The sequence below is a fragment of the Trachypithecus francoisi genome, unplaced genomic scaffold (genome assembly GCF_009764315.1).
Source record: "Trachypithecus francoisi isolate TF-2019V2 unplaced genomic scaffold, Tfra_2.0 Lachesis_group1, whole genome shotgun sequence".
NCBI classification, from domain to species: domain Eukaryota; kingdom Metazoa; phylum Chordata; class Mammalia; order Primates; family Cercopithecidae; genus Trachypithecus; species Trachypithecus francoisi.
This window is the reverse complement of record NW_022681454.1, coordinates 14,464,745-14,753,102: the sequence shown is the minus strand read 5'-3', so window position 1 is coordinate 14,753,102 and position 288,358 is coordinate 14,464,745. Positions and strand designations below refer to the sequence as shown.

The 288,358-nt window shown below is 39.8% G+C and overlaps 4 protein-coding genes, 1 long non-coding RNA gene and 1 pseudogene across 29 annotated transcripts; 3 read left to right on the top strand and 3 right to left on the bottom strand.

Moving 5' to 3' along the window:
- Nucleotides 1–5,498: 5,498 nt before the first annotated feature.
- Nucleotides 5,499–37,768, bottom strand: BST1 (bone marrow stromal cell antigen 1). 5 transcript variants are annotated; one of them, XM_033213803.1, is made up of 9 exons: nt 37,414–37,768; nt 33,999–34,125; nt 31,999–32,134; nt 27,780–27,862; nt 24,308–24,384; nt 23,872–23,964; nt 18,999–19,085; nt 15,407–15,466; nt 5,499–6,504 (listed from the first exon to the last, which is right to left on the bottom strand). In XM_033213803.1, the coding sequence occupies exons 1-9, from the start codon at nt 37,599–37,601 to the stop codon at nt 6,399–6,401; spliced, it is 957 nt and encodes a 318-aa protein (XP_033069694.1). In that variant the 5' UTR covers nt 37,602–37,768; the 3' UTR covers nt 5,499–6,398. The 5 variants fall into 5 exon arrangements, with proteins under 5 accessions (XP_033069694.1, XP_033069697.1, XP_033069698.1 ...); XM_033213806.1 differs by lacking the exon at nt 37,414–37,768 and adding an exon at nt 37,208–37,336; XM_033213804.1 differs by lacking the exon at nt 5,499–6,504 and adding an exon at nt 7,583–7,622.
- LOC117086240 lies at nt 6,603–7,267 on the top strand (annotated as a pseudogene).
- FAM200B (family with sequence similarity 200 member B) lies at nt 37,712–68,571 on the bottom strand. 18 transcript variants are annotated; one of them, XR_004437838.1, is made up of 5 exons: nt 68,201–68,328; nt 65,575–65,682; nt 64,069–64,295; nt 63,379–63,526; nt 37,886–37,900 (listed from the first exon to the last, which is right to left on the bottom strand). XR_004437838.1 is itself a non-coding variant. In XM_033213800.1 (4 exons), exons 2-3 carry the CDS (start codon nt 63,547–63,549, stop codon nt 37,954–37,956), a joined length of 1,869 nt encoding a protein of 622 aa, XP_033069691.1. In that variant the 5' UTR covers nt 63,550–64,295; nt 68,322–68,452; the 3' UTR covers nt 37,712–37,852; nt 37,946–37,953. The 18 variants fall into 18 exon arrangements, 12 of the variants coding, with proteins under 12 accessions (XP_033069691.1, XP_033069692.1, XP_033069693.1 ...); XR_004437839.1 differs by lacking the exon at nt 37,886–37,900 and adding an exon at nt 38,053–38,067; XM_033213800.1 differs by lacking the exons at nt 37,886–37,900; nt 65,575–65,682 and adding exons at nt 37,712–37,852; nt 37,946–38,067 and having other exon boundaries at nt 61,795–64,295; nt 68,322–68,452.
- On the top strand, nt 67,733–77,196 carry LOC117085173. 2 transcript variants are annotated; one of them, XR_004437841.1, is made up of 5 exons: nt 67,733–67,808; nt 68,108–68,879; nt 70,315–70,455; nt 71,892–71,936; nt 77,139–77,196. It is a non-coding gene; the product is annotated as an uncharacterized LOC117085173 (long non-coding RNA). The 2 variants fall into 2 exon arrangements; XR_004437842.1 differs by having other exon boundaries at nt 68,108–68,952.
- Nucleotides 77,197–96,157: 18,961 nt separating this feature from the next.
- On the top strand, nt 96,158–138,221 carry FBXL5 (F-box and leucine rich repeat protein 5). Its single transcript, XM_033213790.1, is given in 12 exon segments — nt 96,158–96,361; nt 106,845–107,060; nt 110,965–111,060; nt 113,163–113,349; nt 115,481–115,663; nt 121,271–121,396; nt 123,987–124,135; nt 125,071–125,153; nt 126,043–126,768; nt 130,899–130,984; nt 130,987–131,046; nt 137,427–138,221. Coding segments are annotated over 12 exon segments (2,073 nt in total). The 5' UTR covers nt 96,158–96,277; the 3' UTR covers nt 137,504–138,221.
- A 3,405-nt stretch (nt 138,222–141,626) lies between these two features.
- On the bottom strand, nt 141,627–278,335 carry CC2D2A (coiled-coil and C2 domain containing 2A). Of its 3 annotated transcripts, XM_033213787.1 has the most exons (37): nt 278,154–278,335; nt 272,120–272,176; nt 269,257–269,340; nt 267,161–267,284; nt 240,945–241,033; nt 240,542–240,643; nt 232,912–233,013; nt 231,409–231,585; nt 227,956–228,118; nt 226,802–226,938; nt 226,049–226,180; nt 215,783–215,992; nt 214,719–214,825; nt 210,626–210,766; nt 206,913–207,069; nt 205,851–206,089; nt 202,706–202,883; nt 194,685–194,841; nt 191,890–192,037; nt 189,991–190,129; nt 187,690–187,893; nt 185,870–185,962; nt 184,173–184,264; nt 181,294–181,461; nt 177,642–177,747; nt 177,340–177,449; nt 175,739–175,835; nt 174,625–174,723; nt 170,858–171,034; nt 164,020–164,223; nt 156,934–157,023; nt 155,211–155,324; nt 153,504–153,638; nt 146,976–147,098; nt 145,713–145,771; nt 143,484–143,661; nt 141,627–141,945 (listed from the first exon to the last, which is right to left on the bottom strand). In XM_033213787.1, exons 2-37 carry the CDS (start codon nt 272,156–272,158, stop codon nt 141,757–141,759), a joined length of 4,863 nt encoding a protein of 1,620 aa, XP_033069678.1. In that variant the 5' UTR covers nt 272,159–272,176; nt 278,154–278,335; the 3' UTR covers nt 141,627–141,756. The 3 variants fall into 3 exon arrangements, with proteins under 3 accessions (XP_033069678.1, XP_033069679.1, XP_033069680.1); XM_033213788.1 differs by lacking the exons at nt 269,257–269,340; nt 272,120–272,176; nt 278,154–278,335 and adding an exon at nt 268,690–268,806 and having other exon boundaries at nt 141,632–141,945; XM_033213789.1 differs by lacking the exons at nt 141,627–141,945; nt 143,484–143,661; nt 145,713–145,771; nt 146,976–147,098 and adding an exon at nt 151,061–151,920.
- Between the last annotated feature and the right edge of the window lie 10,023 nt (nt 278,336–288,358).

The window sequence follows — 288,358 nt, the reverse complement described above, 5'->3', positions numbered from 1 at the left end:
CTCAAGAGAGATATAAAAACAAATGGATCTAGAACTAAGTAAGGCTTCAAGGAGGAGGTGAACAAAGGTACCAGATCCAAAGGCTTATGTTGAGAATAGGGAACTGAGAGTATTCTGAGGGTTCATGGAGAGTGCAGTGGGGTCTCCTGGGACACAGACCTAGTAAGGCAGTTTAGGGGCAAATGGAAAGATCTTGAATAGCAGATTTATTTTATTTTATTTATTTATTTATTTTTTGGAGACAGAGTCTCACTCTATCACCCAGGCTGGATTGCAGTCGAGCAATCTCAGCTCACGGCAACCTCCACCTCCCAGGTTCAAGCGATTCTCCTGCCTCAACCTTTGGAGTACCTGGGATTACACGCACGTGCCACCACGCCCGGCTAATTTTTGTATTTTTAGTAAAGACAGGGTTTCACCATGTTGTCCAGGGCTCCTGACCTCAAGTGATCCACCCAGCTTGGCCTCCCAAAGTGCTGGAATTATAGGCATGAGCCACTGTGCCTGGCTTCTTGAATAGCAGATTTTAAAATTTGAAATTTATCTTGCCAAGGGTAGGAAACTATTGCTGATTTTGAGCAAGAGGGCAATGCACTCAGGATCTTAAGGTAGGACATTGCTCTGGCAGCATTGTGGAAGTTAGGCTGAAGGAGAAACCAAGCAGAAGCAGAGAGACCAGTCAGGAGGCAATGATATATTTGAAACATGTGATTTACCTTCTACAAAGGCTAGAACTGGCAGTTGAATGGTTCTGCTCTGGGCTGCACTCCTAATGTCCCACATAGCCTCTAAGGTCTAAAAATATAAATATGAGCATAAAAACACATAGAAAAATGTCTGATACTCTGCATATGGTATGACAGATGAGATTTATTGCCTCCTTCCTAATTTTTCTGTATTGTGTAGATTTTTTCAAGTAAGCAACCATTATTACTCTTATATTCAGGAAAAAGTGAAGTTATGTTTAGTTTTTAAAAATAAAGCCTTATTTTTTCCTATGGAACTCAAAATGGCATTTCTCTAATTGAGTCGCAGGTCACTGTGCTGTGAGTGGCTAAGTCCCCTGGTAACCCAGGCAACATGAAGGCAGCAGACACTGTGTTCTCCAAGCTTGGCCTAAGAGACACCCCCTTGGCTGGGGCTCCCATGGGATTGGCCTGAGGAGCCAGACGGTCCTGAGACAAACCATGAATTATGAATTGGAAGTTGGTTGGTTGGGTCTTTTTCTCTTTCTCTTAGTACCCAAAAGTCTTATGCTGCTTGTCATCTTCCCTCACTGCTCCCCTCACGCACCCTAGCAATATCACACACTTCAAGTATTTTATGGAAGTATGACATAAATACAGGAAAGCATGGCACACCATGCTATTAATCTTCCCTTGTACCCTCCCTGGCCTCCTCCAACAAGAGAAAGCTAAATAATCCCCCACCCGGTGTTTTCCTCTATTAAACTTAGTTTATTCACAAGTGAAAGGTCTACTTCATCCAGGGAGGGCTAGGCTAGGGCTGCAAAGATGGGTGAGTCTACAAAGAAGCCACAGTCCCAGGGTGAAGTCAGGCAAGGACCCAAATAATGCTGACACCATGGAGATGGACCCTGATAGGGAATTATTTGCTCTTTTGCAGGGATAGAGGTCAACAGAAGGATCCAGGGAGGAGGTGATGTTTAAGGTATGTCTTAGTGTCTGCCAGATGGGAGACAGGGCAGGAAGGAAAATCAACATAGAGACCAACATATTCAAAGACCCTGAGGAGGGAGAGAGTAGAGACCACGTCTGGGTAGAGCACCAAGCAACTTGGTTAGAGGAGCCCAGCTGAGCACACCTTCTGTAAGAAGCTGATACCGCTTTTACAATACACACCAGTGGCTACACCAAATGAACATTCTACCACATGCTAGATTTTCATGGATTTCATTTCTCTGCAGTCTCCCTTCCCATAGTCTCTTTTCTTAACACTTAAAAGCTCCTGCCTGCTCTCTGTGGCAGTGTCCGACTGAAACCAGCCCAGCTGTCCCAGAGAAGTGATGTCTACTGTTTTTTGGATAAACATGAAAATTGAGCCTCTCATCTTAAAGGTTGAAACTTACATTTGTCTTATCTGAATTCCTTCTTCAGGAAGCTGACCCTTAGGCCACCCAGTTAGTTTCAAGGAACCAAAACTCACCAGACCACCACATCCACACAATTAGATGCCAGACCCTTCATCAATCATGATTCCTATTTAGCAGCTTCTCTTCCTTACCCCTCCCTCATTCCTATTTTCTCACATATGGTTACATTTCCTTCCTGCTATATAAACCCCTAAGTTTAGTCGACTGGTCGAGGAGACAATTTTGAGACTGATCTCCCCTTCTTCTTGGCTGCAGCACCCGAAAAAGCCTTCTTCTCTGGCAATGCTCATCTCAGTGACTTGCTTTCGGTGCAGTGAGCAGCAAGACCTAGAGAAAACCCTGGTGTTTCGGTAATGCTACCAAAACCTGGCCCCATAGCATCCCACGAAGGAAGGAATCCACTGTTCTGCCCGGTGCTTTGGAGTATGCTAGTCATTGAAACTGGAAGGCATGACAAGTATAACTCAGTGAATGCTTGCTGTGGTCATGACGAAGGTAACCGATGGTGATGGTCAAGTAGCCTGGCCCCTCCTGCAATGCAGGGACAACCCCTGGATTGAGCACCATGGGGTAGGGCAGACCTGTGTGTAGACCCCCCAAAGTGGGGGTAATGATGGGAGATGAAAAGTTGGAAGAGAAAGAGGCAGAAGGCACAGGAAACAAGTTAAAAAGCCATTGTGTGATTTCAAACGAAAGAGACTAAAGTCAGCCCAAAGCAATGTCTGAGAGGATCTCTAGATATTCACAAGGTTGAGTTTTAAATACACTGTGTTTTCTCTAGTAGGTTGGTGCAAGTAATTGCAGTTTTTGCCATTAAAAGTAATATCAGGCTTTTTTGTTTTTCAAATAGCAGGATTTTTATTTTTTTATTTTTTTATTTTTTTTGAGAGAGAGATTCTCACTCTGTCCTCCAAGCTGGAGTGCTCTGGCGCGATCTGGGCTCACTGCAACCTCCATCTCCCAGGTTCAAGCAATTTTCCTGCCTTAGCCTCCGAAGTAGCTGGGCAGGCACACACCAACACACCCAGCTAATTTTTGTATTTTTGGTAGAGACAGGGTTTCGCTATATTGTCCAGGCTGGTCTCAAACTCCTGACCTCAAGTTTTTGCCCCTACTTTTAATGGCAAAAACCACAATTATTTTTGCACCAACCCAATATATATCTATATACATGCAATAACCATAAAGCTGTGTATTTTCCTAGTTTTATAGTGAATATTTGGTCAAATGTCTACAAAAGTTGAGCAATGACACTGCCAGGAGGGTCTCACCAGAGATGGGGGTGGCAGGGTAAGGAAGAGAGAGCTTGGCATTTAGAGCTGTGGGGCTGGAGAGATGTCCTGCTGCTGCCTGGGGTCACGAGGGGCTGCATGGTCGTTTTCTCTACAGAGATCTATAGCACCCTATAGGAAGGTAAGGAGTTCCTCTGCCTCTTGCTGGCCCTGGGGCATCAGAATTGGAATCATCAGCTTTCATGCCTAAGGACCCACACTTGCTTTAGGTCAAACAAGCAGTAAAGAGATCACAGAAGTGTCTGTGATGAGCTTTTGGGTTTGTTTTTCCCTTCTGGAAATGTTTTATGTCGGGTCAAATTACTACACATATGATGTGTTTGTCTGTGTGTGTGTGTGCGCGTTTGTGTTTCTCTTTTTCTGATAATGAAAGCAACACATACTCATTGGAGAAAATTTGGAAAACACAAAAATATCAAAAGTCAGAAATAAAATAAGACCACTGTCTGGAGAAAACTGCTTTGCCTTTTGGTTTATTTTCTTTTGTGTCATTCATTTATAATATATGTATATCATCTGCACACACATTCATAATATATTGAATTTGTATCATACTTTAGACATTTGCATCATACAATAAAGTTTTATATTTTATCTTACACATTTTCCTATGTGATTAAATGTTCTTTGAAAACATTTTTTTAGCTTACATAAAATAAAATTTACTCTTTTTCATATACAGGTCCATGAGTGTTGACAAACACATGGATTCATGCAGTCACCACCACAATCAAGACACAGAGCAGTTCCATCACTCCCCAAATTTTTCTCTCGGTGTCACTTTACAGTCAGCACCTCCCTCTAGTCCTAATCATCCTCAACCCCCACAATCACTGGTCTGCCCTCCGCTCCTACAGTTCTGCCTTTTTGAGGATCTCATATAAATAGAATCATACAGTTGGTAGCCTTTTGGTGTGGCAGCTCTCACATTTTAGTTTCATCCATATTGCTGCATATATCAAGGTAGTTACCTTTATTGCTGAGTAGTATTCCATGGTATAGATTTACCAGTTAGTTTATTCATTCACCATTTGGAGGACATTTGAATTGGTAAACATGGCTTTTACTTGTTGAATGATACTCCATTCTACAAATATATTAAAACCCATGTAAATGGTTCTGATATGGTTTGGCTCTGTATCCCCACCTAAATTTTATATTGAATTGTTGAAGGTGAGGCCTGGTGGAAGGTGATTGGATCATGTTGGTAGTTTCTGATGGTTTAGCACCATCCCCCTAGTGCTGTCTCATGACAGAGTTCTCACACGATCTGGTTGTTTGAAAGCATGTAGCACCTCCCCCTTCACTCCCTTCCTCCTTCTCTGGCCGTGTAAGACATGCCTGCTTCCGTTTTGCCTTCCATGATGATCAAAAGTTTCCTGAGGCCTCCCCAGCCATGCTTCCTATAACCCTGTGGAACTGAGAGGTGAAGACAGCTGGACTTCCTGGGTCGAGTGGGGAACTTTTCTGTCTAGCTAAAGGATTGTAATTGCACCAATCAGCACTCTGTAAAAGCATACCAATCAGCGCTCTGTGTCTAGCTAAAGGATTGTAAATGCACCAATCAGCACTCTGTAAAAACGCACCAATCAGCACTCTGTGTCTAGCTAAAGGATTGTAAATACACCAATCATCACTCTGTAAAATGGACCAATCAGCACTCTGTAAAATGGACCAATCAGCAGGACGTGGGTGGGGCCAAATAAGGGCATAAAAGCTGGCCACAGAGCCAGCAGTGGCAACCCACTTGGGTCCCCTTCCACAGTGTGGAAGTTGTGTTCTTTTGCGCTTTACAATAAATCCTGCTGCTGCTCACTCTTTGGGTCCGCACCACATTTAAGAGCTGTAACACTCACCGCAAAGGTCCACAGCTTCATTCTTAAAGTCAGCGAGACCATGAACCCATCAGAAGGAAGAAACTCCAGGCACATCTGAAGGAACAAACTCCAGACACACCATCTTTGAGAGCTGTAACACTACCACGAAGGTCCACGGCTTCATTCTTGAAGTCAGCGAGACCAAGAACCCACCAGAAGGAACCAATTCCGGACACAGAACTGTGAGTCAATTAAAACTCTTTTTTATTTTTTTTGTAAATTACCCAGTCTCAGGTAGTTCTTTATAGCAATGCAAGAACAAACTAATACAAGTTCCAAACAGTTTCAGTAAATATGTAAATATTACTGGACATTTTGGGTTTTTTCCTCATTATAAGTAACTATTATGGCTGGGTGTGGTGGTTCACGCCTGTAATCCTAGCATTTTGGGAGGCTGGGGCGGGTGGATCACCTGAGATCAGGAGTTTGAGACTGGCCTGGCCAACATGGTGAAACCCCGTCTCTACTAAAAATACAAAAATTAGCTGGGCATGGTGGCAGTCACCTGCAATCCCAGCTACTCAGGAGGCTGAGGCAGGAGAATCGCTTGAATCCTGGAAGCGGAGGTTGCAGTGAGCTGAGATCTCACCACTTCACTCTAGCCTGGGCAAAGGAGCGAAACTGTGTCTCTCAAAACAAAAAGGAAAGAGTAACTGAACATCTTTATACCAAATAAATGACATCTTTACAGACAAAATATATATGCATACATTTATATAGTATACGTTTGTCTTAAGTGATCAACAAGCATGCAGTGTGTGTGCCGCTGGAGATACAGGAAAATATAGATGATGTAAAATACAGCTTTATTAGAATTCTCTAAAAATGTTTGATAATATACAAGCAGTCTGACTCCCAGTGCTTTGTGTCATTATAAAAATAAGAAAATAACTTGCTTTAATTCTAATGCAGCATTTTTTAACCTGCTAAATAGAACTAATTTCTTGTTTCTGAAATCCTGCGCATATGTCTCATTGAAATACCATTTCAGGACATCGTTTTCCCAGCAAAGAGCTTCTTTAGACAACAGAATCATTTGGTATACACAGAACAGGAATGATGATTGCAACGGGAGGCTGCAGGGCTGGAGGAGGGTTAGAGCAACACAGTTCCCAGTTACAGTTGAGTCCCGGAAGCCAGCACCAGAAGGAGGGGAATGATAAGAACTGCACTTTGTTCTGCATAAAGACATGGGGCTTTTCTTTGAGTAGTGGCTGCTGCCCTGCAAATTAACAAGGAAATACAGGAAGTGTCAGTATTGGTGTATGGAATCTACACTCAAAAATATATCTGCAGTATTAGTCTCTTTTCTGGTTAACGTGGAGCGAGAAGCCAGGAGCAGCAGTCTCCCGTGACACCCTGTAGGAGGCGGTGCGGGAAGTCCTGCACCGGAACCAGCGCAAGGACCCCAAGTTTTTGGAGACGGTGGAGTTGCAGATCAGCTTGAAGAACTATGACTCCCCAGAAGGACAAGCGATTCTCGGGCACCGTCAGGCTTAAGTCCACTCCCCGCCCCAAGTTCTCCGTGTGTGTCCTGAGTAACCACCAGCACTGTGACAAGGCGAAGGCTGTGGATATCCCCCACATGGAAAACAAGGTACTGAGAAAACTCAACAAGAATAGAAAACTGGTCAAGAAGGTGGCCAAGAGTATGATGCAGTTTTGGCCTCAGAGTCTCTGATCAACCACATCCCACGAATTCTCAGCCCAGGCCTAATAAGGCAGGAAATTTCCCCTCCCTGCTCACACACAACAAAAACATGGTGGCCAAAGTGGATGAGATGAAGTCCACAATCAAGTTCCAAATGAAGAAGGTGTTATGTCTGGCTGTGGCTGTTGGCCACGTGAAAAGGACAGACAATGAGCTTGTGTGTAACATTCACCTGCCTGTCAACTTCTTGGTGATATTGCTCAAGAAAAACTGGCAGAAAAACTGGCAGAATGTCCTGGCCTTATATATCAAGAGCACCATAGGCAAGCCCTAGCACCTCTATTAAGGCACATTTGAATAAATTATACTGCTACCAGTAAAAAAAAAAAAAAAGAAAGAAAAAGAAAAGCAAATTGTGCACACCGTGGAGAAATTTACATAGTATATAGGAAGTTATAAAGTGGAAAGTAAAAGTCTCTTAGTCTCTCCATTTGCATTTTCCATAGAAAACCAACTTTGATAGTTTGAGTTCTCTTTCCAGGAATGCAATGCACACATGCATGCTAAACCTGCTTAATAGAACTAATTCCTATTTCTGAAATCCTAAGCACACATGCCATTGAAATACCATCTCAAGACATTGTTTCCCCAGCAAAAACCTTCTCTAAACAACAGGACCTGCTGCTGCCCTGCAAGTTATCCTTAAATGTCTTTAGATATCCTTTTATCTAAGCACAAATGGAATCTACAACTTGTGTTGCATCATATCTTGAACATGCTTCCATATTGGTACACAGGGAGTTAATTCATTCTTCCTTGTGGATGAATTTTTATTGTATGGATGGAACAGTGTTAGCCAGGTTCCCTACTGATGGCTACATTATCAGAGTTTAAGTGTCCTGACACAAAGACATCAACAAAAGGCCCGCCCAAAATATGGACCCTATTCATAGTAAGCAGCATCTGACCACTGGGTTTGTAAAAACAGAAATTACTAATTCTTTTAAATTAACTAAAAGATGAATTTTTAAAATTATGAAACCATCTAATGTTGGCTTGGAAATATATCCCATGGCTCTGGACTGGCGGCCCTGTCCTTAAAAGTTCCTGACTCCATTTGAATGCTGGTCCTGTTTTCTTTTTTGCAAAGGAAATCTCACCCACAGGTTTGTATTAGGGCTCCACCTACCGGACATTTTGTACAATTGCACCTGTGATGCAGTTAATGTCCCAGACTTTATTCACTCAAAATTTAAAATTACTTTTGCTTTCAAACAATTAACTAATTAACATAAGGTTACACTTTTCTTTACTTTTTAAAAAAATAAAATGGCACATAATTAAATACACTAATAATAACAGTCTCCCTTCATCTTTTGCCAGTTCCTACTCCTTTGCCTAGAAGGAACCCACAGTTAGCAGCTTGGAGTTTACTTTCTCAGACCTATTTCTTCACTTACATCCATTATCATGCACAAATAGAAACATGCTGTTTTGCTTTCTTCTGCTTTACTGTCTGGGTTCATATTCTGTGCATTGGTTTGTCACTTTGTAACTTAAAAAGCTTTTCTTGTCGATGTGAGACTATACTTGAGGGGGTAACTGCACTGTTTGCAGTTACTTTGATTTTTAAAATTAATTCTTGTTATTACATGTATACACTCAAAAGCCTAATTTTCCCATGCCCTTTTATTTAATTTATAAATCACATTGTACTATTTAAAAACCTAGTGAACTCTGACAATCACTCTTAAGGATGTGTCACAGTTACTTAATTCACGTGATGTTTTAAACTCAAGTTATTTCAGGTTAAATTATTATTATTATTATTCTTTGAGAAAGGGTCTCATTCTGTCACCCAGGCTGGAGTGCAGTGGCATGACTACAGCTCACTGAAGCATTGATCCTCCTGGGTTTAGAGAATCCTCCTGCCTCAGACTCCTGAGTAGCTGGGACCATAGGTGCACACCAACATACCCAGCTAATTTTTTGTTTGTTTGCTTGTAGAGGCGGGGTCTCGCCATGTTGCCTAGGCTGGTCTTGAATGCCTGGGCTCAAGTGATCCTCCCACATTGACCTCCCAAAGTGCTAGGGTTACAGGCAGGGGCCACTGGGCAAGGCTTCAGGTTATTTTCAACTTAAGTATTAAAATATTATATCTTTTTTAAAAAAATTAAATGACTTTAAATTAGCCAAACTTTCTCAATTACTTGATTGTAGTAAACCTAATAAATGTATACACTTTAATCCTAATTATTTTACAAATTCCAATACTGGTTCAAAACTTAGTAAAATTCTCTTATAACTTCCTATTAAAAGTCCCAAGCCTAAAATCAGTTACTTGGCTGGGCATAGTGGTTCACATCTATAATCCCAGCACTTTGGGAGGCCAAGGCAGGAGGATCGCCTGAAGTCAGGAGTTTGAGACCAGCCTGGCCAACATGGTAAAACCTCATCTCCACTAAAAATACAAAAGTCAACCAGGAGTGGTGGCTCACACTTGTAGTCCCAGCTACTCGGCAGGCTGTGGCAGGAGAATCACTTGAGCCCGGGAGGTGAAGGCTGCAGTGATGAGCCAAGATCAAGCCACTGAACTCTAGATCTAGATCTAACTCTAGATCAAGCCTGGGTGACAGAGCCAGACTCCATCAAAAAAAAAAAAAAAAAAAAAAAAAGGAAGGAAGGAAGGAAGGAAAGAAAAAAGAAAAGAAAAATTTCCAGTAGTGGGGGCGTGGGCCGCTAGTCTCAGCCACTTGAGAGGATGAGGCAGGAGGATCACTTGAACCCACGAGGTTGAGACTACAATAAGCCATGATCACACCACTGCACTCCATGCCTGGATGACAGAGTGAGAACCTGTCTCCAAAAAAAAAAAAAAAAAGGAAAAAGAAAAAGAATTAGTTACTTACATCCCAGCACTTTGGGACTTTGGGAGGCCGAGACGGGCGGATCACGAGGTCAGGAGATCGAGACCATCCTGGCTAACACGGTGAAACCCTGTCTCTACTAAAAAATACAAAAAACTAGCCGGGCAAGGTGGCGGGCACCTGTAGTCCCAGCTACTCGGGAGGCTGAGGCAGGAGAATGGCGTAAACCCGGGAGGAGGAGCTTGCAGTGAGCTGAGATCCGGCCACTGCACTCCAGCCCGGGCGACAGAGCGAGACTCCGTCTCAAAAAAAAAAAAAAAAGAATTAGTTACTTAATAGTAACCCATATACTGGCATCACAGGTTTAATCCAACAGCTGTTCTTATATGCTACATTCTCTAAAATATTGCCAATAATTAAATACCAAAACATACAGATTGTCCCTAAATTTACCACAAAACTATTAATAAAATGGGTGGATTTACATCAACAGTTGTTTATTTCATTTGAAACCTTTGCAGATTAAAAGCCCTTTACCCCACTATTCCTAAACAAGTAGAGATGAGTAGTCCTGTCTCTGCGGCCTGGAGCATTTAGGACAGAGACTTCCGGCCAAGTTAAGAGATCTGATGTTTGCCCTTGGCCCTCAGTGCCACACTGAGTCCTCATTCCAATACTATATGTCTGTTCTCTCATATCACCAATCCTGCAGATTAAAAGTCTACTGAATTTTTGGCCAATATTATAATCTATGAGCGCTAACGTTGGCGCTTATTGACCTTATAAGCTAAGGTTTCCTCTTAGATTATTCACGTGGTCTTCTGCTTGCCATATGATTAGCCTACCATTGTCTTTAAGAGCTACATTCTACTCCCTCCAGTAAGTGTACCCTTTGATGTAACCATTTACTTGTCAGTGGATATTTGGGTCTAGTTCCCAATATTTCAGTATTATAAAGAATGCTCTGGTGAACATATTTGAGCTTATAAGCTGTATGCGCATTTTGAATCACTTCTTTAGAATAGGGCACCAAAAGTACCCTAAAGTCTGACCTAGGTCGAAGACTGATACTTTTCTAATTCTTGACGCATATTGTCAAATTGTTTTCCCAAAGCACTTTATCAATTTACAGTGACATCAAGCTTGAATAACATCTCTAAAACACTTTTCTGCTATGTTTTAATGTATGTCAAAAAATTTAGGTGAAAATGACACCTTGCTGAATTTGTATTCCATTATTATTAGAGCGATTAAATAATTTTGTACATTTGCTATTTGTGGTTTCTCTTTTGTAAATTATCTATGAATATTCACTACTAGAATGTTTAAAAAAGAGATTAGTAAAATTCCTGCCAGGGTGATGAAAGTTGGAGAAAAACTTGGCAGAGTGAAAGAGTTTTATCCTTGACATTCAAAGGAATCGGGCAGAATTGTCAAAAAATGTCTACCAACAGTCACTGAAAGAATGCCCACACACAGGAAAGAACAGGTCAGGAACTGCAAACCCCTTACTTACCTGCTGTGGTGTGAGCCCCAGAGACATTTTAATGCAGTGTGGTGTGGTAGGACGAATGAGAACTTTACACACAGACAAACGTCGTTTTTGCTTCTGCCTCTGAGTTACACTGAGTGACCGCTTAATCTCTCTGAACCAGCATCATTGCTGACAATCAAACTGTCCTCCTTCCAGGAACATGGTTGGAGTAAAATGAGATGATCACTCCAGAGTGCCAGCTGGAAGCCTGACACTGCAAAGTGCTCAGAAATACTGAGGAAAACTCGGGAGGCTGAGGCAGGGGAATTGCTTGAACCCAGGAGGTGGAGGTTGCAGTGAGCCGAGATCACGCCACTGCACTCCAGCCTGGGCGACAGAGCGAGACTCTGTTTCAGAAAAAAAAAAGAAAAAAGAAATACCAAGGAAAAGTGAGAAGAGCTGCCCTCGTTCTCCTTATACTTCCTGCAGCAGGGGAGCTAACCCAAGGCACTGGTGTTAGGATGGCACCATTTGCCCATTTCAGGAATGGTGGTGTAGGGCGCAATGGGTTTTACAACAACGAATTTTACACGGTCTGTTTCTGTATAGGTTGATGGTCTTATTAATGAGACAAAGAGTAAACCCATACAATCCTAAGTAATTCTAACACCACGGATACTTCCCTATCCAAGCCTTACAAGGTTGCAGGTTCCTTAGAAAGTCTATACCACTAAATCTTTTCAACAACTTTATTCCTCCCTTTTGCACATAAGTGACCCCTAGAAGGACTGTGCTTCTTGCAATCAAAATGTAGAACTTCTGCATATGCAGCCTCCGGGCACTTCTCTGAAGCTGTTGTAGAGCATTTGTCATTCCTTTTGGTTGCCCAGCACCTTTGAACATCGTTCATCTTAAATCTATGCCTTTCCAGGGTAGAATCCAATCATTCACTCATTCATTCATCTATTCTTGCATTCATTCATTCCTAAGTGTCTACCAGGTTGCAAGCTCTGTTTTAGGTCCTTAGAATACCATCATCAGTGAACAAAACAAGTCAAAGTCCCTGACTTCCTGGAGCCATGTTCTAACAGGTGGGAGGCGCTAAAGAATGAACTTCCCAGCATGGGTAATATAGTGAGACCTCATCTCTACAAAAAAAAAAAAAACAAAACAAAACACAAACTTAAAAGTTAGCTGGGCATAGTGGTGAGTGCCTGTTTCCCCAGCTATTTGGGAGGCTGAGGTGGGAGAATCACGTGAGCCCAGGAGGTCAAGGCTGCAGTAAGCCGTAATTGTGCCACTGCACTACAGCCTGGGTGACAGAGAGAGACCTTGTCTCAAAAAAAAAATAAAAAATAACAGAATAGCAAAAAAAAAAGAATGAGCTTCACAAGTAGGTCAGTCAGAAGATAAACACTATAAAAAAGAAAAAAACACAGTCACATGGGGGTTTTGAAGAGCCACAGTTGTGAGATGGAGGCTATAATTTTAAATATGGAGATCAAGGATCAGAGTAACCTCACGGAGGCTTTGTAGATAAGAAAACTGACAATTTCAGATCATCTGACTAACTCAGTAAGAACAGAGTGCTTACTGCTGCCAAAACGGTGTTTCCACAGGCTGATGAGCAAGAAAGCATGTAATATCTCACGGGAAGTGGATCTAAACTAGCCTTGAAATAAAAGTTCCAGGTGAGAAGCAGTGGTGACGTGTCTGGAAAGAGCACGATGAACCTGTAAGATGGGACCAGAAGTCTGAACTTGGCAGTAGGGAACTTTGAAGGTTTTTGAGTAGCAGCGATGTGAGGATGGACTTCATTTTCAGGTGAGGAAAGGAAAGACCCAGGTTCACAGGCTATTCTTTATCTCCTGGGAGAGACCCAGGTTCACAGGCTATTCTTTATCTACTGTGAGAGGACTCAGAAACGATGTGTGCCAGGTTCACAGGGAACGAATAGCATTAGAGCATGAGGAGAGGACTTAAATCCATCACCGAACCCTGGGATGTTGGCTCCTAGAATACATGCTGGAGATGATGGGTCTGTTGTCCTAATCTCCGGCCCAAAGAGCAAGAAATCTGCCAGAGTGAATTTTGACAGTTCTCAGACTCCTTCAGATCCTTGTTCTGCCTGCACTAGTTGGGTGGTCTTGGGTGAGTCCTTCATTAACTTCTCCGAGCCAGAGTTTCTTTGCTTCTGAAGGGAGAATATGAACCTACCCACACCGGATCAAATGAAAGTCTGGCTTCTGTCTAAATGACAGTGGCTTAGAGAAGATAGATGTTTATTTCTCTCTCAGTAACTCTCCAGGGCTGGTAGAGTGACGCCATGGTACAGAGGCACCCGGCTTCCTTTTGCTGTGTTGCTCTGCCACGCCCAGTTGAAGACAGCTCACCTCCACATCTTGTGGGCCCATATACCAGCCAGCATAAAAGGAGAAAGGGAATGTATGCCCCTTCCTTTCAAGTGCTAAACCCAGAAATTGCACTTGTCACTTGGCCACAGTGGGTAGGGAGGCTAGGATAGTTATTCTTGATAGCCATGAACCCATCTAAAATTCAAGGGTTCTATTACTAAATGAAGAAGAGAAGAAGAACTATATGGGGATGACAAGCCAGCTCACCAGGGCATGTGCTTTATCTCTTTCTCTATCTTATTTATTTTTATTTTATTTCATTTTATTTTATTTTTTGAGATGGAGTTTCACACTTGTTGCCCAGGCTGGAGTGCACTGGCGCAATCTCGGCTCACTGCAACCTCTGCCTACTGGTTTCAAGTGATTCTCCTGCCTCAGCCTCCCAAGTAGCTGGGATTACAGGCATGCACCACCACTCCTGGCTAATGTTTTGTATTTAGTAGAGATGGGGTTTCACCGTGTTGGTCAGGCTGGTCTCGAACTCCTGACCTCAGGTGATCCACCCGCCTCAGCCTCCCAAAGTACTGGGATTACAGGCATGAGCCACCATGCCCAGCCTGACTCTCTTAAATGTACTAGTTATTCAGATAAACATACTATTTTATGTAGTGCACACAGCAAATACCTAGCATATAGTTGCTGTGCACTCTGATTAGTTCTCTTCCCTTGTAGATGTACGAATGGATCCTGCAGGCATTGACGGTGCACCCACTACGTGCAACTCTAATGAAAAACACTACGAGAAACACAAAGAGGAAGGCAGAGTGAGGCAGGCAGATGGCACAGAATGAACGACAGCAGGGCTAGGAAGAGTAAAGCGATGTCATCATATTGTGCACAAAGTCCTTGGGAGCAAAGAGAAGAGAGTTCCTCGATCAACATGGAGAATGAGGAAAGTCTCATAGAGGAAAGCACACTTGAGGTGGATTGGCAGGATAAGCATGATGTTAGTAAATAGATTTCATAAGAGAATTCAAGTGGAGGGATCAGAAATCTCCCGGCCAACACAAACTGAAATGACAATAATGCACTATGTTTTACCCCTAAGATTGGCTAAAATGATATGACTATAGGTACAGGGACAGATACAGATATGGATGTAGAAAATGCATAGTGTGGAGGAGTGGAGAAGGGGCACTCCCAGCATAGACTGGTGGTGGAAGTGTATCCTGGCACAGCCTTTCTGAAACATAACAAAATTTTGCAGAACACACCAAAATTTAAAATATACACATTCTTTGACCCAGCAACTCCATTTCTGGGAATCTATCCTACACAAATACTTGCACAACAGCTTAAAGTATATAATCAAGGATTATATTTCAGTATTGTTTATAATACCTAAAAAACTACTATAACAACATACAAAGAAGCCAGCCCAGGACTCAGAAGGGATTACATAAAAGGTGGTGTGACCATCCTACAGATTGCTCTACAGCCACTATCAGACTGGGACAGAAAGTATGAACAAACTTCAAAGGATGGCCGCGTTACACTGGCAAGTGAAGAAAGCTCACAGCAGGACGTTATGTGTAGCGTGATTGCTTTTTGTACAAAAACTAAGACAGATACATATAAATAAAAATAATACCAAACCAGAACCAAATGAGCACACTTACATCTGCGTTTGATAATATGTTCATGTTTGTGACCTGAAAACTTCTGAAAGGAGATGGTTATCTTGGGAAAGAATGACCTGAGTTAAGACATTTACTTACGAATTTAAGGCACAGTCAGGATGAGTGCTGTGGTCCACACACTGTAAGAGCTTCACTGGTCTATAGAAAGAAAATAATATTTAAGGGATTATTTAAATAACTTTCATCCATCAAACATTTATGGCTTGCCTGAAAAGTCCTGGAGATACAGTATTCTCTGACTTCAAAGAATACACAAACTATTTCCTCTAAAAATATTAGTGGCCCAGCACAGTGGCTTATGTCTGTAATCCCAGTGCTTTGGGAGGTTGAGGCAGGAGGACTGCTTGAGACCAGGAGTTTGAGACTAGGCTGGGCAACATAGCGAGACGCTGGCTCTACAAAAAAAAAAAAAAAATCTAAAAATTATCTGGGTGCAGAGGCTCACGCCTATAGTCTCGGCTACTCAGGAGGCTGAGGCGGGAGGCCCAGGAGTTCAAGACTGCAGTGAACTATGATCGCACCACTGCACTCCAGCCTGGAAAACAGAGTGAGGCCCTGTGTCTAGAAAAAATAAAACAAATAAAAATATTAGCCAGCATTTATCAAGCACTTACTATGTACCAAGACATTTGATAATATCTTTTGTGAGGATCATGTCATTTAATCCTCATAACAACCAAATGGAATAGGTGCTTTATCTTCTCCAATTTACAATTGAGAAAGCTGACCACAGTAATCTGCCCAAGCTCTCATAGCAGCAAGTTGAAGGGCTGAACTTGAATTATGCAGGCTGACTCCAGGGCCCGAGCTTCTCACCACTTCCATATGCACCTATAACATTACAGTACGACCTGATAAGTACTTTGGGCAGAAGGGTGGACTTGAACCACATGGGTGATGGTCAGCGCTCAGGCATCAGAGAGGAACGCTAACTTGCTGTGCACAGTAGAGGGAGAAGATGTGAAGTTCCAAGGCACCAAGTGTGGGGAAGGGAAGCAGCAATGAAGACAGGAGCCAGGTCTTGGTGGCACATGGGGAGTTAGGTAGGAGACAAGCCTAGACAGGATCTCTGTATCAGGACCACTGCAGGGGACTATGGAAGAACAGGAACGTGATACTGTTCTCTCTATGGCATGCCATGTCTTCTGTCCTTGACTCAGCTACCTTCCATTAATGTCTGCCTGATGCACATATTTTTAATAAGAGTAATTATCTGTCATTGTGTATGTCCAAAAACAGGCATGGAATTTCACTGAATCTGATTCAACACAGTGCTGGCAGAAACCAACCAGGAGGTAAGGGAGGCTGTGAAAAGATAAGCCCCTTCCAAAATGGGCAAGCACCTCAGGAAGAACCTTTAACTGATGTGGGGCAGAAGGCAGTGCCACCTGAATTGTGAGGAGCAGGAGGTTCTCACATCTGGGTTGGAGTTGGATTTGTTATGTTAACCCTTGTCACTTTCCCATGTTATACCTTTTATTAGATCCTCTCTGCTCCTGACACTAACACAGAAACAACCTATGGGCAGTAAAGAAATGGGAGCTTCCTCGTTTCTTTACTGAGTTAGGCTTGGAAGAAAAGAGCCCTGAGGCCGACTGAGGTGGGTACACCAATGGAGAGGAAGGACATAAGTCCAGACCCAGGGCAGCTGTAAGGGGGAAGGAGACTTGGGCTCTGGCCCGGCTATTACAGCTCAGCCCAATGACATAAAAACAAAGCAAAGTGGTTGTGAATGCAAAAATTTTAGCTACAATTTTCTCCATCATTGAGCTTGTTTTTTGTTTTGTTTGGTATTGAGGGGTTGATGGCAGGGGGTTTGCTTTGTTTTATTTTGAGACCAGGTCTTGCTCTGTCACCTATGCTAGAGTGTAGTGGCCCCATCATAGCTCACTGTTCCCTTGAACTCCTGGGCTCAAGCAATCCTCCCACCTCAGACTCCCAAGTAGCTGGAACTACGGGTGCATGCCACTGTGCTTGGCTATTGAGCTGTTTTGGAGTAAGAATTGAATTTTTTTGGTTTTTTGAGACGGAGTCTTGTTCTTGTCACCCAGGCTGGAGTGCAATGGTATGATCTCGGCTCACTGCAACCTCCACCTCCTGGGTTCAAGTGATTCTCCTGCCTCAGCCTCCCAAGTAGCTGGGATTACAGGCACCTGCCACCACGCCCAGCTAATTTTTGTATTTTTAGTAGAGACGGGGTTTCACCATGTTGGCCAGGCTGGCCTCAAATTCCTGACCTCGTGATCCGCCCATGTTGGCCTTCCAAAGTGCTAGGATTACAGGTATGAGCCACCGCGCTCAGCCAAGAATTGAATATTTTTTAAAATTTACTACTAGAGCTTTGATTAAGGAAGGAAGAGCTTGGTAGCAGGAGGGAAAGAGCATGCTTTAAGGCCATGCAAAGCTGGGTTCAAAACTCAGCTCTGTCACTGAGTTTAAAGCTTAAAGACAGATAAAACTAATAAATGACATTACAAATCTGGAGAGTGGTTACTACGGGGTTGGTGACAAAAAGAGGCCAGTGGGAGCATCTGGGGATGCTAGTTATGTTCTGTTTATTGGTCTGAGGGCTGGTTGCAGGTATGCGCTAAATGGGGGAAACTTCATCCACCTGTGTACTCATGCTTTGTATATTTTTCTGTACATAGATTATATTTCCAGAAAAGGACATTTCTCTTGTTTTGTTTTTAAGAGGGGGTGATAAACAACATCTAACTTTTGAGGGCATTGGCAATAATATATGAGTAAAAGTTACAGATAACAGAACAGCCTTGAGGGGCTCCTTGTCTTGAGGAGGCATGGAGTGGGAGGGAGTGGTTCACACGTTTAGGGTGCTTTGCTCAGCTGGGAGAATGATCCAGTCCATGGGGCTGCTTGGAAGGCAGAGAGTGGCAGAGAAGCAGGATAATCAAGGGTGTTGGGCAACAAGAGAAGACCACTGACATCATTTCCACCCTGCGACACTCAGAAATGTTCAAGAAAGCCACTCAGCTTTTGCAGTGTTGGATTCCAGCCCCTTGCAGAATCAGCAGGTCCACAGTCTTGGGGGCTGAGGCAGAGAGAGCGAGAGGCAGGGATTTGAGTCCAGAGATGGCTTGCAACTACCTTAGGGCTTGAGCCAAGTTTTTTTTTTTTTTAAATTACAAGCAAGAAGGCCCATAAATGATATCTGATTATAAGTATATAAAGGGTCTGGCCCATAGGTGCTCACCAAGTGGTAGTTACTATTATTTTCCTATTGGTCTGTGGTCAAGATGTGTCTGTAAATATCTCAAACAAACTCCCACCTTAGCACCTGTCATGCACAAGGATCCCACAGAGATCCAAACACATAGGAACCTCATCAGTCCCTGTCCTCCCGTGTCTCACTGCACAGTAAGCACAGTGAGGAGAGAACTGGGCATGAGCAAATGAGAAAGTGCTGCTCTGTGTGTCCTTTAAATGCCATGAAGCTGGACTCTGGACAGCAGTAGGTGGGGCCCTGGCCAAACCCAGGCCAGAAGGTTCTCCTTGCCTCCACACCAAGAGGCCACCCAGAAGACACCACCCCATGGCCTTCAGAGCTGAGAACCAGCAATACCCTTTCAGCAGCCCACCTCCTCCAAAATCACCCACCACCTCTACAAGTACACCTCTACAAGAACTATATATTGATATATAGTTCACCTACCGGTAATCATTAATACAGCTGTACTGGAACCCCACGTCCTTCAGCCTCTTTTCCAGGACTTTCATGGTGCCTTCCCCACAGGATTCCCTAAAACATAAAAATATATAATTAAAAAGTAAGCAAATAAGAGGTGGAAGAGGAAGTTGTTTCTGGGTTAATCATAATTTCTTTTGACCGTGTACTCCTGGATATTCTACTCTCAGAAAGAAAAGAGGAATGTCTCTGGTTTAAAAAGGGCTGCTTCTGGTAAACCTGCAGGACCCAGGAGATGATGCTCTGAAGACCCCAGCACCGGAACTGAAGCTGGGCAGCCAGGAGCACTGGGAAAGCCAGGGCCAGTGCATGCACGTGGTGTCAGCCACCTGTGTAGTCTGTCCCCAGACAGTGACATATATCTGCAATGTGCTCCAGGGGCTCGGCACATTGCTACCTGCCAATTTGTTCACCCTACACTACAGTATATTCATTTGAAGTTTTAAGTAGCCACCAAAACATACAAATTTTAAAATATTAGAAAATGCAAATAAACAAAAAATTTAAAAAATTACCCCAAATCTCACACCCCTAGAGATAGCTGCTGTTAACATTTTGGTGTATATAGGTCTAGACTTTTAAAATATATTTATTTCTGCAAGATTTTTAAAATATAGCAATGGGTCTCTGCTATCCAATGTGTTTTGTAGTCTATTTTAGGTCCTGTCTGCACACACACACACACACAAACACACACACTTCTCTGCCATTATTTTTAGCTCCAGCATGGTCTCCCTTACATTAACAGACCAACACTCATAGAACCCATCCTCTCTTGTTGAAGACCTAGGTCGATTCTTTTATTTCAATGCCATTTACACTAGAACAAACTTTGTTGGTGTGGAGTCCTAATTAGGAAAACGGAGTTAGGCTGGCAGGAGCAGGGGAAAGCAAAAAGACAAAGCAGATAAGCTGTAAGTCTACCTTCTTCATGGTCCAGGGCACATAGGCTTCCTGCACAAATAACTCACAACCTTCCCAAGGCCACCTATCACCAGACACTCAGCTGATAGAAAAAGGCAATTTAGCTCACTGCAACCTTGGTGTTATCGGAACTGCACAAGTGCTCTGCAGCACACAGCACAAGCACCATTCTATAAAATTCCCAGTAAGCCTTTGTCTCCCTGCAGTCAGCTCGTCTCTTGCTGACCTGCCAGTTGCACCCTTGCAACATATTTTCATACCCTCTCTAATAAATCTGTCTTTCTTTACCTATAACTGTCTCGGTAAATTCTTACCTCCCATGCCACCAGCCCAGACAGTCACTGACTGGAACTTCATTTTCATACACATTATTAGTTATTTGTTCTGTTGGCATAAATTCCTGAAAGTAGGTTTTCTGGCATCAAAGATTTGAATCCAGTTTAAGGCTTTTATATGAACAGCCAAATTACACCCTGATAAAGTATGAGAATGGCAATTTCCCACACTCGTACCAACAGTGATTTTGTGTGTGTGTGTGTGTTTTATTATTATTATTATACTTTAAGTTATAGGGCACATGTGCACAACGTGCAGGTTTGTTACATATATATACATGTGCCATGTTGCTGTGCTGCACCCATTATCTCGTCATTTACATTAGGTATATCTCCTAATGCTATCCCTTCCCCCTCCCTCCTCCCCACAATAGGCCCCGGTGTGTGATGTTCCCCTTCCCGTGTCCAAGTGATCTCATTGTTCAATTCCCACCTATGAGTGAGAACATGCGGTGTTTGGTTTTCTGTTCTTGCAATAGTTTGCTGAGAATGATGGTTTCCAGCTGCATCCATGTCCCTACAAAGGACATGAACTCATTCTTTTTTTTTTTTTGGCTGCATAGTATTCCATGGTGTATATGTGCCACATTTTCTTAATCCAGTCTGTCACTGATGGACATTTGGATTGATTCCAAATCTTTGCTATTGTGAATAGTGCTGCAATAAACATACATGTACATGTGTCTTTATAGCAGCATGATTTATAATCCTTTGGGTATATACCCAATAATGGGATGACTGAGTCAAATGGTATTTCTAGTTCTAGATCCTTGAGGAATCGCCACATTGTTTTCCACAATGGTTGAACTAGTTTACAGTCCCACCAACAGTATAAAAGTGTTCCTATTTCTCCACATCCTCTCCAGCACCTGTTGTTTCCTGATTTTTTAATGATTGCCATTTTAACTGGTGTGAGATGGTATCTCATTGTGGTTTTGATTTGCATTTCTCTGATGGCGAGTGATGATGAGCATTTTTTCATGTGTTTCCAACAGTGATTCTTACCTGCTTTCAGTAGTGGTCACAATCAAGCAGGGAGAATTTACAAATGCAAACAGAGGTAGATACACAACACCACCAACTGTGGTTATTAGGCACGATATATTACAAACAGGACCCTGACTTTACATGAAATGGGATGGTAAACAGCCTCACCACCATAAAATCAATAGAGTGGGAGTGTACAGGGAGGAAATGAGCAATTGGAAATTTTTACAGAAGTGGAATTCCAGGCATTACAGGAATGAAAAAAGCACAGTGTTGAATAACATCGTTTTTTAGGCCGGGCGTGGTGGCTCAAGCCTGTAATCCCAGCACTTTGGGAGGCCGAGACGGGCGGATCACGAGGTCAGGAGATCGAGACCATCCTGGCTAATACGGTGAAACCCCGTCTCTACTAAAAATACAAAAACTAGCCGGGCGAGGTGGCGGGCGCCTGTAGTCCCAGCTACTCGGGAGGCTGAGGCAGGAGAATGGCGGAAACCCGGGAGGCGGAGCTTGCAGTGAGCTGAGATCTGGCCACTGCACTCCAGTCTGGGCGACAGAGCGAGACTCCGCCTCAAAAAAAAAAAAAAAAAAAAAAAAACATCGTTTTTTAGAACTTTGCCAATACCTGGGACAATGCCTTACTCTGGGCCAGGCTCACTACTTAGAATTTTTTTTTTTAGTAAGCAATGACATTTAGGCTGCAGGACACCTGGACACAGAGATAAGTGAATGTGTTATTAAAATAACTATAAAGGCCGGGCATGGTGGTTCACCCCTGTAATCCTAGCACTTTGGGAGGCTGAGGTAGGTGGATCACCTGAGGTCAGGAATTCGAGACCAGCCTGGCCAACATGGTGAAACCTTGCCTCTACTAAAAATACAAAATATCAGCTGGACGTGCTAGTGGACACCTGTAATCCCAGCACGCAGGAGGTTGAGTCAGGAGAATCACTTGAACTCGGGAGGCAGAGGTTGCAGTGAGCTGAGATCTCGCCACTGCACTCCAGCCTGGGCAACAAGAGCGAAACTCTGTCTCAAAACATAAATAAATAAATAACTATAAACTATTTATTTGAATAAAGGCAGCCCAAACCATGCTAAACACAATCAGGTGTTAGCCATGCTGATTTTAGCTCTTTGCTTATGAGTTTTATTTTTTAAATAAGTTTTATTTTGTATATTTGAGATATACAGCATGATGTCATTAGATACATATAGAGAGTAAATTGGTTATTGTAGTAAACAGATTAACCATCTATCATCTCACATAGTTACTTTTTTGTGTGACAAGAGCAGCTAAAATCTACTTATTTAACAATAATAATCCCTAATAATACATTATAATTTTATTAACTATGGTGCTAATATGTTTTCCCTAAAATCTGAGCCAAGAGTCCTACTTCCTTAGATCATGACCTGCACCTCCACCCTGTGGCTCAAATGTACTACCAGATGCTCTGACTCCTTTTGTAACCTCTCATACAGTAGAAATGATGGGCTGAGATGACATTGAACTGCAATCCCCTTATCTCATTAGAGGTAGGTTTTGTGCTTTCTTTGACAGATACATTAAAACAACAAGCAAGTATAACTTCTAGACAGAGCAACTTCTCACAAAAATAAGACCAACGATATGCATTTTTCATGCAAAAATAAGTATAATTTGTCTTCTGAGAAGGGGAATGCAGATCTTGGTATAATTAAGTAGTTTGCAAATTTATCACAATCTATTGCCCAAGGGACAGGGGAAAAATTACCCCTTATATGGTGAGTCTTAGAGAGTCCTGGGCGCTGACACGGACACAGGGAATTCACTGAGGTTCTCCTAAACACTTTCAATGGGACCGCCACTCCTTGGGGTTAGTAATACCTTCCTCCATGTAGCACGGACGGACTGTTCTGAAGGACAAGGCCCCAGCTTGCTTCTGAAGCTCCATCATGGCTGTCCAGCTTTATTTAGGCTGTGGCCTCGTTGGCTTGTCTTTAAACCAAATCAATTTAACTTTTTTATCTTGAGTTTGTGCCAGCAGTGCCCTTCACTGCTGAGAAGGATGAGTTTAAGTTTGCATTTACATATAAACTCATGTGGCTTTCCAGAAAATGTGGATCATAAAAGTTTTCTTAACCAGTTATTCAAGATGTCCAGTTATTCAAAAGTTTTCTTAACCAGTTATTCAGTTGAAGAGCTGGTTGTTCTCTGAGAATGACATCTTAATTATAGAGTCCTTAGGTTAATTCTGAGAACCAGTGGTGAGGGCTTTTGAATTTCAAATGACCAGAAGAAGAAAATGGCTTAGACCCTCACAAATGCATAAGGAACTCGCCCATCCAAAGCTACCCAAGTCACTCAGAAAGGAACACTGTCTTCGCTGGCTGAGAAGAATATCCCGGATAAAGGAGGTTTTCTCTCTGGGCTTGGGATTGGCTAGTGGCATTCCCAGGAAGTCAAGCTTCTGTCTTTCTCTACCAACCCCATTAGAAACAAAGAAGGCTGTCATTTCCCCCAAACTGAAAATGTTAAACGAACTTGATCTTGTCATATACAAGAAAAACAAACTTGTGCAATTATCATCATCAATATCACCATAACTTACACATTGGGTCCCCCAATTTCATGCATAACCCAGATCTCAATTCGTGTAATCTTTTCCTTCTGGAGGTTTGGAATTTCATAATCTGCAAAAAAACTGAGAAACATTTCTTAAAGCCCTAAAGCAATATGATATTTTTTCCATTTCAGTTTTTAGTTAATTTACACATTACTTTTCTTTAAAAAAAGGGCTTTTAGAAGTTTTTCTTCTTTAGCTTTTATTTTTAGTTTACTTTTTATTCCAGTATTCATCAGCTGTTAATGATTTAACTCTATAGACATGGCTCTGATCACCAGGTCATTCATCTGTTTTGCTTTACCTGAATTTACAGAAGCAAGCATGAGATGGGGACTAGGATAATTTTCTTTAGCCTCTGTTTAAAACAATTAAATAAAATTTTGGCATTCTCTGTTGTGCTTGAATGTGCTGGTGTTCTTACCCTTTGATGGGATAGGCTCCTGTTGGCTCTGAACCGTTCAGCATGACGTGGATCACCCCAGAACTATCCTTTGAATACTATGAGAAGAACCAAGTATTTTTAGCAAATAAAGACATGACATTTTTCTGCTATGAAATGAGCATTTTTACAAATTGTCAGTTCTAAATAATGGCAAGGATATGATAAATGTGGCATTTCATATGGCTTAGTAGAAATGCAAACTGGTTTATTTTGGAAAGCACATTGCCTTGAAATGTCAAAAAACTCATAGACTCAGTAATCCATGTCTGGGAATCTACCCCAAGAAGATAATAGAAAATATGCAGTATCTTATCAGCTATAATAAACTAGGTTATGCTCCCTTAGCAAAGAACCTCGAAACTGCAGTGACTTTAAAACAACAATGATTTATATCATGCTCACACTACATGTTTATCACAGGCCCACTAGGGTTTTGTTGCATGTGTCCTCATTCTGGGACACATCTGCAAAATCTCTGATTGCCAGGAAAGGGAGGAGACAGTGACAAATCATGGACCACTTCTTAAAGGCTTCCACCCAAAAGTCACACACATCACTCCCGCTCGCAACTGATTGGCCAGTGTAAGTCACATGTAAATAATTTCATGAGGCAGGGAAGTGCAAGCGGTGGGCTCAGAAGACAAGCCAGAATTATCTGGCAAACAGCACTAAGGACTACCAGGAGCATTGTGCACAAAGATGTGTGGTGCAGCATTCTTTGTAATACTGAAATATTATAACCAATACCAAATACTTAACAAGGGAATGGTAAGTAAACTGTGATACTTAAGTGTCTGAAATATTAACCAGCCATTAGTAAAAGTCTACAGTATTTGCAATAGCATAGGAAATGCTTACTTTCAAAGCAAAATGCAACAGTTGTTGGAGGAGCATGAGCTTTACTGTGTTAAAAATACATGGGCCGAAGTCTAGGATTCCCAACGGAGAGACAGGTCCACAGAAATTCCAAAATCTCCACTTCAAAATACTACTGGAGCGTGTAATTTCCCTCATAAAATGTTTATAGTAGAATGAAGGAGGTGTAGAGGTGAAATATGTGGCACTGATGTATAGGTGGCTGGGTTCACTCCCTAGCAAAATGATACTCAATACCAAACAATATACTCCATGTCATCCATGTCTCAGATTGCTTCCAAATAGTGCTAACAGTCATAGTTAAATTCTTAAATGCCAATACCTGATCACCACTATGCTAAACGGGTTGCCTTTAGGTGGTAGGAATGTGGGTGATTAATTTATATTTCTATATGTGTCAATCACTATTATGAGCCGCTATTACACTGACAAAAAGAAAAAAATTATTTTTTAAAAAAATGTGTGCAGAGCCAGGCATGGTGGCTCATGCCTGTAATCTCAGCATTTTGGGAGACTGAGGTGGGCAGATCACCTGAGGTCAGGAGTTTGAGACCAGCCTGGCTAACATGGCAAAAACCCATCTCAACTAAAAATGCAAAAGTTAGCTGGGCGTGGTGACACGCACCTGCAGTCCCAGCTACTTGGGAGGCTGAGGTGGGAGAATTGCTTGAACCTAGGAGGTGGAGGTTGCAGTGAGCTGAGAATGTGCCACTGCACTCCAGCCTGGGTGACACAGAAAAAAAAAAAAAGACAAAAATAAAAATAAAAAGTACGCAGATGCAATGAGGCTGTATAACGTTGTGGTTGAAAGTCTGATCTCGAGTCAGCCTGCCTGGTTTCAAATCCTAGCTCCCCTACTTGTCACTTCCATAACCCTAGTCAAGCTTCTTGACCTCTCTGTACCTTACTTTATTATCTGTAAAATAAGTTATTTTATTACGTTATTACCTGATAAAAGTCTCTGCCTCATATAATTGTCATAAAGATGAAAATATTTGGCCAGGCACAGTGGCTAACACTTTTAATCCCAGCACTTTGGGAGGCTGAGGCGGGCAGATCACGAGGTCAGGAGTCCGAGACCAGCCTGGCCAATATGGTGAAACCCTGTCTCTACTAAAAATACAAAAATTAGCTGGGCATGGTGGCACACGCCTGTAGTTCTAGCTACTCGGGAGACTGAGGCAGAAGAATCACTTGAACCCGGGAGGCAGAGGTTGCAGTGAGCTGAGATCGACAGAGCGAGACTCTGTCTCAAAAAAAAAGATGAAAATATTTAAAATAATAACTGCTAACATTTATTGAATACTTATCTGCTAAGGTTCAAATCCACTTCTCATCACTATACCACACTACCTCTCCTCATGCTTCAACTACACAGCAAATGCCAAGGACTCAAAAAATGTGGGCACTAGTATTAGATTTCCATTATAGAATTGGAGGAAGTATAAGGTGGTAGTTTGCAGCACACACTTGAAAGTCTGGCAGATCCACTGGGTAAAATAAATGGTTCCTTTACATGTAATGTTGACATCTCCCCTGAGTTACTGTTTGATCCCACTTTCAGATGATAACATCTCTGTAGCCTCCCAGTTCTCAATGAGGGGCTCTGGCAGCTACTGCCAACTGACTGAAGTCTGTGCTCAAGATGAAACCTACAGGTAGTGGGAGCAAATGGTGTTCTCTTGGGGTAGGCAGCAGAGCACAGTAATAAATAGAATATGTTTTATCTGGGAGGGATCCTCTGCTTAGCTCCAAACTGCAGCCACCATGGAGGATTTGGCCAAGGTCCTTCTCACCCTGACTAACAATCTACCTAGTGGACATCTGAGGATCTAGGGTAGAAGAGGAGACCAAAAAAGACATGGATAGTCCTGAAATGGGGTTGACGGTGGTGGGTGGAAGTGCCCTGACATCCACCTGGTCAACCTAGCTAATGTTTAATAGTCAACAGCTCTTTGCCAGGCACTGAACTAAGAACTCAACCCTCTTTATTTGTAATCTTTATTCTAATTCTCATGACAGAGAATTCTGTAATCACTGGCATGCTATAGCTACTGATAGCTGTCATCAATTCTGGTGACATCATTCTCTGGGAAACAGACCTACCTTCAGGGGACCATTTCTGTGTCTCCAGGTTATCCTCCATCTCCTATCAGTTCCTCTCCCGTTAATATTAGTCTTGTGGACATTTCTGATCCCCACAACTTGATCTCAGGTGTACTAGGGTCTTCCATAAAGCAGGAGTTGCCCCATTTTATGTAGCAATTGAAATCATTGCTTTGAAATACTAATGATAACCATGACATAATGGAAATGATAATGACTAATTAAAAGCCTCATGCATAGTCAACATTTACGGAATGTTTTCTCTGTGCCGGGCACTGCATTAAGTATTTTATTTCCTTAAATTCTCACAACTTTATATAGCAAAGAGCATGAATCATGATGTGGTAAAAGTGGAAAGTGAGGCTCAGAGAAGTTGATTGATGACCTGGGGCCCAGACTCTGAATCACTGTATTCCATCTCTATGGGTCCCACACACGCTCAACCACTCAGATATCATCCCAGCATTACCTGGATGGATGCCCTTTTCCAAAAGGAATCCACAGGATTATTTTCACAGTCTTCTGATGTAGGGCAGGATTGGTAATCGACTCCTAAGGGGTAAGTAGACAAACACATTTTATTCCTAAGATTATCTATCTCAGAGAAGAATTAACTTGAATTAACTTACAATATATCCCAGTTCCATGACGCGTACTTAGCCTCCATTCTGTACAATATGTGCAAGTTTAACATCCACAGTTCTTCCCACTTGATCCACAAGGAGCCTGGTGAGGGACCACCTTGTCCATGATACTAAAAACGTTGGTCATTTTGCTCACCACAAATGTGAGGAAGGCAGAGAACTAAATAGCTGGCTAGTGAGTGAGCCTAGCTGACCACTGAGCATCAGCATATTAGCTGGGTTATTTCTCTACTGGAGCACTAGTAAAGCAATGTTTAAAAACCCACAAACAGCAACAAAAACCCTTTGCTTTACTGGGAGAAGTGCCGTCTCCAAAAATTAAATCGTTAGCCATTATCTTAGTAGTCAGTGCAATGAAAAAAAGGATTAAGAGTGATAATGCTTAGCCAGAGAACAGAAATTTTATAACAATTGAAAAATATACAAAATGTCAAAATATATTACATTTAAAAATGTTTAAGGACAGATTAAAGACCCCAGCAGATCAATGGGATGTGGAACATGCTTACCATATACTCTATAAAGAAAAAAAATTTCTAATCTACAAATTGACCTTATATTCCTAGCAAGAACTGCTATTAATGGCATTATTCATAATAGCCAAGATACAGAATCAATCTGTGTCCATTAACTGATTAATAGATAAGAAAATAGACCGAGCACAATGGCTCATGCCTGTAATCTCAGCATTTTGGGAAGCCGAGGTAGGTGGATTACCTGAGGTCAGGAGTTCAAGACCAGACTGGCCAACATGGTGAAACCCCATGTCTACTAAAAATACAAAAAGTAGCTGGGTGTGGTGGCATGCACCTGTAGTCCCAGCTACTCAGGAGGCTGAGGCAGGAGAATCGCTTGAACCTGGGGGGCGGAGGCTGCAGTGAGCTGAGATTGTGCCACTGCACTCTGGCCTGGGCGACAGACAGAGACTCCATTAAAAAAAAAAAAGAAAATATGGCATATATACATAACAGAATACTATTGAGCCATTTACAACAACATGGATGAACCTGCAGGACATTACGTCAAGTGAAATAAGCCAGGTACAGGAAAACAAATATTGCATGATCTCACTTGAAAGTGGAATCTTCAAAAGCAGATCTCATAGAAGTTGGGGGTAGAATAGTGGCTACCAGAGGCTGGGGAGGGGAATGGATAAGGGAGATGGGAAGAGGCTGGTCAACAATGTTACAGTTACATAGGAGGAATAAGCACTGGGGCTGTAATGCACAATAGAGTGGCTATAGCTAACAATAGTGTATGCATATTTCAAAATAACCAGTAGAGAGGATTTTGAACGTCTCACTATCTCACTACAAAGAAATAGTAAATGTTTAAGATGATGGATATGCTAATTACCCTGATTTGATTATTACACAATGTATATATGTATCAAAACATCACATTGTATGCCATAAATATATACAATTTTTATGTGTCAATCAAAAACAAAATAAAAATAAAAACTTGAAAAAAGAACCAAGGCCAGGTACAGTGGCTCATGCCTGTAATCCCAGTGCTTTGGGAGGCTGAGGCACGAAGATTATTTGAAGTCAGGAGTTCAAGACCAGCCTGGGCAACATGGCAAGACCACATGTCTACAAAAATAATTTTTAAAACAACCTAGTGTGGTGGTGTGTGCCTGTAGTCCAGCTACTTAAGAGGCTGAGGCAAGAGGATCCCTTGAGCACAGGAGTTCAAGGCTGCAATGAGCTAGGATCACACCACTGCATTCCAGCCTGGGCGGCAGAGTGAGACCCTGTCTCAAAAATTAACAATGATTTTAAAATAAAAATAAATAAAATAAAAAAGAGCTGCTGTCAATGGTTTGGGTTTGCTATTTTCTTCACTTTTTTCTGTGTGTATATTTTCATAGATGTATTGTGTATATGTGTTTTTATTTGAATAGCCTCATACCAATCACAGGGTTATGTAAGTTTATTTTTCGCTTAAAAATATGCCTCTTTCTGGGTCAATAAATAAAAAACCCCATCACCATTGCTACTGGCCCCACAGGATTCCATGACATACACATACAGTTATTTGGCTGACCTGAACTGCTGGACTTCGGTTCTTTCTGACACAAAGAGCCCTGATAGGTGGGCATAGATAGAAAAGGGCAGCGAAGTGAGGAAGAAATAACTGGTGGTTTTCTGGAATGCTCTTCCTTTCTTTATGTGTTTTTCATCACATTCCTCCCCTCCTTCTCCCCACACTCTGCAGCAGCATCAAACAAAAGCTTCCTGGAAGTTCTCCATTGAAAGATTGGCTGTGTCCATTTGACCTGGAACCTGCAATGCTGCCCATCTCACTCACAGTGAAAAGCAGAGGCCTCACAACATCCTGTGCCACCGGGCCCTCCTTTATTCCTCCAGCCCCATAGCTTGCACTTTCCTCTTTGCCCACTGTCCTCTCTGCTGTTAAATACGTCACACACGCTCCCACCTCTGGGTCTTTGCAATTGCTGTTCTCCCATCAGAAAATGTTCTTTCTCATCTCCTTGTTCAAATATCAGCTTCTCAGTGAGGTTTTCCTTAGGCATCTAGGTAAAAATGCAACACTTGCCTCTCCCCAGCCCTCCACTCTCAACCTTTTTTGTCCTTATGACCTGTTTTATTCTTCTCCATAGTCCTTATAATCTTAAGACAGACTGTATATTTCACTTGCCTGTTTATTGTCTTTTCTGCCCTCCTATAATGTAAGCATGGGGTATTAATTTCCTCTCATTCTCTGCTGTGTTCCTACTGTCTAGAAGATGAGGGTCAGGCACATAGTAGACACTATAAATTTTAGTTTGATGGACAAATGAATGGAGGAGAAATAAACAGAACTGATATTAGGTTAACTCTTTTCTTTGTTTTTGTGCCAAGTCTCACTCTGCCATCCAGGTTAGAGTGCAGTGGTGTGATCTCACCTCAGTGCAACCTTCATCTCCAGGGTTCGAGGGTTTCTCCTCCCTCAGACCCCCTCAGCTGTGATTACAGGCATGCACCACCACACTTGGCTAATTTTTTTGTATTTTTAGTAGAGATGGGGTTTCTTCATGTTGGCCAGGCTGATCTCGAATTTGTGACCTCAAATGATCCACTCATCTCGGCCTCCCAAAGTGCTGGGATTACAGGCGTGAGCCACCATGCCCGGCCTGATATTAGGTTAACTTTTGAAGTGACTCTGATACCCAGGAAGGATCTCCAGTCTTCATGATGAGAACACTCCCTCACCTCCTTTCCTTGCTAGCCTCCCTCCTGAAGCTTCCCTGATGCCCTGGTGGAGGCTGGTGTCTCACTCTGCTACTCCTCAGAACACCATTTTTCCTGCATTATTGCCCGTATCACTCGAGCTAATGCCCCCCATGAGACTATAAGCTCCCCAAAGATAGGGACTGCTGTGTCTCCAGCTCCTAGCACCACAGTTGAACGAATGAGGAGAGTTTGCAGAGCATTCAGGCCAGCTCTTGTGACTCTAACTTTCCTTGTGACTTGGATCTCGAAATATCTGCTGGCGGCCTGCCGTGGTGTTAAAGAGCACAGCCTTCAGAATCCATCAGGACAGGGCTGAGACCCAGCCTTACCACTTCCAGTCATTTAACCTCTCTAAGCCTCAGCTTCCCCCTCTGGACAAATGAGGATAGTAAGGCAATGTTGTGCAAGGTTGAGAAAATGGGCTGTGGAGTCAGACTGTCTGCTGCTTACTAGCTATGCCCCCCGAGCAGTTTTCTTAATCTTGCTGTGCCTCAGTTTCCTCATTTATCAAAATGGGGATTATGATAGGATCCCATGAGGCTGTTGTGGGCATTAAATTAGTATGTGTGTGTGTATATATATACACACATACACACACACACACACACACACAAAGTGCTTAGACTGGCACCTGCAAAAGATAAGTATTCTCTAGTATTGTTATTATTAACTATTCTTGTCACTTATTTCAGAGGACTCGGAGAGGATCAAGTGAAATAAATGCATATGAAAGCATTTAGCACAAATGGTAATACATAGTAAATAGGAGCTCTTAAGTCTCCTGTGATTTGTGCAGGAGTCTTACCAGAGGCATTTTTCTGTCGACACCAGCTCAAGAAATCTGCAACCCTGCCATACAGAACATCACTCAGGGGCATGAAACGACGGGTGTTTCCTGCAAAGCTGTTAACAAGGAGGTGGCTATTTTCCCAGAACAGGGACTAAGGAAAGACAAACAAAATATCAAAATACAACACAAAATCAGACTCTTCAGGCACAACATCATCAAGGCAGGTCAGGCAATCCAGTTCTCATTCAACTCTGACCTGCTGCACAACAACTGAACGTTCTTATTCGTTGTCTTTATTTATTCATTCAAAGACTGCTAGCATCTCTCCTCCCTTTATTCCCAGGGTATCGTGCAAATGTTAATGGAATATTTTCTCACTAGTACTAAATATACATGCACGTGGTAAGATTCCCTATATTAAAAATGATCAAGGGACCTGGGCTGGAATCCTGGCTCTGTCATGTGTTAGATATGTAATCTTGACCAAGGCATGCAATCTCCCTGTTTCTCAGTTTCTACTTCTGGAAAATGCAGAGCATGAGCCCTTTCTCTTCTTCCACAGCTGTGGCCAGGATAATATGCAGTCACAGAAAGCACTTCCTAAAGTGTCACGTGCCTCAAAAACACATTGCTTTCATATTACACTTCATAGTTTCCACTATAGTGTTTTCCTATAACAATAACCCAAATCCCCCAGTCACTATTTCATCTGACCCTCAGCAGTCCAATCAGTTTATATTTAGACTAGAAGGTCCCCAATGGTGGGGGCTGTTTTTCACTGTCACAGCCTTAACCCTTAGCACCAATGACTGGGCAAACAAATAGCCCAGGAAGTCTTTACTGAGTTCATCAGCTAGCACTGAATCTCTGAAAGAGAAGGTAAAAAAGTTGGCTTCCGCGCTTTTAGTGACAGGAAGACAGCGAGGTTCAAAAAACAGCATATACTCAAAATCATGTTTTCAGCCTATTCTATCTTTGAACCTCACAGTTCCATTTACTTGCCTTTACAAATAACACACAGTGGAAAAAATGAGGTTAAGAATGTTTATGTCACAGAAACAAAAATGGTGTCTAGCATTCTTTAAACTTGAGGCATTTTTTAAAGCAAGGATTTTATGGAAATTTTCTCATTTATTTTCACTTTATTAGACCTTAGAGTGTAGACAGAATATAGATATGTGGTTTTCTTAAATCAACTGGTACTGAATAAATATAATCTTAAGACCCATTAAATGGAGAGACTGGTTTCCCAGAAGGATACTGAGATTGAGAGTTTTCTGAATTACTCAAGGTTCAGGCCACTGGGCCAGTTAGGATGAAGGTTATTTAGAATTGACCAGATGTGGAGGCCCAGTGTGACAGGTACGCCATGTCCTGATGTCCCTGTGCTGATTCTCACACTGACTTGCAAACTTAGGAAATTTTCTTCTGCCCACAACCAGCTGGAGATCTAGAATCACTGTTGGAAACTGATATGGGTTGGATTTATGTCTCTTGTCAAATTTTAATCCCCTATGTTATAGGTGGGGCCTGGTGCGAGGTGATTGGATTATGGGGGCGGATTTCCCCCGTTGGTGCTGTTCTCCTGGTGGAGTTCTCAGAAGATACAGTTATTTACAAGCCTGTGGCACCTCCCTCTGCCCTTGGTCATGCTTGTGCCATGTAAGACACCTGCTCCCACTTTGCCTTCTGCTGGAGTAAAAGCTCCCAGAGGCCTCCCAGAAGTAGATGCTGCCATTCTTCCTGTACAGCCTGTGGAACCGTGAACCAATTAAACTTCTTTTCTTTATAAATTACCCAGTCTCAGGCATTTCTTTATAGCAATGTGACAACGGACTAATACAGAAACAAAGCTAGCTTCCCACAGAGAGCTCAGCACACACATTATGTGTGCTGCCTGATGTTTCTGTGACATTGCAGGATGCAGGGGACAGCTAATCTCACACCTGGCCCATGCACCATCCACTTCTGTAGAGACAGAGAACAAAGTTTTACCAAGACGGTTGTAACATTACCTTATCTCTGGGAATAGAGTGCCTGGACAAGTTAATAAAAAGGTCATAGTCCGAGGGAAGCACGGAGCAGGGATCCTTGTCCAGCACCACTTTAAAGGCTTCCCAGATGGCTGTGCAGTTCTTGTTCCTGTGCAAAAGTACAAGTTGGGAAGAACACACACATGCACATCATGATGTAATGTGAAGTATTTCCATTTCTCTTAAGAGCTCTACAAGAGATTTTGTCACATAGTGACTCTGCAGAAGTAGGCTTACAAAAAAGACAACAAATTATCATGGCTCAGGTGACAGATTCAGAAATCTGACACTGGAATTGCCTCTCAGAAGGCACTGCACAGATTTCTCAGAGCTAAGGAATACAGCCTTGCCCTAGGCTCACAAAGACAAGCAGAAATGGCACCTAGCAGGAGGTGACAATTTCAGTAAACTATACAGCAGGTGCCTCTTCATTTAGAACTAACAGTGGGGGCGGTCTCATTGTTCAGGTCCACTGTGGACCTAGGGGACCAGGTGAGGCCAGGCCAGGCCAGCCAGCAGGATGTGTGATGTTAGGAGGGAGGTCCAATGCTGCAAGAGGCTTCCATCCCTGGCAAAGCAGGTGCACCCTCCAGTGCCAGCCCCTCTTGAGGTCCATCCTAGTTTTCAAAAAATATTTCCCACGGCATTTGTGACTTTCTGTTTCTCATACTGGGTGGTGTGTAACACAGGTGGTTCTTATATTATTCTCTGCTGTTTTTTATTTGCCTGAAATGTGCGACAATAAAAACGATCAGCACAAGAAAGCCATCGCAAACACAAGAAAACGGGGGCCCACAGAAGGAACAAAAATCAGTAAGAAATGTGGCGCTGGCAAGAAAGACCCAAACTTCAGAAATCCTCCAGATTTAGAGGTTCTGAAATTTGAATTCCGGAAGGACTGGACTCAAGGAATTCCAACCTGAGACCACATTCTGGGTTCTGAGGGCTCAGACTGAACATCTGCTGGGTGGCAATGGGGTGTTACCCAGTTCACCTCTAGCCCACCCTCACTTCTAGAGGGATACCTCTCCACCCTCCTTCACACTCACACACACACACACCCCCACACCTCTAGACCACACACACATCCCTCACCTCTAGACCACACACACACACACACACCGGTTACCTCCAGACCACACACACACCCATCCCTCACCTCTAGACCACATACACACACACACACACACATCACTCACCTCTAGACTACACATACACACCCCCCTCACCTCTAGAACACACACACATCTCATCTCTAGAACACACACACACGCCCCTCACCTCTAGAACAAATACACATCTCACCTCTAAAACACACACCCCTCACCTCTAGAACACACACACCCCTCACCTCTAGAACATACACTCCTACTTCTAGAACACACACACACACATCTCACCTCTAGAACACACACCCCTCACCTCTAGAACACACACACACCCTCCTCACCTCTAGAACACACACAGTCTCCCTACCTCTAGAATACACACACATCCCTCACCTTTAGAACACACACACACACACCCCTCACCTCTAGAACACACACACACCCCTCACCTCTAGAACATACACTCCTACTTCTAGAACACACACACACACATCTCACCTCTAGAACACACACCCCTCACCTCTAGAACACACACACACCCTCCTCACCTCTAGAACACACACAGTCTCCCTACCTCTAGAATACACACACATCCCTCACCTTTAGAACACACACACACACCCCTCACCTCTAGAACACACATAGTCTCCTTACCTCTAGAATACACACACACCCCTCGCCTCTAGAACACACACACACACACTGATATGGTTAGACTTTGTGTCCCCAACCAAATCTCATCTTGAATTGTAATCTCGATAATCCCTAGGTGTCTAGGGAGAGACCAGATGGGAGGTAATTGAATCATGATTGTGGTTTCCCCCATGCTGTTCTCTTGATAGTGAGTGAGTCTTACAAGATATGATGGTTTTATAAGTGTCTGGCATTTGCCCCTACTTGCACTCGCTCTGTCCTCCCGTCCTCTGAAGAAGGTGCCTGCTTCTCCTTTACCTTGGCTTTCGCCATGGTTGTAAATTTCCTGAGGCTTCCCCAGCAATAAGGAACTGTGAGTCAATTAAACCTCTTTCCTGTATAAATTACCCACTCTGTGGTATTTCTTCATAGCAGTGTGAAAACAGACTAATACACACACACACCCCTCACTGCTAGAACACATGCACACACTCCTCATCTCTAGAATACACACACACCCCTCACCTCTGGAATACACACACACTCCTCACCTCTAGAACACACGCACACATACCCCTCACCTCTAGAACACACACACACACAGCCTTCACCTCTAGAACACACACACACAGCCTTCACCTCTAGAACACACACACACACCCTCACCTCTAGAACACACACACACAGCCTTCACCTCTAGAACACACACACACACCCTCACCTCTAGAACACACACACACATCCCTCACCTCTAGAACACACACACACATCCCTCACCTCTAGAACACACACACACACACCCTCACCTCTAGAACACACACACACCCTCACCTCTAGAACACACACACACATCCCTCACCTCTAGAACACACACACATCGCTCACCTCTGGAACACACACACACCTCTCACCCCTAGAACACATGCACTCACCCCTCACCTCTAGAACACACACCCCTCACCTCTGGAATACACACACACCCCTCACCTGTAGAACACACGCACACATACCCCTCACCTCTAGAACACACACACACACACACACCTCACCTCTAGAACACACGCACACACACCCCTCACCTCTAGAACACACACACACCCCTCACCTCTAGAACACACACACAGCCTTCACCTCTAGAACACACACACACCCTCACCTCTAGAACACACACACACACCCTCACCTCTAGAACACACACACCCTCACCTCTAGAACACACACACATCGCTCACCTCTAGAACACACACACACCTCTCACCCCAGAACACATACACACCCCTCACCTCTAAAACACACACACCCCTCACCTCTAGAACACACACACCCCTCACCTCTAGAACACTCACACCCCTCACCTCTAGAGCACACACACACAAACCCTCACCACTAGAACACACACACACACACAAACACTCCTCATCTCTAGACCCCGCACAGCGCACCCCTCACCTGCAGACACACTTCACAGTCCCCTCCTCACTTGCCCGCATCCTTCAGGACCATCATTGTCTCCACACTCACCTCTCCCCTCAAGGCCTCTCTCATTGACCCCCTCACCCTGACCTTTAGCTCCAGTATTCCCCTCCCCAGGCCCTCTTCACCGTTGACTCTTCCCCCGCTCCCCGCTTCCCTTCCCACCCGGCCCGCGGCCTCACCGCTGCTCCGGGCTCAGCAGTGCGCGGTACTCGGCGCAGCGGCCCAGGAAGATGTCCCGCAGCTGTGGGCTGGTGCCCTCCCCGTGCCACGGCGCGGGCGCCCCGCCCTCAGCCAGCAGCGGCAGCAGCAGCAGCAGCAGCAGCAGAAGCTGGAGCAGCCGCGAGGCCGCGCACCCCCGGGCCGCCATCGGGGAACTTCGGTCCCTCCAGTCCCGTGCCTCCTCGACTCCCCTTCTCTCCTTCTACTAAGGCGGCTCCGCAAACTGATGCAGGGCGGGACTCTCGCTCGTCGCAGTGACTCTCGCTCGTCGGAGGAAAACCTCGCTGTTTTCCGTTTCCCGTTCCAGTCTATTTCAAGACTGAGCTTGGGGCAGGGTGCGGTGGCTCATGCCTGCAATCTCAGCACTTTGGGAGGCCAAGGCGGGCGGATCGCTTGAGTCTAGGAGATCGAGACAAACCTGAGTAACATATAGGAAACAAACCTCCTCTGTAAAAAAAAATATAAAAATTAGCCGGTCTTGGTGGTGCGCACCTGTAGTCTCAGCTGCCTGCGAGTTTGAGATGGGAGGAGGCTTGACCCCAGGGGATCGAGGCTGCAGCGAGCAGTGATGGCACCACTGCACTCCAGCCCTGGGCGACAGAGTGACACCCTGTCTAAAAAAGTAATAATAAATAAATAATAAAAATAAAACCAGTGAGCTTGGAACATCACCCAGAACAGGACCGGTGCACTGTGGCCCAGGCTAATCTTGACCGGTGGCCTCCGGGAGGGAGCCCCAAAGAAGCCGCGAGGTTAGAGGAGAGGTGAGGAGAGGTGAGTCATCATAGAAGAAAGACTTTTCTGGCTCCAAAGGACAACAACTTTGACAGATGCCCTCTTTCACACCAACCAATAAGTGGTTTTTGTTTGTTTTCAGGAAATAATAACCACAACTACGTGCCAAGCACTTTGCAAGTATAATATTCATTGCTTTCCGCAACACCCTTCCTAGCTAAGTTTATAATTATTCTCGCTTTAGCAATGTTTAAACTTAGGGAAGTTAAGCATGTTCGGCCCTCCAGATTTGCGGATTCATCATCCAAATTCAACTAACCACGGATGAGAAACATTTGAGGAAAAAAAGAATGCTTGCCTCTGTACTGAACATGTACGGACTTTTTTTCCTTGTCATCATTCCCTAAATAATACAATGTAATAACTACTTATGTAACAATTACATGGTACTTGATATTATAAGGAATCTGAAGATGATGTGAATTACAGGAGAGGATGTGCAAATACTGTACTACACCATTTAATACAAGGGCCTTGAGCATCTGTGGATTTTGCTGTCCAGGGGGGTCCTGGAACCAGTTCTCCATGGATACCTACTGCCCACTGTAACTTGTTAGAGGTCACAATCTCCCTTCCTGATAGATGCAAAATCCTGGAGACAGTCAGTTTAAGAGAGCCAGTATTAATAGAATACCACGTGGAGGCCCAAGTCCTCAATTCTTAAAGTAATGACAGCAATGAACTTTGAGTGCCTGGCAAGCACTTGATAAACACAAGGGAGGACAGAACAAGTGTTCTGTACTGTTTTATTTGAATCTCTTTCTTTCTATAACCAAAATCTGCTTTCTCCTGTTCAGTTCCTCCTTAAGTTAAATCCACTTTCCAGAGGTAAGTATTTTAATCCTTTCAAGTTTTGTTCCTGGTGTTTGTTTCCATATTTCTAAATAACATGTGTGAACACCCAAAATTTGAGACAGGTCTCAGTTAATTTAGAAAGTTTATTTTACAAGGTTGAGGACGCTTGTCCATGACACAGCCTCAGGAGGTCCTGACAACATGTGCCCAAGGTGCTCAGGGCACAGCTTAGTTTTACACATTTTAGGGAGACATGAGACATCAATCAATGTATGTAAGAAGTACATTGGTTCCATCCAGAAAGGGAGGGACAACTCGAAGCAGGGAGGGGACTTCCAGTTCTCAGGTAGGTAAGAGACAAATGGTTGCCTTCTTTTGAGTTTCTGATAAACCTTTCCAAAGGAGGCCATCAGACTACGCATATATCTCAGTGAGCAGCTGAATGACTTTGAATAGAATGTGAGGCAGGTTTGCCCTGAGCAGTTGCCAGCCTGACTTTTCCCTTTAGTTTAGAATTTTGGAGCCCCAAGATTTTCCTTTCATGCATCCCTGGTATGGCTTGTCCCACCAAATCTCATGTTAAATTGTAATCCCCACTGTTGGAGGTGGGGCCTGGTGGGAGGTGATTTGATCATGGGGGTGGGTTTCTCATGAATGGTCTAGCACCATCCCCTTGGTGCTGTTCTCATGATACTATAAGGAATCTGAAGATGATGTGAATTACAGGAGAGGATGTGCAAATACTGTACTACACCATTTAATACAAGGGCCTTGAGCATCTGTGGATTTTGCTGTCCAGGGGGGTCCTGGAACCAGTTCTCCAAGGATACCTACTGCCCACGATAACTTGTTAGAGGTCACAATCTCCCTTCCTGATAGATGCAAAATCCTGGAGACAGTCAGTTTAAGAGAGCCAGTATTAATAGAATACCACGTGGAGGCCCAAGTCCTCAATTCTTAAAGTAATGACAGCAATGAACTTTGAGTGCCTGGCAAGCACTTGATAACACAAGGGAGGACAGAACAGGTGTTCTGTACTGTTTTATTTGAATCTCTTTCTTTCTATAACCAAAATCTGCTTTCTCCTGTTCAGTTCCTCCTTAAGTTAAATCCACTTTCCAGAGGTAAGTATTTTAATCCTTACCTTCAGTTCCTTATTTGGAACATTCAGTTCCTTATTTATACTAGCCACATTTCAAGTGCTCAAGAGCTACTTTTCAAACATGTCCATCACTGTGGTGACATCTACAGTGTGGCACAATGCTGATCCCTGGCTTCAATGTCTAATTTGGTAGCCATTCTCCATATATGGCCATTTTATTTAAGTGAGATCTGGTTGCTTTAAACTGTGTAGCACTGGCAGGGCACCTTGGCTCACGCCTGTAATCCCAGCACTTTTGGTGTCTGGTGCCAGGGGGGTGGGTGGGAATCATGAGGTCAAGGGATCGAGACCATCCTGGCCAACATGGTGAAACCCATCTCTACTAAAAATACAAAAATTATCTGGGTGTGGTGGCGCGTGCCTGTAATCCCAGCTATTCCGGAGGCTGAGACAGGAGAATCGCTTGAACCTGGGAGGTGGAGGGTACATTGAGCTGAGATATCACCACTACACTCCAGCCTGGTGACAGAGTGAGACTCCATCTCAAAAAAAAAAAGGTGGGGGGATAGCACCTCCTCCCTCTCTCTCTTGCTCCCTTCGGCCACCACGTAAGACCCCTCACTCCCTCTTTGCCTTCCACCACATTTGGAAACTTCCTGAAGAATCTCCAGATGCAGAAGCCACTGCGCTTCCTGTACAGCCTGCAAAACTGTGAGCCAATTAAACCTCTTTTTCTTACAAATTACCAGTTTCAGGTATCTATAGCAATGCAAGAACAGACTAATACAATGCCTATATGCTATTTTTTGATGTTTCTGTTTGGGACATTATTACATTTTATTTGTTGTAAACCTCTTGTTTACCCTGGAGGTAATCATTATCTAGAAAGTAACTAGCTTGCTTTCGATATTACAGGCTCATAGGCAGAAGGGACTTGCGTTGTCTCAGATGAAACTTTGAACTGTGGACTTTTAGGCTAATGTTGAAATGAGTTAAGAATTTGAGGGACTGTTGAGAAGGCATGATTGGTTTGGAAATGTGAGGATATGAGATTTGGTGGGGCCAGGGGTAGAATGATATGGTTTGGCTGTGTCCCCACCCAAATCTCATCTTGAATTGTAGCTCCCAGAATTCCCACGTGTTGTGGGAGAGAGCTGGGTGGGGGTAATTGATTCATGGGGGCTGGTCTTTCCTGTGCTATTCTTGTGATAGTGAATAAGTCTCACAAGATCTGATGGGTTTATCAGGGGTTTCCACTTTTGCTTCTTCCTCATTTTCCTCTTGCTGCTGCCATGCAAGAAGTGCCTTTCACCTCATGCCATGATTCTGAGGCCTCCCCATCCATGCAGAACTGCAAGTCAATTCACCCTTTTTTTTTTTTTTTTTTTTTTTTTAGACTGAGTTGCTCTGTGGCCCAGATGGTGCGATCTCAGCTCATAGCAATCTCCGCCTCCCAGGTTCACACCATTCTCCTGCCTCAGCCTCCTGAGTAGCTGGGACTACAGGCACCCACCACCACGCCCAGCTAATTTTTTCTATTTTTAGTAGAGATGGGTTTTCACCATATTAGCCAGGATGGTCTCGATCTCCTGACCTCGTGATCCGCCCACCTCGGCCTCCCAAAGTGCTGGGATTACAGGCTTGAGCCACTGCACCCAGCCCAATTAACCCTCTTTTTGTTCCCAGTTTCAGGTATGTCTTTATGAGCAGCATGAAAACAAACTAATACAACTAGATCTCACTTCCTCCTCTTTCTTGTTTTATGGAGCACATCTTCCAATAGCTTCTTGAGAAGATACATAGGGACTAAACTTTCTGATATTTTTGCATAAGAATTCGAAATATCATTATCCTACCTTCATACTTGAGAATTTGGTTGGGTTTCTGAGATTTTTGCATAAGAATTCAAAGTATCATTATTCTAACTTCACATTTGATTGAGAATTTGGTTGGGAAGATTTTTGCATTGGAAAGCATTTCCTTTCAAAAATGTGAAGACTGTGTTCCATTGTTTTCTGTGTTGCTGTTGAGAAATCTGAACCCATTTTCCTATTCCTGTTTATTTGATCTTTTTTTGTTGTTGTTTGTTTTGTTTTTTATTCTTTGGCCTGTTTTTCCATCTGGAAGTTTTCAGAATTTCCTTCTATTCTTAGGAGTATGAAATTTCAGAGAAGAACTTGGGCAAAGGTAGTTGTTTTTCATTGTACTGGACAATCCATGAGCCCTTTTAACCTGCAAACTCATGTCTTTAAATACTGAGATATTTTTTCAATTTTTTGGTAATTTCCCCTCCTCCAAATTTGTTTTCTCTTTCTGAAATTCTTATTACTCATATAGGAATGATTTCCTTGTTAGATTTCCTAGTCTCTAATTTTCTATATTTTCCCCTTCTATTTTTTATTTACTTTGCCTTCTTATACTTTCTTGAATATAAATTTATCATTATCTTACAACTTCTCTATTGATTTTTAAATTTATACTATATCTATATATCTATATATACATATATACAGTTGTGTTCTACCTGTTCAGGTCTTTTTGCTTTTTATAATCTTCTCTTGCTGTTTTGTGAATATTTTTGAGGCTTTTATTACAGATGTAGGTTTTTCATTTTTCTTTTCAATTTTCTTCTGCCAACGTCTGTTTCCTTTGAATGCCATATTTCTATTTTGGTGACTGACTTTAATGTGAGAAGTTTCCCTCAAATAAACTGATGACTTTTGGCTGATTATTTTTACAAACACAGAAAAATATAAGGAACTCTATCAGTTCATTGTCACACTGCTGATAAAGACATACCCAAGACTGGGTAATTTATAAAGAAAAAGAGGTTTAATGGACTCACAGTTCCACATAGCTAGGGAGGCCTCATGATCATGGCAGAAGGCAAAAGGCACGTCTTACCTGGCAGCAGGCAAGAGAGAGCTTGTGCAGGGGAACTCCTCTTTATAAAACCATCAGATCTTGTGAAACGTATTCACTATTATGAAAATGGGAAAGACCCACCCTCATGATTCAATTACCTGCCACCGAGTCCCTCACATGACATGAAGGAATTGTGGGAACTACAATTCAAGATGAGATTTGGGTGGGGATACAGCCATACCATATCAGGCACTAATTAGAAGCAGGCTCAGGCACATGGTTAGAATTTATCAAAGGGTGGGCTGCCCTGTAGGATGAACATACTGCACTTTATCACTAAGAGATCCCTGTCATTTTCTCTTCCACAGTCCATTTTTCCAGAGAGTAATACTCCTATTTTTTTTTTTTTTTTTTTTTTTTTTGAGACAGAGTCTCGTTCTGTTGCCCAGGCTGGCATGGAGTGGTGTGATCTCAGCTCACTGCAAGCTCTACCTCCTGGGTTCACACCATTCTCCTGCCTCAGCCTCCTGAGTAGCTGGGACTACAAGCGCCCACCAACACACCTGGCTAAATTTTTATATTTTTTGTAGAGACGGGGATTCACTGTGTTAGCCAGGATGGTCTCGATCTCCTGACCTCGTGATCCACCTGCCTCGGTCTCCCAAAGTGCTGGGATTACAGGCATGAGCCACTGTGCCTGGCCTAATATTCCTATTTTCTACCTGGAAGGATATAAGCCTGGGTGCTAGCAATGTGGAGCTGAGTGGGGGAAGGTGGATGGAGGAATCTCACTATTCAGTATAAAGATTTTCATTTATCCCGCCTCTCTCACCACATTTTCAGTAGAAGCTCTGGCCTCAGCAATACCTGGTACCCCACAACCTAGAATCTTTAGTTCATTCTTCAGGAAATATATCGCTGCATAGGATTAGGGAGGGCATTCTTGGACTTCCAACTACTTTTTTGACTTCCAACCCTACATTCACTCCCACTTCCATCTTAGTGACAGACTGTTCTTCCAATTCCTCTTTCTTTTGAGGGTTCATGGTATCAAACAACTTTCTTCACAGCTTACGTTCTCTTTCCCCACTAGCCAGCCGAGGTTTTGGCCTTCACTGGCCAACTAAATTGTTACCCCTTCTTCATTTTCTTTCCACCATCCCAAATTCTGTTCCTGACAACTCCTCTTCTTTTCTCTTTTCCCTCATGGTTTACTCCTTTTTCATTTTGTTCATATTCATCTTGTTTATTGTAATGTGGGATGAGTTTGTTTTGAGGGAAGAAGTCTCTCATACCTCACAAACCCTCAAAACATGACTTTATCTTGATGTGTGAGGCAACAGGAAATACACAGCACCACTTTTGAAGTATCCTTGCATCTGTCTGTCTATCTATCTGTCTAATCTGAATCTAGCAAACCTTCAGATTTAACTACAGTTTTCAGGAAATATAGGGGATAGAGGGACATGTTAAATGATACCACAGGCAGCCATGCACTGAAACTGGCTGACAATATTTGACAGATACATTTTCAAAAATCTGTGAGCCATTTGTTAAACACAGTCATAATTAAAAATTAAATTATATAAACTTATAACAAAATAAATTATATTAAAAGCAGGCTGGGTGCGGTGGCTCATGCCTGTAATCCCAGCACTTTGGAAGGCTGAGGCAGGTGGATCACAAGGTCAGGAGATCGAGACTATCCTGGCTAACATGGTGAAAGCCCATCTCCACGAAAAATACAAAAAATTAGCTGGGTGTGGTGGCTGGCAACTGTAGTCTCAGCTACTTGAGAGGCTGAGGCAGGAGAATGGTGTGTAAGCTGAGATCATACCACTGCACTCCAGCCTGGACTACAAAGCGAGACTCTGTCTCAATAAATAAATAAATAAATAAATAAATAAATAAATGCAAAGGTAATAAACATCCAAAATACATAACTTCTTAATTATTTTACTACATGTTGCTATTATTTATGCTCTTGGGAATATTTATATCTATTTTATTTTTACAGTAGAAATATTATGTAAAGGTGTGCTACTACACATCTTTTCCCAATTCTGCATTCAGTGGTATCATGTTGGTAGCTTGAAATCACTATGGTGGTAGTATTTACATCAAGAAAACCAGAAAATACTACAAAGCAGAGCCCATTCACCCCATCTCAACTCTACCCAGAAATATTATATAATTACTAGCACAGCACTGGCTGCAGGTATTGTAATTAGACAAATCCAGAATGTAGAAAATCTTTCAGAACAAATGAACACTTTCTTCAATAATTAAATGTAAAGAAAAAGGAGGGAAACCTAAAAATTAAAAGATAATTACAAGACTAAATAAATGCATTTTGTGAAGTTTGTTTAAATACTAACTTAAACAAACTGTAAAAAAAAAAATTATGACACAACCAATGAATTTGAATTTTAGACAGTCTAAATATTCAGTAACCGATGTTAAGTTTTTCTAGTTACAATAATGATTTTATGGTATTGTGGTTTTAAAATAGTGCTTATCTTTTAGAAATACACACTGAAACATTTACAGATGGAATTAGGTCTGGGATTAGCTTCAAAATAATCTAGGAAAGGGGAGAATGGTAAGGAATTGTGATATAGATAAATCAAGATTGGCCTTGCATTGATGTTTACCATTATTGGTTGAAAGGTATATGAGAGTTGATTATAAAATTCTTTCTACTATTATATATGCTTGAGATTCTCCCTAATAGAAGGTTTTTGGACTTTTAAGATAGGTATTTCATATCCTTTAATTCAACCATTTTATTGAAATAAAACAAACATACTGAAAAGTACACAAATCTTAAATGGGTCAATGAATGTTCACAAAAAGAATAACCAGCACCCAGATCAAGAATGACACTCAATACACATACACTGAAAATTACAAAACACTGCTCAGAGAATTGAGAGAACACTTTGGGAGGCTAAGGCAGGCAGATCACTCGAGGTGAGGAGTTCAAGACTAGCCTGGCCAACATGGTGAAACCCCATCTCTACTAAAAATACAAAAATTAGCTGGGTGTGGTGGCACATACCTACAGTCCCAGCTACTTGGGAGGCTGAGGCAGGAGAATCGCTTGAACCCATGAGACCGAGGTTGCAGTAAGCTGAGATCACACCACTGCAGTCTAGCCTGGGTGACACAGTGAGACCCTGTCTCTTAAAAAAAAAAAAAAGAAAGAGAGAGAGAAAGAATTGAGGGAAGACTTGACTACTCTGAGAGATATATCACTGTCATGGATTGGGAGACTCAATACTATTACAATGTAAAGTTTCTCCATATTGATCTTTAGATTCAGTGCAATTGCAGTCAAAATCCCAAATATTTTTTTAAAAAATAGAAATTGAAAAGCACATTTAAAAAATTACATGGGGGGGGGCGTGCCCAAGATGGCCGAATAGGAACAGCTCCAGCCTCCAGCTCCCAAAGTGAGCGACACAGAAGATGGGTGATTTCTGCATTTTCAACTGAGGTACCGGGTTCACCTCACTGGGGCATGTCGGACAGTTGACGCTGGTCCACGGGTGCAGCCCGATCAGCAAGAGCTGAAGCAGGGCGAGGCATTGCCTCACATGGGAAACACAAGGGGGAAGGGAATTCCTTTTCCTAGCCAAAGGAAATTGAGACACACAACACCTGGAAAATCAGGTAACTCCCACCCTAATACTGCGCTTTACCAAGGGTCTTGGCAAATGGCACACCAGGAGATTATATCCCACACCTGACCCAGAGGGTCCCACGCCCATGGAACCTCCCTCATTGCTAGCACAGCAGTCTGAGATCTAACTGCAAGGCTGCAGTGATGCTGGGGGAGGGGCACCCGCCATTGCTGAGGCTTAAGTAGGTAAACAAAGCCACCAGGAAGCTCGAATTGGGTGGAGCCCACCACAGCTCAAGGAGGCCGGCCTGCCTCTGTAGACTCCTCCACTGGGGACAGGTCATAGCTAAACAAAAAGCAGCAGAAACCTCGGCAGAGGTAAATGCCCCCGTCTGACAGCTTTGAAGAGAGCAGTGGATCTCCCAGCATGGAGGCTGAAATCTGAGAATGGACAGACTGCCTGCTCAAGTGGGTCCCTGACCCCTGAGTAGCCTAACTGGGAGACATCCCCCACTAGGTGCAGACCGACACCTCACACCTCACACAGCAGGGTACACCCCTGAGACCAAGCTTCCAGAGCAAGAATCAGACAGCAACACTCGCTGTTCAGCAATATTATATCTTCTGCAACCTCTGCTGCTGACACCCAGACAAACAGGGTCTGGAGTGGATCTCAAACAAACTCCAACAGACCTACAGCTGAGGGTCCTGATTGTTAGAAGGAAAACTAGCAAACAGAAAGGATACCCACACCAAAACCCCATCAGTACATCACCATCATCAAAGACCAAAGGCAGATAAAACCACAAAGATGGGGAAAAAGCAGTGCAGAAAAGCTGGAAATTCAAAAAATCAGAGCGCATCTCCCCCTCCAAAGGAATGCAGCTCATTGCCAGCAACGGAACAATGCGGGATGGAGAATGACTTTGATGAGTTGAGAGAAGAAGGCTTCAGTTGATCAAACTTCCCAGAGCTAAAGGAGGAACTATGACATCAGTGCAAAGAAACTAAAAATCTTGAAAAAAGATTTGATGAATGGCTAACTAGAATAACCAATGTAGAGAAGTCCTTAAAGAACTGATAGAGATGAAAACCATAACACGAGAACTATGTGACAAACGCACAAGCTTCAGTAACCGACTCAATCATCTGGAAGAAAGAGTATCAGCGATTGAAGATCAAATGAATGAAATGAAGCGAGAAGAGAAGTGTAGAGAAAAAAGACTAAAAAGAAATGAACAAAGCCTCCAAGAAATATGGGATTATGTGAAAAGACCAAATCTACGTCTGATTGGTGTGCCTGAAAGTGACGGGGAAAATGGAACCAAGTTGGAAAACACTCTGCAGGATATCATCCAGGAGAACTTCCCCAACCTAGTAAGGCAGGCCAACATTCAAATTCAGGAAATACAGAGAATGTCACAAAGGTACTCCTTGAGAAGAGCAACTCCAAGACACATAATTGTCAGATTCACCAAAGTTGAAATGAAGGAAAAAATGTTAAGGGCAGCCAGAGAGAAAGGTCGGGTTACCCACAACGGGAAGTCCATCAGACTAACAGCAGATCTCTCAGCAGAAACTCTACAAGCCAGAAGAGAGTGGGGGCCAATATTCAACGTTCTTAAAGAAAAGAATTTTCAACCCAGAATTTCATATCCAGCCAAACTAAGTTTCATCAGTGAAGGAGAAATAAACTCCTTTACAAACAAGCAAATGCTTAGAGATTTTGTCACCACCAGGCCTGCCCTACAAGAGATCCTGAAGGAAGCACTAAACATGGAAAGTAACAACAAGTACCAGCCATTGCAAAAACATGTCAAAATGTAAAGTCCATCGATGCTAGGAAGAAACCGCATCAACTAGCAAGTAAAATAACCAGCTAATATCATAATGACAGGATCAAGTTCACACATAACAATACTAACCTTAAATGTAAATGGACTAAATGGTTAAATTAAAAGACACAGACTGCCAAACTGGATAAAGAGTCAAGACCCATCAGTTTGCTGTATTCAGGAGACCCATCTCACATGCAGAGACACAAATAGGTTCAAAATAAAGGGATGGAGGAAGATCTACCAAGCAAATGGAAAACAAAAAAAAAAAAAGCAGGGGTTGCAATCCTAGTCTCTGATAAAACAGACTTTAAACCATCAAAGATCAAAAGAGACAAAGAAGGCCATTACATTATGGTAAATGGATCAATTCATCAGGAAGAGTGAACTATCCTAAATATATATGCACCCAATACAGGAGCACCCAGATTCATAAAGCAAGTCCTTAGAGACATACAAAGAGACTTAGACTCCCATACAATAATAATGGGAGACTTTAACACCTCACTGTCAACATTAGACAGATCAACGAGACAGAAAGTCAACAAGGATATCCAGGAATTGAACTCAACTCTGCACCAAATGGACCTAATAGACATCTACAGAACTCTCCACCCCAAATCAATAGAATATACATTCTTCTCAGCACCACATCGCACTTATTCCAAAACTGACCACATAGTTGGAAGTAAAGCACTCCTCAGCAAATGTACAAGAACAGAAATTATAACAAACTGTCTCTCAGACCACAGTGCAATCAAACTAGAACTCAGGACTAAGAAACTCAATCAAAACCGCTCAACTACAACCTGAACAACCTGCTCCTGAATGACTACTGCGTACATAACAAAATGAAGGCAGAAATAAAGATGTTCTTTGAAACCAATGAGAACAAAGATACAACATACCAGAATCTCTGGGACACATTTAAAGTAGTGTGTAGAGGGAAATTTATAGCACTAAATGCCCACAAGAGAAAGCAGGAAAGATCTAAAATTGACACCCTAGCATCACAATTAAAAGAACTAGAGAAGGAAGAGCAAACACATTCAAAAGCTAGTAGAAGGCAAGAAATAACTAAGATCAGAGCAGAACTGAAGGAGATAGAGACACAAAAAACCCTCCAAAAAATCAAAGAATCCAGGAACTGGTTTTTTGAAAAGATCAACAAAATTGATAGACCACTAGCAAGACTAATAAAGAAGAAAAGAGAGAAGAATCAAATAGACGCAATAAAAAATGATAAAGGGGATATCACCACTGACCCCACAGAAATACAAACTACCATCAGAGAATACTATAAACACCTCTATGCAAATAAACTAGAAAACCTAGAAGAAATGGATAATTTCCTGGACACTTATACTCTCCCAAGACTAAACCAGGAAGAAATTGAATCTCTGAATAGAGCAATAGCAGGCTCTGAAATTGAGGCAATTATTAATAGTCTACCAACCAAAAAAAGTCCAGGACCAAATAGATTCACAGCCAAATTCTACCAGAGGTACTAGGAGGAGCTGGTACCATTCTTTCTGAAATTATTCCAATCAATAGAAAAAGAGGGAATCCTCCCTAACTCATTTTATGAAGCCAACATCATCCTGATACCAAAGCCTGACAGAGATATAACCAAAAAAGATAATTTTAGACCAAAATCCCTGATGAACATTGATGCAAAAATCCTCAGTAAAATACTGGCAAACCGAATCCAGCAGCACATCAAAAAGCTTATCCACCATGATCAAGTGGGCTTCATCCCTGGGATGCAAGGCTGGTTCAACATACGCAAATCAATAAATGTAATCCAGCATATAAACAGAACCAAAGACAAAAACCACATGATTATCTCAACAGATGCAGAAAAGGCCTTTGACAAAATTCAATAGCCCTTCATGCTAAAAACTCTCAATAAATTCGGTATTGATGGAACGTATCTCAAAATAATAAGAACTATTTATGACAAACCCACAGCCAACATTGTACTTAATGGGCAAAACTGGAAGCATTCCCTTTGAAAAGTGGCACAAGACAGGGATGCCCTCTCACCACTCCTATTCAACATAGTGTTGGAAGTTCTGGCTAGGGCAATGAGGCAAGAGAAAGAAATAAAGGGTATTCAGTTAGGAAAAGAAGAAGTCAAATTGTCCCTGTTTGCAGATGACATGATTGTATATTTAGAAAACCACACTGTCTCAGCCCAGAATCTCCTTAAGCTGATAAGCAACTTCAGCAAAGTCTCTGGATACAAAATCAATGTGCAAAAATCACAAGCATTCTTATACACCAGCAACAGACAAACAGAGAGCCAAATCATGAATGAACTCCCATTCACAATAGCTTTAAAGAGAATAAAATACCTAGGAATCCAACTTACAAGGGATGTAAAGGACCTCTTCAAGGAGAACTATAAACCACTGCTCAGTGAAATAAAAGAGGACACAAACAAATGGAAGAACATACCATGTTCATGGATAGGAAGAATCAATATTGTGAAAATGGCCATACTGCCCACGGTAATTTACAGATTCAATGCCATCCCCATTAAGTTACCAATGAGTTTCTTCACAGAATTGGAAAAAACTGCTTTAAAGTTCATATGGAAGCAAAAAAGACCCCGCATTGCCAAGACAATCCTAAGCCAAAAGAACAAAGCTGGAGGCATCATGCTACCTGACTTCAAACTATACTACAAGGCTACAGTAACCAAAACAGCATGGTATTGGTACCAAAACAGAGATATAGGCCAATGGAACAGAACAGAGCCCTCAGAAATAATACCACACATCTACAGCCATCTGATCTTTGACAAACCTGACAAAAACAAGAAATGGGGAAAGGATTCCCTATTTAATAAATGGTGCTGGGAAAATTGGCTAGCCATAAGTAGAAAGCTGAAACTGGATCCTTTCCTTACTCCTTACATGAAAATTAATTCAAGATGGATTAGAGACTTAAATGTTAGACCTAAAACCATAAAAACCCTAGAAGAAAACCTAGGTAATACCATTCAGGACATAGGCATGGGCAAGGACTTCATGTCTAAAACACCAAAAGCAACGGCAACAAAAGCCAAAATTGACAAATGGGATCTAATTAAACTAAAGAGCTTCTGCACAGCAAAAGAAGCTACCATCAGAGTGAACAGGCAACCTACAGAATGGGAGAAAATGTTTGCAATCTACTCATCTGACAAAGGGCTAATATCCAGAACTGAGAAAGAACTCAATCAAATATACAAGAAAAAAACAAACAACCCCATCAAAAAGTGGGCAAAGGATATGAACAGACACTTCTCAAAAGAAGACATTCATATAGCCAACAGACACATGAAAAAATGCTCATTATCACTCGCCATCAGAGAAATGCAAATCAAAACCACAATGAGATACCATCTCACACCAGTTAGAATGGCAATCATTAAAAAATCAGGAAACAACAGGTGCTGGAGAGGATGTGGAGAAATAGGAACACTTTTACATTGTTGGTGGGACTGTAAACTAGTTCAACCATTGTGGAAAACAGTGTGGCAATTCCTCAACGATCTAGAACTAGAAATACCATTCGACCCTGCCATCCCATTACTGGGGATATACCCAAAGGATTATAAATCATGCTGCTATAAAGACACATGCACACGTATGTTTATTGCAGTACTATTCACAATAGCAAAGACTTGGAATCAACCGAAATGTCCATCAGTGACAGACTGGATTAAGAAAATGTGGCACATATACACCATGGAATTCTATGCAGCCATAAAAAAGGATGAGTTCGTGTCCTTTGTAGGGACATGGATGCAGCTAGAAACCATCATTCTCAGCAAACTATCGCAAGAACAGAAAACCAAATACCGCATGTTCTCACTCATAGGGAATTGAACAATGAGATCACTTGGACACAGGAAGGGGAACATCACACACCGGGTCCTATTGTGGGGAGGGGAGTGGGATAGCATTAGGAGATATACCTAATGTAAATGACGAGTTAATGGGTGCAGCACACCAACATGGCTCATGTATATATATGTAACAAACCTGCACGTTGTGCACATGTACCCTAGAACTTAAAGTATAATAATAATAAAAAAATTACATGGAAATGTAAAAGATCTAGTACAGCCAAAACAATTTTAAGAAATCAGAACACAGTTGGAGGATCTATACTACTGTCTAATTTCAAGACTTACTATAAAGCTACAAAAACAAAGACATCATGGTATTAGTGTAAAGATAGATGTATAGGTAAATACAGCAAGAAAAAGTTCTACAAATAGACACACATAAATATGGTCAATTGCTTTTCAATAAAGACATCAAGGTAATTCAGTGGGGTTAAAGGTAGTTTATTTATTTATTTATTTATTTATGAGACAGTGTCTCACTCTGCTGGCCAGCCTGGAGTGCGATGGCATGATCACAACTCAGTATAACCTGACCTCCTGGGCTTAGGTGATCCTCCCACCTCAGCCCCTGTCCCCACCCCAGTAGCTGGGACTACAGATGTGTGCCACCACACCCAGCTACTTTTTCTAGTTTTTGTAGAGATGGGTTTTTTTCATGTTGCCCGGGCTGTCCTCCAACTCCTGGACTCAAGCAGTCCACCTGCCTCGGCCTTCCAAAGTGCTGAGATTATAGGTGTGAGCCACAGTACCTGACCAAGATGGTCTTTTTAAACATATGGTACTGAATATCTGCATTAAAAAAAAAAAAGAATCTCACACCATACATAAAAATTAACCAAAAAATATGTTATAGGCGTAACATAAAATCTGAAAATATAAAAACTTATAAGCAAAAATTTCTTAGTTATAACGCCTATGAACCTAAGATATCTAAGACAGGTCTCAGTCAATTTAGAAAGTTTATTTTTCCAAGGTTAAGGACAACACCAGTGACACCTGTCACACAGCCTCAGGAGGTACTGATGACATGTGCTCAAGGTGGCTGGGGTACAGCTTGCTTTTGTACTAGGGAGACATAATACATCAGTCAATACATGTAAGATTTACATTGGTTCGATGTGGAAGGGCAGAACAATTCAAAGCTGGGGAGGAGAACTTCCAGGTCATAGGTAGGTTTAAAAATTTTCTGCTTGGCAATTGGTTGAAAGAGTTACTATCAGTGGAAAGGAACGTCTGGGTTACAATAAGAAGTTGTGGAGAGGTTTTATCATGCAGATGAAGCCTCCAGTGTTAGCAGGCTTTAGAGAGAATAGACTGTAAATGTGTCTTATCAGACTTAAGGTCTGTGTTGATGTTAATGCTGGAGGGGTATAATGTCCAAGCCCCTCGCCCATCATGTCCTGAACTAGATTTTCAGGTAACTCTGGAATGCCCTTGGCTAGAGGAAGGATCCATTTGGATGGCTGAAGGCCTTAAAATTTTATTTTTGTTCTACATACCAAAAGTCAAAACACAAATTTATATATTGGCATTCATCAAAGCTAAGAAATTCTGCTCTTCAAAAAGCACCACTAAGAAAATGAGCAATCCACAAATTGGGATGTACTTGCAATATGTATCTGACAAAGGTATGTATCCAAAAAACAGGGTTGTCCAATCTTGTGGCTTCCCTTGGCCACACTGGAATAAGCCACACATAAAAAACACTAACACTAATATAACACTAACTTCAGCCACACATTAAAAAACACTAACACTAGCTGATGAGCTTAAAAAAGAAAAAAAAGAAAAAGTTCTGTGTGTTACATGTAGTTAGACAGGCATGAGTGGGGCAGGAGAGGGCTCTTCCCCTGCCCACTAGGAATGTTGGGTGATGGTTTGGCAGTTATTACATTTATTACATTGCCTCTTTAAAAGTGATAAATTGGCAGCTGACACCAGGGAGAGGCCATTTCCTGATGGTCCACACCTGCGGCACTAAACTGTTAACTGAATGCAGAGACCAGGGAGAAGCAACTTCCAGGTCATGTACATTAAGAGACAAAATGGTGGAGTATGACCTTCCAGAGGCACTCTCCTGGAAAATGGAAGAAAGCCTCAGATGGCATGCATACAGCTTCCTAAATACATTGTGCATGCTCACCTCCCAAGCACATTAAATAAAAGCAGTTGTTATGCTTGTGTGCATGGCCGGCCGGAGGGCCAGAGAGTCCCCTTTCCACTTGCCTCCCAGTTGACCAGGAATGGGCTGCATGGTAGCTCTCTTCCAGGATTCTATGGCTTGGGGCAACAAATCATGCCAAGCTCTCTCTCTCTGCTATATCCCGAAGTCCAACACCCTGCAGATCAGCCCCCGAGGACCATTCAGCTTCCTTTTCCCGATGTCAGTTTCACCTTGTGTCTGTCACGACAGGGCGATAATGTGGCATTCCTTGGAAGCTTAACGGGATGCCATGAGCTTAAGACTTTCCAAGAGCTTGCCCATCAGTCTGCCCTTAGTCATCCTCAAACAGATGTATGGTGGTATTGTGGTGGACACTTACTGGACACTCTGCCAGGTAATTGGAGAGTAGTACTTACGCTCTTGTCCAATTGGCTATCCCTTTCACCCTGGCATTTCATCAACCAGAAAAAGAAAAACCAGAACACACAAAAAAATAGACTCTCAAGTTAACATAGACGTCATTGGAGTCCCACAAGAAGTGCCTAACAGATTCAAAGCCCATGACCAAATAGCTGCAGGATTTAAATCCATATTTCCACAGGTAACTATTAATAAAAATGTAGCTTGGATAAATTACATCTATTATAATCAGCAGCAGTTTATTAATTATACCAAGGATGCTATCAAAGGAACAGCCGACCAATTAAGGCCTATTAGCCAAATGGCTTGGGAAAACAGAATAACTCTAGACATGTTATTAGCCAAAAAAGGTGGGGTTTGTGTTATAATTAAAACCCAATATTGTACCTTCATCCCAAACAACACTGCTCCCAATGGAAGCATAACAAAGGCCTTGCAGGGATTTACTGCTTTATCCAATCAATTAGCTAAAAATTCTGAAGCCGATGACCCTATTTCAGAATGGCTAGGAAAGTGGTTTGGTAAATAGAAAGAAATCATAGCCTCAATTCTTATTTCCCTTGCAGTCGTAATAGGTGTACTCATTAGGTGATGTGTCATACCATGCATCCACGGGCAAATACAAAATATTGTACAAACAGCACTTACTGAAGCCTCCCTTAGTTCTCCTCCACCTTACTCAAGTAAGCGTTTCCTGTTAGAAGATCAAAACAAACAGCAAAGCCAAGACATGTTAAAAAGTTTGAAGAGAAAAATCATAAGAAAATTTAAAAGGGAGGAATTGTAAGATACAACGAATTTCTCTGAGTTTCTCTTCAAAAATTTAGCCTGCTAACTTCCTTGTCTTTTGTTCTCAAATTCAACTTTCCTGTTCCTCCTTGCCCCTAGTTACTGTAAAACAGCCTACCCCTTTTCCGTCATCCCTAATCAATAACTCACATCTGTTCCCTTGGTTACCTGCACCCATTGTGTCTCCGAAACTGCACGTCTCACATGTTCTACCTCTGCACCTCATGTCCCCCTCCCCTTTTATATTTAGAAAAATATGTACAAGTAGCCAATCGGGTCAGTTCAGATTGTGCAGTTGGACCCTAGCCCATGCGGGAGGGACACAGAGGTAGGAATTGCGTTAAGGATATAAAAATCCCCTAGTCTCCTTTGTTCTCTGTGCTCTTGCGATCTTAATTGGCACAGGTGGCACCCTTCTTCAGAAGTCAATTGCCTTGCTGAGAGGATTAAACTTTTGCCTGAGTGCTGGTTTTACTTCGTGGCACCGAGCATTTATTTCTGGAGCATTTTATATCCAACAAACACAAAAATAAGAAAAACCACCACATCTTAAAATTGGCAAAATAGTTGAACAAATACTTCACCCAAGAAGATATTCCACTCCTATGTATTTACCAAAGGAAATATGAAAATACATCTATGCAAAGATTTGTGCCTATGTTTATAGAAACTTAATTCATAACTCAAAACAGTAAATAATGCAAATGTCCAACGAGAAGAATAGATTAATAACTTGCAATATCATCATACAATAGAGTATTATTTAGCAATACAAAAAAATGACAAATCTTTTAAAAATATGGTGAATGAAAGAAGCTAGATGTAAAAGAACACAAACTTTATTACTCCACTTATATAAATGTCTAGAAGAAGAAATAGTAGTATGCTGATATATACAGTTGGAGGAAAAGAGATTTCAGATGGAATGAATTGCCTGAGCAAAGGCAGAAAAGGAAAAACCATGGAACTTCTGAAAACAGTTGAAAGTTTAGTTCGATTGGTAAATAGGATGCAGATGGAGACTGGACAGGAAAATTACAGTTATAACTTAAAGCAATTGAGCACAATGCTAAGGTATTTTGACTTTGTTCTTTTGATCATTATGAATTATCAATAATTTCTGAGCTTCCTTATTGAAAACTGTGTTTCTTTTCTTGGCCAGAATTCTTGATTGCCAGAGAATGAAGAGAGATTATGCATTTAAAGGCCTTAGAATAATGTGTTCCATAGGGTGCTCTCAATGATGGTTTTGAATGCTTATCTTATATGTTCTGTATGTTTATTGTCTGTTGTGGAAGGTTGAAAAATAACCCAGCAAAGATGTCCATGTCCTAAACCCTGGAGCCTATGAATATCTTACTTTACATAGTAAGAAGGCCTTTGCAGATGTGATTAAATTAAGGATCTTAAGATGGGGAGAATAGACTAGATTATCTGGATGAGTCCAATGTAATCTTAAGAGTCCTTACAGGAGGAAGTCAGGTAAATCAGAGACACAGAGAAAATAATGTGATGGCAAAAGCAGAGAGATGCCTGAAGATATTATGCTGCTGGCTTTGAAGATGCAGGAAGGAGCCATAAGACAGGGGATGTAGGCAGACTTCAGAAGCTTGGAAGGGTAAGGAAACGTTCTTCCCTGAATAATCCAGATGTAATGAACACTGCTGACACCTTGACTTTTGCCCAGTATACATTTGACTCCAAAGAAGAATAAATTTATGTTGCTTTAAGCCACTATGTGGCAATTTGCTAAAGCAGCAATAGGAAACAAATAGAGATTTGGGTACCTGAAACCGTCACTCTTTCTGCCCCCTTTTCTCTTCATTTGTAAGGTTGAACTTGGCAGTCACCATGAGTAGGACTATTATTCTTGTTTAATCTTGACCAGAGTCCATGAGGAAGGCACCCCAAAGAAAAAGCAAGATTGGAGAATAGGTGAGTTCAGTCAAGAGAAAGATTTTTCTGGCCCCAAATTATGACAACTTTGCTGTAACAAACACTAAAGTTATAGAAATAATTTGGGTTTGGATAATCTGTAGAAAGACTGGAAAAATTCTTAGGAATGTGATAGAAGAGGCCTAAATATGCTTGAATAGGCTGTTAGTAAAAATACGGGTGTCATGAGGGCTTGGAAGTAAGTGAAGAGCATGGTAGAGAAAACCTGTATCATATCAGAGAAAATCTTCACACACCACAAACTGTAGAAATATAGATGTTAAAAGCGCTGCTGGTGAGAGCTCACAAGAAAATGAGAAACATATTTTTGGAAACTAAAGGAAAGAGGGTTCTTGTTATACAGTAGTAGAAAGCTTAGATAAATTGTGTCCTATAATTGTAAGAAAACAGAACTTTTAAGCAATGAACTTGTATAGTTGCAGTTTCCAAGCAGTGATGAAGGTCTGACTTGGATTTTTCTTGTTGCTTTTAGAAAAATGAGAGAGAAAAGGGATAAATTGAGAGAACTGTTAGAAAATGAAACCATGATTTAATGAGTTGAGAAATTCTTGGCCTATCCAGATTGCAAAAGATGCCAAAGCTAAGAGATCCATTATAAGGAAAACATGCTCTGGCAAGAAAGCCAACAATGTGGCTCCACATCCTTCTTTTAAAAGTTTTTGAATTTTAAATTGTAGTAAAATATACACAATATGAAATTTATTATCTTAACTATTTGTAAGTGTGGGTAGTCTTTTGCTGCTGCTTAGGAAGCACAAAAGATTACAGTATTCTGATACACAGAGGGCTCTTTGAAGAGGCATGTGACTCACAAACCACCTCAACCAATCTCAGCACAAGCCCCAAGTAGAGCTAGGATTATTCAGGAAACATCTGTTGAGGAGCCTCTCTCTCAATGGAGTGAATCCCTATGACTCACAATGTTTTGTTTACCAATAGAATACACTGTGAAATTCGACTAAAAGAGACAGAGTGGTTGAAATGAAAGAAGACAATCGAGCTCCCTAAATTCTACCAGCAGGAAATGGGCTGATAAAACTATTCAGTAGCAGACATGTGGTACTCCACATTAAAAAGGATGGCTCTGAGGGTTGGAGCCCCAGGTACAGAGGGCAGGTGTAGGAGCCACAGCTATTCCCAGGCTTAGTAACCTAATGGAGTTTGCCCATGGGACTTTGAAAGGGATTGGCTGTTTTCTTTTTGGCTTTTGTTTTCTCCCTTTTTGAATGGGAACGTCTATGACTGTTACCGTATTTCTGTCCTACTACTGTTTTAGAGCACAGAACTTGCTTTCTAGTTTCACAGGTCCTTAGATATAAAACTTTGCCCCAGAATAGATTTATACTCAGAACTGCACCCATATCTAATTTAGATACAAGATTTGGGACTCTTCAGTTGAAACTTATATGAGATTTGCACTTAAGCTGATGCTATAATGGGTTAAGATTTATGGGGACCTTAGGATGGGTGAATGTATTTTTCACATGGGATGGATGAGTCTTTGGGGACCAGAGGGTGGACTACAGTAGGCTTAACAATGGCCTCCCCAAAGATGTCTACATCCTACTCCCTGAAACCCATGAATATTACCTTACATGGTAAAAGAGATTTTACAAAGGAGACACAGAAACACACAAACCTCTGGATCAGAGACACAATTTCTTATTTACAATAAAAACAGCAGCCAGAGGCCGGGCACGGTGGCTCACGACTGTAATTCCAGCACTTTCGGAGGCCGAGGCAGGTGGATCACGAGGTCAGGAGATCGAGACCATCCTGGCTAACACGGTGAAACCCTGTCTCTACTAAAAATACAAAAAAAACTAGCCAGGCATGGTGGCAGGCACCCGTAGTACCAGCTGCTCTGGAGGCTGAGGCAGGAGAATGGCATGAACCCAGGAGGCGGAGCTTGCAGTGAGTTGAGATCGCGCCACTGCACCCCAGCCGGGGCAACAAAGCCAGACTCCATCTCAAAAAAAAAAAAAAAAAACCAAAACACAACAGCAGCCAGAGTAGCATTGTGTGTGTTCCCCATGCTCCAATTCCTGTAATGTAACATACTAAGGGCCAGGTGTTACCTCTGCGTGGAGTGGGTTGCACTACAAAAGAGGAGCCCCAAATTTTAAGTTTCTAGGCTTTTATAGGGCTGCTGACATGTCTGCCCATCTTCTCCAGAGAGATTACTCATTACTTCTGGAATGTTGGCAAATTCACCTCCTGGTATGAGAAAAGAGAAGGCTTTATCTTTACTTCCCTGGGATGTGTTTACCGGAGGTGCTATCTCTAGCTTCACTATCCTGGAATGTTTCCTTTATACATTCTTAATTTGGATGTGAACACGGTCAAACACGGGATTCAGACTGTGCAGAAATACGAGCTATTCACAGAGAATTGTTTTTCAACACTTTATTTCAAGCATCAAAAAAGAAAAAATCAATTACCTTCAATAGAATAGAAAATCTGAAAAATTAAATAAGGCTAGGCATGGTAGCAGATGGAAAGGTATTGCTACCCTGTATGATTTTAATGAGAATGACCATGCCAAATGATATCACCCAGTGGGATAACGGAGTACACAGAGAAGCAGAGGTTGAAATTAGTTTGAAGACTATGTTGTATATTACACAATATACATTGCTTAAGCATCAGCAACAATGTGAAGAAGCAATATCAATGTCATTTCTGGATGGTTACAGAAGTTATGTCAAAGTTAGATTTCTGAAAGTAAAAAAGGCAAAGAAAATTGCCACATATTTAATAATTACTCTTGGGAATGACTGCAAATTAGAGATGTTAGGTATTATTGATTCACATATTCTTTAGCAAATGTATATTGAACACACACTATGTATCAGGCAAATGGACATCATCTCCCCCACTATGGAAGAATAGTAATCAAATAATTACAAATTATATACTCCAAGGTGGCAGAATGACAATTAGCAATCAAAATTATTACATATTATATACTACAAGGAAAACAAATAAATAAAAGTAATAATGGAGGATTTACCCTAGGGTGGTTAGAAAAGGTTTTTTTTAGGGAAGTAACATTTAATTTTTTTGAGACAGGGTTTCACTCTCTTGCTCAGGCTGGACTATAAGTGGTGCAGTCACAGATGACTGCAACTTCAAACTCCTGAGCTCAAGCGACCCTCCTGCCTCAGCCTCCCGAGTAGCTGGGACTACAGGTGTGCATCACCAAACCTGGCTTATTTTTAAAAAAATTTTAGTAGAAACAAGGTCTCACTATGTTGCCCAGGATGGTCTTGAACTCCTGGGCTCAACTGATCCTTCTGCCATGGCCTGCCGAAGTGCTGGGATTACAGGTCTGAGCCACCATGCCCAGTGAGGGGAAAGTAACATTTAATTCACTTATCCTAAGCATTTAAAATAGTGACCAGAGTGTTTATTAAAACCTAGCTCAGATCATTTCTCTCCTTTGCTTAAACCCTTCAACTGTTCTCTAGTCCACTGACAAAAGCCAGAGGCCCAATAATGGTCTTCAGAACCCTTCATGGTTTGGTTCCCCAATACTTCCCTGATCTTCCTTTGTACTACTCTTTCTGTAGCACTTAATAGCTTCTAAATATTATAAAGCTTATTTATTAGGTTTATTTTCAATTTCTCCTTGCCAGGATATAAACTCTACTAGGGAATTATCTGTTTTGCTCACTTTTGTATCCCAAATGTCTCTGGAATAATTCCTGGCCTCTAACAGAAATTCATTAAATTTTTGTTCAATGAACATAATTTTATTAAATACAACCAAAATTAAAACAAAAGTATCACAATGTTATAGTACCATTTAAATATAACATAGAAAAATACTACAAAATAAGAAATGCAAAAACAAAAACTAGGTAAGATTTTATTTACTATGATGGGTGTGCTTGCCTGTTCATAAGTTTATTCCAGTCTGGAACACAGGAAGATAATGCTACCCGCATAGCTGCTGCACTATTTAGCCCATTTCTTTCCTTTGTTTTGAACTGGGTTAAGATGGAAAACCCTAGTTCACACAAACTAGTTGTTGTGAATGGTAGTAATAGTAGGACACTCTTTCTACTTAACAATGCAAAGTCTTCCTTTACCTTAATCCAAAATGCTGATAAACTTAAGGTCTCATAATCATTCTTCAATGTATATGAAGAACTAAGCTGCAATAATTCATTCTCTTCTTCAGGCACCAAGTTTAGCTCAATTATTGATTCAGGGTTTCGAAAAGCAAATGGATCTTTTACCCAACTGTTTTCCCTTAATGTTTCAAATTTTTCTTCTGGAAAGAAATGGTTAAAAGTTTGAGATAGAGAAGTGAGATGCAACAATATCTCTAATTTTATTTCTTTCAAAATGTTTTCATTAATAATATTCTCTTCAATATGCTGCAAAAATCTTGGAAACATGTAGTAGCTAGGACGATTACTTTTAAGTCTTACTTGCCATAACAATAATGTCTTTTGAAATCCCTGAATACGTTCAAGATGTTGGAATACATCACTGTTTTTCCCCTGTAGTTTTAAACTCAGTTCATTAAGAATGCTAAAAATATCAGTTAAATATGCCAATTTTGTTACCCAAGTATCATCTTCAAAAATATTTGCCAAATGAGATTTTTTTTCAGTGAGAAAAAAGTGAATCTCATTCCTGAGCTCATAAACCCTGCTTAGTATTTTCCCTTGAGACAACCAGCGAACTTTGGTATGATAAAGTAAGTGGGTATGGTTAGTTCCAATCTCTGAACAAAATGTTTCAAGAAGCCGGCTATTCAATGAGCTTCCTTTAATAAAATTAACAACTTTCACTGCATTTTTCAATACTTCCATGAGAGACTGTGGAATTTCTCTGGATGCTAAACCTTCACGATGTATAAAACAATGATTCCACACAGCACCATTATTAGTAACTTCTAGTAATTTTTTAATTACTCTGCTATGTTTTCCAGTTATGGTTGCTGTGCCATCACTTGTAATTCCTTTACAGTTTTTCCAGTTTAATTTATATTGGCCAACTATGTGCCTTTCTAATTCTGTAAAAATATCTAATCCACTTAGGTGTGAGGTTAAATTTAAAAAACACAAAAAATCCTCCATAAAATCATCTTGCCACGCATATCTGACATAAACTAAAAGTGTCGTGCAGCTTCCAATATCAGTGCTTTCATCAAGCTGGATTGCAAAATCTATACCAGACTGTAACCGAGTAATAAGCATTGTTTCTAAATGTTCTGCAATAGTACAAATTCGAAGAGATACTGTGTTATCATTAGGTATAGTTTTTAATTTATCAGCGGATTTATCATCAAATATTGTACGCACCATATCCAAACACGCTGGAAGAATAATTTTTTCAGCAGCTGTGTTAGCTATTTTCTCTTTTGCCACACGATATGCAACTAAATATGATGATAATAAGGCTTTCTCACTAACAGTAGAACAACTAAGAAATTGTGTTGATAACTTTACGTCTTTTTTCTTTCTTTGAAAATATTCAAGAGGCTTATCAATAAGTTCAGCATGCTGAGTTTCTAAGTGCCTTTTTAATTTTGAAGGTTTTAAGCTTTCATTTGCAAGAATATTATTACAAATAACACACTGAGGTCTGTCATTTTCAAAGGGTTTTTCACATTTGATAAAGCCGTATTTTAAGTAATCTTCATTATAACGTCTTGCACTTACTTTTTTCTTTTTGAAATGCGGCTCAAATGAACTTGAAGTTTGCAGACTGGAGTCAGTATTTTTCTCAATATTGTCACTATTTACAATTCCAGATTCAACAGATGAACTTGAACATGCTTCTGTATATTTCACTTCACTATTCCTCTTTCTTTTAATAAAGAAATGATCCATTTTAATAGCAATTTGTTCCAGTTTGATTAAAATGTTATAATTGGCATTAACTCAAAAAAGAAGAAAAAAATATACAGTCTAAATAACACATTTTTAAAAACTACACTCAAAGTTTGCAATTGAATCTCAACTGAATATCTGACTTCACAACTAGTTGCAAGTAATTATAATATAAAATGTGACTGTAAAACATTAACCTTGCTATTATAAAAATCAAGCAAGACACCCCTGAATAAATGACTGAAAACCATTTCTTAACCAATATACATTCTATTCATCATATCCCCTCCATCAAATAACCCTCTCACATATTGAAATTGAACTCAGCATTCCTTGTAATGTGCACAATTCAGGCAAAGGATTCATGCAAAACACTTTGGCATTTTACATTTTATTTTGTTTTTTTAAAAAAAGTTCATTGTGACTCACAGAATTGATTTCATGCCTCACTAATGGGTCTCACATATACTGTGAAAAACATTGATATAGAGACATTTTGTGCCTTTGCTGTGTTGGTACCTTGAGTATGTCTGCTTGATGATGAAAGAGACTAGCTGATCTGCTAGACTGTTGACTTGTATAAGAACATCTTGAAGTGGTGGGAATTTATCTTAGATTTTCATTCCTGAATCATTTTTATGGTCTGATCTAGTGAGGAGCCAATGAGGTTTTCCATGGCTAGGTCAAATATCGGGTTGGAGCTGATGGTATATTTTTATGGAACTTTCCTGGAATGCATCCTTGACCTGGGAATAAGACCAGAGATAAGACATTAAAGAATCACAGTACAAAGTAATATCACTGCCAGCTATGGGGGCCTTTATGATATCCGAGATCATGGATGGTGAGGCAAAAACTCTATAGCTCTCTTTATCACTATCTTATATTGGCTTAGGCCTATTTCTGTAAGGCAAACCACTTTGAGATTGGTAAACAGAAAAACAGTAACAGTAAAACCCAGAAGTTGGCATCAGGAGTTGGAAAGTATATTAGCAAAACAGAATACAGCAAGCCATGAAGGACTATAGCTTATTCACCATACATACTTCCTTTTTGCTTGGCTGCACCTATCTTGGTCGTGCCTGCCTCGGTAGTGCTGCACTGCTCTCTTGGATCATGGTATATTTCAGTCTTATGACCGTAACAGTAGTTTCAACTTTTCCTTATACGCTTTTCCATCAAATTACCTTAAATTTTTTGGGAGGGGTGCAGTCTTACATTTACTGTAATGTTTATTTATTAAAAATTCAACATGTCTTAACTGTGTTAATACTGTATGTTTATTATGACTGTTCACATTAGTTGTATTTTCTTATTTTTGTATTGTTAATGATCTGGTATCTAGGTGGTTCCTCGATGACTGCAGAGGTACTACCTCTCCCAGGGTTAGCTAATTCCTATGCAAACTAAGCAGTCCAGAATCCCCCCACCCCTAACACAGACATCTTGGGTTCTTATACTCCTGGCCAATATTGCCCTGTCCTAATCACTCCAGGACCAGCTACCAGGCAACTAGGGATATCCCCTGTGCCCCAAGTCAGCCAAAATTATTTAAACTCGCCAATTTTAAAACTGTTCAAGCCTGCTTATCCAGTTTTGCCCATCCCTTCCTAAGAAAACCGAATAAAGGCTTTCCTGCAGCTTCCTTGTACTTCCTCTCCCCACTGACCCTGCTGCTTCTAGGTATGGTACCCTTGCATGGTGTAAGGTGCTATGCTTCCTGTTTCTAGGGATCCAGGAGTATAAAAATTTCTTCTTTCATGATAATCATTTTCACATCTACATCTCTTACCATATCTGACTAAAATAAATCCTGGGTACATTTAAAAACACTGTTATTTTGTGTTATTGGTCTAGTTACAAAGTTGTATAGTTTGGCCCTAAACCTCTTTTTCCTGATCAGGTTTTTTACCTTTTAATACAATTATTTTGCAGACCATGAGTTCTTCTAGGAAATCAAAGTCCTAAATTCTTTAATGATGGTTAAATAGCTAGAGATTTATTACATATGGTACCTGATTGTACCTTAAAAGGTGTGCAGCTCGGAGAGAATTCAGGACCTGGTAAATGCGTTTGACTTAATCTTGGTTAGATGCTTCCTTGAAAGATGACGTTACAAATTCTGAACCTTGGCTGGAAAGGGACAAAGCTTTTCTTATTAGGTTTTATGTCCTCTGCCAAAGACAATAGCAGGACTAAAGAGTTTATGGTACATGTCTTGGATGTCCCAGCACAGTGGGTGGTCATCAATATATTAGACCAGAACTACACTGCTGAAAGCAAATGCATCTAGATCTCTTTTTAATGCATAAGAAAAGTTGAAGGGCAATACACAGCCTTGAGGCAGTCTAAACCAGATAAACACCTGCCTGAAAAGGAATACTGACTCTTCCTTCCATAGTTAAAAGTTCATATAAGGATGCTAACATGTTTTAATGCTTCAACTTTCCCCCAAGAAACCTCAAACCACTACAATTTTGTCCTTCTGCCACCTCTCCCTAGATATTTATCATATATAGCTCAAGAAAAACAGTGCTAAACAAAACATGCTAAACAAAACGTGCTACAAAGTCTTTTGTTTGACTTTCTTTACTTACATCTCTGAAAGCAGCTTTAATGAGAAGCCAGAGAAATTTTAGGGGAGAAGTTCAAACCTGAGGTTCTGGCCTAACCACAAGTTCCGGAACTTTACTTTAAATAGACATTCTCAATTAGTACTCAATGTAAATCAGAGCATGTTCATACCCCAACACGATCAAGTACACCAGTGTGATTCCATAACCCAGGTGGGTTCTGCTGGTCAAAAACACCAAAGACTACAAATGTGTACACTGATGCTTAAAATGTGTGCACTGAAACTGGCTCCTGTGGCTACATGGCAACATTTCCAAGTAATAACTTCATTCAGCTATCCATCTATTTAGCCTCCCTTAAGAATTACAATTAAGGTAATCAAATATTTGTAGTTGAAAGTTTCCCATATACCAAGGTGTACTAACACGGTCATATGATTGAGGTTAGTAATTTTCCACTAATAAATCTTATCTACTTGTTCCTAGAATAGTGCTTGCTGTATGGTAGTTACTCAACGTATTTGAAAGAATGAGAAAATTAATGACACCTGTAGTAAACTGTACAATGTACATTCTATTTTTATCACAGTCAGTAACAAATAAGTTATCCAACTATATTTGGACAATTTGGAAATATGTAAGACAAAGGCTAATACAACATATTATTTAAAAGAGGATTGTCGAAGATTCTATTTCATAATAAACTGCTTATGTTAAGAAATAGTAGAAACAAAGATCCTATAAAAACATACATGTAAATTTAGATTTAGCTTTTAAAGCTTAGAACCTAAATCTACCTGAAAAAAAGAAAGTATCTTAAAAAAAAAGTATCTTATTTTTACATTACTCTATATATGGATCATTATTCTCTTAGAAGCAATTGTCTTTTAACCATTCCATTCTTTCATATTCTTACTTTGCATGTTTCAATGCCCCCTTGAAAGTTTATAACACTAGTTCAGTTACTATTGTATTAAAAAGTTATTTTTAAAGGGTTTACTCTCCCTCCTAAATCAGACAGTTCACCTACTACTGTCTATATATAGTAGTAGTATATAGCAGTGGCAGTATGTTAGGGAACAGATCTCGTAGATGTGGTGATGAAAGCATGGCATTTAATGGCACCGAGCTTGTGTAACATCTTCAGGATAATATCCTCTAAGGTTAAGCCTCATCTTTTCAGGTTTCTCCTCCATCACATGATCTCCATACATTCCACATTTCAGTACTAAAAGTATGGAAATTCTTTAAATAGTTCATGCACTTTCATGTCTCTGCTTTTGGCTACTATTCCCTTTGCCTGGAATACTCTTGTTGGGTCATATGAAGTCCTATTTATTCTTTTTTACTTAGTTCAAATGCTACAGCAGTCATACATTCAACTCACATTTAGCTACCTACAGTCCTAAAGTATGTCAGGCACTGGAGATACTTAACAGTGACATATTAAAATAACAGAATATCCGTTCAGCTATTAAGATGAATGAGGTGGAGTTACACAACACTGACAAATCTCAAAAACATTATGTAAAACAAGCTAGCTGCAAAAAGATGTACACATTACTGATTGCATAAAGGTGGTTGGGAGAGTGGTTTCCTTGGGCAAAAGGGAAGAGAATGAGATGGGGTAGAGCTGACAAAGGACTTCAATCACTTAATATAATCATTTATTTCTCCAGTTCAGTGGTGAGTACACATGTATTACAGTTTCGTGTTTACCTTTTGTCTGTCTAAAATCGTCTATTTTAAAAAAGGATTTATAAGGCTGGATACCTTCCTGAAGGCACTGCAAAACTGTCATACAGCCACTAACTTAAAATTACCTTCCATCTCTTGCATTTCCCTTTGTTTCCTGTTTTGATATTGCGCACACATTAGTTAGTACACTAGGCCTTAAGAGTGGAAACTGCCAGGTACCAGCTTTAGCTAGATTAAAACATGACCCTCTTCCCAGGAGACTCCTGACCGGTTTTCTCGTCCTCCAGGTACCCAACTAGGATTCCAAAGAACTTTGGCCTGAACCCCTCGGCCGACCCTAGCATAATCGCCCTTCAGGCCCGGATTGCTGCTGCTCTCACCTTCCCTCAATTCATACGGGGGGCAAAACCAGACTGTATTTCCCCGCAACGAACCCTGGAATGTTTCGCTTTAGCGGACTCCGGTCCACTCCCATCAGAGGTTGTCCTTCTTTCGCCTCACCTCCAGCCCAGACGCAGCAACCTGGCCGGGCCCAGCGCCGCAAACCTCAGGTCTCTGCAGCGGAGGTGCACCTCGACTCTTCCCACAATTACCCCCGCAACACCACTTCCGGCTTACCTCACAAATTCCACATTCCAGCCGGAAAGACCTGGATAGGCCCTCTGCGCATGCGTGAGACCGGGGCGGCGTCCGGGACTCGAGAGAGCCGGCGGTGCAGGCTCCACTTTTCCACTTCCCTACACAATGCCGGCAGTCTCGCGGGATTTCCTCCTCTCGCGGGAGTTATTTGAATGCCTGAGCGGTAACGACTCCCTAGGGGCCTGGGTGGGGGGGGGGCCCTCTGATAAGAAGCCTGAGGAGACGCCGCGGAGAGCTCTGCCTCTAGGTTGGTGGGCGGGTCGGCTGTAGCTGAACGCGGACAGGATTTGTCCGGACAGAGTCCCAGAGCCATGGGAGCGAAAAGAGACTGCTGCGGATTAAGAAGGCCTTTCGGCTGGCGCAGCGGCCGCACCACAACCAGGGGAAGCTGGTGGTGGCGCTGAATCGCTCCTGCCGCGGGTAAGCGCTCCCGGCCGGCGCCCGCCCCAGCCCGGACCTGGCGGGGCCAGGACGCTGGTTCATACACTCCAAGGTGATTTTCACAGTCTTTGTGGAAGAGTTAGAGAATTTTGAACTTTGATATCGTTTCACCTATTTACTTCTTCAGAGAATAGCATTGTGTTTAATAATCATAGTATTAGTGTGCGACTCTTTCAGTTAGGTCATTGGTTTTTTAACATAAACCTGCATTTCATTACATAGATTTAAATATGTATGTATATTTCTGTCCTCTAATGGTTGTAACAAAGCACATTTCTTGGTTATTAACAAGATAGATTCGTGCAAATAAGTGCATCTTTGTCACAAACCAAGTATTTTTCTGGCTGAGATATATATATATTTATGTGTGTACATATATATGAAACAAAAAATATATAAAGGAGAATATATATATTTTTATATATTTATAATATATACTCCTTTATTTTTTGGTTTGACATATATGTCATATATATGGTTTTTTAAAAATTCTACCTTAAAGAAACAGGGAAACAAATGTTAGATACAGAAGCTTGAATTTGAACTCTGAAACTTAATGCGACTTTATCAGCATTTCTCTTCCTCAAGCTACTTACTTCTTGTAGGATTACACAATCAAATGTTTTAAAAATTTTGATTCTCCCACTGGATTTTTTTTTTTTTTTGAGACGGAGTCTCACTCTCCTCCAGCCTAGAGTGTAGTGGCACAACCTCGGCTCACTGCAACCTCCGCCTCCCAGTTCAAGCGATTCTCCTGCCTCAGCCTCCCGAGTGGCTGGGATTACAGGTGCCCACCACCACGCCCGGCTGATTTTTGTATTTTTAGTAGAGACGAGGTTTCACCATATTGGCCAGGCTGGTCTCAAACTCCTGACCTCAGGTGATCCATCCGCCTGGGCCTCCCAAAATGCTAGGATTACAGGGGTGAGCCACCACACCCAGCCTCTCCCACTGGATTTTTAAAGCTTTTAATCAAAAGATTAGCAAATATTTATTTTACACGGCTCAAACTACATGAAAAGAAATGCAGCGAGAAACACTTCCTAGTCCCTGTACAGTACCATTCCTAATAGTCTTCAACAGGTAATCATTTTAAATTAGTTTCTTGTTTATCCTTCCGGTCTTCATGCAGAGATACAAGCAGATGAGAATATACAGTCTCATTTCACTCGGTCTGTCCTTCAATATTTTCTGCACTGTTCATGTTTTTTTTTTTTTCCCCCGTTTTACTGTATATTCTGGATATTCCTCCTTATCAGTATTCAATTAAACTTATTTTTTCTGTCACTCCATTTTGTAGATATACTCCAGTTTATACAGTAAATCACACATAGGTGGACACTTGGTGTTGTTTCCAGTCTTTAGATATTAGAAACAATTCTTCAGTGAATACACGTCATTTCTACATTTGCAGGGGTAACTGTCAGATTCTGAAAAGAATTAAAGAATTGCTGGATCCAAGAGGAAATGTGTTTGCAAATACGATAGATATTTACAATTGCCCTTCATGGAGTGATCCGTTCTACACTCCTATCAGCAGAGAAGAGAATGAGAGGTATTGCTTTTTTTCTGTGGGGGAGGGGTGTGGGATTGGAAAGAACAGGAATATAATTGGGATTTTTTGATAGATAAGTAAAATCCTGAAAAGTTTGGGAATATGAATTAGAATGATAAAATGTCTAACAAAAATAAATCGTTGTGTGATAGGCTTAATTTTAAAAAGCAGTGTTGAATTGGGACCATTGGGTGTTGGGTTTTTTCTTTTTTTTTTTTGTTCCTGAACTGTACCTTTAGCACATTTCTCTAGATAGATTCAAGGATGTTTAGAAAAATCAAAATCTCTTGTGATCAAAATCTGTGCCACCTTGCTCCATGACAGAAGCAATTCAAAAACAAGAGACTTGGGTAAATATTACCCAGGTTTATTTTCCTCAGTTTTTTCTACTGGATGGATAATTAATAATTATTAAAGAGTAGAGATTTTAGCCGGGCACGGTAGCTCATGCCTGTAATCCCAGCACTTTGAGAGGCCGAAGCGGGTGGATCATGAGATCAGGAGATCCTGACCAACATGGTGAAACCCTGTCTCTACTAAAAATACAAAAATTAGCTGGATGTGGTGCCAGCTACTCAGGAGGCTGAGGCAGGAGAATTGCTTGAACCCAGGAGGCAGAGGTTGCAGTGAGCCAAAGTCACGCCACTGCACTCCAGCCTGGTGAGAGTGAGACTCTGTCTCAAAAAAAAAAAAAAAAAAAAAAAAAAGAGTAGAGATTTTAGTTTGGTAAAAAATTGTTAAGATTCTTGAGAGTTACGATAGTGTTACGGACAGCAGAGACTTATCAGTGTAATTTGTGAAGGGTTTGTTTTTTATTTCTGCTGGCCAGTAAAACAGTTGTTTAAGAGGCATTTGTTCATTGTATCAATTAAGCTATGATGATCTGCAAATATGAACCAACAGTAGAGTGAGAAACAGAATTTGCAGCAGTTTGTTATGTCATTTCACCAAACGGAAGATAAAGAGAAAAATGAAGACAGTGACATTTCAAACAAAAGGACCTTATACATATTTTTCTGTAGGCTAAAATAAGATTATAATTAAAAGCTGATTTGTTAGGTAATAGTAGCTTACATTTAAAACAAAATTATAATAAACCAATTTTAGGTAAATATACTTAAGTTAATGCCCTACCTAGGAAGGAATGCAAAAGATCTTTTTTTGGTCAAAAAGTTGTTGCATTCTTGTTATTTAGCAAATATTTCAGACAAGGACTATTTTGAGACTATATAAATGTGTATTTAGTATACCTATGCATGAAAGTAGCATTGTAGCTTTTCTTAGTTTGCATGAATTGTAGCTTTTGAGCTACATTCAAAAGCCAATTGAATTAGGCTTTTGAGTTATTAAAGCCTTCATTCTGAACTTGGGGAAAATCAAGCAGTTGTTATTTATAATGCCACTTGGGAATAAGTTTTCATTTGTTTTTGTTTCAGTACTGAGGTAAACAGCAATGAAGTTTTTGATGTGCCAAATTCTGAGTAAGTTATTGGGAAATAAGCCAGAAAATGCCCAGATTGATAATGTTTGGTGTAAAAAATTAATGAGGCCATTCTTATTAGATTGAAAGATAAAATTGCAAATGAGAGAATCCAGGCAATCCTGCCTCTTTTCAGACTTAAGACCTATGAATAATGACTTGTCCCATAAATTAAAAAGTATGTGCAACTTCATAGTTTTTTGTTTGATTTTTAAATGCATAGTAGTTGAATTATTCCTATTAAATATGTCATTTATAAGAAAAGAAAGTATGGGCCGGGCGCGGTGGCTCAAGCCTGTAATCCCAGCACTTTGGGAGGCCGAGACGGGCGGATCACAAGGTCAGGAGATCGAGACCATCCTGGCTATCATGGTGAAACCCCGTCTCTACTAAAAAATACAAAAAAACTAGCCGGGCAAGGTGGCGGGTGCCTATAGTCCCAGCTACTCGGGAGGCTGAGGCAGGAGAATGACGTAAACCCAGGAGGCAGAGCTTGCAGTGAGCTGAGATCTGGCCACTGCACTCCATCCAGCCTGGGCGACAGAGCGAGACTCTGTCTCAAAAAAAAAAAAAAGAAAATATGTATGAAACACACCCACCCACCCATTTAATGATACATCATTCCAATAGCAATTCCCTGACACCAGCTGGATGTCCTACAATGCAATTCAGTTTTGATACTAATTGCCTGAAGTTAGCACAGATGCCACAGGTTAAGTGCTCAGTCCCACAAGACTGCCTCCATTTCACATGCCCGGCCACAAGTCTCAGGTATTCCCAACCTACTTGGACTTCTTCCAGGCTGACCCCATATTTGGGCATTCCTATGACCTACCCCCCAGGTTTGATAATTTGCTAGAATGACTCACAGAACTTAGGAAAGCACTATTTTACTACTACAGTTTTTGTGTAAAGGATACAACTCAAGAACAGCCAAATGGAAGAGACACATCGGGGAAGGTATGGGGGACAGAGGGTGCAAGACTTTCATGTCCTCTTTATGTGTGCCACCCTCCCAGCACATTAATGTGTTTGGAAGCCCCTTAAGCCAGATGGTTTCAAAGTTTTTATATAGGGTTTCATTGATCAGACATGATTCATTAATCATTAATCACTAGTCACTTATTTGAAATCAGTCTCCAGTTCTTCTCTCCTTGTCAGAGATAGTGAGATGGGCTAAAAGTTTCAATCCTATGAATACCTAGTTGGTTTTTCTGGTAACCAGCCTCCATCCTGAAGATACCTAGGGTCCCTCTCTATCTCCCAACCCTTATGAGTCATCTCATTAACATAAATTCAGGTATAACTGAAAGGGATACATTATGAAGTATAAAAGACACCTCCTGTCAGGAAATTTTAAGGGTTTTAGGAGTTTCTTCCAGGAACCAAGGACAAAGAATAAATATTTTTTTTATTATACCACAGAAGAGTAATAAGATGAACATATATACCCAGCATCCAAATTAAGAAACATAACATAAAGGTATCTTTTAAGCCTCTTATGTTCCTTTGTGAATATATTTCCCCTCCTTCCCAGGGGAAACCATCATCTTGAATTTCATGTTATCTATTACCTTGCTTGTCTTCAGAGTTTATTATAGTTTTAAGGCTGTCTAGCGGTATATCCGAAATAAGCCTCTTTTTGACCTTAATATAAATGGAGTTGTATTGCATGTATGCTTTCAGTGGTTTATTTTGTTAATAAATATAGAACGTATCATTTGTTAGATAACTATATTGGGCCATTAGTGACTACTTTTTTTGTCTTTTTGTTTTCTTAAGATTTTGTTCTTAGCTTCGAGAATTTCATTTCTTTAACATAGACTAGTGATATATTAGGTAACGTGTACTTAATAGAATTGAAAATCATACTTTAAAATTATTTATTCTGAAAGTGTTCAAATATACACAAAAGTAAAGAACTGTATAATGAACCCAACAACCCAACACCTAGCTTCAACCATTATCAAGTCTTCCCCCTCCCCCTACCGTAATACTCATTCACGTATACACGCACTCTACCCTTCTGTCAGCCAGAACTATTTTGAAGGAAATGTATGACACTGCAACATTTTTATCTAATATCTAATATTGAGTGTTAGGATTTTTATAATTATTGCCAAAAAATGTTTTTACAATTGTTTCTTTGAATTAGAAGCTAAACTATGTCCACATATTTCATTTTATTGATATATCTTTGTCTCTCTTATACAGAGTCCCCTTTTTTTTGTTGTTGACATTTATTTGTCATTTGTCTGATTGAATTTCCCATATTCAGGATCTGGCTGTTTCCATCCTCATACAATCATTCAACCTATTCTCTCATGTTTATTTTCTGTAAACTAATAGTAAAATTTAGATGCTTGATTAGGTTCAGGTTTGACTACTTGGGCGCAAGGGCAAAAATACTTCTTATGTGGTAGTTTATAAACATCCTATTGCATCATATCAGGAGGTTAAAGGCTTCAATAATATTTTTGAAACAGTGTCCTAATATATATGGATTAAGGATTATAGAGCAATAATGCATAATTTCCATAAGCCGTGTTCTGCTATAGTCATATCTCCTCTAACCTCCTTTCTGGTTTTAGATGGAGAAACTAAGGTCCCAAAAGTTAAGTATTTGCCAAAGGTTAGACAGCTAATTTAAGAGTAAAAGTAGGGCTCTTTTTCACCTTTCGCCCCTTTTAAAATTTTGTCTCATAAACCTTTGATATCTGTGGATCAGAAAGAATTCTGTTTGATGTAGTCAGAATAGCATTTCTGCCTATTCAACTAGAATAGAAATAGGAGTTTTGGCCCGGTGTGGTGGCTAACGCCTGTAATCCCAGCACTTTGGGAGGCTGAGGCAGGCGGATCATCTGAGGTCAGAAGTTTGAGACTAGCTTGGTTAACATGGTGAAACCCCATTTCTACTAAAAATACAAAAAATTATCAGGGTGTGGTGGAGGGCGCCGGTAATCCCAGCTACTTGGTAGCCTGAGGCAGGAGAATTGCTCCAACCTGGGAGGCAGAGGTTGCAGTGAGCCGAGATGGCGCCATTGCACTCCAGCTTGGGCAGCAACAGCAAAACTCCGCCTCAAAAACAAACAAAAAACAAAATAGGAGTTTTGTGACTGAGAAGTTAAGACATAGTGAAGGTTCAACTCCTTGAGTGGTTCTGTTTTTGCACTGCCTGTGTGGTAGCTGAGACTTAAGTTTGAAAGCAATAGTTAGAGGGGTTAGATAGGATCTAAGCCTGAAGCCTGGTAAATCCAGGATAGGAACAATGCAAGAAAATCTTTATAGACTATAATAGTAGTAGTTGGTCATTTAGTTCTAAATAAATTTTATTTGTGGTACTTATTCACCTCATTTTTATATACTAGTATGCTTTGCTTCCCATGTTAATTTCTACTAGTCTTACAAATGTTAAGTGTAAATTAATCTTAGTTTGAAGAAAATGAATTATGGAACAAAATATAGGAAGTGAAAACTAGAGGGAGGTAGCTTTCCTCTATAAGTTATGTGACTTAACATAAAATATTAATGATGTGGAAAAGTCTTCTACAAGCCTGGTTACACATCACAGAAATGCCTTACGGTTGCTTCATCTGTTTGATGCATAAAGTGTTTTGTAGTGGCAGACACACTGCTTTTTTTTCTCGTGATACCTAGTGAACTGATGGGAATTTGTGCAAACAATGATTGTAGGTATATGACAAATTAATTTATCATTAAAAGCCATAACTGGCCGGGCATGGTGGCTCATGCCTGTAATCCCAGCACTTTGGGAGGCCAAGGTGACTGATCATGAGGTCAGGAGATCGAGACCATCCTGGCTAACATGGTGAAATCCCATCTCTGCTAAAAATACAAAAAATTAGCTGAGTGTGGCGGCACACGCCTGTAGTCCCAGCTACTCCAGAGGCTAAGGCAGGAGAATAGTGTGAACGCGGGAGATGGAGCTTGCAGTGAGCCAACATCACACCACTGCACTCCAGTCTGGGCAAGAGAGTGAGACTCTGTCTCAAAAAAAACAAAAAAAAATAACATTGATAATCTTCTAAGATGAAAGAAATGAGTTGATAAGGAGAAAAGAAGATTTTATGATTAAAATGAAAGTTTCATGAATAACTTTATTTTGTAAGGAAAAAAGTTATGATTACATATAATTTCACTAATTTTTAAATGTAAAATGGAGAAATAATCCCAGATAAATACAATATAATAAAAATTGGGGAACATTTTATTTAATGTGATGAGTGTGCTATGTATTCATAAGTTTATTTCAGTTTGGGATCTCAAGTGTAGTTCTCACATACCTGGTGCAGTGTTAACTCTGTTTCTTTGTTACTACATTCATTCTACTTAGCAATGAACAATCCTGCTTCCTCCAAAAGAATGATACATCATTATGACATAGGGCTAGAAAGTTAAAAAAAAAAAAAAGATGCATTTGATGTTTCATAATCATTCTTTAATATTTACAAAGAAGTAAGCTACAATATTTCCTATTCTTCAGGCACCAAGTATAAGTCAGTTTTTGATTCAGAGTGGTGGAAAACAAATCTATCCAGTTTTTTTCTTGAATGCATCAATTTTTGTTCTGGCATGTAATGGTTAAAAGTTTGAGACAGGCCAGAAACAATAAAAAATGGACAAAATATATAAAACAATGTTTTCTAAGATATTGGATATCAGGCAATGAAGGACAGTGAAGCTTGATCAACAGGAAACAAAGTGAGTCCTATGTTTGCCTCAGTTTATTGCCTTGGGAGAATTTCTAAGCCATAGTACAAGAAGAGAGGAACATATGGAGCCTGGTGGAATCCCTCTGTTGATAGAACCCAGAGCCTGGTGAAACTAATGCAGCCAGAGTTTGCTAGAAGGGAGAGAGGTGCATAGAGAGAGAATTCTCGTGGTCTGGAATGAATCTCTCCTGATTCTTCAGGTAAGTATTGACCACTGTATGCATGTGAGAAAATGACCTGAGGCCAAGGAAAGGATCATCCAAAAATATTACAGTACAGTCTTGGATCACATAAAGACATTTTGTTCAATGATGGACTGCATAAGATTATAATGGAGCTGGAAAATTCCTACCACCTACCTAGTGATGTCATAGATCTCAATCATGATGTCTTATGTGTCTGTGGTGATGCTGGTCTACTGTCTTGCTGGTAATATTTATTCTTATTTTATCTTTTTTTTTTTTTTTTAGATGAGGTCTCACTCTGTTGCCCAGGGTGCAGTACAGTAGTGCAATCTTGGCTCACTGCAGCCTCGACCTTCCGGGCTCTGGTGATCCTCCCACCTCAGCCTCCCAAGTAGCTGGGACTACAGGCACACGCCACCATGCCTGGCTAATTTTTTGTATTTTTTGTAGAGACGGGATTTTGCCATGTTGTCCAGGCTGGTTTCAAACTTGTGGGCTGAAGTGATCTGGCTACCTTGGCCTCCCAAAGTGCTGGGGTTACAGGTATGAGCCATTGCACCTGCCCTCTTGTTATTTTAGAGTATACTTTTTCTACTTATATATTTTTTCAGAAGTTTACCGTAAAACAACTTCAGGCAGATCCTTCAAAGTATTACAGACGAAGGCATTGTTATCATAGATGACAGCTTTGTGCGTGTTATTGCCCTTGAAGACCTTCCCATGGGACAAAATCTGGAAGTGGAAGACAGTGATATTGTTGATTGTGACCCTGTGTAAGTCTAGGCTAATGTGTATGTATTTGTGTCTCGTAAAAATAAAGTTTTTAAATACAGTTTATAAAATAAGGATATAAAAAATATTTTTAGGCCGGGCACGGTGGCTCAAGCCTGTAATCCCAGCACTTTGGGAGGCCGAGACGGGCGGATCACGAGGTCAGGAGATCGAGACCATCCTGGCTAACACAGTGAAACCCCGTCTCTACTAAAAAATACAAAAAACTAGCCGGGCGAGGTGGCGGGCGCCTGTAGTCCCAGCTACTGGGGAGGCTGAGGCAGGAGAATGGCGTAAACCCGGGAGGCAGAGCTTGCAGTGAGCTGAGATCCGGCCATTGCACTCCAGCTCGGGCAACAGAGCGAGACTCCGTCTCAAAAAAAAAAATAATAAAAATAAAAATAAAAATATTTTTATACAGCTATATAACATGTATTTTAAACTAAATGTTATTACAAGAGAGTCAAAAAGTTAATTTAAAAAAATTTTTTTAAGTTTTTAAAATAAAAATTTTCTATTGAAAAACATTTTAAAAATAAATTTTATTGTGTTTAAGCCTAAGTGTGCAGTGTTTATAAAGTCTACAGTAGTGTTATAATAATGTCCTAGGCCTTCATATTCACTCACCACTCACTGGCTTACCCGGAACAACTTCTAGTCCTGCAAGCTCCATTCATGGTAAGTGCCCTTTACAGGTATACCATTTTATCTTTCATACTGTATTTTTACTCTGCCTTTTCTATGTTTAGATACAAAAATACCATTGTGTGACAAATTCAGTATGGTAACTGAATGCTGTACAGGTTTGTAGCCTAGAAGCTATAGGCAGTGCCATATAGCCTAGGTGTGTAGTAGGCTGTGCCGTCCAGGTTTGTGTAAGTACTCTATCATGGTCACATAATGATGAAATTACCTAAAGGTGCATTCCTCAGAACATATCTCTCTCATCAAGCAACACATGACTGTAATTGTGTTGTGTTCAGAGACAGCTGGGAATATTGGCTGTTTCCACAAGACGGAGTGGAAAGCCTCATTTATGGAGCATTGGGTAGAGTACATATAATGGGTCTTGCCTCAGTTGTGGGAAACAGCCCTAGCCTGAACACTGTCCCTGTTCTGCCGAACGTTTAAAGCAAGGCCTGAAAGCATCAAACTATTTCTAAGGAGCTTAACTGAATTCTAGAACAAAGCTCAAGAAGATTTATAGGGATACAAAAACATCCAGCACCTAGAAAGGTAAAATCACAGTGTCCAAACTAGCAAGGATGCAAATAAGCAGTCAAATAGGACCCATAATGAGACAAAAAGTGACATGTTAGAATTCAGACTGTATTCCATATGTTCAAAAAGTTAAGTAGGGGCCTGGAAGATAGATGCCAATCCAACTTCTAGAGATGAAAACTGCAATGTGTGAAATGTAAAACATACTGTATGGGATTAATGGTAGATTGCACATTGTGGAAGAAAAGATTCGTGAGTTTGAAGAAGACATAGCAATAGAAACAAATCAAAATCACACCAAAAAAATAGTCTATCAGTGAGCTGTACACAAGTTTAAGCACCCTAGTGTGTAATGGGAGTAGGGGAAGGGAGCATACAAAGTATTTGAAGAAATGATAGCTTAAAAGTTTGATAGAAACCATAAACCCACAGATTCAAGAAGATATGCTCTCCAACCACAAGAAGCATAAAAAACCCATACTACCCAGGCATGGTGGCTCATGCTTGTAATTCCAACACTTTGAGAGGCTGAGGCAGGAGGATTGCTTTGAGGCTGGGTGTTTCAGACCAGCCTGGGCAACGTGGAGAGACCCTGTCTCTTACACAAAAACCCAAACCAGAGTACACCATAATCAAATTGTTTAATACCAATGATAAAGATAAAATCTTAAATGGACTAGTGGCAAAAAGGTACTGTTTTCAAGTGACTTGGAAATAGTTACAAAGGTGAGAAGTTAGATTTCTTAAAGGGAACAATTTGAGAAGCCAGTAGAGCAACATATTTCAAGTACAGAACAGAGAAAAACCCTGTCAACCTAAAATTATGTGCCCAGGCCAGGTGCGGTGACGCACGCCTGTAATCCCAGCACTTTGGAAGGCTGAGGCTGGCAAGTCACTTGAGGTCAGGAGTTTGAGACCAGCCTGGCCAACATGGAGAAGCCCCATCTCTACTAAAAATGCAAAAAGTAGCTGGGTGTGGTGGCGGGCACCTGTAATCCCAGCCACTCAGGAGGCTGAGGCAGGAGAATCACTTGAACCCAGAAGGCAGAGATTATAGTGAGCTGAGATCACGCCACTGCATTCCAGCCTGGGCGACAGAGTGAAACTTGGTCTCAAAAAAAAAAAAAAAAAAAAAGTCTATGCCCAGAGAACATATCTTTGAAATAAAAAAGCAGCATACTTTTTCAGGCAAGAGCTGAAAGGATTCATCAGTGGATGTGTAATACAAGAAATGTTAAAGGAAGTTAAGTAAGGCAGGTAGAAATACACTAGGGACCAGCAACCCATGGTCTGCAAGCTGCTATTTCACTGCCTGCAGGCTAAGAAAGTTTTTTTTTTTCCCCTTTTTTCAAGGGTTATAAAAGAAAACCAAAAATAACTCCTGACATTGCCCACTGTTTCTTTTGTGGGGGGAGGGAGGAAAGGGGCAGGGGACATAAAACTGCCTTCAGTTGAGAACCACTGGCTATATATGCATCCCAGTTAAAAGCTAGAGGTTGTTGCATTGGATAAAACAAGATCCAATTTTATGCCTCTTATAAGGCACACACTTTAAACGTAAAGACCCAAATAGGTTAAAAGGATGAAAAAACATACCGTGGTAATACCAATTAAAGCTGGAATGTCTGTATTATTAGACAAAGCAGATTCTAGAGCAAAGAATATTGCCAAGGATGAAGAATGCAAAACGGAGCAACCACTGGAAAACACTTTGACAGTTTCTTGTAAAGTTAAACATGCATCTATCATACATGTGATCTAGCCATTCTACCTCTAGGTATTTACCCAAGAGAAAATGAAATATTTGTTCATGCAAAGACAAATGTCCATTGTAGCTCTATTTGTAATGACCAAAATTTAGAAACAACCAAAGTGCCTATCAAGTGAATAAACTGGAATACACTGGAACACATATGAGAATACTACTCAGCAATGAAAAGGAATGAACTGTTGATATGCATGTGCAATTCATTTCAAGTACACCTCCATAAAGCTTGTATAAGCTTGAGTCAGGAAGTGAGATATGACAATACAGTAGCTCTGATTTTATTTTATTCAGAATTTCTATAATAATGTCCTTTTCCATATGTTGCAAAATTTTGGGAGCATATAGTGCCTAGGGTGATTACTGCCTTTAACAATAATGTCTTTTGGAACCCTTGGATAAGTTGGAATATTGAAATCCCTGTAATTATAAATATAGTTCATAAAAAATGCTGAAAATATCAGTAAAATATGTGGTATTATTACTTAGATATTGTCTTCGGAAATGTTTGCCAAATAGTAATTGCTTTTCAATAAGAAAACAAGTACTGACCAAAGAGTATTGAGTATTTAATAAAAATAACTTCATAATGTAAAATCAGCAGACTGGATGCCAGAGTTTTGTTACATTTTCTGTGGGCTGATGATCATTGAAGCCAGGTATTGGGTAAAGAAGGAGTATTTATTATCATTCTTTCTACTTTTATGTTTGTTTGAAATTTTTTATCATAAAGCTTTTTTTTTTTTTTTTGAGATAAGGTCTCTGTTGCCCAGGCTGGAATGCAGTAGCACAACATTTTAAAAAATTTATATTATCTAGCAATAGATATTCTATTCCTGAAAATACATTTCTGTTGTCTGATATATAATGACATTCTGTTAACCAAACACTGCATATATGATGGTGGTCCCATGAAGTAATACTGTATTTTTAGTGTACCTTTCCTAGTTTTGAATACATTTCGATACAGAAATACTTAACCATCGTGTTACAATTGCCTACAGTAAAGTGACATGCTGTACTGGTTTGTAGCCCAGGAGCAAGAGGCTATATGTATAGCCAAAGTATGTAGTAGGCTATACCATCTGGGTTTGTGTAAGTATGCTCAGATGTTTGGGTAGTGACAATCGCCTAATGACACATTTCTCAAAATGTATCCCTGTTGTTAAGTAACAAATACTTAACTGTATATCTAATTCAGTTGTGTCTGAGGTTATATTTAAACAACATGGTGTATCCTGTACTAACGGATCTTTCTCTACAAGTGTTATGCAGCTTATTTTCTTTTTTTTTTTTTTTTTTGAGACGGCGTCTCGCTCTGCCGCCCAGGCTGGAGTGCAGTGGCCGGATCTCAGCTCACTGCAAATGCAGCTTATTTTCAATGAGGTGGATTATGAAGTCTGTACAGATTTATAGTAAATATTGCTTCCAAATGTTCTGCAGTGGTAAAAAGTAAATAAGCTACTGTGTTGTCACTCTGGATAGTTTTTAATTAATAGCTGAGATTTAAAGTTGTACATACCATATCCAGACATGTTAGAAGAAAATACGTGAGTTGTTTTGTCTCACAGTATGCTTTAATGATGATGATAAGGCTTTATCACTAACAATAGTGCAATAACTAAGAAATTAGTCTGGGAACTTGAATGTATTTTTTTCCTTTGTCAATAAGTTCAGCTTCTTGTGTCCAAATAGCTTTTTTAATTTTGAAGATTTTATGCCTTTATTTCAAGAATACCATTGACACATTTGATAAATGCACATATTAAATTAACTTCATTATAATCTTTTATACTTTCTTTTTTCTTTTTAGAATGTGATTTGTATGATATTGGCTGTTGGTTTGAAATAAACAAAAGAACAATACAAAAACCAAGTACAAAAAAAATTTTAAAATGTGATATGAATAAAGTCAAAATTTGCTGTTTAAAAACTCAACACCTTTCTCTGTTTTGTCACTTATTTTACATCCCAGATCCAGCAGTTGAACTTGAGTGGTTTTTACTTCATCATTCTTGATTATCTTTATTTTTAAAAATGTGGTTCAAGTGTAATTTGTAGTTGGATTAAAATGTTACAAGTTATAAATTCGAAAATACCATACTAGATAATGTGTTTTGACAAATGAACTGACCATTTACAACTGATACTTTTTTTTGTCTTTATACTTCTGTTAGTAGCAGATGAAATCCTTCACACATGAAGTCACAAATAATTGAATTTTATTAACCAAAATTTTAATTGTTACAATCATTGGCTTTTCAATTAAGTTGATAGTTACATTGACTATCTGTTTTTGTTTGTTTGTTTGTTTGTTTTTTAGAGATGGAGTTTTGCTCTTGTTGCCAAGGCTGGAGTGCAATGGCATGATCTTGACTCACCGCAACCTCTACCTCCCGAGTTCAAGTGATTCTCCTGCCACAACCTCCCTAGTAGCTGGGATTACAGGTGCCCGCCACCATGCCTGGCTAATTTTGTATTTTTAGTAGAGATGGGGTTTCTCCATGTTGGTCAGGCTAGTCTCGAACTCCCGACCTTAGGTGATCTGCCCACCTTGGCCTCCCAAAGTGCTGGGATTATAGGCGTGATAAATTGACCATCTTATACCAGGAAATCAAATGAGTAGACATCAGTAAAAATATTCTGGCCAACTCATGTTTTATTTATCATATCCTCTTCATTAATTGCTTCTCATAATGCCACAGTTTGTCATGGTATTTGTGGCAGCAGGCAAAGTCCTTGCTTAAACTTTGATTAAATTGCTGTGGCATTTTTCTATTAAAAAGATATCCTGGTTTCAATCTATAATTTGCCTGTGATCTACGGGTTAAAAAAAGCACTATACTATTCCATTTGATTCAGTGTTTTCAGATAATACATCATTTTGCTTAGTCTCATTTGGATGAAATGAATATTTCCAGATCTACATGTCAAATAAGAGGATACTACAACTTAGTATGTAACTCCTAAAAAATAGAAATTATTTAATATGAGTTGAACTTCAATTTTAACAAATGTTGAGTGCCTATATCATATGCCAAGCATTGGACTAGGTACTTGTACATGTTTTCTCATGGACTGCCATCAAGGTTAAAGAGGTTGCCCATGATCATGTGACTGTTTAGTGAAAGAACCAAGAACCTAAGTACTACGACATGTATTCAGGTGCCCTTTGCACTGTCCCATGTTTCAAATCATTAAAGGTGGGATGCAATTTTCAAGATTATTTAATAGCTGCAATTTGTAATGGGTACAAATATGGTTTATAATGTTAACATTAAACTAGAAACTATGCAACATTTAGTAATTTTTAAATTATGATTTTGATTGATAATTTATAATTGTATACATTTATAAGATACAGTGTGATGTTTTGATATATGTCTACAATGTGGAATGATTACATCAAGCTAATTAACACATCTAGCACTTCATTTGCCTATCTTTTTTTTTTTTTATGGTGGGACATTTGAAATTTACTCTTGGTTTCGTTTGTTGAGACAGGTGGCAGCTCTGTCACCCAGGCTGAAGTACATTGTTGGGATCACAGCTTACTGTCGCCTCGACCTCCCAGGCTCAAGCCTCAGCCTCCCAAGTAGCCGGAATAACAAGCACACACCACCATACCTGGCTAGTTTTTTTGATGTTTAGTAGAGACAAGGTCTCACTACGTTTCCCCGGCTTCTCTTAGTTATTTTGAAATATTCATTATTATTGACTGTAGTCACCCTGTTGTCCAATAGATCTCAGAACCTATTCCCCTTGTCTACGGGATACTTCACGTCCTTTGATCAACAACTCATTCCCACCCCCACAGCCTCTGGTAACCATCATCCTCTCTTTACTTCTATGAGTTTAACTTTCTTAGATTCCACAAATGTGAGATCATGTGGTATGTGTCTTTCTGTGCCTCGTTTATACTAATTTCTTTTTAAATGAAGTTTATTTAATACCATTGAATGAAAACACTACCAGTATTTCAAACCATAATCTAGTCAGCAATTGTATGGGTACTACACTAATACTACATTCCCTAAAAGTCTTCAGTTTCACCAAAACCAACACAGCACAAAGCAACAAAAACTCATATTTTATTTTGTTTTTAGAGGCAGGGTCTTGCTCTGTCTCCCTGGCTGGAGTGCAGCGGTGCCATCATGGCTCATTGCGGGCTGGACCATCCTGGGCTCAAGCAATCTTCCCACCTCAGCCTCCTGAATAGCTGGGACTACAGGCATGCACCACCACACCTGGCTAATTTTTTAACTTTTTTGTGGCGGTGGAGTCTCCTTATGTTGCCCAGGCTGGTTTTGAACTCCTGGGCTCAAGTGATCCTTCTGCCTTGGCCTCCCAAACGCTTGGAGTATAGCTGTGAACCACCATGCCCAGTCCCAAAATTCATATTTTTAAACTGAAAAGCCACGTCACCCTAAAAGGTTTCTATTACAAGAACAAGATAAGGAAATGGTCATTAAAAAAACAAAAAGGTGTCAGTAGGAAATTGAGGCAATTCTGTTTGTATGCATTTGGCCTCAAGGAAGTGATTCAGCTTCCTCTTGCATTAGCCCAAGGGTGTGGCTTATGGTCTTGGACAATTCACTTGTGATCCAGATTTGGAGGGTGTCAGAACAGGTGCAGGTACACTAGTCATTGGATTCCTACCAACAACCAAATCCATCTCAGTTGAGAACCATGTATTTTACTGGGTTCTTTTTTCCTCTTAAATTGAAGAATTTTGGTGTAGTTTTGGACTTGGGCCAGATACTTTCATCCTAAGTTTGTGTTTCTTTTCTCAGATAAACTAGTTCTGCTCAACTAGCATAGAATTTTATTTTTTATTACATATTAAAAAACACATATTGGGACTCTAGTATGCACAATGCTCTAGGCGAGGCAGTGGAGTTGGGGAGAGGAGTGGGAAAGAGTGAAACAAATATAAGCTTGGTTATATTTGAATATTAGATGTGGATGCTTTAGCATTCAAACAATTTTAGATAGATCTCGCAAATTTGTAAGGTAGTCCCAAATTAAGTTTTACTGAATTGGTTGGGGTAACTCCTGCAAGGTAGACCATCCTAAGGGTAGAAGAAATGAGCTGTACTAATAATAAGCCGTTGTTGGAGTGAAGGAGGGATTCTGATTATAGTGGTATGGCTGTACCTCAAGTTTGCCTTGACTAAGATCCCTGACACCATATCTGATGCCCAGGGAGGTAGGGGGCTCTAAGTAAATACGGTTGAAAGCTACGTCACATAAACACATGAGTTGAAACAACCCGCCACTGGAACCCCTTTAACAATATGTCACAAGAAAGCCATACTTTCCTACATTGGCAGCTAAGTTCATAATGGCTACCTGAAAATATAGGGTTCAAGGAAGAATGGGAGAGAGAGAGTGGCTCAGTTTTCATCTGGGGTAGCAATGTAGCTGTAGCGGGAGTGAATTTATGACTGAGCACATGCAAAACATTTCTGATAATTCAGAAGCCCTTTGCATTAAGGGTGGGGAGATTTTGCTGAAGTTTAGGTTCTAAACTTCAACCTTAATGAATCATTAAGATTCACATATTAATGATATTGTGATCTCATTTGTACCTGTAGGCTGTTGGGGACTGCAGAAATAAGGGTTATATAAAGATGAGCAGGTCGGGAGTGGTGGCTCATGCCTGTAATCCCAGCACTTTGGGAGGCTGAGGTGGGCAGGTCCCCTGAGGTCAGGAGTTTAAGACTAGCCTGGGCAACATGGTGAAACCCCGCCTCTACTAAAAAATGCAAAAATTAGCCGGGCGTGGTGTCAGGTGCCTGTAATCCCAGCTACTTGGGAGGCTGAGGCAAGAGAATTGTTTGAACTCGGGAGGCAGAGGTTGCAGTGAGCTGAGATTGCACCATTGCACTCCAGCCTGGGTGACAAGAGTGAAACTCTATCTCAGAAAAAAAAAAAAAAGACGAGCAAAACTGTGTCCCCACCTTCAAAAAGGGCCCACTTTGGTGGGGGGAAAAATATGTTTGTGTCAATAAAATAAAAAGCAGTATATTCAACTTTATAAGTGAGATACCGTAAATAGGAGTGTCTGAGTCCTGTTCAATAGGAATTAGTATGCCAATATGTTTTTAACTGAGCGAGAGTCATTAGATTTTTTGTTTTAGAAACATTGCTGACTAGCTGGTTTGGTGCAAGGATTGAAATAAGCTAAAAGCAGGGAAACTAGTAGTTCAAGCAGAAGGTAAGTAGGGCCCATACTAGTTCTGTATTAGTGTAAGCAGAGAAGGGATGAATTAGAGATGTTTGAGAGGACTATGTGTCTTATTAAGATACTGAATGATGGAAAAACAAAAGCTTTTAAGATAACTCCAAAACCTCTAGAAGCAGTATTGTGTGTTTACCTAAAAAAATAGAAGCTCTGAAGCCAGACTGCCTAAGTTTGAATCTTGGCTCTGCTATTTCTTTCTCTTTTTTTTTTTTTGAGACAGTGTGTGGCTTTGTAGCCCAGGCTGGAGTGCAGTGGCCTGATCTCAGCTCACTGCAAGCTCCGCCTCCCAGATTCATTGCATTCTCCTGCCTCAGCCTCCCGAGTAGCTGGGACTACAGGTGCCCGCCACCACGCCCAGCTAATTTTTTGTATTTTTAGTAGAGACGGGGTTTCACCGTGTTAGCCAGGATGGTCTCGATCTCCTGACTTTGTGATCCACCCGCCTCGGCCTCCCAAAGTGCTGGGATTACAGGTGTGAGCCACCGTGCCCGGCCTCTGCTATTTCTTAATGGGGTAGTCTTGGGCAAATTATGTACCTTCTTTAAGTTTTTCATCTCAAAAATCACGATAAGAGTGCCTACACTTCATGCAGTCATTCTGTGAATATAAATACTCTAAAACCAACAAGTCTTTAGAATGGTGATTTGCACTCAGGTTTGTTTGCTATAATTATATTAGCCAGGGTAACTAAATGAACAGTGATGAAAATGAGATGAGAATACAGAAAGCTTGGCAAACTCAGAGGACAGAAAATGGTGAGTTCACTTTTGGACTTACTGAATCTGTAGCTTCTGGCAAATGATAGTCACCTAGTGTTTGTTGAATAGTGACAGAAATAAGCAGATTTTTCTTTAAAAAAAAAAAAAAAAAGGCCGGGTGCGGTGGCTCACGCCTGTAATCCCAGCACTCTGGGAGGTCGAGACGGGCGGACCACGAGGTCAGGAGATTGAGATCATCCTGGCTAACACGGTGAAACCCCGGCTCTACTAAAAAATACAAAAAAACACTAGCCAGGCAAGGTGGCGGGCGCCTGTAGTCCCAGCTACGGGGGAGGCTGAGGCAGGAGAATGGTGTAAACCCAGGAGGCGGAGCTTGCAGTGAGCTGAGATCTGGCCACTGCACTCCAGCCTGGGTGACAGAGTGAGACTCCGTATCAAAAAAAAAAAAAAAGTGACAGGTATTGTTGTAAGCTCTTTGACTACAGAATCTCATTTAATCTCTACCACAATCCAGTAGGATAGGTAGTATTATTTCCATTTCACAGATGAGTGAGCAGAATAGTGAACAGGTTTATGGCTTAATGGTAGTAGCAAACTCCTCATTCCCAGAAGGCAAAAGAGGTTCTGTTTTACCCTGCTGGTAGTAAAAAAGTGGACCAGCTGAGATTTGAACCCAATCAATGCAACTCCAGTGTGCTGAACCACTACAACAGGTCAAACCATTTTGAAACCTCTGGCCCCTAATATCTTAATAGAGATACTGAGACTAGAGTCTATAATGGTATGCTGTTTCATACAGTGTTAGGTGTCTAATAATAAATATACCTATCATTTATTGAATAGCTACTATGTCCCATGCAGTGAAGTACCTACTGTATTGTTAGTTTTTGAATAATTAATGACTAGTATCTATATATAATATTACCCCTATCTTTGAAGAGGAATATCATAGAAATATTATGGTATATGTAAAGGAAAGGATATCATTTCTAGGAATTTTCAGTAAAAGACTGGCAAGAATAAACATATGTGAACTTGTAATTCTTCATGAATAATAGCATTCCTTTTATTTTGACCCATCCTAAAGCTACCCAAATTAGAAAGTTACATTTGGTAAATATTTTACAATCATTTCTTATTTACTCATTGCTTACCCTGCACACTAGGTCAATATGCCCTACTGTTTTATGGTCAGTTATTCAGTGACAGAAAGATTATTTTGACAAAGATCTGGTAGTAACAATTGTGCACACTTACATTTTTTAAAATCTGGGAATAATGTTTAGCCACAAACTTGTTCACTATTGTGCTGTTCCTTGTCAGCAACAAGAACACCTTTGCAAAGACAAACAAAATTACATCTTACTATAGTATCAGCTACCTAGGAATAGATTACATAAAGATAATGGATTGAATGGATTGATGCAATTTTAACTCCCTCTAGAATGATATTGAAGAAAACAATTTTTATCCTTCACCATTTCTGGGCTGGGAATGGTGATGAGAGGCTTGCTTGAATTATCCAAGTAGAGCTTTTTTATTACCAGTGATTTCTAAGCTTGACCTTTTCAAGGAACAATGCATATCTGATGATCTCTTGGGATATTCTCATTATTTAATGTATATAGCAATATTAAAAGATAGTATTGAGTGCTTAGTATGCCAGGTACTGTGAAAGCCTATTACACTTATTCAGTTAATCTTTACAACAACACTATGAAGTATGTTTTACTCTTTTTCATAATTTATTAAGTGAGGACCCAGAAACTCAGAATACATAATTTGCCCTGGGTCACAGAGATGCCACCACCTTTGAACTTAGATATGAAGACTACCCTCTAGAGTTGGTAGAGCCGTGGAAGGAGCCTATGCCCCTAAATAAAGTAGAGCTGTCAAACCAGTTCTGGACCACTTACATGTTGTATATGTAAGTTTAGTAGCCAGCTTCAAAGATAGCCCTCAATTAATCCCTGCGTTTATTAGGTACACTGTTGTGTAAGTAATCCCCTCCCACACTGTACTGGGGTTGTTCTGTACCACCAATAACATAGGCATGAATGATGGGATGTCTCTTCTGAGATTACATTATAAAAGATTGACTTATCTTGGGTTTGAAATCACTTGCTCTCTCTCTTTCTTGGCCCTCACCTTGAGGAAAGCAAGCTACCATATTATAAGTAACCCTATAGAGAGTACCATGTGGTGAGGACCTGTGGTCCTTATTTTAATAGAATCACCCACTAAGCCACTCTGTAATTCCTGATTCTCAAAAACTGAAATAATAAAGCCATTTAAGTTTTAAAGGGTGCTTAAGCCATTCAAGTTTTGGGTTAATCTGTTATGCAACAACAAGTAACTAACACATGAGAAAAAGGAAAAAAAAGACCCTATCTTGTTTAAGGCACTGTTATTTTCTATTTCCTGTCACTTGCAACTAAATGTAACAAGTCCCTTCTCCAGTTAATTTGTAGAATTAACCTAAAGAAACAGCTTTGAAATACTATTCCTAAGGTTCCCAAACACTGAGAATTGGCAGAGACCATCATGTCCAATCTGCTCATTTTACAGATAAAAGTAATAGCTAACATTTAGTGCTTCCTATGCCAGGCTCTGCTAAATTCCATAAAACAGTTAATTCTCGGGATACTTTGTGAGGTAGAAACTCACTATCCCTTTACAGATGAGGATACTGGTTCCACACTCCAACCCAATTTTGCTTTACTGTCTCTTCACTGTAAAAGAACACTTTTAAAACAGTGCAATTATAAACACATGCCAAAGTTTTGTTACAACCCCGCACACAGGGGAAACACCTATAGTAGTCCAAAGAATCACCCTGGTAGAGACATTTTAGGGAAAGTGAATGGAACTAATCACAGTTAAATCGGTTACACAAATAAAATAATGATTCATTAAAGGTTACCTCTTTTTTTTTGAAACGGAGTCTTGCTCTGTCACTCAGGCTAGAGTGCAGTGGCTTGATCTAGGCTCACTGCAACCTCCTCCTCTCAGGTTCAAGTGATTCTCCTGCCTCAGCCTTTCCAGTAGCTGGTACTACAGGTGTGTGCCACCACCATGCCTGGCTAATTTTTGTATTTTTAGTAGAGATGGAGTTTCGCCATGTTGCCCAGGTTAGTCTCAAACTCCTGACCTGAAGTGACCCACCCACCTCGGCCTCCCAGAAAATGTTGGGATTACAGGCGTGAGCCACCGTGCTGGGCCACCTAACTCTTCACTGACTTATCTGGATGACTGGTGACTGATCTCCCATAAAAAGTCAGCCTGAGAGAGTCCTTTTTACACGTGTTGTAGATTAATTAATATGTATTCATAATTTAGCACCTTTTATCACTCAAAAGTGTCCCAGACCAAGTCTGCACAGTTGAGGAAATGAAGGTTCCAGAATGGCCAAGTGATTTGTCCTAGATCTTGTGGGTAGGTAGTGAGAACTGGGATTAGAGTTCAAATCAATGTTTTATGTATTAGCCAGGCTATTAGTCAGTGAACACAAATGAGATGTATACATGACATCTCTATTTTTAGGTAGCTCTCAGCATTTTAAAAACTCTCAGAGTTTTTAAAACAATATCAGAGGCTGGGTGTGGCAGCTCATGCCTATAATCCCAGTGCTTTGGGAGGCCAGGTGGCAGGATTGCTTGAGGCTAGGAGTTCAAGATCAGCCTGGGCAACATTATGAGACCGCACCTCTACAAAAAAAAAAAAAAAAAAAAAAATTAGCCTGGTGTGGTGGCACATGCCTGTAGTCTTAGCTATTCTGGAGCTGAGAAAAGAGGATCATTTGAGCCTAGGAGTTTGAGGCTGCAGTAAGCTATGATTGTGCCACTGCACTCTAGCCTGGGTGACAGACTGAAACCCTCCTAAAAAAGAAAAAAAAAAAAAAGTCAAAGGTAGGGAGGAAGGAAACAGAACTGATACTTTCCTAATACTTTTTTTTCCTCTCTGTAGGCAGGGATTAAGCAATTGCCTGCCAGATTTCATCATTACAATGAATGTAACTCTGACACTTTACAGGAAACTTATCATTTCTTTCCATTCCAGAAACTTGTGATACTTTCTCACTACATGGTGCAAACAGCTGAGTCAAGTTGTCCTTGAGAGTAGCCACCTTTCCCTCAGGTCATACACATGGAACCATTCTTTCTCCCTACAACTCAGCCCATAATAGAGCCTTTGACTGAAAATCAAGATTTTGGTGTTCACTTGGCAATATTTACTAAGAGGTAAATGACACAAGGTAGGTGACACAAAGGTATATTTGGGAAATGGAAGGCTCGTCTCTGAAAATTTTGCAAGGAAACTTTATGGACCACTATACACATTATATCTCCAGATTTAAAATGAAAGAAACTATGGTTTTAGCATTATTTAAACTTCTCTTCAAAAGGAGATCTAAGGCATGGGACTACTCTATATTTGGACAGTTAACGTAGTTTGTGGTGCAGCTCACATTCTCCTGGTAGAAGGAATTGGAAATCTGAGTAAAGAGGTTCCCAGAGCTGAATCTCACCCAGTACCCAGTTTAGGAATCAAGTTTTGCTTATGAGGTCAAAATGAGAACCCTTTAAAGGAGGGTAACAATTGTTGAAAGTAAGAAGGACGTTAAATACAGCTTGTTTGGGTTAGTTTTCCTTAAAAACCATATATGTATATTACTGAATAATAGTATTTTGGTTTGTAAAAACTTCTTGAATTTGAATTATTCATGCAGCAAGACATATTTTATGCTTGCTATGTATGCCTACTAGTTCAGGGAATGTAGATAAGCATTATTACATAATGTCAGGTACTTAAAATGGCTAAGAAATTATTTTACTGGATACCTTTTCATTTATGACATTCTTCTGACTTTTTGTCATTAAATATATTTAGTTAAAGCACAGGAGGGACTGGAATTAATGAGGAAGAAACATTGATCACTGCAGCTCATTCAGGATGGGGTGGATAGTATGAAACTTTGAATCTAAAAGCTGAGAGATTTCCAAGAACAGTAATCTGGATTTATTCAACTTTATATCTCAAGCTCCTGCTGTATAGTGGGTGTCCAATTTAATGCTGAATATGAGAAAAATAAGTCTCTGGAGTCCCAGATAGATAATTTTTCTGAATATTTAATGCTGAGCTTAAGGGCCACTTCCACCAGAAAGCCCTCTGTCACTATCTAGAAAGTTGATTAAGACCATCCTATATGTGCCCATCTTAGTCCGTTTTCTGTTGCTTATAACAGAATACCTGAAACTGGGTAATTTATAAAGAAAAAGAATTTATTTCTTACAGCGTGGGGCTGAGAAGTCCATGGTCGAGGGGCTGCATCTGATGAGGGCCTTCTTTCTGGTGGTGACTCTGCAGAGTCCCAAGGCAGTGTAGGACATCACATGGCGAAGGACTGAGCATGCTGGCACAGGTCTTTCTTCCTCTTGTAAAGCCACCAGTCACACTCCTATGATAACCCATGAGTCCTTTAATCCATTAATGAATTAAGCCATTCATGAGGGCAGAACTTTCATGACCCAATCACCCCTTAAAGTCCCCACTTCTTAATACTGCCTTATTGGGGATTAAGTTTCAGCCTGAGTTTTGGAAAGGACAAACATTCAAACCACAGCAATTCCTAAATCATCTTAGCTGACTGCAGCAGTTGTTGACTGACTATTTTAATGGACAGTAAGGATCAACTCTGGTACTGAGAGAGGACTATGATTCCAGCTGGGTCAAAATGGAAACATTGTTTCATTGCTTATTTTCACAACTAATCCGCTATTGGGGAAAGTGCTGTGTCACATACTCAAATAAATGGAGTTAAATGCCTTAGAATTGACCTTCCCTGGCCAGTAACTCTTTCCAGGGTTCCCAAATTAGGCTTGGAAACTACTATAGAAGAGGCCTATTGATAACAGAAGAAGTTATATTTTTAGGTTGCCAGAGAGAGAGTAAGAGTAGGTAAGAGAAATGACCAATTCTACCAGTCATTCTACAATGTGGGTTTTCACTGCTCTGTTCACATGCCTTATTCAGACTTCTTGTGGTGGTCAATTGCTAGATGGTCTGTTGGAATTATCTGCTGTCATATATCCAAAGAGGTCTCAAAGAGAGGTAAAATGACAACCTTAGCCTTTATAAACGTTCCAATCTGCTGTAGTTGCAGTAACCTGTGGTAATGATGCTACATTGATCAATGACCTCTCTAGAGCTAAAGTTCAGTATAAGTCAGTCATTTATTTTGGATATATCAGGTGATTAATTGCTACATCATTCAGCATATGGAGCTAATGTTAACAGCTTTCCATGGGAAAAATTACAGGGCTTATTTTTAAAATCACTTTCTTTCTTTTTGTCATCTAAAATAAATTCCTTGAAATGGCCAGTGTCCAAAGTGGCTGCTATTACTTTTCAGCTGACTATAGAGCTTCAAATCTGGGTGACAGTGAAACTGTGTGGATGGGCTTTTTTTGTTGTTGTTGCCAAATACCTTTTTAATGTGTTTGGTTCTAGAGATGGATACACTAGTGAACAGCACAAACACAAACAGTTGATTGGAGAAGACAACATAGCATATTAAACGTTAGTAAAAATGAGGAAATTACACAGTGCTATGAACTATCCTCATTCTTTTTTCCAACAAGTATTTACTGCATACTCACTTTATGACAGACATCATTCTAAGTGCTGAGGATAAAACAAAGTGCATGTTCTCATGGAGTTCATTTCTCTATATAACTGGTTAACCTGAGGTCTGATTTTTCATTCCAAGATAGCTGGAGTGAAAGATTAGCATGAGATAAAGAAATAGAGGGTAAATAAGAAAATGCTGTCTGCGGGTTATTAAAAAATATAGAGGCAAAGTTCTGGGGAAAGAACAGAGAAAGAGCGAGAAACGGTGAAAGGGAGAAGGAGGAAGAGAGAAATGAGTCAATATCTTTATGAAGGACTTTATTATTCTATTAAGCATTATTTCTGCTTCTTAAGACACACTGTGTATAAGCCATCTCTGTATCCCAGCTAATGCAATGCCTGTGGGGGTATTGTCAAATCCAGATTTATATGACCAGATTTTTCACTTACTAATTTCTGGGACCCTAGACAATGACTAGAACGTCTTGAAGACCTAATTTCCTGCAGCACTACCTCATAGAGTTGCTTTTAAAAAGTATTAATAGCTTACAGACGGTACTATTGTAAGTGCTTCAAATATATAAACTCAATGCTCATAAAGATTCTGAAGTAGGTATCACTAGCCTCATTTCATGTAAGAACAAACTGAGGCACAAAGAGGTCATATAGCTTGTTAATGATTGTATAGCTAGTGTCTGGCGAAACCAGGAATCTTAACTTCATCTCCAGAGTCTGTGGTTTAACCACTGTTTACACTGTCTAGAATAGCATATAGTAAGATAAGATTAGAACTAAATAGGGTGCATTCCACTGCAAAGTTCTTTCTCACCTCCTTCTACTCCATTATTTGTTTAATATTTACTGATCCCCATGTTGTCTTGCAACTGTGATAGATAACAGAGAACAAGGGTGAACACAGCATATCTGGTTCTTGCCCTCCTGGAGGTTCTGGCCATTAAGCAAATAACAATTCCTCCCAAGGTTCTCAGGCTTCCCTGTATTCTCCTGTTTCTCTAACTGCCTAGCAGTACTCCAGCCAACCAATCTAAGACTGACAAGCGTCAGCAGAGAACAGGGTCTCCAGGAGGTCTGTGGCGAGGGCCAGTCTATTTATGGGGAAGAGACAGACATTTCCCTGGCTTAGTGATCTTGTTTTCTCTCCGAACCTCCGCTTAAAATGGCGGGATTTGTACCAAGGTTCTTTACCGCACTAACCTTCTATTATTCACCCTTCTCCCCACCCCCAAGGCCCGTCGGGCCTATCCCTGACCGTTCCAGCACTTGAGGTGCATTTCCGCACCTGGATCCCCAGATACTGTTTTTCCCCGCGTTGAGACTTCCGAATTCCACCAGGTCTCTCCCTCGCGGTCTCTGCCCCACCCCTCGCACCCAGGCCCCGCGCCCGCGGTGGGCTGCCGCCCGGGACCGAAACTCTCAGAGCCCGCAGCCCTGGTTCACCAACCGCTGGGCAGGAGCCAGGCCCGACCTTTGACTGGCGGGCGGGGTGGTCTGCACTTGGCCCCAGAAAAAGTCTGGCACGGGCCAATCGCAGGGAGGCAAAGGGTAGCTCTGGAAGTCCCGGCCAGACGCATTGGTCACCCAGGCCAAGCAGGCGTCGGGGCCTGGGCACAGGCAGAGCTCGCGGCCCCGACTGCGGCCATTGTGCTTGGCTGCCTCTCCTCAAGGCCTGGTGGGCTGGGCAGAAATGGGAGAAGCGCCGAGAGCGCCACTGAAACGACTTTCCCCTACTCTCAGATACTGTGCTTTCATGTAGTGAAAGAGACAGGGGAAAGGTTTGGGTTCTTTCTGCTGCATAGGAAGAGGACAAGAAACGAAAAGAATCGGGGCGGGAGGCAGAAGCCGCGAGCCTCTGCGCGCGGTCACGTGGTCCGCTGGGACCGCATGGCGGCGGCCTGCGCGCCCCCGCGTCCCCGCGGGCCAGGCTGACCGGGCGCGCGCGCCGACGGGGCGGGCGCATGCGCAAGGGGGCGCGCCGCCTCTGCCCCGCGGCGAGGGTGTCTATGGAGAGGCGGCGGCCGCGGCTGCTGAGGCGGAGGCTGAGGCAGTGGCGATGGCGCCCTTCCCTGAAGAAGTGGACGTCTTCACCGCCCCACACTGGCGGATGAAGCAGCTGGTGGGGCTCTACTGCGACAAGGTAACGGAGCGCCGAGCCTCCTGCTGTGGGCGGTGCGGGCGGCGATGGGGAGCTGGCTGGGTTACTGGGGCGGCCTGGCCTGTGCCGCGCCCGCAGCCCCGTGCCGTCGCCGCACGAGTAGCCGCCTGCGCAGCTGTCAGCGCCGCCCGTTCCCGCAGCCTCCCCGCCCGCTGCGGGGCCCTCGCAGAGCCGGGCTCCCCGCCTGGCCGCCGCCTCGGACATGCTCTCGGGGCGGGCGGTGTCCCCTGCTGAGGGCCTGGCGCCTGAGGAGGGGCGCTGCCGGGGTCACTGGCCGCCCTCGCGCCGGCCCCACCGCCGCCCTGGGCTTCCCGCTGCTGCCTCTAAGGAGAGCGGCCCTACCTCCCCGAAGCCCTGGGTGTCCCGGCCGGCCACCTGCGGTGGACTCCCATCCGCACCGAGCAGTTGTTCCCGTTCTCCGTCACTCCCCTGAGCCTGTTCGGGGCTCTCCGTGCAGACACCCACCCATCCTCTGAACCTCTCGCTGGCTTCCTGGCTGGAACTGCAGCGTCTCCCAGCTACCGGGTTCCTTTTACCCCCAGCTTTTTTCACTGGTTTGATTTGGGGGAAAAGCCAAGTTTAGAACTGAAGAACCTTCACTCTTCATATGTCGTTATCGTTTTCTTTGCGACTTTTATTGTCTTGACCACTTACTAGATGTAGATTTTGTTATAAGACAGCAATTCTTGGAATTCTTTACATAAGCTCGAATAAAGGGGGCCTCGGGAAAAGTTGGTTTAACTGTGAGAACCATTTTGGGCTCATGGTGCAGCATAAGCTGAAGAGGCACTTTTGTGGAGATGGTTCAGGGCCCTTTGCTAATGATTTTAAAACAATATTTAACATTCCACATATTTGTCAGTTTATGTTGGGGAAAGTCACATGGATATCTGCAAACCTCAGGCAGTCCCGTTTCTTGTGGAAATGATCCAACTACATAAAGCATTCAGATGACTACTGTTTAAGCATAGAAATCAACTTTTAGGAATTCTCAGAAATCGCATAGCATTATGCAGAACCATTGTCTACAGAAAAGAGGGGTGTTTCATAGTTCAGCCAGGCGATTGGAGAATGCCCAGGGTGTTCACTGCTAGGCCACACTCAAGACCAGCAATTTAAAGCAGTGACGTTGAATTTCAAATCTTAGCACTCCATCTTCTCCCTCCCTCCATTCTGAAAATTTAGAAATACGCTAGTTCACACGTAGTTGGAAACACCAGGACTGTCTAGGACAGTGGTTTGCAACCTCGGATGCTTATTAGCCTTAACCTAAAAACTGTTAGAAATCCTGATGTTTATGTGACTAAAATTAGGATTTCACCCAGACATCAGGTATAGATGATTAAAGCTCTCCAGTTGAGTGCAGTGTGCAGCTGAGGGTGAGAACCACTTATCTAGGAGAAGCATGAGGAATGGTTAAGCCATTAATCGAAAGGGTATATCCCTGAATTTTTTAGTTAGCAGTATTGTTGTGTTTTTGAATTTGGTTCATTCAGACACCATTCTTTAATAGCAGGAAAGAAAAAAATTGGTCTCAAAAATCGAAAGTGGAAGTTGAGACTGACAGAATCCAAGTTTTCTCTCCAGTTTAAACTGTGGAGAGGTAGCCTAGGATCAACTGAAATTATATGGAGAATTTTGTGCATGTGCCCATTTTCCTAGGGGGTTTGTAGCTTTCATCGATTTCCAGATGATTGTGACCTCCCAAAATAAAGAATCACAATTTAATTTACTTGCAGACTAGGCTAACCAGTCTTATTTTAAAATTGTCAACAAGTTAGTCACTCTTTTTCTGTGTCTCTTCCTGGTGGTTGAGAATATTTGAAAAAATTTTGAAAATGCAGTTGCTGTTTTACAAAATATCTGAGTCAAGTAAGATTCTTTTCAGTAATGTTCCTATTTGCATAACTAGTTTAATAAAGCATTTTCAATTTGACATAGTGTAAGTCAAAATTATTACTAATTCTGAATTGATTAGATATAGTTAATGAGATTGTTCTATATGTTTATGAAGAAGATTAAAAGTCCAATTTTCTGAAATGAGACTGAGGCAATTAGGGAAAAAAAAAACTGCATAGGAATTTTACATCCAGATTTCTTCTTGATACTGATAGCCAATGGAAATCTCTCTTAGGATGTCCTTTGGGAGCTAGAGTGGAAAATAATTATTTTGTAATGGCTCAGTAATATTAAAGGAATTAAAGGAAGAGTACTTTGTTTTTATTCATTTATCATCTCACCTTTTGCCATTATCCTTTGGTTGTATAGACCAAGGATATCCCACCGAACACAGTTTACAATAAAACTATACAAAATGAGAACTAGTTTTTATGCTCAAACTAAAAAGGTATAAAATAGTTATTTCACTGTACTGTAGTCCAAATTTGGGCTCTGAATGCCCAGTTATTATAAAGAAGTCAGTTACTATTTTCAGTACTGAACTTCTCAAGTACAATGTATTTTAGAAGCATCCATTTATTTACTAGGATCAAGTAAACCACTTATATGCTTAAACTAGTTAGTATAATGTATTCCAAAGTTGTCTTAGTCTACTTATTTTTTAGGTAGAAAGTTGAATAGGATGAGAAAATAAAACAAATTTTCAAAAGCTGATAGATGTATGTCTTAGACCATTTTAAATATTGCTGTCTAATACCTGATTTAATACTTTGCCCATAGATTTCTTTTTACATTTGTAAAAAGTTTTATGGAAAGGTTTTTCACCTTTGTTATCCAGACAACAGTGCTTTGAGTTATGTAAAGACAAAGTATTTATGTTTTATTTATGTTTTAATCTAGGCTTACAGGCCTAGATTAGCTAGGCCAAGGTTACATAAGCAGCTAGTGGTAGATCTGGATGGAAACCCAAGTCATTGTTAGGATTCCTAGTTTAATTTTCTTTATATTAAACCATAGTAGTTTATTTTTTGGGGAACAATCTGCTAAGAAATCTGCTAATTCACTGACCTTTCAAACTGGGATGATGTTAGTAAATATTTATATTGAATGACATCCTTTTTCCATTTTACTTCAATTTATCAGTCTTTTCTCCAGTTCTCTAAGATTAACACCATTAATTCTGTCAGTGAGCATTGGAGTTTCTACCGTCTACTCTGTAGTAGCTTGTACTACAGAAAGATGTTGGCAATGTGACGTGGTCTCTACTCTCAAAAACATCTATGCTAGGATGGAAGTCCAAATATGGTATAGTGGGAGCAAAGGGAGTTATATGGTCAGTTCCACATTAAAGTGTCAGGAGTGGTCTCTTTGAATTGATTTCTGAGAGAAGAGTAGGCTGTGGTTGTAAGGATGTGGTTAGTTCAGAGATTCCCAGGCTTATATATAAACCAGTTATTAAAAACTCAAGTAATGGAAACCTTAAGGCGTGCCCAGATTTTTCAGGTAACGGTATTAAAAGTGCTGTTTACTTTTATTTATTTATTTATTTATTTATTTTTTATTTTTTTTTTGAGACAGAGTCTCGCTCTGTCGCCCAGGCTGGAGTGCACTGGCCGGATCTCAGCTCACTGCAAGCTCCGCCTCCCAGGTTCCCGCCATTCTCCTGCCTCAGCCTCCCAAATAGCTGGGACTACAGGCGCCCGCAACCTCGCCTGGCTAGTTTTTTTTTTGTATTGTTAGTAGAGACGGTGTTTCACCATGTTAGCCAGGATGGTCTCGATCTCCTGACCTTGTGATCCGCCCGTCTCGGCCTCCCAAAGTGCTGGGATTACAGGCTTGAGCCACCGCGCCCAGCCTTATACATTTATTTATACATATAGGACATTTTGTCAGCCAAAACTCTTAAGTGGGAAGAAGCGTAGAGTAATTTGGATATATTCTTTTTTTAAAAAATGAGTGAGTATAACTTTATGGTCAGTTTTCCTTCCCCACCCCCCGGCCCCCCACCCATTTTTCTGCATACCTGTAACAATTTATTGACTGGCATTTGAGAAGATTGGCTTAGTGGAGAAAATATTGAATTGAGAGCTGTGGAAGAAGTAAAAGGGAATTTAATGAGTTCTTACTACATGTCTACATTGTTTCTTTTAATCTTCACAAGAACTACGTAAGACAAATATTATCCTTCATTTAAAGTTGAGGAAACAGCCTTAATGGTTAAGTAACTTACCCAACTCATTAAACTAGTAATTAGTAGAGCCTCAATTTTAATCTTAGGATTTTTTTTTCCCCTTCAGAAGCCCATGGGTTTTGCATTACCTTACTAGTTCGGCTACTTATTGGGAGCTCTATGATTTTATGCAGAACAGTTTACCTGTGGGTCATTTTTTCCATCTGCAAATTTGATCAGATACTTACTAAGGTTTCTTCACTGAGTATGAGTCTCCCTTGATTAAATTAAAGCATTGTCTGAGTGAGTAGACAAAGTAAAAATGTATTTGGGTGAATAATATTGGTGTTTTTGTTATGCCATTTTCTTATCTATTTTTGAATGTGCTGTATTGTCTTTAAGTGACATACCACTTTTGAGAATCAGTTTGAAACCAGGCTGTAATACTTGATTTATCACTGTAGAATGTCTGAGACAGAAAGTCAGTTATAGGTTGGGTGCAGTGGCTCATGCCTGTATCCCAGCACTTTGGGAGGCCAGGGCAGGTGGATCATGAAGTCAGGAGTTCAAGACCAGCCTGGCCAGAATGGTGAAACCTCGTCTCCACAAAAAATACAAAAATTAGCCGGGCGTGGTGGCGGGGTCCTGTAATCCCAGCCACACGGGAGGCTAAGACAGAATTGCTGGAATCCAGGAGGCAGAGATTGCAGCGGGCTGAGATTATGCCATTGCAATCCAACCTGGGCGACAGAGCAAGACGCTGTCTCAAAAAAAAAAAAAAAAAAAAAAGAAAGTCAGTTACAAATCCTTTTAAAATGTGGAAGATACCATGTTACTATTTGTTAATTATGTGTGTCCTTTTATATATATAAGTTCTTTGTTGAATTTGTGAGGCATCAGAGTATATAACTTTATAGGTCATAGGAACCTTTATATTTTACTGTAGAAGAGTGCTCTTCAAAATGTGACCTGTGACCTATTATAGGTCATAAATTTCTTTTGTGGGTCAGGAACAGCATTAAAAATTTAAATGGAAAAGTAAGTATTAGAGTACATCACAGATTAGAGAGGGAAATACTGTTCCCTGAAATTTGAGTGTTTGTGATGGGTGTGAATCTGGATTGCACTATATTTCATACTAAAGGTCATGGTTAACAGTGTTTGAAAAACAGTTTTCTAGAGCTACATTTCTTAACCAAAGCACTGTTGACGTTTTGAGATAGATGCGTCTTTTTTATGGGGGCTGTCCTGTGCGTTGTAGGCTGTTTAGCCACATCCTTGACTTTTATCCACTAGGTGTCAGTAGTACGTTTCCAGTGGTGACAACCAAAACTGCCTCCAGATTTTGCCTTTTATCTCTGGGGGATGGGTAGGGGGGTGGCAAAATTACTGCCTTGGTGAGAACTGTTGCTTTGGAGCAAATGTTCTAACAATTTACTCTCTTGGATCTGAAAAGATAGCTTTATTAATGGGACTAACATTGTATCTGTAGAAAAGTCATAGATGTTAGAGTTTTAGGGGGGACTTGGTCTTGGTTTTGTTGTTTACTAGTTGTATGATGTGGGGTAAATTTTTTTCCTGAGCCTGTTTGTTAGACTGTAAAATGAGGATTTTAATACCTACTCTTTAGATTGTTTTAATAATTAAATATATAACAACACTAGGGTAATTTCCCACACATCTTTGGCTTCAGTATGTCCCAGAAATTATTAGTGTCCAGATTTTTTTCCTCTATAAAGTCTATATGTGAAGGCAAACAATTTTAAAAACTATTCATATAAACAGATGTCAAAAAAGTTAAATTGTTTATATTCTGTTATAGTCTGGTTCTTTTTTTTTTTTTTGAGACGTAGTCTCGCCCTGTCTCCAGGCTGGAGTGTGGTGGTGTGATCTTGGCTCACTGCAACCTCTGCCTCCCAGGTTCAAGCCATTCTTCTGTCTCAGCCTCTCGAGTACCTGGGACTACAGGCGTGTGCCACCATGCCCAGCTAATTTTTGTAGTTTTAGTAGAGATTAGTAGAGATGAGGTTTCACCATGTTGGCCTAGATCTCTTGACCTCGTGATCCACACGCCTTGGCTTTCCAAAGTGCTGGGATTATAGGTGTTAACCACAGTGCCGGCCCTGGTTATTCTTTTAACTGCTAAATTTACTAACTTTAGGTACCAGGTTAAAAACATTTGCACTTTTCATGTGGAGAAAAACTGAGTTGGGTAATATCTTTAAGGACTTTTCTATCTGTTCTTTTTTTTTTTTTTTGGCTTTGTTTTCACTTCATCAAATCAGCAAACATGTTGAGGATTTAATGTAGATAAAAATCTTATTTCCTCAACCTGTTGTACAAAATATTTTATATTCTCCACCAATAATTTAACTTGATCTGTTAATTTGATTGTTTTTTCCCAGCTTTATTGAGGTATAATTGACAAATAAAAATTGTATATATTCAAGGTGTACAATGTGATGGTTTGATATACATGTACATCGTATAATGATTACCAAAATCAAATTAACACATCCATCACCACAAATAATTACCCTTTGTATGGGAGTGGTAAGGACACAGAAGATGTACTCTCAGCAAATTTCAAGTACATGATACAGTATTATTAGCTATAGTCATTGTACTGTACCTTATATCCCCAGAATATACTCATCTTAGAACTGAAAGTTAATGTTTTTTGTTCGGCATCCCCCATTTTCTCCATCCCCTGCTCCCTGACAACCACCTTTCATACTCTCTGCTTCTATGAGTTCTACTTTAGATTCTATATATAGTGAGATCATACATTATTTATCTCTCTGTATCTGGCTTATTTCACTTAGCTGTTTTCCAGGTTCATCTATGTTGTTGCAAATGACAGGATTTCCTTTTTTATGACTGAATAATATTTTGTTATATGTATCACATTTTCTTTACCCATTTGTGGTCAAGCACTCCGGTTGGCTCCATATCTTGGCTATTATGAATAATACTGCATTGAACATGGGAGTGCAGATATCTCTTAGAGATCCTAATTTTATTTACTTTGAACATATACTCAGGAATGGGATTGCTGGAACTTATGAAAATTACATTTTTGATTTTTTGAGGAATTTCCATACTGTTTTCCATAATGGCTATACCAATTTCTTTCTAATGATATTTTATTTTAGTCTGAATACAGAATTAATAACAGAAAAGTCTACTAAGTAAGGCTTGCAGATGCCTAGGTAGTGTTTATATTCTGTGTTCTTTATATTAACTTATTAAATTATCACAGGTAGCCAGGTGCAGTGGCTTGTGCCTATAATCTCAGCAACTCAGGATGCTGAGCCAGGAGGATCACTTAAAGCCAGGACTTCAAGACCAGCTTGGGCAACATAGTGAGACTCCATCTCTAAAAAATAAAAAAGTAACTGGGTGTGGTGCACACCACACCTGTAGTTCCAGCTTTTCGGGAGGCTGAGGCCAGCAGGAGGATCACTTGAGCCCAGGAGTTTGAGGTTGCAGTGAGTTATGATCATACCACTGCACTGCAGCCTGGGCAACAGAGCAAGACCCTGTCTCAAAAAAATTCTCACAAGAACTCTGTGAGGTAGTTAATATTATTAGCCCTGTTTTACAGATGAAGAAACTAAGGTACAAAGAAATGTAATGACTTGCTGGCAGAATGGATTTACACCTAGGCAATCTTGCCCCAGAGTCAGTGCTTTTAACTACTGTGCTAGATTAGCTGCATATAGATTCTATATATAATTTAGAATCTCTTTATATAGTTACCATAGTTAATTTGGCTGTCAGTTTGTGGCATGAAACTAATCTTTACCTTAATGTGTTATTAGATCTAAAAGAATTTCTAATAGTCTAATGAGAATATATGCAAAATTCCCTGTATGTCTTTTAAGATATTGTTTTTCTTAACTCATGTTAGGGCCTTACAGTCTTCCTTTGATATCCTCCTATTTTGTGGGAGATTGTTTTCAGGACACCCATGGATACCAAACTCCATGGATGCTCAAGTCCCTTATATAAAATAACATAGTACTTGCATGTAACTTACACATGTCTTCCCGTATGCTTTAAATCATTTTTAGATTACTTATAATACATAATACAGTGAAAATCCTATGTAATATAGTTGTTATATTGTTTTTTATTGTTATTTTTACTTTTTTTTTTTTCAATATTTTCTTTTCTCTTTTTTTTTTTGAGAAGGAGTCTTGCTTTGCCTGGGCCGGAGTGCAGTGGCATAATCTCGGCTCACTGCAACCTCTGCCTCCTGGGTTCAAGTGATTCTCCTGTCTCAGCCTCCTGAGTAGCTGGGACTACAGGCATACATCACTACTCCCTGCTAATTTTTGTGTTTTTAGTAGAAACAGGGTTTTACCATGTTGGTCAGGCTGGTCTCGGACTCCTGACCTCAGGAAATCCACTCACCTCAGCCTCTGAAAGTGCTGGGATTACAGGTGTGAGATACCATGCCCAGCCTTTTTCAATCCACAGTTGGTTGAACCTGTGGTTTCTGTATCCCCATGGAGGCTGACTGTGTTTACTTTTTGCCATTAAAAAAATAATATCTAGTGTTAATGGTTTCTTTTGATTTGTGTCCTGCTTCTACTAAGGCTATTTTTAAGTTTGCTTTTTTTTCCCCCAAAAAATGATACATGATAATATTTGCAGAGATTAGCCACTAATGGATTTTATTGTAATCTTGTGGGGCATTTCTTATGATTTAAAAAAAATCTATAATATATATTTAACCAAATCTGTCTTACCTGTGTTTTTTTGTGTGGCTTAAGAGCCAAGCATCACTTTTACATTTTTAAATAGTTGGAAAAAATCAAAAGAAGAGTAGTATTTTGTGACATGTGAAAAACATATAATTTGGAATTTCAGTGTTTACAAAGTTTTATGAAAATACAGCTACAGTCATTCATTTACATATTGTCTATGACTACTTTTGTGCTACAACTGCTGAGTTAAATAGTTGCTACAGACCACATGGCTTGCAAAAGTTAAAACATTTGTTATCTGTCCTTTTATAGAAAAGTTGCCAATTCTTGCTCTAGATGATTTACTTATGTATTGCAGTTAACTGTTCATTGTCTTATTTGCCTTCACTGTAATGGAAACTCCATAAAGGCAAGAAATCTTTGTTTTGTTCATTGATATATCCCAAGTACCAAAGAACAGTGCTTACCTCATAATAGCTACTCAGTAAATATTTGTATAGAGTAAAAAATACATGACTTTATAAAAAATGAATATTTAATTTTCAAAATGATAATAGATAATGTTTATTGAGTGCCAACAACCATGTGAAATACAGATGTTTTATTATACCCATTTAACATCAAGGTTAAACTAACACATTAACAAAAGTAGGCTGGGCGTGGTGGCTCCTGCCTGTAATCCAGCACTTTGGGAGGCCGAGGCGGTTGGATCATGCGGTCAGGAGTTCAAGACCAGCCTGGCCAAGATGGTTAAACCCTGTCTCTACTAAAAAATACAAAAATTAGCCAGTCGCGGTGGTGGGCACCTGTAATCCCAGCTACTTGGGAGGCTGAGGCAGGAGAATCGCTTGAACCCAGGAGGCGGAGTCTGCAGTGAGCCGAGAACGTACCACTGCATTCTAGCCTGGGCGACAGAGCAAGACTCCGTGTCTCAAAAAAAAAAAAAAAAGAAAAAGAAAAGTAACTTACCCAGAGTTACACAGTTAAATAATGGTAGAACCGGTATCCCATCCTAGAGAACCTGACTTTAGAACTGGTTCACTGTAAGTGATTCTTAAAATGCATAATCCACACTACCTTTTATAGAAGATAGTTAATTCTGTTATGTATAGTAGGAAAATTTTGTTTTAGGAGCTTGTATGTCATCTGTTTTGATGCTCTGTCATCAGACTGTCATTCCAGCTGATGACAGGCAATAAGACAGCTTAGATTATGTTCCATTTTAGGAATACTAGATACTTTAGAAAGCAAGTCTAGGAGGTATGGTGTTAGTAGCTTTTCCCTTTTCATCTATTTGTCTGTTGTATTTAACCAAATCAAGTTTCCCTCTTTAAAATTTCTGCCTGCCTGTATTTAGCATACATATAGAGTAATGAAATTTTAGGTTTAGAAGGGGTGTGGTTTAATCTCTTCTATTTAAAGAAACGATGATTTGTGCACGTATCGTTTTTCTGTATCACCAAGCCCTCCAGAATGCAAACCAACATCTTCCTGGCCTAGTGCACTTTTTATTATACTATTATAACTTGTTAATTTATGGATTTCCTTTATTTGTACTTTAACCAAGTGTAAGGGAAGTATCATGCTGTGTGCAAAAGTGAATAGGGATGTATTTGAATATTTTTTATTTGTGCATATTTGCATGTATTTATTACACTTTTCTTTTTAAATTTTTATTCAGCTTTCTAAAACCAATTTTTCCAACAACAACGATTTCCGTGCTCTTCTGCAGTCTTTGTATGCTACTTTCAAGGAGTTCAAAATGCATGAGCAGATTGAAAATGAATACATTATTGGTTTGCTTCAACAACGCAGCCAGACCATTTATAATGTACATTCTGACAATAAACTCTCTGAGATGCTTAGCCTCTTTGAAAAGGGACTGAAGAATGTTAAGGTAAGTTTGCAAAAATGGATATTTAACTGTCAAAACTTGTGCCATCTTCTGGTATGTCATTGGCAAAACTTGTCACTGTTTTATAGTAAATGATGTAATGTTAAAAAAAATTATTGCTGGGCGCGGTGGCTCACGCCTGTAATCCCAGCACTTTGGGAGGCCAAGGTGTGCAGATCACGAGGTCAGGAGATCGCGACCATCCTGGTTCCTGGCTAACATGGTGAAATCCCGTCTCTACTAAAAATGCAAAACATTAGCCGGGCATGGTGGTGGCAGGTGCCTGTAGTCCCAGCTACTCGGGAGGCTGAGGCAGGAGAATGGCGTGAACCCGGGAGGCGGAGCTTGCAATGAGCCAAGATTGCGCCACTGTACTCCAGCCTGAGCGATAGAGCGAGACTCCGTCTCAAAAAAAAAAAAAAAAAAAATATTTTGTCACTTGTTAAAGATGGCAAGGAAGACTATTTAAAAAGAACTACTGCAGTGGGGAGTTTGCAGTAGTGGAGAGAGAGATCAGGCCCAACATTGAATACAGTAAGGACAAGTAGGGATTTATATCCAAGTGGCAAAGTGGGAAGAGTGGGTGGAAAACTACTGAGGAAACATCAAGGCCAAGGGGATTCTTGCTAGACTAACTATAAAATTCTTGCTGAAGGCAGGAGGATAATAACATATTGAAGGATGAGTAGTTTCATCAGATGTAGAAAGTGATCAGATACTAAGACTGAGAGATTTTCACTAAACCAATTCAGCAGGAATTTTGCTAATACTGGACTAAGCAGGACAAGAACAGAGTATAAGGTCAGGCCTAAGTTGAGAAGAGGGCCCAGAGGAGCCTGATTCAGGTTTGATGAGAGTCTTCATCAGTTACCTCTTTATTACTGTTCAATAAAATTTTATAATGAATACTACTCACCAAGTCTTAAAGCTGTTTTTGTAAGTTGAAGTTTTAATTATAAAATTTTTACATTCTGTTAACATTTGCTGAATTATTAAAGGAAAGCTATCAATCCAGTTAATGGTGACCAAAGGTATAATTATTACTTAGAATGAATAAACACTTTAATTTTATAAATTGTACTTGTTTTAGAATTGAATGCCAGCCAGGTGCAGTGTGCAGTGGCTCACACCTGTAGTCCCAGCACTTTGGGAGGCCGAGGCTAGTGGATCACTTGAGGTCAGGAGTTCTAGACCAGCCTGGCCAACATAGTGAAAACCTTTCTCTCCTAAAAATATAAAAATTAGCCAGACATAGTGGCAGGTGCCTGTAATCCCAGCTGAGGCAGGAGAATTGCTTGAACCTGGGAGGTGGAGGGTGCAGTGAGCTAAAGATGTTACTGGGTATAGTTTAGGATAATGATGTAGAGAGACTTTCTTCTTAATTACATTTATATATTATAGGATTTTGAAATTTGATCTTAGTTTATTTCCCTTCTGGCTTGGTGAAGCATAAGCTTAAGTTACAACTCTTTTAAGCCACCATATACTCTTCACCTAGAGATTTATGTTCTGGAAAGGCTGTTCTGCACCTTAGGGAGGATGGATTAAAGATAAAAGACTAAAGGAGGAAGACCATTATTAAACATTATTCTAATAGTTTCTGGAAGAATACTCAGTAGCTACTTGGTGGGGAGGTGTGGGAGGTTTGGTAGGGGTAGGGTACTAGATAGTAATATTAATAGAAGGGAGATTTACTTTTTTATTGAATGTTCTTTTATATTCTTCAAATTTTGTATCATATTATGTATTGCCACACGAATACACCTTCAATAAGATCTGAACTAAAGTCATGACTAGTGGAAATAAAGGGGAGGGGATCAGACTTGAGAGTTATGTAGGAAATAAAATTGATAGAATGTAGCGATTTTACTTAAAGGGAGGAGGAAAGAAAAGAAAAGAAATAAAAATGAGGAGTCAGCCTGACTTTCTAGAGTATATAGAAGAGGGTCAGGAAATAAAAAAATTCATTCTTGACATATTAGGTTTGAACTGCTTGTGTATGCAGATGGGCATTTATTAATAGGAGGTGATAAAGATGGATTTCATGGTCAGAAGAGTGACCCAGTATGAAAAATCAAATTTAATAGTTATTATTAACATATAAGTAGGAATGGAAGCCATGTGGAAATGCTTAGGGAAAATGTGTAAAGTCATAAGAGAATAAGACATTGGATTGAATATTGGGAAGCAGTTGAATAAATTAGTTCTGGAAAAAGAGACCAGAGAGGACTTAACAGAGATGAAATATTTTCATATTTTAAGTTTTCATAGGCTGGACGTGGTGGCTCATCCCTGTAATTCTAGCACTTTGGGAGGCTGAGGCGTGCAGATCACTTGAGGTTAGGAGTTCGAGACCAGCCTGGCCAGCGTGATGAAACCCCATCTCTACTAAAAATACCAAAAAAATTAGCTGGGAGTTGTGCACCTGTAGTCCCAGCCACTCAGGAGGCTAGATGGGAGAATAGCTTGAACCTCAGGTTGCAGCAAACGGAGATTGCGCCACCGCATTCTAGCCTGGGCGACAGAGCAAGACTTGTCCCCCCAAAAAAGTTTTCATTATTTTGTTAATTTCCTACATGCTTTGAGCGGGCTGATACAGAAGTGGGAAAATGTAATTTTAGGTTATGAGGAAGAACTTTATAGTTCCTTAGAATTGCCCAGAATTAGAATGATTTACTTCAAGATATAGTGAGCACCTTGCCTTTAGAAGTGTTGATATTGATATATATGACCTTACATCAAGTAATTTTTTTTTTTTTTTGAGACAGAGTCTTGCTGTGTCACCCATGCTAAGATGCAGTGGTGCAATCTCGGCTCATGGCAACCTCCTCCTCTCAGGTTCAAGCAATTCTCCCTGCCTCAGCCTCCTGGGTAGCTGGGATTACAGGTGCCCATCATATACCCAGCTAATTTTTGTATTTTTTAGTAGAGATGGGTTTCGCTGCATTGGGCAGGCTGGTCTTGAACTCCTGACATCAGGTGATCCACCTGCCTCTGCCTCCCAAAGTGTTGGGATTACAGGTGTGACCCACCGTGCCCAGCAGTATAATGTTAACAGGTACAGTTGACCGTTGAACAACATGGGGATTAGGGTTGCCAACACCCTGTGCTGTTAAAAATCCATGTATAACTTTTGAGTCTCTCAAAACTTGACTTATAGCCTGCTACTGTTGACTGGAAGCCTTACCAATAACATAAAACGATTAACAATTATTTCATATATCATATGTAATATATATATACTGGATTCTTACAATAAGGTAAGCTAGAGAAAAGAAAATGTTACTAAGAACATCATATGAAAGAAAAAAATATATTCACTATTTATTAAGTGGAAGTGGATCATCATAAATGTCTTTATCCTCATTGTCCTCACATTGAGTAGGCTGAGGAGGAAGAAGAGGTGGGGTTGGTCTTGCTGTTGCAGGGGTGGGAGAGGCAGAAGAAAATTGGTATTTAAGTGAACCCGCACAGTTCAAACCTGTGTTGTTCAAGGGTCAACTATATTGTGAATTTTTTAGTGGAGGAGACACTAGAAGACCATAAAGAGATTCTGTAATGATACAGTTCATTAGGCTTGGAGATACATTAAGACAACTGACATTTAGAAATTATATAAATATATAATTAGAAATCAGATCAATAGAAGTTATGGGCAGATACTTGCTATTTTTAGACTTTTTATGATATTTTAAAAATATGGGGTTGCATACATTACTAAAGTAATCCAAAGCTTACTGTTTTACGGACATCTTTTATGCTAAAAGTACAGAAACCACTTCGCAATTTCTCTATTTTTTTTTCCGGAGGTTTTATGTCACATTTTAAACTGCCTTCCTGGGACCAAACATAATTAATGAAGCAAAACTTTTATAATTATAAAAGTGTGTTTTTTTTTGGTTTCCAGAATGAATATGAACAGTTAAATTATGCAAAACAGCTGAAAGAGAGATTGGAGGCTTTTACAAGAGATTTTCTTCCTCACATGAAAGAGGAAGAGGAGGTAAGCATACTTTTTCCCTCTTGTGATTTAGATTTATAACATTCTTAAAATACTATTTTGCTTTAGAGCATCTTCAAAATAATGCATAGGAAGATGTGTCTGGTTGATGGAGAGAAGAACCCAGTTCTTTTTGGGAACCGAAGAAAACCCAAGGGAAAAAAAAAAAACATTTGTTTTGTTTTCTCAGAAAAGTTGTTGCTTTTCATTGAATAGATGATTTAATTAATTTACTCAGGAAATAATTTTCTTTTTTGTAAATGGCTCTGTCTTAAATGTTAATAACTTATGCTACCCTAATGTCTTTTCGGAATCTTTAGAGGTTTCTTTAAACTTCTAAATTTTTTTTTTACATTTTCATGCTGTGTTTAAAGATTTTTTTAAGTTTTTTTTTTTTTTTCTAGCAGTGTACTTTAGTGTTTAAATGGTGGTTTTAAATTTATTAGCCTTGGCTGGACATGGTGGTTCACATCTATAATCCCAGCACTTTGGGAAGCTGAGACGGGAGGGAAGATTGCTTGAGCTCATGAGTTCAAGACCAGCCTGGGAAAAATAGCGAGACCTCATCTCTGCTAAAAATTAAAAAAATCAGCTGGGCATGGTGGCATGTGCCTGTCTTCCCAGCTACTTGGGAGCTTGAGGTGAGAGGATTGCTTGAGCCCAGGAGGTTGAAACTGCAATGAGCCATGATCGCGCCGTGGTACTTCAGCCTGGGTGATAGAGCAAGACCATGTCTCCAAACAAACAAAGAGACATTTATTAGTCTTAAGCCTACTATACATGTATTAGGGTATCATTGAATGAATGGGCAAAACGTTTTCCCTTTTTCTTCTGTCTCTAATTTGGGATGAATATCAGAGTTAGAAATAGATAAATGATTTTATGAGGAACTGAATACCTGTTCAACTGTAAATCAGTTATTGTAGAGATTCTCAACTATAACTTCACCTTATAATCAAATTGATGTTTAAACAAACAAACAAAAGAAACCCCAACAGTATTTTAAGCCCTTTCCAGACAAATTACATCAGAGTTAGATCAGAGGACATGCATTGACTTGCGTATTTTTTCAGGGCCCCCCAACTCATTGTAATATACAGCCAGTGTTGAAACCACTGAATTTTAGTAGACTGACCAGTGTTTTTTAACTGTATGATACCCATCACAATTATCTGTGGAAGTGAAAACAAAACAAAAAAAGCCTTGTTTCCAACCTCTAAAGATTCTAATTCTGTAAATTGGAGGTTGGGACTAAGCATCTCTTTAGCAGAAGAAATCTCCATGGATAATTCTTACAGGAACCACTGTTGTAAAATAATGATTTGAGGGAACATTTCTAAAATCCAGAAACAGTATTGAAAAGTTAAGTGTTTCAGTAGAGTTCTGACTTTTATGGTTCCAATACACTGGGAACCATTCTCATGTGAGGCAGAGGCCCAGTTTGGGTAGAATTCAGTTATTCTAGTACCAGAAGGCAGTTAACTGACCTAAACATCTAACAGAATGATTAAGAGTGTTTGACAGATTCTATAAAGGGAAAGCCTTCTGGTCCTCATGCTTTAAAATTGTTTTGGGATTGATTTAGTAACTGGAGAAACCATAACAAGAGGGATTTATTTTATTTATTTATTTTCTTTGAGATGGAGTTTTGCTCTTGTTGCCCAGGCTGGAGTGCAGTGGCACGATATCAGCTCGCCGCAACCTCTGCCTCCCAGGTTCAAGCGATTGTCCTGCCTCAGCCTCTCGAGTAGCTGGGATTATAGGCATGCATCACCACGCCCGGCTAATTTTGTATTTTTAGTAGAGACAGGGTTTCTCTATGTTGGTCAGGTTGGTCTCGAACTCCTGACCTGGGGACCTACCCGCCTTGGCTTCCCAAAGTGCTGGGATTACAGGCGTGAGCCATCGTGCCTGGCCAGGATCTTCTTGATGTACTTTTCTCTGCAGTTTTTAGATAAACTAACTCAGTTGTAACAACTAAAATTTTTATCTTTTTGAGATACATGATCATAATATGACATTCGAGCCGTTAATAATTTAAAAGGGTGTAGAGTGAAACAACACGAATTAAGCATCTTTCCTCATGAATATTTTGTTTAATTTAGGTTTTTCAGCCCATGTTAATGGAATATTTTACCTATGAAGAGCTTAAGGATATTAAAAAGAAAGTGATTGCACAACACTGCTCTCAGAAGGATACTGCAGAACTCCTTAGAGGTCTTAGCCTATGGAATCATGCTGAAGAGCGACAGAAATATTTTAAATATTCCGTGGATGAAAAGTCAGATAAAGGTGAGATTCATATATATAGATAAACAACAATTTATTAGTTATAAGGCCATTGACGTCTTACTGATATGAATTGTAGATTTCGGTTGAGGAATAATTTAGTTAGGCCTGTACTGTGGTCAGTTAAAGGCGTTATTTTCATGTATCAATTTAATTGAAGACAAAGGTTCTCATTTTAGAATTCAGTGTTGTGTATGGTAATTTAACATATACTTGGGACATATTCAGTGTAGTGTTTCTTGAATGAATTTATATATGAGTGAATCAGAATTATTGAAAACTACCAGTACAGAGCACTGGCCTGCTCAAAACTGATCAGTCAAAATTGTTGAAAACTACCATTACACAGAGCACTTTTGTGGTTATCATCCTGCTTCCTGAGCTTTATTGACCATAGTGGCTGCTTTTTTCTCTTTCCTTGTGTTTTTTTCATTGGTTTTCAAAATCAGTTATATTTATAATTTATTTTCATCCTTTCCTGTGTATCATTTTTTCAGCTTGTATCCAGTAATATTCAGAGGAACAAGTACTAGAGGCAGAGTTTTTCTGTATTGTTACTCTGAGAATACAAATGAGAAATGCAAATAAAACATGCTGCCTTTTTTAAAAAATAAACTACTTCCTCAGTAATTATTTATGTTCACGTCTTCAAGATTGGTGGCAGCAATGGGATTTCTGTTAAAGTAGCTTGGAGTTTTTTGAAATTGGTCCTTTTATTTTTATTTAACAAAGTAGATGAAATGCATGTTGAAACAAATAATTTTACAAGTTAAGCTATAATTAATCCCATAAAGCTTGTATGCCTTACTCTGAAATATAGCTTGTGCTTTAGTTACCAAGCTAAGACTTGTTGTGTCTGGTTTAATTGTAATTATAACATGGGATTTAAAAGCATCACACTTACGACATTTTATTTTCCCACTCCTTCAAAGCAAATTGTAGCTGTATTATGTTTAAAATATTTGACCTTTTAAAAGTGGTAGTTTAAAGAATGTGATCATAGCATTTCTATATTTAAGTTGCTTTGTGAAACAAATCAGATATATAAAGTACTCAAATTCTTCATATGACTTTAATGATGAATCTGTTATATTTTTTATTGTAACACCTCATTTTCTTTCTTTTTTTTTTTTTTTTTTGAGACGGAGTCTTGTTCTGTCGCCCAGGCTGGAGTGCAGTGGCCGGATCTCGGCTCACTGCAAGCTCCGCCTCCTGGGTTCACGCCATTCTCCTGCCTCAGCCTCCTGAGTAGCTGGGACTACAGGCGCCCGCCACCTCGCCCGGCTAGTTTTTTGTATTTTTTAGTAGAGACGGGGTTTCACTGCGTTAGCCAGGATGGTCTCGATCTCCTGACCTCGTGATCCGCCCATCTCGGCCTCCCAAAGTGCTGGGATTACAGGCTTGAGCCACCGCACCCGGCCGACACCTCATTTTCATTTTTATTTTGGAAATTATTACTGAAATAATAGGTTTATACATCCATAAGTACTTCCTGCAATAGTTGCTGACGAAAGATTCCTTATCAATATGTAACAACATCAGAAATATTTGCATTTTGTCGTTTCACCTGCGACATAAATAATTGAAGTAGTTTAAAGCACCTCTAGGTTAAGGCAGTCAGATTTCGCAGACCTCTTGTATGAAATGTGAAAATCAAAGAGGGAATACAAGAAAGATTATTGACAGGAGTCATAATGCATAAATGGAAAAGGTCATGAGATTTATGTGTGTCATTAAAAATGCCTTGGAGATCTCATAATCTGGCTGACTCTATACTTGTTGATTTAAAGCTGTATAACCTGTTTGGTTCCTTTTTCAAGTGATGCTACTTAATGCTACAAAGTGAGTATTGTTTTTTCTGTGATGCCTTTGTAAGAGGAAGTTAATTCTGTGTTCATTATTGTAGCTCCCACTGATGAAGTATGATTTGGGCCATGATAGTTTAACCCTACTGGTTCTTAACAAGTTTAACATCCCCATGTTACCTCTAATACATGTTACTTCATTTTCACATCTTACAAGCAGGAAGGAATTGACTTCAGGCACTGGATTTTGTTTATAGAAATGTGATTGTAATTTCTTACTGCATTTGCTCTTTAGCCTTTACTGGTAAAGTTTTTCTTTTTTATTTCAGAAGCTGAAGTGTCAGAACACTCCACAGGTATAACCCATCTTCCTCCTGAGGTAATGCTGTCAATTTTCAGCTATCTTAATCCTCAAGAGTTATGTCGATGCAGTCAAGTAAGCATGAAATGGTCTCAGCTAACAAAAGCTGGATCGCTTTGGAAACATCTGTACCCTGTTCATTGGGCCAGAGGTGGGTAAATGGGTTTTAAAAATATTTTCATGTGTTTTTGTAGATGAATATTTATTTACATTAATCAGCAACGCCAGGGAGGGAAACTCTGAGAGATTCATCAAAAAGTAGATTTTATAGTTAGATGATGTGTTTTTGGTATATATATTTTTGGGAAACTAGCAATGCTGAAATTCATGGGTAAATTATAATGGTGTCTAATTTAAAAAAATTAGGAAAATATATTTGTGGCAGGAGATGCAAAAAGATTGACAACATGATAATTATTGAAGATAGGTGATAGATACAGGGGATTCATTATGCTAGTTCTTTCTGCTTTTGACTGTTTTTCAGAATTAAAAGTTAAAAATAAAATTAGTATGCTTTCAAAACTGCTTTAAATAATTATGTTTAATAATAATTATATGAATATTTAAAAAATACAGAATAAATTCTATAAAATTTAAGGGTGATATACCATTATGGCTCCATTTTGGTGATGGCTCAAAATAATTGTGAATCTGTTTCTGTCTTTGACCTATCTTTATTTGATTGGTAATGCCACATTCTCTGAATCACGGTTTCATATAATATCATTATAGTAAATTACTTTCATGGAGTTAAAGAAAATTTTCTTTTCATCAACATATAATGCAGTTATGGGTTAAATACAACTAATATAGCATACATTTTTTCTGTCACTGAATTAAACAATTTCTGCTAGGTGAGTTTTTTTTTTTTTTTTTTTTTTGAGGCAGAGTTTCGCTTGTGTTGCCCAGGCAAGAGTGCAAGGGCATGATCTTGGGTCACTGCAACCTCTGACTCCCAGGTTCAAGCGATTCTTCTGCCTCAGCCTTCCAAGTAGCTGGGATTATAGGCGTGTACCACCAAACCTGGCTAATTTTGTATTTTTAGTAGAGATGGAGTTTCACCATGTTGATCAGGCTGGTCTCAAACTCCTGACCTCAAGTGATCCACCTGCGTCGGCCTCCCAAAGTGCTGTAATTGCAGACATGAGCCACCGTACCCAACCCAGGGGAATATTAGCTTCCAAATTCACATAATTTTTAAAAATTGTTTTCTGTTTATGACTTTATGTCTGATTTAAATTGTGAGTCTGATTTAAAAGCAATTTTATTCATTACAATAACAGAGCACTTTTTTTTTTTTTTTGAGACGGAGTTTTACTCTTCCCTGGTGGAACTCAGTGGCACGATCTCGGGATCACTGCAACCTCTACCTCGCAGGTTCAAGCGATTCTCCTGCCTCAGCCTCCCGGGAGCTGCGATTACAGGTGCCCGTCACCATGACTGGCAAATTTTTTTGTATTTTTACTAGAGACGGGGGTTTCACCGTGTTGGTCAGGCTGGTCTTAAACTCCTGACCTCAGGTGATCCACTCTCCCAAAGTGATGGGATTATAGGCTTGAGCCACTGTGCCCAGCCACGTATAGCACTTTTAAAATAAGCTGTCAGATTTTTTTTTGAATGAAGCTATTTGGAATATTAGGTAGACTTATATCATCTAAATAATTAGAGTTGTTATGTGGTATAATTTTTTCTGTTAGTTGTAAGATAGTGAAATATTTAGTAAAACGTCAAGGCAAACATGGATGCAGAAAATATTTTCCCTGGCTATTTTTAATTCTTAAGAATTATTAAGAATTATGTCATGATTTGATATGAATGTCAAATGTGATAATGCTGTGCTAACTTTCATGAATTCACCTAAATCTCAAATATACTGCTTTTTTCTGTTTTTAATATGTTTAAACAAAAAATTCCAATAAGCCTGGGCTCTACTAAAAAAATTAAAAAAATGCCTGGGCACAGTGGCTCACACCTGTAATCCCAGCACTTTGGGAGATTGAGGTGGGCGGATCACCTGAGGTCAGGAGTTCGAGACCAGCCTGGCCAACATGGTGAAACCCTGTCTCTCCTAAAAATACAAAAATTAGCCAGGCGTGGTAGCAGGCACCTGTAATCCCAGCAACTCAGGAGGCTGAGGCAGGGAGAATTGCTTGAACCCGGGAGGCAGAGGTTGCGGTGAGCTGAGATGTGCCATTGCACTCCAGCCTGGGCAACAGAGTGAGACTCCGTCTCAAAAAAAATATTTAACAAAAATAAAAAAAATTAGCCAGACATGGTGGTACATGCTTGTAATCCCAGTTACTTGAGAGGCTGAGGTGGGAGAGAGGATCATTTGAGCATGGGAAGTCAAGGCTGCAGTGAACCAGTAGAAATCGGATTTTATTTATTTCTAGTATGTGCTTTGAGTGGTTCTCAGTCAAATTGATTTTTCCCCCTTCCAGGGGATATTTAAAATATGTGGAAGCATTTTTGTTTGCCCCATCTTTGGGTATCATACTAGCATCTACTGGGTAGAGGCCAGGGTTGTTGCTAAGCACCCTGTAATCCACAGGACAGCTTCCAAAAACAATTACCCAGCCCAAAATGTCAGTAGTGTCAAGGTTGAGAAACTTTAATTTAGATATAAAGAGTTCAGTAAATTGGCTGGGCATGGTGGCTCATGCCTGTAATCTCCTAGCACTTTGGCAGGCCAAGGCAGGCAGATTGCCTGAGCTCAGGAGTTCGAGACCAACCTGGGCAACAAGGTGAAACCCAGTGTCTACTAAAATACAAAAAAAAAAAAAAAAAAAACAGGTGTGGAAGTGTATTCCTGTTATCCCAGCTACTTGGGAGGCTGAGGCACAAGAATCACTTGAGTCCAGGAGGCAGAGGTTGCAGTGAGCCGAGACTGTGCCATTGCACTCCAGCCTGGGCAACAGAGTGAGACTCTGTCTCCAAAAAAATGAGTTCAGTAAATTGATTCTGCGTAATCTGTCATTTCATGATCATATAATTTAGTTGCAGTACATTCTCCAGGATCTATAAATGTATAGTTTAGCTTTACATTAATCTTTCCCTTTGCTTCTGTTCCCATCTACTTCTGACTACTGGTTGACTACAGAGTAGACAGTCCTTCCTTTTATTTATTAGCTGTTATCATAATGAGGCTATTGTAGGAACCAGTGTGAAACAACAGCAGGGGAGAGTGTTTGCTCCTTGTGATTTCTAAAATTTTATGCAAGACTTGATAATCATTAAGCTTATTTCTATAAAAGATAAAATTGAAAAACTTTCTGTATAGAGAGTAGGATACATAGCAGGTACATAGCAGACTCTATACATTTTTGTAGTTATTGTTCTGTTTCCATAGTTCGAAAGAGAAGGATTTACTTCGGGAAAATATGAACTATTGGTTAATTGATTATTAGTGTTAATTGAAGCCACCTGTCATAGTTCTTTTCAGTATGTCTGAAATGGAATCCTTTGCTTATTTCAGTGTAACTTTTTTTTAACCATAATTAAATATTTCTAAAAAATTGCCCATTGCCTGGGCAAAAATTGGAAGCATTCCCTTTGAAAACTGGCACAAGACAAGGAAGCCCTCTCTCACCACTCCTATTCAACTTAGTGTTGGAAGTTCTGGCCAAGGCAATCAGGCAAGAGAAAGAAATAAAGGGTATTCAATTAGGAAAAGAGGAAGTCAGATTGTCTCTGTTTGTAGGTGACATGATTGTTTATTTAGAAAACCCCATCGCCTCAGCCCAAAATCTCCTTAAACAGATAAGCAACTTCAGCAAAATCTCAGGATGCAAAATCAATGTGCAGAAATCACAAGCATTCCTGTATACCAATAACGGACAAACAGAGAACCAAATCGTGAGTGAACTTTCATTCACAATTGCTACACAGAGAATAAAATACCTAGGAATAAAACTTAAAAGGGGATGTGAAGGACCTCTTCAAGGAGAACTGCAAACCACTGCTCAACAAAATAAAAGAGGACACAAACAAATGGAAGAACATTCCATGCCCATGGATGGGAAGAATCAATATTGTGAAAATGGCCATACTGCCCAAGGTAATTTATAGATTCAGTGCCGTTGCCATCAAGCTACCAATGGCTTTCTTCACAGAATTGGAAAAAACTACGTTAAAGTTCATGTGGAACCAAAAAAGAGCCTGCATTGCCAAGACAATCCTAAGCAAAAAGAACAAAGCTGGAGGCATCATGCTACCTGACTTCAAACTATACTACAAGGCTACAATAACCCACATAGCATGGTACTGGTAGCAAAACAGATATAGACCAATGGAACAGAACAGAGGCCTCAGAAATAACACTACACATCTACAACCATCTGATCTTTGACAAACCTGAGAAAAACAAGAAATAGGGAAAGGATTCCCTATTTAATAAATGGTGCTGGGAAAACTGGCTAGCCATATGTAGAAAGCTGAAACTGGATCCCCCTTTCCTTACACCTTATGCAAAAATTAATTCAAGATGGATTAAAGATTTAAATGTTAGACCTAAAACCGTAAAAACCGTAGAAGAAAACCTAAGCAGTACCATTCAGGACATTGGCATGGGCAAGGACTTCATGTCTAAAACACCGAAAGCAATGGCAACAAAAGCCAAAATAGACAAATGGGATCTAATTAAACTAAAGGCTCTGCATGGCAAAAGAAACTACCATCAGGGTGAACAGGCAACCTACAGAATGGGAGAAAATTTTTGCCATCTGCCCATCTGACAAAGGGCTAATATCCAGAATCTACAAAGAACTTAAACAAATGCACAAGAAAAAACCCCGTCAAAAAGTGGGCAAAGGATATGAACAGACACTTCTCAAAAGAAGACATTTGTGCAGCCAGCAGACACATGAGAAAATGCTCATCATCACTGGTCATCAGAGAAATGCAAATCAAAACCACAATGAGATACCATTTCACACCAGTTAGAATGGCGATCATTAAAAAGTCAGGAAACAACAGATGCTGGAGAGGATGTGGAGAAATAGGAACACTTTTACACTGTTGGTGGGAGTGTAAACTAGTTCAACTTGTGGAAGATAGTATGGCGATTCCTCAAGGATCTAGAACTAGAAATACCGTTTGACCCAGCGATCCCATTACTGGGTATATACCTAAAAGATTATAAATCATGCTACTATAAAGACATGCACACGTATGTTCGTATGTTTATTGTGGCCCTATTCACAATAGCAAAGACTTGGAACCAATCCAAATGTCCATCAGTGATAGACTGGATTAAGAAAATGTGGCACACATACACCATGGAATACTGTGCAGCCATAGAAAAGGATGAGTTCATATTCTTTGTAGAGACATGGACGAAGCTGGAAACCATCAGTCTTAGCAAACTATCACAAGGACAGAAAACCAAACAGTGCATGTTCTCACTCATAGGTGGGAATTGAACAAAGAGAACACTTGGACACAGGGCGGGGAATGTCATGTACTAGGTCCTTTTGGGGGGTGGGGGCTGGGGGAGGGATAGCATTAGGAGAAATACCTAATGTAAATGATGAGTTGATGGGTGCAGCAAACCAGCATGGCACATATATACCTATGTAACAAACCTGCACGTTGTGCACATGTGTTGTAGAACTTAAAGTATTAAAAAAAAAATTGCTTATTGCCTAGGGCTCAGATATTGTCTCTGTGTAGAGATTTTTATTGTAAATAGCTTAGTTTTCCATTATTGCAGGCAATCTGATATTATTTTGATCCTTTTACTTGTTTCTTCATTATGTAGGTGACTGGTATAGTGGTCCTGCAACTGAACTTGATACTGAACCTGATGAAGAATGGGTGAAAAATAGGAAAGATGAAAGTCGTGCTTTTCATGAGTGGGATGAAGATGCTGACATAGATGAATCTGGTAAGCTTGTTTGAAATTAAAATTATTACATAGTGTTTTAATAATTATATATTAAGTACTTATAGTTAATAAGTACTAATAATTAGGTATTAGATTTATGTATTTTGTGTTTTCTAAAGAAACTGGTGTTTCTACGCCTACTACTTTTTAAAATTTGAAGGAATAATAATAACATTTTAAATTAATTGTTTGAAGTACTTTAAAGAGTGCATAGGATTATTTCTCTTGTTTTTATATTAAAATAAAAAACCAGAAGATGGTACCTTTTTTCTTACAGAAATAATGTACATTTATTATAGTGCTTTATAGTTTACAATATGATTTTAGCGCCACTTCAGGTGATCAGTTGTGCAGCATTTATTGAGTCATATGTGGCTTGAGGGAAATAGGATGAAACTGTTGAGTTGACTTACTCATTTGTAAATAGTCTTAATATTTGCCTAATAAAGTTATTGTAGAATTAAGAGGTAATATACATAAATATTCTTTGTAAATGGTAAGGGATTACAAAAACTAATGTAGCCATTCGTTAAACACTGTGGGAGAGTTCAAGGGTGAATAAGACTTAATCGCCACTCCAAAGAATTCACAAAGGAGAGAGGATTTAGAAAACATACAATTTTTAATTTAAGGTACGTGATAGAAAAATGCTGTCATACTTGTGCAGAGAGATGCTATTTGAAAGTGTGAGGAGGAAGACAAATTCTGTCTTGGATATTCTAGATAATAATTACTAAAAGATGGTAAAATAGTAAAAAATGAACAGATGAGACATTCTTCTAGTTGGTAAAACTGAAACTATAGGAAATTTTATTTATAAAGTTACCTGCTTAAAGTAATTTGGTCTGGCAAAATAACTAAATGTGGAAAAAAGAAACATGGAAAGTAACAGTGTAAGTATAAAGATTGTTATATCAGCAGCTAAAGTAGTTTATTTTTATGAAAAGCAGATGCGCCACATTTTGATATAAAGATTCAGAATGTCCTATATAAGGAAAACGTCTATTCTAGTTATGATAGATTTGTCGATGTGCTTACCTGTGGCAGGCATTGTTTTAGGTATGAAGGATCTAATGGTGAACAAAATGGAAAAAAAAGAAAAAACTGGCCCTTGTTGAGCTTAAAATTTAGAGACAGGGGACAGACAATAAATACAGGTAAAATATATTCTGTATTAGACGGTGACAAGTGTTGTGGAGAAAAATAAAACAAGGAAAACATGCCAAGAAGAATTTAAAATTGCAGTTTTACATTGAGTGATTAGTTAAGGTCCTTTGGGAAATTTGAGTAAAGACCTGAAGGAGATGAGATATTTGCTTAGATGTCAACTTAAGGAAGTCTCAGTTTATTCATTCTAGAAAATTAATTCATAATACCTGTGGTAAGAATTTTCAAGGTTCTAACAAATTCAGTATATTTGTCTCAATACTTGAAGACAGAGCAAAGACTGTCGATTTTCTTGATATCAAAAAGGAAAAGTTAAGGGTATAAAGATTGAGCCTTATTAGATAATATATCTGTTGATTGTTAAAGACTAAACTGCTATTTACTTCAGTGCTTTTTTCAGTTTAGCTGCCTTGTCTTTACTTATCCTAAGAAGTTACTGTTTTTCATTGAATGTTTAACTTTCCTAAAAAAGATTTCACAGTTCCAATGACCTTGATTTGATCATCACACATTGTATACAGGTACCAAAGTATCACATGTACCCCCAAAATATGTATAATTATTGTATATCAATAAAAAATTAAAAATTTAAAAATTTCATAGTAAATAGTGTACATTTAGATAGTGAGGGCCGAAGTAATTTTTATCTCCTTATATTTTATCTTCCTGTGTGTGTGTTTGTGTGTGTCTGTGTCTGGCTAATGGATGAATTTAGGATAATATCTAAACAAGGAACCATGAGTAACAAATTCTTTTAGTTTATATCCTTTTGTCTGCTATACTTAGTTTTGTTTTAAATGAGACTTCCTTAACTTATTCTGTTAAATCGTTTTATGTTTAAAGACATTCAAATTGGTCTTTAGGTAAGAATAATAACAATAGGATCCTGAGAAAGGCAATACAATACAGTTATTCATTATTTTTAGTGTAGTGTGTTTTTTCCTTTTTTCGAATTGGAGTTTATAGTGTTTTCATGGTGGATGTTATAGTAGTACATTCTGTTGTAAACATCCAAGCTTTACAGAAGTTAAGTAAAACCAAAAGCCATGTCATTTTTAACTTCTTAGAAATTCTAAACTACCTTCTTTTGCTTGATTCATTATGATCAGGCTAAATGAGTTGAGTTTCAAATCTTTTCTAGCTTTGTGTCCTTTTTAGTTATGTGGAATCAATGATAGTACGTTTTACTATGGATCATTTTTCTTTTGATATCATATTTTCTTTTCTTTTGAAAACTTTTACCGTTCTTTTTGGTTTTCACATTTTTTTCCGAAACTTTCTCATTGCCTAAAAATGGGATTATTTACATAAGAAAGTATAAGGATAGCACAAAGTATTTCATATTTAACAATTTGGTGAGTCCTTGAGTAGCTTAATTATTATCAGTTTATCAAGTTCTTAGACTTTTTAATTCATGTTACAGAAGAGTCTCCGGAGGAATCGATTGCTATCAGCATTGCGCAAATGGAAAAACGTTTACTCCATGGCTTAATTCATAACGTTCTACCATATGTTGGTACTTCTGTAAAAACCTTAGTATTAGCATACAGCTCTGCAGTTTCCAGCAAAATGGTATGTTTAAATTAATACTAGTTTGGGTATTAAGAAAAATCGCATGATAAGACTTTGGTTTGCTCATTCCTGAGTTTAATTAAGGACAAACAAACCCCAAAAATGATTATCGAGTGCCTTCCTATGGGTAGGCATACACTACTAGGTTACTTATTATTTCATTGCCATTCTCACAACAATCTTTGTAGCATAATTATCATTACCTATATGTTATAGATGAGGAAACCGACCAGAAGAGGTTAAACATTTTATTCAGTTTCACAGATGTTAAGTGATAAAGCCGTTTTATGGGATTTTTAAAATAATATGTAAGATATGGTAAGATGGGCAAATGAGATGAAATCACTGTTTTATAAAAGTAGATCTTATGACTTCCTACATCAGAATCTTGAGTGTTACTTAAAAATGTAAATTTCTTGGTTTAGTCTCATAACTGCTAAAACAGATTCTTGGGCGGTTGCGGTGGCTCATGCCTGTAATCCTAGCACTTTGGAAGGCTGAGGTGGGCGGATCACAAGGTCAGGAGTTTAAGACCAGCCTGGCCAATATGGTGAAACCCCATCCCTACTGAAAATACAAAAATTAGCCGGGTGCAGTGGCGCACACCTGTAGTCTCAGCTACTCAGGAGGCTGAGGCAGAAGAATTGCTTGAACCTGGAAGGCGGGGAGGTTGCAGTGAGCCGAGATCCTGCCGCTGCCCTCCAGCCTGGGCGACAGAGTGAGACTCTGTCTCAAAAAAACAAACAAACAAACAAAAAACAAAAAGATTGTCAGGGATTTGAGCCCAGAATTTTTTTTTGTACTCTATTCAAGTGTTTTTTTTTTTTTTTATATTCACGAAAGTATGTGAACTAGATTATGTTTACTATAGTCATCTGTTACTTAGCTAATTGAAGTTCTGCAGGACTTCACGGTGACAATTTTTTCCCTCTTAGGTTAGGCAGATTTTAGAGCTTTGTCCGAACCTGGAGCATCTGGATCTTACCCAGACTGACATTTCAGATTCTGCATTTGACAGGTTAGTTATTTTAAACAATTTAAGTATAATGAAAAACTATTTTATAAAGTTTCATTTATGTAATTGCAGTTTAATCATACTATTATTTTTTACTATCAAATATCAGTCATGTCTGACTATAATTTGATAGCACCCTCCAGTTCTTCACCTCTTATTCATAGGTCCCAGCTGATCCAAAAATTCCATCTGTATCATCTTGCAATCTGTATAGTCCTATATTTTGTCTAGGCCCTTGAGCCCTGCTGTGCAACCATGTAGATTGGTATTATATGTTTTTAAGACATTTTAGTTTTAGTTGGGCTCTAAGTGCCATTTGGCAAAGCTCCCTGTTAGATTCTTCACAGTTACTCTGAAATAGTATAACTTTCTTCAAGCCACCTCCTTCCCAGTGTATATCTCTTTGACCACCAATTCTCTGTGTTCTTGCTCACTCCTTTCCCACCCAACCATTTATATCAGCACCTTTTTTCCTGCTGCAGAGGAAGAGGTATACTCTTCTCTGGTTAAAGCTAATGCTCCATCTTCCTAGAGCTTGTTTCTTACGGATCTTCCTCATTAACCATTAGTTATTATTCTCTTTCTTTCATGTGTTTGCACCCTTACTTCTGCTGATTACTTTTAGGGTAATAAACTTAAGTCTTCCCATCCTTACCCCTCTCACATCCTACCCTTCTGTTAAGTTAGGAATACTCTGACTTCCTAATTACTCTCATTGAGGTTTTGTATCCCTAGCATTAAGAATAGTACGTTAACAATAGATATTCAGTAAATACTTAAGTGATTATATTAGATGTAAAATCTTTCTTCTAGTTTTCATCACATACAGATAGTCAAATGCTTTTGAAAAATTTAATAATAATTCATTAATAGTCTTGTCTTTTAATTATAGTTGGTCTTGGCTTGGTTGCTGCCAGAGTCTTCGGCATCTTGATCTGTCTGGTTGTGAGAAAATCACAGATGTGGCCCTAGAGAAGATTTCCAGAGCTCTTGGAATTCTGACATCTCATCAAAGTGGCTTTTTGAAAACATCTACGAGCAAAATTACTTCAACTACATGGAAAAATAAAGACATTACCATGCAGTCCACCAAGCAGTATGCCTGTTTGCACGATTTAACTAACAAGGGCATTGGAGAAGAAATAGATAATGAACACCCCTGGACTAAGCCTGTTTCTTCTGAGAATTTCACTTCTCCTTATGTGTGGATGTTAGATGCTGAAGATTTGGCTGATATTGAAGATACTGTGGAATGGAAACATAGAAATGTTGAAAGTCTTTGTGTAATGGAAACAGCATCCAACTTTAGTTGTTCCACATCTGGTTGTTATAGTAAGGACATTGTTGGACTAAGGACTAGTGTCTGTTGGCAGCAGCATTGTGCTTCTCCAGCTTTTGCGTATTGTGGTCACTCATTTTGTTGTACAGGAACAGCTTTAAGAACTATGTCAGCACTCCCAGAATCTTCTGCAATGTGTAGAAAAGCATCAAGGACTAGATTGCCTAGGGGAAAAGACTTAATTTACTTTGGGAGTGAAAAATCTGATCAAGAGACTGGACGTGTACTTCTGTTTCTCAGTTTATCTGGATGTTATCAGATCACAGACCATGGTCTCAGGTGAGTTATAAATTCCAGAAAATACTTTGGGAGGCCGAGACGGGCGGATCACGAGGTCAGGAGATCGAGACCATCCTGGCTAACATGGTGAAACCCCGTCTCTACTAAAAAATAGAAAAAATTAGCCGGGCGAGGTGCGGGCGCCTGTAGTCCCAGCTACTCGGGAGGCTGAGGCAGGAGAATGGCGTGAACCTGGGAGGCGGAGCTTGCAGTGAGCTGAGATCTGGCCACTGCACTCCAGCCTGGGCGACAGAGCGAGACTCCGTCTCAAAAAAAAAAAAAAAAAAAAAAAAAAAAAAAATAATAATAATAATAATAATAATTTCCAGAAAATTAAGAAATAGACGTGTTCTCTTGTCCAAATGGAATATAAAAATTTTCATCTAAGTCATTCTTTTCAGTTGATTTACTTAAGCAAAAAGGGTTAACCAAGATCTGCCCTACTTCAGTGTTGGACCAATGTAACTTCTGTTATTAGTATGAAGTTTCATTTCTGTCAGTTCAAATCCATTGTGATATATGGAAGAACATAAATTTGAAAGTTTAATAAACAGTAAATGGCTACATCATATTTTAAGGTACTTTAGTGGATGAATAAGGTACAATTTTTACTCTCAAGAACATGTAACAAGAAAATATGCATGTTTTGTTGCTGTGTATTATTTCTGTATGTTATAGTTTTATATCAAGGGTTTTGGAAAATGTAGGCTGTCTATGGAAGTCATTTAGTCCAACTACATGGCTGTCAATTGTTTACAAAAGCCAAAGCTGAGCTACAGTTTCATATGTAGCTAGAGTTTAGAAATTTTGGTCTTTGATCATGATCAACTTACCTTCTGTTGCTTTTTTAAGTCATAAGGAGAACATGTGGAAGAAGTTCTGCATTTTCTTTTCTGTTTTTTTGGTAAGCATAAACTTTAGCAGATTAAACCGACTTTTTTTGTTTGTTTTTTAACCTCCTAGAGGAAAGAAGGGCTGGAGGTGACACATATATCAGCCTAAACAGGTAGCTCTTTTCAGCAGCTAGGTTCTATATGTTTTATAGGACCCACTTCAAGATGTGTTAGGTTATGAGTTACTCTTATGCGCTGTTGGAGAAAATACCATGGTGCACTGACTTGGGAGCATGGCAGACTTCATGTAGATTGATCTTGCTTTTTTCTGTATAACTGGCTTTGTGTACAATACTTAACCTTATACTTTGAGACTTATGTAAGAGGAATACATATAAGGCATCTAACAATGATACAGAATAGATTTTCAGTAAGTGGAAGCTGATGTGCAGTAAGCGATTATCTTTTACATGAGCCTTTGGAAATTGGATACATGTTTTTCTTTGATAATGGGATGTCAAATATTTTATAATGAAAAATTCTACCAGCATAAAACTTAATACTCCCTGCCATTATAAAATATACTTAATATGAAATTATTATAAAAGTTTTTCATAAGTCATATACAGTAACCAAAAGTGTTTTCCCTGAGGTAACTGGTATAACTGCTTTGACTGCTGTGAATCATTTCATTAATTTTCAGTTTTCTCAAATCCAAGTGCATATGTTGTAGTTTTAAAAAATAAAGATAACTTTATTCTGAGTTTTATTCTTTAAAATAATTTTATTACAAGTGTGTATGTATTCCTAACTGTAATATGATTTTGTTTTTGAATGCAACTTGATTTTAGGAAGTAAAAGCAATTTTTAGTTCAATTTAGAACCTAGTAATTCATTTTTCATCGTCATTTTTTCGCTACCATCATACCTTGTTAAAATTTATTTATAACTCTGTTCAGTTTGCATTTTCAATATGACCAGTTTTTGTTTTTTTTTTTTTTCAAAGAATGAAGTAATACATGTGACCTCTCAGAGCTGCAATGACTTCTGACCATGTGGCAGTTTTCTTATCTTTTAGTTTTTTAGGATGTTTTAAAAAATAACCCAGAACTTATTAAAATTTTATATAATTAATTGATTTCAAGGTTTTTTTTGGCTTTCAAAGTATTTAGAAACTCTTCTAGTATAAGGTTTTGGAAGACACTAGAAGGGAGCACACTTTTTAAAAGCAGGTGACCCCAGGGCAAACTTGTACCCTCCCTGAAGTACTGCAGCTGATGCTTTCTTGAAAGCGGCACCTCCTGGCTGGAGGCCAACCAACACACTAAACAAAACTACACACAAGGACCTTCACAGAGTCCACTTCACTCCTGTCCTATCTCCACTGGAGCAAGTGCTGGTATTCATGGCTGAGAGACCTGAAGACAGATCACATCACAGGACTTATCACAGACACTCCCCAGTACCAGCCTGGAGTCCAGCAGCTCTGCTGGGTGGCTAGACCCAGAAAAGAAATAACAATTACGGCAGTTTGGCTCTCAGGAAGCCCCATCCCTAGGGGAAGTGGGAAGAGCACCACATCAAGGGAGCACCCTTGTGGGACAAAAGAATCTGAGTAATAGCCCTTGAGCTAGATCTTCCCTCTGACATAGTCTACCCCAATGAGAAGGAACCAGAAAAACAATTCTGGTAATATGACAAAACAAGGTTATTTAACACCCTCAAAGGAACACACTAGCTCACCAGCAGTGGATCCAAATGAAGAAGAAATCTCTGAATTGCCACAAAGAGGAAATCAGAAGGTCAATTACTAAGCTACTCAAAGAGGCACCAGAGAAAGGTGAATACAAACTTAAATAAATAAAAAAAAAAACAAAAGTTATAGGATATGAATGGAAAAATCTCCAGAGAAATTTATAGCATAAATAAAAAACAACCTCAACATCTGGAAATGAAGGACACACTTAGAGAAATGCAAAATGCACTGGAAAGTCTCAACAGTAGAATTGAACAAATGAAAGAACTTCAGAAGTTGAAGAGAAGGTTTTCAAATTAACCCAACCCGGCAAAGAAAAAAGAATTAAAAAAAAAAATGAGTGAAGCCTCCAAGAAGTTTGGGATTATGTTAAATGACCAAACCTAAGAATAACTGGTGCTCCCAAGGAAGAAGAGAATTCTGAAAGTTGGGAAAACATATTTGAGGGAATAATCAAGGAAAACTTCTCTGGCCTTCGTAGAGATCTGAACATCCAAATACAAGAAGCCACCTTTTAATTTTATCCTGTTTATGTAAATACTGCTTTTATTCTTTTAGGTGTGCCATTAGGTTTTATTTTTTATTGAAATGTAATTAACATACCATAAAATTTACTGCTTTTTAAAAGTATACAATTAATTCAGTGATTTTTTAGTATATTTACAGGGTTGTTCAACCATCCACCACAGACTAATTCAAACGTTTTCATCATCCCAAAAAGAACCCCATACTTATTAGTAGTCACTTCTCACTCCCCCTTTCTCCAGCCTCTGATAACCATGAATCGACTTTGTGTCTATGTGGATTTACCTATTCTAGAATGATAATATTAATGGAATCATTCAATATGTGGCCTTTAGTATCTGGCTTTTTAAAATTAGGTTTATGTGTTCAAGGTTTATGCTTGTTATACTATGTGTCAGTACTTTGTGGCTGCAGATTATTTAATTGTATGGATATACCACATTTTATTTATCTATTTATTAATTAATGGACATTTGAGTTGTTTCCACTTTCTAAGTGTTATGAATAATGCTGCTATGAACGTTCATGTGCAAGTTTTTGTGTAAATGTATGGTTTTAATTCTCTTGGGTATATACCTAGGACAGGAATTGCTGGGTCATATGCTAGGTGTATCTATACTTTTTTTTTTTTTTTAGAAACAGCCCAACTGCTCATTAGGTTTTAAGCTTCAGTAATTTTCTTGATAATTTTTACTTACTAATACAGTTGGGTAGGAGAATGAACATTACAACTCCAGGGTTCAGTACTTCCTCTAAGAATTAAGTTACCATGATGTTCTTATAAAGAACAGTTTTATGGATTTCTTTATTGAATGTCATTAGAAAAATGTTGAACATTTTCTTAATTAAATGTATTTCTGCTTAAGAATGAGATTAGTTATCAGTGTTTTGCAGAAATTCTTACATTTTCTCATTACCATATTGAAAAGTATGTATAATAGTGGTTCAGTGGACCATAGGAATACAAACGTTTTTTAGATGAATATCTTTTAACTGTCAAATTATTTTTCTTACAGGGTTTTGACTCTGGGAGGAGGGCTGCCTTATTTGGAGCACCTTAATCTCTCTGGTTGTCTTACTATAACTGGTGCAGGCCTGCAGGATTGGTTTCAGCATGTCCTTCTCTGAATGATGAATACTTTTACTACTGTGACAACATTAACGGTAATGCCTTTTAACAATGCAATAATTTTGAAGGAATTAATTTAAAATTTTTTAGCAGTTCTAATAATTTTTCCATTTAGTTTTCTAGATTTCTAATTACCAGACTGTCTTACTTTCAGATTTAGTTAAATTTTATAAAATTTCAAAATTACATTTTCATTAATTAATATCTTGAAAGGTAAGTTTTTCTTGCAGATGTATATTCAAAATGTCCATTGTGTCAGATTTTTGAGGAGTGTAATAGTGTAATCAAAAATGGTAACTTAATAGAAGTACTAAAATTCTTGTTTAAGAGTTTTGGATATTCCTCTAGAGTTTTGTAGTGCTCACTTAGAATTTAGAACTATTTATGTTCTAGATATACTGCTTTCTTAGGGATAATAGACTCATTTTTCTTGTAAGACGGCTTTATCAAATGTAGAAAAATGAGGACTTTAGTAATGTGGACTTCCAGAGTTTCTGGATCTGATGTCAGCTCTTACTGAAGATTGAGGGGAGTTGTAGTATTGAGAAGAGGCTGAGATGCTTTAGACATGATTAGAATTTCTATAGTGTTTTGGAAATTGATTCCTGAACCTACTTTCAAAAATCACGAGAACTATTTCTTGATTTTGTTCTTTTAAACATATTCTACCCTACAGTGGGCTTATTGAACATGCTTTTTCAAAGTATGTTCAGTGCCTTTTTGCACATTTGATAGTCACTGATAGAGACTGAATTTCCCAGAAGCATAAAAAGCTGCTCTTCTGTTATTAATAAGCAAATCAACCTCCTGTATTTATAACTGGAGAACATTTTAAGTGGCTCAGACTTCTGTGTACCTGTCTTTTTATACTACGCCCTATTGTCTTTGAGTGCCCAATTCACCTTAAGATGACAGGAAAATCAACAAAATTTTTCTCAGGCAGAACAATCGACAGGAGTCAGGAAGACCAGTGGGAGTAATGACATACCAGAAAGTGGAGAAATGAACAAATCTGCTATTTCTCGAGATTAGATTTTCCTTAAAATATATAAGAGGAAACTGAAGATTGCAGCTCTCTTACTTCTGGAATCACATTGTTATACAGGAGATGACCTCCCATGTTCTTGATATATCAACACTAAGTTGCACATTTCTTCTTTTCTGTTGCCTTCTGTGTCTAATCAAGGAATGGCCAAAGGGAATGTTATCGTAGTTGGTTAAAGTGAATGTCACCATAGTTGCAACATGCTAAGCCTATGAAAACAAAGTGTGATTGATGCAGTGAAGCTGTTACTTTTGGGGATGCTGTGGATTTGAGATGGGAGTTTTGTTAACATAAAGTTATTTATTGTAGGTTTAGTGCTATACTTTCTGAGACTTATAGGACGTATTATCAAGAGTAATTAATAAGCAATTATTTTTTTATCAGAAAAAATTTTATTTGTATGTGGCACTTGAATTTTTCATACTGATTTCAGCATAGGTTATGCTTCGGAATAAATCTCAGTATCAAATTCATCATTTACATAGATGTTATTGGGTAGAGGGAGAGGACTGGGTTTCAGTTTGTTTTTATGCTTACTTGTTTTATGTTTGTATGTTTTTAAACTTTGAAATAATTTAGATGATGGGATAAAATGAAATACTTAAAGTCTTCTGCACTTTGTCCTTATGCATTTCCTCTAAACTCGTTTTGAATATGTAGTTTCAGAGGAGCTACTATATTCCTTTTGTTGAATGTAAAAGTTTTTTTGGATAAATGATTGATTTTTTAAAATAAATGAATTGTAATGAAGATATCTGACTTTGAAAGATTTGAAAGGAAATTGCAGTGCTTGTATAATCCAATATTAACTCTCCTTTTATAGCTTATTGAAGCATGATTTGGGGGAATGGAAAGCCTTTAAAATTTACAGGGTGACTTGTTATATAACTTGTGTCTGAGTTCCACATAGGTTGTTCTTAAAGCAATGCTCTCCTATAGTCTTTTCCTTAAAAGGATATGTGGACAACCTAGAAAGTGTTAGAATGAAGTTGTGTTGTATCCAGTTTTGCAAGATGACACTTGTTCCAGTATCTTTCAAAACAGCTCAGCATGTATAGTAGATATCTAATGAATGCTCAGGGTCCTCCTTGTTACTATTATTATTTCTGAAAGTAGTCAGTGTGTTTTAATATGTGGTATTAGAGCAATGGAGAAATGTGTTTAGGTGACAAATTATATTTCCAATATTTGAAAGTAACATTTAACTAAAAATACATTTTTTAAAAGAAAACGTATATAGTTCACTATCAGGTTACTAAATATAAAAGAAGTAAATACTAATAAACATTAGTCATTAAGTAATACATGATAAGTAAAGCAGAATGCACTAGCAGAGATTTTGGAGATGATAAGTTAGTTATCATATATTCAAGCAGTAACTACCTTGAGCAAGACACTGTACATAAAGTGTCTTGATATAAAATGCAAATCTAGATTCTTCTGAATGATTCTTTATGACTTTTAAATTTATTTGATAAGATTTGTATATAAAAGTCTTCTTAGCCATAACATTAAAATTTTTTTTAACATTTAAGAAGTGTTACATGGAATAGCATAGTTGTAGAGCTGTGAAGAACATATGAACAATGACAAACTTTTTTACTGATTTGCATTTCAATGTGTGTATAATTTATAAATTAAGATAGATTAGCTCATAGTTTTGGAGGTGACACAGTCTCAGATGATGTGCTCTTTTATGTTTCTAATTTAAGTTAAAGAGGAATTAAAGGTAAGTGAAGGTAAGTGCAGATATACAGCATAAGTAATATACTTAGAACCCAGTGAAAACAAGTTATTCAATAATAAAAATCTGGAGATATAATAGCTAACCTTATACTTCCTATCATCTGATACTTAAAAATGCTTTCTTATCAGATTATTCCTTACCATGCATTTAAATATTTTATGATTATTCAATTATATTTTTCTATTTTCTTTATTATTCTTTAATGTAATTTAGGCTTTATATATCTTAACCATTTGGGTTCTCTATCCTACAGTGAGATGGAAGTTTGCTGGTGATAAGTCAAATATTTAAAGGGAACTACCTTGTGAATTGTCTTTGTCTATTAAAGCATAGCTGTCTACCTGGCAATCCATCATATCTTAGTCATATTTCTTTCTAATGCTCCCTCACCTTTTCTGTTGTCCATTTATTCACTTTTCTGAACAGTCCTTCTGTGTTACTTTAAGGATTTTATTGTTGATGTTGCTTGTACTTTCCATTCTTTGGAAGGTGCTAGTCTCCTGTTTCTACAATGTGATACTGAATTTAAAACAGTACTTGTCTTCATTTTTGTTTTGACTCAGGCCTTCAGCAAATCCTTTAATGGATACAGTCACTTTTATGATTATTGGAATCAAATACCAGTAACTACTCTGTTATTAACCTTATCAAAGGATTGTAGTTTTGAGTCATTTAATATTACAGTTACTGATTAAGTTCCTATAGGCTTCTTTAAACAGATTCCGCTTTCAAATTTGAAAACAATATATTAATTCTCTCTCTTTACTCTGTACACTTAGAATCTCACTGAAACTCAATTCTAGTGAACTTAGAATGTATTCAGAGTTCTTGCTTATATTCATGTAAAATGTGCCTACTCAGTGAGTGGGCACATTTTACATGAATATAAGCAAGAGCTTTGTTTTGTGATAAATAAGGAGATGCTGACAATAGGTTTGTGCTTTTTACCTAATACAGGGTAAGAACTTTTATTCCTACATTTTTCTTCACCCATTATCTCTGCAATCATCCCTTAGACTTCAAGAGCAAAATGACCCAGGTAGCTAGGGTGGAAACTGAGCATGTGGACCCTACATCTTTTGGGGAGGATGGGGAAAAACTGTGTCGTGTCAGGTTAGATCTGAATCTCTAGGAGAATAGCTTTTTTGATCTGTTTGCTCCTTTGAGTCTCCCTTTTATTTTATCCTTTGAAAACCAGTTGCATACTTCACTTCTATTGCTTGCAGGCATGGCGTATGATTTTTCTCAGGCTAGTGTTGAAATTTAGCATAATATTTCTCCTTTACCTTTCTGTCCTTTTAAAAAAAAATAGGACTATAGTAAGTCCTCAGTGTCGGTGATATGTTTTTGGAAACTGACTTTAAAGAAAACAACATACAGGAAGTCCTCAAATAGTGTCATTTTATTATAATGTTGCAAACAAAACAACTAACTTTGTTGTACGTTATTTTGCTTAGTCGCAGTTTCTAAGAACCTATCGATGTTAAGTGAGAACTTAACGTTATAGACATTTTGAAATATTTGAGGGAGTTGCAGTTTGGAAAAATTGTATGAGAGTCTTCATGTCTCTTCTTCTTTAAAAAAATTTGGAATGGAATTTTAATCTGATAAAATGATAATCAGATCCATTTTGGCAAAACCCAGTGAATCTGGCATTTCATGATGGATTATGGGTCAGAGCAGGGGAATGGCAGTGAGGCAGGGCTTGTGTCTTGAGGAGAGGCACTAGGTGATTGGTGGACAAAACAGCAGTATAAGGGGTGAGGAAAGACAAGCGAAGAAGGAGAAAAGGGGATTGGGTGGTGCACAGTAGGTAAAGCTGGCATTATATTCAAAGGAAAAACTTGGTTAAAGATTGGCAGTGGGAGAAGAATTTCAGATCATAGGGTTCCTTCTCACGGCATTTTAAATAAGTATTCAATATATACTAAAACATTTTATCTTGAGTTTGTGATTAAGATGATTAACGTTGTATCTTATTTTAAGGGAAAATAATTTTAACACAATGCCGCTTTTTGAATTTTAAATATTTGACATATTTCACTTTTCATTTAAAGACTAGAACAGACTGTTATTTTGATTAAATAAAAATTGGCTTTAGTAATTCAACTTTATATTTAAAATAATTTTAAACTTCCTGTTACGGAAAAATTTAACATCGAATAATATAACGAACCCTCATGTACCATCAACTTCAGCAGTTATAAATCTGTGGCCAGTCTCTTTTCATCTATACCATTGTTCATTCCCATATCTGCTCCCTCATTAAGCTAATCACAGGTGTCATATCAACTTAAAAATTTAATATGACCAAAAGCATAAGCTGTGGTAGTTCCACATATGTGTGTAATGTTTATTAGTTTCTTTCCTAAGACTGTATGTCTTAAGAAATTTGCCCTTTGTATTTTGTATGTGCCATTTGGGGAATATAAGGAAAAGTTAAATTTCTGGAAATTAATGTGTTCTGTGTGTTTAGTTGGAAGTAATTATTATGGTGGTATTAGCCTAGTTGCTTTTTTTTTTTTTTCAATTGAGTGCTGTTTTAGAAAACAAAAAGTAAATTTAAAATGCGTTTTTGAGTTAAACCTAGATATCACCCCAGAGTACTGTGATTTTTCAGTTACAATCCATTTGATATATTCTGTAGTAAAATTATATTTCATGTACAGTTTTCATTTTGTATTGTTCCTTATATCACAATTGCAAGTATTTTGGGTGTTCTTGTTGATATGTAAAGAACTAATTAACTATTCCTTATTTGTTCATGGTGCAGACATACTGAAAGACTTCAATATAGTTGAAACAATCTTTCCCACATGTGCCTGCTTTTATAAAAATATTCATTCAGAGTACTTGACATTTGAATATGTGCTATGAAACTTCTTCTTTGATACTTTCTAATTCTCAGCTATGTTTCCTAATGGATCTTGTATCTAGTGCCTGGGTAGCATAGTGTGACTGGGATAAAATGTCAGTTATTCCACAAATGTTTTCTTATTCTTTGTAAGTGAATGATAATTTTTACTATGTCTTAGATAAAGTTTAATTGATCACTCATTATATATTTAACTTTGGAAAATAATTTCATTTAACCCTGCCATATATAGATATTTTTGGCTACAAATACTAAATAAAAATATGGCAAATATATTAAGTCTTTGTCCATATAGTTTATTTTGCTTTAAAATTTGAATGTACTATTTATTGTAATTGCTCAATACTAAATTCTTTAGCTGATCAATTAGTTAGGGCTGTTTTTTTGCCTTTATTACATTTCTAGGGAGGATGTTCAGATTATAAGAATCTTTTTATAAGTTAGCTTTGCAATCTTCTGTGGATTGTCTCCTTTCCATTTTGGATTTTTATATTGTAAAGTTGTTGCTAAAAATTATTTTTTTCCCTTCCACTTACCTTTTGGACCATGAAGGATATACTTATTAAAATCAAGCTGCTGTTGGTTTTTGTGTCTGAATAATTTCTTACACACTCATCATGAGATTTACTTCTGTGATATAAGTACTGCTAGTAAAACCAATGAATATTTTGGCTCCTTCATAAGCAAAATTTTTTTTATGTGATCTCTTAAGAAATTCCTCCTTTCACATTTTTCTGTTTTCATACAGGTCCTCATGCTGATACCGCAAGTGGATGCCAGAATTTGCAGTGTGGTTTTCGAGCCTGCTGCCGCTCTGGCGAATGACCCTTGACTTCTGACCTTTGTCTACTTCATTTAGCTGAGCAGGCTTTCTTTCATGCACTTTACTCATAGCACATTTCTTGTGTTAACCATCCCTTTTTGAGCGTGACTTCTTTTGGCCCCATTTCTTACAACCTCAGAAATCTTAATTTACCAGTGAATTGTAATGTTGTTTCTCTTGCAAATTATACTTTTGTTTTAGAAACGAATTAGGTCTTTTCAAAAGGGTGAGAACAGTCTTACCAGTTTTCTTTTATATGAAATGCTTTAAAGAATGTTGGTAATGCCATGTCATTTAAAGTATTTCATAGATTATTTTGAGTTTTAAAGTCCATGAAGGTGATTGGTTCTCTTTATACATTAACACTGTACCAAGCTTTGCAGATCTTTTCCGACATACATGTCTGAAGAGTTATTTTCAAAGACAGCACATTTTTGGAAACTAATCTGTTTTCTGTAATATTTCCTTTATTTCAACAATTCTCGGAAGGCCAATTCAAACAAACCCACATTTAAGATTCTTTAGAATTATAGAAAAAATTGGCTTCTGGGTGTTAGCTCAGTGAGCTAGGAAAGCACCAATCCGTATTTGTTTCCATTAAGGATACCTTGTTCTCACCACTGTCCCTATATCGTCAAATTTGGGAGAGATTTTTTAAACTACCACAATCATTTGAAGAAATGTATAAATAAAATCTACTTTGAGGACTTTACCAAGTAATACTGTTGTGTTGTGATTTTTATTCTAAATCTCAATCCAGGTTTACTTTAGTATAGAATAGGACTAAATACTTTGTCTTTGGAGCTCCCATGAACTCATTACCCTGACAAATAGTTTTAGACAGATACTGAATTTTGTTGAGCTGAATTTTCTTTTTGAAATTAGTCAGTAGTCAAAATTTGAATCTGTAAGTTTATCTACTTTGCTTTGTTAAAACATCATGAGAGTGGAGGCCTGCCACCCAGAAAGGCACATACTAGTGCCTTTTAGTACAGTTTTATGTCATGCAGAAGAAAATGGCTATGTTCCTCCTATTGATGTAGATGTAGGCATATGTCATTTTATTGCGCTTTGCTTTATTGCACTTGGCAGATAATGCATTTTTTACAAATGGAAGGTTTATGGCAACTCTGTGTTGAGCCTGTCTATTGGTGCCATGTTTCTGATAAAACTTGTCCCTTCACGTCTCGTATATTTTGATAATTCTTGGAGTATTTCATAGTTTTTCACTGTTATTAAATCTGTTATGGTAATCTTTGGCCAGTGATTGTTGTTACTATTGTAATTGCTTTGGAATGCCATGAACTGTGCCCTAATAAGACAGATAACTTAACTGATAAATATTATATATGTTCTGATTGCTCCACCGACCAGCGGTTCCTGTCTCTCTCCTCCTCAGACCTCCCTCTTCCTAGAGACACAACAATATTGAAATTAGGCCCCAGCTAATAACCTTGCAGTGGCCTTTAAGTATTGAAGTGAAAGGAAGAGTCATGTCTCTCACTTTAAATCAAAAGCTAGAATTGATTAGACTTAGTGAGCAAGGCATGTTGAAAACTTAGGCCCAAATCTACACTTCTTGTGCCATACAGCGAAGTTGTGAATGCAACAGGAAAGTTCGTGAAGGAAATTAAAAGTGCTACTCCAGTGAACACCCAATGATAAGAAAGTGAAACAGCTTTATTACTGATATGGAGAAAGTTTTAGTGGTCTGGATAGATGAAACTAGCCATAAAATTCCCTTAAGCCAAAGCCTAATTCAGAGTAAGACCCTAACTCTCTTCAATTCTATGAAGGGTGAGAGATGTGAGGAAGCTTCAGAAAAGGCTGAAACTAGCAGAGGTTGATTCATGAGGTTTAAGGAAAGAAACCTTCTCTATAACATAAAAATACAAGGTGAAGTACCAAGTGCTAATATAGAAGCTGCAACAAGTTATTCAGAAGATCTAGCTACGGTCATTGATTTGAAAGTGGCTACACTAAATATCAGATTTTCAGTGCATAGACAAAACAACCTTCTATTGGACGAAGATGCCACCTAAATCTTTCAAATCAATGCCTGGCTGAAAAGGGCAGGTGGACTCGTGTTAGAGATTGGTGCAGCTAGTGACTTTGTTGAGAATGCTCATTTGCCATTCTGAAAAACCTAAGGCCCTTAAGAATTAATGCTAAATCTACTCTGTGCTCTATAAATGGAACAAAGCAGCCAGTATGACAGTACATCTGTGTACAGCATGGTTTGCTGAATATTTTAGGCCCACTGTTGAGACCTGCTCGGAAAATTTCTTTCAAAACGTTAACTGCTTATTGACAAGGCTCTTGGTCACCCAAGAGCTCTGATGGAGATGTACAAGGAGATTAATGTTTTCATGCCTGTTAACACAACATCTATTCTGCAGCTCCATGCAGAATTACTCCATGGATCAAGGAATAATTTTGATTTTCAAGTCTTATTAAGAAGTACATTTGGTAAGGCTATAGTTGCCATAGATAGTGATTCCTCTGATGGATCAGGGCAAAGTGAATTGAAAATATTCTGGAAAGGATTCAAGATTCACCATTCTAGATGCCATTAAGAATATTCCTGATTCATTGGAGGAGGTCAGAATATCAACATTAACAAGAGTTTGGATGAAGTTGATTCCAACTCAATGGATGTCTTGTAGGGTTCCAGACTTTAGTGGAGGAAGTCACTGCAGATGTGGTAAAAATAGTAAGAGGACCAAAATTAGAAATAGAACCTGAAAATGTGATTAAATTGCTGCAATCTCATGATAAAACTTGAACGGATGTAGAGTTGCTTCTTACGGATAAGTAAAGAACATTTGTTTCTTGGTCAGGCACGGTGGCTCACTCTTGTAATCCCAGCACTTTGGGAGGCTGAGGCAGGAAGATTGCTTGTGTCCAGGAGCTCAAGACCAGCCTAGACAACATAGTGAGACCCTGTCTCTACAAAAAATAAAAAATTAGCTGGATGTGGTGGCATGTACCTGTAGTCCCAGCTACTTGAGAGACTGAAGTGGGAGGATTGCTTGAGCCTAGGAGGTTGAGGCTGCAGTGAGCCATAATCACACCACTGTACTCTGCCTGGATGACAGAGCAAGTACCCTGTCTCAAAAAAGTTTTTTGAGATGGCCTCTACTCCTGGTGAACATGCTGTGAACATTGTTCAACTGACAACAAAGGATTTAGAATATTACATAAACTTAATTGATAAAGCAGTAAGGGAGTTTGAGAAGATTGATTCCAGTTTTGAAAGACATTCTGTGGGTAAGATGCTGTCAGCATTTCATGCTACAGAGAAATCTTTCATGAAAGGAAGAGTCAGTCAGTGCAACAAACTTGATTGTCTTATTTTAAGAAATTCTCACAGCCACCCCAACCATCGGCAACATCGAGGCAAGACCCTCAATCAGCAAAAAATTACAACTTACTGAAGACTCAGATGGTCATTAGCACTTTTGAATAGTGAAGTATTTTAAAATTAAGGTATGTACATCTTTGAGATAATGCTTTTGCACAGTGAATACACTATAATATAGTGTAAACATAACTTTGCACTGGGAAACCAAAAAAATTGGTGTGACTCATTTTATTGCAATATTCACTTTATTGCAGTGGTCTGGAACCAAGTGCACAGTATCTGCGAGGTATGCCTGTACATGCAAACCTGTGGAAGATGAAGTAATCTCGCAGTCTTGGATATTTATTTGTTTTATTTATTTGGAGAGAGGAGGAGGAGTAGCAATAAAAACGGGTAAACATTCAGTTCAGGCAAAGTGTCTTAGTGTTGTCTAAAGATAAAGGAAGAATCATTTGATGGAATATAAATAACTCATTACTGCTTTTTATTTCTACTAACATTTGAATTAAACACGGCAAAGGAGGAGGAACTCTAAAGGCTCTAATGATGCTCTCTTTAAAGCTTTACCTTGCTCTGAGGAAAAACTCGGTAAGTTTCTCTCACTTTCATTCCATTGCTGTTAATATTTGCCCAAGCAAAAGGTAAGTAAGTACAAAGGAATAGAGGCAGGAAGCTCATAATGTACTCTACTGTGGGTAGTCTCAATTGAATTTCAGGGTCAAGTAGCAGAGACAAGGCAGACTACTAAACAAAACACTTTGCACAGTTTGAAAACAGATGATTATTTTATTATTTGCCAATAATATGTTCTTCTGATGTGATGCATATAATTTTAAATTTTCTCATATCCTGTGTAGTTTTTACATGATACAAAAAGTACAGTGAAAAAAATTACCTGTTGCGTGTAAGAGAGGCAACATAGATCCAAACAGACAAAACATTTTTGGGGTATGGGTGTATGTATACAGCTAAAGCAAATTCAACATTAGGAACATCAATATTATGTACTCCAGTACTATACACAGCGTCAATTAAAGGCTTCACTTCAGAATAAGGCATGTGAAGAGGAAATCCAGAGAACTGAAGGGAAAAAACATTTGTAGTCATTAGTGAAGTTTGAAGATCTAATACATTGTTTCCTATGTAAATGTATGCAATTAATATAATAAGTCTTCTGGATCTCAGTTATTTGCTTGTGTTTTTCTACTCAGCTATTTATTAGCAATACAGAAAATGGAGAGTTGCTTAATACCCATTTTGTTTTCCTTGCTAGCATATAGGTGTCAGTCACCCCATCAGTGTTCCCTCTTTTTGAAAGTACCTAGTACGCATAGTAACCATTGTGATTCCAGAAACATAGGTTAAACTAACAAATATATTTCTTTTTTCTTTCTTTCTTTCTTTCTTTTTTTTTTTTTTTTGAGACAGGTCTCACTGTCGTCCATGCTAGAGTGCAGTGGCATGATCATGGCTCACTGCAGCCTTGGCATCCTGCTGGGCTCAGATGGTCCCCCCACTTTAGTCTCCTGAGTAGCTGGGACTGCAGGCAAGTGCTGCCACGCCTGGCTACTTTTTGTATTTTTTGTAGAGATGGGGTTTTGCCATGCTGCCAAGGCTGATCTTGAACTCCAGGGCTCAAGCAATCCGCCCACCTCAGCCTCCCAATGCTGGGTTTACAGGTGTGAGCCATGGTGCCCGACAATAATTTTCGTCCCCTTGGCTACAATGATTGATCCATAGGGATGGGCAAGTGATCAAAGGGAGTCTCAGAGGGGATCTCGGGAAACTTGTTAGGAATAATGGCACACGACGTTCTCCTGCTTTGGGTAGTATGTGAGCAGATGTGAATTCCGTAAGTGTTCCAGCATTTGCTAACATGAGGAAACCCAGTCTCAGGATGATGTCATCATAGAGAGGAGGAGGGCAGAATGGGAGGACTTGAAGGAGAGTGGGAAAACCCTGATAGCTACCCTCTAAGCTTTACTTAAGCTGGTGAATTCTCTATTGCTCAAACCTGTTTGAGTTTTCTGACACTTGAACTGAAAATATCCTGACTGAGAACCTGCCTTATAAGTTAAAGGATAAATTTTACTCCGTGAGTGATCTAATTTGACCTGTTTAGCTAATAAGGCTTACTGTTAAGTCTTAGTTACAAGCCTGCTTTCTAGGTTTTATTATCCAGCTATAGCATGTGAACACAGTACTACAAGCAGGCAGTAGAGAAGGTATATCGTCTGTTAATAACCACCTTTCTTAGCAATGAAAAGCAATCAGTGTAAAACCTTATATCCTTAAAAAAAACTGTTCTAGAGTGTTTTGATCATTATGCACAGTTGAGTCTAACATGATTTAGCCAGATGTTTTCATTTTATTTGATACGTAAATGTATTTCATAAAAGGTATTTTTCATGAGATACTTATATGAAAAATGGTGGTATTTTGCTATTTAGTGATTATTGAGGTTTAAAACTTATAATCACAGTTTTTAGTTTATGCTGCTTTAAATATGTACTTCTGGGAGTAATGTGGGTCTTTTGATTCCAGAAACCTGTTATTGGCTAATTTCCAATTTGAAACAAGGAAATCCACAGTCAGTTTAGGATCCATTTGTAACTTACCCTGTAGTCTCCCAGCTGCTTTAGCAGTTCTGCTCTGTGGTCATCTTCTACATCTTCTCCTTGACTTTTTTCTAACAGAGGCAAGAAGTGACGCAGAGTAGAGGTACAATATCTATTCCACCGAGTCAGATGGCGTGGCCTCCAGTCCATGATTTTTTCTTTTAGTATTTTTTCAATCCTGGTCACAAAACATAAACTCCATTTTTTGGTGACTCACTTTTCCCTTGTTAAAAAATGTATGTTGTATGTAGTGGGGATTCAGATGATTGTGTAACTACATTTTTGTTGATGGAGTTGTGATCCTCCAGGCATAATTAATGTCTAATGGCTACTCCCTGGAGATTCAGAATTAACATACAGTCCTGTCCTTCAGGGTTGTATATGAGTTGAGAAGGGAAATAGGCCTATAAATAGAAAGCATGTGTATCCTAAGAGCTATAACAGATGCTTGAAATGTAACACAGAAGCACAGAAGAGGGAGTACTGAATGACTTGGGGATAGCAAAATTCAATACATGCAGCAAAAGTTTATTATTATTAATTTTTTTTAAAGGCAGGATCTTGCTCTCTTGCAGGCTGGAGTGTAGTGGTACAATCACAGCTCACTGCAGCCTCAACTCTCGGGCTCAAGTGATCCTCCCACCTCAGCCTCCTTGGTAGCTGGGACCACAGGTGCATGCCACTATGCCTGGCTATTTTTTTTCTTTTTTGGTAGAGACAAGGTCTTGCTATGTTGCCCAGGCTGGTCTCAAATTCTTGGGCTCAAGCGATCCTCCAGCCTTGGCCTCCCAAAGTGTTGAGATTACAGGTGTGAGCCACTCCACGTGGCCATGAAATGTTTTTTGAAATGTTGTACTGTACGACTATACTTATTGGTAGCATATGTGCAGACAGATGAATTAGACACAGGCATAAGAAGTAGGGCTTATGTTGAAAGCCTCAAGTATTTGTGGGGCTGTTAGTGTCTTGTGATTTATTCATATCATGAATAGTGAATTCTATTCATGATGATGGATTTTTTTTTCTAAATTGCCTTAAAACTGCCTTTAAAATACCAACATCATGGAAACTTTCTTTGTGATAAGTACAGGTATTGGGTTCATAGGGTGTGAAGTTTAAGCATAGAATGAAGGAAAATAGCTACTATTTATTGAGCCATTATTTACTAGATACTGCATGAAGTGCTCTTTGTAGATTTTTATTTAATCTCACTAATAACCTTATGAGGTAGGGATATTGTCCTGATTTTACAGATGAGAGGACAGTTTGAGGCAGGAAAAGTGATTTGACTAGGGCAAAGGAGCTGGGATTCAAAGCCTCTTGTACATTCCCTAACTAATTGCATGGGTTTAGAGACCTAGATAGCTTCTCGTTGTTCAGTAGTCATAGGGATCATTTCTTTTTTGGCACTTAATACATCTTTGTTTTGGGTTTCAAGACGGTCTGCACAAGAAAGTATGGACGAATTGTCAGGCATTTTAATATTGGAGAAATAAATGACTTGGGTCCAATCAATAGCATGTTGAAGCTATCAGAAAAAAACAAAATGTTTGGCGATTAGTTGTCCTAGTTGGGGATCTTGAATAAGGCATTATGGAGAAATTGAGAGTAAATGAGAGTAAACCAATATTTTCTAGTAATAATGCCTCAAGAGGAGTCACACAGCTTAATACAGTAGAAACAGTACACATGCCTTGAAATCAGAAAGGTTGGGCTGGGCTCAGAAGCCCCCTTTAACACTTAAACAAGTATGTGGACCTCTCTGACCCTCAATTTTCACACTGTGAAACCAGGAGAATAATTTCTATTTTACAGGGTTATAAGAATTATGGAGACTCACATAGGCTCTTACTGATCTTCTCCATGTGTTAGGTCCATAAACTAGCTGCAGTTCAATAGGACCAAAGAGGTATATTTAAGCTAAGGATTATGATGTGCTTCAACAACACCTATAACATGATGTTAAACTCATGTTTCACTCAAAGTGAAGTCTCTGTAGAAGTATGTATTACTGGTGTTCCACTCTGGTTGGTTCCACAGCATGGTGATGCTAAAGGTTCCTTTTGAGTCATGGGATTTAGAGATCACATCTGTGTTTGGAATCTATAAACATGAATTAAAGTTAAGTTGCCTAAATTGTTTCACATTCATTCAGGCTGACAGTGGTTTAAAGTTTGGTATTATACTCCTAGTGACAAATTACATGTGGATTTATGGATGTTACGTTACCTGTCTTGTAGCTCAGCTGCAGCCGCTTTGTCTGAGCGCTGGTAAATTAGCTCTTCAGGCTATAGAAGAGAAGATAGTTCAGAAAGTATAAAAATCACCTATAGTTAACAGCTGTCCATTTTAAAAATCTTTCAAAAAATCAATGAAATCTCAGACATCAAGATATAGAAAATAATATAATGCATGCTGCTGATGGACACATGAACCACCATAAGTAAAACATCATAATATAGTGCTCTGTAGTTCTTTCTCAGTTTCATTTTTCTTCTCTCTTGACACAGAAGTAGCCATGACCTGAATTTGTTTTAGCACCCCTTCATTCAACAAGTACTGATTACCTGCTGTGTGCTAGGCACTTTCATAGGTGAGAGGGATAGGGATTTGGCTATGAATAAAAATTCCTGTCTTCATTAATACAATGTGTTTATGTTTTTATTACAGATATATGTACCCCTAAACATTTTATTGTTTTGTATGTTTCTAAACTTTACTTAATTGTTTTATGAACATGCAACTTGTGCTTTCTCCCTTAACTTTATATTTAACGGCAGCAACAAACATATTTTTAGAGGGCTTATTACTAAGATTCATTAATGCTGATTGTTCTAACTGCTGTAAAATATTCCATCATGTAACATAATTTTTCTCTTCTGTCATTCCAACTCTTTTGCTATTTCAAGCAATGCTTCTATTAAAAATGTTGTATATCACCTTATACACATACAGGAGAATTTCTCTAGGGTCAAAGCGTTTTCTGAAAGGTAGATTCAGAGCATAAAATACATTTTATTACAAACCTAGTACACACATACATATATCTATCGAATGAAAAAAAGTTTTAGTAAACTGCTTATGCTTACTACTTACAATCTACTACTGGTCAGGACCCTGTAAGTTAATTTTATGAGCCCCTAGTGGATCACACCCTGCAGTTTAACTTGATGTTTCATTAAAAATCATGAAATCTATTTAGTAAATTGAGATGAGCATTTAAAAAATTTAGATGGAATACATTTTGTGGTACTTTTTATGTCATGAAACTTTTTATATCAAAACTTCCACATATGTGTAAGATGTATATACTGGTCCTTTCACATATATGTACACATATATATCCGTTTCTTGTTGTGAGTTGAGCTCAGATGCATTTGATAAACAAATACTGTTCTAGACTACCGAGGAGTAAAAAATATCTTGTAAGCCAGTAAAAGATTTCCTGTCTTTTACTTTGTCTATATTTAATTGTTAATAAAAGATTTATACCTGAACACTGGAAAGGCCAGGATATGGAAGGCTTCTTGAAAAGAAAGATTTCCATAGCTTGGGCTTGGTGACATCAAAATTTATCCTTAGTGGAGAATCATATCGTTGAATATTAAACCAAATCTAAGAAATACAAGACTATATTAGCATATATGTTAGCATATATACATACACATGTATGTGTGCATGGATGTACGTGTGGCAGAGGCAGCAGAGAGACAGCAAGTGTTCATACAGGCTGCACACTTTTTGTCATTTTTTGATTACAAAAATTGTGTGCATTTTATAATCAGTGGCATACAGTTTTCATTGGCCATTTTTCCACATTTTTTATCTGAAGTTGGGGGTGGACCTTAGTGTTGGCTATAGATTTGATAAAGTGAGGTGGTTTTTTGTTATAAAAACCAAGGCCACTTCTTTCTTAGGCTAACCTTAACTGACCCTTCTTTTCCTAGCCTCCTAATTGAATTGAGTGTTCATCTCTTTGCATCCACAGCAACCTGCAGTCTCTGAGATAGCCCTTGTCTTGGTGAGGCAGCGTAGCATGTTGGTTCTGGAACGAGACCACTTGCGTTTTAATTTTGGCTCCAACATTTACTAATTGTGTGACCTTGGATGATTTATGTCGCTTCTGTATGCCTCAGTTTCCTTCTCTATAACAGTGGGATAATAAATAGTATCTACCTCATAAGGTTGAGTTGATTCAGTGAGTTAATCTGTACCTCTTAGAAAAATGCCTGGTATGTAGTAAATGCTCAATAATTGTTAGCTATTTTAAAATTATTATTAGTTAACATTGTTTATAATTGGCTGTCTATTCATGTCCACACTAGGCTGTTAGACTTTTGTCCTGAGGACTTTCACTATGTGCCGTATTTACCATTGTATCTTTAGCACCTAGCATAGCTCCTGGCATACAGTAGTCATACTGAAAAGCTATGTACATGAATTTGTCCACTCAGTATATTTAATCAGCTACCTACTATGTTGAGGCTCAGTTCTAATTACTGGGGATAAAGCAGTGAATGAAATAGATTTTTTACCCTCATGGAGTATCTAGTAAGAGAAGATAGCAAACAAATAAGCAAACAGGCAGGCACTGAGGCTCACACTCATAATCCCAGCAGTTTGGGAGGATCACTTGAGGCCAGGGGTTCAAGACTAGTTTGGACAACATAGTGAGACCCCCATCTCTAAAAAAATGTTTTTTGTTTTTTGTTTTTTGTTTTTTTTAAGAAGTAGCCAGGTGTGGTGGTGCGTTCCTATAGTTGTAGATGCTTGAGAGGCTGAAGTGGGAGGAGTGCTTGAGCCCAAGATTTCAGGGCTCCAGTGAACTGTGGTCACACCACTGCACTCCAGCCTAGATGACAGAGCAAGATCTTGTCTAAAGCAGCAACAACAACAAAAACCAAGTAAACACATGGGATATCAGATGATGTTGCATGATGTGGTAAATTGTATCGTTAGCCCCAATTCTGCACTCCTTTCTATATGCGTACCCTTTCTCACGTTACTTTGAAGTTCCTCTCACTAAAAGAGAAGTATACTTTTGCATTCCTTGACTTTTGGCCAGTGGACTGGGACAGAAGTCAGTGCATGGCTTCTGAGTCTACGCTTAAGAAGCTTTGTGTGTTTCTGCTTGTCGTTTTGTGCCTCTGCCATTGTCATTGCACTGCATCCCAGAATAAACACACATGAAGCTGAGCTCTCCCAGTTGACTCACAGATCTACTGTAAGAAGCAGAGCTTGCCTTGCTACCACAACTTGCAGCAGAGTTGCCCAGCCTCAATTAGCAGAACCTCCCCAGCTGACTCAGATCCTTGAGAATAAATGTTTGAAGCCATTTAGTTTGGGGGTGGGTTTTTACTGTCTTTATTGTGGCAATAGTTAATTGTGCAAGGGCTATGGAGGAAACAAAAATGGAACATTTTAACGCAGGCAGGGAAGTTCTAACTGGAAAAATGACTTTTCATCAGAAATGCAAGAAGTGAGGGAGAAATCTATGATGATATCCAGTAAGGGGGCAGTGGTCATTTATGCCTAGGAAACAGCAAATGTAAAGTGTGCTTTGTTATGTTTGAGGAATAGCAAGGAATATGAAGTAGTTTTAAAGAATGAGCAAGCTGGAGACAGCAAGTAAGAAATGACATTATCAGATGAAAGGGGAGAGAGGTGGGTAGGGTGGGTATCAGATCATGGAGGCCCCGTGGGCCATTTTGAAGATTGAGGCTTTGACTCTTAAGTGAGATAGGAAGTCACTGGAGTATTTGGCTAGAGGAGTGACATAATTTGCCTGTTATTTTAACAGGAATTTTCTTTGCTGTTTTGAGATTAGACAAATGAAGGAGGGTCAAATGGTGAAACCTTAGTTAGGACACTTATTTTGAATAATCTGGGTAAAAGCTACAGTGACTTGAACGAACATGCTAGCAGTAAAAGTGGAGAGATGTGGTTGAACTCTGGGTGTACTGTGAAGGTAGAACCAGTAGGATTTGGTTTGGATGTAGGAGAGAGAGGAATCAAAGATGACTCCAAGGATTTTGGCCTAAATAACTGGACTGATGGAATTGACATTTATTGAGATGGGAAAGACTGCAAAGGGGAATCAGGAGTTCAAGTTTGGGCATCTTAAGTTTGAGTTATCTGTCTCACATCCAAATGAGGATGCTGAGTAGGTGATTAGATATTTGAGTCTGAAGTTCTGGGGAGCTAGGTGAGCTGGAGATATAAACTTGGGAATCATTGGCATATAGTGTTTCCTGGGAGGAAGTATAGATAGAAAAGAGGTTTGATGAACTTTGAGGATCTCTAATGTTTCAAGTTTGGAGAATACAGAAAAAGTAGCAAAGGACATAGAGAAGTAGAAGCCAATAAGGTAGGAGGCCTTGACTTGGAATCCAAATCAGAAAATTGGCTTAAGACAAGATCTTTAAGAACTACAATTTGGCTATAGAGTAGGGAATGTTCATAAAAGTAGTGGGAAATTGCACTGCATACATGGGGCTTTGAAATCCAAGGTGTAAAGTTTACTCTTAAATCTATATGCAGTGAAGTTCCCCTAGTACTTTCTGAGCCAGAAAGTGATGAAAGCTTAATCAGGTATCAGTGTATCAAAAAGTGAACTCAACTGGGGATACTATTTAGTTAGTCATTTATAGAAATGTAGGGCAAAACCATAATGGCATGACCTGGGAAATAGCAGAGATGGCATCTATAAGATTTGGCCTCTATAATTAGGATTGAAGTAGAATGAAGTAAGGGAGAGGGAAAATCAAGAATAATTCTAGGGTTTGAATCAGGATAAGTGATATCCATAGAAATAGAAAGCCAGGAAGGGACCTGGTTTTGGGGGAAATGATTTGAGTTTTGCATGTGCTGTGTTTAGGCACCTGGGTATCTAGCAAACAGTTGAAAATTCAAGAGAAAGGTTCTGGGGCTGGTTACAGAATTATGACTTCTCTACCAGGATAAACTAGATAGAGCCACAATTAATAATAATAGGTGTGGTCCTAGAAGAATCTAAATACAGAATCTTTAGGAACTTCTATTTTTAAGGGGTGAGAAGAAAAGCCAGTGAAAGAAACAATTGCAGAGTAATGAAGACCAAACTATCCTTTATTAGTAAACTACGGAGGGGGAAAGTGTTTTTTCATGAAGAAAGTTAGCGATTTTAATGTTAAATGACAGAAAAGGAGAGGAGTGAAAATGAGAAGCAGCTATTGGATTTATTTATTCATTAGTAAGAAAATGGTGCTTCTCAGTTTAATTTCTGCAATATGGTCAGGAAGGAAGAGCTAGATTATAGTAAGTTAAGGTCTGAATGTGCTTATAAAGTGAAAGCAAGAGATATAGCTAGTATTTGAAGAACTTGGGGAGGAGAGGAAAGAAAGGCAATGCAGTTTTGGGTGTATAGCCAGGTTGGGAAAAGGGTATTAGAATTGTTGGACCCCTGAGCATATCAATAGATAGAGAAGGAGAGAGAAAAAATAGAGGAGCTAGTTGGATGGAATAGTGGAGCATGGAATGGGAATGGAAACAAGCACAATGGAAAGGGAAGAGACTTATTCCTTGGAAAAGGGATGAAAGGAGGAGAAAGACTGACATCCAAAGAAGTGTGGTGGAGTAGAGGGCAGTTGAGGTTTTAGAGTGTCAGGCCAACAAAGCCAGGAGGAGGTCCTCTACTGAGTGGCCAAGGCTTAGAGCAGGTTTAGAAGAGCTACAATGGGGGATGCATAACGTCATAAGCTACTATTACCCATCTCAGAGAAGAGGAGAAAAGAACATTCTTTCTTCCTCACAAAACCTTAGCTTTATGAGAATTAGTCAACTATACAATAATTGTTTTGAGAGCTGGTAATAATTTTGACAGATAACAGAGTTATTTGAAGGCTTTTTCAGTGCCTGTTAACCCTGCTTGATTACTAATGACCTTAAAATGATCCCCTAAATGTAGATGAGGCTTAGCAGATCACTTTTGATTATGATAATGGCTTTAATTAAAAATAATAATTAACGTGAGAACAATGTTCCACTGTGCTCTTTACATTTGTAATTAATGCTGTAGTTGCTATTTGCTGAACACTTATCAAGGACAGATATTTTACTGGGTGCTTGGCATATATTATCTCTAATTTTAGCAGTAACGCTTAAAAAAATAGGCTGATGGGACCGGGCACGGTGGCTCACACCTATAATCCCAGCACTTTGGGAGGCTGAGACAGGCAGATTACCTGAGGTCGGGAGCTCAAGACCAGCCTGACCAACATGGAGAAATCCCGTCTCTATTAAAAATACAAAATTAACTGGGTGTGGTGGTGCATGCCTGTAATCCCAGCTACTCAGAAGGCTGAGGCAGGAGAATTGCTTGAACCCGAGAGACGGAGGTTGCGGTGAGCCGAGATCTCTCCGTTGCACTCCAGCCTGGGCAACAAGAGCGAAACTCCGTCTAAAAAAAGAAAAAAAATAGACTGATGGTCTTCAGAGAAGGGTGCATACCCGAGGAGGATGGGAAGAAAAAATTACATTTTCTAATTATTTCTTTTTATGTTTAAAATAGTTTTTGGTATATTGATACAAAAATATATATAATTCATAAAAATATGCATGTTGGGATGGATGTGCAAACAGTTTTTATAGACAGAAGCACATAAAAACCACCATTCAATAATTTGCCGGGTGCAGTGGCTCATGCCTGTAATCTTAGCACTTTGGGAGGCTGAGGAGGCCGGGAGTTTGAGATGAGCCTGGTCAACATGGTGAGACCTCATGTCCACTAAATTAGCCAGGCAAGGTGGCACATGCCTGTGGTCCCAGCTACTCGGGAGACTGAGGCAGGAGAATCGCTTGAATGCAGGATATGGAGATTGCAGTGAGCTGAGATGGCACCACTGGACTCCAACCTAGGTGACAGCGCGACACTCTGTCTCAGAAAAAAAAAAAAATTAAAAAAAATAATTAAAAGAGTTGTTACTCTGTTAGGTGTTTAATATTAATTATCTCATTCACTTCTCACAACTACTCTATAAAGTAATGACCATACATTTCTAAAGTAATGACTTTAATATTGCCTCCATTTTACCAACGAAGAAGCTGAAGCTATGAGAGATTGACTTTCCCAAGCTCACACAACTAGTAAATGATAAAATTGGAGTTTAAACTGAGGCAGTCTGATCCCATAACTCATTTTTCTTTGAGGCAGAGTCTTGCTCTGTTGCCCAGGATGGAATGCACTGGCTCCATCTCAGCTCATTGCAACCTCCGCCTCCCGGGTTCAAGCAATTCTCCTGCCTCAGCCTCCCAAGTAGCTGGGATTACAGTGGCACACCACAATGCCGAGCTAATTTTTGTATTTTCATTAGAGACGGGGTTTCACCATGTTGACCAGGCTGGTCTCAAACTCCTGACCTTAGATGATCCACCCGCCTTGGCCTCCCAAAGTGCTGGGATTACAGGCATGAGCCACAGCGCCCAGCTCTATAACTTATATTTTTAATCGCTACTTTATTTAATACCCTTCACAATAAAATCACGCAGCCCTTAAAACTGGCTGCAACCAGAATTACCTGGGGATATTGCAGGTCAGGTGAGACCTGGGACTCTCCCTTGAAAATAGAAAGAGAGAGAGACAGAGAAACCCAATCTGCTCAGGTGACAAATTTGCCTCAGTTCTTAAAACACTATGAGTTACAAATTGTAAACTCTGTTTTGGATGAGAAAACTAAGGCAGACCCAACGCAAACTCAGGTCCTCTGAATCTAAATCCTGTATTCCTTTGTTATTCTGCTTTGTCATTCTGCTTCTCAGGCAGGTCAGGTGACTAATTGAACCAAAAGTTTTATTCAGCACAGTTCCGCCACTGTGTTTGACACTGCATTTCTTTAACTGGTGTGTGTGTGTGTGTGTGTGTGTGTGTGTGTGTGTATATTCATTTATATAAATATTTTGGTACACAAAATATTTAAATCAATAGGTCAGTTATTTAAAAGAAACAACAGCTAACCATATTTAAGAAGAAATATTAATACTTACATTATCAGGACCTATTAAACAGCCCACATTTTTCAAGGGACAGAATGTATCAAATTGTCCATAAAAATGTCCACTGCAGGGATTCCATATTAAATAATGACCTTGCTCCCAAGTTAGCACATAGGCAGTTGGACCCTGAAAGAAAATGGCCCTTAAAACTAGTTTTCAACTATTTATGCAATGAAGGCCTTCAATAGTAGTTTGCACAGACAATTCAGTATTTTACTTGGACCCCTAATTTCTGAAATTTCATGGTTAATGGTGAAAACTACTTTGAAGTTCTAGGTTATGCTGAATTTAAAAGTAAAGTCGAATGCTTAGTTTTGCAACATTCTTGCATCTGTACTAGTACAATGACCAAAAAAGGATAGTCATCATCTTACTCAACCAATATATCTTAAGATTGGCTGAAGAAATATCACTAGTGGAAATAAGCATTCACTGGCGTTTTCTTCTTAGAGTCAGTAAGACTGCCATTTAAGTCTATAGAAGGCTGATTATGTCTGAATAGAAATATTTTTATTTCTAATATAGTAACTTACATTTGGTAAACATTTGTAACTATGTAAATGCATAGTAGATTTTAAAGGATATGTACCACACAGTTAAGAATGACTGTACCTGGGGAGGGGAGTGGAATTGAGGGTTGGGGAAGTAGAAGTCTTGTTAAGGTATTCTGGGTCTTCTGACAAGGGACTTCTACTTTTTACACAGAATACTTATGTATTGTTAGATTCTATTTTTACAATGAGAATTTATTCATTTATTCCCCGTGTATGATTTCACTTGATGCTTACAACAGTTTTCTGGGGAAGGCAGGGCAGAAATTATCCCAGTTTCCTATAAAACCCAGAGTTGTTGAGTGACCTACTTAGTGTCACACAGCTAATGAGGAATGGGCACAGAATCTTGAACTTCAGCCTCGTGACTTCCAAGCCCAGTGTTCTTTTGGGACCAGACTATCTGGGAGATAATAATGGAGAATGAATTTGAATATGAATATGGTACTACTTTATTACCTGCCTTGCAGCAACTCATGCTATTGAATTTCCAAGGATTCCTAGAGCCTTGTGGCCTCTTTGGATAAACTGCTTTAATCCATGTGAATTTTCTAAACTTACCTATTTGTATCCCAAATGTAGGGATATTTGTGGTGGGCTTGGGAAAAATTCTAATAGTCTCCAATCTAATAAAAATAACAATGTTAATACAAAAATAAAGCTGCTAATGTTCTTTTCATTCCTCCTTATCTGGCTTATTCCTCTTTGCATGCCAGGCTAGCAGCAGATACCTATAGAAGCACTAGGCATGAAAGGAGAGATCTCTAACCTTACTACACACACTCCTTTGGATCCTCTTCATTGCAAAGCATGAAGAATACCACATCATTAAGGGAATCTGAATTCTTGGGAACATAGTTGGGAAGAGGCCCATAGTAAAATGACAGAGCTAGGTGGGGGCTTTGGATGGTAAAGGGTTCGGGTTTGCCAAAAAACAATCTGAAGTGTTGCATGGGGCCCTGAGGACCACTGAAAACCATTTCATGTCTTATCACTGGTAGTTCTCTCTGCTTGTTATGGCATCTGTGGGCCACTTTCCTAGCAACCCAAAGGATTGTTATGAAAATATGTCCTGTGTGTGATCTGGAACACACAACTCGATTAGACAAGTATACTCCTCTGTTAAAGGCAGCCTACGTGGTCTTACCTCAGGAATAGCATTGCCCATCAACAGCCAGGCCTTCTTACCCAGAGACAGAAAGTAATTACACAATAGTACTGCATGTTCTTCTTCATCCCCTGCCAGGAGATCAAGAAATTGCTGACAAAAAGAAAAAATATGTCATATGACTAAATGCTTTATTCTGGATTGGTTGTGCAGGATTCTAATATGTCATAGTTGAGATTAGTGCCTTGAAGTGTAAGACCTATAATCTTGCCCCAAATTTTGATACTATGTTGATAATTCATTTTTTTAAAAAACCACTTTTAGTGGACATGGCATTTTCTCTGACATTGATGATATGGATTTCTAGAATCAATAGTCACTATGATTGTGGTAGGGTCGGGGACACAAATTTCAAAGTTTCATTTTTATTTTTAATGTATATATAGTTAATTATGTGCTAAACAATCTTTAGAGCATATTACTTCATTAAACTTATTTAATTCTAGAACAATCCTTTGAGGGAGGTACTCCTATTTGCCTATTTTACAGACGAGCAAGTTGAGGTACAGATTAATAAAGTGACACTTAGGAAGTAGTACAGTCAGTCTAGCTCTAGAGCAAGGGTCCCCAGCCCCCTGGCTGTGGACTAGTGCCAGTCTGTGGCCTGTTAGGAACTGGGCTGCACAGCAGGAGGTGAGTAGCAGGTGAACAAGACTTACCACGTGAGCTCTGCCTCTTTTCAGATCAGTGGTGGCATTGGATTCTCATAGGAGTGCAAACCCTATTACGAATTGCACATGCAAGGGATCTAGGTCATGCAGTCCTTATGAGAATCTAATGCCTGATGATCTGAGGTGAAACAGTTTCATTCCGAAACCATCATTCTGAAACCATCCCTGAGTCTACCACTGACCCATCTATGGAAAAATTGTATTCCACAAAACTAGTCCCTGGTGCCAAAAGGGCTGGGGACTGCTGCTCTAGAGTACACGAATTCTAGTCTTTCAGTAACTTCTTATAGATGTCTCACAGTTGTAGAAATTTTATCTCTAAAATTGTCAACATTTATGTTGCCAAAATGTATTGGGGAATAAAAAATTTAAAGTGCACTTAAATTTCTTCAGTTTAGGGCTATACTTCAAAGGAAGTTGTATAATGCAGTTCCATTTTTTGCAAAAGCAGTACAACATGAGATCCAGAAGCAGAATTAATACCTGTGATAATATATGCTTGTTTCATACTACCTATGATCTATTTGAAAGATTATGCAGCATACATAGATTGTAAATTCCATGAGGGCAGAAACTATGTTTATTTCACTTATAGCCAGAATTTAGTATAGCATCTGGTATGTGGTGACCAAGAAGTACATACTGAATAAATAATAATATGCCATGCCTTACAAAGCCCACAAATTAAGGAGTATATCATTTCTAATTATAACATAGAATGTAATTTTGGTATTTTCATGAACAAAACCAAGAAATTTTACAGTAATACTGGGAGGGTAAATCAGCATTAAGACACCTGAAGTGTTATTTTTAAATTTTGTTTGAGTAATTAATTTTTTGTTAACTTCTGAACTTTGGGAAAATTGAATCAGGAAGAAAAAATACTTCAAAATTTAGCTCATATTACGAAACAACAGCCAATTAGATTTTTATGGCTAATGAATGTTAGAACTTAAAATTATGCAAGCCAGTTAGCTAATATTTCATTAAGTCAGCTCAAGATAGTAAATCTGTGAAGAAGAACTACTTACATCAGATGTGCTCCAGAGGTCACAAATACCACCAAATGAGACAGTGTCAGGCAAGAAGGGAATCAAGGACACGTATCGAGCCACCAGTTCCTGTATAATCAAAATGATCTTTACAAAAATAATTTCTAATAAAACAAAATGCTGCATCCCCTACCTCATTTCTTAAATCTCAGATATTACAAACATTTACACATACAAAATGAAACGAATGCTCACTAAATGCTTACTAAATACTGTATTAATATCATCTCCATCCTCACCAAACATCCTATATGGAAGGTTATTGTTATTACCCATCCTTTACAGATGAAGAAACTGTGTCCCTTTGACAAGTCTTTTTTTTTCTCTTTCATTTTGCAGTACTTTACTTTCTGATGTAACAAAACCCTCTAGAATCATCTTGAATTTTCACTTGGCCCAGTCTTGAAAGCAGTCACTTCTCTAAGGAGCCCTGGTTGAGAGGATGATAGTACTTGGGAACCAAGACATGTGGTTCCCAATAGTATTTGGGAACCAAAACAGTGTGACGTTTCAATGCGTTTATACATTCATTGTATAATGTTGAAATCAGGGTAATTGGCATATCCATCACTTTAAACATTTATCATTTCTTTGTGGTGATAATATTCAAAATCCTCTCTTCTAGTTAGCTGGAAATATACTATACATTATTATTAACTATAGTCATCATACTGAGTAATAGAACACCAGAACTCATTCTTCCTAACTGAAACTTTGTACCTGTTGAACATCTTCTCTCCATCCCCACTCCTGCCTTCCCTCCCCAGACTCCAGTAAACACTATTCTACTCTCTACTTTGAGATTCCACATATGCGTGAGATCATGTTGTGCCTGTCTTTCTGTGCCTGGCTTATTTCACTTAACACACCCACCAGGTTCACCCATGTTGTCGCAAATGACAGAATTTCATTCTGTTTTGTGGATGATTGGCATTCCATTGTGTATATATACCACATTTTCTTTGTTCATTCATCCATAGATGGGTACTTTGCTTGATTCCATATCTTGGCTATTGTGAATAGCACTGCAATACACGTGTGAGTGCAGATACTTCTTTGATATACTGATTTCATTTCCTTTGGATATATACCTAGTAATGGGATTGCCAGATCACATTGTCGTTCTGATTTTAATTTGCGAGGACCCTCTATACTATTTATCAGTATTGACTGTATTAATTTGCATTCCTACCAACTGTGTATAAGAGTTCCTCTTTTTTCAGACCCTTGCCAGCATTTGTCATTTTTTGTCTTTCTGAAAAGAGCCATTTTAACTGGAGTGAGGTGGTATCTCATGGTTTTGATTTGCATTTCTCTGATGATTAGTGATATTGAACATTTTTTTCATATGTTTGTTGGACATTTGTATGTCTTCTTTTGAGAAATATCAATTCAGCTCTTTTGCTAATTTTTAAATCAAACTATTTGGGGTTTTCTGCTATTGAGTTGCCTCAGTTCCTTACATTTTCTAGATTTTTAACCCCTTGTTAGACACAGTTTGCAAATATTATCTCCTACAGGTTGTCTCTTGACTCTATTGATTGTTTCCTTTGCTGTGCAGAAGCTTTTTAGACTGATGTAATCTCATTTGTCTGTTTTTGCTTTTGTTGCCTGTGCTTTTGAGGTCTTACTAAAAAAATCCTCCCCAAATTTCATGAAGTACTTCCCTTGTGTTGTCTTTTAATAGTTTCGTAGTTTCAGTTCTTACATTTAATTCATTAATCCTTTTAGAGTTGATTTTTGTGTATGGTGAGAGATGGGGGCTCTCGTTTTATTCTTCTGCCCATGGATATCATTTTTCCAGCACCATTTATTGACCAGACTGTCCTTTTTCTCAATGTGTGTTCTTGGTGCCTGAGTCAAAAAATCAGTTGGCTGTAAATGCATGGCTTTATTTCTGGGTTTGCTATCCTCTTCCATTGGTCTATATGTGTTTTTAGACCAGTGCCATGCTGTTTTAATTACTGCAGTAGTATATTTTGAAGTCAGGTAGTGTGGTATGTCCAGTTCTTTGTTCTTTTAATCAAGATTACATTGGCTATTTGGGATCTTTTGTCATTTCCGTATGAATTTTTTTTTTTTTTTTTTTTTTTTGAGACGGAGTCTCGCTCTGTCGCCCAGGCTGGAGTGCAGTGGCCGGATCTCAACTCACTGCAAGCTCCGCCTCCCGGGTTTACACCATTCTCCTGCCTCAGCCTCCCGAGTTGCTGGGACCATAGGCGCCCGCCACCTCGCCCGGCTAGTTTTTTGTATTTTTTAGTAGAGACGGGGTTTCACCGTGTTAGCCAGGATGGTCTCGATCTCCTGACCTCGTGATCCGCCCGTCTCGGCCTCCCAAAGTGCCGGGATTACAGGCCCGTATGAATTTTAAGATTTTTTTTTTCTATTTCTGTGAAGAATGTCTTGGTATTTTGATAGTGCATTGAATCTGTAGATTGCTTTGGGTAATATGGATATATTAACAATATTAATTATTCCAATCCATGAACACAGGATATCTTTCCATTTATTTGTGCCTTCCTCAATTTCTTTCAACAGTGTTTGTAATTTTCTTTTTTTTTTTTTTTTGAGACGGAGTCTCGCTCTGTCACCCAGGCTGGAGTGCAGTGGCACGATCCTGGCTCACTGCAAGCTCTGCCTCCCAGGTTCACGCCATTCTCTTGCCTCAGCCTCCTGAGTAGCTGGGACTGCAGGCGCCCGCCACCAAGCCCAGCTAATTTTTTGTATTTTTAGTAGAGACAGGGTTACACCGTGTTAGCCAGTACGGTCTAGATCTCCTGACCTTGTGATCTGCCCGCCTTGGCCTCCCAAAGTCCTGGGATTACAGGCACGAGCCACCACGCCCGGCCCAGTGTTTGTAATTTTCATTGCAGAGATCTTTCACCTCATAGGTTAAGTGTATCGCTAGGTATCTTACAAATTTTTGTAGCTACTATATATGGGATTGCTTCTTGATTTTTTAAAGCTAGTTTATTATTGGCGTATAGAAGCACTACTAAATTTTCTATGTTGATTTTGTTTCCTGCAACTTTACCAAACTTATTTATTAGTTCTAACAGTTTCTTGATGGGGTCTTTAGGGTTTTCTAAATTTATGATCACGTCACCTGCAAATGAGAACAACTTGACTTCCTCCTTTCCAATCTGGATGCCCTTTATTTATTTCTCTTGCCTAATTGCTCTAGCTACAGCTTTCAGTACTCTGTTGAATAGAGTTGTAGAAAGTGGGCATCCTTGGCCGGGCGCGGTGGCTCAAGCCTGTAATCCCAGCACTTTGGGAGGCCGAGACGGGCGGATCACGAGGTCAGGAGATCGAGACCATCCTGGCTAACATGGTGAAACCCCGTCTCTACTAAAAATACAAAAAAAAAAAAAACTAGCCAGGCGACGTGGCGGGCGCCTGTAGTCCCAGCTACTCGGGAGGCTGAGGCAGGAGAATGGCGTGAACCCGGGAGGCGGAGCTTGCAGTGAGCTGAGATCCGGCCACTGCACTCCAGCCTGGGCGGCAGAGCGAGACTCCGTCTCAAAAAAAAAAAAAAAAAGAAAGTGGGCATCCTTGTCTTGTTCCAGATCTTAGAAGAAAACTTTTCAACTTTTCACTGTTCAGTATGATGTTAGCTGTGGGTTTGTCATATATGACCTTTATTGTGTTGAAATATGTTCCTTCTATACACAATTTGTTGAGTTTTTATCATGAGGGATGTTGAATTCCATTGAATTCTTTTTTACCATCTGTTGAAATGATTAAGTGGTTTTTGTCCTTGATTCTGTAAATGTGATGCATCACACTTATTGATTTGCCTGTGTTGAACCATCCTTGCATCCCTGGGATGAGTCCCACTTGACCATGTTGCATGATTTTTAAAAATATATTATTGAATTTTGTTTGGCAGTATTTTGGTGAGGATTTTTAGAGCTATGTTTATCCTAGAATATAGGCCTATAGTTTTGTTGTTGTTATGCCTCTGGTTTTGGTATCAGGATAATGTTGCCCCATAAAATGACTTTAACAGAGTTCCCTCTTCTTTAATTTTTTTTGGAATAGTTTGAGCAGAATTGATGTTAGTCCTTATTTAAATATTTGGTGGAATTCAGCAGTGAAACCATCAGGTCCTAGACTTTTCTTTGATAGGAGACTTTTCATTACTGCTTCAATCTCATTACTTGTTATTGTTCTGTTCAGGTATATTTCTTCATGATTCAGTCTTGTTAAGGTTATTTTGTTATTTTCATAGATTTATTTGTTTCTTCCAAGTTTTATAATTTGGTGTGTAGTTGTTCAAATAAGTCTCTTATAATCATTTGCATTTCTGTGGTATCAGTTGCAGTGTCTCATTTTTTATTTCTGATTTTATGTAACTCATCTCTCTTTTTTCTTATTCCAGCTAAAGGTTTGTTGATTTTGTTTATCTTTTCTAAAAATCAGCTCTTTGTTGCATTGATCTTTTGCATTTTTACGTCTTTACTTTGTTTATTTCTGCTCTTATTTTTATAATTTCTTCCCTTCTACTTAATTTGGGTTTAGATTCTCCATGCTATATTCCAAGTAATTTCTTTGCATGTGTATTCCAGTTCAATAATTCTCTCTGTATTTAACTGTATGTAATTTACCTCTTATTTAACTGTATTCAATGTTTTGTTTAACCTGTTTAATTCCTAATTTTTTTTTTTTTTTTTTTTTTTTTTTTTTTTTTTTTTTTTTGAGACGGAGTCTCGCTCTGTAGCCCAGGCTGGAGTGCAGTGGCCGGATCTCAGCTCACTGCAAGCTCCGCCTCCCGGGTTTACGCCATTCTCCTGCCTCAGCCTCCCGAGTAGCTGGGACTACAGGCGCCCGCCAACTCGCCCGGCTAGTTTTTTGTATTTTTTAGTAGAGACGGGGTTTCGCCGTGTTAGCTAGGTTGGTCTCGATCTCCTGACCTCGCGATCCACCCGTCTCGGCCTCCCAAAGTGCTGGGATTACAGGCTTGAGCCACCGCGCCCGGCCTAATTCCTAATTTTAACTATTATATCTTTTATTGTTATAAGTTCCATTTCATACTTTAAAAAATCTGCCTGTCAATTACAATGCTCTATTGTTTTTTAATTATACTTTAAATTCCCCAAATTTCTTAAACATATTAAACATGTCTATTTTATATTTTATATCCAATAATTCTCCTGTCTGAAGTTACTAGGGCCTGATTCTTCAGTTTGCTGTTTTTGTGAATGAACTCTTACCTTCTTTATGGTGACTTACTTCTTCATTGATGATCTTTCATTGTATGTTCATGTTGCTTGGAATTTTTTTCTGTGGAATTTTTTTGAGGCTGAGTTAGAGGGGCATTCTTCTAGGAATATTTGTGGTATTTGTGTTTGCTTTTGACAGGGATCTAGGGGCATTACCAACAGGAAATACTTTCAACTAGATTTTCAGCTGAGGTTTTTTTGGGGTTATACAGGTGGTATAAATTCCAGTCTCAAATGTGAGTAAATACAGAGTGGGGGTTAGAAAATTTTCTTTTTTTCTCTTCCATCCAAAGTCAAGACTGAGACAGGCAGGGTTTCTTCTGAAGACAGGGCATTTCCTAGTTTATCCATTGACGGTATTATCCCGAAGAGTCCCAACTGTGTATTTGAGTCTCTAATTCAATCTTCCAGGCTGCTCTAGCCCCATGCATTATCCCTGTCTTCCACAGTCTTGTGGCTCATTGAAACCCAGCTATAGTCATTAGTAATTATCAGATGGCCTGAGAGCAAACACTGTTTCAAGCTTTCATCCTTGTAGAATCTTGCTTTCTTATTTCTTGTCTCTTATATTTTCCCTTTCACTTTACTTTCATTTCAGCCATGACTTATTAGATATTTTATTCATCACTCTTAAGTGTTCTCTACTGGGAGATGTTTTCTGTACGTTTACTATGCTAGGTAGACTAGAAGTTCCTATTATTGTTTTCTATAAAAATTGAGTAATATAAAAAGCAAATGAAATGTAGAACACAAAGTGGGGTTTTTTGATACATCTATATCTACAAAAAGATATATCATTACCTTGTTTCTAAATTACTATATTAGTGACTATTAGTAGCAATAACTCCCTATATTATCGACTCTCCAAAGGCAGTTATGGGTTATGGTATCCATGTAAAATTAGCCTGGTTAACATATAGCTTCTGATTCACACAAGTTTGTGATGGGTATGGTGCTCTGAAGCCAGAGAATGGTGCATACATATTTAATGGCCCCGTGTGGAAGTACTTTGGAATAATGGTCTAAATGCTGAAAATACTTAAATATTTGAAATAATTTTTGCTTAATTTGAACTCAGTGTATATATAGCATTAGGCATAATACTGAATAGTTACCTTAATACAGTTGAATGTGTATAACTTCTGAAGTCAGAGGTATCAGTTCAAATCGTAACAGAGTTATTGAGACTACACAATGAAAACATGTTTATGTAATACATTTTGGAAATGTGAAGTATTTTCCATATGTTACTTTTCCAACATATGGAAACATAGTTCCAGGGACACAGTAAGCACTCAATAATTTTTTGTTGAAACAGTGAACTAAGGATTATTATCATCCCTGGTACCTTTAGACTTTTTTTTTTTTTTTTTTGAGACAGAGTCTTGCTCTGTCGTCCGGGCTGGAGTGCAATGACATGATTTTGGCTCACTGAAACCTCTGCCTCCTGGGTTCAAGCTATTTTTAGGCCTCAGCCTCCCAAGGAGCTGGGACTACAGGCATGCACTACCACACCAGGCTAATTTTTGTATTTCCAGTAGAGACGGGGTTTCGCCATGTTGGCCAGGCTAGTGTCAAACTCCTGGCCTCAAGTGATCTGCCTGCCTTGGCCTCCCAAAGTGCTGGGATTATAGGCATGAGCCACTGCCCGGCTGCCTTCAGACTTTTCTAAAGGAAGAAAACCTCATGTTAATAAAAATGTTTTAGTCATTACTTTTATCGTTAATGATCTTGATATAGTTAATATCTTAAGCACTATGAAATATGGTAATTAAAATGGCAATATATTGAAATGTGAAAACAGTTTTAGCACAGCACTTATTGACTATGAAATACTTACTGCAGTTGCCTGTAGATTATTGGGGTAGACATTAAGGAGCTCCTGAGGAGGGTTTAAAGGTTTGAGGTAACGTGTGATAAAAACAGTTTTTCCGCTTATATCAATTACTGTTGTAAGACACTGACGATTTGGAAACTTTAAGGCACATTCAGCTTGAAATTTCTCAGTTGCTTGAAGTAATTTCTCATCTTCCTGAGACTCAAACTTCAAAAAGAAAGACTTCATGGAGTTTATATATGATTACAAGAGAGAAAGTACGTGTTCAGATTCCACAGTCAACATGCATGAAATGTATGGTTTGGGAATATGACTGACTCCTTACAAAGCTGTCATGTCCTGGTGTCCCTGCAGCTTTATTTAAATTAAATTTGTAGTTTGAAAATTAGACCGACTTATTAAATACTTAAAATATATTTGACAGGATTGAAAGAAAGTCAACAAGTAAGCAATAATATGGAAACTACTACATTAATGAAATAATCTGTGACAATTAAACTGTGATGTACTAATTCCGATTGATGAGGCTAGAATTAGGCAATAGAGTTGCGTGTGTATTTTGATGGTGGTTTTAAGTGTGCAGGCTGGGGGGCGGCCTCAGAAAATCTAACATCTCAAATGCAAATCTTAGGCAACTCACGTTAAATGGGCAGCAAATTTATGGATCTATATTGATGTGTTAAAATGTTTCAAGTTCATAAGCACTGTAATAACTAGTAGTAGTGGATCTCAAAGGAAAAAAGAGGCTCTGAGAACCAAGATGAGCAAATAATTCCCAGACTTTTTTTTTTTTTTTTTTTTGAGACAGGGTCTTGTTCTGTCACCTAGGTTGCAGTGCTGTGGCACAAATACAGCTTACTGTACCCTCAAACTCCTGGGCTCAAGTGATTCTCCCACTTTGGCCTCCTAAGGCAGTGGGATTACAGGCGTGAGCCGCTACATCTAGCCACCAATTCCCAGACTTTTAAAAAGTAACTCAAAGCAGATAGAATGAATGTAAATTTCCTTTACACACATATTGTCATTTCCCCTGCTAAAGCTGCTACTGACAAAAATAACATGAAAAGGAGTGGGTATTTAAATATTTTAAAATTTTTTTTGTATAAAAATATTTGCATAGTTGGTTACATTTTAAGGGATTTCAGAACAAACTGAAAATTTTATTTTAAAAATTAATTTTTGGGGCTGGGCACAGTGTCTCGCACCTGTAATCCCAGCACTTTGAGAGGCCAACACAGGAGGATCACCTGAGCCCAGGAGTTTGAGACCAGCCTGGGCAACATAGTGGGACCCTGTCTCTATAAAACAAACAAACAAACAAACAAAAAAACAGCCAGGTGTAGTGATGCGTGCTTGTAGTTCCAGTTACTTGGTAGGCGAAGGTAGGGGGCTCACTTGAGTCTGGGAGGCGGAGGTTCCAGTGAGCTGAGATTGAGCCATTGCACTCCAACCTGGGCAACAGAGTGAGACTCTGTTAAAAAAAATAATGATTTTAAAATAGAATTTAGAGGCAGTGCTTGAAAATGTTTTTGACATTGTGGTATATTTGTTTTCTCAGTCTTTCTCACAAAGTAAGATTCCTGACTTTTAAGGGATTTTGTTTTTTTATCTCCAGTATGGAGACTACTACTTGGCACATAGTAAGTGTTTAACAAATGAGTGAATGAATGAGGCAATGGAAAACATTTCATTACTTTTTATGACCTCAAATAGAATCTAGATTATCCCAATTGTTCTTGTCTGCCCCTTATATTGGGGCTGAACTGTGGCTTCTATTTCAAATTTGATTACTATACCCTAGGAAGCTGGAGTAGTGGTTGTAGGGGTTATTTAGGATGGAGACATCTCCAGAAGCCTCCCATATATTCTCATAAAATGTTCCTTGACGTCTAAATCTTAACATCATCACAATCATAACTGCCTACTGCTGAGCATAGTGCCAAGATACAGTAGCTACCTAATAAAAGTTACGACAAATATATAACTAAGTGAAAGAGGTAAGCTCATACGGCTTTGGTGTAGGTGTATCACAGATTTCTAATGTAGAATGGTCGATCCAGAAGTAATTGTAATTGTGGAAAAATGGAGAATTATAAAACAAGAATGATGTGCAAAAAAGCACACAGTTGAATTCATCCCTATTCCTCTAACCTATTTCATTTACTCATTCATCCAAGTTTTGAAAAATGTTTGTTGGGAGTCTGAAAAATTCCAGCACTCTGGATAAATGAGTATGAAAGAATCCTCTAAAAGAACTTTTAGTCTACAGGGGAACATTAATAAGCAATCAGGGACTTGAGACCTACAGTGCTGTGGGAGCATTTAAGAGAGGCAGCTATAGGCACTGTCCAGAAGAACAACAACAATCTTGAATCAGTACTGATTATTGGCCTTCCAAGTTAAAAAAAAAAAAAAAAAAAGTGTGTCTAAAGCTTTTTCTGCCACTTTGATTGGAATGTTCTGTTGAGTCACTTGCCTCTATAAGCAGTGCTTCTTGAGGCCTGTGTTTGAATATTCCTTATGTACACCTAGCATACACATGGTAAGCATTTAGTCTTCAATACTTGTCTAGGTCAACAAGATGACATTTTATGGTGTGAAACAGGAATTTAAAGATTAGTAGTATGCTATGTTAGTGATCTAAGAAGTGCCAAGAACAAGTTAAATACTGAAAGAATTTGGGTCATTTATGATGAAAAAATTAAGGTGGAGCTGACTATTCAGTTTGATTCAACAGAAAATTTGAAAGGTTCTTGACTGGTTCAATTCTTTGACCTCTAATGTAAACATGTATAAAAAACTGAATGGGTTTATGTTGCCTTTGAAAAGCTACACTGGCCAGGCGCAGTGGCTCACACCTGTAATCTCAGCACTTTGGGAGGCTGACGCTGGAGGATCACTTGAGCCCAAGAGTTTGAGAGCAGTCTGGGCAACAAAATGAGACCTCAGCTCTACAAATAAATAAATAAATAAAATTAGCTGTGCCTGGTGGCACATGCCTGTGGTCCCAGTACCTGCGAGGCTGAGGTAGGAGCATCGCTTGGGCTGAAGAGGTTGAGGCTGCAGCAAGCCGTGATTGTGCCACTGCATTCCAGCTGGGTGACAGAGCAAGACCCTCTCTCAAAAACAAAAAACAAGAACAAAAAAGAAAAGCTGTACTGAGACAGCCCCAACCCACCAGAAATAAATTCCAGAGATATACTGTAAGAAGCAACTTGTGGATTTTATAGATTTGCAAAGAGTGGAACTAGCTCCCATTATGCAGGTGACATTCAGACTGATGACTTCTTAGATTCAAAGCTAACTAACAATCTTCCTCGTAAAATGAAATGGGCCAAAAGACAAGGCAGGACATTCCTCATGGAGCTGGAGACATCTGTAATTCAATGCCCAGGCATTACAGATACATGAGGATATAACACCTGTCCTTCAGGTGGCAGTGGACAGAAGCAGCTAATTAAAGCCTAATAACTATTGACCAATAAACAGTAAAACAAAATAGTACCTTCTTAAGCATGTTACTCATCTATCAGAGGCAAGAAAGAAAGAAAGAAAAAGAAACAAGAGGCAGGCTTTATTAACAGAAATAATCTTTTTTAAAAAACGTATTTTTAACTAAGATCATGTAAGTGATATTAAAATAAGAATTTCAGGAGTTTCCACAATGAGATACCATCTCACACCAGTTAGAATGGCAATCATTAAAAAGTCAGGAAACAACAGGTGCTGGAGAGGATGTGGAGAAATAGGAACACTTTTACACTGTTGGTGGGACGGAAACTAGTTGAACCATTGTGGAAAACAGTGTGGCGATTCCTCAAGGATCTAGAACTAGAAACACCATTTGATCCAGCCATCCCATTACTGGGTATATACCCAAAGGATTATAAATCATGCTGCTATAAAGACACATGCACACGTATGTTTATTGCAGCACTATTCACAATAGCAAAGACTTGGAATCAAAGCAAATATCCATCAGTGACAGACCGGATTAAGAAAATGTGGCACATATACACCATGGAATACTATGCAGCCATAAAAAAGGATGAGTTTATGTCCTTTGTAGGGATATGGATGCAGCTGGAAACCATCATTCTCAGCAAACTATCGCAAGAACAGAAAAATCCAAACACTGCATGTTCTCACTCATAGGTGGGAATTGAACAATGAGATCACTTAGACACTGGAAGGGGAACATCACATACCGGGGCCTATTGTGGGGAGGGGGAGAGGGGAGGGATAGCATTAGGAGATACACCTAATGTAAATGACGAGTTAATGGGTGCAGCACACCAACATGGCACATGTATACATATGTAACAAACCTGCACGTTGTGCACATGTACCCTAAAACTTAAAGTATAATAATAAAAAGAACAAAACAAAGACAGAGTTTCAGGAGTTTCTACCCATCTTTAAAAATTTTCCATTAGTATATATGTTTAAAATATCCTGTGGAATGGTTCCATATAGCATGGTGGTAGAGGAGAGACTCTAATCTGCTAATCCGGGAAGTATTGCTGTAAGTGGTAAAACAATTCCAGATTGTGGACCCTATAATTTTAGGATGAGAACTTCTCTTTCCTGAATTGTCTGCAAGTGAAACACTGAGTGGTGTTTTCTGCCACTGCGTGTTTTGGACGTAAGGGTTTTGTCAATCAACATGCCTTCCTTATCAAACAGCCACAAAAAATCTGCCTTCCATAGGGGTTTTCTAAACCCTCATTTTAGAGGTCTAACAGTGCAGAGGCAGAATCTGACTGCCATTTAACAGCTTTAGGGAAGGAAGGTTGCAGGACTTGAGGACTGTGGTTCAGAGCCCTGGAGGCCTCTTAAAAGTCCTGCAGTAAGAAGTCAGGGCCCATGAGGGATGCCTAGTGTGGAGGAATCTTGGGCTTTCATCCTTTCTGCCAGTATAGACTGCTTTCACATGTTTTAGAAACACATCCCCAAGGTGGGGTCCTGGCTGACTGCCTGTTCTTCAGTTATATGTACGTAGAAATAGCAAAATCATCTTTTGTCTAGAAGTATTTTTGTGTGTAAACATGTTTGTTGGTGTTCATTTGAATTTATATTATACATGAAGACAAACATTCAGAATATATTTTTCCCTTTCTAAAAATATTTTGAAATGCATATATCTAGAGAAGCACTGTTTTACTGACAAAATATACAATTAATTTAAATTTCAGTGCATTGCAGATGGGAGATAGTGATAATATTTTTCTCTGGGAACCAAACTGTAATACTGGAAAAAAAGGAGTATGTTTATTTTTTTCCATCTCTGTCTAAATATTTTTTTTTTTTTTTTTTGAGACGGAGTCTGGCTCTGTCGCCCAGGCTGGAGTGCGGTGGCTGGATCTCAGCTCACTGCAAGCTCCGCCTCCCGGGTTTACGCCATTCTCCTGCCTCCGCCTCCCAAGTAGCTGGGACTACAGGCGCCCGCCTCGTCGCCCGGCTAGTTTTTTGTATTCTTTAGTCGAGACGGGGTTTCACCGTATTAGCCAGGGTGGTCTCGATCTCCTGACCTTGTGACGCCCGTCTCGGCCTCCCAAAGTGCTGGGATTACAGGCTTGAGCCACCGCGCCCGGCCCAAGATTATAATTGAATCTTAATTATAATGGATAGACTAGAGTAAGCACAATGATCTGTACACTATAGGTTAGTAGTTAACAACTTACGCTTACATGTGAATGTAAGCTTGGAGAAATTTTTATCTCCTTTTCTAGCCTACTCTACCCCCAGTGCCTAAGAAATGTCTGTCACATAGAAGATGTGCAGTAAATATATGCTGAATATATACAGTGTAGAGTCAGACAGACTTGTGTTACCTCTGCCTATGTCACCCTGCATAAATCGAACCTTATTTTCCTCTTCTATAAGTTGGAAACCCCTTGTCCAAGACACCTATGCGTATTCAGGTGAGAACATGTATCCAAGGTTTGACGTAGTGCTGAGGACAGAGTAAGGATTCAGTACATTATGGTGGTTGTTGTAGATGTTATTACTGTATTTGTTTACATATGAATAAGAGGTCACCATCAATATATTCTCCCAAATCCAATGAGGGTAGTATGTATAAATGCTGTACAGGTATGTTAGAAGAAGACATTTATTTCTTAACACATTTATGCCTGAAGTTGCAATTTTTTGAATTTTTGCAGTCAGACCTTGGCAATGACTTTGAGAAGTAGGCTATAAATAATTCCCACATGCTTAGCGTTCCAATAATGGAAGACTAGGCATAAATGGGTTTAATGAAGGTTCGGGGACAGTTGCTAACCAGTGAAAGTTCTGGAAACTCTTTTCTAGAGCTGTTTAAAAGCATACTTGTACATATGTTTATTTGTTTCATGAAATGAATTGAGGTGACTCATGAAGGTCATCTAGTCTTGTGATCCTGTGAATTGATTCAATGCATACCATAGCCAAGGATGTAAGATTAGACATGGAAATGTATTCTTGCCAATACTTGTCAAATAAAAGAGCAATCTGATTTTCTAGTTTGTGATATTTTATGTTCTTCACATTGAGAACAGTCTTCTAGAAGTAGAGCATGTTTATATTTGTCTTGCTTTGCCTAAAAGTCTTAAGTTTTAGGCAAAGCAAGACAAATATAAACATACTGCTGATTGACCCAATTACTGGTTCAGTGAAAGTACAAACCCACACATCTATTTTCTTACCACCATTCTGTCTAAACTGAAAGAATAATAAATGGAGATTGAAGTAAGGAAACCTTTGTGGACTACAGTCAAAGTTCATAAAAGCATAGCCTAGCAAGCACTTCCTGCATTTTATCAAGATAGACATGGGTTTCCAAATTATAAGCAGTTACCTTTTCTCGAATGGACTCTCCGGGAACCAGCTGGGGCTCAATGGTAATAAAGAGGGTAATGTAGGAGCCTTCACTTAAGCTTCGGACAGAATCAAAACCCCGCTCAAGAATCATATTTCGCTCCTTACTGTAGCCCAGAAGAACTGGGGGAATATCTATTTTAAATGTTCCATCAATCTGTGAAGAAAATATGACTTGGTAAACATCCTGATGCTCTTTCCAACAGAAGTTCAGAGGCAAGCATCAGCTCCTCATTGTCTAATAAACTGAATCAAAACTGCTCAGACTGGCATTCAAAGCCACTCCCATCTTTCTGACCTCATCTCTCTAAGCACTGGCCAGAAAGGGCTCTGTACGTCATTGCCTTCTTTTCATTGTTTAGCAGAGGGTGTACTGAATATATAATTTGCTTCAGTTCAAATCTTGCTTTAAATGCAGTTTTGGGTTCAAAACTTGGTTTACAAATGAGGAATCTGAGGCTTCCTCATTAGTAAAAAGAGACAATAATGGTATCTACTTTGTGGGGTTGTTATGAGTAGTGAGTGAATAGATATAAAACACTAAGAAAAACGTCCAGCATACGGTAAGCAATCAATAAATATTGGCTACTGGCCATTCCCCATTTGTAGAATGCTCAGCTTCACATCTCCATTTTTCAGAATTTTAATTATTTTCCAAAGCTGAGATCACATGTTATCTAAGGATACAGGAAAACAAGAGTATAAAAACTATGGCAGGCCAGGCACAGTGGCTCACACTGGATATCCCAGCACTTTGGGAGGCCGAGGCAGGTAGAGTACTTGAGGTCACAAGTTTGAGACAAGCCTGGCCAACATGGTGAAACTCCATCTTTACCAAAAATACAAAAATTAGCCAGGTGTGGTGGCACATGCCTGTGGTCCCAGCTACGTGGGAGGCTAAGGCAGAACAATCGCTTGAACCTGGTAGGCAGAGGTTGCAGTGAGCCGAGATGGCGCTACTGCACTCCAGCCTGGACGACAGAACCAGACTCTGTCTCAAAAACAAAAAAAACTATGGCATGGAAAGTACAGCTGCAATAACCGAGCTTGTTTATTCTGTAAAACAGATTACACAGGAGGGAATGTGTGCCATTTTTGAAGATTTGAAGTATAAGGATTTAAGACAAGGTTTCTCAGCTTGGGCACTGTGGTGGTTAAGTGTCAACATGATTGGACTGAAGGATATAAAGTATTGTTCCTGGGTGTGCTGCCAAAGGAGATTAACATTTGAGTCAGTGGACTGGGAGAGGCAGACCCACCCTCAATCAGCACCATCTAATCAGCTGCCAGCATGGGTAGGAGAAGAGTAGGCAGAAGAACGTGGAAGGACTAGACTGGCTGAGCCTTCCCCCCTTCATCTTTCTCCCATGCTGGATTCTTCCTGCCCTCAAACAGACTCCACGTTCTTCAGTTTTTGGACTCTTGGACTTATACCAGTAGTTTGCCAGGGATTCTAGGGCCTTCAGCTACAGACTGAAGGCTGCACTGTCAGCTTCCCTACTTTTGAGGTTTTGGGACTCGGACCGACTTCCTTGCTCCTTAGCTTGCAGATGGCCTATTGTGGGACTTCACCTTGTGATTGCGTGAGTCAATTCTCCTAATAAACTCCCTTTCATATATATATCTATCCTATTAGTCCTGTTCCTTTAGAGAACCCTAATACAGGCACTGCAGATATTTGGCCAGATCATTGCTTGCTATGGAGGGCTGTCCTGTGCATTGTAGGATATTCAGCAGCATCCCTAGCCTCTGCACACTAGATGCCAGTAGCAGTACCAACTCTTACTAGTTGTGACAGCCAAAAATGTCTTTAGACATTACCGAATGTAGGTACACTTAAGAACACGTGCTTTGGAGTCAAACTTTTTAAATGACAGAAGTAATAAAGTCATTCTCCAAAATGTACTGAAACATAGAAATCAAAAAGTTCAATAGTTTTCTCTGCTTTTACCAACCTCATTTCCCAGGGATAAGCAATGATAGTATATAGAAAGCCAGTACAAGTTGAATCTCACCTCTATTGTAAACTTTGTGATTTGAGCAAGTTCCTTAACCTCTGTAGGCTTCTGTTCCTTCATTTATAAAATGTGAGGTTTAATTGAGGTGATGTATAAACTACCTAGCAATAACATATAATATGCACCCAATAAATATTGTTATTAATATTATTGTTGTTGAATCAGGTTTCTACTTGTTATGTGTGGCTCCAGAGAACTTAGCCAGGACCTAAGAATAGGAATTACAGGGAAGTATATAGATTATGGCATAGTTCAAGGAAAACCTTTATGACAGAGCTATTGGGAAGAGAGCAAACTGCCTCAGAAGGTAGTGAGTTTCAGAGACACCTACACAGAGCAAGATATTACCAGAATATAGTGAAGCAAATTCACTTGTCAAGGAGTTTAGAATAATTCTTTTTGAATACCTTCCCAAATGTGAAATTTAGCAATGCCAAACAACTATCACAGGCAGTGTGATTTGCAAAATAATGTGCTTTTGAATTTTTCTATTTTCTGTTTAAAATCTATTCAGAGAGGGAAGTGTAAATTCTTTTGACAAACATGTCACTGCATAACCTGTAGCCGGTCCCTTTTGCTTAGGGAAGATTGCATTTCCAATTGATCCTTGGAATACAAACCAATTCAAGCCTCTCAGACTTGAGTTTTGGTCTTGGTCTTTTTTTTTTTTTAGACGGAGTCTCGGTCTGTTGCCCAGGCTGGAGTGCAGTGGCGTGATCTCGGCTCACTGCAAGCTCCGCCTCCCGGGTTCACGCCATTGGTCTTGGTCTTAATGGAGAGTTTGTGGTCCAGACAGCATTTACCCTGTGTGGACATCACAGTGATTCAAAGCCTCCTGTTGCCATGGACTTAATACTGGTATGTTAAAGCGATTTCAGAATCTTTAACTGTCCTAGATTAGAGCTACTAAGTCGTTCAAGAGTTGTCAACTTAATGGATCCCCTTAATCAAAACCATTAACTCTGCAGAAGGGTGTCTTTGTTAAGCATGTCTCTGCACTTTTCATGTTTTAAATAGTGAGTACTTGTAGAAATATTAATGGAAAGCACTTGATTGAATGGGCTTTCAACTGACTTGATTTTCTTCAAGTTACTTTCAGGCATCTATCCATTCCACCTTTGTTGTTTTGACAAGTTTCCACTTTATTCTACCTTATTCTTTACTTGTATTTAATATTTAAAAATTCTCAGATTTGAAAAGTCATACATTTAACTACTAATTCTAAGGAACATAGATACTTAATGCAAATGTGACAGAATATCAATGGTTTCAGAGGTTTGTTTCTTTTGAGCCTTCTATGGGCTTTGCATATATATTCTTCCAGTGTTGAGGATGTACCACACAAAGGAAGTTTTTTCTTTTTTTTCTTTTCGACATGGAGTCTTGTCCTCTTGCCCACGCTGGAGTGCAATGGGGCGATCTCGGCCCTCTGCAACCTCTGCCTCCCTGGTTCAGGCTATTCTCCTGCCTCAGCCTCCCGAGTAGCTGGGATTACAGGTGCACGCCACCATGCCCAGCTAATTTTTTGTATCTTTAGTAGAGATGGGGTTTCACCATGTTGGCCAGGCTCGTCTCCAACTCCTGACCTCAGGTGATCTGCCCTGCTTGGCCTCCCGAAGTGCTGGGATTACAGGCCTGAGCCACCGTGCCAGGCCACAAAGAATGTTTTAATAGGAAAAATGGATAGAGAAATTCCGTGCTGTCATAGACTTCTGACTTTGATACTTACCCTTGCTTGGAAATATATTGTGCTAAATGGAATTTTCACACATCCCAGCCAGTGTCTCTCAATACGGGTATGGATTCCACTTCCTCTTTCACGGTCATCCTAAAGGAAGGGTGGGAAGTAATAGTGGCTTAAGAACTCCAGGAACTCATTTAATTAATCTGGCAGCAGGAAAGCAGCAAGATTTTAGCTGAAAGCATGTGAACTTACATTAGACGGACCTAATCAAATTCTGGTACAGATACGTAATGGCTTTGTGGCCCTAGGAAAGTCATTTGACCTCTCTGAACCTCAGTTTTCTCATCAATAAACTAGAGATTTAACAATCTATAGGATTATTTAGAATAAAATCAGACAATGTATGTAAAGCACCTAGTACAATTCCTGGCACAGAGCAGATACTCAAGTGAAAATAAAAAATCTACCTCCTTTTCCCTCTCCCCTTTCCTCATTTATACATGTCAAGTTTCAAATATTTCAAACACAAGAAAGATGGAAAATGTTATCAGAGGTGTTTGAACCAAAGCGACTCCATCTTGAGTAAGGGCTAGGAAACATGAGGCTGGGACTTGCTGGGCTTTCGCAGAAAGTTAGGCATTCCTGGCCTCTAGATATTTACAGTTAAGGGAACAGACTGATAACATTTACTAAACAGGCCCAGACTTAGGAATGTCCTGATATCCTGATATCTTGAGAACAGAAGCATTCCTAATTTTGCTTTAAATATAATAATATAGATTCTTGCAAAATACAGTAATTTAGAAAAGTAATACTTTATCACAAACTCTTGTAGCAGAGCACATCTTCCCGTGATCTTTTTTTAATCCTATATCTAAACAAGGGTTCACCCAGGGTGAATGCATTCTCCCTCTTACTTTCGAGACCACCCTATTCTGTCTATGGAGTAGCTGTTCTTTCACCACTTTACTTTCCTAATAAACTTGCTTTTGCTTTGCACTGTGGACTTGCTCTGAATTCTTTCTTGTGTGAGATCCAAGAATCCTCTCTTGGGGTCTAGATCGGGACCCCTTTGTGGTAACAATGTGATTGGAACTTATGTAGTGGGTAGATGATATGAAAATGAATACAAGTGTCTTTCTTAAAACTGAGAACTTACCTCTAAGACATCATGCAGTACTTCATCAAAAATGTTAATGAACACAGTGTCTTTCACTGACTGCAGACTGGCTGTGCTATAATCTCCATTAGGAGCCCTGCAAGACAGCACATGACCAGGGACTGTGAAAATAGGCAACATAGAAATTATGAGCATTCAAATGTCAGCATTTGAAAAATACCCAAATATGAGCATAGATGTTAGAATTAAAAGCATTGCCTTCATTTCTAGGATTTCTCTTGTACAGGGATACTATAATACCTACATTCAAATAGACAGAGCATTAGATTAGAGAGTGCAGAGACAAACTCTCTGCTGGCTTGTCCTGGTGAGTCTCATATTCCCCCACACCCTTGTGGTAAGCTTTTCAAGGAGGCAGCTTGCCAGGACTGAGCTGGCTCAGTGGACAGGCTATAAGGTGTCCAGCTGACACTGGAGCTAGTATATGGACTTTCTAAGCAACTGGGCCCCAGAAGGGTGCTTCTCCAGCAAGACCACTCTCCAGTGATAAACCTCCTACTGGCTGGTTAGTTGCATGGTCCCTGCCTCACACTCACTTTTTCTGTATATAAGTAAAGCAATACAGGGGTGAGGTCTCCTGTAACATAACCCAATCTGAGTCTAGCTAAGCCTGGAGGAACCATGCCTCTGCATGGCAGGGCTGGTGACTGGGGTACTAGGTGTATTTTGTTGAACATTTGCCTTTATGTTTTCTTGTTCTTTTTGCTTGTTCTGTGCATAATAGTGGTAGATGTTATGCACAGCTTCTGACTTAACTAGTTCTTATTTATTTATTTATTTGAGACAGAATCTCCCTCTCTCACTAAGGCTGGAGTGCAGTGGCGTGATCTTGGCTCACTGCAACTTCCACCTCCCTGGTTCCAGTCATTCTCCTGCCACAGCCTCCAAGTAGCTGGGATTACAGGCATGTGCCCTGGCCTCAAGTGATCTGCCTGCCTTGGCCTCCCAAACTGCTGGGATTACAAGCATGAACCACCATGCTCAGACTGACTTAAGTAGTTCTAATCCTTGCTCTGTCTCTAATTTACTGTGTGGCTTTAAGTAAGTCACCTTCCCTTTTTGGGTTTTAGTTTCTTCTCCATAAAGGTAGAGGTTGGACTAGATAATCTCCAAGCTTGCTTCAAGTACTGAAATAATAAGAACCATTTAAATACCTAAAATCCCTTGACCAAACTTCTGAAATGCCTATTTATTTCTGGTGAGGAAGAAAGTATGACTTATGGGAACTAAGGAGTTTTAGATTTACTTGAGGGGACAGAGGAAGAAAGGAAAGCAATGTAGGTCACTGGGGTCAAGGGAATGAAAAACTTTGGACTTTAAGAAGTCAGAGCCTGGAGGAGCATAGGATATCCCCACAATGAACCTGGGGTTTTAAAAGTTGAACATTTTTCCATTTTTATTCTTGAAGGGAGTCAGCTGTGGTACAAGAGGAAAAGCTTGGGACTTGGTGTCAGGACACCTGGATCTTGTTGCCACTCACTAGCTACAAAACCCTTCACCTTAGCTATTTCTCATGAGCCTGCTTTCTTCACATTTCTTCAAAATGTCCTATAGTTCTTTAAAGAGGAAAATATGCTTACCTAAATGGAAGTTCTAGTTCTTCATTCCAGCTGGGGTTTGGTCCTTCAGCCGTAGTTGTATGGCAAACTATTCGTTGAAAAGAGACTTCTACAAAGGGACGTACTAAAACCTTAAAATCAAGAGCAAATTCTGAGTTCCCAATGGTTAGTAATTATTTTATTCTCAGCAAAAATATAGTATATTTACTAAATAGTATGTTTCCAAAGAAAATGAAGCAGAAAGCAGACTATCCATGAAGTTTACAGGCATTTTGTAAAAACGTAAGGGACAAGATGGAAAGCTGAAGTCCAGCATCTCTCACCTGGCCAAGGGGGTAGGCAGCATTGTGGGTTGGGCCATGTGTGCTTGGGGAAGCAGCACGCTTTTCACTGAACATCCTTGAAGACTTTGACGGCTGCTGGAATTTGCTAGGAGGGAAAATGTATGAAGTAAATTAATGATGGTGGAAGTCTAATTATATATTGAGAAGACGATTATTTATTTATTGAGACAGGGTCTTGCTCTGTCACCCAAGCTGAAGTGCAGTGGCATGATCTTGGCTAGTGCAATCTCAGCTCACTGTAACCTCTGTCTCCCAAGCTCAGGTGATCCTCCCACCTCAGCCTCCCAAGTAGCTGGGACTACAGGTGTGAGTCACCACACCAAGCTAATTTTTATATTTTTAGTAAATATGTGGTTTTGCCATATTGCTAAGGCTGGTCTCAAACTCCTGAGCTCAAGCAATCTGCCCACCTTGGCCTCCCAAAGTGCTGGAATCACAGGCATGAGTTACTGCACCCAGCCTTATTTTTATTTTTATTTTTTTAATTTTTTGAGATAGAGCCTTGCTCTGTTGGCCAGGCTGGAGTATAGTGGCATGATTATGGCTCACTCCAGCCTCAACCTCCCAGGCTCAAGCAATTCTCCCACTTCAGCCTCCTGAGTTGCTGGGACTACAAACACACTCCACCATGCCCAGGTAATTTTTAAAATTTTTTATAGGGACCAGAGGTCTCAGTATGTTGCTCAGGGTGGTCTTGAACTCCTGCGTTCAAGTGATCCTCCTGTCTTAGCTGATACTACAGGTGTGAGCCATCATGCCCAGCTTGAGAAGATGCTTTTTCCCAAAGATGTATGGCCCTGGTGGCTGTGGTGACAAACATTCTCCCTTAAGCTTGTTGTCATTGCAGAAGGCTTTAGTATGCTCTGGTGCCCACCAAGTCACCTAGAGATTTCTAGAGCCTTCCCCAACTTCCATTCCCAGGCCTGTGTGCTAAGAACAAAGGAAAATGTCTCCTTTCTCCTCCCCTCTAGGGGGCGCCTGAGTGGGGGGACCTGCCTTTCCCTCCATAGATGAGACCCCATCTCTAAAATGAAACCCCATCTCTAAAAAAATAATAAATTAGCTGGGTTTGGTGGTGGGTACCTGTAGTCTTAGCTACTTGGGAGGTTGAGGCAGGAGGATCTCTTGAGCCCAGGAGTCCCAAGTCTGCAGTAAGTTATGATTGCACCACTGCACTCCAGCCTGGGTGACATAGCAAGACCCTGGCTCTAAGAAGTAAAATAAAAAAAAACCCAAAACCCATTTTTTTATTACCTATATTTTAGGCCCCATGTTAGACTTTGGGCTTTTTAAGATAAAGAAGATAACACTTCAGTGCAGACTAGACTGGAAGGCAGACACATGAACAAATCATCTCAATAAAGTGAGACAGGTATTAGACTAGAGGGATGGTCAGAGGCTGTATGAGAACAGTGAGGGAGGCAAAAAAAAACCCTATGTGGATGAATGCAAAGGTTAAGGGTGAAGACTTGGGCAGGTTTAATGGAACAGTTGATGTCTGAGTTGTCTCGATGCATCTGCATTGAATGTGTAGCATGTAGGATCAACTGTGCTCCCTTAATTTAGTTGAATGAAATGATTTAACACTTAAAAATAGTCTGTGGAGGTGAAAACTACAAGAAGCACCTCTATGTTCTTTAAAAAATAGTTTTTCACCCCAGTTGAGCTTTGAGGCAATCAGGGTGAAAGGGTAGGCTGTGAGCTCAGGAAAGCAATGCCACAGCAGATTCAAGAGCTTATGTGGACATTTATAAGTAACAAAGCATTAGGAATAGTTGATGATGGTAGATGCTTTCTAATAGGTTAAAGACTTATTTAAAAAAAAAAAAAAAGACACACACACATACACACACACACAAATATGTAGGGGCTGGGCGCAGTGGCTCATGCCTACAGTCCCAGCACTTTGGGAGGTAGAGGCAGGAGGATCACTTGAGGCCAGGAGTCTAAGACCAGCCTGGGCAAAATTGGGACACCCTGTCTCTACAAAAAATAAAAAATTAGCCTGGCGTGGTGTGGCACACCTGTAGTCCCAACTACTTGGGAAACTGAGATAGGAGGATCCCTTGAGCCCAGGAGGTCGAGGCTGCAGTGAGCTGTGATAGCACCACTGTACTCAGCCTGGGGAACACAGTGAGACCCTGTTTCAAAATAAAAAATGTAAGGCAAAATAATGGGGTGAGAGGAAGGAAAGAGACAGAACTAAATTAAACGGTAAGAACCTAGGGAGAAAAGACACCAAGGGCTGGAACAGTGCTCCTCCAAGGAAACAGGTAGGGCTGAATGACCTTAGCCAAGTCACTTATACTCTCTTTACTTCCATTTCCCCTTTTGTGAAATGGAGATAGTAATAGCAGTAACAGTTAAACGAAATCTGTTTTTTTTTTTTTTTTTTAGACGGAGTCTCACTTTGTCGCCCAGGCTGGAGTGCAGTGGCGCAGTTTCTGCTCACCGCAAGCTCTGCCCCCTAGGTTCATGTCATTCTCCTGCCTCAGCCTCCTAGTAGCTGGGACTACAAGCGCTCATCAACATGCCCGGCTAATTTTTTTGTATTTTTAGTAGAGATGGAGTTTCACCGTGTTCGCCAGGATGGTCTCGATCTCCTGATCTTGTGATCCGCCCACCTTGGCCTCCCAAAGTGCTGGGATTACAGGCATGAGCCACCGCACCCGGCCTCAAAATGAAATCTTACATGTGAACCTGCCTACCATGGTGCTTGAAACATGGTGAATGCATGTTAAGTGCTACTTTCTCCCATTACACTGGTAAGGGCACCACCAAAAAGAAGTTTCAGGCCAGGTGCATTGGGTCACACCAGTAATCTCAGCACTTTGGGAGGCTGAGGCAGGAGGATCGCTTGAGGCCAGGAGTTCCAGACCAGCCTGGGCAACATAGCAGGACCCTGTCTCTACAAAAAGTAGAAGTTTTAATTTTTGGTCCTTCCTTCTCTGTTTCCTCAGACTTATCTTCCCTATGGCTGAAGGCTCCTTGTTGTCCCTGGTGTAGTGAATTCTAGTAGTCATAACACATTACTCAGAACAGATGAAAGGGAAGCCACATTTTTATGTTCACATGTTTCAGAACCTTGGACAGATACCTTCTGTGACTCTCCCCAGCTCATACCCACTTCTCTGAGATCTGTTCCTATCTTTGAGGCTGGTGCTTCTGACCCTGTCTCTCTGGCTATCGGCGATTAGACCATGGATCAACACCTGACCAAGTTAGCGCCTTCAGATTTCTCTGGAGAAAATGACGCTTAGTTGGTGGTACTCTGGCTGCACGGGCCACTTCCATCACATGGAGAAAAATGAAGCAAACTCAGAGTGAGGCAAGTGAGAGGCCATGGGGCCTTAGGAGAACTATCTTATCCCTGTAGTCTACCATGTAGTTCAGCTATACCTCTTGTCCTTGTCCTGAGTTACTCGAGATGTTCCTAATAAATCCCCCCGTAGGCTGAATTGATGGAATCAACTCTATGACTTGCAAACAGTAGGGCCTTGGCTTTGCAATGACCCTCAGCCCCCTGCTGAACAATAACCATGTTAAGAATGAGAGTGAGTGTGCTGTAAAGGAGTGATTGACTTGGCTGGGATGCTGCACACTGCATCTCGGCTCTTGGGAGGGCTCTCACCTCATTGCCGGCTTCCTCACTGGAATATCATAAGCTCGGACAATGTTCACCAGCAGCTTTATGTCTCCATCAGACAGGTTTTGAGCTGTCACCTTCTTCCGACCTTTTCTCCTTGGCCGCAGTGGTCGCTTTTGTTCTGCCAGCTTGAAAAGGCTTAGGCCCAAAATGCTAATGATTACAGAACAGGATCAGGACTCTAAGAAAAAGAAAGGTCTGCAAAATTGTGAGACAACTTCCTGAACTCTGCCCCACGGTCCTGCACAGACCCCTGAAAAACTCTTTGTCCTTTGAAGGTGGGTGGAAATAGTATAGAAATTCTCCCAAATGGGAGAGATCCTACTGCATGGATTGTTAAAACTTACTCTAGCTGCTGCTTATCCGAGGAAAAAAAGCCATGCTCTGGCCCCTATGTTTCCTGCCTAGTCTCTACCTTGCTCACCCACCAGTTCCTCAAACATGCCTGTGGTCTCCCACCCTTCACATTTGCTTGGGCCAGTCCTGCAGAGGGAATGCCTCCCTGCATCTTCCTTGTCTGCCTAGTTGGTTGCAGTTTTACCCATCCCTTGGGGCCAGTGTCTTCACCTCCCCCAGAAACTCAGCTACGCCGGCTAGAAGGGTTACCCTCTCTTTCAAACCCCTTGATCTCCTATTAGCCTGCTCTCTTCACATGACAGTGGGTGTGTACGGCTGCTTAGGCAGTTGCTGGGTTATCTCTTTCTCTCTGGAGTTAGAACTGGGTGTGAATCCTGGCTCCACTCTTTGCCCTTGGGCAAATTATTTCACCTCTTTAAGTCTCTGTTTCATCATCTGTAAAATGTGGATAATGATACTTACTTCTTTGGGTTGTTGAAGGGATTGAAGAAGAAAGTGTGTGCAAAGCACCCTGACACTGGTCTAGCGTTTAGTAGCTGTCCTAAAATGGTAACTACTGGGTTGAGGCCAGTGATTAAGGTGGAGGAATAGGAGGAGGTATAGGGAGGAGGAAGCAGGTAGGGGAGAAGCAAGAGGCTCCTTCTCTCATGTCTCTACCTTTCACATAGATGATATGCAAGAAACACTTCCTGGAAGATGAAAGCAACAGAGTCAGTGAATCATAGGAGAAAGGTTCATGGACCAAATAAATTCTGACCCAGAAACTAAACAGAAACAAAGATGTGACTTTGTATCTGGAAGCTGATGTTAATGGCTGTGTGAAACAAAGAACAAAGCCAGCTCTGCAGAGCTGGCCACAGGCTACAATGCACATGGTTCTCTGCTTCCTTTTGAGAATCAGAGCTGGCTAAGTGACCTCTTGACTGGAGCCCCTCTTTGCAAGAGGCACATGCCAGCTGAGGCTGAGGTCGCTGCAGCTCCTGTCTAGGCACTGCTGACAGCTCCTATAAGGAATCCCAAGGAAGTTCCAGGATTCCAGAAGCTATTGTTCCTGTTTGTTCTCCAAGGTTTTGCACAGAATAGCTACCATTTATAAGCACCTCCTATGTATTGAGAAGAGTGCTTACATATAACATTTCTAATGTTTACACATATGATATTTACCCCATTATTTCAGATGAAGAAATTAGAGGCTACGAGAGGTGTTATGATTTGCTGAAGGTTCCTTAGTAGTAGGAGGGAGAGCAGGGTTCAAACTCAGGTCACTGTGACTACACAGCTCATGTTTTTAATCACTCTGCCAGGACACCTACCTAACCCAAACTAGGGGGCCTCAGAGACAGAACTTTATTAGAGGTCCTAACATGACAACGCTTCCACTGTCAATGCTTCCTCCCTCCCCTGGAGGTAAGTCCTCCCTGAGACTTTGATGTCTCCATAACAGTCAGCATGGGAGCACCATGTCAGCCAGGACCATCAAATACAGAAACATCTTAAAGCCAAGAAGGAACTGAAATTAAAAGAAGAAAGAACATACCCTGAGCCTTCAGAACTTAATGCAGAAAGTAAAGCAGAAAAAAAGGAAAAGAAAAAAAAACAATATGAAAAATCATCATCTATTCTAAGTGTAATTTTCATGACTTTGAAAACATTCAGTGACTGGACTGTGGGCCTGGAATAGAGAGAGAGGTTTTGCATGGATTTATGTGGGTGTAGCCTCCTTTCTATATGTGGAAAGCGGATGCTATGGATAGCACTTTTTTTTTTTTTTTTTTTTCTCCTTCCCAACTTGATGGTGGAGAGAAAGTACATGCATAGAAAAAACCTTTTTAGGAGACCAAGAGACTTAATCACAGAAAAGGTCATGTGGCCTGCACAAGACCACCAGTATGGGAAATTATCTTTCATTTTTCTGTATCCACACCCCTAGTTGAAGCCATATGACAGTTATCCTAACTAATGAGTCAATCAAGCAAATATAGTCAATTCCCAGTATCTATGTGAATATCAGATCTTCCCTGCTATTCTACACTCTCACCAAGCACATGCACCAGCTCCAGCTGTGGTGCTGGAACCATGTTTCTTCGTGTATCCCAGAAGCTTGTGGGCGGGGTTTCAGCCACCTCTACTGCCATGTGACAGGAGAGGAAGGGAATGTCTGGCACTGGGAGACTAGGAAGACAGGAGAAGTACTTGCAGGAGGGAAATGGTGTCAGGTTTGGTTCAATGGGAATGAGAAAATGGCAAAGGCTAATGAAGTTGATTTGGAAGTAGGGGAGGTGAGATGGGCTTTATTGGAATGTGATGGGAGAGGCCCTAGGAAGACTTGTTCCAATAGAAATTCCTCAACTAATGTCATCATCAGGTATTAACCAGGTTTAACACATTATTCCTGGCCAAATACATACCATACAATGATTTTTAAAAATCTTATATGACACCTTTCATATAATAGAGTACAAATAATTTTTATAAGAAGTGATAATAATGGCTTTGATTATTTTTACCTGATATTGGGAACTTCTTCTTCTACTATCATATCAGCAAGAAGAAAATACTGTTTTGCAATTAAGAAACGATTTATCACTGATTCTCTAACCTGGGGAAAGAAATCAGCTTATTTAAAATGTTCTTATTATTTAAACTTCATAGTTCACTCTCCACACTCCAAGTTTTTACCCTAATGTCATCTCAGTGTCCCCCCTGACCCTCCAGCCCAACTGTTACTTTCCTTTGCAATGCTGGTCTCCTCTTGCTATAAACCCTCTAGCTTTCTGTACTAGACTGTAAGCTCCCTAAAGTCAGGGGTTTTCCTGTTTTGCTTATTGCAATATTGGAGTTCCTGGTAAAGTTCCCAGCATATAAGATGGCAAAATTTTGCTGAATTTTTTTTTTTTTTTTGAGACGGAGTCTCGCTCTGTCGCCCAGGCTGGAGTGCAGTGGCCGCATCTCAGCTCACTGCAAGCTCCGCCTCCCGGGTTTACGCCATTCTCTCGCCTCAGCCTCCCGAGTAGCTGGGACTACAGGCGCCCGCCATCTCGCCCAGCTAATTTTTTGTATTTTTTTAGTAGAGCCGGGGTTTCACAGTGTTAGCCAGGATGGTCTCGATCTCCTGACCTCGTGATCCGCCCGTCTCGGCCTCCCAAAGTGCTGGGATTACAGGCTTGAGCCACCGCGCCCGGCCCAAATTTTGCTGAATTAATGAATTAACCATTACAAAAAATAGGGCCAGTCTCAAAACACACATACTTAAGAACTTATTCTTAAATTATTCCCTTATTCAGAATGATTCACTTCCTAATTCCAGAGGACCTCTGGCTGGGCACAGTGGCTCGGCACTTTGAATCCCAGCACTTTGAAAGGCCGAGGCGAGTGGATTGCTTGAGCTCAGGAGTTCGAGACTAGCCTGGGGCACATGGTGAAACCCCATCTCTACAAAAAATGTAAAAATTAGCCAGGCATGGTGGTGTGCACCTGTAGTCCTGGCTACTCGAGAGGCTGAGGTGGGAGGATGGCTTGAGCCCAGGAGGTGGAGGTTAGAGTGAGCTGAGATCACACTACTGACTGTACTTCAGCTTGGGTGACAGAGCCAGCCAGCCCCCATCTCAAATATATAAAAATAAAAATAAATAAATAACCTCTTAAATAGGTGTTTTATACGTCCTTTTTTTTTTTTAATAATACATGAGCCACAAGGTAGACACACTGGATAGGGAAAATGCACTGTAGTCACTGTGGCATTTGTGGCAAGTTAAGGTTATTGAAGGAAGGAAGGAAAGAAGGAAACAGAAGGAAAAAGGACAAATGAAAGAATGTTTCAGCTTTAATTTTTAGTTTTCTAGTGCATAAGGGCAGTTAGTATATGGTTTAAAAACTTTTGTCTTTTTCTGATTACAAAGGTAATCATTGTAATGCAATGCAACATTCAAATATTAGAAAAAACATGACTTAGAAATTGAATCCCTTGTAATTATGCCCCATTAAAAGATAACCACTGATAATAAACCAGGACAACCTAGTGGTTTCATATATTTGAAAGGTGATGATAGTTGTCAATCAATTGTATATTTGTGTTTATGAGGAAATTTATGCCAGCTAAGTGGCTTGCATAAGCTCACACAGATATTTATGAGTAGAGGACTTTCCACCTTAGGATGTTGGCTCTTTTCTCCCTATGAAGACAGTTTTATATGATTTTTCTTACCTGCTGGAGGTACTTGGCTACTATGGCCCTATGGGTGTCTATGTGTTCCTTGGTTTCAATTACACTTCTGTCTCGTAACCGTTTCTCATAGTCCTAAAATTAAAAAGAAGCAATGATTTTAAAGCACTCTCTGGTGTTTTTTTTTTTTTAAGATCAGGGAATTATTTATCACATATGATTTAAGTTATAAACTGTGGTTCTACAACATGGCACATGTATACATATGTAACAAATCTGCACATTGTGCATATGTACTCTAGAACTTAAAGTATAATAAAAATAAATAAATAAATAAATAAATTGTGGTTCTAAATATTTCTTCCACCTTCTTTCTAACTTTTGGTTCAGAATTGGTCTTTGATGCAGTAACCAGGATTCTGAGACAGGTAGCTGAAATGCCTTACTAGTAGAAGAGAATTCTGTACAGTAGTTACAAGTTAAAATGTTAAGTCAGGAAGAAATAGACACCACAGAGAAGCTCTTCCAAGCCACTTAAGCAAAGCCCCTGCTTAAGTTTTGCCTTTTCTATTTTAAGTAAAGTTTCAGTTAAAATATTACCATAATCATATAACATCTGGCTGTAGCTGAGTCAGGTCATCTGCTTGGAGGAGAGTGATGCATACATTTGGCTTTGTCTGCTTAGGCTTCTCCCCTTTTCTGTCAATAAAATTATGTGTGTGTCCTGGGAACTGCTATGTTCTCCTCCAATCCCACTCTCTGGTCACAGTGGAATGCCTGGTCGTGGTACCTAACTCAGGCTCAGAGGACACATCTCTGCTGGCTGAAGATACTGGATGTGAACTTGTATGATGTTGGTGACCATGTGGCTAAGTAGAGAAAACCTGTCTGCAAAGGAGGAGCATGATGCCAACACCTCAAAGAAGCTGAGAGAGGATGGAGAAGGTTCCTAGCAGCAGGCCAGGCACAGATGCGCTCATGCCATTCACACGTTTTTAGATATTTAATGCTATTTTGAGATTTCATCACCCCTTCGTACCTAAGGTAGTTCAAAATCGGCTTTTATCTCCTATGATCAAAGTCCAGACTAATACAGAGAAGAACCAAATAACCAACCATATTATTCAAGAATAGTTTTGTCATGAAAAATCTTCATGGTACTAATTCCTGATGGCTCTCCATTTACCTTGTTAAGTATTAATAAAAGTGCATGTGTCTACAGCTCATGAAAAGCAGGAAAAAAGAAAAAAAAAGTGCATGTGTCTGGTTTCACTGGCCTGCCCCACCTACACGGGCCTGTTACCTGCAATTCTTCAAAGGCTCCTCTGCCCCACGCCGGGAGATGTGATCTGCCCTCCTCTGAGTCTTTGTTCCTCCTGCTGCGCTTGACCAGAATGGATGTCCAGCCCTGTTCCTTTACCTCCTTCCTGCCCCACCCACCCCATGGCTGTTCAGATCCTATCCCTCTAGTTTTCCCTGTAGTGCTTTACCAGTGTGCTGAGTACACGACACTTAGTAAATACTGCATTACAATGGAATTGAATTCCTAAGGCATTCAAATATTATTAGCCATATTAACCCCTAAGATATTTTTCAACCCTACAATTCTAATTGTACGCAGTTCAGTTGACTCAGAATCCTGGTTACTGATTAGTTTATATATCATTATATTGAGGCAGTGAGATTATTTAAATGGTGAATTCAAGAAAAAGCGTAGAAAGGTTATGTATAAAAGTGCAATAAAAGAGAAACCGCTATTGCTAGTGACAACATAACAAACACAAAATACATATACAGTAGTATACCTAACAGCACAGCAGGTACTTTATTATTTTATTAACTCCTCTATGGCAATTTCTTACCTGGAATACCTTTTCCATAATTTCTCGGTCATAGACTGGAACTTGCTTATAATTTCGGAATTCTGGCACCTTTTGGCTTCTAAGACGAAGAAGCCTAAATCGTTTGGATCTATTTAATTCTTGATCCGAAACAAAGTTAAATTCCTGTTGCAGCTGCTCCAGTCTAAAGAAATCAGGGACATAGGATTCACCACTGGTAGCAACCTATAAAAAACAGAAAATGCAAAACTCCAGATGACAGTCAGATCTCATCCAAAGAAACTTGGCACTGAGTGTCAAGGAACATTTAAAAGTTTTAGATTACAAGATTTGAAAGAAAAAATACTTTAAAATGTAGTAATAATGAGTCACATGCTATTATATTCATTTAGTAGCTGTGAACAATACCACAAATCATTTTTCCAAACAATAAAAATTATGTTTCACTTTTGGTGTTCATGCTTCCCTAGTAGTGTTATTATGCAAATATACAGACTGAAAAAGAAGAGATTTGTGCCAGACTGCAGTGTATTACTAGGTACCTACTAGAAATAAGATTACTCATATACATATTGTATATAAAATTAAATATATGACTTTTTAATGTCATGTACATATGCAGATAAAGGCCTCAGAGGCAGCTAGTCAGCTTTACTTGGCTCCACAGCCATGCTTTCCTGTCTCTGAAGAGCACCTCACAGCCTTGGTCATTGAGAAAAGTGAGCCAGAGATGGATCCAGGCCAGACAGCCTCCAAGGCCCCTGTGCATTGTTTCAAGATGGCCCGGTTCAACACCTCTGAGAAGCTGAGCAGATGGGGACTGCACCTCACCCAGGTGCTGCCCGCCCCTCTGCTTGGTGCTTTGCTGGCTATAACCTCCTGAGCAGAGGGAAAGCCAGTGCCCCAAGATGTGCTGGGGCCTTGCATGGGAAAGGCAGTTCTGCTGTGAAAATCCTGGTTCATAACAAGAGACCAGTCAAGAAGGCAATCTCTGTTTTGTTCTTTGATGGGAAAACATATAGTTAAAAATAAAATAATGAAAGTGATGTGTCTATTGAAATGTGATTTGAAAACTTTACATGGAATAGACAACATTTTAGGTAATAATGACCCACTCTTCCTAATATTTCTATTAGGCACACTAAGGTGTATCATGTTGAAGGAGAGTTCATAAAAGTCAGAATAAACCAAGGTTTGTTACGGGACTTGGAAAAACTAGAACCAAAATGAAAATGTTCATACTGGCTACAATTATCCTATTGATAAACACATACTGATAGCCATAAGGATGTGTTGCTAGGGCTACCCTCTGGATTACCTACTTGTTTATTATGGTTTTCTGTGAATAATGAAGTTGCCAATAAAACCGATTGTATTTGATACCAAGAAAAATAAACTGATGTTCCAATTTATTCATAAATTCACTGAAGACAATTTTGAATATTATGGTAGATATGAGCAATTTATCTGGTAAATACTTAAGTGAAACCTAAATGGTAACCTAATTAATCAACAACAAGAAAACAAAACAAATTTTTCTTAAAATGCCCCATCAGTGCTTTAAGTTATGATGAAAAAAGCAAGTGTCCTGAAATCAGATCAACTTATTAGCTGTGTGACCTTGAGCAAATAACGCTGAGTTTCTGAACTCAGCTTCCTCTCTGTAGAAGGGAAAATAAAACCTTTAGGAGTTTTACAGAGGTTAGAGGTAGGAGTGACAACAACAACAATATTTACTGCTCACAAATTGTGTGCTCAGATAAAGGGGTTTTGTTTGTTTGTTTGTTTTTGAGATGGGAGTCTCTATTGCCCAGACTGGAGTGCAGTGGCAAGATCACAGCTTACTGAAGCCTCAACCTTGTGGACTCAATTGATCCTCCCACCTCAGCCTCCTTAGTAGCTGGGACTATAGGTGTGTGCCACCATGCCAAGCACGTTTTTACATTTTTTGCAGAGATGGGGTTTCGCCATGTTGCTCAGTCTGGTTTCGAACTCTTGGGCTCAAGTGATCCTCCTGCCTTGGCCTCCCAAAGTGCTGGAATTACAGGCATGAGCCACCATTCCTGGCCAACTTAAGTGTTTATATGCAGCTGTTCATTTCCTCATGACCACACTATGACAGCAGACAGCAGCACAGGGCTTAGAAGCACCGAATGCTTGCCTTGGTCCCGTAGCCAGGCAAGAAGCAGAGCTGGAATTCAAACTTGGCATTCAACCCAGCACCCATGTTCTTAAACAGTATTGCATAGGAGAAGATGGCGTAAAGGAAAATTGTGTAAAAGGCCAAGTCAAAAAATGGCATGTGTTCCTCCTGCTACATACCGAGATTAGCTGCATCAAAGGGGCATTGTTGGGGTCATTTGGGTCGAGCTTGGACTCTGCTGCCCACTTGGCCAACATTTTCATGTCCGTCAGTCCTGATGTGCCAATAGATGAGATGGCATCTGCTCTCTTCAAAGCACTGAAAAGAACAGTTGATTTCATGAGACTGACTTGATCACAAAACAGTTTGCATCAGGACCTCAAATTCTAGAGATAGCATCACTTAGGGAAACTATTATCCTCCATGAGAGAAAATGTTATAAGGAAGAATTTTGTCATTTTTCTTTACTTGATGATGGCTATTAAACATATGATAAGGACAATAAATAAACAGGAATGGAAGGAGTGCAACTATGACTAATTCCTACGCTTTATCCAGTGCACAAAAGTGCCCCTCAGTCCCTGGATTCTGGCCAGTAAAGAGGAGCCTCTGTATCTGGTGCTGGAAGCCCACAAACCCTCACATCCCAGGCCACTGAGGCCCACTATAGCTGAGGACAAACCAAAAGAAAAAGAAACAAAACCAACTCTTTTTTTGAGACAGTCTTGCTCTGTCAGCTAGGCTAGAGTGCAGTGGTGCAATTTCAGCTCACTGCAACCTCCGCTTCCTAGGTTCAAGTGATTCTCATGCCTCAGTCACCCAAGTAGCTGGGATTGCAGGCATGCGCGACCATGCCCAGCTAGTTTTTTTGTTGTTGTTGTTTCAGTAGAGACGGGGTTTTGCCATGTTGGCCAAGCTGGTCTCAGACTCCTGACCTCAAGTGATCTGCCTGCCTCGGCCTCCCAAAGTACTGGGATTATAGGCGTGAGCCACCATGCCCAGCCTAAAACCAACTGTTAAACAACCAACTTAAGCACCAGCTTTGGACACACGGAAATCAAAGGAAGCCACTGTCAGCAAGGCTGAGCTGGGGCTTTATAAATAGTCCTGCATATCTTGTTAATCACATTGTGTTTTACCTTTTATCCTGAGGAGTTTCAAGCTTTACTCCCCAGGAGATTTTTCTAACACTAAACACAAGTGAAATGAATGCGGACTTCTTACATTCAAAGGCATAGTCAAGCCTCCACTGGAAGTGGCTTCTGACTTAGCACAGAGCAGCATCTCCTTGTGGTTTTTATCCCATGAACATGGGTGGTCATTATGGGGATGCAGAAGGCATCAGGGGAACTAAACGAGCCCCATTCTGTTTTTCCACAAGTTGAACATCACAGCCTGTGACTTGGAAAGTGTCTTCTTGATGATTACAATGAATCCTTTTATTTTAGAGGTGAGGCAACTGAGGCCTGGAATGGTGAAATGATTGACTGTAGACACATTTACTGTGGAAGACAGAGAGAGGCTCTGACAGAGGAAGACCCAGGCCACGGGCTAATACAATCCAGGCTTCAGGGACAAGCATCAAACACAGGGAGGGGCCGGCCTAGGTTGAGGCCCAGAGTGCCTTTCTTCTGTTCTGAGTAGAGACTCAAGGATCTAGCAATCAAGGGAGGAGACTGGAGAATGGGTACTTTCATGTAAATAGCAGTTCCTACACCAATCATCATTAGCAACAAACCTTTACTAAGGGCCAAATATATACAGTTCTGTGCACCTCCCCCATCTGTAAAATAGGGGAAAGAGTACCTCCTAGAGTTACTGTGAAGATTAAGTTCTTTTCACTGTATCTAATACTGATAAACATTTAATATTTGTTAGGTTATTAATATTTTAATTTTTTTTGGACTAGAGGTTGTTATAAATGTTTTTTTGTTTTTACCTTAAGAATAAAAAACTCTTAAAAATACTGGCACCTGACAATAAAGGAAAGAATATGATATTGCAAGCTTTCTTTCCCCTTCATTATCTTTAATGCTGACACTGACACTGCTCATCAATTTACTCTAACCATGTATTACCTCCGAAATCCGATGTTCTGCTGTGACAGTGGAGGAATTAAAGGTATCCCGTTTTCTCCGATGGCCCATGCCACACTATGAGACACTTTCCCTGAGGTCATCAGAATCAGCTGGTTACTGCCATCAGCTTCAAATGAGAAGGGCACTCCTAGGGAAACACCAGATTAAACAAGATACTGTTTAGAAAGAGGAACTGAGCCTAGTCCTGGCAAGAAAGCAGATAGTAGACAAATGGAACATGGAGTGGGTGGGGGTGATGAAGGTGGAGCACGTGATTCAAGCTGGTGTCACTGAATTTCTTCAGGTGATGATGCTGACAGCTGCTCAGCTCTGTCTCTGATGGCAGAGAGTAGACGTTCTCATGACGCACTCTCGAGTGGATCCACCTGCTTCACAGCTTTGTGACCTTAGACAAGTTAGTTAACTTCTCTGAGCCTTAGTTTTCAATTTATAAATCAGGGATACTAAATCGCACCTTCTTTGCAGAGTTATTTCAAAGACATTTATTTACTTAGTCATTCAAAATACTTATTTGAGCTTCTACTTCATGCCAGGCACTATTGCAGGCACTGAAGATAGCGGTAAAGAAGCAAAACTGGTAAGAATCCCTGTTCTAAAAACTGAGAAAGAAAAGAACTTCTGTTCTCATGGAGTGTATATATGAGTGAGGGAGAGAAGCAATGCTAAGAGAAATGCTTAGTATGTTAGAGACTGTATGTAAGTATGTTAGTATACTAAGAGAAATACTTAGTATGTTAGAGACTAGTATGCAAGTGCTAAGGAGAAACAAATTAGGGAAGGTATATAGAAAATTTGTGCTTTGGAGAGTGGAGAGGGGATAAACTTTTAGATGGGGTGGCCAGGAAAGCCTCAATGAAGGTGACTTTTGAATAAATGGCTGAAGAAAATGAGGAAATAGAGGTAGAGGTGTGTTATTTTGGGAAAGAGCATTACTGGCAGAAGGAACAAGTGCAAACACCTTAAGATAGAAGTGAGGAACAGGAGTTAAATAAGTTAATATTTGCAAAGCACTTACACAATGCCTGGCAAATAGTGATCGCACAACACATGTTAATTATTACTAAGCTATTGTAGCTACAGTAAAGTCTCATTGATTTGGCCTCTAACAATTGGAATTTAATGGTAAAAACACTCTGGGCAGTTATTTAATCAACTAAAGGAGAAGATTTTCAAGCACTAAATGAAGTAACTCTAGATCTTTCCTTCATATTGAACATCCTATCTTGATCTTCAAAATAACCTTGTAAGACATTAAAGCAGTTATTAATAGATCCATTTTATAAATGAGGAAAATGATATGCAAAGAGGTTACATGACTACCAGAGTCTCACAGCTTGCCAATATCAGAGCTGGAACTAAAACCTGAGTCTCTAGACCTGAGGATTGGATTTGGCCTCAAATAAATAATGCAAATAAAGTTCTAGATATAAGTCACAATAAAAAAAATCAACAGATACATGAGGAAGCAAGCCACCATAAACAAGTGGCAACAAAATCAGACCAGTAAGTAGATAGGTATTGGAATGATCAGATATCTAATATTTAAGAATATTTTAAATATATTTGAATAAATGAATGAATGAATGTATAAAAAGAAATGATTGAGAGTCTGAGGAAAGGAAAAAAAGCTGTCAGAACTGATAACACTGATTGGGAAATAACCAAACATAATTTCCAGAGTTGAAATACACAGTAACTGGAAGGAGAAACAGAAAGGATTAGTTCCAATAATAAGAGACAGCCAAAAAGTGAATTCATGGCTTGCAGAACAAATTTAAAGAAATTACATAGATTGTAGCAGTGAAAGAAAAAGACATCAAATGTAATAAAGAAAGGTTAAGAAACATGGAGGAAGGAGTGAGAAGATCCATCATATATCCAATCGGAATTATAGAAGGACATGAGAGAATATTAATAAAAATCTCCCTATTATAATTATTTATTTCAAACTTTTTGAGCTTATGAACAACACTGTGATGTACATTTTTATGCGCAAATCTTTGTCCTTATTTCAAATTATTTTCTTAGGAAAGATTCCTAGAAATAAAAGTAAGGCACCAAAGGTCATTTTCAAGGTTCTTTTTTTTTTTTTTGAGGCGGAGTCTCGCTCTGTCGCGCGGACTGGAGTGCAGTGGCCGGATCTCAGCTCACTGAAAGCTCCGCCTCCTGGGTTTACGCCATTCTCCTGCCTCAGCCTCCCGAGGAGCTGGGACTACAGGCGCCCGCCACCTCGCCCGGCTAGTTTTTTGTATTTTTTTTTTTAGTAGAGACGGGGTTTCACCGTGTTAGCCAGGATGGTCTCGATCTCCTGACCTCGTGATCCGCCCGTCTCGGCCTCCCAAAGTGCTGGGATTACAGGCTTGAGCCACTGCGCCCGGCCCTCAAGGTTCTTAACTCACACTGCCAAACTACTTAGTAGTTGCATAGTTATATGCACTTTCATTGTCACCAACAGTATATAAAAAGTAACTTGGCCAAAAAGTTACTTTTGTAACTTTTGTATGTATAAAAAGAAATGATTGAGAGTCTGAGGAAAGGAAAAAAAGCTGTCAGAACTGATAACACTGATTGGGAAATAACCAAACATAATTTCCAGAGTTGAAATACATTTCAGAGTTGAAATACTATTCCAGAGTTGAATAGCATTATTGTTTGAATTTGAATTTTTGATATCAATTTTACAATTCTCTGGTTGTCTGGGAAGTGAAATAGATAAATACACATTCAAATCTGACAATGAAACAGTGACCATTGAAGATACTAGCTTTCCATACCACTTCCAACTCCCTCGTGGTCCAGTGTCACATGCTGATTACTGCTAAACTCCACTTCTTCAATAGGAGCCCTTCCAGTGACAACAGTAGTCTCAGGAATAGGCAGAAACACTTCAGCTAGCAAGGTGGGACTACTGTGTCCAATAGTTTCATAGACCTGAAAACCAGAGAAGAGAAATAGCCAATAAAAACAGCAAAAGTGTGAGCTCACACTCAGATAATCAGTCCATGTTGTTAGTGTTTGTGCTGGTCACTGTTCCAGCCCAAAGGACTTATCTCTGTGGAAAGTTGAGTTGTGTTACTATGGTTTCCATGGAGACGAGCTTACACCAGTTTGTGGTCAAGTTGTTGACACCCGGCTTTCTTGTCTGAACTGATCTTCTGGGTAGGGAGGTTAATCAAAGCAGCAGGCAAGTATAATTGTTTTTATTCCGAACCAATATACAGCTTACTAGGAGAATGGGCCTCCTCCTTTTCCAGGTTCAGGTTGTATTCAGACAATAATGCCATCAGGAGGAATGGGTGGGACAGTAAGGACATGCCCCCAGATGGCTTATTATCTGTAGCAATCTCCAAGTCAGTCAGAGAAGCTCTATATGCAGAAGTACTCAAGAGTGTTACATTTTTAGTAAATCTATCAGGTTCTTCTCTTTCAGGCCTCATTTTATTTGTTAGCTGCTGAAACTCCAGATTTTTCTCAGACCTTCTCCTAGATGGAGCCAATTAGACCACCAGCAGCTCTGCTACCGATCACTGGGGTGTGTCTCATTATGATGCTATCACCATGAGGAGAAGGGCCCCACTGCAGGGCAACCATGGTTTAAGAATACACAATCCAGCCTCAGTTGAACTCTTGGCTCCATTCGATCCCCTGTATTCTTGGTACCTCACTTTTGTGACAATATGACTTAATATTCCACAGTTCTCCTGGCTTCTTTCCTGTGTTTTATTCTTTCTCTACATGAGGTCTCTGTGACTGGTTTACATTTTTTGAAAAATGCTGATTTTGCTACTTTTATTTCTACTAATTAATCTTTATATTTTTCTTCTTATGTAATAGTCCCCCACTAGTCAATATTTTCCACTTACCAATTGAATGCACAAAGATGACACCATGGATCCTTTCCGCCCACCCTCCCTTACAGGGCATATGATCTGAACTTTTTTTTTTTGAGATGGGAGTCTCACTCTATCACCTAGGCTGGAGTGCAGTGCCACGATCTTGGCTCACTGCAACCTCTGTTTCCTGGGTTCGAGCGGTTCTCCTGTCCCAGTCCCGCTAGTAGCTGGGATTACAGGCACCCACCTGGGATTACCCACCTTACAACTATTAGTAAGTTTCAAATTTCCTTGTGAGCCTCAAAAAATTCTGTAACATTTTGTTTGAATCAGGATCAAAATGTATTCCATATGTTGTAATTGACTGATATGTTCCTCAAGCCTCTATTAATTTATAAGTGACCCCTCCTCTTTTAAAAAATTTTCTCTATATTTTTATTGGTTCACAACTCTGATGTGACAAGGAGTGTCATTTGTTGCTTGATGCAACACTCCTTAAGAGGCTATAATTCTATAATCTTAAAGAACTATAAGCTTAAAGAACATGTAGTAGTTATCATTTATTGCAGTGGAGACCTTGGTTTGACCTCTTAAATTACAAACTCATTGGCATGAAGTCTTGTCCCAAGAAAATGATGTGTTTTATTTAATTTTGTTTGAAATGAAAGAAACCACATTTAAAAAAAAATTTTTTGCCAGAATTAATTGGGACAAAAATTCATTGAGACTTCCTTTTGTAGGAAGCACAGGGACTTAAGGGGCTTTCAGTGTGGTACCCTGTTTAATTTTCACCACAATCCTATGAAAGGCTATGAAAGGTGGCTTTTATTCCTCATGGGTGTTCCCTGGGCTGGTCACCATGCCTAGTGATGACCAATAAAACATAAGTGATCACATAAAGGGTGTTTCTGAGGACATCAGTGGAAGGCGGCTTATTCCTAGTTTCTGGAGCCACATTCCTAGCTGGTGTCTAGAGAGGAACTGAATGGGGGCTCTTGGTGCCAAGTCTGTAGGCAGAGGCAATCATGGACTCTAGGGGAATGGAGGGTTTGCTAGTTGGTGTTACTGTCTTAAGAGATAATTATCAGATTTTTTTAATGAGAAAAAAATGGATTCCATCTGACAAAGCCAAAAAAAATCCAGAATTTCCCCAATCTTTATTTCCTATTCTCTTAAGATAGCAGAAGTTATTTTATTTATTTTTATTTTATATTTTTTTGGAGATGGAATTTCACTCTTGTTACCTAGGCTGGAGTGCAATGGAGCGATCTCGGCTCACAGCACCTCTGTCTCCTGGGTTCAAGTGATTCTCCTGCCTCAGCCTCCCGAGTAGCTGGGATTACAGGCACGCACCACCATGCCTGGCTAATTTTCTATTTTTAATAGAGACAGGATTTCTCCATGTTGGCCAGGGTGGTGTTGAACTCCCAACCTCAGGTGATCCACCCACCACACCCTCCCAAAGTGCTGGGATTACAGGCGTGAGCCACCGCACCTGGCCCAGAAGTTCTTTTAAATGCTAGGAAGAAATGCTATTTTTAAAAATTAAGAAATGGGTATTTTGGGCTTTAAGTAGGCATTTATAAGCAGATCTCTCTATGATTTAGTTTCATTTTTGTTTTCTCTCAGTAGTGCTGAGGGTTCTCAGTCTCAGCATTATTGACATTCTGGGCCAGGTAATTCTTTGTTGTGGTGAGTTGTATGCTGTAGGATGCTTAGCTGCACCCTGGCCTCTCACTCATATGTGGGAGCTTAAAAAGCTGATCTTATGTAGGAAAAGAGTAGAATGATGGTTATCAAAGGCTGAGAAGGGAGGAGGGAGAGGAGGAGGATGAAGAGAGGTTCATTAATGGTATAGAAATATAGTTAGAAGGAATAAGTTCTAGTGTTTGATAGCACAGTAGGGTTACTATAGTTAACAATAATTTACTGTATGTTTCAAAATAGCTAGAAGAGAAGATTTAAAATGTTTGCAACACAAATGATAAATGTTTGAGGTAATAGATATTCTAAATACCCTGATTTGATCATTATACATTCTATGCATTTATCAAAATACCACATGTACCCCATACATATATACGATTATTATGTATCAATAAAAAAGTTTTTAAAAATCACAGAATATTATAAAGGAACAAAAGAAAAGTAATCACATGTTTTGTTTTTTCCATCTAAAATGATAGCATGGAATCAGCATGTTTTTTCCCTGCAGACATTTCTATACCTGTTGTTTTGTCAGAGAAATAAAGCAAGGAATATATATATTTTTTTTAATGGGAATTCTCCCATTTAGTACCCGTGGTTTTCTTCAGGATAACACGAGATAACATGTAAATATTGTGGTCATGCAGTAGACACTTAGTAAACATTATTTCCTAGAGATTTCCCAGTTTCACAGGCCCTGTCTCATTCAAGCCCTCATTGTCTTACCTTTAGATGACCACACCTGTCTTCTTGCCTCATGTAACCTGTCCTCCCTGCAGCCGCCACCTGGCTTCCTACAGGCCCTCAACCACCTGACCTTTCCAACTGCACACAGCAGGGCTTTCTGGGATCAGCAATCTGACATGCTATCATCCAGCTTAAAGCTTGGCAAGTAAGATGTATGTGAAAACATCTGTTTTGGACTTGGGTCCATAAAGAACCAACAGCAACCACAAAAGTGAGGTAGGCGAGGGTAAACAAGGACAGTTCTCCAAATATGACTGTTATTCCCTCTCCGATAGAAGAGTTATTCCTCAGATCAGCCAGAGAAATTAGGAAAGGCCCTGAGAAGAGAAAGTCGAGCCATCACCAAGTAGGTTAAAAGGAGAATTTCCCTATCTCAATCCACATGCCAGGAATATAAACGCTTAACAGGATTGACTAATAAGGAAATATGATAATGTTAAAAATATAAAAGGTACCCAGCAATATTACACCACTGTTGCTAGTTGTTTTGGTGTTGAGAAGATTAATGTAGGATAAAGTTACATATGTGAATGACACAAAAATGAAGGCAAAGCTTTTTAAATTTCTAAGCCAAATTTCATTTATAAAACCCTACACATTTATTTTGGAAAGGCCTCCAAAGCCAAGATTTTCAAGACCTTTCTGGAAGGACTGTGGCCTGGCTCCAACTCGCCTGTCCCATGAAGTCCAATCTCATCCTTCTCTTGGGGACAATGGTTTTTTTTTTTTTTTTTTTTTTTGAGACAGGGTCTCACCCTGTCTCCCAGGCTGGAGTGCAGTGGCGTGATCATGGCTTACTGCAGCCTCAAACTCCCAGGCTTAAGCAATCCTCTTGCCTCAGCCTTCTAAGTAGCTGGGACTAGAGGTATGCACCACCATGCCCAGCTAATTTTTAAAAATTTTTGTAGAGATGGGGTCTCACTATGTTGCAAAGGCTGGTCTCAAACTTTGGGTCTTTTAGTTTAAAGTAAGACTTTTAGTTTAAAGTAAGACTTACTACACACAAAACATTGTCTAAGCTAAGAATAAAACTTGACTGAGAAAGTAAAGAAAGTAAAGAAACGCAAACTCCAGAAGCACACTTGCTGCTCCTCTGTCACCTGCCCTGAATAGAGGAGGAGCTGTAGGGGCCCACAGGAGTCCCCCCCTTTCTACAGGCATCAATAGTGAAGATGTCAGTATTCAGAGTTCTGCCTCCTAGTTTGACATCCATCATCAACTCATCCTCCCTGTTCCTCCCCTACAAAGGAAAAGATGGTATCAGGAAGACCAAGACTAACATGAGAAGACCAGATAGAGAGCTAGAAGGGAGAGCAGAAGACAGTAATGAGGCAGGCAGGAAGGAGAGGAAGTGGGCCAGGAGACACCCACTGGCAAAGTCAGAAAGAAGGGAGAGAAGGCAAGAAGGCCTCCCCTGTTGCAGGTGCGCAGCCATGCCTCCACTGATGGATGAGAGCTCAGACTACCTAGGCAGCCTGTAAAACACACTCCCACTGTGGGCACTTCTGAATGTTCTGAAAGACTTTAGAGGGAGAGACTATTTTCTGTCTCGCACAGCACAACAGTATTTTATTTCACATGTATTCTAAAATGTAAATGAAGTCTCCAATACTATCTCCTGCTTATTGCCTTGAATATTAGCTTGCTCTGGATGTTATAGTCAAAATAATTTTTGAAAAACCAATGTGACAATACTATGAAATAAATTTTTAAACCAAAAAGCAAAGTTATCCAGAATATTATCCAGAATATATGCATAGGCAATACGCGACCAAGTGTTCCAGGCCATCAGCCTCAGCAGAAGCTCCAGAGGAGATGGAATAGAGTCCACGTGGACCCCACAGGGAGGGCAGGGACCTCACAGGGGCTCTGTCCAGCGACCACGTATCTGAAGGCTGCCCCAGCTCTCCAGTACAGAGTTGGGCAACTCTCTACTTTTACATTCAGACAAAATCACCTCATTTCATTCTCTGTGTTCATTCAGAGTTATACGTCAAGGAAGAAGTAAACATTAATAGAAATTATTTTCCCCCGTTTGATATTCAGAAAGGGAATTTCCAGGCTTAAGAAAATCTTAGGTTTTCACCAAACCTCCAACTCCAGTCCCCTTTCTAAAACCATTTTATACTTGCTTTCTCCTCTCACCCATATTATGTTTAAGTTAGCAGTCAAAAATTTTGTTTTTTTTTCAAGTTTTAGAATACACAGACATTAAAAAATAATTAGATGGCATTTTAAAGAGTTATATGAGTGATAAGACTAAACCAAATTCTAAAGTTCTAAAATTTCAAGAAAAAAATTTCAGCTGTGCAGATATCAATCCTGTTATCAATACAGCAAAGGAATTTTGCTTGAGTCTTGATGCTTGGCGCTTTGTAAATGAGGACCACCCTGCCCTCACCCACCCCCAGATCACAGATTAAAAGGTACAGGACAAAACTGCCACAGGCTCTGGAGAAATTCTAAGCCAAGGCGGTTGACCTTGGGTGTCCAGTGCCAGCCCTTTCAGGTTCTGCCTCCCATTTCTTGGCACCACCTCCTCTCTTTCCATGCAGTTCTGTGCTTCCTTCCCACTGTCAAAAGAACACATCCCAGCTGTTGCGAATGTCCTCTACAGATCATAGAAGGTTTTTAACTACTGAGGTCTAGGCAGGGCTTGATATTCAAAATACTGAACTATACACAGTATTGAACCCACCTCCTGGGTTCATTAGAATAGCGGCCCACCACAGCTTGGGAACAGGACCCTGGAGGCACTGGCCTTAGTCAGCCACCCCCTTTAATTGGTCAACTGTGGGAAGGGCCAGGGGATCTTTGAAGTGGGGCTTATGTGGCCAGGATGGCATCTGGGAAGGTCAGGGCAGCAGCTATTTATCAGTCAGTATAGAAGTATGTAAATATTTTATTAATTATACAGCCGTGATGGTACCTGCAGACTTTGTCAGTTATACTCACTAGGAATAGGTAGTGGCTGCCTGAAGTACTGTATTGAGAAGAGTTCTAAAATTATATTCAGGCTCAGTGGGAAAACACAACAAAAATAGCACCATCAATTATTGCTTTCTGGCAAGGGTGGTGGAGGGGAGTGAGACATTTCTGCCTGAGTGAAGGATGAGGATCTGTGATTTCTGCCTGGGTGGTGGTGGGGAAACAAGGGCATGCATGCCACAAAGTTGCAATCCTTGTTAACAAGCCTGTTAGGATTATAAGAGATACCCGTTAGCATTGTGGGAGAAGAGTCACCGAAAGAACAAGCAAGACTGAAGACACTATAATGGGTTAAATAGCATCCTCCACATATTGATGTCCACCCAGAAACTCAGAATGTGAACCTAATTTGAAAATGGAGTCTTTGCAGATGTCATTAGTTAAGGATGAAGATAAGATCATATTAGATTAGGGTGGGCCCTAAATCCAATAAGAGTGTTCTTATGAGCGACAAAAGAGGACCCACAGAGAGAGACACAGAGAAGGCTATGTGAAGATGGAAGCAGAGATTGGAGTTATGCTAACACAAACCAAGGAACTCTAAGTGCCAGGAGGAGCTGGAAGAAGCAGGGAAAGATACTCCTCTAGAGCTTTTGGAGGGAATATGGCCCTACTGACACCTTGATTTCAGACTTTAGGCCTCCAGAACTGGGAACAAACACATTTCTGTTGTTTTGAAGCCACCAAGTTAGTGGTTCCTTGTTATAGTTTAGTTTCCCCAGGAAACTAAAATAGACTCAAATAAATATGTTGCTAATGGTGGGATTTAGGCTAGTGGGAAGATTTATTAATTTGGGGGGGAATTCTAGCACCTGTATCTTTCCGACATTATAACCTCCCATGATTGTGGCGTAATTGATTTCTCTGTTATATGACGCTAGAGTCACTGTAGAGGGTGATATTGAAATATGTCTTCAGTGAATGAGCTGGAGATCTCCCTGTGCCCCACCCCCTTCAGCACCCCTCTCCCATCTCAAGGCAGACACTCCAGAGCACTGTGGCCAGAGTTATTCTGCCAGCATTTTCAGTAGGTGAGTTGGGGAACAGCTCTCTTTCTTCTAAGACTTTAAGAACAGATGTGCCAAGGAAGAGGCTTGAGACTCTATCAAGACGTATGTATAACCCATGGATGATTTAAAATCATCTCACACCTGTAATGAACAAAAAATTATTGGGGCAGTAACTATAATAATATTAATTATTATTACTATTGTTTTGAAACAGAGTCACACTCTGTCGCCCAGGCTAGAGTGCAGTGGCGTGATCTCAGCTCAATACAACCTCCACCTCCTGGGTTCAAGAGATTCTCCTGCTTCAGCCTCCCGAGTAGCTGGGATTACAGGCGCCCGCCGCCACGCTTGGCTAACTTTTTTTTTGTATTTACAGTACAGATGTGGTTTTTGCCATGTTGGCCAGGCTGGTCTCGAACTCCTGGCCTCAAGTGATCTGCCCACCTTGGCCTCCCAAAGTACAGGCATGAGCCACAGTGCCTGGCCAGTGACTATAATTAAAATGTGTACCTGAAGTGTTAAACTCTGCGGCCAGTTGACTATTTGCAAATTGAAAATCTGCCCAAAGTGAACTCGGAAGTCTGCTCCTAGTGGCCGACTGACTGTCCTGGACACCTCCTTGTTGTTGAAGAGCACTTTTAAGTACACTGAGCGCTTCTTTACATCCTCCCTTCTCGAGACCTCCGCTCTGCAAAAGGAGACCATTCACAGTTGGAGTTAGTAATCATTTACTAAGATCACCAAAATATATGATAAATAAGAACTGAACAGAACAAGGCACACTGCAGGCAACTCTCCCAGTCATGTCAGCCCTCATTTAACCAGAGGAGCCACAGGTCTTGCAAAGTAACATGGAATTTATGGAGAAACCATTAACAGACACTGAAAAGGGCACAGAGGATTTAAGAACTAGAGTCCATTCATCGTTGTACTACAGTCTCCTCAGGTTTTTGAAGCAAGCTTTACATTTGTGTCCCAAAGTTTTAAGTTCACATATTCCTTGTTAACTGGAATAAATTTAAGACATAGGGGATAATAACGATTTATATTTGGGTGAGAAGTTTTATTCTAAAAATACAGCAGCATATTGTAGCAGTTAGATCAAGTTCACTTTTCCAAGATACCAAGTTTTTCTCAGCGTTTTCAGACAGTAAGTGAATGTTCAATGGATGCAGAGTATTAATACATGTTCCTTATTTTTAAAGATAATCTGACTCAGAAAGTTAAAAAAAAAAACAACCTGCTGGGCGCGGTGGCTCACGCCTGTAATCCCAGCACTTTGGGAGGCCGTGGCAGGCGGGCCACAGGGTCAGGAGATAGAGACCATCCTGGCCAACATGGTGAAACCCTGTCTCTACTAAAAATACAAAAAATTAGCCAGGTGTGGTGGCGGGCGCTTGTAGTCCCAGCTACTTGGGAGGCTGAGGCAGGATAATGGCGTGAACATGGGAGGCGGAGCTTGCAGTGAGCTGAGGTCGCGCCACTACACTCCAGCCTGGATGACAGAGCAAGACTCCGTCTCAAAAAAAAAAAAAAAACCAACCTCACATTGGTCTTTAATTTTATTGTACATACATGTACAGACGTCCACCAAAAAATGCCAGTTATTTGTTAAGTAAATAGCAATTCGAGCTAATTAAGGAAAGCAAAAGGTTAGGACATCAAAATTTGAAACAAGCTCAGGTTTTTTTGGGGGGTGGTAGTTTACTAAAAATTGTTCCATTGTGGTAAATATATATAACATAACATAATGTTTATCACCTCAACCGTTTTTAAGTGTATGTTTCAGTGGCATTATGTACAATCACTATGTTGTGTAACCATCACCACTATCCATCTTCAGAACTTTTTCATCATTCCAAACAGAAATTCTCTACTCATTAAAGGGGGTGGTAGTTTTAACTTTTTACATGTCTATAATTTAGACTTATTCTAGATGAAATAGCTCAAATTACTCCAGCATTTTTTTAATAAAGGATACGTCACAGCAAATTTGCAAGAAGTATCCAAGACACCCTAGACTTATACTCCACTCATAAAAGATTACCAAATCAAGCCCAAATTTTCCTTTTAGAAAGCATGCTCTGTCATCACATATTTTGAATGTTCATGTCAAAATTATAGGGTATGGTACTTGTGCCTTGAAAACAGCTTACTTAGTGCAGGGGAATAGTTTATGTATAACGTCTTAATATGTGAAGTTGAGAGAACACATGAAAATGCACAAAAAGCTATAATTTAAAAATAAACATTAGAACATTAGCAGAAGTTTGAAACCAAGACTGTGAGAAGTCTTATAATGACATCCTAATTAACTCCCACATTTTAATGAACTCAGAGGCTGACTGACTTCATTTCAATTCTCATTTTTCATGTTGGGAGATTGAAGATTCCAGTGTACAATAGTCCCTGTCTTCACAATAGATCTTCTGTTTACTAGAGAATTAAGTCTGGGATTTTGTGGTATTGATGATTTTAATGGACTCCCTTTAATTAATGATGATATACCATAACATGCATCAGAATCACTTGGAGACCTTGTGAGAACAGTTTTCTGGGGCCCACCTCAGGGTTTCAGGTTCAATAAATCTCAGGTAGAACTTGCGAGTTTGCATTTCTTTCTTTTTTAAAATTATTTTTAAAATTTCTGTTTAGTTTGTTGCCTTTAAATAATTGTCTGGCTAGTTTTTATTAATCTTTCTTAAACACATTTATTTCAACGTGAGGTATTAAAAATGTTTGGGGTATTTATTTATTTATTCAATAGAGGCAAGGTCTCATTTTGTTCCCCAGGCTGGTCTCCAACTCCTGGTCTCAAGCGATCCTCCCACCTTGGCCTCTCAAAGTGCTGAAGTTATAGGCATGAACCACCATGCCTGGCCTGAGTTTGTGTTTCTAACAAGTCCTCAGTGATGCTGATGCTGCTGATTCCAGGGCTATACTTTGAGAACCATGGCTATACAGCGAAGGAAAGAATAAATAGGAAATATAAAAATATTTTTATTATGTTATAATTTTAAAAAAGAAGATAAACTTATAAATGTATGTTTATGGATTTATTATATGTACAAATGTATATAAATCAAGTGATGTTTCTCAAGTAAGAATGACTAGACATGTATTTTTATCAAATCTGGAGGGTATGCTTCAGATGGTCTGACTTAAACACAAGCTATAGGGCACACCTACAATGTTTTGGGGGGTCTTCAAGGAGACAAGCTGATCCCTGGAGCAGCTGAAATCAAGGAACGGGCAAGGAGATGCATCCATGCCTCTGCCAGAAAGGTGGGACATGCTACCAGTGGACCAAAGACTCATTGAGGTTACAGATAAGGGACTCAAATCAGAAGCCACACAGCCAGCCACTGTGAAGAGCAGGCAGAGATTTGCAACTGGGATGCTTCTCCTACAGGGAGCTTTCCAGTGTGCTCCTGAGTGGCCAGTGCAGATGCATGAGGTAGGTGAATCAATGAAATCACCTAAAGTGGGCAAATGCCAGCAATTTCATGTGGTTCAACCTAATATTCATTCAGAGTTGATGATTCTCCTGATGCTAAAGTAGGTCAGTAAGTGTACACTCCCCACAGTGTGCATGTGCCCACGTGAACATGTGTATCAGATGTCAGCCTCATTTATGGTCAGAGCATCCACTCACCTGGGGCACTGATCATTGGGTGTTACACTTCCCGCCAGGCTTAGCTCTGGAACCAGCGTGGGCTCCCAAGGCCTCCTCCTGCTCTGGGCTGCTCTCTCCCTCACCTCCTGCTCTATCACTGCCCGATCAGTGGGCTCCGGAGGGGTGGGCTTCACAAAGTCCTCCTCAGGATGCGGCTCCTCAGTCTCATCATCAGGATGATCTTCTGCTGCTTGTTTTCTTTTCTTCTTCTTGGCCCTCTGTTGGGTTGGAGGCAACATGACATCAAACGGGAATTTTGGAATTTCATTTAAGAGTACAGTCTTCAGAGCCAGATGGACCTGGATGCAAACCCCAGCCCCATTTCAATCAGATGTGTGTAATCAGGCAGGTCACTAAGCCACCTGACCTCTCTGTGCCTCAGTTTTTTCATCTATAGAATGGAGCCCAGGAAATATCTCCCAGGGCTGTTGAAATGAGACTGTTGAAATGCCTAAAAAGCATTTATCATATAGCCTAGTCCCTAGAAAGAGCTTAAAAAATGGTAAGTATTCATGTGATCATTAATTTTGGTTTTCAAGGCTAAGGACACATCTTGAAATATTAAAATAAGGCGTGTAAGCACAATGAGCATTACAGGTCCACCTGATCTATTATTTGTTGCCCTTGGACTCAGTTTTGTAGGGTCATGTCCATAAAGTTATATAATTTTCTGAAGGAAACTCCAAAGCATCAATCCCTACATTTAATGGAATAATGCATGTAAGATACTCAGCACAGTGCTGGACACAAGCATTAGTGATTTCTACATTATTACTTAAATAGTCACAGAGTGCTACCATAGCATTCTCTATGGACAAAGCTGGCTCTGGTATCAATCAGCTGGGTGGCTTTTTAAGCGAATGCATTAGCCAGTCAATTCATTCATCCTTTTATCCCTTAGCCAGGGGACAGGGGAAGAGACAGAGGGAGCCACAGGATACCCTAGTCTGCCAGTCTGGTTTCCCCACTCCTGTGCTGGAGGCTGTCCTCCCAGACCCTTCCTGGCCAGCCCTATTCCAGGCTGAGTGTTTGTTTACACACTTGCGCTTTCCTCCAGGCCTTCCACTGGTGTAACGACGTTCTGTACTCTTCCATCTTCTGTGCGTACTCCTCCGTATGCTCTTCTAACAGTTCACTTATTTCAGCTTGAATTTCTGCTTCATATGCTTCTTCATCTGCTTTCTGGTCAACTTTTTCCCTTTAAAATAATTTGTAGTCCCTTGGTTATTTCTGGAAATTAAGAGAGCAATAATAACAGCAAATACTTATATTGGACTTGCCATGTGCCAGTTCCTCTTCTAAAAATATCACACATATAAACTCACAATCCTGTGAGGCAGATGTTATTATCCGCCTCTTATACATGAGGTGACAGAGGCTCATAGAAGTTAAGTAAGTTACCCAAGAACACACAGCTGGTGAGTGGAAGGGCTGAATATGAGCCCAACCCACTGAACACTAAGCAGCCATGCCTCTCTGCATTAAATGATCTGTGTGGGGTGCTGACACGGGGCCTGTAAGTTCTCAACTGATAGTGGTGGAAATTTCATTAGTTATTTTATTACTTCTTCAAGTCTCTGAGGAACTGCTTCATTTTGTTGCTACTGAGTCCCTGAAACCACTTTTTAAAAATTTTAATTTTTTAAAATTATACTTTAAGTTCTAGGGTTCATGTGCACAACGTGCAGGTTTGATACATAGGTATACATGTGCCATGCTGGTTTGCTGCACCCATCAACTCGTCATTTACATTAGGTATTTCTCTTAATGCTATCCCTCCCTCAGCCCCTCACCTGCCGACAGGCCCCGGTGTGTGATGTTCCGCGCCCTGTGTCCAAGTGTTCTCATTGTTCAGTTCCCACCTATGAGTGAGAACGTGTTTGGTTTTCTGTCCTTGTGACAGTTTGCTGAGAACGATGGTGAAACCACTATTTTGACTTTAGATGGAGGATTTGGGTTTTTCTATGATGATTTTGCTTACACTCCACCAGGAGATCAGCCCCGTTCAAACCACTGTTTTCCACAGTGTGTTCTGTAGGACATTAGTTCTGTGAGATGTCCCATCAGGAAAAGATATTGTGTCCATATCAATGCTGGATTAAATAAGTGTGAAAGGTTCCTTGCTGGTCATCTTTTCAGAGCCCTTAACATGTTGATGAACAGCATGGCTCTCCTGGTGGGCGGCGGCAAATGTGCGGTGACTGCATCCATCCCACCCAGCACTTTGGAGATGGTGCCGAATACTGACTGCACTATTTTCCCCAAAGCAGTTAAGCTTCGTAATCCATTTTACAAAAACCTAGACAAGTGCATAGAGCTGACAAATATTTGCTGGTGGACACATGTTTCCTGGAGTTTAAGCAGTTTACAGTCCCCCAAGCACAAGCTCTTACAGCTCTCTAGGATGACTACCAAATAAATAACTTTGGATGTACAGTGGTACCCAAAATTTATAAACATCAGGGGGAATTTGGCCTCAAAATTATGTCCCATCTCTGATATACAGAAAACCGTTCACTTTTCTCATTACTATTCAAAAGCATGAATAAACTTGAATATTCTGTGTGTGGCGGGGGGGCGGAAAAACTATGCTTTCTCATAAGGTGGCTAGATGAATCAAGAATGTGAGAAAAGGGTTTTGGAAGATAGCTACTTATCAGGGGAAGGAGTGTTATGACCTCATGGGTAAAATGCCTGTAATTTAGTTTACCCTATAAACTCAAAAAGAAGGAGGGGAGGGATGGAGGGAGAGTTAGCAGCAGGGATGATGGGAGGGAGGGAGAGAGAAAATAATCTGGCAAGGATTTCTGTACTGCTTCTGTGGGAGGCTCAGCCTAGGAGATAGAATTCGAAAGCACAAACCCTGCAATTTCTAGGAGACAGCCATTATTTTGTGAGGTAGCATATTTGAATTTGTCAACCAATATTAACTGAGCAGATACTAAGTGGCAGGTACTCTGGTAGGGACCAGATATACAATACCAATAGGGCCCCTGCTCTCAAAGATCACACAGTCTTAAACACTTGTCCTGAAAACTAACTTCTTTTTTCAATTTTATAATTACAGCTAAAGAAAAATCACAATTTGCAGCTGTCTTTGGCTGAAATATGGCTGTTTTCAAAGCAATATGTCAGATAACTGCCTAAATTTGTTACTATTGTTAACCAACATTAACTGAGCAGATACTAAGCGGCAGGTGCTCTGGCAGAAACCAGATATACAATGACAACAGGGTCTCTAGTCTCAAAGATCACACAGTCTTATACTTGTCCTGAAAACTACCTTTTTTTTTCTCGATTTTGTAATTACAGCCAAAGAAAAATCACAATTTGCAGCTATCTTTGGCTGTACTATGGCTGTTTTCAAAGCAATATGTCAGATAACTGCCCAAATTTGTTACTATTTGTGTCAGTATATAGGCACAACACTTATCCAGGTGAAACAATCAGAAAGGGACCAACACCAGCAGCATAGATGCTCTTGCATTAACACATAGAACATGGTTGTGTTGTGATAAACTGTACTCTTAAGCATATATAAAAGTCTAGTGAATTAGGTAGCAGAAATATTATCAAAGCTTACTTTCTCCACACCACAAATGAAGGTCAATTCCAAATGAATTGAAGATGAAATGTGAAAGCTAAAACTATAAAGGTTATAGGAGACAATATCATAGAATATCTACATGACTCAGGGGAAGAATTTCTTAAGAAGCACACAAAAAGCACCAACAGTAAAAGAAAAAACGAATGTATTTTATCTTTTTAAAGTTAAGAATTTCTATCCATCAAAAAGCAACAAAAAGAGAGTAAAAAGACAACTAACGAGTAGGAGAAGATATCGGCAATACACACTACTAACAAATTCCCATGTTATATGTGGAATGCCTCCAAATTACCAAAAAAGATAACAAGATAAATAATCCAGTCCAAAAAGTGACCAAAGCCTTGAACAGACACCTCACAAAAGTGGAAATCCAGATAGTCAGTGCATGTACAAAAAAATGCTCACCTTCATGAGTAATCAGGAAAATATAAATGAAAACATGTCAGCAGGTCGGCAAAATGTTAGTTAACACCACCAAGTAATCAGCATGATACGGGTGATATGGACCTACGAGAACCCCTGTGAAGGCATGAATCAGCACAACTTCTGGAATATGTTTGGAGTCAGCAATGTAAAGTTGAAATGAAATCTTGGGCACAGGTACCCTAAAAGACAAGTACAAAAATGCCTACAGAAGTGGTCTCTGTAACAGTTGAAAAATGGAATAAACTCAAATGCCCATCAACGGAAATGGACAAGTTTGGCTATATTTGTATAATGAAGTATTATAAAGCAAAGAAATCTAACTACAGCCATGTGCTGTCAAGTAGATGAATCTCACAAACACAGTACTGAAGAAAAGAAACATGTATGTATTCACTAAAGAATACACACAACATACTTTCAGGTATGTAGAAGTCAAATACAGGCAATATTAAACTGTATATTCTTAGGGATTGCACATAGTTGGCAAAACTATAAAGACAAGAAAACAATGATCACAAAAGTCCAGGTAGTTGTTATTTTGGGGATTGAGGAGGATGCTATATGGGAGGGGCTGCTCAGGTACGAAATGTTCTATTTCTTAACCTGGGAAGTGGTTATATGCATATTTATCTGTAATGACTTTTAAAACTGTATCCAAGTTTTATATGTTTTTCTTGATGTGTGATATATCCCAATAAAATAATTTTTCAAAAAAGCCTACTTTCTCAAAACAAGTTTCAAGGGAGTATTTGTAAATCTCTGGAACTCTCGAAGGGATTTCATCTCTTTCCAAACTTTTATGATGGTCTTAAGCAATGTTCGATCTTTTTCTTGTTCAGCATCACGGAATTTTCTCGTTTGTCTGCAACATATAATAACACATGAGTATATATTAAAAAGTTAGGTGTGTTTGTTTACAAAAGAAATTAATAATGCTACAGTGATTGTATATGCAATCTGATAGCTACCATATTTTGAAATAAGTACAGAAAACTAAATACAAATGCAAATGTAAAGACAATAGGATGTCAACCTGTTTTGAGAGGTTTACTTGATTTTGTTCTCTTTAGGCAGATCTGACTTTAATTAAGTACTGAAAAAATTCATATTAAAACTATGCATCCTTCAACAAATAGTCACCTTTGAAGGTAAGAAAATAAAGGCAGTTCTCATGGACTAAATTATTGTAAACATAGCAAAGTACACTGCTGTCCTAGTTAGCAACAAATACATTTAAAGTCTTTCTGTGTTAACACAAATCACAAGTTCCACACTGAGGAGATGAAGTATTGTTATTGCATGCCTTGGAGACTTTCAATATTCACTAGATTGTCAATATTTTTGGTTTGATCTGAAGAGACATTATTTGAAAATTCTTTCCTCTTTATTTTATTTAATACCTTACTTTAAGTTCTCTTTATAAATGATAGCCATATTTAGATCCCAAATGCATTTTACTGCATAATGAGATAATTGTTAAATTTTTGAACAAGTGCCATGAGTCATTCCAGGGAATTTAGAAGTGTCTAAGAGACAGAAGATGTCTCTGTCCTCAGGGAGTTTATAGTTTAGCTCAGGGGACGGACACATACGTAAATGATATCAGTGTGAGGTTTGTCTAAGAAAGTATCATGAGAAACCAAGCATGTAGCATTTCACAAATTAGCACCTCATGACCTCCAGAAGGCAGGCCTAAGTCTGGAGATTGTACGTGTGATGACTTAGTGGTACAGAGAAATAAGGGGGTCTAGGTTTCTAAGATCAACTGGTAGCTGTAGAAAAGGAAGATGGCAGAAAATGATAGTAGTTAGGTAGTCAAGATCTGGGACTCTGGGAAGCCCTTAGAAAAGCAAAAAAGCAACAAACTAGAATAAGAAACATTCTCTTTGAGGAGCAGTAAAACATTGTGGCTAAGGGTGCAGTTGTTGCAACCAGACTACCCAGGTTTGAATCTCAGCTCTACTATTTACTAGCTGGATTGGATAAGCTATTTCCCTTTGCTGGCTCACATCTGTAAAATGGGTATGGTAGGAGTTGACCGCACTGGGTTGTTGGGAGGAGTTAATGAGATAATCCGCATAATTGCTTAGAACCTTGCCCGGTACCAAGCAAGAGGCCCACAAATGTTATCTGTCACCATCAGGTGATCAGTTCGTCTCCTATGCCTTTAGCTGTTATCACCCCTGCTTCAGTTTTAAAAACCACAATATAAAATTATTTTACTAGTTACATGACACCTTCAGGCTTTCTGATATATTTTCTACTTTCTTTTTTAGTACCTAAAAATAATAGTTTCCCAGAAATGCTAAAAAGAGCTCTTAGCAAGAAAAATTTGCAACGAACTAAAGAAGCAGAAAATTACAAAATAATATTTAATTAAAATTTGTGACCAGAGCTGGGGAGGAAGAGGGAAAGGCAATTTTGATTAGGGAGTCGGCAACAGTTTTCTGAAACCTGATGTAGATGGAGTTTAGACCGTGCAGTGGACTCCTGCTCAGAGATGAAACTTTGGGAGCCACTGGCATCTGGATGATGTTTAAAGCCAAAAAGTGGATTCATTTCAGAAGAAAATGCAATTTTAAACAAGGTTAAAAAGAAAACAACATTAACACCTGAGACTCAGAACATGTATAAGCTGGACAGAGGAGAATGATGGTCAAAGAATGATGAGAAGGACAAATGGCTGGAGAGGGATGAGGACACCCAGGAGAGGGTGGTGTATGGAGATGCAGGATGTCCTGACAGGCAATGTGTGGGGATGGTGTCTGCGTTCAAGCACTGAGCAGGCCGAGACGTTCCATTCCACTTTCCTAGGTGGAGGTCCCCAGGGGCTGTGGCAAGATTTGCTTCAGAGGAAAGGTGGGCACAGGAATGAGACAGGATAGGTTGGAAATGGGAGAGAGTGGAGATAGTATGAATAGCAAATGTTTACCTGGTGTTTGGCCGTGAAAGGAAATATAGAGATAAAATGGTAGCTGGATGGGGACTTGGGGTCATAGAATTTTTATGTGTTCAAGACTGAGCACATCTGAGGGCAAAGACCCTACAGAGAGGTTAAGTAAAATGTTCCTATGTTGCATGACCATTCACATTTTCTTCCTTCTATATCCCGGTTCCCGTTCGGAGGACAAGGAATGTAGTCATGATGCCGCTATGGAAAATAAAATGGAAAATGCTTTATGGTGCTGGCCCGGGTTAACTGCAACCAGTGGAGGGCTCAGCAAATGCTTGAGGTGGGGAGTTCTTGGGGGTGGCTGATCAGATCCCAGGGGGCTTGAGGAAATGGATCCATGTGAAGAAACATCCAGCAATAGATCATCTACTTAGAAATTGTTTTACCACCTAGTGAAAAGTCAGCAAAGGATGGAAATCTCTTTTACTGGGTCAGAAATGCTAAATCTCAAAGGCTTTCATCTTCAGGGGCACAGAATTATTGTAACAGGTCTGCTGTCCATGACTCTGCTGGGTATTGTCTCTAGATCTCACACACAGTTCTGGTGTTTTTCAAATAGTGACTAATAAATACAGTTCCATATAAAATCACATTTGCTTTCAGAATAGCTTTTTGTCACTTTTTTCTTAATGTATGCCAAAACAAAAATTGTTCTCACAAGGAGATTGCAATATGTTTTCCTTTTAATATAAAAAATAATTTTTATTTAAAAATATACTCCATACTTTTGCAATTATAGGTTACAAACTTCACTAATTTCTACTTTGCTGGAAGAATTTCCAACTCATAGCTAGACTGTAAAAAGAAAAGTATACATTGAAATGCCTTCATTTATTATTTCCTGTTCTAAGGATTTGTTCTGTGGAAGTACTCATACAAATATAATATTTAGGAATTTTAATTACAGTAGAATTTAAATAAAAACAGAATAGAAATGCAAATACATATCAGTTGAGAATTATACAAACTACAATAAATCTACATAATGCCAGGCTTTAAACCATGATGTAAATCTACATGCACTGTGGCAGGAAAATGTCTAAGATGCATTGTATATAAAGAAACAAGCTGCATGATTCATGTTGATACCTGCAGATCTGATTCAGTCATTTTAACTGTGGTACAGAAATTCACTGTAAGCCTATACCAAGATGGGTTTACTCTGCTACTGGGTTATTTCTAGTGGCTTCCTTTTTTTTTTTTGTCAAGATCTCACTCTTTCACCCAGGCTGGAGTGCAGTGGTGCCATCCTAGCTCACTGCAGCCTCAAACTCTTGGGCTCGAGTGATCCTCCTTCCTCAGCCTTTGAGTGGTTGGGACTACATGCATATACTACTATACTCAGCTAATATTTAAAATTTTTTTGTACAGGCTAGTCTCAAACTACTGGCTTCAAACTGTCCTCTCACCTTGGCCTCCCAAAGTGCTGGGATTACAGGCATGAGCCACCATGCCCAGGCTGTCTTACTTTTGAATGATGCTGTGCATATCTTTGCACATGTCCCCATGTACATATGCACACATAGCTCCTTAAAGAACATCTTGTATCTGAATCAGAATTGCTGGGTCCAAACTGATGAGCCTCTTCAACACTTTATGAGTTAGGGCCAAGCTGCTCTCTAAAGTGGTAGCTGTAGCAGTTTTCCCTTACACCTGGGCAGAGTGACCATTTCCCTCATTCTCAGTCACATTACTGGACTTCAAATATTGTGTTAATATGATAGATGTATTTCATTTTTTTATTTGGCATAATTTCACATGTATTCATTGCATTCAGAAAAAGTACCTGGAAAAATAAACTCTAACAAGTGCACATCTAACAGGGGGAAAAAAGTAGTTACACTTAACAAACTTTACTCACCGAATTTCAGATTTATACTCATTGATGGTTTTTTGGATGGTATCAAGGGACGAATGGGGTTTTTCTGGATCAACACCAGTCTGAACAGCATTTCTTAGAGCTTGGAGCTTAAAAAGATATGGATACAAGTTTTGAGTTACACTCTATTCCCTACTGCAGTGCAAGTGGACCCACCCACTTATCCTGGGCAAAATGGTGCCAGCAGTCTGTGAATGGATGTTCAAGCATCCAGCTGTCTCCAGACTTTCACATAAATGAATTATGATGGAGAACTGTTTCATCTGTTCTTGAAGAAACTGGATTAGTAAAGAATAGTGTATGTCCATCCTTGTTCCATAGCCCAGATAATCAAGCTGCTCATGAAAATATTATTTTTATGTGTGTATCTTAGAACCAAGTTTTCTTCCAAAGCTAGCAGTGGGTTTGCCTGGGTCCAGGACATACGATGATATTCTTGTGATACAAAGAAACTATAAAATTACAGACTCGTAAAATGAGATATTGTGAAGTTATCTCTTCTTTGGGCAGTAAGGTTTTAAAGTCAGGGCATGAGACTAAAATTGCCTATAGTCAAAATTACCCACAAAAATCCCATGGGATAGTGTCACACTGGGAATAAATCCAAATGCATAGCCATTCCTTTGACCATCAGTTGAAACAACTGACTTGTGTTTAAGTGCCATACTATGAGAATAATAAATATAAAGATGAGAATGTTTCTAACAATAGATATTCTCAAGCCACCAATGGTTTCAAGTTCTGAGCTCACGTAAGCAAGTAATAACCACATATCTTCCACCTAACACCCACTTCTGGTGGGTGCTGTAGTGTTTACAGAAAGCCTTCTGTTTAGGGCAAGTGTGTGCCAATAAATTTGCACACATTACATGTATACCAACTCTGTCTTTCCCTTTGTCTCTAGCTGGATAATGCATCACACATCCTAGACAGAGGAAACATGTGAAAGAGGGGCATGAACATTTTGCTGTTAGAAATTTTCATTGTTTGGGCTCATTGGAAGAACCAACTCCATTGACCATCATTATGGAAGAAATCACATGTACCTTATCAGTAAGAAATTTTGCCTTGTTTCTCTGGTGTCTTGCAAGGTACTGGTCATGTAACTGGGCCAGCTTGGCTGCCAAAACATGCTCTCGGCTAAAACAGGGATGATGAGTGAAGATTAACCCCGAAATATCAATGTCCAGTTGGAAATTTCCAGGAGAGTCTCCAGATCTGATCATATGCTGACTACTGTGAACATACTTTACTGCCTGCCAAGGAGAGAAGAGTGTAGACAGAACACAGTTAAAGCACTTACTAGATAATGATTCTCTAATCCACAATGGGAAAACAGATGCAAAATACCTTCTATCCTGGACAAGTCAGGTGAAAAATGCTTGATTACCTATTTTCAGGTTTTAGAGGCCAGCTCTTTTTTGAATAGTTGAACAGCAAAATGAAAGACTGGGAGTTAGAAAAGAAACCATTTCAATCTTGCTTTCTCAAGTCTTTTAGGTTTTATTACTCACCCAAGTTGTAGTTCTAATCCTTTTCATGCGGACTATCTTGTTTCTTGGAATCTTGGGTTTTGTAGCTGGTGACCTTGAAATTATTTGAACGGGAGGAGCATAGATTCTAGTTCAAATCGATCATTATTTGGATCCCGGGCATACCCCATGTATTTACATTTTAAAACATGTGGAGAAGGCTTCATTTTGTAGACAGCAGCAAGAGATATTTACCTAACTGGCATCATGCTCCACTCAGTCTTCATGGGGAGGAGAGATATTGGTTTGCAAAATAAGAGTGGGGGCTGTGTAGCTGAGCCAAGCATGTAGAAAACAAAACAGAAGTATCCAACAGGAATTTCTTGGATCATTTGCTATATAATGTATCAGATACATCTCTTTGCTTTCTTCCATAAAATCTTCAAGATATTTACTTTGATTACTACAGCTACTGTGGGTGGGAGCTCAAGGGTGGAGAGGAGACATCTTGGATTTTGTGGCTTTATTTTTTTCTTATTATAAAGACTGACTACAGTAAGGATACGGTGGTTGAGACATCACTTGATCCTCCTTTTTGCAGAGACGAGCTATTTATCTAGAAAATGATAATGTATTTATCATTTTAAATGATAATGTGGCATAAGTAAATTATTTATAAATCATGAGCTTAAAGGAAAATTGTAAAAATTCTGATCAGAATGGAAGCTTTTATCTTCCCTAAATTATGGGTAACATGTTCAGCAACTCTTCATTTAATTATTTTGCATGGTATTATGTTAAGATGCTAGATCTGGGCTATGAGACTTGGATTCTAGGCCTGGCTCTACCTTGAACTTGCTCTGAGACCTTGGGCAAGTCACTATGCATCTCTGGGCCTCTAATTTTTCATATGTAGAAATAGGAGGCTAAGGAAAAAGATTAAATTAGCATTTTGTAGATCACTAGGTATCATATCAGGCATTTCACATGCATCATCTCATTTACTCAACAAAGATTAATGGATGTGTACAGTGTGGTAGAGCCTGTCTTCAAGCAGCAATCAATTTAGAAGGGAAAACAGCCCTAGGATCTAAAAGCATGAAGTCTGGGATGTGCAGAGGGAGGTAGGGAAGCCCAGCCCAGAAGAGGGGATTCCAGCATTAAAATCTTATGTTTATAAGATTTGAACAAATTGTTTTATTTTAAAAAGGCCCTTGTAAAACTGGAATGTGTTTACCAATATTTTAGGCTCAAATCAGGATGAATTAACTATACTGCAGTACTTTCTGGAATATGCTGTATTTCCCAAATCTGTATTAGCCCACATTACAATAATTGCTGGTGGTCTCTGCTTTTTGCTTAGCCCAACCAAGTAAAAAATCTTCCAGGACTCGTTGCAGCCACTGGGCTAGACTGCTCAAAAGACCACAACTCCCATACTATTAGAGAGAAAGACCTCTAGTTCCTTGTCTCTTTGTTGTATCTGTTCCCTTTCTTATATATTGAGAACTATTATGAACGCAGTAGCAACAATTTCTTTCAAGAATCTTCACTTGAATTTATAGGAGGAAAAACCACTGGGACACGGATCAGCTTCCACTGGTCTTTTGCATCTTATGAAAGCCCTGAGTGGCCTTTAAGAGATCAGATCTGGTCATTAATATACCTACACTTCAGAGTGCAACAATGGACGGCCACTTTTTCTTTTTTCTCTTTCATTCAGGTAAAAGTATTCAATTATAAACTGCATTAATATTAGAAGCTTTTAATCTCCATGTGACCACTCTTTTATAATCCAGATTACCTGGATTAATGAAAAATTTCCACCTCACAAATATGTGTACAACTAGACTTCAAACCACAGACATAATGGAAAATTCTTCTCTAATTGCTTTGCAGCTGCTCATTCTTGCCTTGCCTTGCCTCTTACCTATGGGGTTCCAGAGTTATGAGATCACTCAGGGTGTGGCTCTCATACGCTTCTTGGTATGAGTAAGTAACATGGGTAGAGTGGTTCTATTTACTTGTAATGTAACTTAAGTCACCTGTACTTTGCACCTCCTGCCACAAATCTGCATTAGCCTAAGTTCCAAAACCTGCTAGTGGTCTCGGCCTTAGGCTCAGCTCAACCAAGTATAATGGTGTTTCAGGACACTTAGTAGTCATTGGGCTAACCAGATCAAAAGACCCCAACTCTCTTCCTATTAGGGAGAAAGACACCTAGTTCCTTGTCCTTTTTTTTTGTTGCATCTGTTTTCCTTTCTTATTTATTGACAACTATCATAAACACAGTAGCAACAATTACTCCCAAGGAGGGATAATATTTAGAGTATATTTTAACTTTAAAATTCATTTGATTTTTTAGTCTTCAACTGAAAACCGAAACTCTAAGAGTTGACGAGTATGGATTATCTATTGATGTTCTCAGCATGTGCAGAGATGCATACCAAAGGAGAAAAAAAATTAAAAATTGTACAGAAGACCAGGTGCAGTGGCTCACGCCTGTAATCTCAGCCCTTTGGGAGGCCAAGGCGGTAGTTCACGAGGTCAGGAGTTCAAGACCAGCCTGGCCAAGATGGTGAAACCCCGTCTCTACTAAAAATACGGAAGTTAGCTGGATGTGGTGGCAGATGCCTGTAATCCCAGCTACTCGGGAGACTGAGGCAGAGAATTGCTTGAACCCAGGAGGCAGAGGCTGCAGTGAGCTGAGATTGCGCCACTGTGCTCCAGCCTGGGCAACAGAGCGAGGCTCTGTCTCAAAACAACAACAACAAAAATGTACAGAAAATTAATAATCCTTGGTAAGTTTACAATGCAAGTTTCTACATTTGCCCTGAGAAAATAATAGCAACAAAGTCGGGGTCCACCTCAGAGCCTGCAGTAGATTCTAGAATTATTATTCTGGTCTTCCCTGGGAAGCCTTCTCATTTCCCATCTTCTGGAAACATGCCATGTTTCCTGGACATGAGGTTAGTGCATAATGATCCACTTGCCACTGACTAGAGTTTATTTTTTGGTATTGATAATGTGAACCGTGGGGAGAAATATGATTCTTTCCTTCTGGAGTTGTTAAGCTTAGGCTATCAAAGGACACATCCCCTAATATGTAGAGACTTCTGTCCTACCTGCAATTGCAGAGAATGAGGCCCACCAGTATTCAAGATGAACCAGAGAAAAGAGAGGTGGAAGAGAGGCCTGCTGGCATCACATCCCTGGTCCTGGCCCCTGAGATCTTGTTTCCTAAAGGTCCTCCTTCATTTTATGATTTATTCCCAGATCCTTTCCAGTTTTTTGAGCCACTAAGTTCCCTCTTTGCTTAAGCTAGTTTGCAATGGGTTTCTGTCATGTGCAACCAAGAGAATCCTGTGTCGTGCAGTGCTTAGAATGCAGGAGATTAACAATGCTTTGGTGAAAAACTGGTGAGAATAATGATGGGAAAGTGACACTTTTATCTAGTGGTACCTCTGCAGGAGCTTTGAATCATGACACAGTCCTCCAATGGGTATGCAGTTCTGAAAAAGGGGGGCTCCTACATGTTGCAGGGGCTTTAACACTTGTTTCCATTTCTGTCTTTCCAGCCAAGGCACAAAGTTCTCTCTATGGCCAAGCTAAGGTTGCTCCCTCTGTATTCCCAGAATTTAGCACAGCTAAGAATATAGTAGACTTTTAGTTAGAGATGGAAGTAATAAAAAGGGAAGGAAGGAAGGAAGGAAGGACAAAGGAAGGAGAGAAAGAAGAGGGATGTTTGTACTGCTTTTCAACAACTTTTGTTTTTTTTGAGATGGAGTTTTGCTCTTATCACCCAGGCTGGAGTGCGAAGGCATGGTCTCTGCTCACTGCAACCTTTGCCTTCCAGGTTCAAGCAATCTCCTGCCTCAGGCTTCTGAGTAGCTGAGATTACACCCACCCACCACCCCTGCCTAATTTTTGTATTTTTAGTACAGACGGAGTTTCACCATGTTGGCCAGGCTGGTCTTGAACTCCTGATCTCAGGTGATCTGCCCACCTCGGCCTCCCAAAGTGCTGGGATTACAGATGTGAGCCACTGCGCCAGGCCTGCTTTTCAACAACTTTAACCCTACTTTGCTATCGTGATTAGGCAAACTGTATTTTATATTGTTTATGTTTTACCTGCAATGTCCTATCTAGCATTTTAATTTTTTACTTTTGCACTAATTACTTCTTAAGATGTGTTAAATTGTATTCTTTCTTATTTGATGTTTAACAGTTTTTCTTTGCATGACAGCTAATTCCTTTTTGCATTTTTCTATCTTTAATTGTCTCATCTCAATTTAAGAACATCCTAATATTGAGACAATATTAAGAACAGAATATTTCACTTTTAAAAACTACTTGTTTCCCCCTCTGTAATTAAAAAAAAAGTTCAAAAAAGCAGGGCTGAATACCAACTCCCTTCTAAATAAAACTCTTACATTCTCTAATGGGAGGGTGCACAATCCATCATTGGAGTCAATAGCGTAGTATTCCTAACCAAAGAACAACTGGGCTTGACTCAAACGGGTGATCAGTGCTGGTTGATCCTGCTGGGTGAAGTTAGCATCAGACCCAAGCGCTCTGAGGCGTAAATTCATCAAGGCTCTGTTAAGGGCCCAAGGAAATGCTGACTTTTATTTTCTTAACATTTTTCCTTCTATGTATGTATGTATGCATGTATTTTTTAGAGACAAGGTCTCACTCTGTCAACCAAGCTGGAGTGCAGTTGTGTGATAATAGCTCACTACAACCTTGCACTCCTGGGCTCAAGTGATCCTCCTGCTTGAGCGTCTTGAGTAGCTGGGACCACAGGCCTGTGCCACCACGTCTGGCTACCTTTTTATTTTTTGTAGAGGTAGGGGGTCTCACTATGTTGTTCAGGCTGTTCTCAAATTCGTGGCCTCAAGCAATCCTCCCATGTTAGCCTCACAAGGCTTTGGGATTACAAGTGTGAGCCCCTGCTCCTTGCTGTAATTGCCAGCTTTTGATTTGGCACTCTGACTTGGTTTTCCATTATGTGGATGCCAGGACTAAACCAGGACCTAAGAAAAGCTAGTATTTTGCAGGAGAGACAGCTGAATCAGAGAGAGGCATAGAAAAAAGGAATTTCTTTTAATACACGCAGCAAAGTCATTTTAATGACATTCAATTTGCACTTTTATTGAGGCATTTCTATGTGACAGGCACACTGCTAAGTACGAGTTAAGAAGAAGACTATAACCCAGTTCTTGTCCCTAAGTCACGTTCAGCATAGCCAGAGAGGGAGAAAGAAAATGGATTAACAGTACAAGAGCAAAACAATCTTTGCCTGCCGACCTATTTCTTTGCTCTTGCATCATGCCAGAAACTCCTAGGTGGAAGGTCTGTTTGGAAGTAAGACTGAAAATAGAGGCTGTAGGCATTTAATTTTTTTTCTTAAAGGCAAGCCTATTTCATGGAATAATGGAAAAACTGTTTTTGGCAAGAGACAGTCTGAATAAATGAAGGAAAAGGTTAAAGTAAATAAAACAGTAAAAATGTTAATTGTGAAAGAAAAGCACTGTGTTTTGAATAATTGGAAGGTTATATAATTACATTTTTAAAAAAGACTGAGGTATACACTCAACAATAAACTTAGTAGGTGACCTGTTATGGAATAACAGATAGATATAATATCTCCTCCATTTAAGTTAATCCCCTTTGCTTCTTTCTTGTGCAGTCTAAGACTTTCTTCATGTTTTGTTGTGTTCAAAGCATAGCCCTCCAATAAATGCCCTTGGAAGATGTCAGCTCCTTTGGACTTCTTCCTTCTCTAACTTCCTTTGCTCTGTGATGCTTTATGACAAGCCCCTTTCAGTAGAACTCTTCTTTCTTGATTTTCCTATTTCTGCTCGTATGATAGGAAGATTTTGCTTCTCAAAAGTATTGAAAGGAAACCCTCTGTCCTTCTCTACCCGCCCTTCCAGCCCTACTGGCTGCTTCCCAAGAGAGAAGGAAAGACATGTCTGACTGGAGAGTCAGCTGGAACCCAAGATCCTTAGTCCAGGTTACCTGCAAAGCGAAGCAGTGGCCCCTGGCTGTCCTGTCTTAGCTGTCTACAAGGAGAGGTTGTTCACTGGCCTGCATGGTCTGCTTGGCACTCCACCTGGTAAATACACCAGAGCCGCTCAGCTTGTGTCTACATGGGGAACAAAATTCGTGAGAAATGGAACAGGAAACCATCTGGACTCCGGTTCAAGTGGCATTCTGCCATCTGGTTTTACCCTTAGTGCGAGGGATATCTGGATCCCTCTCTGACTCCAGTGTATTTCCAAGTTGGTTTAGAATTTCAAAAGGAGACAGATGAGATCCATTGGATCCCTCATGCCCTACCCTCCATATTAATTACTCTTCTGTTTTCTAACTTTAACCCATAATTCAGTGTTCATCATATCTGTGTTTAATGGAATGGATGGGTGGATGATGATACAGACTGATGGATTATTCAGTAAATGCATAAGTTGATATTGTTTTGATCACTAATTATATCATGTATTTTTGTCATGTAACCAAATAGATGATAAATTCCTCATGGACTGGAACTTATCTTTACCCTTGTTTTGTAAATCTGCTTCCAGGATCACATTTCTGTACAAAGCAGCCATCCACTGATACTTGTCTGTAATAATATTTTATAGAAATTTATAATTTTCAAAAAGGTCATACTCATATATCATCTCAGTACTCATGATGACCCCATGAGGGAGAGAAAATGATTATTATTCCTATTTTTCAGTTAAGGAAAAATATCCAGAGGGGTAAAGGGAAAAATATCCAGAGGGGTAAAGGAACTTGCCCAAAGCTGCAAGCTAATTAGTTAGTAGGACAGCAGGACTGTACTCAGTCTGTGTCTGGGCCTATGTTTTCTCTGTTCATCATTCCTCTTTATAGACAAAAATGGTGATTGTTATACCCACCCCATTCTGTTTCATGTGATCAGTGCTGAATGTTACAAATTTAAAATTACACAGGTTTCTGAAGGAGGCAGTCCCAGTGATATGGTTTGGCTGTGTCCCCACCCAAAACTCATCTTGAATTTTAACTCCCACAATTCCCTCATGTCATGAGAGGAATCAGGTGGGAGGTGATTTAATTATGGGGGTGGGTCTTTCCTGTGCTGTTCTTGTGATGGTGAATGAGTCTTATGAGATCTGATTGTTCTAAAAATGGGAGTTTCCCTGCATAAGCTTTCTCTTTGCCTGCTGTCATCCATGTAAGATGTGACTTGCTCCTCCTTGTCTTCCACCATGATTGTGAGGCCTCCCCAGCCATGTGGAACTGGAAGTCCATTAAACCCCTTTCTTTTGCAAATTGCCCAGGTTCAGGTATGTCTTTACCAGCAGCATGAAAATGGACTAATACAATAAATTGGTACAAGAAGTGGGGTACTACTGAAAATATACCCAAAAATGTGGAAGCAGCTTTGGAATTGGTAACAGACAGAGGCTGGAACAGTTTGGAGGGGTCAGAAGAAGACAGGAAAATGCAGGAAAGTTTGGAACTCCCTAGAGACTTGTTGATTGACTTTGACCAAAATGCTGATAATGATCTGGACAATGAAATCCAGGCTGAGGTGGTCTCACATGGAGATGAGGAACTTGTTGGGAACTGGAGCAAAGGTGACTTGTTATATGTTAGCAAAGAGACTGGTGTCACTTTGCCTCTGCCCTAGAGATTTGTGGAACTTTGAACTTGAGAGAGATGATTTAGGGTATCTGGCAGAAGACATTTCTAAGCAGCAAAGCATTCAAGAGGTGACTTGGGTGCTGTTAAAGGCATTCAGTTTTATAAGGGAAACAGAGTATAAAAGTTCAGAAAATTTGCAGGCTGACAATGTAATAGAAAAGAAAATCCCATTTTCTGAGGAGAAATTCAAACCAGCTATAGAAATTTGCATAAGTAATATGGAGCTGAATGTTAATCACCAAGACAATGGGGAAAATGTCTCTGGGGCATGTCAGAGGTCTTCACAGCATCCCCTCCCATCACAGGCCTGAAGGCCTAGGAAGAAAAAAATGTTTTCTTAGACCAGGCCCAGGGTCCCCATTCTGTATGCAGTCTAGGGACTTGATGCCCGGTGTCCCAGCTGTTCCAGCCATGTCTAAAAGGAGCCAAGGTACAACTCGGGCCATGGCTTTGGAGGGTGCAAGCCCAAGCCTTGGCAGCTTCCACATGGTGTTGAGCCTGCGAGTACACAGAAGTCAAGAACTGAGGTTTGAGAACGTCTGCCTAGATTTCAGAGGATGTAGGGAAATGCCTGGATGCCCAGGCAGAAGTTTGCTGCAGGGGCAGGACTCTCATGGAGAACCTCTGCTAGGGCAGTGCAGAAGGGAAATGTGGGGTTGGAGCCCCCACACAGAATTCCTACTGGGGCACTGCCTAGTGGAGATATGAGAAGAGGGACACTGTCTTCCAGACTCCAGAACGGTAGACCCACTGACAGCTCGCACTGTGTACCTGGAAAAGCTGCAGACACTCGACACCAGCTTATGAAAGCAGCCAGGAGGGAGGCTGTACCCTGCAAAGCCACAGGGGTGAAGCTGCCCAAGACCATGGGAACCTACCTCTTGCATCAGCATGACCCGAATGCGAGACATATTTACCCAATGCCTGTACCTCCATTGTATCTAGGAAGTAACTAATTTGCCTTTGATTTTACAGACTCTTAGGCAGAAGGGACTTGCCTTGTCTCAGATAGATGTTAGACTGTAGACTTTTAAGTTGATGCTGAAATGAGTTAAGACTTTGGGGGACTTGCTGGGAAGGCAATGACTGGTTTTGAAATGTGAGGACAGATTTGGGAGAGGCCAGGGGTGAAATGATATGGTTTGGCTGTGTTCCTACCCAAATCTCATCTTGAATTGTAACTCCCACAATTCCCAGGTTTCGTGGGAGGAAGTGGGTGGGAGGTGATTGAATTATGGTGGCGGATCTTTCCTGCACTATTCTCATGATAGTGAATGAGTTTCACAAGATCTGATGGTTTTATATATGGGAGTTTCCCTGCACAAGCTCTCTTTTTGCCTGCCACCATCCACATAAGACGTGACTTGCCCCTCCTTGCCTTTTGCCATGATTGTGCGGTCTCCCCAGCCATGTGGAACTGTAAGTCCATTAAACCTCTTTCTTTTGTAAATTGCCCAGTCTTGGGTAGGTCTTTATCAGCAGCATGATAACAGATTAATACACCCAGGAAAGCAAGAGCAATGTAATTAAATATGAGGGCAGGCAACTGTAATGATAGCCAGCAGTTACTAAGCTCTGTTTTAGGCACTTATGTGGATTACCTCATTCAATTTACACAGCAAGCCTAGGAGGCAGACACTGCTATCGTGCCTACATTACAGATGAAGACATTGAGGCATGAGAGACTAACGGCCAAGTTCACCCAGTGAATGGTAGAGCAAGGGCTGGAATTAGGCAGTTGGTTACCAGACTTAGGAAAATACGATATAAAGGATTTGCAAGGATAGAAAATCTCTAGTTATATAACAAAGAGACAACAAATGGGAAGTGGTCCTGCAGCAAATGTGAGATGACAAGAGAAAAGAGAGGGCAAAAGAAGAAAAATAAGGGTAGTTAACCAGGATGTGTGAAAAAAGATGCAAACTCAGTCATTCCTAGCTAGGAAACACGCTCCTTGTTTAAGAAGGGATTCATTGAGTATAATTAGACTTACTCTTACGTAATATGCCTGATGTTTGTTCTTTATGTGTAAGGTAGTGAATTATTTTAAAAAATTAAAGTGGAATATTATAAACATAGCTATTCAAAAAGCAAAGCACTTTCAATTTCATGTAATAAAAGTGGAGAGAGGGGAGTGTCTACCTTTTTATACAGTGTTTCAAGCTCTGCCTTAATGCTCTGCTCCTGTGTTAGTACTGGCCGCCTTGAAGGAAATGGCTTGATGGGGTTTGGCAGAGCTAGGATCCTACCGTCATCTCCAAACCATCTTCTTTCCTGTAGGTGAAGCAGAGGGAATGACAACATTTTCTTCTAATTGAACAGAAAATGGTTTACAACACAAACAACGTTTCTTGAAAATTCTGTGTCAACATATATATTTCATGTACCTCCTCCCCCAACAGAACTGTAAAAGTCTGTTTCCATTAGAAATCAAGTCTTCACTAACACCTCTCACAACCGATTTAAAATATACACCCTGGCTCCCTAAATAGTATTTTAAAGAACTTAAATGAATGCTTAAGAAAAATTTATTTTCTATTCATTAAACATTCAAGAAAAAAAAAAAACACAGGATAAAAATTCAAAATTGAGACTATTCTCCCTATGGATAATTTAAAAATTCTGTCAAGTACGAAAAGGTTGCCAGCATCAGGTTTAGCAGGAAAAACACAGATTCAGCTAGCAAAGATGGATTTTGAGCAGTTGAGAAGTTCTATTATTTGAGGATCAATAAATGTACTGAGAGAGAAAGTTAAAAAAAAAAATTGAACCACTTTCTGTGGATAACCTCAAGAGGAAATGAGTACAGTGGATGCAATGACTGCCCTGTTAGGAAAATAAAAGCTATGTCTAGTGCACCCAGACCACGCTTGGGAGCAGAATGTGCACACTTACGGGATCCTGCATCAGCAATCTGTTCTCCATGATGTTCTGATTGGTGCGTGCCACCTCTGGTCTTACCCCAGTGTAAAGGCCTTCATCTTCCAGGAACCTGGGCTGTACATTCTCAGGAAGCTTTTTATATGTAGGGACTAGATAGTTTATAAATAAATAAAACATTAGGGCCAATCTAAATATCTCAAACTGCAATTTGGTGAATTAATCACTAGAGATTTCATTTACGTTCTTAGAAAATGCAAATTTTCCAAATTAATTTTTAAAAGCAGAACCAAGGGAAAGATGAATGTGTTCACTTATAGGAGTATGTTGTAGAATCAGGTATTTAAAGAAAATACCTAAATAATTTAATATGTAACTCATCAGTGTGGCATACTGAGAAGAAGGTAGTATTCAAATCATAGGACGAGGGACAAGTTTTAGCTTTATTACTTTTCAGCTGGGTGAATTGGGGCCAGGCACTTCTTTGAACTCTCTCCTCCTGTATAAAAGAGATAATAATCTACTTAACTGGGCTTCTGGGAGAATTAAATGAGGTGAAGTATGAGGACGTGCTTTGTAAATGAACAAGTTTATTTGAGTGAACGTGATCATTACCTCATTTATTCATTCACTGCTTTATTCATTCATAGAACACATCTTTACTGAGAGCCTCCTTGTGCCAGGCACAGATGAGACTCTGGGAATCCAGGCCAGTCCCCTGCTGCCTTGGAGCTTGGATCGTAGTGGGAGTGACAGGCAGCAACAGGAAGCAAAGGTCTCTACAAGATCACGCCATAGAGTAGTAAGAAAATACACAGGGGATGGTGACTTAGGGAAGGGTGGGGATAAACTTAAGATGAAAGAAAGGCTGTTCTCATAAACTCTCAGCCCCTGTAACTGATCACTGATTTGATAAAAGGGTTCCCACAGTACTTTGGTGTATCTTCCATTAGTCTATCAATAAGTGTTTGTTGAATGGATATTTTTCCATGTTCTGTGTTTTTTGTTGTTGTTGTTGTTTGTTTGTTTGAAGATATTTCTTGATTGTTACATCAGATTAGAAACTGGAATCAGATCTGGAGATGAGGCATCCTTATGCACTAGCCATATTTCATTACCAGTTAAGTGACGATTTCTAAACTGAACAAGAAAATAAAAAGAGCAAGTACCTGTCTGCCTACTGGGTATGAAGAGCATTTCTGTTTCCATCTGCAGCCGATCATGAATGCTTTCATAATCTGCAGGTCTGACTGCTACAAAATCGTCAGCCATGTGATCTAAGCCCAATAGCAAGTCCTCGACATCGTTACCATTAAGCAGTTCTTCCTCATCCTGCATAATGTTAAAAAGTAACAAGAAAAAATCATGCTAAGATTCTTAGTTAAAAAATAATTAACAATACCAAACTCATGAAACTTAACATTTCCTACAACTTTATCTTTTCCTTTTTTAAAAAAATAAAAGCATAGAACTATATAATCTTTCATATTTAACAAGTGGGTTTTAAAAAAAATTGTTTCGCACTATTCTACACACCTGGAAGATGTCAAAATCAGAGATGGCTGTTTCAGAAGAGAAGTGGTAAGCAAAACAATCAAAATCCCAACAAATCTGGCCTCCTTTGAGGGTGCTTACTTTTGGCCATTTATGTAAAGAATTGGGCTCATAAATTATGTAGCAGTTTAACCTTCTATCTGGCACTAAACCAAGGGAAAAGGCACCAAGTGTATAGATGCACAGACTACACACCCTGTTCAGACTGCCTGAGTTTAAATCCCAGCTTCACCATATACTGTCTGAGGACCTTGAAACTGCTTATTTAACCATCTGATCCTCAGTTTCCTCACTTACAAGATGGTTATAGTAATAGAAGTTTACCTCTAAGCACTTTGTGGGGATAAAATTAAATGATGCACTTAAAAATTCAAAGCAAAGAGGCTATAATCACAAATGTTAGCTGACATATATTGATTTTGTTTGGATATTTTCCAAATGTCGTCTCCTCCTTCCTCTTTTTCTTTCTCCTTCTTTTAAAAATTTAAACCTGGTATCCATTTATGAGCAACATCTTTTAAAATCCTGTGGAGACTTTCAGGTAGCTGAAGACAACGATGGCAGTCTAGCTACTTGCCTCTTAATATTTCCTCCCCATGTACACGAAACAGTAGGAAGGAAAAAGGGAATCTATGTAGAAACCATGCTTTTAACTTAGCTTGAAGACAGGGAATGTCAAAACATCGAACAAGTGAAAAGAGAAAGATCACCAGATGGCAGTGTGTAATCTTCTTTCTCTTGCCCCACCTCTGCTTTGTGGTGAGCAAAATCACCCAGAGAAAAACTGCAGAGAAGACAGAAAAGGGAAGCTAGCAAAAGGGGCTACAGAGGATCTAAAACTTGGTTCAAAAAGACTAAATCAACCTTGAAGATGAAAATATTTTAAAAGTGTCCGGGTGGAGTAGAGCATGGACTATAGGGAAGGGGCTTCAAAATGTGTGTGATTTAAAATGTGTGTGATTTGAGGAAAACAGAGCTTCTGGGGCGGTGAATAGGCAAAAGGAAGGGAGAAGTGGCCTTTGGTGGAAAGTGTCATAATTTCAGAAGATGTTCACAACTGGAGACTTCTATCAACAGGTGAAGCCCAATTCTCCTCCATTTGAGAGTGCACTATGCCTCGTGACTTGCTTCTCCTGAGTAGAACATGGCAGAAGTGATGGTATGTGGCTCCTGAGACTAGGTCATAAAGGAAGTGTGGCTTCCTTTTTGGGTTCTCTCCTAGATCATTTGCTTTTGGGAAGTTAGCTGTCCTGTCAGGAGGACACTCAAGCAACACTGAATGAGCTGAATGCTGATTTGCATAACGATTGTTATAGAATAAGCTAAAATATTCCCGAGCTTCTATAAATCTAGGTAAAAGAAGTGCATTTCTGGGAGGCATTTTTCAAGGGAGGAGATTATAAGTGAAGCAGAGAATTAAGCCAATTATGCAAATACTAGAATATCCTAGGGTGTTTTTGTTATTTTTAATGTGGCAAAATATATATAACATAAAGTCCACCATTTTAACCTTTTTTTTTTTTTTTTTAGACAGAGTCTTGCTCTGTCATCTAGGCTGGAGTGCAATGGCGCGATCTCAGCTCACTGCAACTTCCGCCACTCGGGTTCAAGTAATTCTCCTGCCTCAGCCTTCTGAGTAGCTGGATTACAGGTGCCTGCCACCACACCCAGCTAATTTTTGTAATTTTAGTAGAGACGGGGTTTCACCATGTTGGCCAGGCTGGTCGCAAACTCCTGACCTTAGGTGATCCACCCTTCTGGGCCTCCCAAAGCTGGGATTACAGGCCACTACGCCCAGCCCATTTTAACCATTTTTAGGTGAACAGTTCAGTGGCATTAAGTAAATTCACATTGTGGTTCTACCATTACCACCATCTGTCCATCTTCCCAGACTGAAATTCTATACCCGTTAAACAACAACTTTGATTCCTTCTTTCCTCTAGCCTCTGACCACCACCATTCTACTTTCTGTCTCTATGATTTTGACTATACAACGTAGCTCATATAAGTGAAAGCACACAATATTTATTCTTTTGTGACTGGCTTATTTTTCTTAGTGTAATGTCTTCAAGGTATAGCTGTGTTGTGGCATGTGTCTGAATGTCCATGCTTTCTGAGGGTGTATACTATTCCATTGTATATTTATGTTTATCCATTTATCTGCTAATGAACACTTGGGTTGCTTCTACCTTTTGGCTTTTGTGCATAATGCTGCTATGAACATTGATGCACAAGTATATGTTCAAGTTCTTGTCTTCAATGTTTTTGGATATATACACAGAGTGAAATTGAATTGCTGGATCATATTATAATTCTGTAGTTAACTTTTGAAGAACCACCATACTGTTTTTCACAGTAGCTGCACTATTTTACATGGCTGCAAGCAATGCACCAAAGTCCAATTTCTCCATATCCTCTATGACACTTGTTTTGTTTTTGGTAAGAGCCATTCTAATGGATGTGCAGGGGTATCTCATTGTGGGTTTGATTTGCACTTCCCTTATGATGAATGGTGTAAAGTATCTTTTTATGGACTTATTGTCTATTTGCATGTTTTCTTTGAAGAAATGTCTGTTCAATACCTTTGCCCATTTTTAAATAGTATATTCTCCTTTTACCTCACACATACCACCCACAGTTGCAGAATTTGAGTTGTAGCCTGGGTGTGGTGTTTGGGCACAAAAAGCTGCTTACTTTGTAAAGTTGCGGTAAGAGAGAGACTGAGGTTTCATTTGCCTTGCAGAGGAACATACTTTGCACATGGAATAAATACTAATCATTATGTGGAGTCTAGCAAGAAAAATCCACAAGCCACATTATTTAATTTTTTTTTTTTCACAAAAGAAAGATAAACAGGTTTAATCAAGGTTCTTCCTACTACATTGTAGGGTCTCACCCAGAGCACAGGGAGCCATGTAAATTCAATACTTGGGATTTCAACTCATGTGGAGTGTCATTCTCCTGGTGGTGGCAGGTTTTCTCCTCAGCCACTTTCTTTCTTGCAGGTATATCACCCTTTTCCTCCCAGCCCTCCACCCACACCTCATTACCATCCTGATATTAAATACCATTTCCTTTCCTCTTCCTCCTGCAGGTGGTTCTTCTTCTTCCCCTTCCTCCTCCCCTTGATTAGTTCCCGCTCTATGTCTTGCTTTTGGCTTTTCCTCTGATTCTTCTGGTTCGGGATCAAAGTTGAAAGTAAAGAAGTTGTAGGCCTCTTCTGGAGAAGGGAAGCCAGGTGGAACCTAACGCAAAGCAAGGAGCAATCGCAATTTCCCATTTAAAGCTGTAATGAGCTCTGCACAATTAACTGACAGCTGGCTTGATGCTAATGGGATCAGGCGTATTCCAGGCCTCTGAAGCATACTGTCTTAGTTAAAGGTGTGAGATTACTGGTAATAAACTTTAATACCTGCCACAGGCAGTGGGAGGCCTCCTTTAATAGTAACTCTAGGCCGGGCGCGGTGGCTCAAGCCTGTAATCCCAGCACTTTGGGAGGCCGAGACGGGTGGATCATGAGGTCAGGAGATTGAGACCATCCTGGCTAACACGGTGAAACCCCCGTCTCTACTAAAAATACAAAAACTAGCCGGGCGAGGTGGCGGGCGCCTGTAGTCCCAGCTACTCGGGAGGCTGAGGCAGGAGAATGGCGGGAACCCGGGAGGCGGAGCTTGCAGTGAGCTGAGATCTGGCCACTGCACTCCAGTCCGGGCGACAGAGCGAGACTCCGTCTCAAAAAAAAAAAAAAAAAAAAAAATAGTAACTCTAATCAGTGACTTTAAAAAAACCCAGCAATTATTTACATTCCAATAAGTACATAAATATATTATTTATAGTAGTAAACACTTTAGATAAGGTTATTAAAATGACAAACAGTGGATTTATTGTTTTATCAGCTAATGCTGAGATAGTTTTGTTTTATTATGAGAAATATAGAAATTTTTAAACAAATGACCTTTTTTTGTTGTTTCTCTTTTTGAGTTAGTACTCTCCTTTTTTCCTATAATGAAAGCTGGGGCAACTTCAGAGCTGAACAAATTGTCTTATCACCAACATTTCCTGTCTTTCCATGCACCCCCTCTTCCTCAAGTCAGGCAATATTCTGATCTCTCCAGCTAGTATGAAAGTTGGAATCACTTCTCATACTTTTTTCTTGCAGACTGCATGGCAACAGGAGTCAAGTTATGTATGTAGTCATTTATTTATTTTTAATTTAGAGATGAGGTCTTACTTTGTCACCCAGACTGGAGTGCAGTGGCGCAATCATGGCTCACTGCAGCTTTGACCTCATGGGCTCAAGTGATCCTCCCATCTCAGCCTCCCAAGTAGCTGGGACCACAGGCATGTGCCATCATGCCTGGCTAATTTTTGTATTTTTTGTAGAGATGGGGTTTCGCCATGTTTTCTAGGCTGGTCTTGAACTCCTGTGCTCAATCGATCTGCCTGTCTTGGCCTCCCAAAGTGCTGGGATTGCAGGCATGAGCCACCACACCCGGGCTGTAGTCATTTCTCATTGGATATTTGTAAAAAGCACAAACGAACAAATGATTTAAAAAGACAAGATTTCTCACCTGGGGTTTAGGCTTGATTTTTTGTGCAGAATCACGGAACTTGACTCTTGAATAACTTTGGGAATCAATTTCTTGTTGAGTCCTTTCTACCTCTTTCCCTGGCTGTATGAGTGGAAAAAAATGATACATAAGCCATTTAAACCAAGAAACTTGGGCTGTTCTAAAATGAAGGTTAACCCCCCTGCCCCAAAGGCTTATCTTCTGACTGCTGTTGCATCTTATCATTCCTAAGGCACGGAATGCTGGCAAATTTCAAATGCAGTCATGCCCTCCATAGCGACAACCTGCAGAACTGCATGCATGACAGAGGTTGTACAGACTATAAATATGGTATTTTTACTCTACCCTTTTTATGTTTACATAAAAAAATACTTACCATTGTGTTACATTGCTATGGTATTCAGAAAAGTAACATGCTCTTCAGGTTTGTAGCCTTGGTGTGTAGTTGGCTATGCCATCTAGGTTTGTGTAGGTACATTCACACAATGGTGTTCACACAATGACGAAAATGCCTAAGAACACATTTCTCAGGACATATCCCCATCATTAAGTGACGCATGACTGTATGTTTAAAGGTTGATGTTGCTGAATATTTTCTTAACTGGTCTCTCTCAAGACTAAACAAATATAAAATTGTATACTCAATAAGCTTTAAAATGAAAACTGTTGGCCAGATGCAGTGGCTCATACTTGAACTCCCAGCACTTTGGGAGGTCGAGGCGGGCAGATCACCTGAGGTCCGCAGTTTGAGACCAGCCTGGCAAACATAGTGAAACCCCACCTTTATTAAAAATACAAAGATTAGCCAGGAGTAGTGGCGGGCGCCTGTAATCCCAGCTACTTGGGGACTGAGGCAGGAAAATCCCTTGAACCTGGGAGGCAGAGGTTGCAGTGAGCTAAGATTGCACCACTGCACTCCAGCCTGGGAGACAGAGCAAGACTCCATCTCAAAAAAAAAAGTGTTATCTGATCCTATAAATTAAGACTATACACTTCACAGAGGATCATTTCCAAATAGTCTATAAAGAAAAACATTAATCATGTCTGATTGTAAGTAAGTCCAACATAACCTCCTCCAGGGCACATGGCCTGTCTTCACTCAGCCTCTGGTCCTGCTATCTACCCCAGAAAGCTAAGCCCTCTGCCTCTACTTGCTCTATGTGATAGTTATCATATGGATATTCCCTTTTGCCTCTGAAAGCTAATCTGCAAGCTGCTGTTTCCAACTTCTTACCCATCTCTCCTTCTAATCCACCCCTTTTAAAACCCAGATACTCCTCCTTTTTCATGAAGCACAATCTAAATGTCAAGCAATTGTGAGCAATTCTAAGCCATCCCAGTAGTACATATAGGTGTTCATAGCAAGAAGGAACATACTTATTCTACCTATGACAGAAACCTCACCATTATTATATGGACTGAGAATTATTTCATAGCATGGAGTAACTGTCACCCAACAACAGTAATGTAGTGTGCCATCTTCATTGGGGACCTTCAGTATATCCTTCCCAAGTCCTACCTGTTCCTCAAGACCACACAAAACTTCCTTTCTCCATCCTAAAATTAACTCTCTTTTTGGAATCAAATTGTTTGATTCATATCAGGCACTGTCCTGTAAAGCTTGGCAACTGAAACCATCGGCTCTGAAGTCTGACTGTCTAGCTTTGAATTTTAACTCTACCACTTACAACTTAGGCCACTTGAGTAGAGCATCAAATAAGGAAATGTACATAAAATATAACCAGTTAGGTACATTAATAGTAGCTGTTATTATCACATTACTAGCTTTTTCTTACATGTCTTTTGTTTTGGTCTATAGTTTGTATGCACGTGATATGACTAAACATTTTAGTTTAGCCCATGGGAAACCAGAGCCTGTGGCAAGGGTTTTTCTATGCCTGTAGTTGACTCTGAGAAGTGACACCAAAGAACAGGAATTGGGGACTGGGAAGAATAAAGCAGGTGGTAAGTGAGTGCAGGAGAACTTGATTGAGAAGGCTACCACCGTGGGCAAGAGAGTTTAACCCACAGGGATCCTCTGAGGAGTCATGCAAACTGCTGCTCAGAATTGTCCGCCAGGGACACAGGAGAGGGGAATATTTGTCTAATGGCTTCTGTCCCCCAGGTGATTGGAGGGGCTTAGAAACAGATGGCCCAAAATAAGGTGCTTTGACATGCTGAACTGAAGAAGCCTCAAGGTCTCTCTGACTTCCCCTACCCTGGATGCCAAATTCCCTGTCTCTCCTAAAGCACAGGATGAGGTTGTTCTCTGAAGTTCCCTTAGCTGCCTGAGTCCAAACCTGCCAAAGAAGAAGACAGTGACCTTTAGTCCCTCGAGTGTTCATTAACTGTACCCATATCGCAGGAAGAAAGACTGAAGTTCATCAACACACTTGGACAGACTTTAGTCAAAAACCATTGTCTGCTCTGCGGGCCCAACAGACTTTGTCTGAGGCCACTATTATACTCTTCGAGCCCATAGAATTCCCCTAAAAATCATTTGCTACTCACTAAAATCACCCACACTTCTCCACCTCTGTTTCCTCTAGGATGAAGGGTACATAACTATCTGTACTCCTTGCACATTTATAAATGTGTATGCCTTTTCTCCTATTAATCTTCCTTTTGTCAGCTGATTTTCCGTGAACTTTCAGAGGGTGACAAGGAAGTTTCCCCTTGGCCTCTACATAGTTGGTGATTGCACCAGAGGGTGTTAAGCCCCTGGTGCTTCCAGTCTCATGTATGTGTTAGAATACATGAGTGGGCCTCTGCAAGCCTTCTGGAGAGGCAGGGATACACCTGGAATGAAACCTGGAGGTCCAGCTAAAGTGAGGTGCTGTTAAATTTCACTTATGTGCAGCTAGATGTCCAGTAATGGCCAGAATAAAAACGAGGGTGTCAGTTGGGTATAATCTATCCTAATATCGAGTCACTATATACAGTTTCCTTTTATGTTGAATTCTGTACTTCTCCTTCATTTTCTCATTTTGTAGTGTTAAGGTTAAATAGTTATATACCAACTAAATTGTATAGAAGTTGAAGCTGTGCTAATCAATACATTCCACAATGTAATGCTAAATGAAGTTATTATTTTTCTTGGTAAATTTCACTATTTTAAATGTTTTTGAGGATGAGGAAAAAAGCAGATGAGTATTACCCAGTGTAAGGATTATTTTTTCTTTTTTTTTTTTTTGAGATGGAGTCTCATTCTGTCACCCAGATTGGAGTGCAGTGGCACAATCTCGGCTCACTACAACCTCCGCCTCCCAGGTTCACGCGATTCTCCTGCCTCAGCCTCCCGAGTAACTGAGATTAAAGGCACCTGCCACTACGCCCGGCTAATTTTTTTTGTATTTTTAGTAGAGACGAGGTTTCACTATGTTGGTCAGATTGGTCTTGAACTCCTGACCTTGTGATCCACCCACCTCAGCCTCCCAAAGTGCTGGGATTACAGGCATGAGCTACCGCGCCCAGCCTAGGATTTTGAAAAACTGCAGTAGAATAAAGATCAGATTCCTGTGCTTGGTTAGGAAGGCTTTTTAAGATTCTGCCAAGTCAGGTCCTCTTGTAAAATAGGGCTAAAACTTTCTCATGCATTGTCGACGATGCCATTCTATTCCTGTCTGCTCCACCTCCTATAGCACAGGAAGGAGAGAGACTGATGTGTTTGAAAACACACAAAACAAACCGAGAAGTCAACCCATGAGAGAGAAACTTGGCTCTGCATAGGCAAGCCTTGGGCTTTAGAGATCTGTGAAGATGATGATAATAAAACAGAAGACCAGGCAGAAAGCTTAACATTAGTAATCTAGAAAATAATTAGGTTAAATTCCATGTGGCAAAATATGTGGAAATTATTATTTTTGTTTCTTTCCATTGGGTTGGTATAGAAAATATGCTCAGATAATATAATTTCATTGATGTGATTTATTGCAGTATTGATGGTTTTATTGCAGTATTTATGGACCTCATAAAAAAGTATAAATGTAATTTTTGTCAAAATCTTAAAAAGTTTTAAAGTCAATTATATTAATACATTTAAGGCCATTAATTATACATTTAAGTATAAATTATACATTTAAGTATTAACATTGAGCATGCTGAATTAAATTTTAAAGAGCTATAATACATTTGTATAATCATAATGTAATAATTACATTGAATATCAATCCAGCAATAAAATATTGAGTGCCTATCATATGTGCACATATCCATCTAGGAATTCTTTCTCACCCTTAAATTTTTTGTATCCTACAAGAAGGCTTTAGGGCCTTCAAGTCTCACTACTTTTGTTATAGCATAATTACAAAATATAGTAGCTATAGCCCTGATCTCTCTTCTAAACCATAATCTAAACCAATTTCTTAAAAGACACCCTAATCTGATTGTCTTGTAGACCCCTCACATTTTTATATATGCTTGATACTGGTCCTGATACTAATGAAGATACATTATTTGCAAATAACTTCTCCATTTTCTGTGTTCTTCTTACCTTGTTCAACGGTCTCCTTTGAAGCACAAGTTTTAAATTTTGATGAAGTCCAATGTAGTTATTTATCCTTTTGCTACTTGTGCTTTGGGTGTCAGATCAAAGAAAGCCATGGACTAATTTTTATATAACCTGATTTTGAGGCTGGGACGAGGTGCCATGTTGTTGGGCTGCTAACAGCACCCATTACAGAGCTGAATCCCCCTAGATCCCCACTGGCTGTCAACCCCACTGAGCTCCTCAAGGGTGAGATCTCACTGTCATCACTGTGTGTTCTGAGCCTATCAGACACCTGACAGGAAGGAGTTTCTCATAAATGCTGGCTGGGTGACAGGTAGATTAGGTTCAAGGATCAGATCTTGGGTAATCTGAGACAGGGAACCAGGGCCACACATAGAAAAATTTTGGTCATGTCTAGTGGAGGCTAAGTTTTCAAGGTTCTGTGTTAATTCTACTTTGATGTTTATGTGTTCTTAGAGATTTGCATTTGTTCACGTATCACAAGTCTGCTGAGTATAAAGTGAAAGGAAATACAAAAGAGATTGAGCAGTGGTTTGCGTTGGTAAATTTGGATTACTGACCAAAGTATTCCTAACTGGTTTCCCCTTTTCTCTCTGAGTATACAGCGTCTAACAGTCACTAATACTTAAATAGAGAGGGCTGACCATGTGCCTGGTACTATGTGAAACACTGTAACATGTGTTCACTCCTTTAATCCTCAAAACAACACTAAGAACTAGGTTCTGGAATTACCCCTATTTTATAGAGGCGGGAAGTGGGGTCTGTAGAGTAGCTAAACTCAAAGGTCGCATCACTAGTGAGTGAGGTTGGCAGCCTTTAGCCCTGGGCAGCTGAAGTTCAGCATCTGTGCTCTTTGTGTACTATATTTTTTGACGAACAGGATATTGAACCATTTTTTAGATATTCCTTCTAGATTTGAGGCATATACATGAAGAAACGTGGTTGTGAGATGTTCTATTATGAATATGTGACGTGGTCTAAAGACAAAGCAGTTGATGTTTGCCTCAATACCATAAGAATGGTACTTAGGGAATATGGAATATTATGAACATACAAGCTAAGTCCTGATCACAAGGAGAAATAAACACCCTAGTAGCCAAGGGAGTATATTTTTACTTCTACAACTTCCAGCTTTATTTGAGATATCAGTATTTGTGGCCCATGGACTGTGACAGCTACATGAATTATGATATCTATTTTTTGAAATGATGTTGTGAAATGATTGTTAGTCAGAAGGTATAGAAAAAGCCACATATAAAAGACCAGAACCTCCTATCACTTAGCCAACATGACTAGATGCTTAGCCTCACATGCCCATGAAAATAACCAAAGTACTTATGTCAAGCTGATGGGATTATAGATATTTTTCTTTATTTTCCAATATTTTTAAGTTATGGCTTTTGTAGTAAGAAAATAAATGGGAATTAAAGGAAAGAAATGCTTTTTCAGTAGAATGGATCATGAAGGCGCATAACAAATAGTCATAAAGCCATTTCATTGGACTGACTAGGATTCCTACTGAAGACCACAAAACATAAGCAAGGATGCAACATTCCTTATAATTATGCGACTTGTGACTTCTTTGGGGTGAATATAGGTAACATTTTATAACACCTCATCATAGAAAAAGAAAAGGCATCATTTAAAAAATCAGAAATATCCCTAGAGCCTGGGCTTCTTTGTCTTAATGGTTAAAAACAACCCAAACCAATAAAAACAACAAAAAACCAATGGGATTGGAGTTGCAAACACCTCCTGAGCCACCTGCTGTTTTTCTTTCTGTTCTTTTTTCTGCCGTCATAGCACTTACCCCTCTGTTTTTCTTTTCCTGGCTCCCTCTCCTCCTCAAGGGCTTTAACTCTAAGGTTTTCTTCAAAGGCACTCTCAAAACTTCAACACTCACCACAGTAGAAATACTTCCTAAATCTGTTTCTCCAGGTCTAGGCCCTTCCTCTGTGTCTCTGGAGAACACATATTGAGATTCCTCACCAGCACCTCAAATGCAAACGAAATTCACTCTAGTGCATTCACACTGCCTCCCCTTCCTGTTGTCAATAGCTTTCCATGGCTTGTAGAAAACTACTGAGGCTCCTAAATGTGACATTCAAGGACCCTTAGCATCTGACTTTATTTTTGTACTGCATTTTTATCTCTCTCCCTGCTTTCCAGGAAGATCCATGGATCCAGCAATGCTGACCCAATGAGACAGACTGGAAATGATATAGAGCTGGGATCAAATCCCAATTCTTCCACATGCATGCTCTGTGACCCGGGGTGGTTTCACATCTACTCTGACCCTTGGTTTCCTCATCTGTTAAATGTGAATGAAAATAATAGTACCTGCCATGTAGGGATAATGAAATATGATAACATGGGACAAAGGTGGCAAAATGCCTGGCACAGAGTAGTACCTTATAAATAGTAGCTGTTGTAATTATTAATGTTTTTGAAATAGGGTCTCACTGTTGCCCAGGCAGGACTGCAGTGGTGTAATCATAGCTCACTGCAGGCTTGACCTCCTGGGCCTAAGTGATCCTGCCACCTCAGCTTCCTGAGTAGCTGGGACTACAGGCATAAGCCACCATGCTCAGCTAAATTTTTTATTTTTATTTTTAGTAGGAGTGGGGACTTGCTCTGTTGCCCAGGCTGGTGTTGAACTCTTTTTTTTTTTTTTTTTGGAGACGGAGTCTCGCTCTGCCCCCAGGCTGGAGTGCAGTGGCGCGATCTCGGCTCACTGCAAGCTCCACCTCCCGGGTTCACGCCATTCTCCTGCCTCAGCCTCCCGAGTAGCTGGGACTACAGGCGCCCGCCGCTACGCCCGGCTAATTGTTTTGTATTTTTAGTAGAGATGGGGTTTCACTGTGTTAGCCAGTATGGTCTCGATCTCCTGACCTCGTGATCCGCCCGTCTCGGCCTCCCAAAGTGCTGGGATTACAGGCGTGAGCCACCGCGCCCGGCTGAACTCTTGGACTCAAATGATCCTCCCACCTCAGTCTCCCAAAGTGTATTATAATTATTAATAAGCATTTAATACCATACCTCTGCTCTAAAAACTTTTGCTGGAAACTTTATATTCTGCTTTACTGGTTTTGATCACAAAGTAGAGAGGGTATTTCTCACCTCTGTGCCAAATTCGGTCTCCAGTTCTTTCTTACTGGGACTTCGTAAGCACCTGGGCCGAGGAGTGGGGATTTCCTGCAGCAATGCACTTTCTGCTTTGGACTAAAAAGTCAAACAGAAATTTACTGCTACATGATGTCAAGAATGCTGAGAAATAATCAGTAAAATATACATGCTATCCTTTAAGGGGTAAGAATAAGGAAAATGGTTTAGAAAAGTGACATTAAATTCTGAAGCATAATTTTCATCTGTGCCAATGCAAAATAAGACATTAACATTTAAAACTTGAAAGACAAATTGAATGGTATTCAAATCCATGCAGTTTGGAGCATAAAAAGTAAGCTAGACAAGCCCTGGAAGATTGCAGTCAGCACTGAACAGAATATTCATGTGGTTCTCTCACCCTCGCAGCCTGCAATTTCTCCCTCATGCGTCCCCTCATGGAAAATTCTGCAAAGCCTGTTCTGGAAGTTGAAGGAATTGGAGGTAAGCCTAAAAAACAAAAACAAAAACAAAAACAAAACAAAAAAGAAAAGAAAATAAGGAAAGAGAAAGGAAAATTACTTTAAAACAATTCTCTCCCCACAAAAGGGAAGATTAAATTTAAAAAGAAATAAGAGAACATAATTTTATTTGGCATATTTAGAACTTCACATAAGCAAACATGAGACCATGCTGACAACCATCCTTTTGACATAGTAAGTACATGTCTTGGCTTTTCTGAAACTGAGAGCCAAAACCTCAGTCCTGCCTGGCACTGTCATCTTGACTTAACTAAGAATGAAATGAATGACACTTGACTGTTCAAGGCACACGAATACTTACCAATTCAATTGCCACTGGGAAAAGGCTCTCACATTTGTTGATTTGAGAAACAGGCTTGTCAGGTGAATGGTTGGCTAATGAGTTTGGGGTTTCCGGGTTTAACTGTCAATTGCACTGGTATCTTTGATCAGAGAAACCTTTTCTAGAGGCCCAGACCTAGCCCTGGGCTATCATAGAGACAATATACATTTTGTATATCTTATTGAATTTACCCATAAATATAATGAACTATCAGGCAGCTATTGTGTGCCAGGTTCTGTGATACCTGCATCAAATGCATTTCTCAACAGTTTTTCTGCTGTCTTTGTGAGGAGTACCCAAGGTATTATGATCACCAAGTATCACAAAGATGAAGGCTCTGCAGCCCTGCGTGATAAATGGCTCTACAATCACACACCTAGAATGTGGAATTCTTGGGATTTGGTCCCAGTCCCACATTCCCCAATTCTCTAAACCATTACAAAAGAGGTGGAAGTAAAATGGAGTCTTTGGGGAACAGAATGTTAGCATGGGTGGAGCAGAGTGTCTCTACTAGGATAAAGAAGGACTCAAGATTACAAAAGGATTTTGGGGTCAAGTTATGGAAAGCCTCTGATGTCACATTAAGGTGTCTCGGGTATATTCCCCAAGCAGTGTGGATGTCGTGAAGAATGTGCAGGGAGGAGGACGTGAATGCAAGCAGTGTTTTCAGAAGCTGCACCACAGGATGGCTGGGGTGGAGTGGGTGAGGTGCCAGGGACCCCAGCCAGGATGCCCTGGTATGAGATAGGAAGGAAAGGGGGTCAGTGTGAGTCAGTAAGACAGGCCACACAAGGGAAAATACAATAGGGCCTAGTGGCGATTGGTAGGTATGGAAAAATGATCAGTAGCAGCGGCAGCAGTAGTATCTTCTGGGAACTTTTTAGATACACAGATTTTCAGGCATACTCTAAAACCTGGAGGTACAGCCCAGACAACCAGGGAGTTTAAACACACACTCAACCTGGAGGACCCCAGTATAGAGGAATAAGGAAAAAGTGAGGGAATCTGAGGTTTCAACACAAGGAGTTTGATGCTGCTGAGAAAGAAAAATGAGAGGGGGAAGTCAGACTGGGAGGTGTCGGAGTGAATTTGTCTAGGGCCAGATGAGTCTGCGGTGCTTGTCCAGGACACCAAGCTCTGGGACAGGGGCCAGACTGAACAGTAAAGGCTTGGGAAGGCTTTCAACCATGGTGAGTGCTGAAGCTTTAAGAAAGGAGTTTCCTGAGGAGAGAAGGATCCTCACACTTGTAGACAATGACACTATCTTGGGAGGAAGGAAGCAAGTGAAAGTAAGAGAGCTAGGAGGAAAAGTGGCAGAGAGAAGGCAAAGATAACAGGTCTGCAGGTTCCTCCTGAGCCTGCTTTATGCAAGCCAAGACACCGCCTCAACGCCCATTTCTGCAGCACAGCCACTCTGTTTCTTGGGTTGTGCCTTCTTCCATACATGTGATAGAAAGCTATAAAATACTACTTATATCATGCCCCCGACTATCACTTAATGCCTGTATGGAGGCATGAAATATTTATGGTAATGATTAGAGTTTGGCATGCATGTATTGAGGTTCAGAGTTCTTTAGGAGAATCTCCATTAGCTTAATAAAAATTTTTGGCATTCTTTTAAAACTCACTTAAAATCAAGTCATTTTTCGTCTTAAAGATAATATAACTATGGTAGATTATGTTCCTGTGACATATGCACAGAGTCATGAGACTTCCTTCATCTGTCACATTTTGAATTTATATACAGTTATGTACTGCACAAAGAAGTTTTGGTCAATGGCAGACCCCATATACAACGGTGATCCCATAGGATTATAATGGAGCATATGTAGAGATCTGATCTATGGCACCTGATATTGGCTTTGCAGATCGAGTAGGAGAAATAACTGATATTCAGTAATGATGCTGGGACATTTGGTTTTCCATATTTAAAAAATACATATATATATATATATATCACACCTAGGTTTGTGTAAGTATGTTTTATCATGGTCCCTTAATGATACAATCACTCAGCTATGCGTTTCTCAGAATGTATCCCTGTCATTAAATGACACATGATTGCATTTGTTAGGCTATTTGATTAGTACCCGTTTCCTCTCCAGGTTCTAATGTCCCCAGCCACGCAGGGAAGGCACACTGTAAGTATCACTAAGCGTGTGTGGAATGCCTGAGTGGGTAAACAGGGGCTTCTAGACTGAACCCGTGCCTCTTGCCAATGCTTTCCTCTGGCTGACCATTTACTGTGCCACTGTCCCTGTCACCAACCCCCTCCACCACCAGTGAGAAGCCTTTTTCAAAACTAATAAGTTTTTATGAACATGAAAAATAATCTTATTTACACCCCCTTAAAAAATTCAGGGTTTTTTTTAGTTTACATAAAACAGTTATTACTTGTACATGGTTTACTAGAACAATTTTATGAATTATTCTTTAAAAGAGAGACAAGATATTTTATTAAACACTATCTCTTCTGAATAAAGAAACTGAAGTAGTCTTATTATTAGTTTAAAAAACACTGACAATTTTTGAAACCATAAAAAGTAGCTCTTGCCTGATTCTTTTTTGAAATTATGAAATTTATCACTTTTAATAGACGTTATTTTTTAGAGCAGTTTAGGTCCACAAAAAAGTTGAGGGGAAGTTGCAGAGACTTCCCATATATCCCAGCCCCAACATGCTTAGTTTCCCTGATGCTTGTACCCGCCACGAGAGTGGCACATTCATTACGATTGATGAACGTACATTGACGCATCAATCACCCAAAATCCATAGTTTGCCTGGGGATTTAGTTCTGGTGCTGTATATTCTATAGATTTGGATAAAGCTATAATGATACGTATCCAGCATGATTGAATGATACAGAGTAGTCTCACTGCCCTTCAAATCATCTGTGCTCCACCCGTTCAGCCCTCCCTCCCCTCTACTTTCTGGCAACCACTGATCTTTTTACTGATTTTGTTTTTAAAGTCTGTGCTAGTAAAAGACATGTAAAGGATTTAAAGATTTACAAATCAGGTCTGTACAACTAGCTGATGGCATGTCATCTTCCCAACTAGACTGTGACCAGCTGAGAGCAAAAAACGTATTGGGGGACTTTTGAACTCGGTTTTTGTAGTATTAGATCAGTGAAGGAAAAACATAGAAAGGAACCATGATGGTGTGAGGGATATTATACTTAAAAAGGTATTTCAAACAAGATGAATGTAATCTTCATTTGTTTGAAAACAGTAATGATGAAGACTTTTTAAAAAAGATAATATTACTAACATGACATCCATGGAAGCCAAAGGTACCAGTTCACTCCTTTTGACATCAGAGCTAATGGGATTAAGTACTTTCATTTTTGTCTTGGTAGAATATGGCAAACAGGGTTTCTTTAAACAGCTGGAAATACTAAGACAACCCTCATTAAACATTTTTCTTCTAATTTATTGTCAGTTGCTCCACTCCATTACTAATCAGCTACATGACCTCGAACTGGATCTCCCTTTCAAGCCCTGCAGGTGAGAACTGATCTGCCAGGCTCGAGGAAAGGCTTGATTTCACATTTACAAAAAGAGGCATATTCAGAAAATGGCCCTTTGACCCAGCTAAGAAAACCTGACATGAATAAAGTTTCTGTAGCATCAAATGCAAAGTCTGATGAAAATATTTTTTTTAATTAAGATGTGATTTGAGGGCATACAGGAACTTATGGATAATGACAGAATTTTAGGACATTCCATTAAAAATATATACATAATGTCAATGTAGTATGAAATGTGGATTTCTTTGGCAAAGTGATGTTTTTCATCAGACACAGCAAGAGGCTAGATGTTCAGCAATGTTGCTCTTGCTGCCTAGCAAACCCATTAACCCCAAGGCTACGTGAGCCTTATGTTTGAAATGGCTTTCAGATCTTCTCTGCACTCTCTCTCCTCTTTCCTATCACCCATACTCACTGTTCCCCAGTTCTTTCTCTTTTCAGGCTTGGTAAAGTAGTGGACACTCTCCATTTTTCTCCTAAGCACTTCAGTTATACCTGATCCCTCAGAAAACACAACCATGTTTTCCTAACAAACAGGCATTTCATTTCAGATAATTTTCTGTTCCTCTCATGTTATGTCCACAAATTGATGTGATCCAGAATCCCGATGCCTCACCTACATTTTTCATTAAAAACAGTTTTATTGACATATAAGACATATACCACAAAGATCCTGCTTTTAAAATGTGCAGAACACATGAATAGGCATTCTCTGAGAAAGAAGTACAATGGGCTAACAAGCACACGAAAAGATCTTTAACATCATTAGTCATTAGGAAAATGGAAACCAAAACCACAATTAGGTACCACTTCACCCCTATAGGATGAGTATAATAAACAAGAGAGATAATAATAAGTGTTGACAAGGATGTGGATAAATTAAAATTTCTGTGCTGGTAGGAATATAAATTGCTGTAGCTACTCTGGAAAACATTTTGGTAATTCCTCTAAATCTTTGGCAAATATTTAAAAGTATGATAATAATTTATGTCAACTTAAAAATATGCAAGGAAAACCTAGTATTTCCATAATTATTGCAGGGGTAGTGGAAAAAAGAGTTACAGGGACACAGGCCTGAACTACCTTTTACTTCTGCTTCTCCATTAAAAATGCTCAAACCTCACCACAAAATTATCTTTCCCTAATGCAAAATTCCAGGATAGACTATAAAATATAGAGAAAAGGGGGTAGGAAGAGCATGGGGCAAAAGCCAGCTTGACTTCAGTAGCAAAAATGGGAGAATAACAGGGCTGAGAGGAAAAATGTATTTCTGGGCTCTCTAGCCTGTTCCATTGGTCTGTATGCCTGTTTTTGTACCTATACCATGCTGTTTTAATTACTGTATCCTTGCAGTATAGTTTGAAGTCAGGCAGTCTGATGCCTCCAGTTTTCTTCTTTTTGCTTAGGATCATGTTGGCTATTTGGGCTCGCTTTTCCTTCCAAATGAATTTTATAACAGTTTTTTTTCTAATTCTGTATAAAATGTCATCAGTAGTTTGATAGGAATAGCACTGAATGTTAAATTGCTTTGAGCAATATGTTCAGTTTAACAATATTGATTCTTCTTATCCATGAGAATGGGATGTTTTTTCATTTGTTTGTGTTATCTCTGATTTCTTTCAGCAGTGCTTTGTAATTCTCCTAGTAGAGATCTTTCACCTTCCTGGTTAGCTGTATTTCTAGGCGCTTTATTCTTTGTGTGGCTATTGTGAATGGGATTGCATTCTTGATTTGGCTCTCAGCTTGGACATTATTGGTATACAGAAATGCTACTAATTTTTGTACATTGATTTTGTATTGTGAAACTTTGCTGAAGTTGTTTATCAGATCTAGGAGCCTTTGGGCAGAGACTATGGGGTTTTCTTTTTCTTTTTCTTTTTGTTTGAGATGGAGTCTCGCTCTGTTACCCAGGCTGGAGTACAGTGGTGTGATCTCGGCTCACTGCAAGCTCTGCCTCCTGGGTTCACATCATTCTCCTGCCTCAACCTCCCGAGTAGCTGGGACTACAGGTGCCCGCCACCATGCCCAGCTAATTTTTTGTATTTTTAGTAGAGATGAGGTTTCACCACGTTAGCCAGGATGGTCTCAATCTCCTGACCACGTGATCCGCCCGCCTTGGCCTCCCAAAGTGCTGGGATTACAGGTGTGAGCCACCACACCCCGCCGACTATGGGGTGTTCTAGGTATAGAATAATGTCGCTTGCGAAGAGAGATAGTGTGACTTCCTCTTTTTCTAGAAATAAAGCCACACATCTGCAACCATCTGATCTTTAACAAAGCTTACAATAACAGCAATGGGGGAAAGGACTCCCTATTCAATAAAAGGTGCTGGGATAACTGGCTAGCCATATGCAGAAGACTCTTTCCTTTCACCATATACAAAAATCAACTCAAGATGGATTAAAGACTTAAATGTAAAACCTAAAACTTTAGAAACCCTAAAAGAAAACCTAGGAAATATCATTCTGGACACTGGCCCTGGCAAAGACTTCATGATGAAGTCTCCGAAAGCAATTGCACCAAAACCAAAAATTGACCAGTGGGACCTAATTAAACTAGAGAGCTTCTGCACAGCAAAAGAAACTATCAACAGAGCAAACAGACAACCTACAGAATGGGAGAAAATTATGCAGCTGACAAAGGTCTAATATTCAGAACCTATAAGAAACTTAAACAATTCAATAAGCAAAACACAGACAGCCTCATTGAAAAATGGGCAAAGAATGTGAACAGATAATTTTCAAAAGAAGATGTACTTGTGGCCAACAAACATTTGAAAAATGCTCAATATCACTAATAATTAGGGAAATCCAAATAAAAATCACAATGAGATTCCATCTTACACCAGTGAAAATGGCCATTACTATATTAAAATGTCAAAAAATAACGATGCTGGCAAAGTTGAGAAGAAAAGGGAACCCTTATACACTGCGGGTGGGAATGTAAATTAGTTCCGCCACTGTGGAAAGCAATCTGGCGATTTCCCAAAGAACTTAAAATAGAACTATCATTTGGCCCAGTAATCCCATTACACACAAAGGAATATAAATCATTCTACCATAAAGACACATATATTCACATGCTCATCACAGTACTATTCACAATAGTAAATACATGGAATCAACGTAGGTGCCCATCGGTGGTGTACTGGACAAAGAAAATGTAGTACATATACATCATGAATACTATATAGCCATAAAAAAGAATGAATTCATGTCCTTTGCAGCAACATGGGTGGAGCTGGAGGCTATTATCACAAGCGAATTAATGAAGGAACAGAAAACCAAATACCGCATGTTCTCATTTGTAAGTGGGAGCTAAATATTGAGCTACATATGGACACAAAGAAGGAAACATAGAGGCTGGGCATGGTGGCTCACGCCTGTAATCCTAGCACTTTGAGAGGCTGAGGCAGGAGGATTGCCTGAGCTCAGGAGTTCAAGACCAGCTTGGGCAACATTGGGAAACCCCGTCTCTAGTAAAATACCAAAAATTAGCTGAGTGTGGTGGCATGTGCCAGTAATCCCAGCGACATGGGGGGCTGAGGCAGGAGAATCACTTGAAGCCAGGAGGCGGAGGCTGCAGTGAACTGAGATCATGCTACTGTACTCCAGCCTGGGCAACAGAATGAGAGTCTGTCTTCCAAAAAAAGAAAAAGAAACAATAGACATTGGGCCTATTTGAGGGTGGAGGGTGGGAGGCAGGTGAGGGTTGAAAAACTACCTATTGGATATTATGCTGATTACCTGGGGGACAAAATGATCTGTATACCAACCTCGCAATATGCAGTTTACCCATGTAACAAACCTGACATGTACCCCTTGAACCTAAAATAAAAGTTGGAAAGAAAATTAAAAAAATAGATAATTTGTGAAGTCACCATTCTTTGTTTTTAAATTTATATATGCTTCACCCTGTTACATATTGTAACTGTATGTTGTTAATCAAAGCATGTAGTTGATTCACACTAATTAAAACTTTCAAATTTTGAGGATTAAAAATGTAATTAGTGGACAATCTGATGCAAGACCCTAGGATAGCCTTTAAGCCACAACTAATGCTCTGGGTACACAGGACACAACTTTACTGTCAGGCAGGTTTTTACCCAGGGCAAGAAAAGGGCCCAAAAACCTATTGGTGGCTGTAACTAGAATTTAAGAAAGTAGGTCATTGATTTTTTCTCTTGATTTTCTAACTTTTGTGAAATAGACCAGTATCACTTGTGAAAGTGTCACTACATAAAAAGAAAGTCAAAATGGGCTGAGAACAAATTGGCTGTCCCTGTATGAGCCCCAGCACTGCTGATAGTTCACATTTGCTGAGGTGCTCTGGAGGGACTTCTCTGATCACTGTCTTTTTTGCTAGTTCTCCCAGGCTCACTCTTTCTGAGTCCCACCAGCACTTTCATTTTATGTTAGCTGAAAACTCAGGAACTCTTGCTCTGGCACATGCGTCTCTTTCTCATGTGTGGTCTTGGGATCCTGGCCCTGTCTGGTGCCCCTTCCTCTTCTTTGTGCTTCAGGAGATGGTGCAGACTTGGGGACCATCAGCCTGGACAAGACTTGGTGCTCTCATGCTGTTGTGTTGGTGCACAGGGCATGAGGCTCCAAACAGGACTTTCAGAGACTCTGAGAGTTGTCAAGAATATCACAGATATATTTTGACATGGAGATTCTACTTAGGATTGAGTCTTCCACATTGTCTTCTACAGAGTGGAAAAAAATATTAACAGGTATTCAGGAGGACCAAGAACTGTGTGAGAAATGCTGGGTGAAGTGTGTGTAGTCTCAGAACAAACTTCATGAATTTCCAAGAGTAGAAATGATATGAAAAGTTTCTCAAGTTGAAGTCTTTTTTTGGAGCAGTTCATTTCTAAGAGGATATTATTATTCTACAAACTCCAGTTTTGGAAATGCTGGATTACAGAATCTTGTCTTGACTCTTCAATCATTCAACCAACAAATATTCTTTGAGCACCTGTTATGTGTTCAAGGTACTAGGGATGGGGCAGTGAACAAAACAAATGAATGCCTCCACCCTCATAGAGAGTGTATGCCAGTAGGGGAGATGGACCACAAACAAGTTCTGTAGTTAGTATGTCAGATGGTGATATTAAGTGTAGAGACAAATAACACAGGATCAGGGAATAAGGAGGGCCAGGAGGGAGGGGCGAATTGCAGTTTTAAATAGAGTAGGCCAGGCGGTAGTGACTCAATCCTGTCATCCCAGCACTTTGGAAGGCTGAAGCAGGCAGATTGCTTGAGCTCAGGAGTTTGAGACCAGCCTGGGCAACATGGTAAAATGCTGCCTCCACAAAAATTAGCTAGGTATGGTGGTGCACACCTATAGTCCTAGCTACCTGTAGTCTCAAAATTAGCTAGGTGAGGTGGGAGGATGGCTGTGCCCAGGAGGCAGAGGTTGCAGTGAGCCAAGATTGCACCACTGCACTCCAGCCTGAGCAACAGAGCTAGACTTTGTCCCAATAAATAAATAAATAAAGTGGCCAGGTAAGGGCCTCCAGGTGACATAAGAACAGGTGAAGAAAGAGGGGGATCAAACCATGTAGACACCTAGGGGATGAGAATTTCAGGTACAAGTAGTACTAACTGATGCAAAGACTCTAAGATAGAACTAAGCCTGATGTGAGGCCAGAGCAGAAATGGGGAACCCAAAAATTGAGGGAATGGAATAGTAGATATTAGGTCACAGAAGTAAGGGGAAACGCAACCACATAGGTCATCCTAAATAATTAGGCATTAACAAATATGAGGACATCAAGAAGGTGGTGAAGCAGGCATCAGAGGGCCCCCTCAAGGGCATCCTAGGCTACATTGAGCACCCAGGCTGTCTTCTCCGACTTTAACAGTGACACCCACTCTTCCACCTTTGATGCTGGGGCTGGCATTGCCCTCAACGACCACTTTGTCAATCTGATTTCCTGGTATGACAATGAATTTGGCTATAGCAACAGAGTAGTGGCCCACATGGCCTCCAAGGAGTAAGATCCCTGGACCACCAAACCCAGCGAGAGCACGAAAGGAAGACAGAGGCCCTCAGCTGCTGAGGAGTCCCTGCTGCCCTCAGTACCCCACCTCACTGAGAATCTCCCCTCCTCACAATTTCCATGCAGACCCCCTGAAGAGGGAGGAGCCTGGGGTGCCCCACTTTGTCGTGTACCATCAATAAAGTCCCCTGTGCTGAAAAAAAAAAAAATGGCATTAAGTCTGAGTTGAGTGAGAGCCATTGGAAGGTTTAAACAGAGAAGTGACATGACTTTGTTTTCATAGGACCACTCTGGCTGTTGGGTTGAAAATGAAGGTTGAGAATGGAAGCAAGAAGATCAGTTAGGAGGCTACTGCAGTATTCTAGATGAGAGGTGAAAGTGGCTTAGATCAGGGTGGTAGCTGTGGAGAGAGTAAGAAGTAATCATGAGATCTATTCTGAAGGTAGAGCAAACAGGATTTGATGGTAGATAGGATGTGGGCAGACAGAAAGACAGGGGTTAAGGATGACTCCAAGTTTTTGACCCAAGCAATAGAAAAAAAATGTAAAGTCCATTTAATGAGGTGGGATGACTCTAGGAGAAACAGGTTTGGATTGATAGAAACAGATCAGAAGGTCAGTTTCAGTTAAGTAAAATTTGAGTTGTCTCAAAATACATAATAGATCTAGAGAAATGTAAGAGCTAAAACTATAAAATTTCTAGGAGAAAACATGGGAGAAAATTTTCATAACTTTGAGTTGGGCAAATAATTTTTAGATACAACCCCAAAAGCACAATCTGTAATAAAAATATAATAAATTTGAGTTTATCAAAATTTAAAACTTTTGTACTTCAAAGACACCATTAAGAAAATGAAAAGACAAGCCATTGACTTGGAGAAAATATTTTCAAATTATGTTATCTGATGAAGTACTTGTATCTAAAATACATAAAGAATTTTTACAACTCTCTAGTAAGACAACTCAATTAATAAATGAGTAAAAAATGTAAATCGCTGGGTGTGGTGGCTCACACCACCCCGGTGGGTGGGTCACTTGAGGTCAGGAGTTCAAGATCGGCCTGGCTGACATGGTGAAACCCTGTCTCTACTAAAAATACAAAAATTAGCTGGGTGTGGTGGCGAGCACCTGTAATCCCAGTTACTCAGGAGGCTGAGGCAAGCGAATCACATGAGCCCAGGAGGTGGAGGTTGCAGTTAGCCAAGATTGCACCACTGCACTCCAGCCTGGGTGACAGAGTGAGACTCTTGTCTCAAACTAAATAGTCATTTTACTAAGAAGATATACAAATGGCTAATGAGAATATGAAAAAATACTCAAATCATTAATCATGAGGGAAGTGCAAGTTAAAAGCACAAGACACCACTATACATCTACTGTAAAGGGTATAATTAAAGACAGATAATACCAAGTGTTGGAAAAGATGTGGAGAAACTGGAACTTTCACACACTGTTGTCAGAAAAGTAAAATGATGCAGCCACTTTGAAAAGTGTATCGACAGTTTCTTAAAAAGCTACACATAAGTTTATCATATGACTCAGAGATTCTACTACTAGGAATCCTCCCAAAAGAAATGGAAACATAAGTTTACACAAAGACATGTTGCAAGTGTTCACAGCAACACTGTGGATAATACCACCAAACTGAATATAATCCACATGTCCCTCAACAGGTGAATGAATAAACAAAATGTCGTGTGTCCGTATGATGAAATATAATTCAGCAACCAAAGAAATGAAATTGAAATGAGGATACATGCTACAATATTTATGAATCTCAAAAATCATTATGCTAAGTGAAAGAGGTCAGGTGCAAATCACTACATATTGTATGATTCCATTTACATGCAATGTTCAGAAAAGACACACTTCCAGGAATAAAAACCAGATCAGTGTTTGCCTAGAGCTAGGGCTAGGAGTGGAAGCAAATAGGCACACAGGAACTTTTTGGGGTGATAAAAATATTCTAAAAGTGGATTGTAGTGTGATATTGCACGTTTATATATCTGCCAAAAATTCCTTAAATTGTACACTAACAATGGGTGAATTTTATGGTATGTAAGTTATATTTCAGTAAGCCAAAGATATGGGTTGTCTTATTAGATGTGCAAAAGTGGATGTTGAGTATGTGGTTGCATATTTAGTCTGGAAGAAGTCCACGCTGGAGATAAAAATTTGGAACTGGTCAGTATATAGATTGAATTTAAAGTCTTGAGATGACAACAATAATCGAGTATTGATAAAGATAAGAAAGCCAAGCACTGAGCCTAGGGTGCTGCAACATGGAGTCGTCGGGATGTGAATAAGAACATGCAAAGGAGAAAGAGGTACAGCCAGTGGGGCAGAAGGAAAACCAGGCAAGTGGAGTCCTGGAAGCCAAGTGCAAAAGCAGGAGAGAATGGTGAGCGCCATCAAATGCTGTGAAAGTCAAGTAACATAAAGAACTGACTATTGAATTTAGCAAATGTGTGAGTCATTGGTCACCTTGGCAAGGACATTATCAATAAACGGGTGGGTGTGTGAGTTACACTGGAGTGATTTCAAGAGAAGACTGGAGACAAAAATGAGAAAAAATGAGTTTGAAAGAATTTTGCTCTAAAGAAGTTTTGTTTTTTTGTTTGTTCGCTTTAAAGGAGGGTAGGGAATTAGGACTGAGTACAGAGTAATTGCAGCCTTGGCTTTCCTCATAACTAACAATAGGTAATATTTATTTATACGTATTAGTACTTTAATTTAGTCTGCCCAGTACTGTGTGAGGTAGTGAACGGCAGTGTTGGTGAACGTCTTGACATTTCCTACATTCTCCAGTGTGCATCCTTGGACTAGAATGTTCATCCCATTCTCCAGCTGGTAGGCACTAAGGTAACTCCCAAGGCCCGGCTCCTTCAGGCAGCTTCCCTCTATGTCTCATGCTGTGCTTTATAACATTCTCCGCCACCCCAGGCCAGTCTCTCCAGGTCCTCATGATTATTAAAAAGTATACCTAAAATAAACACTTTATTTCCTTTCATTTACATCATATTTCACTGGATTCTGAACTTTCTTTTCCACCAATACTGACAAATTGGCTCTGAAATGATGGTTTAATCAGAGAAACTAACATGAATGAATGGAAAACAGATGGTAGTAATGAAGAAATTTATGTTCCTAAGAAACTACTTAATGTGTGATAGTTACTCCCTCAAGAGATGGTGCAAGATGAAATCATGGGGGAATGTGTGTACTTTTAAACTAGATGTTTATTTTATTTGGAACTATTCCACATTCAGTGAAATGCTTTCTTTATTTGGAATGTCATGACTATATATATGTTTGAAGAGCAGATTAGAAGCCAAGCTTTCACTGCATGGGTTTGTGGTGTGGTTCATTAGGGAGGTGGCGCCTCCAGACATGTGCCCGAAGCAGTATGTGAGGCCATAGGTTAGGGGTGCTGGTCTCTGCGTCTCTAAATGCAGCCTGACCTTGACAATACTTGGAGCCTTGTAGGACAGAGGGTCACAGTTCAAGGTGAGGGCCTGGGCTGGTATCACTGAGGGGCAGCCCAGACTCATGAGAAGTTTGGGAAGTAAAAGGTCGAAGGAGTAATCAAACATGTGGATCCAGATGTTTGAGCAGACTTGGTTGAAAAGACACAATGGGCATGGTGGTAAGTAAGCACACCTAAAGCAGAGCAATGCCTAGAGGGAAAAGCAGAGAGGCCACTTGGAGATACTGTTCACTCAGAGTGCCATCTGCATGCCAGCACTATGCTAAGCAGAGCTGAAAGTCAGGCTCTGCCCTCAAGGACTGCTAGTTTGGTGAAGGAGGGCAGGAGGCGTACCAATGAAAAGATGCCTCTGGATACTCACTCAGGTGCAAGGGCCATGGGAGCAAAGAAAATATCTACTCAGCTTACTCTGGGGAATAGGGGATGTTTTCCAAAGGGGGTGACATGTATATATTGATTTTTGAGAGATGAATAGTTAGAATAAGACAAACAAATAAATGAAAACCCCAAATAGGAAACAGGCTGTTCTAGGGAGGCAGAGATAGGTGGATGGTCTACCTGAGTATCATTCTGTTTTTTAAAAAATGAAGCACAGTCAGATTATCGATCTGGTGAACACTCTAAATTTGCTTCATGCACCATGTAAGATTCCTCTGTGGGTTTCTGGACTCACTGTTGACAGTGCTGGCTGGGTCATAGCATTGCCATTGTACCTTCCATGGGTAACTGTAAACCATCAGCTCCAAAGATCAAAGAGGGTTCAGTCTGAAGCTATGGAATGATGCTGGAGTGCAGCAATTAGGAATATAGGTTTGGATGTCAACATATTGGAGTTTGAATTTTGGCCTCACCACTTCTGGCTGTTGGTTTTCTCTGGACTTTAGTCTCCTAATAAATGAAACAATGCCTGATAGTAGGACTGTTCTGAGATTTAAATAACATAATGAATGTAAAGACCTTAGCACGATGCCTGCAAGCTTTTTGCCTAACTCAGAACACGGTCTTAAGTTCTCAGAGTTCAAGATGTCAGATTCATCATCTGTTTGCCTGTCTGTCTGTTTATCACTGCTTCCATCCCCTACTCTGCGAGGGGGGTAAAAGCCTCAGGTAAACCAGTAAGTGCTTAGAGAAGAAAAATAAAATTGAACCATACAAGTTTAAAAAGTCCCATAGCTTTCTCACACCCATCTGTGAGCAAAAACTTTCTTGTTGTGGCTGAGGAGACTACTGAATCTGAGGCTCCACCTTGGAAACCTCACATAAAGTAAGCAGTGTTTATAAGCTGGTCATGAGGAAGAGCTTCATGATCCATTTATAGAGTATTAATGTTAGCTCAGGTTACCAAGTCTTAACCTGCAGCATGCTTCCAAACATGCGACTGTCCCCTTAACATGTAAAAAAGGGGAGAGGAGTGCAAGAATGGGCTCAACATTTGAAAATCAGTAAATGTAATACACTGCATTAACAGAATGAAGGACAGAAAGTGCACGATCTTCCCAACTGATGCAGAAAAGGCATTTGATAATGCTTTTTATAATTTAATGGCTTTTCATGATAAGAGCACTCCACAAACTAGGTATAGAAGGAAACTACCTCAATAAAATAAAGGCAATACAAAAAGCCCATCACTAACACAATTCTCAGTGGTGAAAAACTGAAAGCTTTTTCTGTAAGATCAGGAACAAGGCAAGAATGCCTGTTCTTACCACTTCTATTTAACAGAGTACTGAAAGTCTGAGAGCAATTAGGCAAGAAAAGGAAATGAAAGCCATCCAAATTGAGAAGGAAGAAATAATATTATCTTTGTTCATGGTGACATGATCTTGTATATAGAAATCCTAAAGATTCCACAAAAACATTGTTAGAACTAATAAAGAATTTAGAACTAATAAATAATTCAGCAAAGCTACAGGATATAAAATCAACACAGAAAAATCAGTTGCATTTGTATACATTAAAAATGAGCAATCCAAAAACAAAATCAAGAAAACAATTCCATTTACAATAATATAGAAAAGAATTAAACACTTAGGAATAAATCTAACCAAGGAGACAAAGAACTTGTACATTCAAAACTATAAAAAATTGCTAAAAGAAATTAAAGAGGCTGGGCACGGTGGCTCAAGCTAGCACTTTGGGAGGCTGAGATAGGTGGATCACGAGGTCAGGAGATCGAGACCATCCTGGCTAACACAGTGAAACCCCATCTCTACTAAAAAATACAAAAAAACACTAGCCGGGCGAGGTGGTGGGTGCCTGTAGTCCCAGCTACTCGGGAGGCTGAGGTAGGAGAATGGTGTAAACTCAGAGCTTGCAGTGAGCTGAGATCTGGCCACTGCACTCCAGCCTGGGTGACAGAGAACGGAGACTCAGTCTCCAAAAAGTAAAAAAATAAAAATAAAAAATAAAGAAATTAAAGACACAAATAAATGTAAAGACATTCTGTGTTCATAGATTGGAAGACTTAATATTTTTAAAATGTCTGTACTACCCCCAGATTATCTACAGATTCAATGCAATCCCTATCAAAATCCCCATGGCTTTTTTTTTTTTTCAGAAATAGAAAAATTCATTCTAAAATTCTTATTCAGTATCAAAGGACCACAAAGAACTAAAACAAATTTGAAAAAGAACAAAATTGGAGGTTTCACATTTTCTGGTTTCAAAACATATTACAAAGCGACAGTGATCAAAGCAGTTTGGTACTAGTAAAAGGCAGACATATAGACCAATGGAATAGAATTGAAACCCTGAAAATAAACCTTTGAGTAAATGGTCAAATGACCTTCAGCAAGAGTGTAAAGACCACTCAATGGGGAAAGAGCAGTCTTCAACAAAAGATCTTGGGAAAACTGGAAATCCACATGGAAAAAAAATGAAGTTTGTCCCTTACTTTGTATCATATACAAAAATTAACTCAAAATGAATCAGAGATCTAAACATAATACCTAAAACTATACAACTTCTAGAAGAAAAAGGAAATTTTTATGACATTGAATTTGGCAATAGTTTCTTGGATGTGACACTCAAAGTATAGGCAATGAAAGCAAAAATAAACAAATGGGGCTATACCAAACTTAAAAACTTCTGTGCAAGTATCCCTCCCTTAGGAACAAAAAATTGAACAATTATCTGTGCAAGAAAATACCATTATAAGAACCAAAAAATCAGGTTAGTGATCACAGTATCTAGTATTAACATAATAACAAGGAAAGATGCATTGAGGAGGGTAGGAAGGGCAGTCTTGCATTGCCTGCACCACCCTTCCCCCAAGCCCAAGCAGCACAGCACAGAGAAAGAATCTATGTACTTGGAAGAGGAAGAGTGAAGTGAGTGTGGGACTTTGCATTGGAACTCAGTGCTGTGCTGACACAGTGTAACACAATACTGAGCAGAATTCTGCTGGCGCCCATGGAGGGAGCATTTAGATCAATCCTGGGCCAGAGGGGAATCCTCCCCTCTTCCCAGTGGGAAAAACCCGAGTCCTGACCAGCCTCATGACCAGCTGACTAAAATCGTCTACTTCTCTAAATAAATTGCAGTGGCAGTCAGGCTACAAAAGACTGCAGTCCTTGGGTAAGCCCTGGTGCCATGCTGATCTCAGAGGGAGTGCATTTGGCATGCACCCAAGTGAAACATCAGCTTCAACAACTATGGGAGTGCTTCGTGACTCCTTCCTAAATCCAGGTAGTGCAGTGTGGAGAGAGACTCGTTCCACTTGGAAGAAGGAGAGAGAAGAGTACAGAGGACTTTGTCTTGCAATTCGGGTACCAGCTTAGCCACAGTAAAATAAAGCATGAGGCAGATTCCTGAAGTCCTCGATTCCAGGATTTTGCTCCTGAAAAGTGTTTCCAGACCCAGTTTGGGCCAGATGGGAATCTGCTGCTCTGGTGGGATATACCCAGTCCTGGCAGGATCTACTACCTGTTGACTAAAGTTGTCTTGGGCCTTGAATAAACAACAATAGCAGCCAGCCAGTAGTGGCTGTGGGTTGTGGGCAAGCCCAGTTCCATGCTAGCCTGAGAGCCTGTAGCATTCAGATGTGACCCAGCAAGTGTGATCAGCAAGGTGCCAGCTGTGGTGGCCACAAGAATTCCCACATTACCCTCCCCCAACTTTAGGTAGCCCAGTGCAGAGAAAGATTCCTGCTTTGGGGAAAGTGAGGGAAGAGAGCAAGAGACCTCACCTAGGAACCAAGGGAATTCTCTCTTATCTTCCCTAAGTTTATCAAAACTGTGTTCTAGAAATGTGCAAGAGTTGCAGTGTTATTGGACTTAGGGCTCCCCTAGTACTGAAACAGCTGCAGTGGCCTCAGGCTTAGATAACTACATTCAACCCCCTTTGAGTTTTTGGAAAACCCTCTTAAAAAGGATGGCTACAAGCAAGCCCAGAATACGAAGATTGGAATAAATATCTAACTTTTTGATGCCCAGACATCCATGAGCAAGCATTAAGAACATCCAGGAAAACATGACCTCACCAAACAGACTAAATAAGGCACTGACCATTCCTGGAGTGATAGAGATATGTGCCCTCTCAGATAGAGAATTCAGAATAGTTGTCTTTAAGAACTTTGTCTTGCAATGGACCTTCAAGATAACATGGAGAAATTTAACAAAAAGATTGAAATAATTTTTAAAAATCAAGCAAAAATTCTAGAACTGAAGAATTCAACTGACAAACTGAAAAATGCATGAGTCTTTTGACAGCAAACTTGATCAAGTAGAAGAAGGAGTTAGTAAGCTCAAAGACAGACTATATGAAAATACACAGTCAGAGAAGAAAAATGAAAATAACAAAGAATGAGGTATGCCTACAAGATGTAAAAACTAGCCCCAAAGGCAAAAGCTAAGAGTTATTGACCATAAAGACGATGTAGAGAAAGAACTCAGGGTAAAACATTTATTCAAAAAATAATAACAAGTTTTCAAACTTAGAGAAAGATATCAACATCCAGGTATGAGAATGTCAAAGAACACCAAAACATTCAACTCCCCTAAGACTACTGTGAGATCTATAAAAATCACACTCTCAAAAATCAAGGACAAAGAGAGGATCCTAAAAGCAACAAGAGAAAAGAAACAAGTAACCTATAAAGTAGCTCTGATACATCTGGCAGCAGACTTCTCAGCGGAAACCTTATAGGTCATGAAGGAATGGGATGATATATTCCAAGTGCTAAAGAAAACAAAGAAACAAACAAACAAAACTTCCAACTTAGAGTATTATATCCAGCAAAGTTATCCTTTAAACATAAAGGAGAAATAACGACTTTTCCAGGCAAGGAAAAGCCAAGGGATTCCATCATCCCCAGACCTATCTTACAAGAAATGCTAAAGGGAGTTCTTCAATCTAAAAGAGAAGAATGCTAATGAGCAACAAGAAATCTGAAGGTATAAAACTCACTAGTAAACATAAGCACACAGACAAATACAGAATACCCTAACACTGTAATTGTGGTGTTTAAATCACTCATATCTTTAGCCTGAAGACTAAAAGAAAACCTATCAAAAATAACTACAACAATTTGTTAAGAGATAGACAGTACAAAAAGATATAAGTAGAGACAACAAAAAATAAAAAAGCAGCGGGGGAGACAGGGTTAAAATAGAGAGTTTTTCAGTTTTTGCTTCTTATTTTCTTTTCATTGTGATCAGAGTTAAGTTGTCATCGGCTTAAAATAACTGGTTATAAGATGTTATTTGCAAGCCTCATGGTAACCACAGAGCAAAAACCTGTAACAAGTACAAAGAAAAATAAAAAGCAAAAAATTTTTAACATACTACCAGAGAAAATCACTTATACACTAAGAAAGACAGGAAGAAGACAGAAAGGAACAGAGGACTAACAAAACAACCAGAAAACAAATAAGAAAATGGCAGTAGTAAGTCCCTCCCTATGAATAATGATGTTGAATATAAATGGACTAAATTCTCCAATCAAAAGACTTAGATTGACTGGACGGATTAAAAAGATTAAAAAAGAAAAAAAAAAAAACAAGAGCCAATTATACGCTACTATAAGAAATTCACTTCACCTGTAAAGATGCACATAGACTGAAAATAAAGGGGTGGAAAAAGTTATTCTATACAATGGAAATGTAAAAAGAGCAGGACTAGCTGTATGTATATCAGATAAAATAGATTTCAAGACAAAAACTGTAAAAAGAGACAAGATCATTATACAATGATAAAGGGGTCAATTCAGCAAGAGGATATAATACTTGTAAATACATATGCACCCAATACTGGGACACCCAGATATATAAAGCAAATATTATTAGAGCTAAATGCCAATACAAAAGTCTCCCATTAATAATAGTTGAGAATCTTAATACCCCCTTTCAGCATTGGATAGATCATTTAGAGAGAAAATCAACAAACTAATATTGGACTTAATCTACAAATAAAACAAATGAAACTAACAGAGATTTAAAGAACATTTCATCCAACAGCTGCAGAACACACATTTTTCTCTTCAGCACATGGAATATGCTCAAGGAGAGACTATATCTCAGGCCACAAAACAAGTCTCAAAAAATTCAAAAAAGTTGAAATCATATCAGGTATCTTCTCTAACCACAATAAAATAAAACTACAAATCAATAACAAGAGAAACTCTGAAAACTACACAAATTCATAAAAATTAAACAATATGCTCCAGAACAGCAATTGGGTCAATGATGACATTAAAAAAAAAATTGACTGGAACAAATGATAATGGAAACACAACATACCAAAACCTATGGGGTATAGCAGAAGCATTACCAGAAGGGAATTTTATAGCAATAAATACCTACGTAAAAAATATAGAAAGATTTTAAATAAACGACATCACAATGCATCTTAAAGAAACACAAAATCAAGAGCACATCAAAACTTGAGATTAGTAGAGGAAAAATAATAAAGATCAGAGCAGAAATAAATGAAAGCGAGACTTAATAAAAAGTAGAAAAGATCAATGAAATGAAAAGTTGTTTTTTGAAAAGCTACACAAAATTGGCAAAACTTTAGCCAGATTAAGAAAAAGAGAAGACCCACATAAATAAAATCAGAGACAAAAAAGGAGACATAACAACTGATACCACAGAAATTCAAAGGATCATTAGAAACTATTATGAGCAACTATATGCCAATACATTTCTTCTAGAAAGCTAGAAGAAATGCATACATTTCTAGACATATACAACTTACCCAGATTGAAACATGAATATAAAATCTGAATAGACAAAAAACAAGTAATGAGATAGAAGCAGTAATAAAAAGTGTTTATCTTCAAAGAAAAGCCCAGGACCTGACGGCTACCCTGCTGAATTCAACCAAACATTTAAAGAAGAACTATTATTAATCCTACTCAAACTATTCCAAAAATCAGAGGAGGGAATACTTCCAAACTTATGATACAAGGGCAGTATTATGATGATACCAAAACCAGACAAAGACATAACATCAAAAAAACCCTACAAGCCAGTATCTCTGATGCACACTGATGCAAAAATCATCAACAAAATACTAGCAAACTGTATTCAACAATACATTAACAGCATCATTCTTCATGATCAAGTAGGATTCATCTCAGGGATGCAAGGATAGTTCAATATATGCAAATCAATAAAGTAATACATCATACCAACAGAATGAAGGAAAAACGACAGAATCATTTCAATAGATGTGAAAAAAATTTGCAAATAACTCCTCTGAAAGGGGACTAATATCCAGAATATACTAGGACCTCAAATATCTCAACAGATAAAACATAAATAATCTCATTAAAAATAGGCAAAAAACATTGATAGACATTTCTCAAAAGAAGACATACGAATGGCCAACAGGTATATGCAAAAATGCTCAAATTCACTAATCATGAGGGATATGCAAATTAAACCACAATGAGATATCTTACTCCAGTTAAAACGGCTTTCATCAAAAAGACAAAAAATGACAGATGGTGGCAAGGATGCAGAGAAAGGGGAATGCTTGTATGCTGTTAGTGAGAATGTAAATTTGTACAGCTGTTATGGAAAACAATATGAAGGTTTCTCAAAAAATTAAAAATAGAACTACCCTATGATCCAGAAATCCCATTGCTGGGTGTATATCCAAAAGAAAGGAAATCAGTATATCAAAGAGATATCTGAACTCCTGTTTTTATTGCAGCACTATTCACAACAGCTAAGATATTGGATCAACCTAAGTATCCATCAGTGGATAAATGGATAAAGAAAGCATGCTACATATACACAATGGAATATTATCCAGCCATAAAAAAGAATGAAATTTTGCAGTTTGCAGCAACATGGATGGAACTGGAAGACATTATGTTAGTGAAGAAAGCCAGGCACAGAAAGACAACTAGTACATGTTTTCATTCATATGTGGGAGCTAAAACAATTGATCTGATAGAGATAGTGAGTAGAATGATGATTACCAGAGGCAAGACCCTGTCTTGAGTATTTGTTGTTATGCCCATGGCAGTTTTTCAACATATGTTTATCAAGCTCCAAATATTGCACTGGGGAATAAGCAATGAATACAGTAGACAAAGTCTGGCTCTCAGGGAGCTTTCCTTCTAATGATCAAGATAGTCAGCTGATTGGAAAATGCCAGGAGGTGATGAGTGCTCTGAAAGAAAATAGAACCAGCTGAGAGGAAAGAGGACAGAGGTGGGAAAGGGACATTCTAGATAGAAGGTCAGGGAATCCCTCTCTACTCTCCACCTCTCCCCAACCACCAGATCCCTATATCCATACATTCATGTCCACTTGGATATTCAACAGGCATCTCAAATTTGCATGTCTATTCAATTTCTACCTTCAAACCTGCCCTTTCTGCCATCTTTTCTTTCTCTGAAACTCTATTGAGAAAATGGCAACTCCATTTTCCCAATAGCTCAAGTCAAAAACCATGGAGACAACCTTCCTGCTTTCATAATTCTTGTTCAATCAAGATATATAACTGTTTGTCTCTAACCTTCTAAATACCCAGATTTCCCACACTCTTTTGTCCCCTTCCACTACCCACTAGTCCCATTCCTCAGTAACTCCCACCTGGATTTTTGCTGTTGGCCTCTACCTGGTCTCTGTGCTTCTGCCCTTGCTCCTTCTAAAGTCTACTCTCAGCACAGCAGCCTTCAGCCTTAAGTCTGATTATATCAGTCCTGGGCTTGAACCCTTCAATGACGCTCATCTAATTCGGATTAAAAGTCTAAGGGCCCACTAGGCTGGGTACAATTCCCCTCCTCCCTTCTGATTTTATTTTTTTCCTTTTCCTTGTTGTTCTCTCTCCACCACCCTTGCCCCCTGGCTGTTGCTGAACATCCCAAGCACATTCCTGGCTTAAGACCACTCACTGCCTGGAACATTCTCCCCTTGGCGATCACTCATTTCCTTTCACAAATGCCCCTCATCCTCTCACTCCCACTGCAGTCCTGCCAGCTTATTCTTTATCTTTCTCTTCGGCACTTCTCATACCTGCTATACTCTATGTTTATCTAGTTTACTTCATTTGTTTTTCTCTTTTTTCCTCTCATCCCTCCCACAACTGGAGTATAAATTCTGTGGCAGTGCTCACCCAATCTATTATTGTTCCTATTTTACAAATAAGGAAACTAAAGTTTAGGGAGGTTGGAGAACTTGCCCAAGGGAGTAAGATAGGTAGAGACTGGTACCCACAGTTGTCTAAGTCGTCTCCCACGGTCTTAACTGGAACAGCTCAATTGCCTTTACAATCACAAGCTTAAGCAGAGAACTCTCTTTAAGTGGGAACCAAAGCCCAGGAATGCTCAGATGGTCATGAGGCATTCAGAGGCCAGTAAGGAGTCAATCAAAGTGGAGCACACTGGAAAAGACTGAAAAATACAACTGGAAGGGGCCCAATTGCATAGGGTCTTAGAGCCTGGAATAAATAAGAGAGTATGGATTTTATGTAATGTAATATAATAGATTTCTGAGTAGAAAAGTGAGATAAAGAAGAGTTTTAAAGAAAAATTAATGTGGTAGTAAAAATGTCCATACATTCTTTGACACTCTTTCTTTCAAAAGAAGGAGCCTGATTTCCTCCCCTTAAATGTGGGCTGGATTTAGGGACATGCTTCTAACAAGTATGTTGAAAGCACTGATAGGTGATTTCCACAACTGGGTCATAAAGCACATGGCGGCTTCTACCTTGCTCTCAACCCCCTCTATGTTTTCTGCACATACATCTGTGTGTTTCCAAGCCCTGAATCTGGAATCCTCCTCACCCTACAATTGCCCATGCAGACTCCTCCATATGTGGAGGCTCCATTCTTCTGTCACCTCCCTTGCTACCCTTGCCTGCCTAGGGCAGTCCTGCGCTCTGCCATTTCTCCCAGCACTCGTCATTCCTTTTTACTTGTCTGTCTCCTGCTCTAATGCCACTGGTATAATACTTCCTCTGCTCTCTTGACTCTGTCTGCTGGCTTTGACTTCTCATTTCTGACAGATGCCTGGCTCCACAGGCTCCTTATCCACCATGTGCTCCACCCCTCATTTCTGGGGATGTTTTCTCTTAGTCTTGGTTCATCAGTGCTGCCAATTCATCAGCAGCTTCCAGCTCCACCCAGGGCTTCCCAGACACTGGCTGGTCATGGTGTGGCTCCAGGAGGCAGGTCTCAGCCTTCTGCCCATTCCATACCTCTCCATTCCCCAATTCAGAAATAGTGCCTTTTGTGGGGGAAGGGAATAATGGATAGATCATCTCCATGGTGACAGTGGACAGTATCTTCTTCATTTTAGAGATTAGAAAATAATCCACTTTTTATGTCCCAGAGCCTTGACTGGTGGCCACCTCTTCTGGCAGTTTTTCCCTTCATTTTAAAATAATTAAATATCCAATAGTTGTGCTAAGGACTGAATTGTGTTCCCCCTCTGAAAATTTGTATGTTGAAGCCTCCTCCCCCAGTATGACTGCATTTAGAGATAGACCCTGTAGGAGGTAATTAAGGTTGAATGAGATCATTAGGAAGGGGCCCTGATAGGATTAGGATTAGTGTCCTTATAAGAGGAGACACTAGAGCCTCCCCATCCCCCAATGCAGGCACACAGAAGAGGTCATGTGAGCACACAGGAAGATGGTGGCCACCAACTAGCCAGAAGGAAGGACCTCACTGGAAACCAGCCATGCTGGCACCCTGATTTCAGATGTCCAGCCTTCAGAACCATGAGAAAACAAATGTTGGGTGTTTAAGCCCCACAGTCTATGGTATTTTGTTATGGCAGCCTGAAATGACAAGTTGTAATCCTCGGTAATAAACATTTTTGAGCATTTAGAAAAAGAAACAGCCATCTGAGATACATTTTCGTTCTGTTTTTATTAATTCATAACAGCTCTCATTGTATCACTGCTCTTAGATTAGAACCACATTTTTCCAATCTAAGAGTCAACTTGCTTCCAAAGTCCTCTAGTTTCCAACAGTTACTTATTTCCCAACTTTGCCATAGGGAAAACAGCCTAACAATTATGTAACAATTAAAAAGTGTAACCACTTTTCCTCTTGTCTAATCCACTTTTCAAGAAAAGCAATGCCTGAAGGGTGGTCATTTTCCCTACAATGAGCAGGTAATTCATGATGTTCATTGTACTGGGGAAGAAGAAGAGGCGTGTATAGGGGGAGAAGTGTAGGTGTTCTCAATGGTAGGGTGACCAGCAGCCTCAGGAACCTCCCTCATTTCTTCCAAACATCTGATTCAAGCCTCACTACGTTAACACATACCTCTTCCCTAACAATTCCATCTTCCTTTGAGTTTCGGCATATTTAATTTCTATTCTAATCAACACTCCCTAACTTATGTACTGTTAGTCCATTTTGCATTGCTCTAAAGGAATATCTGAGACTGGGTAATTTATAAAGAAAAGAGGTTTATTTTGGCTCACTTTTCTGCAGACTGTACAATAAGCATGGTGCCAGCATCTGCCTCTGGTGAGGCCTCAGGAAGCTTTCACTTATGTCAGAAGGGGAAGGGGAGGCAGGTGTGTCGCACGGTGAGAAAGGAAGCAAGAGAGAGGGGAGGAGATTCCAGCTCTTTTTTGTTTGTTTGTTTTCTGAGATAGAGTCTTGCTGTGTTGCCCAGGCTGGAGTGCAGTGGCCCGATCTCGGCTCACTGCAACCTCTGCCTCCCAGGTTCAAGCAATTCTCATGCCTCAGCCTCCCAAGTAGCTGGGATTACAGGCATGTGCCATCACACCTGGCTAATTTTTTTGTATTTTTAGTAGACATGGGGTTTCTCCATGTTGGTCAGGCTTGTCTTGAACTCCCAACCTCAGGTGATTCACCCGTCTCAGCCTTCCAAAGTGCTGGGATTATAGACGTGAGCCACTGTGCCTGGCCTGCCCAGGCTCTTTTTAACAACCAGCTCTCCAATGAGCGAACAGAGCAAGAACTCACTCATTACTAGAGGATAACACCAAGCCATTAATGAGTTGTGCCCTCATGACCCAAACACTTCCCCCTAGGCCCCACCTCTAACACTGAAGGTCACATTTCAGATCTGGAGGGGACAAACATCCAAAGAATATTATGTGGTTATAGAAACACATCCTGAAGCTATGTGTCCCGTCTCCTTGGCAGGGATTAACCTAGAAAGTCACTCACCAAGTTGGGATAAAGTGAGTGGAGCAGCAGTGGCAATGCATGAAAAATAACACCCATAAAAATTCCCCATACTGCTCTGTGCTGAACTCACAGTAGACAATTAACAAGCACCAGCGAACCAGCTGAATGCAAGAGAGGCACTTACTCCGTGGGCCTCTCCGGACTGTCATGCTCAGGAGGTGGGTCTTGGGCTCCTCCTGCACAGGCTCCGGCTGGTTGCCAAGGTGGGACTCTTCGGACACCATTTCCTTGGGGACAGCAGTTGGTGGCTGGAGGAAGAAGGTCAGAGGTTCAGAGACTCCCAGGACTTCATTTGAGTCTGTTCCTCTCTTGGGAAGATGGTTTACCAGTGAGGGGACCTGCCTTAGTACTATTCACATCTGGATAACCACAGTCCCCGTCACCTGACTCACTGTGGGTACCCCCCAGGGAAGAGGTGCCAACCCAGAGTTTCTCTAGAAATGCTTTCGTGAAATTATCAAGGCATCCCCAAATAGCGTGATTATTTTCACTTTTTCTAGATAAAATGTGTAGAGCTCTGCAAGACTTTGGAGGAAAGAGAAAGGGGAAAATCACAGTTGGTTCTCAACTTCAAATAGTTTGCAAACAGCAGCTGAAGTGTCACTGGGTAATTCAGGGCAAATATTTAGTCCACCCTTTGGGGACCCCCAAGAATAGCCTCTGGTTCCTTCCCCAAACTCTCAGTGAAGGAAAACAAGGAAGCAGAATTGGCAATAACAGCTTTGAGGACAAATAGACTAAAGCTTGCCTCCGAACTCAGACTGACTGTGGGACTTGAGGCAAGTTATTTAACTTCCTTCTACACTGCTTTCTTATCTGTAAAAGGAAAATATAATAAAAAGAGCCCATTTGTTGAGATGCTACAATGTATGAGTCATTGTAGAAAGCACAGAGATTCTGATGTAAATAGGTGGCCCGGGGTGGAACTTAAAAAAAAAAAAAAAAAAGTCCCCATGTGATTCTGATTCTGGAGTGCAACTACATTTCTTGCAATGCTGCCAACCTATGAAGCTCCAAGCCTGGCCCATAAAGTGCTCAGCGTTTGAGAGCTGTTACATTCCCTTCTCCATCCTTGCCCCTTTCTCCTCTTCAGTCTAAGCTCCATGGCAGCCTTGGCACTGGTCACCCACTGCTCACCCTGCCTGTGACGCTGGAGCTAAGGGCTGGAACCCTTTTCATCCAGTGCCTCCATGGCCCCTGGCCCTGGGCTGCAGAGCTGCAGACTGACCCCACAGGAAGGGGTTAAAGCTTCGGAGCTGTGTCTGGCTGTGGGTCTTTTCAGTCCCCAGGAGTGGCCAGAGAGCTAGCCCACGTGGCCAGGCAGTACCTCCCCGACCGCCTGTACCCTCCCTTGGGCGGCTTCATCCCAGCCTGCAGGAAAGGCTGAAAGTGACTCCTCTGCCCAGATTACCCCAATGAGTATGCTGAGCAAGGGGGTAGCTAGGAGGGAGGTCTCTTCTGTCTCCCTGTGACCTCCTCATCTCTCCTGGCCACCCCTCTCTGCAGCCCCTTCACGTGACTACTGGCTCAAAATGGCGCTTCCCTCCCCTCCCTCCCCTGCTGGCATCTCGATTGTTCCAAGCAGAGCTCCCATCCACAATAGCTGCTTCCCTGCCTCCCTTCTCAGAGGACAACTCCTTACCAAGGACTTACCTGGAAAAGCTTTACCCTGCACGGGACGCTCCCAGCCTAGGAGGGGAACTCCTGTGGAGAGGTGGGGGAGGATCTGCCAGCAGGCTCGGGAGAAAGGAGTTGGCTTCTGTCTCAAAGACGGAATTTGGGCTTGGAGTTGGAAAAAGAGGGAGTTTTCCAAGATTTGTAATCCTTTACTGCCATCTACTGCCCATCATAGTCTATGGCCTTCAATGAAGCACTAAAACAGGCTCCTTTCGTCTTTTCTAGACTCCTCTCTCAGGAGATGGGAGAAAACTTAGAGTAAAAATGCCCCAAGTGTGGACCCCCGCCTTACTGTGAGGCTCATCTGTAAGTCTCTGAATCAGGCTCCTGCACCCTGGACTATCCCATCTGCATCCTGGACCATCCCATCTGCATCCTGGACCATCCCATCTGCATCCTCGCCTCACAGTCCCCCAGAGCAGGCCAAAGGTTGGTACCAAAAGAAGGAAGGCTGCCCTTGTGGATACTGTATGGTCCTGGGGATGCAGGCAGGTTGTTGATCAGTGACACAACACACAGACAGAGTTTCTTGTCACTTCCTACCTGTTTCTTTCTTGGCTGTCTTCGAACCTTTGAGTTCCTCTTCTGTCCTCCCATGTCTGCATCCTCATCATTTTCAATGAACTCCTTTGTTAAAATGCAAGAGGGAGAGAATCTTAAGACAGGGAGAGAGGTATGACTTTCAGGTATTAAAATTAAAACCCCCATCTTGACCCAGGGCTTCTATGCAGTAATGCTCAGTGGGAGTGGGGGAACAGTTAACAATCTGTGCGGCTATTATCATCCACTCTTCTCAACACAGACATGTTTTCGAAAAGTCATATCCATATTGGAACATCATACATAAGATGATGTTGGATCTTCCATAGTTCCAGGTCCTCATTCATGCATACAACATTTACTGAGCATTTACTATGTTCCAGGCTCTTGCAACACAGAATTGAAAACCACATGCTGTCTGCTCTTAAAAGTCACAGTCTAAGAAAGGCGACTAACAAGTGAATCTGCTAGGACAGACAGAGAACCACAGCCCAGGACAGACATCAGAATCATATTAGGGACTTCACGGGTTAAGTTTTTCTGCTTCCCGGCCTTACTGGCACAGGAAAAGGATAATAAGGATACAATGTTACATCATCACAAATGCTTCAGATTAAAGGAAATTTTGGCAGATTTTTTTTTTGAAAAGGAAAAGTATCCTTTCACAGCGCAAACTTCATTTCCTCTTTCCACCTTATACTTTCTAATGTTTTAGTCATAAATTGTTAGAGCTCAAAGCTCTAAAGTCTACTACAAGCTGTAAAGTTTTTTAGTCCTAGAGTTTTATAAACTGGGGCACAAGTGTCCCTGGGTGAATAAGAAGTTGCAAGATAAACACAGAACCTCTCTGGAGTACACCAAACTTACTAGAATTTTTTTCCTAAAACTAGAATTTTTTGTTTTGTTTTTATACTGAAACAAATTTGGAACACAAAGTATGAATTTTAAAGATATATGATTTCAAGGAAATATCATGCAGGTTTCTGGGCCAGACCGCAATTGCTCCTGACTTCCCTTGGCCAGTGGGGTTAGGGTAGACATGAACCGCAATAACAGAGGAGGGAAGTGAGGTCAAACGAGAGAATAGCCTTGGTTTGGGCCTTTCCTTCGTATGTGTGACCTGATCTCTGACTTGTCCTCTGAGCTGCATCCTCACTCTGGACTCCTTCTTTGGACCTGCCAAATAGGAAGTGTTCTTAGTTCAGAGGATTCGCCAACTTAGATTACAAGAAGATAATTATATTGTGGTGTGCAAGCATGGCTTTTAATTCAATTCTAAGTTTTTACTGACTTAGAATGGACTTGTGAGAAACCTACGTAATCTTTTGCTTTTCCGGGATGTTTTCATCCTCTATTCTAACTATCCAGTAGGACTTCAAATAAGATAGAATGTAAATTCCATGAGGGCACAAGGTTTGTTTACTGCTGTATTCCCAGGGACTACAGGCACAAAACATATTTGGTTATATGAATGAATAAGCAAATATAAATTTATGTGGGTTTGTCGGTACTTGATCTTGCTTAAAGTTATTTATTTATTTATTTTTGAGATGGAGTCTCACTCTGTCGCCCAGGCTGAAGTGCAGTAACATGGTCTCAGCTTACCGCAACCTCCGCCTCTCGGGTCAAAGTGATTCTCCTGCCTCAGCCTCTGGAGTAGCTGGGATTACAGGCATGCCCCCCCACGCCTGGCTAATTTTGTATTTTTAGTAGAGATGGGGTTTCTCCATGTTGATCAGGCTGGTCTCGAACTCCCAACCTCAGGTGATCCACTTGCCTCAGCCTCCCAAAGTGCTGGGATTACAGGCGTGAACCACCGTGCCCAACTATCTTGCTTAAAGTTAATCTGCATGGTTTTATAATGAGTTTCCTCAGGCTTTTTGGAGCACTGCATTGGACAGCACATATCATCTCCATTTTTGTCTTTGTTGTCTCAAGCCAGTGAGCCCTTGAAATGAGAGAGAAGTAAGGATTGAGAGGAATACTCTCTTTTGTTGGATGGTCTGCAGTCTCCAAATTAGACAGCCTTCTTTCTCTGGTGTGGGCAGTGCTTTAATGAGTTTTTACGTACAATGAGTCAGAAATTGCAGGACTCCACGGACAGAGCCTTGTATTAGCGGGTGTCTACAATGGTTACCTTCACTCTGAATGTCTTTAGAAATCGGCGTGCTTCAGGCAGAGCTAGGCCCCATAATAGGTAGTAACTTAGAGCTATTATGTGTCAGAGTTCATAGAACAGTGACAAAACAGCTTCAGAGCATTCAGGTAGAAGTAAGATCTCGGAATGTCAGCAGGACTCTATTTCCTTCACCATCCACCTCCCCTTTGCCACCACATATCTGATAGAGCACCCTCAGGGTGCATTTAGTAGGTGTGTGTTAAACTAAATGTGGCTTGAGGATACGTCTACTTTGAGTTCTTACATAACAAACTGCAATCTTAGTAAACTAACTGAAAGCCTGACTTAGGAGTGTACTTCCATAGCAGATAGCTGAGTCTCAGCCAATCACAGCAGCTGAGCTTGTCAATCACAGGTGGCCTACTGATCAGACCATGTTTAATTAAGGCAACGCTGAGGTGTAGTTAATCCAGCTGTGTCTGTACTCCACTTCCATCTTCAGTCCATAGATGCTGTCTGCCCACAGAGCAGAGCAGAGCTCTCTGAGTCTCTTCAGGTTCTGAGGGCTGCCCAATTCACAAATTGTTCTTTGTACAAGTAGACTCTGCTGAATTTAATTCATGTAAAGCTTTTCTTTTAACATGTGCAATAGATGCTGGTTGGCCTAACTTCCTCATTCACAAGCAAGTGTCACATAAGCGTGCACACACAAACACATCCCTAGAGGACATTGAAGCGGCCACTTACCTCTGTAATTATTTTTACTTTTTCTTCCCTGGGATTCATTTTGGCTGGGATGGGTGCCTGACAAAGAATAATGAAGAAGTCAGACATTTTGAAATCAATGAAATACTGCTTCTCTTACTATGGATATATATGAGGCTGGCCGTGATGGTAAGTGAAGTATTTGAGCTGAGTAGACTTTCCACTCACAGGAACCCTGGCAGACCGCAGGACTGGTGGAGATAAGTGCCAGAGGAAAGGAAGGATGCCAGGTCTCCCTGTCCCCAGGAGCCTGCCTTTACTGTACCCATATTGTTGGATGACACTGGTTGGAATCCAGCTCCAGAAGGACTGTTTTACAGCTCCTCTCCGCTACTGCCCCTCCGCACTCTCTGCCCTTGACCTTGGCCCTTATTTCACTAAGTAAAAAGACAAGACCAGAGAGGGCTTCTGCATCCCCTTCCCCTCCTACCACATTGAGCCACCGCCACCTCCTCTGCTTCCACTTGCTACTATGAACCCCCATGTCCCCATGGGGCCCCTCCTTCAATAGTGCACTGGGCCCCATCATTCCTTCCCCTCCAGGCCCTTGATCCTGACAATTCTTCACTTTCACTTGGATTTTCTTCCTGCTCTATTGGCTCATTCTTACCAGTGGAAAAAATGCTGTAATTTTTCCCTTCCTTTAAAAAAGACTCCCACCAGTTTTTTTTTTTTTTTCTTTTTCTTTTTTTTTTTTTTTTGAGACAGAGTCTCACTCTGTTGCCTAGGCTGGAGTGCAGTGGCATGATCTTGGTTCACTGCAACCTCCGCCTCCCAGGTTCAAGCGATTCTCTTGCCTCAGTCTCCTGAGTAGCTGGGATTACAGGTGCGTGCCACCATGCCCGGCTAGTTTTTGTATTTTTAGTAGAGTCAGTTTTACCATGTTGGTCAGGTGGGTCTCGAACTGCTGACCCCGTGATCAGCCTGCCTTGCCCTCACAAAGTGCTGGGATTACAGGCGTGAGCCACCGCTTCTGGCCAAAAAAAGCCCTCTCTTAACTTTACTTCTCTTTCTAGCTGTTGCTCAAGTTTTCAACAATTACAGAAAAATCCCTCAAAACAGTCCCTCTCTTTCCAGTTTGTTTTTATTTTTGGGGTCTAGCATGCTCTTCAACTCCTCTTGCCAATGATTCATCTCCAGTGACCCCTGCCTTGCCATGTCGGGTGATCAATTCTCAGTCCTCATCTTACTTGACTTGGTCAGAGACATTTAAAACATTTTCAACATTTTTAATTTTTGTGGGTACATAGTAGGTGTATATATTTATGGGGTACATGAGATATTTGGGTACAGGCATGCGAAGCTTAATCACATCACGGAAAATTGGGTATCTATCCCCTCAAGCATTTATCCTTTGTGTTACAAACAATCCATTTATACTCTTTTAGTTATTTTTAAATGTACAATTAAATTATTATTGACTATAGTCCTTTCGTTGTGTTATCAAATACTAGGTCTTATTCATTCTTTCTATTTTTTTTTTGTATCCATTAGAGAACCTCCCCCAACCCCTGACTACATTTCCCAGCCTCTGGTAGATAGAGAAGAGAACTATCCTTCTCTTCTCTATCTCCATGAGTTCAATTATTTTGATTTTTAGATCCCACACATAAGTGAGAACATGCCATGTTTGTCATTTGCATCTTCTCACTTACTTGTGGGTGAAATCAGCCAGGCACGGAAAAGTCAGAAACATTTAGTGATGAAAGTCACCCATCCCTTTCTTTGGAGATACTTTCTTCAGTTGGCTCCTGGGACAAGTTCTTTCTTGGTTTTCCTCTTACCCACTGACTGCTCCTTCTCAAACTCCTTTGCTGGTTTCTCCCCATCTCTGAGACCACCAAAGGTTGGAGTGCTCTGGGGCTTAGCTCTGCCTGTTTTCATTCCTCTGGCCGTCTCATCGTGTCTCTTGGCTTTAAACACCATCTGCATGCTGATACTTCCCAAATTTACATCCTGGGTCCAGACATCTCCCCAGAATTCCAGACTCAAGTATCTGCTTGATGGACACCTTCACTTGGCTTGACATACCTCAGATAAAGTTCTTTGCTTTTATTCCTGAGCCTGCTTTGTACTGCAGTTTTCCTGTTGTAATATACAAAAATCCATTTTGCCCAGGCCAGAAACCTTGCAGTCATTCTTAACTCCTTTCTCAGTCTCACATGACACACCACACTCAATCCATCAGAAATCCTGCCAGTTGTGGCTTCAAATTATATTCAGGATCTAATCACTTCTAAACATTTCCACTATTATCACCATGGTCAAACACCATCTTCTCTCTTGAAATCTACTGCAAGTACCTCCTAATTTCTCAGCTTCCCACATTGCTGGGCTACCATATTCTCTGTACTGAAGCCAGTGCAAATTGATAAAAATTTGAGTGACATCATGACGTTGCTTCACTCAAAATCCTCCAGTGATTTCCCTTTGTCAACAGAGTAAAACCAAAAGTTTTTTCCAAGGCCTACAAGCCCTGTGTGATTTGCACTTGAATCCTCTTGCCTCAGGACCTTTGCACCTGCGATTCCTGCTACCTAGTTCTCCTTTTCCCCAAGATATCTGCATGGCTCTTGCTCTTTCACTTTCTTCTGGTCTCTGCTGAAATCTTATTATCCGAGAGCTCTTCCCTGACCATTCACAACACAATGATCTCCTCCCAACACCCTCCTGGAATTCCTTAACTACCTTACAATGATTTTTTCATAATACTTATCACCACTCAACATACATACTTGTTAATGTCAGCCTATATCCATTAAAATATAGCTACAAGAGGGCAGAAACATTATTTTGTTTATTGTTTACCTCCAGAGACTAGGATTATGGGACATCATGGACATTCAATATATACTTGTCAAATGAATGACTAAGTCACTGACTTATTGCCTGTGGTTCCATAGCCACATTCTAGGACTATTTAAAGCTCCACTGTTTTTTCTAGTCTTCTGTGAGGATTAAGTGAGAAACCATGTGGAGAAACAACAGGCATATGGCTGACAAATCATAAGCCCTTTCTAATATCCATGGAACCCAAATCTTAACTGGGACTTGGTCAGGTCATTTAAGCAGCTCATCTGAGCTCAAGGTTTCACTGACCCTACAGGGGAATTACCATGTTAAAGGGAAATAAAACATCTGAAATTCTATTGTCTTCTCTACAAACTTCATCACAGCGTACAAAAAATAAAGGAAGGAAAATGTAAAAGCAGCTAAGAAAATAGGGAGGTAAGAAAGTAACCTAGAGTGAATGAGGGGGCGGATAATAAGGATGAAATGTAAAAGTACACGAGAGTTCTCTAATAAACAACTCCGGTCATGGCAAACTGAAAAAAACCAAACCAAACAAACAAACAAAAACCTGTGAAATATTTTAGTAACTAAAAAAAGTTCTCTATAAGTTAAAAAATGCTTTATATGAAATAAAAAATAGAAGCAGAAAATGAAAAATGTAATGGGCTTTTCTTTTCTCCTCATTCTTTCCTGATCATTTCCTTTAAATGAGTTTCTAAGGAAATCAAATGACAACGAAATTTACTTTTTATATGAACACTGTTGCTAAGAAAAGATAAATCAATACTGCCTGGTTTTAATATGCAGCTTGCCATCATCTTATGCATTGGTACTTGTTAATATATTCCTACTGGCAACATCAAAATAGCTATGATTTACTGCACACTTATTTTGTGCTAACTCTAGACATATGTTCTCTTTAATCCTCACAATAACATGTCTAGCTTAGCAGTATGTGCCCCAATTTGCATATAAGTAAACTGAGGCTCTGACAGTTTGCATGATTTGCCCAAGGTTATAATTATTAAATGTCACATCCAGAACTTGACCCCAAGACTCTGATTCCCAAGTCCTCCCTCAATCCACTCTACCCCTCCGTCTCACCATTTATTCTTGCTTTTGCAATGGATCAATAATTATTCTATGCTTTCCAGAATAGCCCACTATTCTGGAAATATTTACAGTTGAAAGCTGTGAAGCACTGGTGAGAAAAGGCTTAGGCTATATTAAGTCAATTATTTATTTTACTCAGTGCAGAAAACCAAACATTTTTTTTCAAGGAAAGTACTGACACCTTCATCTGAATAAGTGGTCTATTCTTAAGGGTCATCAATGGATCAGAGCCATACCTGGAGGTTGAGATACAATGCATCTCAACTCCACATTGGTTGCTTAAAAAATCATGCAATATATATGCCCTACTCCAGGATGGCAAAAACATGGGTTTATAGGAAGAGTGACCCACATATTTCTTTGCCAAGGAATATGTGGACCTGAGTTCCAACTTCAGCTTTATTTATTAGCTGTGTGATCTTGGAACAATGCCCTCCCTTCTCTGAGACAGATTTTTTTTTTCTGCAACATTGCAATCATACTTCCTAGCTTGAAGAATGATTAATTTATAAGGGCTAAATGATGAAATGTGTGTAGCAAAATGCCTAGCACAGACCGGGCTCTCAATACTGGTAGGTTTTGTTAATAAGAAAAAGTGATTGTGAGGAGGGAAAGTGGAAAAAAGGAATGAGGAGGGAAAAAAAACCAAAACAAACAAACAAACAAAAATCTGTGAAATATTTTAGTGACTAAAAAAAGTTCTCTATAAGTTAAAAAATGCTTTATATGAAATAAAAAATAGAAGTAGAAAATGAAAAATGTAATGGGCTTTGGGGATAGAAGCTTGGGGGATAGAAGAGGAGTCATGAAAGAGACCTTAGGTGATTTTCAAGCCCACCCACCTTTGGCTCCAATCTTCAGCCCCCAGCTACCATAACTCATGTTCCATCTCTCCTTGCCTTCAGCCAGGCCCAGGGCAGTTGCCTTGCTGTTTCCATGTATGGTGCTTCTGCAACCTCCTGCACTTCTACCCAGGAGTATTTTCTTCCTCACACCCTGAGAACATTTTTCTGTTCCATCCTGGAGCTTGGACACCTGGGGAGGTGCCACATACATTCTTTTGGAATGCATTGTCTTATTCTATAAGTTATTCCAGCTGCAGTTTCCCTTAGCATAAGGTTAGTGACAAATAGCTTTATAGAATCATTGAATCAGCTCAATATAATATACATTGGCTTTGAAGAGTACATATGGGGACCATATTTGAGCTGTGTTATGTAATATATGGCCAGTACATTTACACGATGTGGTAAGTGCTGGAAGCCCCTCCCTGGATGTCATCCCGCTGTGCTTTTAGTGTTTTATAAATCTCTTATGGCACTTAGCTCATTGTATTCTTATCATGTGTTTATAGGTCTATTTTCCCAGCAAACTCTGAGCTTCTGACCTGGTCTAATTTATGTTTGCACCCTCTAAACTTAAGTTCATTGCCTGGTGCATTGTTGATGCTCCATAAATGTTTGAATGAACGACTCTATAAGTGAGCTCTAGGAGATATATGGAGAGAGAGAGAGAGAGAGATTTCATGCTGGCACTGAATTTATTTGCAGAAAAGGTTATATGAAAATGCAATAGCAAACATATATCTTATTCGACTTTATTAGCTTTTCATAGCACCTCTTTGCAATGAGGGGAAACAAACAGTCAGCTTAAGTTGTAGCCAGTAGATTTTCTTGAAGTCTTTGGAAAGCACAGCAACTCTCAGCACTGTGGTTAGTAGCCCTTTCTCTGTCTAATACCAAGAAAAGTGTATTTCGCAGTAACTAGTGCTTCTCCCCTTAAGCCAGTTTGAACTAAAAGTCCTGTAAGTGCAACATGCAGCTAATGTTTCACAGAGCTTTAGTCAGAGAGCATTTTCACTTAGGGCTTGTGATGAACTGGACTTAACATTTCCTGCAAACCAGATACCAGATAGCAGCTCAGATCAAAGCTGCCAAGTAATGGTCTATGTTCCCATTTCAGAAAGTAAAAACATAAATAATGATGAGAGCCCCTAAATTTACAATTCATTAAATCCAGTCTCATGGTATCCCGGAGAGGCTGAATTTCAAGCCGGTAACTGAAAACAGGAATCATTGTTGCAGCCGAGTCCGGTTAGGGACTGATTTACCTTAAGAAACTTTACAAAAGGCACTTTGCAGATTCTGCTTTCTAGGATGGAAGTGGAGAGAGATGGTGCTGTAGAATCTTTTAAAAGGGTCCGGAGGGAAAGGCTGAGTGTTGGAGATGCCCCTGGGCTCCTCCCTAGGAAGCTGCAGCCATGTCTTGGAGCAAAAACATCAGCTTAGCAACCCGTTCCTAAGGAAGGTCACTCGGTGGCTTTTTTTTTCTTTTAAAGTGACAGGTTACTTCCAGTAGTGGAGTACAAGCATGCTGGGTAAGCAGAGACGCACAGCCTGCAGGAGAAGGACTGAGAGAAATCAACATGGACAGCACCGGAAATTAGATCAAGCCTTAAGAGCCGCCCCTCCCTCATGTCATCTGGTTGTCTTGCATTTCCAATGAAGAACAGGCTCAGAGGTGGGGCGATTTAGAATCTTAAAAGGTCATCATTACATGGCGAAGCTGTCTAACGTGGCAGCAGCAAAAGCTCTGTGGAGGTGCTGCAGAGTACCAGCAAATGTTGCGCTCACGTGTTTTCCAGTTAAAAGTGGAAGGTTGAATGCACAAGTTTAATCTTTGCCTATTCTCTGAATCCCACTGCCAATTCCTGAAAACGGATATAAATGTTATGGCTCAAAAAAGTTGAAAAGAAAGAAAAAAAAGAGAGGAAAGAGGCAAAGTAGCTGGAAGAGTAATAGAATGAATGCAGCCAAGGAAACCACACTCCAACTAGACTAGTGTATAGGTGCACGTGTGTTTGTGTGTATCTGTATCTGTGTGTATTTTGTGTGTACGTTTGTGTGTATGTGTATTGACTGTGTTTCCTCATTTTCTGTATTCCTGATGCTCTGGCATTTGGAGCCTTGATCCTGGAGGAACTGATTCTCCTAGGTTAGCTAATTTCTAGAGATAGCAAATGATTCCCCTGAAATATGCAAAGTCTCCTTTGATATACAAGCCAACCAATCCAGAGCCCACACAACCAACCATCTCCATTATCAAACTCTCACACACTAAGCCAATATTCCTCCTGTCCCAAGTCACCCCAGGTCCAGATACCAGACCACTATAGCCCAGAGAACATCACGATTATTCAAGCTATCTAGTCCTAAATTTACTCAGCACCCTACCCTGTGTCACCTATTCCTTCCTGGGAAAACCCTAGTAAAGGCTCTGCTCTGTACTCTGCTGTCTCCCTTCTGCCTTCTGACCAACACTGGTTCTTCCCTATGTGGTCCTGTGTGGCATTCCATGTTCTATAATTTGTATGTGTCTCCCCAAAAGCATGTATTGGAAACTTAATCCCTAACACAATGTTGTTGGGAGGCGGGACCTAATGAGAGGCGATTAAGCTGTAGGGCTCTGCCCTCATGAATGTATTAATGCCATTATTGCAAGAGTGGATTCCTTATAAAAGAAATGAATTTGACCTCTTTTTCTCTCTTTCTCTTTCTTGCTCTCATGTTCTCTTGCCTTGCACCATAGGATGGTGCAGCAAGAAGACCCTTGCAGGATGCCAGCCTCTTGATCTTGGGCTTCCCAGCCATCAGAACTGTGAAAAATAAATTTCTGTTCATTATAAATTGCCCAGTCTGTGTATTCTGTTACAACAGCAGAAAACTAACCAAGACACCATGCTTCTTGTTTCTAGGGATCTGTTAAGTATAAACTTCTTCTTTTGTGCCAGTCGTGTTTGTGTCTGTGTATCTTACCATACCAAATTAAAATAAATCCAGAGTACATTTTTTGACACAGCCTGTATGCATGCGTATGTGTCAGTGTATTTGTGTTTGTGTCTCTGTATGTGTATGTATGTTTATGTGTCTGTGTGCGTGTATGATGGAGTGTGCAGGTGGGCATGAATACAAGGAAATGAGCTGATTTACTCTGCAGAACTTCAACAGCTCAGGATTTGGGGCAGCAGTGTCATAGCTGAATTGTGTTCTCTCTCACCCCCAAAGATGCTGAGGTCCTAACCTCAGTATTTCAGAATGGGACCTTATTTGGAGACAGGGTATTTACAGAGGTAATAGCATTAAAATGAAGTCATTAGAGTGAGATCTAATCCAAGATGATTGTGTCCTTACAAAGGGGAAATTTGGATTCAGAGATAGACACAATAGAAGAAAGGCAACGTGAAGACATGGGGAGAGCACCATCTCCAAGCCAGGGAGCACTCAAGGCTATCAGCAGCCAGGAGAGAGGCCTGGAACAGACTGTCTCTTGAGGCTTCACAAAGAATCAACCCTGCAACACCCTGATTTCAAATTTCTAGTCTCCTGAATTGTGAGAAAATTTCTGCTGTTTAAGCCACTCAGTGTGTGGTACTTTGTTACAACAGCCCCAGGAAACTAACACAACCGTAGACTAAGGAAGGTGGGGAGAGCTATGGGGCTGAAAATGCAGGAAGATTTGAAAGTCTGTATATTAAGGGATTGATCCTCACGATCCTTTTTCTTGGCAGCCTGAAAAATGCCCATTCCTCAGGCATAATTTCTGTCCTCCACATCTGCCTCCTCTTCTGCTGCCCATAGGAGATTTTCTTTTTTCCCCTAGGGAAGTTAAACCAGAGACTCTCTGGTCTCAAGTTCCCAGTTACTGCAGAAAGTGAGTGTGTCTCAGGACTGAAAACTGATATGAAATGGAGATGTTGCAGACACTTTTCTGAACTTTTCTCAAGAACTTAGACAACCAAGAACATACCACTGGCTCCCCCATCCTACCTCTACCTGTACAGAACTGGAGAAAGTAGAAAATTATTTTCTGGAAAACCTGAATGATTATAAAGCACAGACCCTACATACCAACGTTTCTGGATCCTCCAATAAAAAAGCTAGCATATTGCCCTTACGGAAAGGCATTACAAAAAACATTAAAGGAGCTCAGGCTATGAAGTTTAATGCTTATAGTTATAAAAAGAGAGAACAATGAAAATGGAAAAGTGTAATTTACCAAAGGAGTAATACAAGAACAACTGTATGAAAGAATATATTTTCCAATTGAAGGGGACGATCTACTATCTAGTGCTGGTACAAGAAGACAATAAGAAAACTTGTCTGTATTGGCTTGTATTCTGCATGTGGTGAGAAAAATATGAAGAATTTACAACCATTGGTTTGCACCATGCAGTTTGCTTTATTTATGCTCCTTATATATTTTAGGAGGCCTCTAAGTGACAACTTTTGAAAAGTGGCCTTTGGTTACTGTATCCCTGTAGAGTGCCAGGCAGAAGTTATTACAAAACTTTTCTGGAGGAACACACCTTCAAGTGGACAATTCAGGATGTCCACAAATAAGTGTAGAGGAAGATGAGTTCACAACCCAAAATTAGAAAACACAAGAGAAACACTCAAGAGTCCACAGACAAACCAGAGGACATTATTAGATACTCAAGAGTTTCTTGCAATACAATAATCAGATGGAGAATGGAAAAATAACAATGACCAGCTATTCAAGAAGATAAAAGGAGGTTTTGAAAATATGAAAGAAGAGTGAGACACTATCAAAAAGATCAGACAAACTCAAAAAGGAACCAGATAGAACTTTTAGAAATAAATAATACAATCATGAATTTAGATAAAAGTCAAAGAATGTGCTAAACTGTAGATGAGAGAGCTGAAGAGATGCAAAAGATAGGTTTAAAAAATTGAGGCCGGGTGCGGTGGCTCAAGCCTGTGATCCCAGCACTTTGGGAGGCCGAGATGGGCGGATCACGAGGTCAGGAGATCCAGACCATCCTGGCTAACATGGTGAAACCCCGTCTCTACTAAAAAATACAAAAAAACTAGCCGGGCGAGGTGGCGGGTGCCTGTAGTCCCAGCTACTCGGGAGGCTGAGGCAGGAGAATGGCGTAAACCTGGGAGGCAGAGCTTGCAGTGAGCTGAGATCCGGCCACTGCACTCCAGCCTGGGCGACATAGCGAGACTCCGTCTCAAAAAATAAAAAATAAAAAATAAAAAAAAAATTGAAATGTGGCACAGAGAGATAGAAAACAGGAAGGAGTAGGTAAAAGATACAGGAAGAAATTGATGAGATCCACCATATCCAGTATAGTACCAGAAGGAGAGGAGAGAGAAAGAAGTTGAATGCTCTGTCTTACAACTGAGGGATCTTGGTCAACTTCCTTAACCTTTCTAGGTTTCAGTTTCCTTCTCTGTAGGAAACTGAGGTTCAATAATAGTAGCTATTCCAGAGGGTTGTTAGGAGATTTGTTAAGTTAATAATTGTAAAGTGCTTAGGACAGTCCTGGTACATAGTAAATGTTGCAAGGTTTATTAAGTGAAGAAAAATACAAATGTTTACTGTAAGAGATTATCTACTTGAAACGGTCAACTGCTATGAGAGGGAGGACTTGTTCACCACTCTTTTGCTAATTAACCGTCTGATTATTACCTCCCTGATCTTTTAAAAGTTTCATGCTCTGCCAGCTGAGCTAGCTGGGCATGTCCTCTTTGATCTTTAGTACTGAACTAATTCATAAGAGTTATACAACTTCTTGTTAAGTTCCAAAAATATTAAAAAGTTCATTCCAAAACACCATTACTTGCAAAAGTTGTTATGTAGCAAAATAAATGAATCTAGCAAATTTATTTTAAATCATAACGCAAAAATCTCATTCTTTTGGTTAAGTGTTCCTAGTTAGCTAAGGAGTTTTTAATCAAGAATAAATGTTGAATCACATTATCACAAGCTTTTTTCTACATCTTTCAAGATAATTAAATATTATTTTTATTCTTTCATCTGTTAGTGTAGAGAATTGCATTCTCAGGTTTTTCAATGTCAAATTCTGCTTGCATTCCTGGGATATACTCAATTTTGTCAAGGTACTTCAAAAATTAATGTTGGATTTAGTTACCACTTTCTAGAAATTTTTGCATTTGTGTTCTTAGCTGAGATCAGCCTTGTATTGTTCTTGTCTCATTTTAGGATAAAGGATAGTCTAACCTAAAAAAAAGAGCAGACTAGTATTTCTCTCTCGCTCATCTCTGTAACAGTTCAAGTAAAATTAGCTTTATCATTTCTGTGAACTCTATACAATTGTCTGGGTCTAATAACTTTTTAAAAATTATGGTAAAATGTATATAACATAAAATTTGCCAGTTTACCCATTTTAAAGTGTATAATTTGTTTTTTAGCACAGTTGCAATGTTGTGCAACTGTCACCACTATGCTTCCAAAACTTTTTCATCACTCCAAACAGAAACTCTACATCCATTAAATAATAACTCCCCATTCTCCCTTCCCTCATTACCCCTTGGTAACCTTTAAATTACTTTCTGTCTCTATACATTTGCCTATTCTAGATATTTCATATAAGTGGATTATTACAATATTGTCCTTTTGCATCTTGTTTAGTTTACTTAGTATAATGTTTCCAAGGGTCATCTATGTTGTAGCATATATCAGTATGTCATTCTTTTTTAAGGCTGAACAATATTCTGTTGTATATATAGACCACATTTTGTTTATCCATTCATCTGCTGATGGACATTTGGGTTGTTTCCACCTTTTAGCTATTTTGAATAATACCGCAGTGAACGTTTGCTTCAAAGTATTTGTTTGAGTATCTGTTTTCAATTCTTTTGGGTAAATACCTAGAAGTGGAATTGCTGGATTGTATGGCAATTCTGTTTAACTTTTGAGGAACTGCTGAATTATTTTCCACAGTGGCTGCACCTTTTTACATTCCCAGTAGCCCTGTATAAGAGTTCCAATTTCTGGACATCCTTGCCAACACTTGTTGTTTTTAATTTTTTTTATTATTTTCTTTGAGACTGAGCCTCTCTCTGTTGTCCAGGCTGGAGGGCAGTGGCACGATCTTGGCTCACTGCAACCTCTGCCTCCCAGATTCAAGCTATTCCCCTGCCTCAGGCTTCTGAGTAGCTGGGATTACAGGCACCTGCCACCATGCCTGGTTAATTTTTTTTTTTGTATTCTTAGTAGAGACGGAGTTTTGCCATCTTGGCCAGGCTGGTCTTGAACTCCTGACCTCAGGTGACACACTCACCTTGGCCTCCCAAAGTACTGACATTACATGTCTGAGCCACTGCACCTGGCCATTTTTAGTTTTTTAAATTATGGCCATCATAGAAGGTATGAAGTGGTATCTCACTGTAGTTTTAATTTGCATTTCCCTGATGAGTAGTGATGTAGACCATCATGCTCCATTGTATGTATTGGCCATTTGTATATCTTTTTTTGAGAATTGGTGTATGTGTGTGGGTGGTTGTAACTCGCATTCTGACCACAGACTCAATTTCTTTAGTCCCTACAAATGTATTCAGGTTTTACATTTCTTCTGATTTCAGTTTTAGGATATTATATGTTTTTAGGAAATTGTCCTTTTTCTTTTTAAATTGATTAACATATGGTGTTTCAAAATATTCTTTATTATTTTAAAATTCTGATAGACTTTCAGTCATTTTCCTTTTATTATTCCTAATAATAAACATCCTGTGCTCTATCTTGGTATACCTCTATGGTGGCTTTATAAACAAAACCCCACATTCTTTGATATCCCTTTAATCAAGAAGTGGGGTCTATCTTTTCTCTATTTGTAACTGAGTGGATTAGTAACTGTGTTGACCAAGAGAGTATAGCAGAAGTGATGCTGGCTTTCTGGCTGAATCGTGAGGCTAAGCCATAAAAGATGATGTGGTTTCTATGTTATTTGCCCAAACTTTTATACTTAGAACCCTGACCCACCATGTGAGAAGTCTGACTACTTTGAGACCACCATGCTATGAGGGAGCCAGACCACATGGGAAGGCCACACATACACACTCTGTTGGCAGTCCTAGCCTGAATCGTCCTAGCCAGGGCTCTAAACATGAGAGTGAACGAACATTCGGATGATTCCAGCCCCAAGTTGTTTAGTTGCCTCCTCAGGTTCAAGTTCTCTCAGCGAAGACTCCAGACATTGTGAGGCAGAGATTGGTGAACTAGGTGTGCTCTGTTCAAATTCCTGGAATCCGTGTGCATTCTAAAATAATTATTTTAAACCACTATATTTTCAGGTCATTTGTTATGCAACAATGACAACTATAGAAGTTACATCTTTAAATAAATGAAACATATGAACGAACGAATGAATGAATGAATGAAATACATTCATGATTTTTTTACATGGAATTCTGAGGTACATACTTTTTACATGTTGCTATAGTTTAAATGTTTTTTTCCACAACTCATGTTGAAGTTTAATTGCTATCGTAACAGTGTTGAGAGGTGGGACCTTTGAAAGGTGATTAGGTCATGGAGGCACCACCCTTATGAATGCATTAATGCTCTCATTGAGGGAGTGAGTTAATGATCACAGGAGTAGTTTTCTGGTAAAAAGGATGAGTTCTGCCCCCATCCTCTCTCTGTCTCACAGTTTGCTCACCATGTGATCCTTTCAGTATGTTATGATGCAGCAAGAAGACCCTCACCAGATGCCACTCCTCAATCTTGGACTTCCCAGCCTCCAGCACTGTGAGCCAAATAAATCTCTTTTCTTTATAAATTACACAGTCTGTGGTATTATTTTATAGCAGCAGAAAATGGATTAAAGGACATGTTGTCTTAGTTGGCTTGGACTGCCATAACAAAATACCATAGACTGAGTAGCTTAAACAACAGACATTTATTTCCTGCAGTCCTAGATGATGGAAGTTTGAGAACAGAGAGCAACATGGTCAGGTTCTGGTGAGGGTTCCCTTCCTGGCTTTTAGATGGTCACCTTCTATCTATGTCCTCACAGGCTAGAGATCAAGTGAGCCCTGCTCTCTCTTCTTATAAGGACACCAATCCTATCATGGAAGCCCCACCCTCATGAGCTCATCTGAACTTAATCACCTTCCCAAGACCCCAACTTCAAATACCATCACATTTCGGGATAGGTCTTCGACATATGAATTTTGCAGGGAACACAAACATTCAGTATGTGACACACGTATACCTAAAAAAATAAGCAAATGCATTCAATGCCTTCGAGGATAATGCCACTAAAGCATGATGCATTTGAAGCCTCTTTGGGAGACTAGGATACTGTACAACATTAAAAATTATAGAGCCCAATATGAGACTACTATGCTATATTCTCTTTGGGGTAAAGCTGCAATGGTGCATTATTTAGGTCAAACATGGCTAAAATATGCCTTTCACACCTGTACATGTGAAACACAATTATAGCTTTGGATGAAGGGTCATTCTTACTGGTTCTTTGAATTTTATACTACTTTTGATTGTAGAATGAATCAATTCTCTCTGAAAGAAAAATTTATCACAAGGGAAAATCTCACTAAAATAAGGTTTAGGTTGGATGCTGAATAATGACTTTTGAATCATAAATTTTGTAAAACTATGCCTTTCGATTTTGGATTTATCTTTTCCAGTTTACTAAATTATATACCTCTCTCCCTCAAACATAACTTGAACTCTAGCAAATTGGAACCTCTTGTGTTTTTAGTAAATAGAGAGAAACACTTATTGACTCAGATACATTGACTGTGTAGCCCATTTTTATTTTATGGATACTAAAGCATTTAATTTGCTTCCTCTAGTGCTATAATTTTCAAACTGTTTTGAATTGCACACTTTCTTCTTATTTGCTGCATTTCACGACATTCTCACTTTCTAAGAGAGCTGTTGGAGCTATGGAGAATAAAATGCTGTAAGACTCATTTTATTTAGAGAGTCATGTCATAATTTGAATTAACTAGAGATGCTCTTACATATCAGAGAAAACTGCTGTTCCAGTATAAGTAGTGAATTTTTATTATTTTTGTTGAAAAGGATATTTTTTTTACAATTTTTATATTCTCTTCTCTCCAGCTACTTCCCTTAAATGCATCTCACTGGCAGGACCTGCTTCACCAGCTTAGTGTACAAATATCATCACAACTCTTTCATCTTCTGTGTGGTTTCTTGAAAATGTTCTTTCCTTTTTTATCAGGACATGTAATGTCTCCGTCTCGAAGCTTCATTGCTATCTAGAACTGCTCATAAATCTTGAGGGGCTCACTTGATTCAAAGGGTAATCCTTCATACAAATGCCAATGGAGAGAGAAGTAGCTAGTCAATTACTGCTGGAAATGTTTCCCAGGAAGTCTAAGCAATTTTGCTGTCAGCTACACGTATACGCCTGCTAGTCCATATACTCATACCAGCTGCCTTACATTTGAGATTCCAGGTTTACCCTCTTTCAGGTTATACTAGTGCTTTTCAACCAGTGTTGACCCTGTTGGACATTTGGCAAAGTTTGGGGATATTTTTGGTTGTCACAACTTAGTAGGGGGAAAGGAGTGCTACTGACATTTCGTGGGTAGAAGCCAGGAATACTGCTAAACATCCTACAATGCATAGAACTGTCCCTGCACTGCCATTCCAACATAAAAAAATTATCTGTCCACGTATGTCAAGGGTGCTGAGGTTGAGAAACCCTGTTTCTCCAATATGGTTTACACCCATATGATCTGCTTCTGCTTCCAGAATTTGGCAGGTTTTAAGACCTCAATCCCAGGTTACATTTAAACCAGGAATGGACCCTCCCGGAGCCCAACATTCTCTTAGTTCTAGTTTGAACTATAGTCACCAATCCACAGCCCACAAACCCCCTTTTCTCATGTTGCATTCCCCTCCATAGAGGCACGTATCCTTTTTGGCTGATCGATCTCAGTTTTAACCAACCAAGTTTATCATTGAGTTTTTAATGCTATTGAAATTCAACAGAAAAGAAATTAGTATCAAAATTTACTTTTCCCCTAGGAGGTTTCTTGGCTCCCTTTGCAGTTGTATTCAATGTATGTCAAAGAGCACAAGGGGCATTTGGAAAATTGGGGAGCATCAGTCATGCCACAGAAAATGATGTTATATTCCCATTTTCCAGGGCAGTGGGTGTCCACTTGTCTTACATCTGCATAATCAAGATGAGTTGCTCACAGGACTCTCCATTGAAACAAGATCTTGTCCAAGGAGACTTACTGAGCTTACTAGACAGAGGATTAGCTGATCATACCCTCCTGATTAAAAAGTAGGTTTTGCTTTCCTGCACAGCCTGATCCATCTTTCATTTTCTCGTGCCCTGTGATGCCACAAATTGTACTGTATTTCATTCCAATGCAGCAATTGCTAAAGATACTTGGGAAAAAGGCAGTTTGCTAGATTCAATATAAGAATGACTTCTCTGCTCTTCCAGCTCAAGAATTTTCAAGTCTTTGCTGTTTGTAGCCA

Excerpts from the sequence above, each read along its gene's own strand:
- BST1 (XM_033213803.1), bottom strand. The coding sequence starts at position 37,601 with ATGGCGGCCCGGGGGTGCGCGGCCTCGCGGCTGCTCCAGCTTCTGCTG. Across the intron at positions 32,135-33,998 it reads ACTCTATTCCCAGAGATAAG|TCCCTGTTCTGGGAAAATAG; the intron begins GTAATGTTACAA and ends GTCTTTCCTTAG. Across the intron at positions 27,863-31,998 it reads TCGACAGAAAAATGCCTCTG|GAGTCGATTACCAATCCTGC; the intron begins GTAAGACTCCTG and ends CTTACCCCTTAG.
- FAM200B (XM_033213798.1), bottom strand. The coding sequence starts at position 63,549 with ATGGATCATTTCTTTATTAAAAGAAAGAGGAATAGTGAAGTGAAATAT.
- CC2D2A (XM_033213787.1), bottom strand. The coding sequence starts at position 272,158 with ATGAATCCCAGGGAAGAAAAAGTAAAAATAATTACAGAG. Across the intron at positions 241,034-267,160 it reads AGTCCGGAGAGGCCCACGGA|GCTTACCTCCAATTCCTTCA; the intron begins GTAAGTGCCTCT and ends TTTGTTTTTTAG. Across the intron at positions 231,586-232,911 it reads AAATCAAGCCTAAACCCCAG|GTTCCACCTGGCTTCCCTTC; the intron begins GTGAGAAATCTT and ends GCTTTGCGTTAG.